General features: G+C 39.9%; 4 protein-coding genes and 1 long non-coding RNA gene across 11 annotated transcripts; 2 read left to right on the top strand and 3 right to left on the bottom strand.

Annotated features, from left to right (window-relative positions):
* Nucleotides 1–19699: 19699 nt before the first annotated feature.
* CCN6 (cellular communication network factor 6) lies at nt 19700–36391 on the top strand. The gene is made up of 5 exons (XM_059179268.1): nt 19700–19747; nt 26794–27103; nt 30997–31239; nt 34610–34803; nt 35851–36391. The coding sequence occupies exons 1-5, from the start codon at nt 19700–19702 to the stop codon at nt 36130–36132; spliced, it is 1077 nt and encodes a 358-aa protein (XP_059035251.1). The 3' UTR covers nt 36133–36391.
* A 778-nt stretch (nt 36392–37169) lies between these two features.
* Nucleotides 37170–54238, bottom strand: TUBE1 (tubulin epsilon 1). Of its 4 annotated transcripts, XM_059176813.1 has the most exons (12): nt 54092–54238; nt 53903–53976; nt 53212–53264; nt 50088–50145; nt 46903–47018; nt 45297–45418; nt 42957–43144; nt 42565–42740; nt 41613–41753; nt 39230–39370; nt 38306–38480; nt 37170–37984 (listed from the first exon to the last, which is right to left on the bottom strand). In XM_059176813.1, the coding sequence occupies exons 1-12, from the start codon at nt 54114–54116 to the stop codon at nt 37826–37828; spliced, it is 1428 nt and encodes a 475-aa protein (XP_059032796.1). In that variant the 5' UTR covers nt 54117–54238; the 3' UTR covers nt 37170–37825. The 4 variants fall into 4 exon arrangements, with proteins under 4 accessions (XP_059032796.1, XP_059032797.1, XP_059032799.1 ...); XM_059176814.1 differs by lacking the exon at nt 53903–53976 and having other exon boundaries at nt 54092–54237; XM_059176816.1 differs by lacking the exons at nt 50088–50145; nt 53903–53976.
* Nucleotides 54232–66832, top strand: FAM229B (family with sequence similarity 229 member B). 3 transcript variants are annotated; one of them, XM_059176818.1, is made up of 4 exons: nt 54232–54417; nt 63059–63215; nt 65249–65387; nt 66613–66832. In XM_059176818.1, exons 3-4 carry the CDS (start codon nt 65263–65265, stop codon nt 66728–66730), a joined length of 243 nt encoding a protein of 80 aa, XP_059032801.1. In that variant the 5' UTR covers nt 54232–54417; nt 63059–63215; nt 65249–65262; the 3' UTR covers nt 66731–66832. The 3 variants fall into 3 exon arrangements, with proteins under 3 accessions (XP_059032801.1, XP_059032800.1, XP_059032802.1); XM_059176817.1 differs by having other exon boundaries at nt 54234–54406; XM_059176819.1 differs by lacking the exon at nt 54232–54417 and adding an exon at nt 62530–62609.
* Nucleotides 66833–71760: 4928 nt separating this feature from the next.
* On the bottom strand, nt 71761–218758 carry LAMA4 (laminin subunit alpha 4). 2 transcript variants are annotated; one of them, XM_059176811.1, is made up of 38 exons: nt 217668–218758; nt 181375–181476; nt 173135–173259; nt 167112–167192; nt 157428–157642; nt 155340–155435; nt 153638–153789; nt 151573–151683; nt 144774–144885; nt 141494–141661; nt 137899–138092; nt 134163–134279; nt 123113–123261; nt 119587–119728; nt 118729–118825; nt 113570–113686; nt 111750–111929; nt 108379–108518; nt 105832–106008; nt 104870–105015; nt 104283–104445; nt 103285–103418; nt 101497–101668; nt 97748–97879; nt 96528–96670; nt 93730–93868; nt 93067–93204; nt 91218–91351; nt 90134–90298; nt 89156–89309; nt 83918–84105; nt 82502–82691; nt 81606–81761; nt 79985–80144; nt 78144–78274; nt 77008–77101; nt 76449–76568; nt 71761–72232 (listed from the first exon to the last, which is right to left on the bottom strand). In XM_059176811.1, the coding sequence occupies exons 1-38, from the start codon at nt 217863–217865 to the stop codon at nt 72087–72089; spliced, it is 5478 nt and encodes a 1825-aa protein (XP_059032794.1). In that variant the 5' UTR covers nt 217866–218758; the 3' UTR covers nt 71761–72086. The 2 variants fall into 2 exon arrangements, with proteins under 2 accessions (XP_059032794.1, XP_059032795.1); XM_059176812.1 differs by having other exon boundaries at nt 153638–153795; nt 155367–155435.
* Nucleotides 218759–229613: 10855 nt separating this feature from the next.
* Nucleotides 229614–233539, bottom strand: LOC131833096 (uncharacterized). The gene is made up of 3 exons (XR_009354320.1): nt 233368–233539; nt 231223–231362; nt 229614–229856 (listed from the first exon to the last, which is right to left on the bottom strand). It is a non-coding gene; the product is annotated as an uncharacterized LOC131833096 (long non-coding RNA).
* Nucleotides 233540–256259: the final 22720 nt, after the last annotated feature.

Genomic DNA, 256259 nt, shown 5'->3' with positions numbered 1-256259 from the left:
GGGGCTCCTCAGGCAGGCTGTTTCCTTAGGCCCACGGTGAAGTGCATGAAAGACCACTCAGGCGATAAACAGACATGGCCTGAGCACCTCTTGTGTGAAAGTCTTTGTGCTAAGCTTCTTGGGCTCTGGTCTTTTTGATTTAACAGAAGCACGTCTGATGTAAATTTCAAAATGGCAGAGAGAAAAATTTGTTTTGAAATGGGAGAAAGAAAACAAAGTCCTTTCCCTGTGTGTCTCTGTAGCCTGACAAGCTTCAGTTTAAGGGTTGGCTTTAACTCTGTTTTCATTTCCAGTGGGTATGCTTTGAGTTGGCACACAAACTCAATGTGTGAATGGTGTGGGAGTTGAGAAAGTTGCACTGCTATTTCTCTTCTTAAAATTAACAGTGGAATCCTTCCGAGAGCGGTGTAGGCTCCGGAAGGCGCCGCACACGGCTCTCTAACGGCATCATGAGGGAGTTCTCCCTAATAATAATAAAATAATAAAGAGTAATAAAGTAGTCCTCATTCTTGACAAAATCGATACCCCGCCTCTGCGCCCTCCTTCGAGAGGCAACTGACAGTTGCTCTTCAGACTTCTCCAAGGTCTAGAATTTCACACTGTCAGCGTCACAGCCACACCCTGGTCACGAGCTCCTCAGGTGAGCTTTATGGATGCGTCTGCCTGCTGCCATGAGCTTCCGGGCTGTCGTGAACTCGCTCTGGTCTCCTCACCGATCTACAGTACGCGCATGCGCCACGCACGCGCACTCCCAGGCAAGGTCAGTCTGCAGCGGCTCATGGCTACCTTCAGAGGGAAAAGCTCTCTGCACGAACATGGTCGTCATGGAAGCTTGCTAAAAATGGACCCTCTCAGGCCCCACCCGTACCTCACTGGATCAGAGTCTGCACTTTAACGAGCTCCCCCTCGTGATTCACAGGCACAGTAACTAAGAGAAGCCTCACGGTACACTCTTGAGAGCAGCTCGGAGGGCAGTGCTGATTTCTCTACTAAGTCTCAACCCACCAACCAACTAACCAACTAGTAACACCTCCATTTCTATGGAACACCCGTCATATTTACCATGATAACCAAGGTACGTGATTGGCAGGGCAGAAAGCAGAGTAATAACAAAGTGCTGTCCTTGGGTTTCCCAAGGAAGTCTCCCTCATCATGGTTATAGGGTTAAGGACAACAACTTAGCCCTGGAAAGTAGTAACATGGGAGGCATCCAGCAATTCTGCGGTCCCCATGAATGCAGAAGTTGGAACACAGCTTAGGTTCCTGCAGTTACTACCGTGATGACTTCATTCTGGGTAGTCCGTGCTGACAGTAGGGAAAGTATCTGGTTTTGGTGTTTGACAAAGAAGCAATTGTCAGGGCAGCTGAGGAGGCGTGAAGGTAGGCACTGTGTCCTGTTGCAGCTTAGAACTTCTTCAAGAAATCCATCAACTAGAAGTTTGTAGTTCTATAATGGTTGGATGTAAGGGTGATCTGGCTGCAGCATAGGTCACTCCACTGATAACCAGAGCTGAGCCAGCTCATCTGGCTGGTTAGGTGTTTCTCCCTCTCACTGCTCCAGGTAAATGTGTCCCTCTTGAAGCTGCAAGCTCTTTTGATTGAAGGGGATGAAGTTCCCTCAGAGAAGAGCACCGTTTCTTTAGTCATGCCTTCTAGAACCCTCAAACAAGCTCTCAAGGTCCATCTGTAGAAGAATGTAGGGTAGTCAAACTTCCAAGACTCCAGAAACAACTCATTGTTAGATGGTGCCTATGACATTCTGCTTTACTTTTAAAAAGACATTTAAAAAAGAAAATTGTTATCATGTTCATTTCTCAGGGATATTTCCACTACATATTTAAAGCCTTCTTTTCAAACTCTTGAAGCCATGTTTGACCCTTCACTTCCTGCAATATCCAGCTTGCCTGCAAGGTTATTCATTCTTCATTATTTTTTAATGCTTTTCAATTCACTTCGTCCCCCATCTCACACCCCACCCCTTCCTGTGCTATCACTGTATTCCAAGCTATTCTAGCTTCTGTTTGTAACAGTTATTAGATGATTTTCTTGCTTCCAAAATATTTCCCCAAGTACATCCTGAAAATTTCTTTAGCTTTGCAGAGTTTCCTAAGATGATGTTTATTAGGTCACTTCCCTGCTCCATAGCCACATTGATATTACATCCAAATTTTCCTCCCCCTAAATTCTCACAAAGCTTCTGTGACTTGACCTCATGTCACCTGGGCAAACTTACCATTTATGGTCAAAATATGAATTAAAATTCCCTTCCCAGTAGCATTCTCCCAGAAAAGAGAAAAGTCACTTTATATTGAAGTCTTCATGAAGTTTGTAAAGAGCATCTCTAATGTGGGTGTTTTCTCAACTACTTTATTTGCAACTAAAATCACTCACTGGAGGACACTTATTAGACTAATGTCTGTGCTAGTTTGAGAGGCTTATTGAGGTTACCTGTTAGAATCATTTAAAAAATGCAAGCAAAAAAATTTAGCATGGTTTAGTAACCACATCTGAGTATGACCTCACTCTTAAGATTTTTAAAGTGATAATTTTTTAAAGATTATTTAGAAAAATACAGCAGACAGGAAGAAGTTACTCTGTGGTGATCACAAGTGTGCAACTACAGAAAGAAAGTTAAAAACAACAACTGGCCTAAAGAGATGGAACTGGTAAATCACAGCTTGGCTAAGACATTCGGTAACAACTTGGCACATGGGTTTATGTCAAACCTTTATGTCCAGCACTTTCCATGACAGTAAAGATTATGTGCTCTGTAAATTGCAATGCACAACTTGAAATAGAATTGTTAAGTGGTGACAACGGCATATACAAAGATACATAAGAAGTGTTTCAAAACCTGGGTTATAAAAAGTGAAAATGGAGACAAGCATTTGTACACTGTGTGAGACAAAATTCTAGAACAGCACACACATCAGACACAGATGTGTTGCCCAGGTTTCCTTTAGGGAGTGAGTTGTATCCAAGCTGTCAGGGCCATTGGGCCTCTCCGTGAAGACAGCTTCCCACCCAAGGTCTCACTGTCAGGGAAGCCCACAGCCTGAGACTGATCAACATGGAAAGACAAAGACCCGGCCACTTGGCTTTACCTGGGGTAACTGATAGGCAACATCCTCCTGCCCGCCCCCCCAACTCCTTGAAGGTTGGCAGTATCTTTGTCAAGCCTGTCTCACAACTTAACATCTTCCTGCCCAATTCTGCTTCCCCCACCTTCCTTCCATGAGTGTTAATAAACATTTTGCACCCCAAGCTCCCTCTCAGCATCTGCTTCCAGAGAACTTGCCCTGTGACATTAATAAATATTGCACTAAGATGTTGATTAGTTTGTCTGTATGCTTACAAATTTATACATTCAGGATGTTGATCATAATTTTTTAAAAAATCATGTCATTGGGAAGATGGAGTATCACCTTATGAGCAAGCTATTTGATTTGCATATACTCTGTATTTCCATCACTACCATATTCAGGCCACGCCACTCCCTGTCCTCACATCCATGCCCTGCTCCTTGTATCCACCCCACTGCACTCATCCCTGCTCTTAGGTTCTGCCTCACGCTGTTCTCTCCACTGCAAATGCTCTTTCTTCCACTCTCTTGCACATCCAAATCCTACTCATTCTTTAAGGTCTTAAAGAAAGGGATTATATCGTCCGTGAAGATCTCCTTGCCTTAGTAGCCCTCTCTTACTATTCCTTTATTTTTTAATTAAGTTAGATTCTATTGTGTGTTAACAATATGACTCAGTTAAGTTCAGCTATTCTCTAATTGTTCCTGTGAATTAGATATTCAATTTATACTTCCCAGTACCTGATCTTGCATAGCACATATGGTGGTTACCTTTTTAAATGGCATCTGTTAGCATCCCTGTAGGATTCGTATTGTGTAGAAACATATTCTGGGAGCCACGCCCTGAGAGATAGTAGAGTTGGTGTCAGATCTGAGAGTGCAGCTATGCCTTGATGTCACAGTGATGGACTCTCCTGGGAGATGAGCTGATGACAGCTATTCCCAAATCCAAGGTGGGGAACATGGCCTCCCAGGCAGGTGGAGTAGAGCGTCATCGCAAGCACAGGATGCCAGGAGAAGGAGCAGGGAGAGGGAGAGCCTGCAGTCAATCCCAATGACTCATGGGTAAAGGTTTGCTTTGGGCAGCCAGTCTCAACTCTGGTTACATGTTAGAATCACCTGGGGAAGCTTTAAAGTCTTGGCACCTGGATCTCACCTTGTAGATGCTAATGTCATTGGTCTGAGGTGGTCCTATGATATTCAAAAGTTCTCCCAGTAATTTCTTTTGGCCTTTTTAAAAAAAGTTTATTCTAAAAAATTTTTCTTTTTTTAAAAATTACCAAATGTAGTAGATATACCCATATCAAAAAGATATATCCACATCCTTTTTTAAAAAAAAAAATTAACATATAATGTGTTATTTGCTTCAGGGGTACAGGTCTGTGATTCATCAGTCTTAACACAATTTACAGCACTCCCCACAGCACATGCCCTCCCAATGTTCATCCCTACCCCCCTCCACTCCTCCAGCAACCCTCACTTTGTTTCCCGAGATTAAGAGTCTCTTATGGTTTGTCTCCCTCTTTGGTTTCGTCTTGTTTCATTGTTCCCTCCCTTCCCCTATAATCCTCTGTCTTGTTTCTCAAATTCCTTATATCAGTGAGATCACATAATAATTGTCTTTCTCTGATTAATTCACAGTGATTCTAATTGCAGCCCAAGTTGAGATTTCTCCAAAACCACAGCTTTAGGGAAATGGGAATGAGAACATTTAAAATGCTTTTTTCTTCTATGCTCCGGGTTTCCTTTATTGAGTATATCTGCTGTACCTGAAATTGCTCTGGGAAACTGTCAGCCACTGCTCTGTAAACTTCTGTCTGTGTAGCTTGCTTTGGAGCCCAAGCCTCCTACTCCCACTGGGGTCTGAGGACCACCAGCACTGACGCCACCCCAGAGCTGGTAAGAAAAGGAATATTTCAGGCTCCATCCCGATTCTGAGTCATGATCCCCACACTACTTGTATTTGTTTGAGAAGCACTAGACTAGATAGAGTTGTCCCGCGAAAAGCAGCTTCTCACCTGTGATCCAAACCAACCAACCAAGCAAGCGAACAAACTGTATGACCCAGACTGTCAGCCTGTGGCTATGTCTAGATTAATCTTCAGGTCAAAGCACATCTCTCCTGGTCAGCAGTCACCATGGCCTCCTATACCTCACTTCTGGGATCCTGGTGGATGGCTGCTATCTCTTGAGGGAAAGCCTTGGGTCCCTAGACTGAATCTTTCAAAGACCATTTGGTCCAAGTTTTAAGTTAGGCAACCTGGAATTCATGAAAACCTGTCTAGCTGTGTTCCCCTGTTGTGGTCAAAGCAGATAGAAAACAGAAATGTAATTTTATTTATATAGATAACAAATTATGTCAGTAACAGTTCTTTTCTTCCTTTGTTTTGGATGAAATAAAGAATGGGGGAAAATCAGAAATGTAGTCCCCAAGAGATTAGCCAAATCATCCAAATGGATGTGAGCGGGCTGCAGAACAGACTTACTCTGGGTGTTCCTGGATAACTAAACTGGTTGAAGGAAGAGAGAGGGGTGAACTAGAACCCTTGAACGCCAGTGAGGAACTCTTCTTCCTGCACAGGCATGTTAGCACAGCCACCGCCATGTACGACCGCGACTTGGCCCATCACTGAGTGCCTTACAGCTTGAGTCAAAGCCTCCCATTGCGTGTGCTCGTGACCTTAACAGAAGGACTTGATTGTAAATTTTCCTCACAATGAAAAACAAACAGACCAAAAGAGCCTCATATTTTTGCAATGAGTAGATGTTCTGGATTATCAGCCCTGTTCTTTCTCTCTCCATTACCAAGCTCATGGAAGGTCTGTCGTTCCAGGGCAAACCCAAGTAGCTGACTATTCACTTTCCTCTGGTAGACTGCTTGTGTGCGAGTTCATTAGCTCCCTTATTCATCTGTTCAACAAACATTTATTGGCTGCTTTTCTCTAGGAATCGTGCCGGGGAGTGGGGATACATGCCCCTGTCTACCTAAAGGTTGGAGAAGAACACATTGTGGATACATTGTCAAGCTAGACTTTTTCTGAAAGAACATTACATGGAAGGTGAAACTATGCTGCATCACCGATAGAGAATACTAATTTATTAATATAAATGATAAGATTGCTGTTAGAGATGTGCTGGCACATATGCTTGAAATAGAAGATGAAAATTAGATATTTGTATAAATTCAGTCCTTCTGAAGACAGCTTATTTTCTTCTCTTCAGAATAAGACACCAGCCCCAAATCTGATACTGGTAACTTTGAAAGCAGTGTGGCATGCCTGGTACCTGCATGGTTCTTCTGCTTTCTTCCATCATGGTCTGAGCTACGGCATAATGATCGGGCCAGATGTGGCCAAGTGGCAGTCCGAGCACCACAGGATTGCACGAGAATCACTAGAAATGTGACCGCCTTGGGGATTGGAATAATAGTAATGTCAGTGGTGACGTAGCAAGGTCGAAGGAGCAGGCTGTGTTCGTTTTTGCTCAACTAATTATTTAAGGGGGTAAAAGGGAAAGACAGGGTTCCTGATTACACATCAAAGCCACTGGTCCCCCCACCTCGCCCGGCTAGTTTATGCAGAGAAAGAATTCAGTGGCAACATACTGGGTAGCTCACAGAATCCCCAGGAAGGCTGCAGAACTAGTCCCGGAAAATGAGAGTCTGGGCAGGGGGAGCCTGTCTATGAGGGTCACATGGCAGGAGCGACCTGGTCAGCCCATTGCCATTGGTGCTGCCCTCTCCACAGAAGGGCTTTGGGCATCATTACAGCCATCACCATGGCAACCAGCAGTCGTACCTGCGCTCTTTCCAAAGTTCCAATCGGGAGTCTTCAATCAGCCCGGCCCAGGTCACACATCCACGTGGTAGCTGCCAATGGATGAAGAAAAACATTGTTTGGCAACTTCTGGGCACCTGTAGTAAGAAGTGGGGCCCCTGTCTCCCACTGAGAGGCATATTCTGGAAGGTCTATTCCCAAATAAGAAAGGTGTGTGGGTTTTGGGCCACCAAAAGTATGGCGTATGTCGATTAAAGGTTGTGAGGTTGCGTCCATCTGAGCTCTCCTCTTCCATGCCCCTCACCTGTGGTCAGAGTCTGCGGGAGGTGAGGTGCCCCTGGCTTGCTTCCGAGGGAAGAAAACAAGCTGGAGTTCCAAACAAATCGCAGACGAGTCGCATCTCTGCTGGATACAGTTACCAGAAACCCAACCCAAATTAGCTGAAACCAAACAGAAACACTCTTTTAAGAATATGAGGGAGGAGTGTGTCTCATGGAGCGCAGGGGTGACAATTGCTAAGATTTTGGCAAATGCCACAGATCTGGCAGTTTGAATGCTGGCGGTAATATTATTATAATTAAAAGTAATATTAATTACTATTAATAATAGTTATTAGTACTGCCACCAATATTATTATAATTAATAGTAATATTTGTGAAGCACTTATCATGGGCTCGCAGTTATTTTTTATAACAACTCTATGAGTTCTGAATGAAAATGACTCACATTTTACAGAGAAGGAAGCCTGGAGAAGTTAGGGCATGTGACCAATGCCACGTAGTTGTCACTGTGAGAACAGGTGCAGACCTGTGTCTGCGGTCCTCACCATGCTGTGTTCTCCGGCCTCGGAACTGACAGGAGTCTTCTGCCCTGCACTCTGCAGACCCCAGGTTTCACACCTGCTGTCCATCAGCCCCAGAGAGATCACACCTTCCTATGTCCTACGGCCAGTCTCCCAAGAAAACAACTGTGATTGGCCAGCTTGATTAGTGTCGCTGTAAGGGGCTTTGCCATAACTAAGTAAGTGGGGTGTGCAACGTGAGGGTGTGGGGCTCTAGGGGGAAGCCAAATGCCCCCCAGAAAATAGGGGTTGTTGGCAGCCAAATAATTGTTAATTACAAATTTCAATGTTGCCTTTTATGGGACTTTTCATTTTGCCATAGTCTCTAGACATAAATTTCATTTTCTTTTTTTTTTTTTTTTTTTTTTTTTTTAAAGATTTATTTTATTTTTATTTTATTTGACAGAGAGAGATCACAGGTAGGTAGAGAGGCTGGCAGAGAGAGAGAGAGGGAAGCAGGCTCCCCGCTGAGCAGAGAGCCCGATGCGGGACTCGATCCCAGGACTCTGAGATCATGACCTGAGCCGAAGGCAGCGGCTTAACCCACTGAGCCACCCAGGCGCCCCATAAATTTCATTTTCAAAAGCAATGACTAACTCCTTCCATGTATCTGGGAACATCTATGTCTCTGCTTGCTTGTACAGAACTACTTTCCTCTTTTATTGTTTTCATTAGAAAACCCAAGTTTTCTTATTTCATGCTGTGCTTGATTTTTTGGTAAGTTACCTTAGAAACCTTATGGAAGTGGGTGAGGCATAAATCATACATTAAAAGAGAAACCAGACTATCTGGTTGTGCTGTCCAACAGGGTAGCCTTTAGCCACATCTGACTATTCAAATTTAAGTTAAACTAATTAAAATTAAATAAAATATTAAATTCTGTTTCTCTGTCGCATGAGCCATATTTTAAATGCTCATAGAAAGCACAATATAGCACTATGGTATAGAATATTCCCTTATTGCAGAACGTTCTAGTGGACAGTGTTGCTGCAGAGGTTTCTAACAATGGCATGGATGGTCTTTTGAAATAATGAGCTCCCTAATGAAAGGCGCTTGCTAACCTGGGGTAAGCCCCCCCTCCCCAGTTCCCAGGAGCTGTGAGTTCCAGTTCTCTTTCCCTCTGCTATGCTTCCTCTTGATTAATTCCTGATTTGCTTCCATATTCATTTTCTCAGAGCTGACATTTGCGTCACATAAACTTGAGTTATTTCTTTTCTTTAGCAGAAAAGGTGTGCAACTGTAATAGAAAGTTCTTGGGCTGGAGGGATATTTGTTGCTGATACTGAAAATTTAATACACTTGCTTAATTACAGTTGGGACTGAAGGAATGTACGAGCTGGAAATGCTGGTTAACAAAATGAAATGTTTAGATGTGGAAATTCTTCAAGAGCCCAATAACAGAGTCCCCATGTTCTGCGTGGTGAGGAAGTTTCCATCCTCTTTTTAGAACTGTCCAGAAAAGATAAATTATTCTTGGTTGAAATGGCTCTCAATCTTTAACATTACTTTGTCCCCATTAGAACAAAATTTATTTCCATACAGTGCCCATCCACAAACTCTATTTCTACCACCTATTGGTTCCTTTAAATCCTGTCTGAAAAGGTTTACAGCTGGTACTCTTTATAGTAAATTCTGCCCTAGAGTGGGAAGGGAAAGAGGCATGGCTTTGGAGGCAACTGGACTTTGAGGTAGAGACACCCCTCCAAGATGAGTCAGAGGTCTTGTGAGAGTGGGAGCTCTTCTCCACTCCTTGACTGTGTGCTGCAGAGGTGGTAGGAAGGACATCCCTAGGGATGACCCGAGCCAGAGAGAGTGGACCCCAGATGCAGGACCTTCCAGGTCACTGATGATTCTCATACCTTGAGAGTGGGACAGTAACAGAGGACTTCAGATCCAAAGGAACACAGACGCTGGAACAGCGTGGTCTGTGGGTTGCAAGAAGTACCCTTACAAAAATCAGGACAGAGCGGGCACCGGATAATGATTATGATTCAGTTGTCCATCATCTCTGTGGAAAGAGGACTTGGAGTCATATTCGACTTGAGTTATAGGAGGCTGAAAATATATGCTATTGATCGTGCACCTGAATTTCAGAACTAAAACTCTTGTTTGCTGTACTTGAATCTACTGAGTTTGGAAATAAAATCTGAGGGTCCGGTACGGGCAGTGTACATGCAACTGACACAGGACCCAGATGGCTTTCTAGCAACCAGCAGCCAGGACTGGAGAGTTGCTTTCCATACTCTGAAATACTGACATGAGACTCAGTGTTTTGTGGCTGAGTTTCATCTGCTGACAACCTCGCCGGGGCTAAGAGTGAGCTCAGTTTTGTTCTGCCAGATCTTAAGTTAGGATAGCATGCGATTTAGCAATTGGTGCAATCATATTACATGTGGATTTGGCTAAGTGATAGGTTGGTATGTATATTTATTGGTCTTTGGAAAAATGATTATTATTTTTCTGAGTTCAAGTGGAAGCTCTCATAACTGACCTCCAGGTAACCAATTGGCCAGATTAACTGTTTCCTTTGTGAAACAAACTGATGGTAATGGAACCAATGTTTGTATCCCCTCAAAATTCATATGTTGAAATCCTAACCCCCAGTACGAGGGTATAGGAAATGGGTCTTTGGGAAGTTACTAGGTCATGAGCCCTCATGAATAGTATGACTTCCTTGAAAAAAGAGACCCCAGAGAGTGCGCCCCTCCATCGTGCGAGTACACAGTGAGAAGGCAACCGTCTATGAACCAGGAAAGTGTCCTCACCAAACACAACCATGCTGCCACCCCAAACTGGCGGTTCCCAGCCTCCACAACTATGACAAAGAAATTTCTGTGGCTTAGTAGCCATTCACTTTGGTATTCCATGATAGCAGCCTAAGCTAGACACTACTACTACCTGTAGCCCACAGAGGGCTAGAGGCTGCTGTGATAGGAGGATGCTCAGGAGGATGCTCTACCGTAGGTTCGCTGTGTGTGTTTGCTTCTTTCCTAACTATTTGACTGTATTCCAATAATTACACACTTTGACTATGTATTATTAAAGCCTGTAATACAAGAGTACCTCAAGAGAGGGATGTGTTACCAATGAAAATTAAGCTACTGCTCTAGAAAGATTCAACGAAGGGAAGCTGTTTAAAAAGTGTTGTTGAATTATATTTGATGGCTCTCAGTACAGTATCTAGAAGGATTACTGATTCAAGATGCTTTGAACTGTCTTTGAACTCTCATTTCGCTAAGGTAACCCAAATGATAGAACATAGAGGATCCATTATGTGTGTGGTTCACAAAGAAAGGGGACAAGACAGCCCTCTTACCAGCAAATCCATATTCAAAGGCAGGCGTTGGCCAAACAAAAGGATTGGTGAGTGAATACACATTTTAAGATTCCTGTTGGAACACAGTGTTTGCTGTATATTATGTGTCATTTGGGTGTGTGATCCCCTTTTTTATGCGAATGCATTACCGCCCTCTACTGGTCAGAAGGGAGAGATGCCGCCCATGGCTTGCGTGGAAGCCCCACCCACTGTCTAGTTTCAGAGCATCTATTTTCATATAGAAGTGCAGGTTTCCGGTTAAAATGCCGGCTGACAATGTAGTCGTGGTTACATCAGTATAATGCTATTGTTTTACGTCGAAAGTATTTTCACCTATTTATATAAGAACGTTTTGTAACTGGGTGATGAACCCCTTCACCCCACCCCCACGCAATTTTATTGCCTTTTAATTACACTCGGTAATATTTTAAAATAGATATTGATTTCAGAAGCAGTGGCTTTCAGCAAGGTACAGCTGTGTTCTTTGGTGCCGCTAGGCACAATGACATTGCGAAATAGAAATGATTTTGACCAAAGAAAGGTCCGATCGTCCTATGCATGGAAACAATAACGTGTGCACTCGAGAACTCCCTCCTCACACAACATAGGATTTTCTGCAGGAAGGAAGAGCTTCTCGAAGGGAAGTCGGCGGTGCCGCAGCCCTGGCGCGATGGCGGCGGGCTCCTCCCACCTCTGCCGCAGCGTCACCATCAATAATGCAGGGCTCTGCGGCAGAGCCGCGCCTTCTTTATCCCCCGCGCCCGCAGCGCCCGCGGGAGGTTGCTACGTTAGCCCGCTGCGCCATCTAGAGGCCGTCTGTTCTCATCGCAGGCTGGCCCCGGAGAAGCAGAAACTGCCCTCTCTAGATGGTGCATGGAGCCGCACTTGGCCTCCAAGAGAGCACCTAATTTTATTATCTTGTTTTATTTTTTAAAGATTATTTATTTATTTGACAGAGACACAGTGAGAGAGGGTACACAAGTAGGGGGAGCAGGGCACAAGCGGGAGGGAGCAGGAGTGGGAAAAGCAGGCTCTCTGCTGAGCAGGCAGCCCGGTGTGGGGCTCGATCCTAAGACCTTGGGATGATGACCTGAGCCAAAGGCAGCCGCCTCCCGACTGAGCCATCCAGGCACCCTAGTGGATCTAATTGTAAAAGGCATAGGAAAAGTAAATGCGGTGCTTATTCATTTGCTTGTAAGAGGAACCATTTTAAGGCTAAAAATGCCAAGTGCCAATCACGTAAACTAAATAAGGATTACCAAGCATCTGCCGGTCAGTTTGTACCAGGGCTATGCCGCCGAGTCCCATCAGTCTCCAGTGTCATCTGACATAGCCTAGGAGGGGAAATCCATATGAATCTGGAAGGACAAGCGAAGGCAGGAGGCTGGGGGGGACCCACAGCGCAGTAGTTCTATGCTGCTGGAGCACAGGGGTTAGGAGGGGAGAAGCCCCTTTGGGAGCTTGCCGGTCACAGAGGGCCTCCTGTGTTACCCAGGAGCTGGATTTCAACCTGTATGCATGGGGAGTGAAAGAAAGGGGTTGTTGTTGTTGTTGCTTTTAAATATTTTATTCTTCAGTAACCTCCATGCCCATTGCAGGGCCTAAACCCTGAGATCAGGAGTCCCATGCCCCACCGACTGAGCCAGCCAGGCACCCCAAAGAAAGGTTTTGAGTAGAAGTGTAACGTGGTCACGTTTGTGTTTAAGGAGGTAAATCTGGCAGCAACATGTGGGGGGGGGGGGGGATGGGAGGGGCTAAGAAGGCCAAAGGTGGGGCTGGGGGAACACTGTCCGAGGTCAGGGAGCTCCTAAGTAGCAGAGCTTGGATGTGAACTGGGGTCTTCCCGCTCCAAGTCTAGCCCGTCCATCAACCTGCTAAGGGGCCTGACCTTCTAACTGGATTACAGCGCACACACAGAGGCATTTTTCAGCTGAGGAATGACACACCACATTATGCATGTTGCTCCTTGTCTGAAAGATGAGCTCCACTCACATTCGGAACTGCAGAAAGTGACCCACGTCCCCGCCCTCTCTCCCTTCCTACTTCTCCGGTGGCTGGTGTGCTCAGTGCGTGCCTGGCGTGCTCAGTGCGCGCCTCTCGATGAACTCCGCTCTCTTTCCCACACAGTACCCCCCCCCCCCCACCTTCCCGCCCCGCAAACAAGACTAACAGGACCAAGAGATAAAGTGCATTACATCTCTCTGGGGTATTTGGCCTTGTGTTCCCTGGGTCACAGCATGACTTTTTGGTGCTCTGGGAACGAGGCTTGGGCACCTGCTGCTTTTCAAAAAGACGCTGCTGCGAGGCCCACGCAGACGGCAGGGCCTGGGGCTTTTGTGGTTGTCAGGGGCTGCTGGGTCTTGGATCTGGTTCACGAAAAGCAGATGGGAGGAGACATCGGCCGCGTCTTAGCACAGGGTTAGCCCCTCGGAGAACACGCAGGTGTTGGTAGACCGGGCTCACGAGGGTGAGCAGAGGTAGCAGAGAGAATGCACCTGCTCGCTCAGGCCCTAGCACAAAAATCAAGGTGGGACCTTGAGGCAAGAGCTTTGCAAAAAGATTGAGTGGCGGTTAAGGTGAGGACATACAGGAAAAAGGTGAGAAGTGCAATAATTAGCAATAGAAAAAAAAAATTAAAAACGCAGTGGATAAATGCATGCGAAAGGATAGTTGTGCTTAGCTATGGCAGAGTGTGATTTTTAAAAGAAGTCCTTTATATAACCAACAAGTTTTTATTGAACACCTGTCACATGTGTGTCCTTCGGCGCTATTATGCCTGCATTGTCAACCTGGCTGGAAAACTTGCTGAATTACTAGAGATCTAGCTGCTGGCCCTGCCAGGAGAGAGCACAGAGCCAGGGGAGGTCCTACAGAGGTCCTGGCTTTGGTTTCGGTTCTGGAGCCTGTGAATCTTCAATGAAGAGAACACATCTAAGGAGAAAAGCAATTCTGTGAGACTTCGAGTATTTGTAGCAAGTATGAGTGACTCTGCAAATCAAGCAGTGGCGCGTAGGAATTGGCCGCTTTCTTCATTTTCTTCAAATTCAAATTAAAAATTTATTGAATTTAATTAGCTGTTTAAACTTTAATTAAAATTACAATTAAACCTGGCTCTGAAACCCTCTCCCATCTCCATCTGGAGAGAAATTTGTTCTAAGCTCTCACCAGTGCGTTCCTCCCTGCCTCTGACAACAGCCCGGACACAACCACCACCACCACCAGGAGGCTGGGCTGGGGCTCAAAAAAGAGGCCAGGCTTTCGGTCTTCACTTTCTGAGTTTCCTGCCCACACTCTGACGCTCTTTGCCGGTGAGGGTAATAGAGGCTTTGCATGTGCCCAGAAGTCTGCAGGGAGCTTGCCCATGCAGAGCCCTGACATAGGTAGGGTCAGTCTCCAGAAAGGACCGTGGAACACCAAGTCCCTCTGGGCTGTCATTAGATGGTCCGAGGATCCAGACCTCAATCACTCCATGGGCTTCACTTGCTTCCTTTTCTTCTCAGCAGCCTCATGTTCTCTCCCTTCTCTCCTCTCTCAGCCTCCTCTCTTCAGTGAGGTCGAGCCTCCCCAAAAGACAAGAGAAAGGTGTGCCTGGGTGACTCAGTCAGTTAAGCACCTGCCTTCAGCTAAGGTCATGATCCCAGGGTCCTAGGATCCAGCTGCATCCAGCTCTGCATTGAGTGCCCACCCTCTCACTGTGCCTCCAGTTGCGCTAGGGAGTCTGCTTTTCCCCCTCCTTCTGCCACTCCCCCTGCTTGTGCTCTTTCAGCTTGTTAAATAAATAAAATCTTAAAAAAAAAAAAAAAAAGATGAGATAAAGCATTCCAGTGGCTTCTATTTTCTGCTTGGAAGATGGATCAGAGAGAAATATAAAAGTCCTCACTAACTTCTTGAGGTTAAAAAATGTTGAGAAGTCAATGCAAAGTACTATCTCAATAAACCATCCTGCTACAGATGATCACGGAACGTATAGGCCAGGCAGAGAGGTCGCCGAGCGGAGGGAGTAAATGTCTGGAATCTCTGTTTTGCTTTGTGCTTCCTCTGTGGCCCTGTCTTGTGGTTACCTCATAAGTGAAGATCCACCCAGTCTGCAGGCGGGCCTTGGGAATCCGCCCGGTCAATATTTACACAGCACTGGGCACACTGGAAAGCCCCCTGGGCATGCCTAGTTAGCGGTTGGTAGTACATCTCTAGCTCCACCGATGCAAGCGCAGGCCCTCCCTCAAAGCACACTTTCAGTGTGTTCTCCACCAGCAAGGTCTCCCTCCCACAGCCAGTAAAGAGGAGAAAAGAAGGTGTGGGTTTGGATCTTTGCCTGCCTAGGTGGCTGGTCCACCCGAGAGAAGGGAATGTTCTAGCCATGAAGATGTGCCCTATGACAGGATTCCAGGCACCTTACGGGAAGGGCAGTGGGCTGTGCTCCTGGCAGATGGAGCTTATTGCCATCAAAGGTGTGCATTTCACCAGTGGAAAGAGCACGAGGGCAGCAGTCTTGCCCCCACTCTCCAGCTGGCTTCTGCTCTCAACTGGTTAAGTGCCATTTCCTCAGAGGTGTCCTGTCTGCCCCCTGAGCTCCATTAGCTTCTCCCTGTCATTCTGTCTTAGACTTTCTTGCTCTTCATTATTAGCCTTTTTTCAGTTTTTAGTGATGGATACTTTGTGTGTTTGGTTAGTGACTTCTCCCCCAGTAGATTATATGAAGCTCTAGAGGGCAGGGATTAAATGTGTTATATTGACCAAGTACAATCACTTAATTTCAAATTTTTAATGTGTTAAATGAGGATAGTTAATACTGCTTTTACCTACCTCACTGAGCTGCGAAATTAATAAAGATAATAATGTGAAACTTCCTTGTAAATCATAAAACATGATGCATATATTAACTATGTTCAATGCCATGTGTATTTGAATGCACATCACGAGCTGAGCATTGGTGCAATGGGCTCCTAGCTAGAGGAGCGTTTTGTTAGTCTTTGGCTTAAAATCTAATTGATTTGATATAAGGATTGCCACTCCTGCTTTCTTCTGATGTCCATTAGCATGGTAAATTCTTTTCCACCCCCTCACTTTAAATCTGGAGGTGTCTTCAGGCTTAAAATGAGTTTCTTGGAGGCAACATATAGATGGGTTTTGGTTTTTTATCCATTCTGATACCCTGTGTCTTTTGACAGGGGCATTTAGCCCATTAACATTCAGGGTAACTATTGAGAGATATGAATTTAGTGCCATTGCATTGCCTGTAAGGTGACTGTTACTGTATATGGTCTCTGTTCCTTTCTGATCTACCACTTGTAGGCTGTCTCTTTGCTTAGAGGACCCCTTTCAATATTTCCTGTAGAGATGGTTTGGTGTTTGCAAATTCTTTCAGTTTTTGTTTGTCCTGGAAGCTTTTAATCTCTCCTTCTATTTTCAATGATAGCCTAGCTGGATATAGTATTCTTAGCTGCATGTTTTTCTCGTTTAGTGCTCTGAAAATATCATGCCAGCTCTTTCTGGCCTGCCAGGTCTCTGTGGATAAGTCAGCTGCCAATCTAATATTATTACCATTGTATGTTACAGACTTCTTTTCCCGGGCTGCTTTCAGGATTTTCTCTTTGTCACTGAGACTTGTAAATTTTACTATTAGGTGATGGGCTGTGGGCCTATTCTTATTGATTTTGAGGGGCATTCTCTGAACCTCCTGAATTTTGATGCTCGTTCCCTTTGCCATATTGGGGAAATTCTCCCCAATAATTCTCTCCAGTATACCTTCTGCTCCCCTCTCTCTTTCTTCTTCTTCTGGAATCCCAATTATTCTAATGTTGTTTCATCTTATGGTGTCACTTATCTCTCGAATTCTCCCCTCGTGGTCCAGTAGCTGTTTGTCCCTCTTTTGCTCAGCTTCTTTATTCTCTGTCATTTGGTCTTCTATATCACTAATTCTTTCTTCTGCCTCATTTATCCTAGCAGTGAGAGCCTCCATTTTTGATTGCACCTCATTAATAGCTTTTTTGATTTCAACTTGGTTAGATTTTAGTTCTTTTATTTCTCCAGAAAGGGCTTTTATATCTCTCGAGAGGGTTTCTCTAATATCTTCCATGCCTTTTTCGAGCCCGGCTAGAACCTTGAGAATTGTCATTCTGAACTCTAGATCTGACATATTACCAATGTCTGTATTGATTAGGTCCCTAGCCTTCGGTACTGCCTCTTGTTCTTTTTTTTGTGTTGAATTTTTCCATCTTGTCATTTTGTCCAGATAAGAGTATATGAAGGAGCAAGTAAAATACTAAAAGGGTGGCAACAAACCAGGAAAATATGCTTTAACCAAATTAGAAGAGATCCCAAATCGTGAGGGGGGAGAAAGGGGATAAAAAGAGGTTCAAAAAGGAAGAAAGAGAAAAAAAAAAAGAAAAAAAAAGAAAAGAATTTAAAAAAAAGAAAATGAATAAAGAAAAATATAAAAAAGAAAAAATATATATATTAGATAAACTTTCAGAAAGTGGTTGTTTTTCTGTTTCCGGAATTGCTGTTCTTCTTCTCTTTGATCTGCCTATGGATTTGCAGATGTTTGCAATCTTTAGATAAGTTATCTAGCTGATCTCCTGCTAGCTGAAGTAGTCTCAGCCTGCTACTTCTCCGCCATCTTGACTCCTCCCCCCGAGGAGCGTTTTGTTAAACGAGACACTAAAGGAAAGTGCTTGGGACAGGATGTACCCCGTGACACCTCTCGTGGTCGGAAGTCAAAGATGGCAGCCCCAGCCTCTAAAAATATCATATTCATATAGTCCATCCAATAGTGGGTGTGAAATAGTTTAACTAGGGGTGTTCCTGGGGCTGGAGACGTGTAAACATGTGTGACAGTGAGTAACCTGGAGCCAATCAATTCTGTATACTTTGGTGGGGGAGGGGGTTCATGAGTTAGTGCTCAAGCAAGATGTTCCTTTCCTCCCAAGAAACAAGGATGCTGAGTATGACACCTTCCCCTCCCCGGTACAGAGACATTACAGACAGAGCGAAGAACTTCCGGAAAAATGGCAGCTGCCACCAGCATTTCACGGAGTGAATGGGAGAAGCCTGAATCTCCTAAGTTCAAAGGCTCCACAGATGTAGGCAGCATCATATTCAGAATGAGGAGGCGCAGGAGGGATGGAGTTGACCAGTACTCTAGTCCTCCGCTGGGGTTCCTCTGCTTCGGATGGACGAGCCAGGAGATGAGAAACAATCCATCCTGATGGCCAGTGCGCAACATGAGTCCCTGAGGTTGGGAACCCAAAGATCAAACAGTGTTACGCCAGAAAGGTTAAAGAAATAGATCAGAGTGGACCAGGACAAATACATTTTTCTTCACTGGGTGGTTCTGAGGTTTTGTCCTATTTCTTAGGAAGGAAGGGGTAAAAATTGGCCTGCAACTGCACTGGATATTCCTTGGTGTTTTGGTGTGATTATAATTATGGTTTAATTGACTACTTAATAATCGGCATAGAGTTTGTTTGCACCTTATGGAATCCCTGGCTCTCCAAGAGCTTGGATTCCCCGTTGTTGGCAGAGAGCCTAGATTTTCCCCAGACTCTTGGCAGTAGGCTTTACTTACCATGTCTTCATATAGCTGGGACTGCTCCAACAAAACCCAGGAGAGGTGAGGTAACAGGAAGAGATGGGATGCATAAAGGGGCAAAGAGAATAGAAATAGGCTCTAAGATGGGGGCAGGAAGGTAGACCAGACACAGGATCCACCAGGAGACAAAGCCCCTAGTGTCGATGCATGTCAAGATGCATAAGCAAAGACCAAGGCTGAGAAAGTAGGAAGAAGGAAGGTCACACACATACACACGAATCCCGGAGGAGATGGTCTTATGGTCACACACACCAAAGAGGTGAGATTTAGGAGGAAAGGTACAGACCTGTAATAAATGGTCTTCTTCCCCCAATCTTAATTTGTTAAATGACCTCCACTAGCACTTGTTTTGTCTTAGCTCAGAGAGACTGGGGTGAACTTTACTTCAGCTGTGCTGGGACTGTGGCCGCAGAGAGAACTTCTCTCAGGCCAGATACTCTAGGCATCCACCCCATTCCGCCTCCACTTCTTCCAGTCATGAGCCAGCTGGTGTGAGAGATGTGACTTGAGGGGGATAAGTGCAGGGAACTGGGGGGGCCTCTGAAGGAGAATCCGGAGATGGGGCGAGTCAGGGGAGGCCTTTGGAACCCCATTATTGCTGTGGAGGGAGAACCCCAGACTTTGGGGCTGGGGACAGAGAGCAGGCCGGCATTCTGTGCTGTGGGGCTGGGAGGGCCTGGGGCAGGGCAAGCCTTGAGTGAGTGGGGAGGCTGAGTCAGGTGAAGAAGGCTAATGGGGCCCGCGGCACCATTTTTTTACCGAAGGGCAGACTCTGATCTCTGGGAACTGGCAGAACAGTTGCTCAAAGACAAGTCGCCACGTGACCTATCCTCCTTAGTCGTGGAGGAGAGTGTTCACAGCCTCATGACACAGTCCACGCCCCTGTGAAGGTAAATATGAGGCAAGTCGCCAGAGAGAAAACAGGGTATTAAAGCAGATCCCTGAGAGCCAAAGCAGAGGCTGAGAGTGTGAGCCCAAAGTCAGTGGCCTGGGAGGTGGAGGCGTGTGTGTGTCCTGCTGAGGAGACACAGGGGCCCTTTGTGCGGGGCCTGAGCTGCCTCCTGTGTCCCAGTGCTGCTGGCTCCTGGGGAACATGCCGGGGCTCCTCCTTTCCATGCTGCTGGCCGCTGCTCTGGGGCAGGTAAGCTCCCTCTCCTTCTGCTTCCCCTTGGGAGGCTGCAGAGGTTCCTACTTCTTCAGGTCAGAAATGAAAAAAGAAGAAGATGGAGGAATTGAGGGAGGGGAGGTGGTGCAGGATAAATTCCTTGTGGAAAAACTTCCTGCCAAAAGGGGAGCCATTTTCCTCTCCAAGGAAAGTTGGGTTTTAGTTTATTAGCTTCAGGAAAGAAGTGGAAAACATTTCTCCCTCTCAGGTAATGGCACTAAATCCCACTTTCGATACATTTGAACAGCTCCCAAACTTGAATAAATGTGTATTTTAAGTGGAGTAGGACACACACCACGGATCTGGGAGAAGGCGGCCCCGCCTGGGGACAGTGGGGTGAATGGTGCCTCTTCATTTGGACCCCAGGCTGCGGCTCAGCTTTCCAGGGCTGTGTGCTAGAAGGTGCAGAGAGCCACTGGAAAAAATGATCCTGACAACTTTCTTCAATTAAGTCTGTCCTTGTTGGAGAGGAGCACTTTGGAAACACGTTTATATTTTTCAAACATTCTGTTACTTCGTCTTTTTTCAACTCATGTGTTTCTCACTTTTCGTGAAAGGGAACCAGTCCATGAAGACTTTGAAATAGTTTAAGCCACAGACCAAAGGGAAGGTTAATTTAATAGGAGCAATTCATTGCCTTAGTATTTTTTACCAAGAAGATGAAAACAGGGTGATTTATTTATGGATTTATGTACACGGCAGAGGTTATTGCTTGCATAGAGGATAGAGCCTTTGAACCCTCCTGGTGATTTGGAAACCATGAGACATGTCTTTGAGTTAATAGTTGATTAGGGCAGTAAATTGTATTTTGGGAAATAAGAGGTTGAAATTTGTTATATTTTACACGGAGAGATCTAAGATTATAAAAGAATCCTAACAAGAATGCGGGTGGTACAGTTTATTTCCAGTGTTAGGTGGAGCGTGCCTTTCCCCAGTGGGGCAGCCTATCTCCCACTCCACCCTTCTTGAGAAAAATCCTATCACTGTTGTGAATGGAGAGCCTATAAGGTATTCCTAAACAGTAAATATTCTATTATAGAGAGATGTGTCCAAAATTAAAAAACAAAACAAAACATAAAAAGGTGTTAAAATGCAGAAACGAGAAAGTATTATTTTGCTTACTTTTGCCATTATGAATTTTTAAGGAAGAATACCTACCATTTGTTGAACATCTGCCACGTGCCAAACACTGTGTTAGGTACTTTAGTTATTATCTTAATCCTCAAAATAACCTTATAAAGTGGATGTTATTAATCTCATTTTACAGAGAAGGATTGAGGCTCAAAGATCAAATAAATGATAAAAAGTCATCTAAGATCACTCTCTATATAGAGAGAACTATACCAAAGCTCAGCTTTGGGGTCAAAACCCTTTCTTTCTGTTATGCCAAAAGAGCCTTTTTGGGTGTACCAAAAGAATTCTGTTCCATTTCTTTTCCATCCCACCAAAGGAGTCTACTGACTCTTGTTGTTTTGAGATTTTGATTTTGAAAACAGTCAAAATGTCTGAAAAAAAATATGTAACTTTTAATTTTCCCACTATTAGCCATTTCTGGGACTCTTCATTTTTGTATTTTTGAATTATTATCTATTACAGTTTTCCTTGAGACAGATCTTCCTTTCACCTCTCTTGTGAAGCAGGTATGCTAGCAACAATTTTCTCAGTTTTTGTTTGACTGGAAATGCCTTTAATTTCACTTTCATTTTTGAAAGATAGTTTCACTGGAGATAGAATTCCAGGTTGACAGCCCCACACCCCCAACCCCCTTTTAGCACTGAGTCTTGTTCTCTTCCTCCTCCTTTTTAAAAAGACTTAATTTTTTTTTTTTTAAGTAGCTTTAAGATCATGGCAAATTTGAGGGGCGCCTGGGTGGTGCAGTTGGTTAAGATTCCAACTCTTGGTTTCGGCTTAGGTTATGATGTCAGGGTCTTTTCTCACTCTGTTTTCAAAACTTTCTCTTTACCTTTGGTTTTCCACAATGTTACCTTGTCGCCTCAGAGATTATATAGAAATACTTCAAGACTGGAAAGGAAAACATGTGTCCCCAGGTGGGCAGTTTTGAGAGTAGCCTTCTCCTTAAGAGGAAGCAATATGAGGAAAAGCATGAGGGGAGGAAACGACCTGGTGGGTCTAGTGAGTAGCAAGATGCAAAGGAGAGTGAATTGAGAGTGAAGGTTGAGAGGAAGAATAAACCAGCACAGGCTTTAGTCAGCATGCTTCTAATTTTGGACCACACAGTGTACCCAGTAGGGGACCACTCATGGGCTTTAAGGAGAGGAGCAGTAGAATCAGATATGTTTTTAAAAGAGATATCACCAGAAGCAATGTGGTAGATTCATTTGGGAAGTCATTCTTGAGGAAGCAAAACCAGTTAAGAATGTACTGAGCTGTCATCCTCAGTAGCAGTCTCAATGGCGAAAGAGTGACTAGTTCTCAGGATATGAGGACACCAAGCATCAGTCACTGAATGTCTATGGTAAGTGAGGAAGAGGAAAATGACCTGGATGACTCTTGGCTTCCGAATGCCAAACTTTGGAGAAGCTGTCTAAAAGGCAGAGGTTTGTGAGAGATGATGAGTTTGGGGGAAATGAGTTTTTCCCATGGGACATTCTAGTGACAACATCAGTTGGTAGCCAGCCATATGGCTCTAGAGCTCAGGGAAAAATCCTGGATGGAAATTTAGTTTGAAGCTTCATGAGATGGAAATTGAAGGCAAGGGGGTGGACAAGATTGCTAAGAGACAGTGGGCAGAGTGAGAAAAGCAATACATTGAGGTCACAAAACACCAATTAGTCTAAATGTATGAAATATTTGGGGAAGAGGAATCTGCAAAAGAGATTGAGAGTGTATGTTGAGAATAAGGGCAGAATTGGGATGGTCTGGTATCATGAAAGCCAGGGGAGCAGAAGAGATTAAGAGTCAAATGCCTCAGAGAAGGGGACAAGGGGCAGCCTAGAGACTCCATGAACACAAGCCTAGCTGAGCGGCCACTCAACTTTGCAGGGAGGCCTTGCTAACCATGGCTGAATCTTGGAAAAACTGAGAAGTAGACACTATTTCTACTCCCTTCTCCACTCTTGTATTTCCGTCCCCTTCTTCATTCTCCAGACTCTCAGCACTGTTTCCTCAAACTCCAACCTCATATTGAACCTTCCACTTGAATTGTAGCTGAAAGTGTTTCTCTGTTTCATCTGGGATGGCAGGATTACAAACTGATGTTTTTAAAGGTAGGATTTTTGAGTTGGAAGGAGGTTTAGACCTCTGGATTGGTGCAACGGCCTCCAGTCTATCAAATAAAAATTGAAAGTTAATTATATAACTTACTTGCCAGGCACTGTGCTAGGTGCCAACAGTATACCCACAAAAGAGCCCCAAGATCTGGCTGGGTAACTGTCAGCCCGTGGAGAAGACAGGCTCTTACACAGATAATTTCAGTACGAGGGCATGTAAAAGGGAGGCAGGAGAGGTTGTAAAAAGTTTTCTGGAAAAGATGATGCCTAAACAGAGCCAGGTGAAGAGTGGGAGTAGGGGAGGTATGGTATGTTCAAGGCGAAAGGAACAGCATCGGATATGCAGGGAACTGCAAACCCTTGAACTTGCTAGAACCTGAGGCAGGCAAGCGATGAGGAGGGCCCTCAATGCTATGCTTAGGAGTTTGGACTTTCCTGTAAGTCAGTGACTTTCAGGTGTCAGGGATGAAGGAGAGGAGCAGGTGAGGTTGGTTTTCAGCTTCCTGGCTTGGGGAACTCAGTGATTGGCATCACCATTCACTAAAGTGGGGACTACTAGTTGAGGAGCATTCTGTTGGGGGGAGGGAGAAAATGAGATGCTCACCAGCATCGAAGTGGATATACCCAGTGGAAACTCACAAGTTGCAAGCTTAGGGAGAGAGGTCTAGGCTAGAAAGGGGAGACAGATGCAGAGATTAGGTGGCTTGTTCAGGATCAAAGCTGGTTTGTGGCAGGACCTGGACTAGGGAAGGAAGGAAGGTAAGGGTTGAGAGCTCAGGCTCTGAAATCTGTCTGCCTTGTTTAAATAATCTGAGTTTCAGTGGCCTCTTTTATAAAATGGGGTGTATAGTTTCTTATGGCTTCTGTAACCAACCACCACAAACTCAGGGGTGGAAAACAGCACATATTTATTATCTTATAGTCCTGGACATCAATAGTCTGAAAATGAGTCTTAGGGGGCTAAATCAAGTATTGGGCAGGTCTGTGTTCCTTCTGGAGGGTCTAGGGGAGAATCTGTTCTTTGCCTTTTACAGCTTTTAAAGGTGCCTTCACTTCTGGCTCATGACTACTTTTCAGCTGTGATGTCACTCCTGTCTCTGCTTCTATCATCCTATCTCCTCTAGCATTCCTGCCGCTCTCCTTTTTTTTTTTTCTTTTTTGAGAGAATGAGAGAGAGAGAGAGAGAGCGAGAGCACGCAAGAGTAGGATGGAGTGGAGGGAGGATCCTGACCCGAGCAGAAATCAAGAGCTGGATGCTTGAAAAAAGGCTCAATATCACTCAGTATCAGGGAAATACAAATCAAAACCACAGTGAGATACCACATCACGCCGGTCAGAATGGCTAAAATTAATAAGTCAGGAAACGACAGATATTGGCAAGGATGTGGAGAAAGGGGAAACCTCTTACCTTGTTGGTGGGAATGCAAGCTGGTGTAGCCACTCTGGAAAACAGCATGGAGGTTCCTCAAGAAGTTAAAAAGAGAGCTACCCTATGACCCAGCAATCGCACTACTAGGTATTTATCTCAAAGACACAAATATAGTGATCTGAAGGAGCACGTGCACCTCAATATTTATAGCAGCAATGTCCACAATCGCCAAACTGTGGAAAGAGCCCAGATGTCCCTCGACAGATGAGTGGATAAAGATGTGGTCCATATATACAATGGAATATTACTCAGCCATCAAAAAAAAAAAAAAAAAAAAGAAAAAAGAAATCTTGCCATTTGCAATGAAGTGGATGGAGCTAGAGGGTATTATGCTAAGTGAAATAAGTCAATCAGAGAATGACAATTAAATGACTTCAGTTACATGTGGGATTTAAGAAACCAAACAAAGGAGGATGGGGAAGGGAGAAAAAAAATAAAATAGGACGAAATCAGAGAGGGAGAAAAACCATAAGAGACTCTAAATCATAGAAACAAACTGAGGGTTGAGGGAGAGGAGGGGGTAACTGGGTGGTGGGCATGAAGGAGGGCCCGTGATGTCATGAGCTGAGTGTTATATACAACTAATGAATCAGTGAACTCTACCTCTGAAACTAAACACTATATGTTAATTTCTTGAATTAAAAAAAACTCAGATGCTCAAATGACTAGGCTGCCCAGGTGCCCCCTGCCTGTTTCCCTTTTAAGGATGCTTGTGGTTACATAAGGCCTACCTGGTTAATCTAGGATAATCTCATCTGAAGATTCTTAACTACTTCTGTGAAATCCCCTTTGCTATGTAAGGTAACAGATGATACCACAGACAGCAGCAAAGTGCTTACCCCTCAAAAAGCTCACATTCTTGATGTATGCTTCAGAAAATAAACATACAGAACATGCAGGAATAAGATAGGTGGTAAGAAGGTCTATGGCAAAAAGGCCGTGCAGGGTGGTGTTTTATAAAGGGTGGTTACTGATAAATGTGAGCCAAGACCCAAGCGGGTGGAAGAGTGAGAGATGAAGGTACCTGGGGGAGGAGCAGGCTTGGAGTGGTCAAATAATGACGTGGGTGTGGAGTGGAATGGAACAAGCCAGTGGGTGAGTGACAGCGGGCAAAGGAAGGTAACAGGTGGGGACCCAATGTTGCAGGGCTTTAGAGGGTAGTTTAACTTTTTTTTTTTTTTTAAGATTTTATTTATTTTTTTGAGAGAGAGAGAAAGCATGAGCAGGCAGTGGGGCAGAGGGAGAGGAAACACAATGCAGGACTCGATCCCAGGACCCTGGGATCATAACAAGAGTTGAAGGCAGACGCTTAACTGACTGAGCCTGGTAGTTTGGCTTTTACATTGAAATGGGAAGCCATGAGGAAGCCACCTTTTCTGAGCGAGGAGTGGCATGAATTAAAGTCTGATTGTAAAAGGATACACGTATTTATTGTATACCATTTGATAAGCTCTGGGATAAATACATATTCATAAAACTATCACCACTCTCAAAGCCATAAACATATCCATCGCCCCCCAAAGTTTCCTCCTGTCCCCTTTATTGTTCTTTGTGTGTGCTAAGAACATTTAACATAAGATCTAGTCTCTTAGCAAAATTTAAGTATATAACATGGTACTGTTAGCTATAGGTGCTGTAGCTTATTTTATTTTAACCACTCTGCCAAGTGGAGGATATCCAGGACAAAGAGGGAAGCGAAGAGAACATTTAGGAGACGATTATAATCCTCTAAAGTGAGAAATAACTGTGGCTTGGATCACCAGGACAGCAGTGGGGGTGTTCAGAAATGATTAGAGTGGGTACATTTTAAAGATGTCACCAACAGGATTTACTGAAGGGATGGGAAGTGGAATGTGAGAGGGGCAGTCAAGAGGGGCCCGACCCCAAGGTATTCTGAAAAAATGAAATTGGCGCGTGCTCAAGCGAGGGTGTGCACGGAGGAGAAGATCGGGAGGGAAACTCGGGAGTTTGCTTTGGTCGCGTTGAGCTTGCTAGGCCCATCCCATCTCCACCGGGAGGTCTGGCAGCTTGTGGCTGAGGCCGGAAGGGAGGTGTGGCGGGAGAGAGGAGACAGAGCGAGGGAAGCCTTGAGAGGCCTCCACCACAGAGGGCTCCAATTAGGGATGAAGAAGGTGCGAAGAACCCAGCAAAGCACCCGGAGAAGGAGGCATCAGTGAGGAGGGAGGAGGAAGTGATGCGCTGGGAGCTCAGCGGAGAAAGGTTCAAGGAACGAGGGTCCGGTTAGATAGATATCCTCACAGCTCACCACCCCGAATCCTACCCGTTTAGAGGAAGGCTTCTATTTCCAGAACTCTCTGAACGCCGTGTGAGGAATCTAACGGCTCCTGTGTTACCCCCTGCAGTTCCGCTGCCAGGCGCAGGGGGGCGCGCCATTGGCCGCGGCGGCGCCGGAAGCCAGGCCCGGAGGAGAACTAGGAGAACCGGAAGTGCAGCCCCGCAGACAGTTCTGTCACTGGCCCTGTAAATGCCCCCGTGCGCAGCCCAGCTGCCCTCGGGGAGTGAGCCTGCTGAGGGACGGCTGCGGGTGCTGTAAGATCTGTGCCAAGCAACCGGGGGACATCTGCAATGAAGCCGACCTCTGTGACCCCCACAAGGGGCTCTACTGTGACTACTCAGCCGACAGGCCTCGCTTCGAGACCGGCGTGTGCGCGCGTAAGTGTCTCCCGCTGGGACCTCGGGCGACGCTCGCGTCTGTCTGGGCGCCAGGTCTCCCCCCAGTAATGGTTCCTGTGGGATAATCCGTGGAGTTCGGCCTCGGGTGGGGCCGGTTTTGTCGTCGTGGGCCACACGTGACACCGGCGATGTTTACACGTGGTCCGAACCCCCTGCGGTTTTAGTGGCACCGTAGTGAACCAGTTATTCTCAGGTGATTGCTTTCAGGGAGAAAAAGAGCTAAGATGATGTAAGGAGGAGCAGACTTCTTCAGGCGCCACACAGTGACAGCTTTTGTCCCTGCGGTCGAACGCTGTCAATTTAGCCTTCTCTGGAGCTAAAAAGGAATCTCGCTTCAAGTGTAAGGACGTGTATGGAGTGTGCAGACGTACTGAATTCACCTCCAGATAACCAGCAAGTCACTGTTCTTTTCAGATGAAGCAGATGTGTAAAAAGGAAGGTAGGGGTACCCCAAATCACAGCCTGACCCTCGGCTTGAGGGGTTTTAGCTCTGGAGACGGATTGAGACCCTCTGAATTGACACCTCGAGGATAATTCAGGATCCTGATTTGCCTGGGATTAAAAATGAAGATTTCCAAGGGAAGAGAAATACCCGTGTGAGCTGGACATTTGAGTCAGTCCAGAGGAAAGATTGCCCACTGTGTGGGCAGGCAGATTACTCCTGAAGTCTGGGTGTGAGCATGGACTGAATGTGTAGAGCTGTTCAGGGTTGATAGCCTGATACCCCTGTTTCGTGCTGACTAAACTATATGGATTAAGAATGTAGGTGCTGGGTTCCAGTTCTGGGCTTCATGTGCCGAGTGATCTTGACGTCAAGTTGCTTAACCTCTCCGTGCCTCAGCTATGTCATATATATTTCCTACCTTACAGAAATTCCCGGAGGAGCAAATGAAATAGATACAAAACCCCAAACACCTAGCAGAATATCTGGTCGGCAGTAGACTCCTAAAAATGTAGGCTATTATTTATGGAAATTTAACAGGGAAAACATGTCCTATCAGATTCTTGGCATCATGATACCCGTTTCTCCCAAACGGTGCTGGGCAAGTTAGTTCATTAACCTAACAAGCACGTAGTGAGCAGCCACTACCATGCTAAGCATTGGGACCAGCAGCTGGGGACGAAAGAAAGAAAGAAAGGAAGAAAGGAAGAAAGGAAGAAAGGAAGAAAAGAAGAAAGGAAGAAAGGAAGAAAAGAAAGGAAAGGAAGAAAGGAAGAAAAGAAAGGAAAGGAAGAAAGGAAGAAAGGAAGAAAGGAAGGAAGGAAGGAAGAAAGGAAGGAAGGAAGGAAGAAAGGAAGGAAGGAAGAAAGGAAGGAAGGAAAGAAAGAAAGAAAGAAAAGAAGGAAAGAAAGAAAGAAAAGAAGGAAAGAAAGAAAGAAAGTAAAGAAGGAAAGAAAGAAAGAAAGAAAAGGAAAGAAAGAAAGAAAGAAAAGAAGGAAAGAAAGAAAGAAAGAAAAGAAGGAAAGAAAGAAAGAAAGAAAAGAAGGAAAGAAAGAAAGAAAGAAAAGAAGGAAAGAAAAGAAAGAAAGAAAAGAAGGAAAGAAAAGAAGGAAAGAAAAGAAAGAAAGAAAGAAAAGAAAGAAAGAAAAGAAAGAAAGAAAAGAAAGAAAGAAAGAAAGAAAGAAAAAAATATATATGTCCTGCCCTCACAGAGTCAGTTTATTGTGTCAGACAGATCTGTCCACACGTGATGTCACATACAATGTGGTAAGTATTTTAACAGAGTGTAGCCATGAGGATGGGGATGAGGATGACCTCTAACTGGAGTCACAAACCATGGCCCAGGGGCCAAATCAGGTCTAGAGCCTGTTTTTGGAAGTAACATTTTATTGGAGGAGATCCACACCATCCAATTACATGGGCTATGGCAGCTTAATGGTACAGAGCCCAGTAGCTGTGACAAAACCCCAATGGTCTATAAATGCTAAGATATTTACTGTTTGGCTCTTTATGGAACATTTGCTGATCCATGATATAGAACTATGATTTTTAAACTTTGGTCTGAGGACCCCTTTAGTCTTAGAAATTAATAAAGACCCCAAGAGCTTTTGTTAATGTGAGTTTTCTGTATTGGTATTTAAATGGATTAGGGATTTAAAAATACTTACTAATTCATTTAAAAATAAGAAACCCCTTGCAACCTGATGGGAATAATGTATTTGTTAAAAATATTTTATTTTCTAAAACAAAAAATTAGAAGAATGGAACGGGTTTACAGTTTTGTACCTCTCTCTAATGTCTAGCTTAATGGAAGATAGCTCGATTTCCCCATCCGCTGCTGCTTTCAATCTATTCCTGTGTGTTATTTTGGTTGACTTCTATGAAGGGAATCCAGCCTGACACAGGTCATTGGAAAAGGCAGGGGTATTTTAGCAGAATTTTCAGATAATTGTGAATATTTTCTTTGATATTCTTTTGAATATTCTCTTTGGTAAACTTGAGGAGTGGTAGTTTCTTGGAAATTAGCTGCATCATTAGAATCTGAAACCATAACAATGAATTTGTCGAACTCTATGACAATAAAATGTATTGGTCTATCCAAGATCTACTTGGATGTTTTACTTATATATAATTTTGTAATATCATGCATCGTTTATTTGGAAAATGCTAGTTTGGAACAGTGGTTATATAGATATTCCAAAGATTGATATACTTAATTATACAATATTTTAAAATATCACATTAATGAATACTAATCTTATCAGAAAAGTCTGCATATTGGGTAGATATAAAGATCTCAGTGGTGGATACAGGTTTTCCAAAATTCTAATTTTTGCTTGAAAGCCTGAATTCTGTCATCGGCCAGAAAGTTGTTTTCCTTGAAGTGACAGGCTCACTGTTGATTTTGAAGGAAATGTCTGCCAAATACCTGAGTAATCCTGGTTTCTCTGTCAGTCATTTCTTTAGGTGAAATTCCTAATGAAAAAATGGTTGTTTCAGCCCCAAACTCAGACAATAGATTAGTTGCTTCTCCTCAAGAAGAATATCTACAGAAATGCTCTGTGGATACTTCCTGTTTTGTCACACAGGATATTTAAAAGACATATATTTGATGGTTAAAATTTAATAAAGTTTGTAATTTTTACTGTGCTGTCAGGAAATTAAGTAAAACTAGCCTTTTTTTTCCCCCCAAAAGTACATTTATGGATAAGTGCATTGACAAGGCAAACACAGTGACTACCCCATATAATCGACTTCATGCTTAGGTTCCAGCTTTTGTACCTTAGTGCAAATATCCACACAGTGAAAACAGCCAGGCACCTCTTGGTATTCTGGAAAAGAGTTTTGGCCTCACGGATTCTCATGAAAGGACTTCAGTATTGCCAAGAGGTCTGAGGGGTCATACTTTTGAGAACTGTTGATCCAGGTCAAGAACGCCTCTCAGAGCAGTGAAAGTTTCCTCCAATTCTCTTAATGAAAAAAGAGTTACTGTGTGGCACTGTACTTAAATTATGTTTGTACTTAAATTATGTATGTACTTAAGCAAATTCTCTTCAACCATTCATGTAGCCTCATTTCCTACGAATATATCCCTGCCTATGGTGGGACATTTAGCAAAACCTCTTTTTTTACCTTCCACCAATCCATCTCTCAGAGTCATTAACTCACTGCCATCCTCACAGTGACAGAACAGGGCCCGTGCTTGGTCGTAATTCTGAAAGTGACCAATTGGGGCTGATAGTCTACAATAAAATGAAAATGTCTAATTTTCACCTTTTACAGGTGTTTTGGAAAGGAGGTTCTAGATGGGGCCTAAGAAATTGGGAACGTGACCTCATGAAGGAGATGGCTGTTACCTCTGAGGTTTCTCATGGGAGGTCTGGCCTATCAGTTACGGCTTCTTTGGTGATTCTGCTTTTCTCTCTTTCAGACCTTATAGCTGTGGGGTGCGAGTTCAACAGGGTGCATTATCGTAATGGCCAAGTCTTTCAGCCCAGCCCCCTGTTTAGCTGCCTCTGTGTGAGTGGGGCCATTGGATGCACACCTCTGTTCATTCCAAAGCTGGATGACAGTCGCTGCTCTGGTGCTAAAGGTACAAAGAAGTCTGATCAGTCCAACTGTGGCCTGGGACCCTTCCAAAAGCAGCTTTCAGCAAGCTACAAAGCAATGTCAGGTGCTTAGAGGCATATTTATTTTTCATGTATTGGCTTCTCGTGGTTTTCTTTCATGTTTCTTTGATGTACCATAGGTACTCAGTAAGCATCTAATGATCAGCGGTCAGTGTGAGATTTAGTTTGACTGCACCATTACTCAGTCTGCCTCAGAGAGGTATAGTCTAAGAATCTCAAAAGGAAACTTCATAATGTTTTTTAGATTTTTCCAGTGAAACATTCCAGCTTTTAAAAGCCTTGCTGGGTCAGAAAAACTCTTCTATGCCTCTGTTCATTCCCACTCAACCGCTTCTCAGAAGAGCTGACCAACTATTGTTCATGTGCACCCTGAGAAAAATTTTTGCTTGTATTGTTTATATTATGGGCAAGAAGTGCAAACTAACTCATCCCCCAAATTTTCAAAGGCAACTTTGCTATATGATGAAAGCAGAAATGGAAGCCTACTGATTAAAAATATTTAAGAATATGTTTAGAATTTGTAATTGTTTCTAAAAACAGAAAACAGCCGACATAAGATTATCTTTTCATTCGTTCTGGAAATGACACTCTCCAGTCACTGACACACGTACAGGGGTTTTAAAGTAGGTTCCCTAGGCATGTGAGTAGTCAGAAACCTATAATGAGGTTCCGTATCACTCCTCTAGAGCACCTGTTCATTTGCAGTAAGTGTCCATATGTTCATAAAGGCTCTATTCTGGTCAGCTCTAAGTTACTACCTTACTTAAGTGCCAGGGCATTTTGGGGACAGGAGTTTCAAAAACACCAACCAATGAAGCACAGATGAGGAAGGACTCAAAAAGGCCAGTATTCATGCCTAGTTATTATTCACATCTCTGTGTTTTCACCCAGAAATCAAGAATGCCTCTTTTATCTAAAGTTAGAGCTTAGGAAATGATAGATGCCATGGAGATACAGAGGGGATATTCAACTACACTAAAAACTCCTTAAGTTCACTTCTAATATGTGGGTATTTAATAAAAGCCACAATCATCAGAGAAATGATATTTTAGATATTTAAGAACTAACTCTATGAAAAGAACTTTCTCAGAAACTTCCATTATCCCAACTGGTTTGAAAATAATTTAACAGGTTGTAGTGAATTTGCATTTACCATACCTAGTTTTTCAGCTAATAGCAAGACACTACGAATGCTCTAAAACTTCTAAAATTATAAGCCAAACTGTTCTTTCTTCAAAATGTACAGGAACGGTTGATTTTCTGCATTGGATCTGAGGGACTCAGTGTGAGTTCTTGGGACCCATGCATGAACCTCGCTGGTGAGAAAATACCTTAGCCCAGCAGTTTTCACAAGTAAAGCCCTTTGGATCAAGTTCAGTTGGTCTCCTTTGTGGAGGTAGAGCAGTTCCAGATGATTCACTTGGAACCTGGTTGGAGGGGATGTTAGACCATCATACTTGGTGGTTAGTGCTTTGCTACAAAAAACCAAAATCTGCCACTGTGCTCTAGGGAGCTGAGATCACAGGCCTAGACAGGTTTCAAAGGAAGTGTACGTTCAGTCTGAAGTCTCTCCTCTGCTTAACTTTGAAACTGTATTTATGGGCCTGAACAGAAGTTTGGTTTTTTAAATTAAGCACAATGACAAACATACACTCTAAGGTGTATTTGTGGTAGTAATTTATATACTGACTTAATGCAGACAGCTCATGGTTGGAATCTAGCTTTTGTTTGCTCCATATGAAGCATGCAGTGAACGCCCCCATGCTTTCCTCACTGCTCACTGAGTACTAAATAAACTAAAAGCTCTTCTAATTTTCTTGCTTTTTAATGAATGTTAAATTTCTGAACTGCAGCTCTTGGCTTAACTTTAGGGGGGTTATTGGTAATACGATAATCTAACCTACCTTTATTTATTGCAGATGCCTGCCGGGGCTTTTAATCTGCTTCCTGCATAGAGGTCTTTAAACTGCTGTCTACCTTCCAGGTATCTTCATGTTTCTGCTTCCTCTCCCTCAGTTCCTTGTGCAATCGCGAGATCTTATTGTAGTAACACTGAAAGCAGTAAAGGATCATTTTATTTTATTTTTTATTTTTTTCAAAGATTTTATTTATTTATTTGACAGAGAGCACAGGGGGAGTGGCAGGCAGAGAGGGAGAAGCAAGCTCCCCTCTGAGCAGGGAGCCCGATGTGGGACTTGATCCCAGGACCCTGGGATCATGACCTGAGCCGAAGGCAGACATTTAACCAACTGAGCCATCCATGCACCCTAAAGGGTCATTTCATTTAAAGACAGCAGAAACTTCAAAGTGCCTACTACTTCCTATCAGGAAGGCAGTTTGCTGGGGGCAGGCGGGGAGTGAATTTTCAGAGTTTTAAATTGGCATTTTAAAGTAATGTAGCCAGAATTTTGCCATGCTCAGTTGCAGATTCAAATCAAAACCTTATTCCAAGCATCAATTTTAGGATGCATGATAACCTTAAGGAAATGCTTTGAGAAAATAAACCAGTTTGTAGTTTGTTTAAAATGAAGCAATGGCTTGATTCATTCACGAGCAGAACACGAAGCTCCCAGTGGGTTCATAAGAGAAGACTTCTTATGTACTCACTGTACTCTTATTATTTCTCCCCTTGCCCTCCCTTTTGCTCCAGTGTCAGTAGAATCAGTGGAGGGGGCTCCCTCTATCCACCAACTTATCCGCCCACCCATAGCTCTGTCCATCTTTTCCTTTGCCATGTCTTTTTCTAGAAGTGATTTGAAATGACTAGCCAATGGAATGAATACTATGGGCCCAATTCCATAGGGAATGTAGCAGTTAAGCTGAGTGGATAAAATAGATTACATATTTGCCATGACTTAGTAGTATAGGATTTTGACTAGTTCAATGTCATGTAGAGAGTTTTCTAAAAGACTAGATTAAAACAGTGGAGGAAAAATAACTGGCTCAATAGTTTATCCTCAAATATGACTTTTGTATTTTAGATTTTAACATAATAGGAAATTTAACATTAAGACACTGTTCTGATTAATAATATCTTGGCACTCTTAAATGTCTATTTCATTGTTGAAAATAATGTCCAGCAAGAGGCAAGAACCAGAGAAAGCACAGTAGTTTACTACTTAGATGAGCTGAGAAGAAGCAAATGGATACATCTTACTTAGATTTTCAAAAATAAAGTATTTCTATTCTTCCTAAGAAATTGGGACTGTCACATTTGGTTGAAAGGAAATTTGCAAAGTGGGGAAAAAGAAAATGATGAATTAGACCGTAAGCTTATTTTATGCTGAGTTTCACTATATAAAAGTTTCTGATCTATTAATAATTAGCTGAAAAATAATGATTAAAAGTGGTCTGTTGACATATGTGCATGAGTACATATATGTATACATATGTACTTTCCCCTCTTTATTTTAGCTTATAAGAATCTCCCACTTGTTTGGAAGAGAAAATGTCTTGTGCAAGCAACAAAGTGGACCCCTTGCTCCAGAACATGTGGGATGGGAGTGTCCGATCGGGTCACCAATGAAAATAGCAACTGTGAAATGAGAAAAGAGAGAAGACTGTGTTATATTCAACCTTGTGACAGTAATATAGCAAAGAGCGTAAAGGTAACATTTAATTAGATTTAGCTTCGTTATAATTCAGTATTAAGAGACCAAAAAGTATTCTTGCATTTTAGAGGGATAGATGCTGTGTAATTCTTATAAAAATAAGATCACCTCATTGTAACTCTTAAACTAATCAGAGGAAAACAAAGATCAATCTATCTGCACTTCATGGGGGAGAATCTTAACTAGAGGAAAGGTAATGTTACCCTGCTGATTCTCGATATTTTAACAGCTTAACAGTGTGGGTCTTGATCAGCCTGATTTCTTCTGGTAGACCCAACATGTATTATGTTTTTTAAAAATAGATCCTTTTCAGAGTCTTTTAAAAAATATATTAATTTTATGCAGTGGAGTCAAGGCAATGGATAAAAGATTTTGGTTGCTACATCATAGTTATAAAAACAGACATTATGGACATCAGAGAAGTTCTAATCTTGGTTATGTATCACCAGGTTGGAGGGGGAAACCATGTCCAAAATACTCCGTGCTTAGACAGTAGACTTGCCAAAGGACTGTGACAAAATAGTTACTCTAGATTTGTTTGGTATAACTAGAGCTGGTCCTGCTTCTAGAACAAAGCAAGATAACCGTCTCAAGAGTTAAGTATTAGGAACACTAAAAGTCTTTTCATCTCCAAGTTATTCCCTATCATGTTAAAAGGTGACAACTCAATTTTAAAGGGATTTAGATATGTCTTATTCATCCACTCAAAGTTGCTAAGTTTTAGGTAAATAAACATTTAGTAAGACATGGCCCTTGACATTAAATAAGACAGAGAAATTTTCATTCTGGAAACTGGAACTAAGTGGAGTGGATAGCCAAAAAGACTGGGGAGCGGGTGCTATACTCTGACGGAACAAGAACAGGGAGGACAGACTTCCGGTGAGGGAATTTTGAAGGTAGAGAAGAGAGTGCTTTAAGCCACTAAATGGGAAATATTAATTCCCTGGAAATAATTTTTCTTTGTGTTTCTATATAAAGTATCACTTTTGTAAACTGTTGTAACTAAATTAAAGAATGACTTCTTAATGTCATGTACCTTTTCAGATCCCCAAAGGAAAAACGTGCCAACCTACTTTCCAACTGCTCAAAGCTGAAAAATTCGTCTTTTCTGGATGCTCAAGCACTCAGAGTTATAAACCCACTTTCTGTGGAGTATGCTTGGATAAGAGATGCTGTATCCCTAATAAGTCTAAAATGATTACCATTCAATTTGACTGCCCAAATGAAGGGTCATTTAAGTGGAAGATGCTGTGGATTACATCTTGCGTATGTCAAAGGAACTGCAGAGAGCCAGGAGATATATTTTCTGAGCTCAAGATCCTATAAAACCTAGTATATATGGGAAAAGTTAAGTTTAGGTAATCATGTCATTACATAAGGAAATTAGAGTGGTTTTAAAAGGGTGGCACATCTACCTTACTGATTTAAAAAAGGGAAGAATACTTACCCATTCTCAGATGACTCTATTTAAGGCATTAGAGGCTATTTAAAATGTTCTCTTAAAAATATATGTAAAACTTGGTTAGCTCTTTCTGCTCATAGGTCTTGTCCTTCTGCTTTAATAAAAGCTTTTTTGCACCAAAAATATCTATATATGTATATATATAGCTTAAAATTCTTGAAAGTGAACTCTTGTTTAAAATGTGTAATTATGAAATACACATAGTTGCTTCCATCTCCATATTCCATACATAATGGAAAAATTATACAATTTACAAGAAAGCATTTTATTCTATAAAATAATCTAAAATACTTTGTTGAAGATGTGTAAAACGTTTAGAACTTTTTTAACTTTATTTTTTAAAACTTTATCTGTACTTTGACAGTGTAGCCTAGGATTCCATCAGATGATAATCATTACACAGTGAGCAAGATTCTGGGTTTACTTCTTAAATAGGAATAAGATTAAACTGCAAATATAATTTCCACTACCCTATCCTGAGTATTAGGATTTCTTTTAAAAGAAGAAAATAGAACTTCTTTGGCCATTATTGACAACTGTAAACTAAAAGTTTCTATACGAAATACTGTAAAAAATGAAATTTCCAAGATTAAGAACAGTACCCGTACTTTGAAAAGGAAAGAAACTTAAAGACCTGACACTAAAGAAAGCACAGATTATTATGGCTTGAAAATAAATTGTTCCCCAAAATTACTTTCTTAAATGATAAATCCACCTATGGATTTAAAATATAAATTGTATTTAAAGTTAATTTAATGTTAAAACTGTAACTGGAGATTACAAATGGAACACATTCCCTAGACTATTATAGCCATTTTCCTGTAAACTTTAGAAGATGTCAAGCTAAGTAATGTTTTATTTGCTTATATAAATGGTAATAAGCAAATCCAATAACACGCAATACTGTTTAAAAATATAGACATTTATTATTATGAAATCAACTGTTTTAATAAAAAAGCATTATAGTTAAAGATAATTTAATACATATACATGTTAAAATAAATGTAAATTTGGATTCTTTGAGTGCAAACATGTGGTTACCCAAAGAAGAAACCAAAACCTCCTTTAGAGATGTAATAAAACCTATCCCTGAAAAGTTATTGGGTACTACATAGATGTATTTATATTGTGTTCTACTACTCCTCGTACTTGCTTTTAAAAAAATCAGGAGAATTTAAACAGAATATGAAAAAATAAATTATAAATAAATATAAAAATATACCTTGTAAGATCTTTATTGAAGACACGATTATCACTGTATTTAAGTGCCTAAATATGAGAATATAAATTAAAATACTGAAGAATTCTGTTTTCTCATATTAGAAAAGGGGAATTTTCTGAAGACAAATGTTTGAAGTTGAGGTAGTAGGACTTCACTAATTTCACAGACTGGTATCATCCACAAATTGTGATGAAATGAAAATCACTTTTTTTTTTTTTTTACGACAAAAGTGCTTTCTAATAGGAAAAGTGCAAATTGGATTTTCTGAATCACAAAAAATTCTGAAACAGAAAGAAAAGGTGACAAAATCAAAGTTGTATCTTGGGGTTTCTTTTTCACATAGCTACGCTTAGTCTGGGAAAATCTTCCACAGGCATGCTTTTCGTGGCATCCAGTTGGTTATATTCCTCTATGAGCCCCGATAAAGATGATAGAGCTTCCAGGAAACAGCTTTCTTCCATCCTTTCAATTTGTAGATAGTGATGAAGATGAGCCTATAAATAAAAAACTGGATAATGCTGACCATTTTCAGAAAATTTAATACATATGTAATTATCCCAAAACATAAATAATTCTTTATTAAAATGATAGTTCACTCAGCTTTACAACTGAGTGACTCAAAGGGCAACTCAAAGCCTGTAAACTCACAATATTTCTCCTTTACATAGTCTGAGCAAACTTCTCCTCTTCAGTTATAATCTGTACAGTGAATAGAGCCATCAGGATTGCCCCTGATTCGATAGTGTAATTTGTGAGAACACCTCTCAAATAGCCAAAATAAACACATGTAGTTATGAAGGTGTACTGATAATTACCTTTTTCTTGTACAGCCTCATGAATCTCTCTCTCAGTTCCATGAAGGTAGGCTTCACACATGTGTTATTTGCTAGAGCTAATAATGAATGGGAATGACCCACAGGAGGTACTGAACACAGGCTGGTCTTCCAGCCTTCTTGATTCCAGGAGACAAACTGTAGAGAAGGTTTTAATCTGAGATACAAAAACTGAAAGGTGAGAATGAAGGTACTGAAAGTATCTGCCATATATGGCAGCGGACATTACTGATGGTACCATTCTAATTGCTCAGTATATAATGTAAGTTACCTATTTTTCACTATTAGCAGTCTTGTGGTATAGTCTGACAGTGAGCTAAAGGGATATTTAGTTAGGGAGACATTAAATCTGAGATGAAAAAGAGATGAAAATATTGCAATATCCTTACTTTGTAATTCAAAAGAGTAGTTTTCCTAAAAATAGACTGTCAAACAATAGTAAAACATACTTAGAAGCAGTGTAGTGGTAGTAATACAACAGCACTAGTTAAATTTTCTGAATACTTTCAGAAAATAAAATATCTCCTATATCATTCACTATTCATAAATAACAACTTTGAAGATTTTATTTATTTATTTGACAGAGAGAGAGGGGGAAGCAGGCTCTCTGCTGAGCAGAGAGCCCGATGTGGGGATCTCAGGACCTTGAGATCATGACCTGAGCCGAAGGCAGAGGCTTAACCTACTGAGCCACCCAGGTGCCATCCATAAATAACAACTTTGTACCATTATTATTCTTATTTTACATTTGAGAAAAATAAGGCTAAGAGAGGCTAAGTAATTTGCTAGGGTCACCCTTTAGTTAAATGGCAGCAGTAGAATTTGAAGAGCGGCCATTTGAACTACTATGCTCCTACACTGTCACAGGTGGTACACACAAATTGTCATGAAAATATAAAATCAAACCTTTCAATATTTCTGCGAAGATCTGAAACCTGTACATTTCCTCTAACCATAAGGGCACAGGCGAGGTACAGACTATGTTTGGGGTCAGCCCGAATTAGCTGGTGATCTTTACTAAAGGCATCTGAAAACATCTGATCCAACCTAGAACAATGAAAATCACTGTTTATACAACATATTATTTCTTCTGTGTAGAACTACAGAGTGCAAAGATAGTTGCTCATATGTAAATAAACGTCACATACAAACACCTTCTCCATTTCAGTGATCATTTTCTCAAAACAATCTTGATAAGAAACAGAGGAGGACATCTTTTATCCTTTATTTAAAGAGAAGAAGAACAAGGTGCTAACATACTATATGTAATAATAGACAGGATCCTAGAGCCCCACCCAGCCTGGTTCTTCTATCCCACTTAACTCAATACAAATATCAGGTTCCTAGATAACTCTAGATTCTGTGTGCTGAATCTGCAAACTGTCTGGGAAGAGCAGCAGAAATCACACTGTGTTACCTACTCATTCAACACATATTTATTGAATGCCTACTAAGTGCCAGGCACTAAGTGCAAGAGACCCAGAAGTGAGCAACAAAAATTTTTATTCTACTGGGGATTACATTCGATCTTAGTTATGTGATAGCAAGAACAGAAGACTCCATTAGGGAATGAAGAGCTGTGGGAGGTTAGTAAATCCTCTGCTACTGTGTTCAAAATTTTGGTGTGTATGTGCTTTTGGGCATTTTTATGGAGTTAAGGAAACCCAAAAAAGGATACGAACCACTATCCAACAAGTGGGCAAACTCATTCTTGATTTATCCTCTGCCACAAAATGTAAAAACTAGTAAGGAGCTATTTGTAATTTTGGGATACTTATCTTTATTTACATTAGAAATATGGAATTTCAAGAAATCTAAAACACTCCTCACATGTGCTTATTTTATTTTTGTGTGACTAAAAATGAGATAAGGTACAGGACTAACACTAATAAAAGGCACAACAAAAACCATTCTCACTACGAGAAATTGAAGAGCTTTAAAACTGACTTCTAATAGTACAATTTTAGAACAATTTATTATTTTACTCAAGGATAAATGTGCTCATATGCTGACAGCCTCTGAAATATCTATACTACATCAGAAAGGGGTAAAAAGACACAAAGATAGAATATTGTGACAAGTTCTCTAAGAGTATAAAATCTTTAAAGTCCCTTATATATTATCACAAACACATTTTTAAAATAAACCTTTGCAACAAACTATGATTATATGAATACAAACAGAATAATTTTTAAAGCAGGGTTAAAAGAAGTTTAATTGGCTTTGAAATATTCAGGTTGAAAGACCAAGTCAAGCATTTTTTTCTTTATGCTGGACTTAATTAGAAGTTTCCCATCTTTATTTTTTAAGAATTAACTTTCAATGTAAAAATGTCTAGACTATCATTATTGTACAGTAAATAGTTTAGCACCAATTTACATTCTATGTGTCCATACTGAAGATGCACCTTTAAATGCACTAATTTTTAATTTGGGGGCTGATAATAATGTGATCATTTAGTGAATGATTCCCATGTTCCATATACAATGCAAGTCACTTAAGGTCATCGGCGTCCCCTGCAGAAAGAGTCCTATCTACTAGTTGGCATAACTGGGTCTACTAGTTGGCATAACTGGGTTATTTGTTAACAGCCTAAATAAAAGTCAAAATTTAAACTACAAAAAAGACCTTTCATCTGGTTTTTATCATTTACATACTTTCCTCTTAGAGTTTTACAGGACCTTTTCCTTCAGTCAACTATGGATGCCAGTGGGACCTTTTCAAGCTTATCATCACTGTATGTGCTCAGAATATTTTTCAACTACATTTTTTGGTTAAGTAGACTGATTAAGTTTTATGCTTATAAATGACACGCAGTTACAAAACAAGGTGTTCTGGAAATGATATATAGCAGCTACCATAAACAGTAACACTGGAAAGCCTTCTATGGTGCTGGACTGTGGTAAGAGCTTTAAAGATATTCTTATTTAAGATACCCAATAAGCATATGAGGTACGTGCACCTGCCCAAGGTCCTATAGCTAGTGACGAACTGGCATTCAGATTTATGTATGTCAGATTGCAAAGCCCTGAAATCTTTTTCAATAAAAATCAAATCTTTAGGAATTTCATTAGCTCAAAAATTAAGATTTAATGTCAAATAGTTTAATACTATGATTTGTAAATAAACATTGTTTAAACAATGACTTGTAAATAAAGCATTCAAATAATGAAAATGACACAAAGAAAATGACATGAAAAGAATACCCAGAGTTAAAAGTTTTAAAAAAACTTTTGAAAAAAGGTAATTCAAATAATCAAGTCATTGGAATAAAGTTACTGTATCTTACCTTCGGGTAGGAATGTTAACATCTGCCAGTGTATAGAGAGGTGTTAGGCTTGACACAAGATAATGCAGTTGTGGAAAAGGAACTAAATTCATGCTGATTTCATTAAGGTCCATATTAAGGGACCCTTCAAATCTTGCAGAGCTAAAAAATTAACATTAAAGCAAGAGAAAAAAATTTAATGTTAAAATTTTGTATTTTGAATGTAGCTTTACTATTCAGCAGGCATTCTTAAATCCTTTTGCACACCATTCTTCAGTAGAGAATATATGCTCCTTTTTTTGTATTAGTGAAACTCTGTATCATGAATAACATGTATAATTAAAGTATAACACACAACATCTATATCAATTCTTATTTGTGGATTATATGACGTGTAACCAAGACACTATTATGTTGCACATTACTCATACAAAAATATCTTACTTAAAACAGACTTTGAATTAAACACATACAGGTCAATAATTATTTAATTATTCTATAAACTTCATTAAATTCTTCAAGAGTTTGCCTGATGTGCTCTACAATCTGGAATATAATAATGCCAAAGCAGCCTTCCAGATCAAAGTCAAGGAAATATTTTGGACCAACTAACAACAAGGAGATAAACATTAGCTGCTTTAGAAGATGAGACAATCTATAGCCAAAAAAAATATGCTTACTGTTATCTAACCAAGGTCTCATGTGTTTATCTGTGGCAAACTTTTTTCACTTAATACCTATTAATATTCTCCGGAATATACCTGGGAAAATAATGCTTTGGATAACAGAAATTAAAGTTCTAGTCCATCACTCCAAGATCTGAAAACACTAGACAGAATTAAATAAAATAAAAAAAACCCTCCTGTGACTTAGAAAACCTGAAAGATGCTATTACAAAAATGCTACTACAAGCACCATCATAGGACAAGTGAAGTTTTCAAACTGTCTTAAGTTTTGCCATTAATAGGATTACCTTGTTAGGTTCAGCAGCAAATTGGCCACAATGTTGTTCATTGCATCAAAGGGCTTCTGGTGCCGTTTCTTAACAGCCCCAGCACTTGAAGTAACCAGACTCTTTGGCTTTATAGTTGTGCCCAACTTTCCAGAATTCACCATCAGGTCAATTTTGCTAATGATGTCAAATAAAGACTTTTAAAGGGAAAATATTGGGAGAGAAGCTATTAACGAGAGTGGACATAGATGACATTTTACCAGGAAGGAAAGAAGAGTAGGAAAAACAATTTAAACTTATTTTTCCTCTTAGATGGGAAGGCTGAAAAATGATGAGAATGTTTACTATGCACATATAAGTGTAACACAAGACTGAACGTATATATATCCATAAATTACAGTGTCATTTCTTACTTGGTTGTCAATGGGCAACACACAGTCTGCATGCTCGTTGAGTTCCTTCATTGCCAAGATGCTATTGTAAGGCGAGGTTATGACATCGTCCTCACCAGAAGGATAAACTGAAGTCACGAATCTGTATACATCTGGGAATTCATCCTTAAGCATCTTTAAAAGAAATGTGCCAAGTCCAGATCCTGTGCCTGAGAATTAAAATTGCAAAACAAAAACAAAAACAAAACCCAGCATAAATTATTCAAAATAAAATTGTGAGGAACTTGGAATTTTATGGCTTCTTTTGATAGGAACATATTTTAAAAACCAGAGCATTATATAGAAGAGAGTTTTGATTCCATTAAAAATTAAAAAAAATATATACATACATATATAAAACCTATAAACAAAATGAAAAAGGCTAACTAAGGAAAAAATCTCCAACACATATGAAGGGCTAAATTTCTTCAATAAAGAGGTTTCACAAATCAACAACGAAAAAAACATGAATAGTACAACAGAAAAATGGGTCAAGTATGTAAATATATAATTCATAATAAATAAGTGGTGACTAGATGTGAGGATGGTCAACCCTTCTTCTAATCAAAGAAATCCAAGTCAAATTCAAGAAAACAATCTAATTTTGAGTATATTAATGTTTTATACTACTCAGTGTTAGTGACAGTGTGGGGAAATAAATCCATATAGATTGTTTCTAATACGGATTGGTGAAATAAAGTAGGAAAGTACTTATTAATATCAATCAAAATTTAAAATGTATTCTTTGCTCCCACTTTCCTTTTGGGAATATTACCTACAGCTGTAGGGGCATAAATGGGCAGAAATGTATGTACCAGATAGTCAAGTTGGGCTTGTCTGTAATAACTAAATACCACGAACAACTGAACATCCACTAGTGGGAAATGGACTTCAAATAGTATGTATTAACACAACTGAATTCTCAGAGACAGAGAAGATAATGAAAGACAATCAAGAAGGACATAAAGTGAAAAAATGTTGGAATAATATGCACCACATGATCTTATGTTAAAACACACACACACACACACACACACACACACACACACACACACACTTTTAAAGGCACAGAAAATATCTGGAAGGACAGACATAGGCAGACTTGATGACCTGTGAGGACAATCTAGGACTTAGATGTCAGAAAGGAGACCATTTCAACCTTTACTATTCTTTATTTTTGTCAGTGAATTATGAATAAAGTATAGTCTTCTGAGATTTTGAACAATAGAGGGATTAAAAAAGGCACTATAATTAACTATAAATCAAATTGGTTTTTTGAAAACTTACCGAAACTTGCAGTTTATACTAGTAGAAAAAGAATTTGTTTCTTAACGATTGTGATGGTCCTCTAAAGGCATGGTTACATAGAAGTTATCACTTTAATTTTAAAATGTTATCATACTGAATAATATGTATAAAAATCAATTTATAGGGGAGCCTGGGTAGTTCAGTGGGTTGGGTCTTTGCCTTCGGCTGGGGTTATGGTCTCAGGGTCCTGGGATCCAGCCCTGCATCGGGCTCCTTGCTTGGCAGGGAGCCTACTTTCCCCTCTCTCTCTTTCAAATAAATAAATAAATAAAATCTTTTAACAAAAATCAATTTATATAATCTGCTGAATATAAAATCTTAATCTGAGCTTGGAGAAAAATAGTATGGCAAACTTTTCTTTTTAAAACTCACTAATCCTTTTGGAAATTAGCAAAATACAGTATGTGTCTAGTTCATAAAACAGGAGCAAAATACTTCATTTGCAAAATACTTCAATACAGGCTTCCCTGGGGAAAGAAAGCAATGCAGATCATTTAATCTAGGTCAAGGCAATTACTATGTGAGGAATGGTTTAAAGGAGCTGACTAAAAGGATTTATCTATGTCTCTTATTGGACACAAGAAAGGTTGGGAAGCAGTTAAAGAGTATTGATATTTCTTAGCAATGATACCTATGAACAAGCCAAAAATGCTTAGTTTCTAGGCGGTATATCAGTCTACACAAGCAAACTTCTAGGACAAAGGCAGGATTCCCAGAAAGCTCACATACACTGAAATGTAGCTGGAAATTTTATGAAGAACTAAAAGTAGAAGAAGAAAAAACTTCAGATTCAGTTGTCCTGACTTTTAAAAGGGCTTCAATTTATAAACAATGGTAATAGCAACAAAATTTGACAAAAATTTAATAAGAAGCAGTTATGTATGTACTCAAACACATACAGTGTTAAAAGTTGTACCTTTATTAAGCATAGGTCTGAAAACATGCTACTGTTTGCAAAATGAATTCCCACTTACACTTTCACATTGCTATAGGGAAATGAGTGAGTAACTTTACCTCCTCCCATGGAATGTATTATAAAAAAACACTGCAAACAATCACAGTGCTCTGCCGACTTTCTGAGTTTCTCTAAAATCTGTTCTTGATAAAGACTGCCAAAAACTTTGTGCCCCACAGCCCTGAAAAAAAAAGGATATAAATTACAAAAATACCCTGACATTTATTATTTCAAGATTTGATTACTTCTGAACTAAATGAAAAAAGATTACAGAAAAACTTAAAGAAGCATTTTTACTATACTAATTCTTGTTTCATATGAATAAATCATATTGTGATATTTAAAAGATACTAGATAGAAAATGTAACAAATATAAAGGTCTATAATCCTCAAATATCTTGATAAAATAGCTCATTATCAATAGATATTAAACTATGGTTTTCTAAATTTATCTTATCTTTCTCCTTTTTTTTAAGGTATAAATATGACTTTAATTACATAGTTTTTTCTCATTTCCATTTAACATAAACTCTGATTGCAGTAAGTTTTACACATTGAAGAGCAGAATTTGGTCAACTAGAAAGACATTAAAAAGAAAAAAATTTGAACTAACATATTGGTTTAATATAGGAGAAAACATTGGTCACATCCTGTTATCATTAGTTGAAATGATACACAATAGAAAACTGAAATTCACAAGGCTCTGAAAGCCTTACTGATAATCAAATTTGCAAGGAGCACTTTGATGTATTAAGAAATAATTAAAAAAACAAATGAATGACTACCCGTGACACAGGTTGTGTAACTCAAAAATTATAGAAAAAGTTACACAATTAGTGAAAAGCCAGTTAAGTGGGCAGGTGAATTCATTTAGTGGCTGGTTCTCCCCATATGAAGTTTCTAAGAAGGCAAAATGTAAACTCATGTTTTAAAGTTTTATTTATTAGAGTCATCTCTTCCCCCGACATGGGGCTCAAACTAATGACCCCAAGATCAAGAGCTGCACGCTCTTCTGAGTCAGCCAGGCACCCAGCAAATTCATGTAGTGAAATGATATCACTACACATTAGGAACCTGAGAGACAGACTGCAAATAGAGAAAATAGTAAACATTAGATTTGCAAATAATAAGGAGTTACTTAATTTTTAAACAACAGCAAAAACAGTCTCAATGTAAATGTTCAATGATCATCGTTGAAGCTTTTTACCCCATTAAAGAGAACAGACAGTTATATATTTATGAGAAACACAGCCTTTGGCTGAGCTTTAATGCTGGGACACAGGTCTAGCTTGCACTTCCTAGCAGTCCCGTCAAGTCTGACCAACTGGAAAACTTGACAGAATCAAATAGTGTAGGTAAGAGAACAGTTTATAAAAATAGTTAAAACTTTTGCCACTAGTATTATGTAAGAATCAATTACAAGGAATTTAGTAAATCTACTTTTCATGATTTTTTCTAAAAAATGGTGAGAAAAAACTGTAATAGGGTGACTTTTCAGCACTGAGAAACCCCATCATTTATCCAGGGAATGATGAAGGGCCAAAAAGCCTAGAGGCAGGTCTGGCAGGTAGATCTTGCTTTCCTGTCAGCAGGACCTATTAGAAAGAAGGAAAGATCATTTTTTTTGAGATGACATTCATTTTTTTACATACAGCATGTTCTCACCAGTTATTTCCCGAGCCAGAAATATCGGTGATGAGCTGCTTGCTATCAAACACATCTCTCAATGGTCCCTGCAGAATTTCATTTACTACCCCTTCCTCCATGTCAATCAAGACAGCCTGAGAAAGAGAAATAAAATCGAATTAGCTTATTTGTCTTTAGAGCTAGTAACTCTGTAAATGAATTTATGAACTAAAAGTTGTATTGTTCTTTTTATAGTTTAAGCTTAGTCAAATCTTTATTTGAATGTTTATTTGAATCTGTTTTAAGAATGAAAAAGTGATTTCACTCTGCTCAGGAGGTGGAATACAATTAAAAGGTTGGTTCTAAACTCTCAGTCTACTCCAAAATACCACCTGGGGTGGGGGAAGAACTGACTAATCCCCTCAACTGTTTTTCTAACAATTCTTTTACTCCTGTGCCTATGTGATTGTAAATGTTTTGAGAACAAGGTCTCAGAAACTTAGAAGGCGCCCTAACCAGAAAAAAATTCTCAATAAATATACAGTATGTTAATGCACTTGCCCACGCTGCTCTTCATGAATCACAGCCCAGAACGGTTCAATTCAGATCAGTAAACTTACTATTAGATGCAAACCAAGGCCCTGGATAGAAGTCAAAGGTGATAACAAGGTCCCTACTCCCAAGAAAACCTAATTCATTACCACAAACACTATTGACATGGGCAATAACCTTTACTACTTAGAAGAAAATGAGAATATAAAACATAAAATTAAGTATGGAAAGAAAAATAGAAAAAGATTGGAGGGAAACACAGCAAAATGCAGGCAGGGATAGCTTGGCAATAGGATTATATACCCTTTACCCTCACTGTTTTGTACTTCCATGTTTTCTACACTGAGGAAGACGAGTGAAAACGTAAAATAAATAGTTAAATAAATAAGCTGAAAAAATTCTGAAATAACTTTAGAATACACTACAAAGCTATTAACTCTTTGATTCAGTGTCAGAGAAAGTGCTTGGTTTACGGGCTTTTTTAGTTCTTGTGACCCCGTGACTGTAAGCACTTACAGTGTCTCTATGTGCTTTGTACATAGTACCCCATTTGATCCTCAGAACCCTATGCATAGGTATATAATTACCCCTGCCTTACCCTTGAGAAAACTGAGGCCTAGGAAAGCTATATCACTTAGCTGTGATCACCTGGCTCCATGAAGGAGTAGAAATTCACACTCAGTTAGCCTGGCTGCAGAACCTTCAGTCTTCACCATCAAACGCCATGCTCGCCTATCTATTGAGATAGTGAAGTTGACATTTATGGAGTACTGACTACCATGGAGTTGCAACTTATGCCCATTTAAATTCTGTGAATTAAAGTGTTTGTGGAATTAACTATGCTACGGTAAGCAAGCAACTGAGATAGTCTTACCCAGTATGTCAGAAATATATTTCTAATTGTACAATAGTATATCACAGTAGTATACTAGAAAGACTATAAAATTATGTATTATAAATGTGCTCTTTTATATACAGCAAGCAATATACATATACTTTATGTATATTGGACTACATAGGGTTATTTACTGGCCAGGTTTTTCTAAGATATTTTGATAATATGCAAGTTTTACCTAGATGTTGACTTTTAACACCTAATCAACCATAAGAGAGACTTCACTGTATGGGCAAACAGTAGTATACTACATGTTGTGTAAGATTACAAAAAGAAAAAAAAATTAGCTTATAACGGCCTTGTTCCAAAACAGATTTATTTAAGATAATTTGTGGAAGACTACCCTCAATTACATTGCAATCTGGCAAAGGAAGCAAGAGGAAGAATACAAACTGACATTCAAGCCCCTCTTGAAGTCAGGTTTGATAGAATCATACTGTCAACATCACTGAACATGAAAACGCTGACATGGTATAGAACTTTTTCAATTCTAGTCATATCAAGACTTCGATTTGCTTTTCCCTTGGAAATTAATTAAATGAGGAATTATTCTGGGTTCCTCACACAACCATCCAAGGTCTAGAATCACAGCTGTTTCAGGATTTGATGTTTTTTGTTTTCTACCACAAGAACAACCAGGTGACAGCTTTCTGGGCTTGGAGCTTTCCCTTAATTGTAATATAGGATTTACAAAACTCTGAGTATTTATCCATTAGCCTGGGATACTGAATACAGAGGAGGGACCTGACCACCAAGTTACCTTGCAAAGACTTCAGTGATCACAGTCACTTAATACCAAGATTCCTAAGGAGAAATGGAAGAGAACCTTCTAGGACAAGTCAAAGGTGACAGAGACACACTGATTTATTCTCTCCCAATAGTGTTTTCTCCACCTCCTACTTGCTCACTGATAGGGTACTGGGAAAGAGCTCAAACTGGGAGTGCTCTAGGAAATGTCAATGTTACTTTTTCTGTAAGATTTGGATTGGGATATTAGTGCTCTCCATAGCATGTAGGATACCAAGTTTTAATCATCTGAACAGCCTATAAGCACAGGGTCTCTGCCACTAAATTTTGTTTTCCAAGGACATCTGAGAATTCAGATACAAGGAGACCATTCCCAGGTACCACAAGACAATTGCTATTTGCTCTTCCAGCCACGACTCCAGGTCTGGTCCTTACTGTCTCAATCCCTTCCATCCAAACTGCTTTTCTTTTTTGTTTCAAAGATTATTGATCAATAACTGGAAAAAGCAGGTTGTTGTAGAGAAACAATTGCAGAAGTGTTGTTGCTGGAATGAGATTAAGACTAAATATGGGAGACTGACTCAAATAATTTTTGTTCAAGAGGTCTTAACAGAGTTATGGTATTCACTATAACGAGGCTGGATCTGATCTGTGCTTTGGACTGGAAATAGTAACTGATGCAAAGAAATGTTCCATTATCTTCAAATGAAAAATTAACCTGCATTAGCATGTGTCTGAGGCTAGAATTAAGAGAGCTCCTTTTGTTATCATTTACCCAGATGTATATTTCCCCTGAAACATTTATTAAAAAAATGCTAAGATAGTGTTTTTCCTTTAAGCACAAAATTTCCCCCTAAAGTTCCAGGCAGATATAAATGTCTGCTTAACTATATTTATATTAAAATGTGGCTTAGTAAATACTTTTTTTTTATATATGAGAAGTTAAATTAAAATTTAATTCTGATCGTTAAAGAAATATAGTTATTTTTAAAAGACACACAATATAAGAATCCAAGTATACAGATCTTACTCGTGCTTTCAAAGTACAAATTTTCCCCTTGGAAATACTGCCACCATCACCAACCACTCTGAAAGATAAAAAATGAGTAAAGGTCACAAGATCTCCCAAAGGCTAATACTGCTGTTAGGTAATTAACTCCCGTTTATATAAAGCTACTTACAGGCGTGGTGAGGCAGACTCAAAAGGCCTTTCCTATTTTTCTCCCCTGTTTACCCTCCCCTTAGGCTGAAAAGTGAATACTTTTTTCCCTGGCTTTCTTTGTAGTTAGGGCTGGCCATGTAATCTAGTTCTTACTAATGAGATAAAAGGGAGATATTCTGGGAAGCTTTTCTGATAAAGAGGACCAGAAGTAGTCAGTGCCAACTCTTCCCTTTTCCTACCTTGAACGTGAATAAAGATGTGATGCATGGAATGGAGGCTGCCACTTTATAGTTATGAAAAAACAAACAGGAGGACAAGAAGCCAACACAATAGAAGTAATGAAATGAAAGTACCTTGATCTTTTAAGGAACTTCTCCAAGCCTAGATGGCCTATTTCCAGATTTCTTTATATGGGATAACTGGATACTTTTATTGGAGAAGCCATCATTACTGAGGTTTCCTACTGTAGCTGAACACACATCAACTGATACAATGGTTATGTATCACCGAATATCTAAGCCTGTTCCTAGAATGCCGTGTTGAATTAAAGTAACTACACCTATGACTAAACACAGAGTATATAAGTCAATACAGTTCACAAGAAGATAATATAAGAAAGGAGATTGAATTGAACAGAGATGATGCTATAGGTTGGGTTAGTAAACTATGGTCCTTGGGCTAACTTTCACCAACTGCTTAATTTTCCTAAAGTTTTATTCAAACACAGCCATGCCCACTTGCTTAGGTACTAGTAAGCTATACCTGCATTCCCATTACAACAGCAGAATCAAACAGATGTGACACAGACCTTATGGTTTTCAAAACCTAAAATAGTTACCACCTGGTCCTTTGTAGGAAAGTTTTGTTAACCCCTAGTATAGGTAAATTCTTAGTATACTATTAAAAAGGTATGGTCATTTCCTCAAATGTACAAAATGTACAAAAAATGTGCCCGTGTTTTTGAAAGGTTTTTTTCTTTTTTTTGTGTACTAACATGGAACAGATTCGTCCCTAATTTGAGGCTTGCTTTTTCTCATAGCTCATGGAGATCATACACTCAAGACCTCTTTAGCTGTCTGTTTCCTCAGATCAAAGTCTGGGGTTCACTTTAAAAATCAGATGTATGTTTTACGAGCGTGGTCTTACTTCACTAAATTTCTTTTTTTTTTTTATAAGCTGTTCAGTAAAAGTCATGGACCAAGAAAGATGTTCCAGGTGTTGCTAGTACATAGAAAGAAGAGTAAAATGCCAAGACTCATCTCCCCTTTTTGGATAAACTTGGGATTGGGGAAATAAGAATGCCCTCACGTTAAATTATAAAACAGAGTACAGGAGAGTATAGTTACGTAAGAAAGAATAGCTCCCTGGCTGAGTCTCAACTAAGTAATAATGAAAGGACTGGCCATCAAGGGTAGAGGGGATGAGAGTGGGAATTCAGTTAGAAGGGAAGCACAGAAAAGGAAGTATGACAAAGGCAAATTTGCATCTCTTTAACAGTATTTAGGGGAGAGGATGTTCTAGTTCACAAGGGAGAGGGAATCCTACATAACAGGTATCTCCATATAATAAAGATAAATGACAACAATCATTAAGGTAATACATCTACCTCCCCTTGGTCTGATTCCATGATCACCAAGCAACCCTCTATTATTACTTTTCAGGTAGATTCCCTAGAGAAGAGAAAGTGTTTTTGAAGGGAAAAGAAGATCTGATGCTCCTGAGTTACGGTTCCTACTTCAATTACTACATTGACTTTCTGCTTTTGAATTTCCCATTCTCTTTGAGTTTGGTTTATCTGCCTGTACTGGAAAGCAATGGACTCCTTAACAAGATGTTAACAAGTTTTTAGAGTTTGTAAATATGAGGGTCCAATTCTGGGATTTATCAAGGAAGTAGAGCCTCTAATTAGCCTTCCCTAGGAGATAACTTAACTTAAATACCCAACCAACTAATTCAAACTAGAACTAGAACTTTTTTTCTTATAAGAATTATTTATTTGACAGAGAAATCACAAGTAGGCAGAGAGAGAGACAGGGAAGCAGGCTCCCTGCTGGGCAGAGAGCCCCATGCAGGGCTTGATCCCAGGACCCTGAGATCATGACCTGAGCTGAAGGCAGAGGCTCAACCCACTGAACCACCCAGGTGCCCTTAGAACTAGAATTTTAATTATACGAAGGTGGATCTTCATGATGTATTTTTTAGTTCATGTTCACTACAGTTTAGTTTTATTAATTATTTTGAAAATACACAAACTTAACAATTAAATATTAAAAGCTTACGGATATATCTTGAATGTTAAAATTACTTTCAGATAAAAGATACATATGCTCTTTATTATATAAACAAAAGTAATCTGACAATTAGCACATTCTATTCCTACAACAAATATTCCTGACTACAAATAGTGTCACAGAAGTGTAAAGAATGTATTTTTCTTTCAAAGGTTAGTCATTCTTGAATGCATTAACAACATACCCTGAAGGAAACTTTCATCAGTCTTTCAGTAAAACTTTATTTCAAGGTCATGTTAAAATAAGGCACAGGAGGGGCGCCTGGGTGGCTCAGCTGGTTAAGTGTCTGCTTTCTGCTCGGATCATGATGCTGGGGTCCTGGGATGGAGCCCCACATGAGGTTCCCTGCTCATCAGGGAGTCTGCTTCTTCTTTCCCTCTGCCCCAGTTGTGCTAGTGTGCACTCTCTCTCCAATAAATAAAATCTTTAAAAAATAAAGAGAAGGCACAAGGAAGTTACTTTTTGTTCCTTCAAATGGCCTTAAAAGGAAACTTGCTGTCCTACTCTGCAGAATAATATGAGAAATATGAATGATATGGGAATGAGGGAAAAAAAATGCTTTTTATAATGAGAAAAACAAAAAAGCCAGACAACTTCTTTATAGCTATCAACTGTTTCATTGTCCCTTGAAGAACGCTCAGCCAACCTGATGGCATGAAAAGAATCATTATGATATGTGATAGACTTTAAAGCCATCTTACCTGGTATCCACATTTCTAAAGAAGCTGCTTAATGCCTCATCATAAATTCCTTTCTAAAAAGAAAAAAAGTATATTTATAACATCTGATTAGTTTGACCTCTTTCCCAAATGAAATCCTTTCGATTTAATAATCTCACAATACTGTAATGGTTGGTATTTGGCTATGAGAACAACAGCAAAAATGCAAGTTATCATAAAGTGCTTAGACTGATTCTTCCTACCTAAAGAATAAATGCCATAAAATCTGTGGATTAAGTTTAGCTGAGGGTGCTGAAGAAAGGAGTCCCCACAGGGACTGTAGAACAGGCGCGTCAAACGAAAGCTTCGTCTGGATTCCCGGTGATCATTTTCAAGCTGATTAAATTCAGGAATATAACATATATAATATAACACGACACACGTTACCTAGTTTACGAGTACTTCCCCAATACTCTCTCATCGCTCTTCACAAGAATCCTGTTAACAGCGAGACCCTGACAATCAGCGAGCCTTAAGACTAAGATCTTTGACCATCGTTTGTTCTTTGTCTAACGCCCAAAAAACGTTTAAAAAACCAGGTTGTTCTTTCCTGAGGAGATCCCATTCGCCTTATACTGGTCAAAGAAAAGATCAAATGGACCGATTCTTGCTTATTTGTTGGACGAGCCTCGATAAAAGGCGAGGGCTGGTCTCCGGGCGGCGGGGCCGGTACCTGGTTGACCGCGGCATGCTCCCTCAGCGCCAGATCCCAGAAGCAGCAGCCGATCTGGTTTCCGCACTGGCCCACTGCGATGAGCGAGAAGAGCGAAAGAGAGTAGCCATTAGGTGGCAAACAAGGCCACCCGTCTGCGCGGCGACCGACTGCCCCTGCCCGCCTCCCCCGCCCCCCCGCACAGCTTACCCTGTACGACCACCGACTGGGTCATACTACGGCGCGTCTAGACGAAGGTACCAGGGAGCCCGCGCCCACTTTCGAACTCCCTTGCGAGCTCCGCCTCCCAGCGGCACGCCCACAGGCGCCCGGCAGCCGTAAGTCACGCTGCCGCCGCAAGTCACTGCCGTCGCAACGCTCTCCTCTAGAATCAAGCTAAGTTTTTCCGTCAGAAGGCCGCGCAGGGGTACTTGCGTCCCACCGTTACCATAGCGAATGGGCCTCCGGGCGGTAGATCCTGCTGCTTGCCAACATCTTTGAGCTTCGGCAGCTCCGGAAGCCGGGGTAACTGGCGGGTAATTAGGCCGTGGAGTGGGATTTTAAAATGTGTGTCTTTAAAAGTGTTTATGGCCTATGAGAGCCCTAGTTTTTGTTCAGTCTCGACACCCTGGGAGTTGGGTCAAATTCCGTTTAGTCCGAGTCCTCGGGACGCTCAGCTTTCGAGCGTCTTTCCAACAAGCCCTTTCTTCTAACAGAAAACAATGTCGACGAGCACAAAGAAATCCCAGACAAATAGGCGTGTCAAGCTACTACCGAAACTAGGCAGTTGATACACTTGGACAGAAAAGCGCTTCAGAGAGACAGTCAGTGTTGGTTGAAGCTGTATACTCCCGACATGAACTTCTAGGCCTTTCAGAGTATTCGAAAGTAGTCAAGACATGCATCCAGCCCCAAGAAGCCTATAATCTTAGATACACAGGAAATACTAAAACAATTTTTGTCTTAACTCTATGGTGTGGTGCTGATTGTAAGTTCTGTAGGGTTTGGTGGATGAGGATGTAGATCAGTAAACAGAAGTCTAGTGAAAGAGATGACAGTAAAACTAGGCATTTGATTTATGTCAATTAGATGGAAGGAAGAAGACTAAGACTAAGACATTCCCGGAAATTACCAAGTACCAAAAATTGTCAAGCATTGAAAAACACTCTAAACTGTTACTGATTAATTTAGACCAGACTTCAATTGAGAACTCCAGAACTTCTTTACTGAAATTAATAATTTCCACAAAATTGTGAGGAACTACAAAATCTTAGGATTTTGTAGGAAGCCAACTCCATTAAAAAAAATAATAAAGTGTATGTGCAATTAGTGTGTGGTGATAGTAACCGTAATATTTGATTGACTAGAACACTTTCTTTCCTCCACCAAGACAAATAATTTCTACATTCTCTGATAGCTGGTGAGTTTGAAGTTGCGATGTGTGGTTTATAGTGCTTAGGCTTTCCCACATTTCCATTTGGCTGTTTTTAATTTTAGTATTTATATCCCTTGTGATTAATAGGTAACTTTTAATCCAGAATGTTTTGCAATTGCTAGATTTTACTCTTAACTGCTTATTAGCGAGTGTAGAGTCAGTGGTGGAGGTATAGTTTGGAACCACCAATACCTCACTTCACGTCTTGATATTGAAGTCCCAAAGCCTAGGGCTTCCCAAGTTTGCAAAGTTTGGTCTAGTTTGTAGGCAGTGGTGTTAGTAGGTCTGTGCCAGTGAGTTATGGTGTCAGCTCATCTGGCGGTCTGGCTTCTGCAAGCTCCGTCTTTCATACAGTGGTGAGATCCAAGTCATTAGTCCATGCAGGTCATACATGGGAACAAGTTAAATTAAGAAAGTCCTAACAAGCCTCGTTAATAACTTCAGTTTGGGGAGCATCAGAATGAGAGGCAATTCTGCTTCAGAATCAAGGCAGAGCCTTGTATACTGGCCATTGCAGGACCTTAGTAGAAGCAGAAAAACTTTTAGAGTTTATATTTTACAAGAACTCACATTGAAGTCATATATTTGAGCATAGCCTTGTGTTGAATACACTCCTCATTAGATGGGTTGATCCCCTATTTAAGATATTCAGCAAACTCAGCAGGAAGAACCCAGGCCATCCTGGAGGTTTATACAGAGCTCTAGTGGCGTTATAATATACCTCCTCTGATACAAACAGTGAAAAAAATATAACTTACCTTTCAAACTATAGCTGTACGTAGGAGAATTGGATTTAGAAATACAGAATTAGAGAGGTAGATACAAATACAAAGAGGTAGATTAGAGAGCTGAACATCAGATAACTGATGTTGATGAGAGGCTTGAGATAATCACAGAGAATATTGAGGCAAAGAAAAAAGGTATTAAAACTCTTAGAATATATGTGAAAGAAACAAAGATGGTTTGACATGAGATTAATAAGTGCCCCTAAAATAGAGAACACAGCAAATGGAAGAAGAAATGTCCTTACTGATAAAGAAAATCTATAGATTAAAAGGATACAGGAGTAAGAATTATAGGAAGAGTATTAAGAGTATGCTTATCATGATGAATACTGAGTAATGTATAGAAATGTTGAATGTATTATACATCTGAAGCTAATATTAACACTGTATGTTAATTATACTTCAATTAAAAAGGGATATATCATGTTCCATAGAAAAATTTCTATAGAACAGTCAACACTAAGATATATCCTGGTTAAGTTACTCAGTTTTCAGAATTAAAGAATTCTCTGGGTACCCAAGCAAGAAACAAATGCAGCAGCGTGGGGTGGGGGGAATGTTGGAGAAAAAACAATGAGGGTTTCTTAGACTCCTCTAGAGCACATTCAGTACTGGAAGACATTGAAAATATATTACAAAGCTCTGAGGGGAAATATAATGTGTTCCAGGGAAATTATACTCCTTTGACTTTCCAGGTTGTCACTTGAATATAATTAGAATTTGTGGGGGCTCTATCCCTTTTTATTCCTGTTGGCACACTGCATTTCTGAGCCCATCTCTGTTTCATATAACTTGACAAACACAACCATAGCAACCAATGTTTTACCAGCATTGTCTTCTAACTTCTTCCCCTTGAATTCAAGTTCATTAGTAAGTAATCCATCTTCTAGGTTATCACAAGAGTTTTGCAAAGGTTTTTTTCCAATACATTTGCCATTAATAACATAAATACTATCCTTTCAGCTTCCAGTAACAGTTTCTTTGTTACCTGCTGCCTGACCACTATGCTAGTGACTTATATTTTAGATTTTTGTTACGGCAGTTATTAAATCTGGACCTAAGTCTTTATAAGTCATGATAAACTTTGCTAAGTTGTGGTAACAACTAACCTCTAAGTGTCAGTGGTGTAAAACAATAAAGGTTTATATTTTTGCACAAAATCCATGTCTTTTGGGAGATCACTATAGTTGTGCTTTATGTTTACCTCACTCTGGCACCCAGATTGCTAAACTACCACTATTTGGTACATTCTTGTCTTTGTGGCAAAGGGAAAGACAACTCAAGAGGATCTTGCACTGCAGTTAATGGCTGTTGTTAATGCACTGGCCAAAACTAGTCACATGAGCTCTGAGTAATCATAGGGGGACAGGAATTGCAATTTCCAGAAAGCAGAAAGCCAGAAATATTTGATGAACAACATTTATAACATTACAAGCACTCTCAGACGTGATATCAGAATACAGTATTCCCTCTTCTTGCATATGGACTAGACCTATTAGCTTCTTTCTGATGAATAGAGCTCAAACACAACACAACAGCCATTCTGAGTTGGGGAGACAGAACTGAAAATTCTGTGGGACCAAGGCAGGTAGAATTTTCAGAGCAGAGTGCCAGAGAGTAAGTGTATAGAGAAAGCTCTTGAGATCTTCAGGGAATTTCTCTGAGCCTTAAACTGAGTACCGATTAGTATATGCATGTGGGGATATTACCCAGGACTAAGGAATGAACCACTGGGAAGAAGCAGTCAGAACAAGTTAGGGGGTTCACACAAGGCTGGGACTAGTTTACATTCCCAGTATTTTTAGTGGAAGAACCCTGTAATATCTGGGGGTGTTGAGTACAGTAAGGACATTGCCTCAGTAGTGGAGAGACATTAGCCATAGATGAATGGCTGTTCTGATCTAGACTAGAAAAGCACAAAAATCAAGCCTCCAAAGGGTCACGCTATATACAAGTAACTGTGTCCCAGATCAAAACTTGAAAGTGCTTAGAGGACTAAAATAAAATCCAGCATTAAACATCGTAAATTTACAATGTCTGCCATCAGATGAAAAATTGCAGGATAGGCGAAGATGTAGAAAACACTCCAAATGAGGTTAAAAAGAAATCGGTAAAAGCAAACCAAGAGATGGCATAAATGAAAGAATTAGTAGATGAAGACATTGAAATAACATAATTATACTTAATATGTTCAAGAAGGCAGAAGGAAGCATAGCATGGAAAGATTAAGAAGAGACAAATATAAGGCCTAAGTCAGACATCTAGAGATAAAAAAGAACTCAGTGTCTAAAATGAAAAGTACACTGGGTAGAATTAAGAACAGATTAGACATTGCAAATGAAGAGAGTAGTGAACTTAAAGATTTAACAGTAGGAACTACCCAAAATAGAACCAAATGAGAACAAGAAAGGATCAGTGAGCTATGGGACAACTTCAGACAGCTTTATATATCATAATTGGAGTTCCAGAAGGAGGAAACAAAAACATACATGAAGAGATGATGTCTGAAAAGTTTTCACATTTGATAAAAATTATGACCCCACAGACTTAAGAACCTCAATGAAACTTTAGACACAGGAAATAGGTATTAATCAAATTAATACCAGTGACTAAAAAAAATCTTAAAAACACTCAGAGGAAAAAAAAAAGACACATTACATGTAAAGGAACAAAGTTAAGAATAAAAGAAGACTTAGAAACAATGCAAGTCAGAAAACTGGAGCAAAATCTTTAAGTACTTAAAAAAAGGCCCACAAAACAAAACTGTTGACAGGATTATATACTCAGCAAAAATATTGTTCAAAAATGGAGATGAAAGAAGTGGAGATGAAGTAAAAACATACAAAAATGGAATAAATTAATTGCTAGTAGACTAGAACTGTTAAATGAAAATCTTCATTCAGATAAAAGGAAAATGATGTTGGAGGGAAATCTGGACCTACTGGAGGGGTTCAAGAACACTGAAAATGATAAATATGTGGGTAAATAAAAGACCAGTCACTTTTAAAATTTTCTTTAAAATCTGTTGCTTAAAGAGAAGCTTATAATGTGTTGCGGGGTTTGCAATACATGTAGAAGTGAAATTTATGATAATACAAGATGGGATGGGAAATGGCTCTTTTAGTATGGGTTTGAGTGTAAGTTTCTTTTAGTGTGTGTGAGGTGGCATAATGTTATTTAGGGCAAACAGAAAAGTTAAACATGTAGTATAAACCCTAAAGTAACCAAAAAGAAAACAAAAAGTTGTAAAATAATAAGCCAGTAATGAAGATAGAATAGATTCATAAAATATACTCAGTTGTTTCAAAAGAACAGAGTAAGAAAAAAGGGAAAATAGAACCGCACAAATAGAATACAAATAGCAAGAGGGCATACAAATTCAGTTATATCTATCACATTAAGTATAGATAATTGAAACATGCTAATTAAAAATTAGAGATCATCAGAGTAGATCAGAAAAAGCAAGACTCGACTATATACGGTTTATAAGAAAATCACATTGAATATAAAGACCAAATAGGTTAAAAGTCAAAAAATAGGCAAAGATTAAATTACACTAACATTAATGAATAGAAAGTATCTATATAAATTTCAGACAAAGTAGATTTCAGGACACCTAATATTACTATAGATAAAGAAGGATAGTTTTTAATAATAAAGTTGTCAGTTCATCAGGAGGACATAGCACTACTAACTACTTATATACCTATTATCAGAGCTTCAAAATAATATCTTCAGTCTAACGCTCTCCCAACTGAGCTATTTCGGCGCCTTTTAGAGCTTCAAAATAATATGAAGCAAAAACGGCAGTATAGAAAGGAGAGACCAATGCATTCATAATTATATTTGGAGATTTCAACATCCTTATTTCAGTAATTGATGAGGAAGAATACAGGAAATCAGTAAGAATGCAGAAGACTTGAACAACACTGTCAAACAGGTAATTATAATGGTAGAACAAACACTTCACTCAATGACAGCAGAACACATTTTTTTTTTCAAAGGTAGGTGGAACACTTACCAGGATAGTCCATATTATGACCATAAGCAAGTCTCAATAAATGTAAAATAATTATAATCATACAAAGAATGTTCTCTGCCAACAATGGATTCTCAGAAACCAGGAAAAGAGAACTAGCTACAATATTTCCATGTATTTGAAAACAAAATAAAACAGTTCTAAATAACTCATAGGTCAAAGAAGAAGCCAAGAGGGAAATTTTTAACTGAAGGTAATGAAAATACATCATTTCAAAATTTGTGGAATAAATCTCAGCTAGTGCTTTGGTGGAAATTTATAGAATTAAAAGCTTATATCAAGAAGGTAGTCTCGGGGCGCCTGGGTGGCTCAGTGGGTTAAAGCCTCTGCCTTCGGCTCGGGTCATGGTCCCAGGGTTCTGGGATCGAGCCCCGCATCGGGCTCTCTGTTCGGCAGGGAGCCTGCTTCCTCCTCCTCTCTCCTCTCTCTCTCTCTCTGCCTGCCTCTCTGCCTACTTGTGATCTCTGTCTGTCAAATAAAAAAAAAAAAAAAAAAAAAAAAGAAGGTAGTCTCAAAGATCTAGGCTTCCGTTTTAAAATACTAGAAAAAGAGAAACAGATTAAGCCCAAGGTAAAGAAAAAAAAAGGGAAATACTAAAGATTGGAGAAGAAATGAAGTAGAAAACAAAATTAACAGAGAAAAAATCAAGGAAAACCGAATACATTTCCTGAAAGATTAAAATCCTTTTGTGAGTTCCCTTGCTCATGAAGTCTTCGACTTCGGTTCCTGTTCCTGCTTGGTTTAGCCTCTACTTATTTCTCTGATCTTATTTCTTTTTTATTTTCTCTATTATGTTTATGCTGGCCTTTCATATTTTCTGTTGTCTTCTCTACTGGCACATGATCTTTGCACATGCTGCTTCCTCTGTTTGCCCCATCCTCAACTGTCTCAATGTTTCTAATTCCCACCCATTTTCATCTAGTTAATGTCTACTCATTCTTTAGACTTAGGTTTGATATCCTAGTCTAGGGCATACACTACTCTAACCTGTAAACTCTACTAGGACAGACGCTGTGTCTTGCTCAATATTTTATCTTCAGCACTTAACGTATGCCTGGCTCATGGTGGATTCTCAGCAAATATTTGCTATACGCATGAATTCCTTGTGGTAGACCTGCTGTCTTAGGATATGACAAATTCAAACATTACTCCTTTCCTGCATTTCATGAATCAATATTCTGAGGGTTGAAAGATTATTATTACTGTCAGGCTTATGAGGATTAAGAGAGTATTTAGAGATTTCACCATCTTCAACACCACTCCCGCCTAAATATCTATACTTCACATAGTCCTCCATTTCTCTGTGAAAATCTGCTGGAGAGTTAGGTACTTTTTGGTGATGTATTATTACTGTAGTGCTAGAAAGTTTCATCATTAAGGCTACTGTTTGGTTTATTTCATTGTGTCACCCATACCAAACAAAGAAACTTGGTACAACTTATGCCAAATAAATAGTTAAAAATCATAGTAAATTAGAGAGGAATTTATGAGTATTTCACATGCAGATACTTCACTTCATAGTTTAAAAATATATCAATGACTAGAAAGTGAAATCAATGCTTCAACACTCTGATTTCAAGAATTGTGCACGAAGAAAAGAATGTGTGCTGATGAAATTTTTGTATCTCAGACATTGGCTTTATTCCACGCTAGATTTTTTTTTTTTTTACTCCTCAAAACAACTCTATGATGTAGAAATTCACACCACTTTTTCAGGCAAACTTTTAGTGATTTGCTCAAAGTCTCAGACTTAACATTGTGTTAAAATTCAAACCTAATTTTCCTGTCAAAACCTACCATTTTCCCACAGCCACCTCCACCAGAAAATGTAAATTATTAAAAATTTTTGCCGCCCTAAGGATCAAATGTTCAGGTCCTAATGATACATTAGCTAACAATGGCTAGCAATTATTTCAGTTTGTCTAACTATGACACAGTCAGTTAAATAGTTTCTCCAAGCTAAAATTGCAATCAACTATTCACACATGGTTCCCTAGTAAGAAAAAGAAGGTAGAGGTAAGATTTTGTCTAACATCAACTTAAATATGTAAAATTCCAGCTTCCCATAGTGTAAATCATATGAAAACAGAACAATGGGAAATTAAAAAAAAAATGCTTAATATCATTTAAAAGTTTGTCATCTACTATGAAAACTGAAAAAAGAAAAAGAGTAGCTGAAGAGAAGTGTTCTGACTCAAGGGTTATACTTTAGTATTATATTCAGTGAGGTACACTATTGCTACAGAAGTTGGGAGAGGGAGGGCAGTCCAGAAGATTAAGTTTCACCTTGTTGCTGGGGCTATGAGTTGAGACATTTTATTCTTTAGCAGATAGGAACCTATGTGAAAGAATCCTGATGTCATAATTTTTGGGTGTCACTGGGACAGTTGATCATCATTCCTTTGGCAAAGTTGGTACAAACAGAGGAGAGCCTCAGGGTCCAGGGAACAGAACAGAGGACAGTACAAGGTGTATTCTTATTTTTCAATTGTCCTTATTTCTGTCACTGGGGAATTTCAAGGTTCTTGAGGAAATAGAAAAGAAGAGTTAGTCCAGACTTTAGGGAGAAGATGTAAAGAATCCCTTATAGGAAGAGCCATAGAGAAATTTGTAAGGTACAGTTTGAGGCCTTTGGTATGGGTATAGTTACATTAGATTAGTTTGTATTAATTGTTGAGGGAAAAACTGGAAGCTAACGATAGTGAGGAAATTGGGATATAAAGTGAGAGGAGTCTCATGATTTTGTACAGACTGTAGGTTTAGAATAAAAATAAATTCATTCATAGATTAAAATATTTCATATTGTTGGAGAATAAGGCAGTGACAAGAATAAAACTGTCAAACTGCAGAGACAAATTTTTTGTTGAGTTTCAGCTTGGTGCTGGAGCTATGAAATGTGACATTTTATTCTTTACCAGGTAGGAAACTATGTGAAAGAATCTTCTGATGTAATAATTTCTGGGTGTCACTGGAACATTTGATCATCATTCCTTTGGCAATTCCAGCCTTCTATGGAAAGTCAGTAGAAGCAGTTGATTTATTCACCTCTACGGGAATCAGACTCAGCCTATTTTGGTAAGTCTATGTATCCTTGATTGAATTAGCTAACACTTAATACCTACATAAATAAGATAGTTACACTAAACCATAGATTTTACTGTAGTTTTACTAACTTATCAATGAGCCTTTCATTTTTTTTCCTTGATAAAGGAAACCCATAGTCTATAAAAACCAATATATATTATATTCAAATTCCTAAATTTAGTTTTATTATTTAGTTTTATTATTACCACAACAAACACTTACTTATTAGGCATAGAATACTGCTCTAGGTATAAAAAACAGTTATAAGACATATTTCATTTTTCCCGTCTTTTGTTGAACACATACACGTTTATATAAAATAGTTATTAATGACTGTGTGCCACTGTTCTAGATATTAAGGATTCAGTCAGTGGTGACAAAGATAGGCATGAAATGGGGAGAGGATGCAATGATAAGAAAAACATTTACCAAAAATTAGTTCTCAACAGGGGATGATTTCTTCCCCTCTCCACCGGGGAACATATGGGAATGTCTGGAGACATTTTTGTTTGTCACAACTTTGGAGGAGGGGTGCTATTGGTGTGTAGTGGGTGGAGGACTTCATGGTATAGAACATCCTACAGAGCACAGGCCAGCTTCCTCTCTCCCCAACAAAAAGCTATGTGGCCCCAACTGTGCATCGTGTCACAGTAGAGAAATCCTGATTAGAGTGGTACCTGTTCCAAAGCCAAAACAGAGGGTGCTAGGAAAGCTTCTATAGTGGAGTGGTTATGGAAAGCTTCTCTGACCAAGTGAAATGTAAATTCAGACTTAATGAATGAGTTGGTCCTAACAAGTAAGGAGTGGGGAGCAGTGGGGTGAGGGAAGAGTTCTAAGAAGAGGCTATAGTAGGCAGTAAAGAACTTATTTTATATAGTTGTGTGTGTATGTGTATTATACTTATATCTCATATGTATGTTACATTGTGTGTGTATGTATACATAGATTTAATAATGCCCAGCAGCATCTCCTGGGTACTAATAGTTAACATTTATTGAGCATGAACTATGTGTTAGGCACTGCATTTTACATGTATTACCTTTTTTAATCCTCACTATTATCCTGGAAAGAGATACTATTATTCCCGCTTTATCCTTGGGAAACATACTTGGTTAAGTACCTTGCTTAGGATTTCATAGTTGAACTCTCCCACTTTCTTAACTAATATGCTGTAATTATGGGGGGGCGCTGATGAATGATCATCAAGGACAGGGTTAAGGGAAGCTATCGTGGAGGATGTGGGGCTTGGCTCTACTAGAAAGGAAGAGAAGGGCTTGGCAGAGAGTTGGGGATTGGAAGTAGGGGCTCAGGCTTGTTGATTGTAACATCCACTTCAAACAAGCTAGTTTTTTTCCCAATAGAGCAGAAAGAGATTTCAGTAATGTTAGCCACAGGACACAGTTTACTTCTTTTTTTTTAATTTATTTTTTATTTATTTTCAGGATAACAGTATTCATTATTTTTATACCACATCCAGTGCTCCATGCAATCCGTGCCCTCTCTAATACCTACCACCTGGTTCCCCCAACTTCCCCCCACCCTGCCACTTCAAACCCCTCAGATTGTTTTTCAGAGTACCATAGTCTCTCATGGTTCACCTCCCCTTCCAATTTCCCCCAACTCCCTTCTCCTCTCTAATTCCCCATGTCCTTCATGATATTTGTTATGCTCCACAAATAAGTGAAACCATATGATAATTGACTCTTTCTGCCTGACTTTTTTCACTCAGCATAATCTCTTCCAGTCCCGTCCATGTTGCTACAAAAGTTGGGTATTCATCCTTTCTGATGGAAGCATAATACTCCATAGTGTATATGGACCACATCTTCCTTATCCATTTAGCATTCAAATTGTATGTGAGGGGGAGTTATATAATATAACATTCATATACTTTTATAGATAGTTTAAAATGTCAGTTTCAGAATGTTTTTATATACCTGTGACAAAATAATAACATTAAAGACGCCAAAGAACTTTTTGAAGACAACTCAGCCCCATGCCATTATTTTAACTTTCTGATCTAGGTTTTCAGTGAATTATGCCTTTTCGGTTTGGGACCCAGCCAAGGAGGTTTCCAGTAGAAGGTGGAGATTCTTCAATTGGGCTGGAATCTGGACTGAGCTCCAGTGCTGCCTATAATGGGAAAGAGATGTCACCAACTAGGTAAGGTCTGCTTATCCTGATGACTGAGGAAGTGTGTAATGACTCTTATCAATGTAAGCTTGAGTTGATGATGTTCAATATTGGCAAGAACAAAGTCCAGGGCCATTAAGTTAACATTAACAAACATTGCTATTATGGAATTAGTATTAACAGATTCCAGGTTTTCTAAGCACTAGTCTGTTTTCGGTACCTCTGTTAAGTCTCAGTGATAGACCAGTTCTTTTTTTGGGAAGGGGGGTACATTTTTAGTTAGATTGTTGTTATTGTTGTTTTTGATATTTACAAGAAAGATGACATTCATTTGAACAAGTAAATCTTTAAGACTACTATATGCCAGGCATAAGGCTACAAATATTAAGAAGTCCCCAACCTCAGATTTAGTGTCACTTCGGCTTTGATTTGACTTTCAGCAGAAAGACAGTAATACAGAGTATGAATGTTTTATAAAGCAAAATCATTTTCTACAAACGAGAAAAGTATAACAAAGCGGATTTGTTCCACTTTGCTGCTGCTTACCAGAGCAAACCGTCAAATACTACCTTGTTAGACTCCATTCTCACGGCTTGGAAATTTTTAGAACACAGATTTGAGCTTAATAAGTCAGGTACTTTAAAAATCAGAGTTATTCAAGGATGCAGTACTATTTTGGGAAGTACTAAACACTTGTCTTTAGAAACGTCTTAGGTTAGGTATTATCTGGTGGGAATGTTAGAACAGAAATTCAAGCACTAGATGTATTTTGGGACTAGAAGTCGTTTAAAGATTCTTTTAAACCTGAGATTCAATCAGCATTTGAATAGTATATGGAATAGTATGTTCAGTTGTATATTTTTCCACAAATATTCCAGTTTTTAGGTCACTCAGTTGAATGATTTTAAGGTGCATGTATGCATAAAGTGCCATAGAATCATCACTATGTTTACAACTATGCACTCCCCCCACTCCTCTTTTTTGCCATTGAGCAATCACTGCATATCATTCAAGATGATCATCCAGAGGGTTATTTTATATTTATGAATTTCTGCATCTAAATGTATGGCAACAACCAGAACTACTTTGCAGCATAAGTCTAAAATGTCTGGCTCATCAGTGCCACTCTGTTATAATTATATTGTGACATTCAAAGTTTTTAAAATGATTTAAAACAGTTGATGCGCAAGCTTTGCTGCTCTGAAAAAATTTCCTTTTTAGTATCTAACCACATGTCATTTGCTCTTTTCTCCAGGCAACTCCGAAGATGCCCTGGAAGTCATTGCCTGACCATAACTGATGTTCCTATCACTGTCTACGCAACAATGCGAAAGCCACCTGCACAAAGCAGCAAGGAAATGCATCCTAAATAGCATCATTAAGCCTTTTGTAGAGGTTTGACTAGGTCAAGGGTAATGGGCCAGTATCATCTTATGATCTGATAAACAAATAAAAGTGGTGGCACCTTTGGATGATGACGGTGGTGGAAATATTTTCTTTCAGTAGGAAAACACACAAGGTCGTCTGTAAAATATGTAGTGATAAGCCATCAGTTATGTTTGATAGATAAGACAGAATAATATTTCACAATTAGAAAGTACTTTAGAGATCATTTTGCTCACAGTGGATCATTAATATCAGTAATTTAAGATGAAGGTTAATCCACCTTGGTTATCCATCATGAAGGGCCTGTTCTAAATACTTAATGTGTTTTAGGCTGGTTTCCTTTGTTTATATTTGGGTTGCCACTGAGCTGAATCCTTTCATTTGGATACCCTAAGCCAGTTTCTGGCTTGATATCTTTTTTTTTTTTTTTTTGAAGATTTTATTTATTTATTTGACAGAGAGAGAGAGAGAGAGAGAACACACATGTGAGAGAGCACAAGCAGGGAGAGGTAGAGGGAGAGGGAGAAGGAGAATCTGGCTTCTCAAAGAGCAAGGAGCCTAATGTGGGGCTCAATCCCAGGACACTGGGATCATGGCCTGAGCCAAAGGCAGATGCTTCACTGAACTGAATCCCAATAAATTGCAAACTTTAGAGTTATCTCTAAAAACAAACGATAACAGAGAGCTAATACTAAATAGTGGAGATAAAATGGAATAAATATCACTCAATCCTAAAGAAGGCAGGAAAAGGGGAAAAAGGGAACAAAGATAAGTTATATTGATATTTACATTAATTACAAAAGGTCTAAATATTTGAATGAATAGGCAGAGAGATTTTCAGATTGGCTAAAAAAGAACATACTATCTACTTGGACTTACTTTAAATGCTAAGACACAGGGGCACCTGTGTGGCTCAGTGGGATGAAGCCTTTGCTTTTGGCTCGGGTCATGATCCCAGGGTCCTGGGATCGAGCCCCACATCAGGCTCTCTTCTCTGCAGGGACCCTACTTCCTTCTCTCTCTCTGCCTATCTCTCTGCCTACTTGTGATCTCTGCCTATCTCTCTGCCTACTTGTGATCTCTTCTTAAATAAAATCTTAAGAAAAAAAAAAGAAACATTTAAAGAAAAATACTAAGACACAAATTTAAAATATGAAAGGTAAAAATAATTATACCATGTAAACATTAATCAAAAGAAAGTTGGAATAGCCTATATTAATAATAGGCAAGACAATTTTAGAACAAAGACTACTACCAGGGATAAAGAGGCATTTCATAATGTTAACATTGTTTGTAACAATTTTAAGTGTTTATGCAGAGCTTCAAAGTATATGAATCAAAACTGATGAAATTGAAAAGAAACAACTCCATATTTTATAGTTGGAGATTTCAACATCTTTCAGCAACCGGTAGAAGAATGATAGTATGACGGAAATGGTACATCTTTTCAAGTACACATGGAAAACTCCATCAAGAATAGACCACATTGCAGCCAGCAAGTCTCAATAAACTGAAAAATAGGCAAAATATAACAGAGTATGCAAGCATATTCCACAGGAGAATTAAGAAAAGGATCCAGAGAATCTCAAATACTGGGATACTAAATGACACGTTTTCAAATAACCCATGAATGAAGAGGAAATGACAGGAGAAATTTGAAGAGTATTTTGAGCTGAATGAAAATGGAAATATCAAAATGGATGGCATACAGATGAATAGTGCTTAGAAAACATTAAATTTTTACATTAGAAAAAAAGAAACATCTCAAGCGAATGATCTAAATTTTCACCCTAAGAAAGCAGAAAAGATGGGCAAACAAAACCCAAAGCCAGCAGTAAGAAAGAAAGAAGAACAGAGATCAATAAAATAAAAATAATAGAGGAAAATTAATGAAACCAAAAGCTGGTACTTTGAAAAGATCAACAAAATTGATAAGCCTCTAAACAATTAATTTCCTCTAAACAAGAAAAAAAGAAGACACAAACTACTGACATCAGGAATGAAAGTAGAGACATTACTGTAGATCATAAAGACATATTAAAAGGATAAACCAGTAAGTTTTTTACCAGTATGAATTCTTTACTCTTCTAAGGCCTTTGCCTTGAGTAAATCCTTCCTACACTGCTTACAGTGCTATTTCTAGGCTTTCTGTAAGGGGATATAAGCAGGTTTGGGGGCATCATGCTTTCATAATCTTCCTCCAGATTGACATCAGCTCATCTTTAGACGTGATCATTTTAAAGCATATTTTGTTGAGGTGGCCCATTTGGCTCACTGTAGAGGTACTACGGTCTGGCAAGGTTGGTGAAGCACTCAGTGCTGGGCAGCTGCCATTACTACACTTCAGCACCTCCTTGAGGGATTCAGTTGCTGCTTCTGGCTGGTTACACCATGCTACCTTCCTCTTATGTGTGCTTTTCTGTCTCGTGCTTTGGCAGATGATAACAGGCTTTCATTTCTCAATCTCTTCTAACCACCAGCCCTCCCAACCTGCCACCTGGGCCATTCTGCCCCTGAGTAGTGCCTTCTGGGGTTGATGTCCTCTGGTATTGTGAAGTTTAAAAACTGAGTGGCCTTATCCATGTAGCTAACCTTCTTCTCTACTTTTCAGGACTTGAAAGGTTACCAGAGATCTGAGGGAGTGCTTCTTGTCTCTCTGGTGGGTTGTATCATTTTTTTTCCCTCCCTACATCCTCAGCAATCAGAGATCCCTGGTGCTCAGAGGATGCCTAGTGGAGGGTCAATACCAGATTTTTTTTTGTTCCTTCAAGACTCTTTGGTACTTTACAAGGGATTGCACTGGGAGATAAGGTGAGGGGTAACTTCTATGAAAATTCTGCTTTCCCAAAATTCACTCAACAAATACGTAGTGAGCATAAACCTAGGTATCAAGTGCTATTCCATTGCTCTTACAACACATCTGTGAATAACCCACACAGTTTCATGGAGTTTACATTCTGGGTGTCTAGTCTCTCTATATAGAGTCTATATACGTAGACTGTGTGTGGGGGGAGCATGCTGGGGGGATTGTCATGTTGCATTGTTGATTATGCTGAAATGGTTTCTCTAAGTCAGTCCTAGAGGAAAAGGGATTGACTCCACACTTCAAATATGATGTATTTACTGTTTTATGGCCCCAACTATGGGGCGTAGTCACAGATTTAAGAAATAGAAAAGACACTACTTGACACCCTATACTACCCTGTTACAGACAAGGATGTAGGGGCCTGGAGAACAAATGGATCCTAGTATCTTCTGAAATACATTCCCCTCCTTACAAACTCTGGGCTGAAAATTGAGGGGGTGTGTACCAGACAACGGGCAGATGATTCTATCTACAGAATGGGAGATGCTGCTAAGTGCTTGATTCTTTTCATGTTTTCCAATTCAGAATTTTAAGAGAAAACAATCTGATTGTTTGAATTCATCTTTACACACCACTAGATAATGGGATGTTGCTTTAGTACAGTCCTCTTGTCCAGTCAGCTGTAGTCATGACAGGAAGAGGTGGGACACGGGCCTAAATAGGGCTCCTCCTTCAAACTAGGGCTATGGGAAGCCTCTTCATTTCGAAAGGCTCCGAACTGGCAGGGAACAAAACAACAATTGGTCAAAATTACTATGAGCACCCAACCCGTATTTCTCTATATGAAATCCTGATACACTGTGTTTAACTAATAGAAAAAAAAATATGACTTTTTTCTCCCTAGATTGAAGCTGGAAGAAGATGGAGTCCAATCTGAGAGCCAAGTGAGGCTCTTAAGAATGACAAATTCAAAGTTTCAGGTCATTGTGTGGTGGTTAGTAGGTATATGGGTCAGTGGTTCAGTAGGTTCTCATTTGCCAAGTACAGGAATGTGAAATATGAACTCTGCAAAGTGGCTTTGTAAATTGTGGAGAAGGTAGAAGAATTTTTGTGTTTTCAGTCTATGTATGTGAGCCTCTGTGCATGCCTGCTGGAACCACGGAGTCGGTTCAGACAGGGTCAGCAGCTGGGCTGCTTTTATTTCGTGCTATTGCTGAGAATGAGGAACTAGGTGGTCCTCTAGGATGCTTCTGGAAAATCTTTTGGAAAAGAAAATGGTAGGGTGTTTCAGAACCACTTCTTCCTGTTTGGGTCTGTTTGGGGTTGCAGTGTGTTTTGAGCACTGGGTCAGTCTACACTTGTTAAGGCTCTAGACTTCTGGGATTCAGAGTTGTTAGTTTCGATGTCACATACGACTCTTAGAAGGTTTTGTTTGGTCAGCCTGGTATTGTGGTTGCTGTTGCTTTAATTTAATTAGTTACCAATGGAAAACTCAGGCTATTCCAAACTCCCCAAATTTCACATTTCCAGCTTCTGTTGGAATTCTGGTCCTTTAAGACTCGTGTTCTTTCATGGTTGAGAGTCAGTTCAGTTGAACAACTGCGGGCTTTTTAGGTAGGTCTGGCAGGTGCCCTCTTAATTTTGTCAGTCAGACCCTACCACTTTACTCCTTTATGGTAACTCACCAGCTCTGTAGGCACTGGGGTTTGTGACTCCAGACTGAACAGCTGGTAGCTGGCAGATAGTTCTCTGGAGGCAGGAAGCAAGGGAATAATCACGCTGCCCTTTGTTTTGAAACCTGGCTCTTCAGCCTAGCTGAATGACAGCCAACAATATATCCTTAACTTTTCTAAGTCTCAGGTTTCTCATCTACAAATGCCACCTCATAGGATTAATGTAATAATCAAATCAACATGAACCTATCATGGAGTTCATTTAACTCCTTTTTTCTCCTCTAGAAACAGTTATGCTTCCATTTTTCTAATAATGTGTTAGAAATTTACTTTATTAAACCTTGTAACTGCTATAAACCTAAAATATTCTTGTTACGCTGTTAGATCAAACCAAAGTACTAAAAGCAAAGCTACCATCTAATTCCAGATTTCATGTAAATTAGCAAATGTTTTCAGGATTAAGAAAATACACCTCAGATACTTTGGTGTAATTCAATTCAAAGTATCCCCGAAAGAAAGATGAATCTGAGAATCTAGCCATACTTGCAAATGTGTGCCAGTGTTTATTTAGAATCCCTTCTATTTTATTAGAAACAGGAACAGTAATTTCACCAGCAGGAAATAATACAATGCAAGTAAGTGTGACAGTCCTTTGATTGTTGTTCACGGCAGACACCTTGGATCCAAGGTAACAATCCAAATGAGAAATAATAAACCTCCATTCGCTGGTGATTCATTTATTAAGTCCTGCTCAACCAGGTGAAGGCTCCCACTGGGAGGAAGAGTTACTGTTCCTCGTGGCTGGCTTTGCGTTTCTTTCAGTGCTCTAAAGAACTTTGTACGGGGCAGCTTTGCTCTGCTGTGTCAGGCCGCGGGACAGGAGTTGATGCTCACGGCGCCGCTGACCAGGGCTGCTTTGCTGAAGCTCACGGGGCGCCCGTCAATCACGAAGTGACGGATGCAGCCTGTGAAGGGTCTGCCAGGGGCCAAGCGTGGTGTCAGCAGAGACTCTGGAAAAGGGAAGAAATGAAAACAAAGATTGCAGGTGAGCCCTTCCAAGCCCAAATGTTACTCTGGCAAAAATATGCACAACAACGCTCACATCATCAAGATGATTTACATGTCAAAATGGAATGTAGTGATAATTTACTCATTTTCTCAGGAACTTTATCTGCTTCTGAAGTAACGTGACCATGTGATAATTTTAAAGCTTTGCCATGTTTCCCATGATCAAAGTTCTGAGCGGATTTCAGCTATCTTCCAGGGCTAAAATTTCCTACTTACATATAAAATTTCAGTAGTAGATTTTCAGGACCTACCTATGCTGATGTTTTTTAGAGTTAACTTTGCCTGGTTCTCACTTAGTTGGGGTGATTCACTCAAAAGGGAAAAGGATTTCAGCTTCTCCACTATTTTTAGACTTGGTTAATGTTTCCGTTTAATTTGTATCATTACCCTTCACCCTTAAGCCGCCACACTTTTGCCAAGCTCATAAGATGTAATGAGAAAATAATGAATTCACATAAGCTAAATTTTAATTTTTCTGAGCTCAGGATTTAAGAACTAGATAGGGGGGTTCCTGGGTGGCTCAGAGGGTTAAGCTTCTACCTTCAGCTCAGGACATGGTCTCAGGGTCCTGGGATTGAACCCCACTTTGGGCTCTCTGCTCAGCAAGGAGCTTGCTTTCCCCCTCTGCCGCCTACCTCTCTGCCTACTTGTGATCTCTCTCTCTGTGTCAAATAAATAAGTAAAATCTTAAAAAAAAAAAAGAACTTAAATAGGATAATGATAACTGGTCTAGTCTTTTCATGGGCAGGGGTGTCCTCTAGTATGCCAGGGGAACTTTCTCCCCCTTATCTTAGAGGTCTAGAAGAAACCTTACGCTTATTAATTGTACAGATACAATTAAATGTGTTGGATGATAGAAGCAATATAATCTAAAGCAATTTAGAGAGCTTAGAAATATCATGGAATTAAAATCCACTTAGTCAAAGCTTATTATTATGTACAAACAGCTATGTGAGCAGTAGAAGATAAAAGATGGAAAACACTTAGAAATCACTAACTCAGGAAGGAACATAAAACAGGACAGCAAATTAAATATCATCAAGCAGCTGTAATAAGTTTTCTAAGCAGTGTAGATTAAGACTATGCAGAAGCTTGTACTGAAAATAAATCATGGAAATCGCATTTCATATTTAGAATGATAATTATGAAGTTTTAGATTTGGAAGAGGCTGAGAGATCACTTCCCTTTGTCTCTAGATTAGACTATACATATTCTTCAAGCTGCTCAGTGTACTTCGTCATCAGAATAAAAATGCGTGAACAGGAAAGAGTATAAGGGGCAGAAACATCTATCTCATTTTGGACACTAGTTTTAGAACATGGATTTTGGTTCTGTTCAAGCTTACCACCCTGTGGTTCACGGGGAATATCATCTAGAGGAAATAATTCATATAGAAATTATGGTCTTCATATTTCACCACACAATTTATTGTAGGTACTGACAATAAAGTGTCCTGGAACCCTAAGTAACTGATTAATAAAATCAACAGATGATTTTAAGAGCAAACATTCCTCAGGTCGAAAGCTTGACTATATACAGAATAATGTAAGGTTTTCAGTAGAGGAATGATCAGAACTGTGTGAATGTGTGAACTACATTATCTTAAATTATTTTTTGATTTCTAATTTTGATTTTTAAATTACACAGTAACATTGACTTTTGGGTAATATAGTTCATTAAATGCATTCAGTTTTTATTGACAGAAATAGTATCAGGATCGTATCATGAGGGGCCTATGTGATATAAGAGAACTGATTGAGATTCTGAGGGAATTCAGTGAGGCTTATTTATGACTAATTTCCTTTAGTTATTCTTTTTCATGCCTCAGTTTCTGATGTGATTTTAGTGGAATTAATGTTGAACAACTCAAAATGATGTAATTAATGACATTTGGCTTACATTATAATTGCTTTTGATCTAGGCTCACTGGCATGGTTCCTAGATGGAATTAAAAGCTGTACAGGCGCAGTGGTTAGCTCCCCCAGCCCACTAGATCCTGTGAGCTGGCTCATTAGCTACAATTTGCTGTTTGTTATATGTCTCAGGCAGGCTAAACTCGGCTTAAGGTACACCTTGCCCACCTAGTCTGTGGCACTTAGCTACTCTTACAGTGGGAGATGATGGCAGTGTGTAATGCTGGGACAAGACTCTGAAAACAAAAATTGGAGACAGGGATGCCTGGGTGGCTCAGTTGGTTGGACGACTGCCTTCAGCCCAGGTCATGATCCCGGAGTCCCGGAATCGAGTCCCACATCGGGCTCCTTGCTCCATGGGGAGTCTGCTTCTCCCTCTGACCTTCTTCTTGCTCATGCTCTCTCTCACTGTCTCTCTCTCAAATAAATAAATAAAAATCTTTAAAAAAAAAATTGGAGACAAACATTTGTTTGAATGACATAGTGCTTTGGTGCAAAGTAAAGAAGAAAGATGTTTAAGTACCATGAAGGAGAGCCATGCTTGGTTTGTCCCTCTGTCAGAGCCTAGCACAGTACGCAGTAGACCATAAATGTTTGTTTCGTGTTGAATGAAGTCACGTTACCGGGGAGCAAGGAGTGGACTATTTAACTTCCATGAAATCCTGTGGCAAGTGTCACAAGAGGGCTAGGCAAACGTAGCACATTCTAGGGGCATGTGTGGGTCAGCAGAGGTCTGAGCTGTGTCCTAAAGATCAGTCAGGAGTTGGACTGGGAGAAGAGTGGGAGAAGCTATTCCTCAAAAAGGTATACCAGGGAAGGAAACCAAGAACATTTTCCCAGAAATTGAGGCTCCACATGCGATTGAAAGGCCGGGAGCAAGGAGGGCATCGAACATTCAGAGAACTGTAAGTCCCCGAAAGTGTGCGGAGACCCCAGAGGCAGGGGTGAGGAAGGGCCAGAAGATCAAGGACCTTGCTGAATTTGATCTTGTAAGCTCTTGGGAACCCGTGGGATACTTGAAATCGTGTTGTGGTTTCCAGGAAGAAAGCAGTGTACAGAAGTATAAGAACTGAGGTGACTCCTCTCCCCGGCTGCCTGCAGAAAGTGCAGCGGTAGCCTTCACCAGAATCCCTTTCAGCACCGAGGCCAGGAGTGGGCGGAGAGGACTGGGCGTGGAGGTGGGTGTGGGCAGCAGAAGTCAAGAAGAGGATGGTCTCAAGTGTTTCATCAGGGACTTACTGTTATTGTCAATACTAGTATTTGAAAAATTCATGGTAAGAGGAATGCTCAATCCCTACGATTTTGTGCGTACCCAAGTTCAGGTGCTTAATTTGATCTGTTCTCTCTCTCTCTCTTCTTGCTCTCTTAATTAATTTATTGCTTGCGTTTATTATTAAAATAATCTAGTTAGGACACGGAAAATCATGCCAGGTTTTTCCTTAAAATCACCGTCAAATTCCAGCTGTAAAAGCTTGGTTTTCTCCTTCATATCTCCCTCTCTCTAGTTTTAACATTCCATTTTTCCAAGTTAGTAAAATGTGTGCAACAAACACTTTCAACATAGGTCATGGTTCCTGCTCCAGAGGGTTAAAACAATTGCAGGGGTCCATAAGAGTCCTTCTGTCACCACCCTGGATTACACACCATTCTTGCCAGAGGACAGCAGGAATATTACTGATGACGTTTGCAGGATGGCAGCTGGGAACCTCTCTTGGGGATTGTCACTACATCGGAACAAAACAACTTACGGTCTGCAGCTGTTTTCACAATTCAGACTAATCCTGGACAGGGAGAACTGTGGAGTCTCTTCTGTCTTAGTAAGGAAGGGGAGTAACTATCAGCAAACTTTTAGTCCTCCAAGATTCTCAGATCTGAGAGCAGTATTAGCAACTGAATTTTCTTTGTGTTAGAGAAAAAAATAGAGTATGTGTGTTCACTATGTGAACGTGAGGACATACAAAAGGAAGAGAGAGAAAAAAAATAAGCATATTTGGTAAAGGGAGAGTAGTATCTACCAGGCAGGAGACTGAAGTGTATCGATGTGTTACTTTGTTTTGATCCTTGGATAAGGAGTCATAACCACCAGTATACTTTTTTTCCTATGAAAGGACATTGTATATAAAACCCTTTGAGTTATTAGGTGAATTATGAAAACACACGGCTCCATTCTTAGTACTATAATAACAATTATAAGAAATTACTGTTTTTTGGAATTGGAATCATGTCCCTTTTAAAGAACTCTTACCTGGAACTCCTCCAACGAATACAGGTTCCCTGTGATCTACTGGTTTCGGATTCAGGGGTCCAACCACATGGTTCACTTCAGAGTCTACATCCAACTGAACCACATTGGAATCTCTAATAACTGAAATACCAGGAAAAGACTGGTCATAAATGACACCGGAGTGGTTAATTTTCACATGAAAGAGACGAATTTATAACAGCGATGGCTTTTATTTATTCCAGAATAAACCTCACATTTCTTCTGTATCATTGAAAATGTCAATGTCTAGTCAAGCAATCCCTGTAAAATTTTCCTTTGGAAGGGAGAATGTTTAGGATACTCTATTTTTTTCTTCATAAATTATACATTATGAAGAAAGCCCCCAAAGACAATTTTCATATCACATGTGGATTTGATATATATGGTAATGTTTGATTTTCTTTTCTTGGACACTTGTAGACTGTCGTCCATCCCCTATTTTATCATGTAAGTTAGAGTCTGAGTTCTTCTGAGCCATCATTCCACACTTGGGATGTAGGCTAACTCTATAAGTGGAGCCCAGGACACACTTTTTTCTCACCTGTAATTCTGTGCCATCTGCCATCACAGAGACTCTGCTTGGGTGTCACTGAGGTGGAAAAGTCCCTGATGCCATTGTTGACTTTCACTATGACCTGCAAAAGACAGGATACGTTATATAGTTTCGCTTTCCTCGTAGAGCTAAAACTAGATTTCTTAAATTCACCCCAGAGGAGCAATACTTTAACATCTGCAATTGATGAGCTTTGCAATGTGAACGCAAGGGGTCACTCTTTGGTAGGCTATAGACCGTAAATGGTTCCTAGGCGAGAGGACAGAATAGTAACAGGAGAAAAGCTGGGGGAGAGGAACAACAAGATAATAAAAGGCTTTCCTTTAATTTTTACAGATTGAATGTGTTCTACAAAGCTGGTTAAGGTAGCGGTGGAGGGTGCGGACTGTGCAGCCAGACTGCCTGGGTTCCTGTCCCAGTGCCTCATCACCTCGCTGCCTGTTTTCTCACTTGTGACACCTACCTGGGGTCACATTCGCTGGGGGGCTAACGGAGCTCATCCATAATTAGAATAGTACTTGACACACAGTAAGCACGATATCGTTATATAGTTTAAGAGTACCAGAACTCAAATAAAAATCAGTTAGGGACAATAATGAAAATATGCTGTTTTCTCCTTAATATTTAGTTGAACACTTTCATGACTATTCCTTGGTCATACTTTTTCAGGATGAAAGTGCTGCTTAATTATAACAATGTTTTGATTTCTAGCAATTGAAAGTAATATATATGTATATATGCACTTATGTACATATATATACCTGGTATGCAAATATATTATAAATAGAAAGATCAATGCTTTAGTGTTTGTTCATTCTGATAGCTGGATATATTTGCTGCTTTCATTTGTTGTAAAAATGTTTTCTCCCAATCCTTTTATTAAAACCTTTTAATTCCATTCTTATTGATTTTTTTTTAGCTTTGCCACATTTTCATGGCGCTTTGCTCTAATCAAATCAATTCCCAGCATATGAATCTGAATCTAAGTACTGCCTGCATTTAAATTTCATGTGTAGCTTCCCCATGATCCCCTCCCCCCCAGTTAAGAAAGACTGATGGACTAATTCTGTGAAATAAATAAGGTCAGAGAAGACAGACTGTTAAAACAGTTTTTAACCCATTACCTGCCCCTTCTTCATGTGAACATTTAGGTACTCTCCGTTGACACTGTGGCCATGAACAAGGGTTCCCGAACTGCTTCTGGGACGGACTTCAAAGCCAATCTCAAACTTCAGTCCAATATTGAAAGACTCATCTGGGGAGAGAAATATTAGCTCTTAAGAGCAGCAGCCTCAATTTTGTAACCATGGTGTGATTTTGTAATTATACATTTTTATATGTTTTTTGAAAGTTTGACACCTTTTTAAATAGATCAGTAGCAAGTGGCATTTCTCTTGTCAAACACACTGCAGAAAGCTCTGAGGGGGCCTGAGATAACTAGTATGCCACTCCTGTGGTGGGCCGTGGCGTGGGGACAGCATGGGGAAAAGACACCATGGTGTCTTTTCTCAGGGGAGGAGAAACTGATTCCAACCAGCAGGACCATTTAATCTTTCACAAGCGAGGAGGAGAAAAGAGCAGCCTGGGCACAGGAAATAGTATGAACACGAGTGCAGAGGTCAGGACATTTGGAAAGCACCGTGGAGGCCAGTGTCCCCTGCCAGGGTAAAGCGAGGCCAGGCAAGGGAGGAAGGCCACAGGGGAAGGGCACTCGTGCTCAAGTATGGAAGGTGGACTTTATTTTGCAGTCACTGAGCAAGGGAGCTGTATTTTAAGATAAGCCTTATTTTTAAATAAGACCTGTATTTTGAAATAAGTCTTAATAATAAAAATCACTGGTGCCAGTGCTGCAGAGCATTTCAGAGGAAAGAAAAAGTGAGGGCAGCAGAAGCAGTTAGGAGCTGCTAGTGCCGTGATGTGAGAAAATGAATTCTTATTAAGGATAGCGGTGCTCACTCCAGGAGACGTGATGGAAACCTGGGCATCTTAATAATATTCACTCGACATGTCTCCTTATAAATCACTTTTTAATTTTTCCTGCTATTAGTTAATGGTAAGGGAGAATGTCAATTGTGCAGGGTGCTATGCATTTTAAGCTGTCTGAGCCTTTGAGTTCTTATCACTGAGATCCAATGAAAGGCTGAGAAATATGAGTGTTGGTGCTTTATTGTGGTTCAAGGAGGAGAAAGGGAAGTACAATCATGAACAAGACAGAGAGAGGAGAGATGACTTCTGGTATTCTCTTGGACGTGGAGACGGTTTAGGAAGCTACACATGGCTGCACTGTCACGTCTTTATTCAGGGAATGTTCGGGGTACCGATCCCAGTGACCTCCTCATACCTAATAATTGCTCTGTAGAGTATTTGTTGGAACGGCTTGGATGGTGATTGTTTATAGACTGATAGGACTTTATGTACTTATTTTTAGAACTACTATGTTCCATCACTTGGCAGAGCGGCTCACATGCCAGAGGCATACAATAAACATTTGGTTGATTGGATGGGAGAATAATAGCTATGGAGAATACAAATCCAGAAATAAAATTTCTGAAGGATGGGATTGCAGAGCAAAGGGAGGAAGTGGTTGCTTTGGTAGGGACAATGGGTCATGCTAAGAGGGGACAGAGAAAGACGAGAGCCACCCTGCTCTGATTAGAGCCGCCCTGACACAGATTAGAGCACAGAGCAGCACGGGAAATCCTAAAAGGGTCAAGATGGGCTACATCTACATCAGAGGTGTGGCGGCTGTGGAGAAGCTCTGGACAGGGAAAGTGAACAGGGACAGGGGAACCTGTCTTGCTGGGTGTGGCAGGAGGCAACAAAGGGGATCCTGGAGGAAAGAAGCCATTTCCTAGGGCTGAGTGAGTTTGGTATTCTGAAGTTTTAACCCTGAGCCAAATCTCCCCAGCCACCTCCAGGAAAGAAGAATTTCGTGATTCGTGTTTTGTGCAGAAGTCACTGTTACCTAGAACTACGTATCCTCCTTCTGATGAAAAGTAGGTCCCTGTTTCCATAGGGCCTTCAAAACAAGGGGTCACGCTGAATGTCTGAGAAGCAGAGGCGATGGAGGCCCCATTGAGCTGAAGGTTGCCGAGGCAGCCACTGAAACTGTAGACCGAGTTGATCTGAGGGAAGAAGACATTTCTTAAAAGTCATTTTCTTAACATGCGCAGGTGTGCACCAAAGGGATTCATGTCTAGAGAGAAAGGAAGTAGCCCCCTGTCTTAATTTATCTTGGCTGCCTGAAGGGTCAGTCATTTTCCAGGTAGTTGCTTCTTTAATGAGTTCTTTGAAGTTGGGATTTTGTATTTGATAATGTCAGCCTGCAGTCATTAGCTATGAACATTTCTACATACACTGTGACAAATAAGTTGCAGCTATGGTTTTGAAATTAAATATTAGAACTATCCTCCTCTGTCTTCCTTCAAGAATGACAGGTGGCCCCAAATCAGCTAATGTTGATGAGGGCTAGCAAAGTTCTTAATTGTTAAATCTACCATGGTTAACTAAACAGCAGAAAGCTTGCATTTCTGGCTGCATTACCTGATCTTGCAGTCGAGAATTTATCATACCTCAAGACGTGAAACTTGGGCCTCTTTGGACAACTGATTTCACACTGCTTTGGAAACCTTTCTTTTAAAGGAGTTGTCATGAAATTGGGGATACTTGCCTAAAATCTCAATATAACATGAGCCCCCCCTTTTTTCCTTTATCTACATATATTAGTGAATCTTAGAAATGCATCTTTTTTTGTGTTGAAGTCAAATCTATATGTTAAGAAAGATACATTCCCTTTATTACTATTTTTGTAAAGATGCAATATTATTAACTTTTTTTTTAAAAGATTTTATTTATTTACTTGAGAGAGAGACAGTGAGAGAGAGCATGAACGAGGAGAAGGTCAGAGAGAGAAGCAGACTCCCCATGGAGCTGGGAGCCTGATGCGGGACTCGATCCCGGGACTCCAGGATCATGACCTGAGCCGAAGGCAGTCGTCCAACCAACTGAGCCACCCAGGCATCCCTATTAACTTTTAAAGTACAGAAATTACATGCTTTTTACTATAACAGCTTCTCCCCCACCTCCCACCCCCCTCCCCCCCGCCCAGGGATTACCATACTTCCTTGCCCATTTACACATGAGTGTGTGTGTGTTTGTGTGTGTGTGTGTGTCTAGGAAACAAAAATATGAAATCATAGTCTACAGAATGGCCCTAAAGTTTTTTGTCACTCAATGATACATAATGGAATGACATTTTTTACTTCTTTTTTAAAAAATTTTTTACACTAATAGCATGTGTACTTGCTGAACAAATAAGCATCTCCTTGAGACATAACTTCTCATGACAGTTTAAACCTCTGAAATTGTTTCATCTCACTTCTCTGTCAAAGTCAAAAGACCACTCTTGACTTTGTAATGCCAGAGGGCAGACAGACATGTCCGGGGACAATACGCACTTTGGTAGCCTATATCCAGTGAAACTACAGTTCTCTTCTTGCCAGTTCGCTGGTGGTAAAATGAGGTCCTGGATTAAATAATCCATCGGCTCTAAAAGTCAGGGCTTTTCCTGGTCATGTCTGGCTTACCTGGACATTTTTCACAGCCCTTCCAGGAGCCACACCTCCCAAATAAATAGGACCCTTGATGTTCCAGGCAGCTCCTGTAGGAGGAAGACTCTCTTCTAGGACTCGAAGGCCATCAATGATCAGTCGGCCACTGCTCTTTTCCCGAATAAATATCACCTGGATGGAAAGAAGGACAATAGCACATGTCAAGTGCATCCCAAGCTTTGGCAGAAGGCTCTGTTGCCTCTTCTCCAGACTTGGCTATTGTGGGACTGTGGGAGATCTGCAGAAGTTCTTTAAAAAGCTGACCCTTTCTCTGGAGGTCAAGAGTTTGTTTTTTCCTTTAAAGTTTGATTTAAAGTTACAGGCTTAATTTCTGAATTCAGCTTATATGTATTTAGCAGGGTTCTCAATGAAACTCTTCAGCCCACTTGGTTTGTTCTCCTAAATTTATGGTGCTTAATACATCTTACATTTCTTACTCTTTCCATTATGTAACACTGATTTGTTTCAATATTTAAATAGTCTCCCTGTGGTATCCTAGCATCCTAATAGATTTTCTTTTCACTGTGTATCTTCCATGGCTTAGCCTATAAAAGACACTCAGCATTTGCTGCTGAAATTTAGAAACTTACAGGCAGTGGGAAAACAAGTGAAAAATCATTAGAAATTAAACTTCAGGTTATGTTTGCTATTGGTCCTTTGGTGAAAATAATTACTCTAAAAATTACATGCAACCTGTATCTCTTTTTAAATAATATGCTTCAAGATTTTAAAAGGAATTAAAAAATTTCTCGAAATTGAACTCTGAGCATATGGCAACAGAATTTTAAAATGGGTGTTTCTAGAAAGACCAATAGTGGGCATTAATGTCACCATCTATTTGCTGGTAATAATATTCTCTGCCTTCAACTCACATCATGCCACAATCCATCATTGTATTTCTCTTGGCTTCTAATCTTCAGTTTCTTATGGCCAACATTAAACATGAAAACCAAGCGGCCATGGGCTAAGAATAGAGTCATGAAGTCATTCTCTTCTTGATCTGAGACATAGAAAATCATCCCATGGGAGGAACGAGTCTTCAGACGAATGGAGAACTGAGATCTGGTAAATGAAAAGAAAAAGCTTACTATCTGTAAAATGAGACTGAGGGGGATCTCTAGTTTCCAACAGCAACACAGTGTAAGGAAGAATGAGTAGCCATTCTATCGAATCCCAAGCAGCATTACTTCTAATTATGTCTTAGCATTATTCATGAATATTGGGAAAGCATGACTAACTCAAAAATGTAAATCTTTTCCTACTTATTTATACAGCAGGGCTACTTTCACATTTGGAAGCATTGTTTCATGTAAGGATCATAATGCGTCTTGCTCTGAAAATATGGTCGCATTTGGTTTGTTCATGTGGACAAAATACTAGTCCGTAATTAATGTGCATATAGAAGTTTGCCTAGAAACAATACGATTTGTGTGCTATCTAAAATACAAGATTGATTTGTCTTTCCTGAGAAAAATTAATCAGTAGATATCATGGGCCAAAGACAGCCACCAGGTGTAGGAATTAAACGAAACCTTCTAGACTCTTAGCTCTAGCCCGTATAGATAAGATACATTTATTAGGCTAATTTCTAGTTTGATTTAACTCTAAATTCTTCCCAATGAATACAAAATACTGATACTGCCTAATATTTGCCTAATAAGGCAAATAGCAAATAAGAAGGCATTAGACTCATTGAATGCACTGCCTCTATGGACATTTGAAAGAGATATAAGACCTATGTAAAAATAGCTGGGTGCTGACACTATAAAAAGAGATCTTCAAAAGTGCTAAGTAACCTGGAAATTTGCAGAATACTGGGAAGAGGGGCTGGGCTTTACAGATAACTTGAGGGCTAGCCGAGATACAAGTGGTTTTTGTGTCTTTGGCGTCTTTCCTTTATTAACCTTCCAGTGGTTCAGAGGCACCCCCATTTTCAATCTGAAAGCAATTTGTATAGGGGAAGGAAGGTAATATCAAGGTTAGATGATGAGTCATTGAAAATGTGCCACATGTTCCTTTCTTTGATTGCCTTTCTTTTTTGATAAAAATGCTACAAACTCCTAGGAGAATCCTGATTTATGCATCTTACTTTTGGGAAGAAAGTCTCAGAGAATGTTCATTTATTGGAAAGTAAGAATTGTGTACTACTTAGCATTTATTTTGATTACAAAATAATAGGACTAAGTGCCACAGAAAGGAAAGATCATAGGAAAAAGACAGCATGTGGCAAATAAGTATGAAGTCCAGCCATGGCATAAAGTTTCTGGAAGGATAGTGTGTTACTTTACTTTTCACCAAAATCTCCTTTTAAGTGTTCAAACTCTTGGCGGCTGTTGGCTGTCCCTCCATACTGATAGGCATGCTCTATTGCTCTAGGACTGTTGGAAAGGTGACAGTAAGAATCCCTTGGAACATTCCCCTCTGGGAACTTCAGGCCGGCAGGATCCCCTGAAGGTGCATCTTTACTTTTCTCCCCCTGTAAGAATAGGAAATAAATCATATTAAGGGATGAAACTGATGTGCTAGTAGCAAAAGTTCATTTGTGATTTCTTTATCATTAATAAAAATAAAAAAAGTAATGATGAAAGTATATATTATTTGTGCATTTTCCATTCATGAAATATTAGGCCCCTCTCTTTCCTTGAGGAGATGACATTAGGTGCTGTAGCATTAAGAACAACAAATGACAACACAGTATGTTAAATCCAACATTCTAGTCTGTGATAATAAAGCAGAGCTAACCCAAAGCCTCAGAGATAACTGCTCTATCATTTAAATTAAATGCACATCTTAGCCAATGGTGAAAAATGGAAATATTGACAATAAAATAACCCTGGGGAATCTGTCAATAAAACCCTCATGTCATAGACAACAACATTTCTTTAACACACATATTGTTATTTATACAGGCTGTTACCAACATACTTAGTAACACCTTCAAAATATTTAAGAGTATTTTTGGTGATAAGTAGTAAACGTTCATGTGACAGGATATAGAACAATGACCTTGTGCTCCTAAATTGCGCTGCTGATTTTAAAATTTAGAGTTGTGAGACGATAGGCTAATATTTCATGGTTATCTAGTCTAAATTTGGGGGGAAAAATTAAAGTTATTGCAAATAAACCTGATCATCCTGTCATTTATTCATGTATCCAAGCAATGTTTATTGAATACCTACGAGGTAGAAATGACGTAGAAGGACATGGGTATTTGTGCGTGCCCTCCGCAGGCACCGTGTGGTGGGGAAGAGAAAGGTGAGTGAGAAACAGTTTCTTTTTTAAAAGCAACTGAAAACTGGTTTGGAAAAACAGGTAGTTCAATAGCAAACCGGAAGACAGGCTGTTGCCAGATAGAAAGGACCTTCGATGACTTGCTGGAGGATGGGGTTTTGTTTTCCAGGAGGGCGCAGGTGAGAGATTAGTCAGGAGTTGGGGACTGTCCCCAACCCTGGTGGCTCCTCCTCTTTCTCAGTCAGTGCATGCACTTTGCTATGGGAAGAGGGCATGTGTGAATCAACGGCAGGGGTCAGCAAAGGGGGGGGCTCCCAGACTACAAGGTCTCCATGACCAGCCCTGCCTTTCTCTGCTTCCATGTGGGAATCCATAGAGGACTAGTCTCTTATCTGCTGCGGAAAGGAATAGACGCTGGGATATTTATATGTGGCAACCAAACACTCTAAATTCTCTGTGGATATATGCTCTGAATCATAATAATGATAATAAAAGGTTATAATTTAATTACTTCCAACCATATAACACAGAGACTCTGTTTACTATCCTAGAATAGCTGTATATGTGGATTTTGAACCCCACTAGACTTTGATTTTATCAGTGTAATTTTTTTCTCTGAGGGTCTTTTTTTTTTTTTTTAAGATTTTATTTACTTATTTGAGAGACAGAGATCATGAAAGACACGGCAGGAGAAGGGGTGAGGAGTAGAGGGAGAGAGAGAGAGAGAAGCAGACTCCCCACTGAGCAGGGAGCCCAACATCGAACTTGATTGCACAACCGTGGGATCATGACCGGAGCCGAAGGCAGGTGCTTAACTGACTGAGCCACCCAGGTGCTCTAGGAGGGTCTGTTTTAATGCGGTAAGATTCTTTTGTGTCACATAACAGTCAAACTAGTTCAGTTACTTAAGCAAAAGAGAGCAGTGCCTTATAAGGATATGGGAGTATCTTACACAATCCAAGGGGAGATAATACAGTATCAGGGGAAAGATAGTACACTACCAGGGTCAAGAATCAGGAATGGCAAAGCTAGGAAGATTCAGGGAATTCCTTTTCCAAATGTTTCTGGTATCTTGGCTTTGTTTTTCTCAGCCTACGTTCATTTTTCTTTCTCTTCAGGGCAGCTGCCTTTTAAATTTCTACAAAGCAGCTTTCTTTCTATGTGCATGATTAACATAGAGCTCTTAGGCTTACATGTTTTCCATTCAACGACTAGCATAGGGTAGTGTCTCTTTCTAAGTTTATAAGGAAGGGGATCTGATAGCCCAGCTTAGTTCAGATGACCTACCCTAATCCAAACATCTGTATCCAGGTAGATAAAGTCACGTACCTAAAATACTGGGCTTGCCCTGTGTGTAGGGAATCAATTCTCAGAAAAGGGAATGGTTGGCTGGATACCTTAGAATGATGCCTCTTAAAATACATAAAATTTTCATTATCCCATGAAATACCACATGAGAAACTATGTCCCCAATTAAATTTAAAAGCAAAAATTATAAGAAATTTTCATGCTGGAACACAGGTGGTAAGATAGGTATTCTTACGTACTCATGGAGGAATAGAAATCAGTGTTCCTTTTTTGGAAAGTAATTTTCCCTGACCCAGTAAGTCCACCTCTAAGAATATTTTGTAAAGATATATTCAGCAATGTAATCAAAGACTAATACATAGTGATCTTCACCCGTAAAGGGAGAAAATTAGAAAGCACTGAAAGTCTATTAATGGTTAAATAAAATATACACATAAGGTACAATATTAGGACGTTACTGTGAAAATAATTTATTATAGCCCAAATTGCTATGAATCGGCCTTGATAAAAATTTAAAACAGCAGCCACATGTTTTTCTGGATAGCTACTTAAGAAGCTATTGATACAAGGGTAAATATGAGAGAAGATTAGCAAACATTTGACATTCTGATTACCAAGAACTAGAAGGGAAATCTATAGTCATCCTGTATCTGTTATTATGAAGTTGAGTTTCTAAGGCTTTTTACAAGAAAGGCTAAGAGGTTTCCTATAATACTGAAAAGTGTATGTTAATAGTTCCAAGGTCTGTTGATTGCAAACTTGAGAGTATGAATATTTGTTAGGAAACTGCACTTGATAGACAGCTTCAAATAGAAAACTGTATTCGTTTAAAGTGGTAAAGTGCGTGCCATAGGCTGATCTTCCTCATCAGCCCATGATATTAACCTGCTGTGTCTGATCCACTGACCCGCGCTCAACTCCCAGCTGAAAAATTCCAGGATAAACCTTTTAGCATCAATATGAGAAGAGGATGGTAAGATCTCATCAGAATTTCATAGTCTCCTTTGAAAAATCCTTTAAATTATCCTCTAGTGAAAGCCTTCATAAAAGTCATATGAAATTCTCTTTCTCCTATGTGAAATTCAGGAGAGGATCCTGAAAAATTACTAATTTTGAGTTGTACAAAAATAAAATTAACCTTTTAACATTGACAAATCGTGTGTGAACAAAGGAGGAATTGCAAGGGGGTTCTCAAATGTGATCCCCGTAAGCTGAAATACATAGGGAAGCGATCAAGATATAATGGCCGGTGAAAAACTATCAGAAGGCAGAAGCTGGTGGGGATGCTTTCCTCTTGCTGATGGTTCAGAAGCCAGCCGTGGAGGGAAATCAGTTCTTTAAAAGATGCTCAGGCACATTCGCATTCAAGGAAATGCAAATCAAAATCACAGTGAGATGCCCTATCTGTCCATTAGATGGGCAAAATTATAAAAATTTGATCATATCTAGTTCAGCAGTTGGGAGGAACAATAGGTTTTTTCAAATGCTGTTCGTAGGAGTATAAATATTATCTCAATGTTGACAATACATATTCCCCTAAGCCAAGCAATTCTACTTTAAGGAATTGATCCTCCAGAAACATTCACAAGCCTCTATAAAGAGATCTAACAGCTCATATTCATTGAATGTTTTGCTCTATGCCAGGCATTGTGCTAAGGCATTTCATGCATCAACTCACTTAATCTTTCTAACAACCCTGTGATGCAGATAGCTAAGTATGTATTGAACACCTATTATGTGCATTGTTCTAGGTTCTTAGGACACATCATTGAGCAGATTTAAAAAAGGAGCTCGAATTCTAGCAGAAGAAACAGAGAGTAAATACCAAACACAGTAAAAACAGGCTATAATAAAACGGGAAAGGTGCTATGGAAAAAAGAACAACTAGGAAAGGCAAAGGAGTACTGGTAGTACTGGGGAAAGTCAGGAGACAGCTATGGTATTAATTAGCGGGTTAAGGGAGGCCTTACTGAATGCTTGAAGGCTGAGCCGGAAGGAAGAGCCATTCATGCAGATGTTTGCAGGGAGAGTGGTCCAGGCAGAAAGAAAGACCTTAGGGCAGGAATGCACATGGCTCATGCTAGTGTGGGCAGAAGAGTGAGTGAGGGAAAGGAGCCTGGATAACAGAGAGCATCTTATGACATTGTAGGAACCGGAGTTTTTATTTTGAGTGTAGTGGGCGTCGGGGGCACTTTGAGCAGGGGAGTAACACGATGTGACATGTGTATAAGCATATGGTTGTTGCGTGGAGGATAGAGTGTCAGAGAAGCTGGTGGAAGCCCGGAGCCCTGGCAGGAGCCCCTGGTAGGGCTCAGGTGAGAGATAACGGTGGCTTGGACCAGGGTGGTAGGGGCGGCACCCGAGGGACTTGTTAAGGTTGGACCAGGAAGTGGGTGGGGAGACCAGCCTGAAAGAGTGGGAAGGAATTGGAAGCCTCATCTGTAATGAAAGCCGCTGATGTACACGCTGGATGTAAATGAATGAGGAAATAAACTGTCCTCAGGGGATGCAGTTTAAGAACTCAAGATTTTGTTAATGGAGTGTTTCTAGTTGATATCACGGATCAGCCGTGCCTCTGAGTGGTTGATGTGAAGGTCAGGGGAGGAGGGGAGAACAGGAGATCAGAAACTTTAAGAATTTCCATGGCTGTGACAGAAGCCCGAGATCGTGACTCAAAAGCAAATGGTACTGAGAATGACAGTACTAAATAATATACATTATACATATGAATGGTTAAGTATGGGGCAGTTTTAATCATTATAATGAAAAATTCCGTATGGAATAAATCTGATTCAAAGTGTTTCTCTTGGAACAAAGACTGATACACCAAAGCTGGGAAACAACAGTATCAAGTACTAGAAGAATCCCAACTTTCATATGTACATACAGTTGCAAACTGGAGTGAATTTTATACAGCATCAGTGTCTAGAACTGTGTGTGTGGAATGCGAGAACGTTTGAGAATCTGACACAGCATTCTCTTTTTACCTTTTTATTCTGGCTTGTTTTAGGCTTTGAGGAATTCTTCCCTTTTTTGTAGAGAAAGTGCAGTGGCGGAGACTCAATAGGGCACTCAGAAAGAGAAGTGTGGACCTTTTCCACGTATCGCTGGAAGTCTTCGACCTCCACGTCTTGATCCAACCTGTGTAGCAGAGCGGGGGAAACCCTTAAAATGTGGTTCAGACTTACAATATGAAAACTACAGAAGTGAAAGAATTTGGTATTTAAAATGTGTGTGTGTGTGTGTGTGTGTGTGTGAGATGGGTCTGCGTCAACCACTGTCTTAATAAGAACCCTTTACACAACCATTTAACAGTTTATGGATAACTTTGCCTGGCACCGGCACATTCTGACAGATGGACATCTTTTCCGTCACCACGTTCTGGATGTTGGGTACCACCTCTGTGTTACTCCGTGTGTATTAATTTTCTCCCTTGCTTGCTCTTGTACTCAGGGAGCACTTTCAGTCTTTGTCAAGGACCTTGATTAATGGCTTTGTTTAAAGTGATGCATTAAGAAGACTTTCTTAAACCTCTAACAAGAATTTGGGTATGTTACTCTGTGCTATACCATTAATAATAAGCACAGATATAATTACATCTAATATTTATAGCTTGCTGTATGCCAGGTGCTTTCTGCACTTTATCACATTTAATTGTTCTAACAAGGAGGCAGACATTATTATTATCTGCATTTTGGCATAAAAGAAGTGAAGGCTGACTTAGCCAAGGGCATGCAGGAATTTAAAGGGAAGAAACCTACACACAAACCTAAGTATGTCAGTTGCTTGAGCCCATGCAAGCTTTTAATTACTCTTCTCTGTTGCTATAAACTATAGAGAGAACTATAAATTTTATATATAACTATAAATTTTATAGTTCTCAGTTTAAATATGTAAACATTTTCATTATTGACCTGATTTTTTTTATGAATCATGCAGAATTATGAATAATAAAAATATCCTACCTGGTAAAGTAGGCGTTACTGATACAGCCAGTGAAATTAGCGTACTGGGGACTGAAGGGTGAGCCTCCGAAGTAAAACTTCTTTTCACCTGCTTGTGTCTGTTCCACTTTCCCTTTGGTAGGGTTCTTACTCCCAAGTCTGCTCTTATCTACTATCAGTTCATATCTGCAAAGGAAAAAGTTTCTTTACGCACCACACTGGTACCCTTTTACCTGGAGTTTCATTCTAGGTTGCAGGTTTTCTCATGGAATTAACATAGAACATTCTGGCTAGTGAAAAGATAACAACTTGCCAGACTCTTCATGAGGTCTGGGATAAAATAGTTGAATATTTTTACATGCAGAAAAGACTCTCCAAACCCCTAAAAACAAGAAGCTCAGGTGATTAGTTACCAACATTTTGGGGGGGGCAGTGGAAAAAGCAGAACGTAACTCATGGTGATTATTTCATCACACTTGGGGAGACTGTTTTCATTGTAAGGCACATTGACTGGTTTTGAGTATAATTGGAAATGGAGCCTATAGAGGCCAGTTAATGTCTTTTTTTTTGTAATGGGAGGGCTTCACAGAAGTGGGCATAGAAGAGCAGCCGTCTACAACGGAAATGTATTTCTTACTCCAGAAAGCCTTCTTCTTAAGAAAAAGAAATTCAGTATTACATATTTGAAAAATAAAGCTAGAGCTTTCAATATGCAGTCATAAATATAGAGTTCTCAATTGCTTAATTAAAAATCTAAATGAAACCAATGTTTGCGGATCTCCTTCTACATGCAAGACAGTGCCCTCCATTCAGTAAGCGCTATGTGTAGGCACTTCCCTCAAGAAGGGTGGTAGCCTGTGGCTTGACTGGAAAAAGCCCTTTATCTTCCTGTTAAGTAATTATATAGTGATTTATTTGGCATCTCTTGGAAATTAATAGCAACTTCTTTTTAAAAGAATGTAAGTTGTTTGCCCTACCATATTTTTTTTTTTTTAAAGCACCAGAAAAGCAATAGAATGGTCTATTATTCATAGTGGTCCTTGGGCAGAATCATGCCCTACAAATAAAGGCATCTTGGGGAAGAACATGAAGTCAGGACCCGTACCTTGCAGGTGAGACGGAGGTAATGATGAAGTGGGACAGCCCATCGTGGTACTGCTTCTCGGCCGACTGCACCTTGATTCCCTTGACATCCATAACCACGGTGCCATTAGCCAACGAAATGGAGAACACATCTGACTGAAATTCAAGCACAGGGTTTTAAGTAGGGAGGCCTGGGATCCAAAAGATGGACAAGTGTTCAACATTCACTTAGTGATATTGCTTAAGGGAACGCCTGATGTCCGGAAGGTTGCTTGTGAAATAATTTCTATGAAAACAACAGTGACAGCATATTGCTTATATTGGTGTCACCGGCAAAATTAGACACATTTCAACTGACAAAGGAGCCTCCTCTCTCCTGCACTGAAGATTTCTAGTGCTTTTTTCCCACTGAGAGTTGTCTCAAGGTTAGCGCCTTCCCTAACTGGGGCATCACTATTCTGTCTTCGGGCTCCCGGCTGGGAAAGGCAATACTTCTGTCTCCTTGGAGATGTAGCTAGATGACCAGGCAAGGGTTTGGCTTTGACTAGTCAAACTTGCCAGTTTGGCTTTTTAAGTGTCTTTTGAAGTGTTTTACTTTTCATCTATAGAGGTGGAAGACAAATAGAAAAAGGGCTGAAGTTAACAGTTCTTTTTACTAATTATTGTACTATTGATTGTTTACAATATTGGCAAATGGATAATCTTGCTTCTCTTCCCTTAGAGGGGCACTGACCTCTATGGGGGGGGGGAACAACCCTCAACATAACTACTTTTTAAAAATTTTTTTTGACAAAAACTGTTATTTAACTAACCATGGTAATCTGAGGCAGATTTGGTGGTAGAGATTCTACAGGGTGCTTTGGGTAAATTCTCACATTGCTACTGATTTAAATTAAATTCAGTATAAATGTGACAGATACAAGCTAATAAATATGAAAAGTAAGAGCGGTTTTTACATATTATATCATGACCTGCTCTATCAGTGTATGTGTTGATGATGACCTTTTCAGAGATAAATCAGTTGGGTCTTAGGGTCACCAAACCTCTGGGTATCTTATTTTATTTTTGGAATAATATATCTTTAGAAGGTGAGTTCAAGTGTTCTGTAGCCAGTCCAAGAGCAGAAAAGTATGTTCTTTTTATTATTTTACAAAAAAATCACATATGTATTTGTATATATACACAGAGGTTCTTAACATTTTTTGTGCTATGCACTCCTTTGGCACTTTGGTGATACACACGGGCCCCTTCAAAAGTAACATTTTAAAATGCATCAAACAAATATCTAGAATAAAAAGGAAACCAATTATATTGAGATACAGTTTCAAAATATTAAAAAAATAAATCTGTGATATAGTAATATATGTACTTCTTTATTAAAACGTTAAATTATAAAATCTCTCAGCAGACCTAATAACTACTGAAGTTTAAAAGTAGCAATGAGCAAAAATGATATTTTGAGTTATCTGTGGCAACTATTATGTGAGATGAAAAATAACTGTGATTTCTATTAACAATAAAGTAACAGGTTCTGCAAATATTACTGTGGTTTGTTGCTGATATTTGTAGCTGAAGAAAATGCTAAATATTAGTTTGAGAAAATAAAATTTTTAAAAAACCTTATTTTTTTCTGACTTGGGTCCACAGACACATTGAATTTTCTCCATGAACTCCTGAGAGGTGGGTCTATGCATCTCCTGATATGCGATAGACTTAATTACAAAGTGTCTGAAACGAGGCATTCTGTGTGTGTTCATGTGAGTCCAAATTAATCTGAATTGAAAATCACTTTTAACGAGCTCAAACAGTATTTTCAATAGACAAAACAATTATCACAAAAAAATTTCCCATAGGGAAAAAGAAATACTTACTCCTGAAGCATAATAGAATAGTAACCCATTTGGCTGTAACGTTCGAAAATTAAAACCTCCTTCAAAGCCATCGAAGAAAGATATTTTCTGAACTGAAGCAATAAAACTCTGCCCATTGAAATATGCTCTGCGAGATATCTGTGTGGCAAAAAAATAAAATAAATAAATAAAATAAAGTGAATATAGTACAGTGTTTATGATAATTATCAAATGCTGAAAATGTCAATTTCTCACACGCCAGAGCCCTTGCCTACTGGTTTCTGTATTAATAGTTTATGTTTTAACTTCCGGTTTATACAGGCATTCAGGCATGTTTACTGTTCTGTGTATCCCTGGCCGATGGGATTTTAGCTTCTCCAGTTACTCCACCTGAGTGAGTAAAGATGCCCGCACAGCCTCTCTGGGCTTTAGAAACCCCCTCCCACCAATGAAAAGTGAAGTAAACAGACAAGTCCCAGAGGAACCCCCACACGACTTTTTAGCTTAATGTTTCTCCTTTTTGCTGGTGGCAGAAAGAAGCCCAAGGTATCCTTAGGCTCACAGAGAAACTCAAAAAACCTTTTCCAGCTTTTGAGAATGATACATTATATGTCTATTTGTGTGTGTGTGTGTGTGTGTGTGTGTGTTTATTTATTTAAAAGATTTTGACTGTCTGGTACTTACAAGAGTGTCTTCAGGGCATCCATAACCAACTCCCAGGGTTTCCGTTTGCTCTAATAAATTGAAATCTTTCTTTTGGAACTGGAAACCCTTCATGCATCCTCTGAAGTTGACATCTAGGGGAAGGTGTGCTCTGAGGGTCCTGAAAAAAAAAAAATTAAGTCTTCACTGATAACATGATGATGATGACAATGGTGATGTTACCCTGCATATGTGGGATATGAAATTTGATTTTATTTATAGTCATTTTTAGTAGCTTTGTAACTATTCATATTTTCATGCTTTCTCTCATAAGCATAGAGTAATGTCTAATCTTTGCCTGTAGAACAGCTTTATTCTGCATCAAGCCAATTTGTTTATTTCTTTATAGTTCTGAAGATCCTTTAGATTACATTAGCTCATTTTATGTTTATAAATTCTGTGATATAAAAGGAAAGGCTAGGGGCATCTGGGTGGCTCAGTGGTTAAGTGTCTTCCTTTGGCTGGGGTCAAGATCCTGGAGTACTGGGACTGAACCAGTCTTGCACAGAGTTCCCTGCTCAGCGAGGAGCCTGCTTCTCCCTCTCCCACTCCCTCTGCTTGTTTTCTCTCTCATGTCATGTCTCTCTCTGTCTAATAAAATCTTCTTCTTCTTCTTCTTCTTTTTTTTTTTTTTTAAGATTTTGATTTATTTGACAGAGATCACAAGTACGCAGAGGCAGGCAGAGACAGAGGAGGAAGCAGGCTCCCTGCTGAGCAGAGAGCCCGATGTGGGGCTCGATCCCAGGACCCTGGGATCATGACCTGAGCTGAAGGCAGAGGCTGTAACCCACTGAGCCACCCAGGCGCCCCATTTTTTTTTTTTTTAAAGGAAAGGCTATTATTTCCCTTTTACAGATGATTAATAGGTTGAGCCACACAGAACTGATGTATTTTAGGTCAAAAACAGTCAATTGTTGGCAACTTCAAAATGAAACTAAGAAACATCAAAATCTTTTTGTTTTTGTTTTTGTTTTTTTAATGTCACAAGTGGTAAGTTAAGATTTAAACCCAGGTCTTCAGTTTTCCATTAATCCATTCCCAAGTGGATTGTATTCAAGTCATGAACTCATCTTCTTGGCTATTTTTGCAACACACTTATGATCAACTAAGGCTAGAGAAATCTCCTAGTGGAATGTTGAGCTTTTGGAGTAATAAGAACGTAAGAAATCATTTATCTTTGAGATCAGGGATGATAATTTGATTGATACTGTTATCTTAGTACCTATCATTATGCCTAGGATATAGGAGGTGCCCAGGAGCATATTATCAAATATTGAATGACTATGAAGTTAGTTTTGATCAAATTATAATGTCTTCAGTGTATTTTATTTTATTTATTTATTTTTAATTTTTAATTTTTAATTTTTTATAAACATATATTTTTATCCCCAGGGGTACAGGTCTGTGAATCACCAGGTTTACACACTTCACAGCACTCACCAAAGCACATACCCTCCCCAATGTCCATAACCCTACCCCCCTTCTCCCAACCCCCCTCCCCCCAGCAACCCTGTTTGTTTTGTGAGATTAAGAGTCACTTATGGTTTGTCTCTCTCCCAATCCCATCTTGTTTCATTGATTCTTCTCCTACCCACTTAAGCCCCCATGTTGCATCACCACTTCCTCATATCAGGGAGATCATATGATAGTTGTCTTTCTCTGCTTGACTTATTTCGCTAAGCATGATACGCTCTAGTTCCATCCATGTTGTCGCAAATGGCAAGATTTCATTTCTTTTGATGGCTATATAATATTCCATTGTGTATATATACCACATCTTCTTTATCCATTCATCTGTTGATGGACATCTAGGTTCTTTCCATAGTTTGGCTATTGTGGACATTGCTGCTATAAACATTCGGGTGCACATGCCCCTTTGGATCACTACGTTTGTATCTTTAGGGTAAATACCCAGTAGTGCAATTGCTGGGTCATAGGGCAGTTCTATTTTCAACTCTTCAGTGTATTTTAAATGAGCACTGGCCAAACTAAGGAGTAACAGTCCCACTATATTCTGTTCCATCAAGATCATACCTAGAGGACCATGCTAACTAAAGGTTTGGGAGTAGATAATGACAACCATAATGGTTGAAAGTCCCATGTGGAGTTGTTGAAGAAGCTAAGAGGGTATCTAATTTGGAAAAAAATTTGAAGTTGGGGGTCTCATCCCAGACCAGTTAGAATTTCTGGAGAGTGGTTATGGGCAATGGTGTTTATAAAATTCCTCCAGGTTATTCTGGTGAGAACCAGGGTTGAGGATGACCAGATTGGACTATGCTCATTGCCTCTCAATTTCAAGGGTGTCTGAAGCTATGGTTTGATTGTAATAAGAGATAGTTAATTTTTAAATGCTTGAGAATAAAATTATAATGATACATAATTCACATCACCTTGGATAAGCTTAAAATTATTTTATACCTTCAGATGCTATTTGAGAGTTGAAAGAAGTTCAAAGTAAGTCTGAAATAAAAGTAAAGGGACACAATGCTTCATGTTCATACAATACACAGGCTCCATCTTTGCTCTTACAGGTAAGAAATATTGCATGAGACTGTGTTCAGATATTAATACAATAATTAAAGAAACCTGTAGATCTCATCTAGAAGATGCTAATTTAAGGAGGTCATGAGGGTGCTTGAGTGTGTGTTCATGTGTCTGTGCGGGTACCTAGAAGCAGCAAGTCGAAGTGCCTTCAAACCTTTACTAGACCTCTCTTGGTTGTTGAATACTCAGCCCAGGACATCATCAGGAACAACAGCTACTTAACAAAAAGAGCTTACCTGGATTGTAAAATTTCTGGGGGAGCCCCTCCAATGTATATGTCTGTAAAAGGTATTTTCATCTTTTCATTGTCCATACTCTTGACATGTCGTCTGTCAACCACCAAAATCATTTTCTTATCGTTGTGGTAAATGATTGAAATCTGGGAGACATAATATATAGCCAAATAATGATCATTGTTTAATAATAAACTTTTTAAAGATGATTATATATTTTAATTATTCTGGTTATAACAGCTGGGTCCCCATGTTCCTGTATTTGGTTGTTCACAAAATGCGGAACAGATTTTCCTTTCTTACAGACGAGGACACTCACACTTAACCAGAAGGTCATATTTTCTGGAGAAGAATTTACACATGGACAAGGAGATAGACCAAAAAATATTTTTGTCATGGCATCAATTGTTTTCTTTTGCCCCTTTGAGGAGATTCAGGATAGAAGACTATAAACAGGGACCTTGTGGACCCAGACTGCATGTTACCAGGTTTCATTGTTTTAGTGACACAGTGAAAAGCTTTAATGATTCTGCCAAAATTCTAGTTAGTGATATAGTTAAAATATTCTCCTATTGTATACCATCCTCATGGAGGTCATGGACTTTGAACTGAAAAGAGAAATAGAGCGTCCTACTCTCTGTGTTTTGGTTCAACTTAAAAGATAAACCTTTTATACATTTTACTCAATTGTAGATTCAAAGTAGTTGTTACTGAAGATAGATGAAATATATTATTAGTGAACTACACAACTGTTTCAAAGTTAAAAAGCATTCCCTGGGGGCTCGCTTTATAAGGAAATCTGTGTTAGTATTTTCTAAGTTCTGGATAAATGCTTTACAGGGAGATTCTCTATTTGCTTACCTACTCTTTTTACATTTAGTAGTGCTCAAAGGATATTTTAAAAAATGGCTCTGTATCCACACTAGCATTTTCAACAGATGTATAAAAGTATTCTATGGAGTGCCATTGTAATCAAGCAATTAAAATGAATCTTTCAGTGACTCTTTTATTAGAAAACATCAATATGACAAAACATTCATTTTTTTAAAGCAAATGTCATTCTGGAGTTGAGTCAATGGGGTCCTGCTGTTGGTTTTTAGAAGTGAAGGTGCTCAGTTTAATTATTTTCCCACCTACGTCATTTGACCATCTGATTCAATCTATAGTTCTAAGTACAAGTGAAACAAAACAAAACACACCACACAAATCGCAATGATTTATACCTCATGGTATTTAGCATCGTTAATCTGAGCTTTCTTCAATGTGTCCTCAAGATGCACAGGGCCATTGCTAAACCCAAAGTCATAGAACACATGTAGGTAACCATTGCGCATTTCCAAGCTGAAAAACATACTCTGTGGACAGAAAGAAGAAGTTATAAGATGTAAACATCTGCTATTAGGAAAGTGTAGATTTATCTGAATTTGAGAGCTTACACTGTAGTTTTTATTATTGCAACTGAAGACTAAAGAAGTCTCATGAAATTCTTAAAATTGCAACTCCATATCAGCAGTTAGGTCTCAGGTTAATATATCAAAATGTTAATATTTATACTCAATTTAAAGCAGCCATCTTCTGTTTCTTATTTACTTGATGAATTAATAGAATTTTAAGTTTACCTTGTTGGCCTTTTAAAAATCTTGAGAACATTTGAAAATTGTAATGGGCTTACAGGCATGAGTGCATTTCACTTTATGAGGAAAATTGGCAATACTGAAAAATAATTCCAAGGTTTGATGAGAAGAATCTGAAAAAATTATTAGCAAGCACGGAGATAAGGAAAAGGACATTTCTGTAATTATTTGGAAACACTGGATTTATGTAAATAAACATGAAATGATTATGCACTTGGGCCATATGGTGTTTGAGAACCAAAGTAATTCTGTAGCACTCAAGTAATTTACTGGTCCGACTTGCTTGTTTTGGAATAGTTTGCAATAGAAGAACTGAATGGATTTGAAAAACGAGGCATTATCGTAGTTCCTATAGATCAGAAAGCGATCTCTCAAGCAGAGTCTGTATACTCCAGAGATATGGAAAATAATCCATTAGGGGAAAGAAAGAAAATATTTCAACTTGATTTTTTTTTAAGATTTTATTTATTTATTTGACAGACAGAGATCACAAGTAGGCAGAGAGGCAGGCAGAGAGAGAAGGAAGCAGGGGCTCGATCCCAGAACCCTGGGATCATGACCTGAGCCCAAGGCAGAGGCTTTAACCCACTGAACCACCCAGGTGCCCCTATATTGTATTTTCTAACTCCATCCATGTCACTGCCAATGGCAAGATTTCATTCTTTTTTAAGGTTGAATAATATTCCATTGTATATATAAACCACATCTTCTATCAATGGATACATGGGCTGCTTCCATAATTTGGCTACTGTAGAAAATGCTGCTATAAACATAGGGATGCGTGTATCCCTTTGAATTAGTGTTTTTTGTGTAATTAGATATTTTTTGTGTAAATATCCAGTAGTGATCATAGGGTAGTTTTATTTTTCATTTTTAAAGGAAACTCTACACTGTTTTCCACAGTGGCTGCACTAGTTTGCATTCCCACCAACATAGCAAGAGGGTCCCTTTTTTTCCCACTTCTTTGCCGACACCTGTTTTTTGTTTTCAACTTTAGCCATTTTAGCAAGTGTGAGGTGATGCCTCACTGCAGTTTTTCTTTCTTCTCATTGTAGTTTTGATCTACATTTACCTGATGATGAATGAGATTGAGTATCTTGTCATGTGTCTGTTGGTCATCTGGATGTCTTCTTGGGAGAAATGTTGTTTCATGTCTTCTGTCCATTTTTTATTTGGATTATTTGGTTTTTTGGGTGTTGAGTTGTACCAGTTCTTTATGTATTTGGATACTAACCCTTTATCAGATATTTCATTTGCAACTATTTTCTCCCATTCTGTGGGCTGCTTTTTAGTTTTGTTGCTTGCTTCCATCATTGTGTGGAAGCTTTTTATTTTGGTGTAGTTCTAATAGTTTATTTTTGTTTTTGTCCCTTGTCTTAGGAGACACATCTAGAAAAATGTTGCTGTGGCCAATGTCAAAGATATTACTGCCGGTGCTCTCTTCTAGCATTTTTATGGTTTCAGATATCATATTTAGGTCTTTAAAACCATTTTGAGTTTATTTTTGTGTTTGGTGTAAGAATGTGGTCCAGTTTCATTCTTTTGCCTGTAGCTGTCCAGTTTTCCCACCACCATTTGTTGAAGAGACTGTTTTTTCCTTATTGTATATTCATTTCCCCTTTGTTGAAGATTAATTGACCATATAGTTGTGAATTTATTTCTGGATTTTCTATTCTGTTCCATTGATCTATGTGTCTATTTTTGTGCCAGCACCATACATTTTTGATTACTACAGCTTTGTAATACTATTTGTGCTGGAATTAGGAGACCTCAAAAGTTTTGTTCTACTTTTTCAAGATTGCTTTGGCTATTTGGATCTTTTCTGGTTCCGTACAAATTTTAGGATTGTTTTTTCTAGTTTTGTGAAAAATGCTTTTGGCATATTTTGGGATAACAATTGCATTAAATTTGTAGACTCCTTTGAGTAGTATAGACATTTTAATAATATTTGTTCTTTTAATCCATGAGCATGGAATATCTTCCTATTTCTTTTTGTCTTCAATTTCTTTCATCAGTGTTTTATAATTTTCAGAGTATAGATCTTTTGCCTCTGGTTAAATTTATTTCTAGATATTTTTTATTTTTGGTGCAATTGTAAATGAGATTTTTTCCTTATTTTTCTTTCTGCTGCTTCACTATTGGTTATAGAAGTGCAACAGATTTCTAAAGAGAAAGTAACTTTTTTGAAGAAAGTTATACTCCGGAGAGATGGTTTTTAAAAAATATATTTGTAAAATTTTCTAATGTTAAATAAATTTGTTGATGAAAACAATGTGTACTACCTGTAAAAACTCTCATATCTGCATTATTAAAAATAATTTTAGAAAAAAATTTCTAACGAGTTTAAAACTCTGTCAAATAAAGATTTCAATGGTCTTGAGTTCTTTTGTTAAAATTTACAAAATGATGCAATATATGATTAGCTAGCAAGAACTGACATCATAAAAGATGGAAATGTACCAGCCAAATTCAAAGACCACTTTTGCCAATTAGTGGAGGAGACTGAAAAATGGTATCAAAATTTAGTAAGCATAGCCAATGATACAGATCTGACACTTTTACTTTTGAGGTACTTTGTTTAGTTTTGACAGCCAATAAAACTTAGTATTGAAAGCAACTGGGCTTAGGATAAGACTTTTGAGTCACTGTATCTCAAAAAGTTAATGAGATGCATATTTTATGCATATGCATATTTAATTACATTGTTCTTAACTAACACCGCTATTAATATTTGTACCATTAACAAATAGGAAACAATTTTATTTCATTTCATCTTTATTTTAAAGTTGTAATTATTTTCATTCAATATTTTATCTTTATATAAATTATCTTTTATACCTAGTTTTGAATATTATCTCTATAATAAAATATGGATTATTACTATTAATAATCATTAATAAAGTACTTTATAATTATATTATAAAGTATACATTATGTGTGTTTATATATATGCTTTTACATATATTATTAAGAAATGCATATATTTATGGTAAGCATGCATTTTTTTTTAACTGATAAAGGCATATGATGTAAAAAAGTCAGTGTTGCATTTCTGCAGACACACTACCCAACTAGATCTTGGTGCTGATTTTCTGCAAAATTCTTTAGCTTATTAAAGGGGTTATATTTAATATACATCCAAAAATGCATTTCAAAGTTGCAGAAATTACTTATTGCTGGCGCAACTTCCCTAAAGAAAAACATATCCAATTTTTCTTTCTAAATAAAATTTCGATTTGGTGGCACGACACACTCAACCTGGGAAGGTTCCTAGGAATATGCACAGTGGAAAGTAAAGGGAATAACAGAGAGGAGAAAGGACTTTTATATTTACTCACTCCATTGACCATCAGGAGCACGAGGCCATTGTCAGCTGGTGTTCGAACTTCTATGTCAAAGCGAGTCACCTGACCGAATTTCCCTCTCCTTGTGATATCCCTTACCACAGCATAACTAGAGCCATCGAAGAAATAGCTGGCAGCTCGGCTCTGAGTGAAGGCCAGTTTGTCTCTGGAATAAAAACGCAAGGATATATGAGCATGACAGTTTGTATTATGCTTTCCACGTGAGGAACTTACAACCCATTGTCATGACATCTTCCATGGAACTCACAGCATTAAATATGTGGAACTTAAGAAACAGAACAGCTGAACATGGTGGGGGGGTGTGAGGCAGAAAGAGAGTCAAACCACAAAGTAGACTCTTTGTTTTTATAAAGATTTTATCTATTTTATTTGACAGACAGAGACTACAAGCAGGCAGACAGGCAGGCAGAGAGAGGGGAGGGGAAGAAGCAGACTCCCTCCTGAGCAGAGAGTCCGATGTGGGGCTCGATCCCAGAATGCCGGGACCATGACCCGAGCCGAAGGCAGAGGCCTTAACCCACTGAGCCACCCAGGCGCCCCCACAAAACAGACTCTTAACTAGAGAGAGCAAACCGAGAGGTGCTGGAGGGGACCTGCGGGGAGAGAAGGGCTGGATGGATGACCTGCGTGAAGGACGGCATTGTGATGAGCACTGGGTGTTGTATGTAAGTGACGAAGCGCTAAATTCTACACCTGAAACTAATTCCAGGCAGCCCACGAAGCCTGGGGAATAACTAATTGGAATTTAAATAAAAACTTGAAAAAAAAGTAAGTTCTGATGTCTACATGGGAGACAGAGAAGTATTTATAGGTAGGTTAAATGAATGGTTTATTTTTTATTTAAAATTTTTTTTTTTTAGTTTCAGATTTAGAATTGAGTGATTCATCACTTACGTACAACACTCGGTGCTCATCACAGCAAGTGCCCTCCTAATGTCCATCCCCCATCTAGACCATCCCTCCATCCACCTCCCATCCAGCAACTTTCAGTTTGTTTTCCATAGGTAAGAGTCCGTTTTCTGGTTGGCTTCCCTCTGCCCACCCCCCTTGCACATGTTCATCTGTTTTATTTCTTAAATTCCACACGTGAGTGAAACGTATGGTATTTGTCTTCCTTTGACTAATTTTGCTTAGCATTATACTCTCCAGCTCCGTTCATGTCATTGCAAATGGCAAGACTTCACTGTATTCCTGTGTGTGTGTGTGTGTGTGTGTGTGTGTGTGTGTGTGTGATCTTCCATATTCTGATGAGTGATTTTGAATGGATTTCTTTTCTACCCTTTGTGCTAAGACAACAGAAGTTTCTGGTGAAACCCAAATCTCTGGAATCCTAAATTAAAGCAGCAAACAAGGGCACTTGGGTGGTTCAGTCGTTAGGTGTCTGCCTTCGGCTCAGGTCATGGTCCCAGGGCGCTGGGATCGAGCCCCACATTGGGCTCCCTGCTCACCGGGAAGCCTGCTTCTCCTTCTCTCACTCCCCCTCTTGTGTTCCCTCTCTCACTTTGTCTCTCCCTGTCAAATAAATAAATAAAATCTTTTTTTTTTTTAAAAAGCTGCAAACAAGATGTTTAACACTTCATACTTGTATATGCTCGTCTGTGGCAGAAAACTGAAATGATTTTTGCAGACATGACTTTTATGCAGTTCCAAGACTGGGTTCCCCAAAGAAAAAAAAGAGAACCTGAATATTGATCCATGGTTGTCTCATCTGCTGCTTTCACGTGGCTATCAAAGTCTTTAGTACTCTTAACACTTTCTTACCTGGCACAGGGTACTGACTTGGAGGGATCCATGTTATAGATGTGCTTGAAGTTGTACAAGCTGATCACATCATTATTCAAAGTGGCCAATTCCAGGCAGCCCACGAAGCCAGGCAAGTTTAAGCTTGCAGGGAGCTATGTAACAGACAAAGTCAATTACCCCATGATTGTGCTTCACCCAGGTGATACAGAACAGACAATGAAATAGACAACAGGTCAAGGGGAACTGCCCATATAGATAAATATCTTTCTAGACCTATGTCTCCTCTGGGCCGGATAATTTAGATAAACAATGATTTTTCAGCTGTGCCTATCTAGCAGAGAGGATTGGATTTGTTGAATACACATACTATATATCATTCACACACCAAATATCGAATTCAGGAGCAAAACTAATTCTTTCAGCAGCTCTTTGAGGAAGATATTCCTGTTTTCATATCAACAGAAGGAAAGTAATTCTCGGAGAGGTTCAATAATATGTCTATAACTAGTAAGTAATAGCCTTGGGATTGAAATCCTACCTCAACTCCCTATCTCCTTATCTGGGCCTTTCATTTATTTGCCTTTCACCAGGTCTCATACTCCCCCCTTAGATTCACCCCTTTCTTCATCCCGAGTATTTTATTTCATGTCTATATTAGTTGAAATAACTGAGTTTTTGAAATTGTCATTGTGAACCTAGCAAACCCATAAGGTCCACGCACTCCTGCAGTAGTGGGTGGGGGTAATATCGATTATGTATGCATGTATTGGAATGAAATGAATTGATATACAAGTGGTAGCTAGAGCCCGAAAGCATCTGACACCATGAAACTATGGGTGGCAAAGACCGGATTTATATGCCAGATTTATAGATCAGAATTTTAACACCATGGAGCTAACTTCTTTCTTGAAATACCAAGATTTCGATACACCCCCAAATCATTGTAGGACTTATGGATTTTTAAAAAACAGTCAGTGTAGATTTTCAGTAAGTCCAAATCTGGCTGGATAGCTTACCTTGAAGTTTGAAGGCACGCCACCAACATAAAACACAGTGTCCTCAGGGTCCAGATCCAGCAAGGCGTCATCTCCCGTAAATTCTCCCTTTTTAATAAACTTTTCCTCTGCAGTGCTACTCAGACTTGGGACCGTCAAAAACACCTTTCCGTGTTTTCCTACCCTGTTAAGAATTTTCAATCCTAATTAGCCAGATAATTTGTAGAAAATATGTTTTTTTTAAAGGTCATCATGTGAAAGCTTTGTGATGTCAACAATCAGCAGAAAGGAAAAAAAAAAGATATTCCATCTTGGAATGAAGGCATGGATTGGGCAGATAAAAAGATCTAATAATCTGTTTGCTATTTAGAAATGATGAGTACTTTTTTCTAATCTTTTTTTTCCTGACTTAGGTATTTGGGAAGCAACATAGGCATACTGGGGGAAAAAAGGAGCAACAATAAAGGGAAGAAAATGCTATTTAAACATCCACAGGAAAACAGTGTGTGTGTGTGTGTGTGTGTGCACGCGAGCACACACACGCATGCATTCCCACAGATTTTTTTATGAAATGTGCATGGAAGCCCTGTATTGTGAATTCACTTTACCTTTCAATCTTGACAATGCTGAAGTAAGCAGGCCAGGAGCTGACGGGCTTGGAGTTCAGGGGAATCTCTACATCCTTAGCTCCCAGATTATAAATGTACACCAGGTTATCATTTTTGATTGCAAGACCCATGTATTCTTTTTTGGCCTGAAATGTCAAGAAGCCACTTAAAGAAAATCCATATGAATGAACATCATATTTTGTTTTCCTTTCTTTAAGGGACAATCATCAATCCAAGTGCTTGGCTGTCTACAAGGCACATCTTGCCTGAATTATTACAAAGTTCCTGTTGGATTGGGCAATGCCTTTTTCTTTCCAGCCTCCCTGTGGCTACATTGGTGTGCTGCTTCCCTGTGTTTGTTCAAGTGCATCCTGGACAGGGAGGCAGGCAACGGCAGGCTTGTGGACATCTGACGGCTTCCAGGAGTGGCCTGATCCCGTCTGGTTAACCCATGGACATAACGCAGCCCGCCAAGACAGACTGCTGTGCCTGTCCAAACAGGGTGAGCAACAACTGTTAGTAGGCCTCTGGGTTCCGGAAGTCCTTGAAATGCTGCATTCAATGAGCCGTGTGAGACTGATCACGAAGCAGCCCCAGAAATATCCCACGTAGAGAAGGAATCACTTATCTTTATGACCACTCGAGTCTCGGGATTAAAGTGGTCTGTACCAGAACGGGAATGTTGTTTGGGTAACCAGAATGGGAATGTTGTTTGTTTGCATAGGTGGTTTTGTTTTAAAGGAAGAAGAAAGCCCCTGTCTTTCCTTTGACTATTATTCTCTCTTTTCAAATGTCGTGTTTTCCTGGGTGTTATATGCAACTGATGAATTATTGAACTCTACACCTGAAACTAATGATGTACTCTCTGTTGGCTAATCGAATTTAAATTTAAAAAAAGGAAAAAAATTAAATAAAAATAAATTTACTAGGAAAAAAAAAAAAAACCCATGTCACAAGCTTACGGTTTTGCTTCCGAGGTACAGGATGAACCGGTCCGTAGCTCCAGCCAGCTCTGGCTGCTTCACGGGGGGAGGTTTCATGTACAGGCTCAGGGATGTGAAGGTCTTTAAGTCATCCATACTGGTTTTGGGGTGCACCTCGACTGCTGACTGGCCATCAAACATCATGGAGACTTGGATCTGGAGTGAGAGAATGTTTCTGTTAAAAGCACCCTGCATAAATGGGCACAGCTCTCTCCCATGGTTTCCAAAGGGATTCCCTCCATCCTTATGGACTCTCTGAGTCCTACTCCCTTCCTTGTCTTTCTTTCCTGATGTCCTCACCTTGTGGGAGAAAGGGGTTAAGGGCGATCATAATATAGTCATTTACATTTAAAATGGGGTGAAAGGAAGCCAAAAAATGGTGACAAAGCGGATCTATGATGAGGATAACTAAGAATCCCACAATGAATTAAAACTTGATTGGGGTGAACTAAATAGCTTGATGGGATTCCTGGTCAGTTACACAGTTCATGAGGCCCATAAAATTAACAATGACTAGTTGATTAGAAGTATAACACATCTGGGGAACTAATACAGTTAGAACTTTCTCCTCAGGGTTTTAAAAAAAGGAACAAGAAATAAGGCTGTGAGTAACATCCTTGAGCACAAGAGGACTGTTGGGAGGGGTCTAGTCCAGCTTTGGAGTCTTCAACAGGGTCTTGAAACCTGGCTCTGCTTCTTACTAGCTCTGTAACTGTGAGCAAGTCACTTAACCTGCAGTTTCTTCAAATGTAAAGTGTGGACGAAAATCTTGCTGAGTGAAATGAGATAATAACTATAAAGTACTTTCCAGTTCCTGGCTCTATCATTATTATAACTGTAATGAGTTCATTAAGATGTTTCTTATAATAATTCTTAGAAAAACCTCAAAACAAAGCACAATTCAGTAGATGCATGTCTGAGAGGCCCAATATGATAAGCTGATTCTCTGGTCTGGTTCAGAGTGATTTTCTGAGTATTCAGAAGGGGATGGACTTCTATATCCATGTCACACATGCAAATATTTCTGAATAATTAGATGTATTGATATCCATTATATAATATTAATTTGGTTAATATTGATGGTCAGTAAGCTCAAGACTATATTCCCAAGTGCCTAGAATACAGCTGTCTTACATTGCTAGTTGAGTAAAAATTAATCATCTTAATTAACAAACAATTCATGGGATTAAAGTCTTTTTTCATAAAAATTGAGTCTGAGAAGGAAATATATCTGCACAGAAAGTACCTCACTTTGGGGCTCCCAAAGGCATTGCCAAGACTCTCTCTAGAAAACAGTTTTAGGTGGTTAAGTTCCCCAAAGTTTTCTCCATTTGAATCAAACTACCAGAAAGCACTCCCAGAAACCTAGCTTTGGAAAAAACGTTTCTTCACGCTAAGCTTTTCTTGAAATGCTTCCCAAAGTATCTAACAAAGGTAATTTGGGGTGTGAGACCAATTACCACAAATCATTTAAATGCTGAATATATTTACCAAAAGCGATCTCCTCCATTACAAAATAGTTGATTTCCAACTCTTCTTTTGGTCAGTGCTTAGGGCTCATGGTCTGTTCAGGACAATTTGCAATTGAGAAAACAAAACCATATAATGCCGATCTATGCATCAATAAAAAATAAATGAAAAAGAGGGCCAAGGATGAGCCCTATTTGCCAACTGAAAACGTTAATTGAATTTTGGTGTTGCTGTGTGGCCTCTGTGTAAAGATTGTTCAGTTTAGGTGATCTGTGATTCCACAGTGACCCCTGTAGGGGGTCAGTGAAGGCTCCCTCTATCAATGTTATACCAGAGAATTCCCTAAAGAGGTAGATGGGCAGGATTATTCAACATAGTAATTGCACTAAAACACATGTTCCAATAATTAATAATATTGACAAGTATAAATCATGTCTTCGGTTGGTGTTAGCTTTACTCAATTTCTTTTCCTCTACAAGCTTTATTGACTAGGTTAACCCTATGACTCTTAATCTTGGCTATCCATAAGAATCATGAGGAAGCTTTTAAAAAAATACAGGAACTGAGCCCATCCTCTAGAGAGCCTGATCATGGCTTTGAGGTTGGGACCGGGAACAGGTTTAGTTTTCAAAGCTCTTCATGTAATTCTAATGAACAGATCTAGATGGTGCCTTAGAACTAATGAAGTAGAGGGGGCACCTGGGTGGCTCAGTGGGTTAAGCCTCTATTTTTGGCTCAGGTCACGATCCCAGAGTCGATCCCAGAGTCGTGGGATGGAGTCCTGTAAGTGGTGGAAGTGGAGGTGGGGGTAGGTGTGGGGGTGGGGGGGAGAAAAATCCCTACTCAGCGAGGAGTCTGCTTCTCTTTGTCTCTGCCCCTCCCCCCTGCTTGTGCACTTGCACGCGCGTTCTCTCTCTCTCTCTCTCAAATGAATTAAACAAACAAACAAGAAAAAGAACTACTGAAGTAGAAAGATTCTGGGCTCTGGCAGCTGCCTTAGCGCTGTGATTCAGTTTCCTGATCAGTGAGCACTGAGAAGTCTTCTTTCATGCTTACCTTGCTGGCAACACTTCTGGTCTGAGCTATAAGCTCCCGGATCCTCCGGATGCTGGCGGAGACGTTGCTCGCAGGCCGCTTCTGTTCTACGGTGCGGAGCTGATCCAGGAGCTGAGGGACAACCTCTGTCAGATTTCGTACTGCAGTTAACAAAAATTAATCACTTGAGTAAATATCTCAATGATATTAACTAATATTAGCTGTATTTAAGGAATCAGGTGAAGAGACAACAAACACAGGCTACTTTTGTGAGATCTAGAATTATTTGTAATCCTGCCAAAGGAAGAGTTAAGCCCGCTATATAAACAATTCCTATTTTGTGGCATTTATAATGTCTATTGGTCTACATGTATGTAGAGTCAGCTGGCTGACAATGTACATTTCTGAAGGGCCGGGCCCACAAAAAATGTACAGATGTTTTTGTCCCCATATAGCATAGGGTCTACTTGCATTTCTAATGGAACTGATAGAACAAGTCTAAAGGAAGGCTGGGCAAAAGGAGGTGGGAATGTTTTTTCCCAGGTTGCCTGGGAACATCACACTGCTGCTGCAGTGGTCCATGCAGAGGCAGAGCTACATGGAGAAAACAACCGAGTGCCCAGAAGAGTGGCAGTTGGTGCCAAGGAGAGGGTGGGCGCCATGGTCTATGGGCCCAATAAGGGTGATGATACAAACACATCATACTGACTTTGTAGGTTTGTGGTTTTTTTTTTTTTTTTTTTTTTAGGTATGAGGTATACATAGAAAAGAGAAATAGGGGTGCCTGGGTGGCTCCATTGGTTAAGCGTCTGACCCTTGATTTTGGCTCAGGTCATGATCTCAGGGACCTGAGATGGAGCCTCACGCCAGCTCTGCGCTCAGTGGGGAGTCTGCTTGTCCCTCTCCTTCTTCTTCTTCTACTTCTTCTTCTTCTTCTTCTTTTTTTTTTTTTTAAGATTTTTATTTATTTGTTTGACAGACGGAGATCACAAGCAGGCAGAGAGAGGAGGAAGCAGGCTCCTTGCTGAGCAGAGAGCCCGATGCAGGGCTCGATCCCAAGACCCTGAGATCATGACCTGGGCTGAAGGCAGAGGCTTAACCCACTGAGCCACACAGGCACCCCGTCCCTCTCCTTCTGCTCCTCCTCCTGCTCACATGCTCTCTTTCTAAAATAAATAAATAAAACCTTAAATAAAGAGAGAATAAATCATATTTACACAGCTAGATGAGAGAAGTCCAAAACAGGGAGAATGGCGTAACTTTCTATAAGGGTTCATGAACCGGACCAGTGGTTCTCAACGTGTGGGCCACAGACCAGCAGTATTGGCATCATCAGGGAACTTGTCAGAAATGCAAAATCTGTGGCTCCAACCCAAACCTGCTCAATTAGAAACTCTGGGAGTGACGCCCAAGTGATTCTAAAGCACATGAAGGTTTACGAACCGGGACCAGAGAATGAATATTTTTTGCATATTCCCCCGGAGAAGGGCAGAGCCATGGTCACTAAGCAGTAGCAGCTGGAAAACAGAAAGCCTCTTACCAAACCCAAACTAAACTCAGATTCAGGAGAATATGTCAGTGAAGACCAAGGATAAAACTCTTCTGTATTTAGGAAGTAGGGTGTTTCTCTATCTTAAGGAATGGAATGAAGAAAAATAATAACAATTATCACTTTATCATGTTAATATTTTAAATAGAGGTAAATATTTGTTGTTTGGATAACTGACCACAATAGCCATTTTATAGTATAATCATGTTTAAAAATTATAGGTAATGAAGTATATTTCATGTGTTACATTAAATTTTGATTATGGAAATGTATATAAAACAAAGTTTCCCTGTTCTCAATTCTCCGAGAAAGGGAACCACCTTTTATTATAGTCTTTACAAAGTCTCTTATGTTGTGGTATGCTCTTTCATTTACTTTGATTTGAACCACAAAATGCTATCTGAGGAAAACACAGAGGCCTAAAACAATTTCAATTAGTGGTAGTTCTGGACGCTTACTGGAATTGTAAAAAAAGGAAGAAAAAAATTTAACACAGATTTAGTAAACATTCCTGAGGCTCTGTCTTTATAAATGTAAATGTTAGATGTCACGAAGGCAAATCTTTTAGAGATTAAGTTCTAAATGCAATTAGGTGAGCGGTTACATGGTAAAAGTCATGAATATATACTTAAGAGATGAACATAACGGTCATCTTCTTGTTACGGGAATGAATATTTGTGACCTGGGATAAAATTTCTAGTGACAGATCAAATGGAGATTAATAAAATTCTTCCTTAACTCGGATGGAAGTGAATGTAATATGTTCTGCAAAACCATGCTGGAGAACAGGAAGTTCTAGTCATGACAGTCATTGATATTTAAGAGGTAGAAGAGATCAAATAAACATGGTAATATGTGATTTAAATATCTGTGTATAACTAAATAAATTAGGTAGATAACAGAGTATTTCATTATCATTGCTGTAAATTTGCATTCAAGCTGGGCAACAAACCCTTCTCCAATTATTATTTTTTTTAGGGTTTATTTATTTATTTGAGAGCAACAGAGAGAGAGAGAGAGCACGCCGAGCAGGGGAGCAGAGAGAGCAGGAGAGAGAATCTCAAGCAGATTCCATGCTGAGTGGGGAGCACTCAGCTGGGAGCATGAGTGGGGCTCGAGATCATGACCCAAGATCATGACCTGAGAACAGAAACCAAGAGTCGGAAATTTAACTGATTACGCCTCCCAGGTGCTCCCAAACTATTCTTCATGGGAACCCTCAGTTTTGTTAAAGATTTTACTTATTTATTTGACAGAGAGAGAGAGAGAGGGAACACAAACAGGGGGAGTGGGAGAGGGAGAAGCAGGCTTCCTGCCCAGCAGGGAGTCCGATGCAGGGCTCAATCCTAGGACCCTGGGATTATGACCTGAGCCGAACACAGACACATAACGACTGAGCCACCCAGGTGCCCTGGAACCTTCAGTTTTGAATGGACTTAGTCAGTACCTGTTGGTAATAACCTACATTTCTCAGGTAAGGACAAAGCAATTCAGTTTAGTAAATATTTTTCCCCAAAGTAAACCAATATTTTGTGATTGACCTTCTTCCCCAAGGAACAGACTTAACATTGACCAACATCAGTGCTGCCATTATTTCCTATAGAAAAAAATGATGCTTAACCAATCTCTCTAGTATATTTTTGTGAAATATATATATTTTACATGCATACACATGTATATGTGTATACATATACGGTGTGTCATAGATGACCTGAGCAAATTTTTTTTTTTCTAAGCGGATTTCTACAATATTCTAATCTCACACCCAGATGAAAACCACTGCATCTTAATGAAAGACGTGTTGAGCCGAATGGCCAATTCATCTGGATGCAAACCGTGATACCTGCATCTCGCGCAGAGTCCACCGCTGTGCTGTAAGCAGAAGAGTCAAAGCTCTGAAGGTTTTGTGACCAGTTGGTTAGGTTGTTAGCCATGGGGGCGGCTGCCCGCTGGACTTCCACTGTGGTCTTGTTGGCCTCCTCCGTGATCAGCTTCGATTGACCCAGGCGCTCCTGGGCGTCACCTTCACACAGAGCACAGGGACACTCACTTTGCAGAGAAGCAGGACATTTGTTGGGAGCATCAACGTCCATTTAATCATTTGGATAAGGCAGCCCTCAAGTTTTGGGTTTTTAAGCTGAACAAAGATCTTTAAGTAGATGTTAATGATGGCACAAGTTAGAAATGTGAAGGTAGCGTTACAAAGTGAGCTTGAAAGACTCTAGAGTCTCATTAAAACCAGGCAGCCCACTTAAAACATTTTCAAATTAGAGGTGAATTTTTTAAAAAAGTAATTAGTATTTCTTCAGGTTAGAGACCTGGTGAGAAAGCCACCGAAAACATATAGGAGATTTTAAGTCATAAAATGTTCATGTCTGATATCATTGTAAATATCACTTTCTTCTATGTGGGACGCATTTTGCTGTAAAAATGCAAAAGTAAACCAGTATGGAAGCAGGCTTCTCATTAAATCAGTATGGAAAATTATTTTTAAATAGTAAAACCAAGTTGCAAAATAGCATGTAAAGGGACATTCTATTTTTATTAAAAAGTTATGTATTTAAAATAAAAAAAGTTTACAACAAAATGTTTTTTCCTGGGTAATAAGATTAAAAAAGATTTTTCTTCTTTTGTTCTTTTTCTTATCTGTATTTTCTACTCTTTCTATAATAATCATGTATTACTTTGGTAATAAAAGTCACAGGTGAGGTTATAGCTTTTCTTTTTCTTGAGTGGAGAAAGATTTAATTCAACCTTACATAATCTGAACTCTGATGGATGCACCTTTGAATCCTGGGTCTGCTTCTTTTTTGGAGCTGTGCTTTTTGGAGCAAGTTCCTAACCTTAACAAGCTTCAGGGTTCACCACCATCTAAAGGCAATGGTGGTACTTTCCTACATGACAGGAAGTGTATACACCACAGCCCAGTGCTCCAGCATGTGGCAGCTCTGATGGTGCAGATGAAAGGGATTCTCGTTGGATGACATGGTCCTGGCTGGGGCTTTGGCAAACTAGGAGGCAGTAGATGGATTTGCTCCATGTAGGAGAAAACGCACATCCAGTAGTCTGGCTTCCAGCCCCTCTGGTTCCCAGCCCATCTTTTTAAGATACCACTGTAGTACCAGATTAGGCAAAATGAGTGCTCTTGTGTCTCCATTTGGTTTGGTGGTCTCCCTACTTGTACTATCAGAATGACATGGCAGGTAACAGAGTCTGCTACTCCCATGTGGGGCCAGAGAGACCCAGACCCAAATAGGGCATATTTATTAGAGAAGAAGGAATGTTCACAAGGAAGTGATTACAAAATAGTATAAGCAGCCTGATTGCATTAAAGCACCTGCACATGTGGACGCACACAAGTACACACACACACACACACACACACACACACGCACATGATTGGAGGAAAATGCTCTCAAATGTAATGGTCACCCCTAGGAGGTATGATTATAGGTTTTACAATTATTTTCCGGTGTGTGTGTGTGTGTGTGCGTGTATGTTTGTGTGTGTGTGATGAACATAGTTCCTTTTGTCACCAGAAAACAATATTTATTTATAGAAGTATTGACAAGTAAGGAATCATGTACTCCTTCCTCAAGCATTTATTTGAATCCCAGCAAAGAAACAGTTGAGGCTTACTATGTTCTTGTCTGTGACCCTTACCTCTCTCTGTGGCTTGTAGTCGCTTAATGGCGTCACTCAATCTGTTTCTGAGAGCACTCTTCCTTGCTAGGGCTCCGTCCACACGCCTGTTGGTGTCAGCTACCGCCTCATCATTGCCTATGAAGAAGAAGCCAAAAAAAGGAGCCAAGATGCTAGGGGGATAACAAAAATCTCCATTTCAACAAGGACAATTCTGATCTGTGCTGTGGGGTCATCTATAATATTCTGAATATGGTGTGAACATAGAACAACAGCTCTGGAAAGTGGCATTTCAATTAAGAGGTACAGGACTATAGAAGACTAGTCGCACTGCTTAGAGTGATTTAGAATGCCATAAAGTGACTCATAAAAGGTGCAAGCATAATGGCTAACTTCTTTGAAAAATATAGCACTGCTGTGACTTACAACTAGCAGCACAGTTGATAAAGAGCTGAAACGAAAGGTCTATATTTATGGCGATGACTTGTTATATAAGAATAATTATTTTTTCTTAATTTTTAAATAAAATTCTAATGGATATACAACATACATCTAGAAAAGAGTGCACATTATAAACAAATTTTCGCAAACTGAGCACGGCATATATGCTGTGCTAAATCAAGAAAGTAGAACCCTATTGCTATTCAATTTTCTGGGCCCTCTGTAATTCCCCAAGGATGACCACTGTTCTGAATTCTATCTCCATCTGTTAGTTGTGTCTATTCTTTTTTTTTTTTTTTAGTTGTGCTTATTCTTAAACTTTATTAAAAAGAAATGATACAGTAGTATAATTTTTTATAGCTTTCATATCTCTGTTTTTATTTCTGTAGAGTGGTTAAGTCTTGATATCTGGTGTTTAAATCTTCCAGCTTTGATTTTATTCTTCAAGGATTACACTGGCTGCTTAGCTCCTCCCACACCCATTTCCGTGGAAATTCTAGGACCATCTTCTCATCATTTACATATAGTTCTGGTACTTTGGTTGGTGTTATATTTAGTCTATACATAAATTTGGCAGAATTGTTATTTTTACAAATTTGAGTCTTCCAGTTAATTGTTTTTGCTTACTCTTCTTTAGATCTAAATTCTCATTTTGATCTCCATTTATTTATTTATTTTTTTTTTTTTTTTTTTTTTTTTTTTTTTTTTAAGATTTTATTTATTTATTTGACAGACAGAGATCACAAGTAGGCAGAGAGGCAGGCAGAGAGAGAGGAAGGGAAGCAGGCTCCCTGCTGAGCAGAGAGCCCGATGCGGGGCTCGATCTCAGGACCCTGAGATCATGACCTGAGCTGAAGGCAGAGGCCTTAACCCTCTGAGCCACCCAGGCGCCCCTGATCTCCATTTATTTAGATCATCTTTAATTTCTTTTCAGTTTTATGTGTAGAGATCTTATCTTTCATCAGCTTTATTTCTAGGTATTTTATGTTATTGCAAATGGTGTTAAAAAGTAAATTTCTAATTATTTTCTACATAGAAATAAACTGGACTTTTACACATTGAATTGGTAATGTGGGATATATTTGTTGTTTCCAGTCTTAGTGGGCAAACTTTAAATATTTCAGTATTAATATGCTTCCTTATTTTTATTTTATTTTATTTTTCTTTCTTAGATTACAGAAGTTGCTATGAGTTTTTTTAAACATGAATGGACACTGAGTTTTGTTAAACGATTTTCCTGCATGTGGTGAGATAACCATATGAAATTTCTGATATATTCTTTAAATGTGCTAAACTACTATTGATGTTTGAAATGTTACACTGTCCCTGAAATCCCAGAACAAAGTTAACTTGGTCATGTATTACCATTTCTATGTGTGTTAGATTTGATTTGCTAATGTCTTGTTTAGGTTTTTCACATCTCAATTTGAGAGAGAAATTGGCTTATAATCTTCCTTTTGTTTTTTTACAATGTCCTTATCAGGTTTTGTATCTTAGTTTTGTAGGCCTCATAGAATACATTAGACAATATTTCATCTTTTTTTATTTTCTGGAAGAATTTATACACAAGTGGTGTCATTTGTTTAGATGGTTGGAAGAATTCACTGGGGAAACCATCCGAGCCTTAAGATTTCTTTGTGGGAAGGGTTTAATTACTGATTAAATTTATATATGTATATACAGGTCTATCAGATTTTCTATTTGTTCTTGTATCAGGTTCGATAGTCTTTTTCTTACAAAACTATTCTTGAAAGTGCACTTGTAGCATAGTCCCAAAACGGGTTATTTTGGAGCAAGTCCAAACAAATCATGATGTAATACCTTGTCTGAACTGAAGGATGAACTTTCCCAAAGATTCTTGGTTTGTGCGTCGTTTACTCCCAAATCATCAGGAAGTTTATGCTTTTTGACAAACAGACAAATCATTTCTTCCCTTCCTATTATACTTTTCTCTTTCTCTCCAAAAGGCTTGTAAATATATACTCTGCCATGGCGTACTTTCTCATTTCCATTATACAATCTTGGTGTGCTTGCTTTCTTGTTCAGTTGTCTTTCCGCACTTGTGTATGATGGGTATAAAATGAGTGGTGCTGAGTTGATTCTGTCACCAAGTACAATGTAAACAAAGTACAAACACTTCTTTCTTAATTCCTCCGGTGAGTGCTAAAAATTTCCCAGAATTCAAGGAGGGACTTAAACATACTTTGTACTTGTATCGCACCATCTTCTCCCTCTTTTACTTTCAATTTTTGAATATTTTATAATCTTTTTTGAATAATTTATAATCTTTTCAGCTCTTCTTTTTGGGGTTTGTAGCTGCAAAAGATGCTGAATGATATACTGAGAAAGAATATATTTAACTCTACATTTGGAGCCCTTGATAAAAATAAGTGAAAAAAATTATATTTGGGGCTGGATGTTTCTAAGAAAAAAATGTTTCATAAAATTTCTTTCCTATTTGAAACTTATTGTTTTACATAAACAGTTTTCATTTTAGAAATGAATTCAATAGAAGATTCCTTTAAATAGCAGCTTCCTGAGTTTATTATAGATTGCTAACTATTTGATATAGATAATAAAGAAAGGAAATCTGGGTTATAAAGATTACTAATCATTGAATGTTATTTGGAAATGAATTAACAGTAATTTGAAATTGTAATGTAACTCAGTAGATAAATATAGTTTAATCTGAAAATCTGAATTTATATCACAAACGTTATTGTCTAAAGGGAGGGAAGTTCTGACCCACACAGTCCTAATTCCCCAAGGATGTCCCTTTGAAATTAAATATGTGAAGAAATTTAACCAAACAAGATCATGAAAGAGGAAAACAGATTTGCAAAATATTCAGAGACCAATGCAGAGATTTTATCTGTACTTAAGTTATAGAACTTTGAAGAGACATTATTACCAGGGATGAAAAATTGTTTTCATGAGAAGGACAAGACTGCATTGTAAATTATCAAAGAGAACAAAATATCGAAGTCATTGTGTCCTGAAAATCCACATACTCTGGTCTTCACATCACAAGAAACAAAGAAATACATTGATATGGCAACATTTACTTAAAAAATATTTTACTTTTAAGAGTACGCTTATTGTGATGAGCAACTGAGTAATGTGTAGAACTGTTGAATCATTATACTGTTCACATGAAACTTTTATAACATTGTGTGTTAATATAATTGAATAAAATATATTTTACTTTCAATATTCTAAATTGTTGCTTGTCAGTATTCTAATTCTTTTGTAAGAGTATGTCCAAGACTAAAAAAAAAAAAGGATATGTTCAAGACTAGACTTATATAACGAATGAATTAGAAGAGAACATTCTTATTGCCTTTGTTTATACAGCAAACATAAAATAATAGTTGCTTTAGACCACAACTTGTTAAATATTCTGCATAGGAAAAACAAATACTTTTTCCCCCTATATATATTGTTCTTTGTTAAAAAAAAAAGAAAATGCATGATTAGAATCAAGATTAGTTGCTTTGATAAAATTACATGACATTTTCTGTTTCAAACTTGGTTTTTGTTTTTAGGTGGTAGTTAGATGTTAGCTAGATAATGGATTTCCAACCTCATCAGTCAATGCGCAACCCTCTTTAGGTATGAGTTCATTAACTCAGAGATGAATATCGTTTAGTGAAATTCTTAGCCAATGCAACTGTTTTTAAGAGTAGCTCACAAGATTCAAAATTGGCTAACGTGATTTTGCTTTTACTTTTCCTTCCCTCTCGCACTTAGATGTGTTTGCTGTCACAGATGCAAACACTAATCTTTGGAAATGCTTCTTTCCAATGGTCACTGGCTTGTCCTAGATACAGTAAACTTACAGAACACAAACTACAGGAAAGTGCTGATAAGTACGTGGCTCTGTGGTTTCCTATCCTCCTGATTCTCCCACTACTGACTCATTACTTCATGTAAAATTTTAAAGGGCCTTCTGAATTGTTCAAGAAAGACTAAATTATGTACAATACAGTTTTAGTGTTAAGTGTATTTTATGGCATTATTTCCTTGAAAATAGATAAACATGGTACATTTCTATTAATTAACCAAATTTTTTAAAGATTTTATTTATTTATTTGGGAAAGAGAGAGAGTGAGAGAGAGATCACAAGCAGGAGGGAAGGGTAGAAGGAAAATGAGATTCCTCACCAAGCAAGGAGCCTGACACAGACTTGATCCCAGGACCCCAGGATCATGACCTGAGCCGAAGGCAGACGTTTAAACAACTGAGCCACCCCGGTGCCACAATTAGTTTATTTGATTAACAAGAATATACACCACATTTTACTACATGGAAGTTCTTTTTTTTCTTTAATCACAATTTATTTTATAATATCCAATTTTATTTATAATATCCACTTGGGTGGCTTAGTTGGTTGAGCATCTAACTCTTGGTTTCTCCTTGGTCATAATCTTGGGGTCTTGAGATTAAGCTCTGGGGTCGGCTTTGTGCTCTGCGTGGGGTCTGCTGGTCCCTTACCTTCTTTTCCCGCCGCCCCCCCCCTGTCTCTCAAATAGATAAATAATATCTTAAAAAAAAATCAATCTTCACTTTTTTTTTATACCTTGGATCGCAACAAGAACTATTCATATACTATTCAGTTAAAAGATCATTTGTTCTTTAATCCTAGACTTTTAAAATCTCTATCCCTATGCAGAAGTACTGTATGAAAGGAGAGAAGTAGCTGTAAATCAGAAGGAAGGTAAGAAAGGGGAGATGCTTACTAGGGTCTGTCTTGGCTTGCAGTTCTCTGGCTTGATTGAGGAGGTTCTCACTCTCATCCTTATGGTAAATGATTTGAGTATCAATCCCGTTGACAGCCTGCAAAGGAATTGTGTGGAAAGAGTAAGAATGACAGAAGAAACCCACTTTTCATGGACTGAGGATATAAATGACACCATATATTTACTAAACACCAAGCAAAATTCATACAACTTAATTTCCATAGCTCAAAATCAAGGTCAAATGGGAACACGAGGAAATAAAATCCATTTCATAAAGTCCATTTCAAGACAAATGTTTTTCATGGAAAATTCAGTCAATCTAGACCAGCAACGGGCCAAGGCCCCACCAAAGTGCTTGTCAAATAGAAGTCACTCAATAAACAATTTTTGATTTGAAAAAAATATGAATGTGTGCATAAAACATCTTCTCTATCAGTACGGGCTCATCTTAAATATGTTTTATTCAGGGACTGTGGTTTAAAAAAGCTGTCAAAGGAAATGACATTTGCTGACAAGAGTATGGCACATTTTGAAGAAGTATTACTGAAACCTTCATAACATCAAAAAAATGGTCTTTTCTTAGTTCTCCTGCACTTTCTGCCGTTTGCATTACAGTGGAAGCTCAAGCGAGGGCATTAGAAAACAGAAAAGTCCTAAGCTGGAAGACGGCAACATATAAATGAACTTGAAAATAAGGGAATACTTGGGGTGGGGGATTGCGCTTGTCTGGCTTAGTCAGTGGAGCATGTGACTCTTGAGCTGGGGTTGTGAGTTCGAGCCCCACATTGGGTGTAGAGATTACGTAAAAACAAAAACTTAAAAACAAAACAAAACAAAACAAAACAAGGGAATACTCACGTCATGAACTCGGTCGGTGATGTTCAGAGCCAATTCTGCCGTTTCATTGGCTTCGCTAACATAATTGGCAATATTTTCGTAGACATTTGAAGCATCCAAAGCTTTCTGTACCAGCCCATTCATATCGGAACTGTGCAAATTCCTGTTAAAGAAAACATGTGTCATTATTTCTCTCTCTCACTTTTGTGGGAAATGGGGCCATTTTTATGACTTGATTTGAGTACTTCTGGGACCCCAGGGACCTCCCTCCCGTTCTTCAAAGCCACCAGGCTTGGTGAAGTTTTCCCAAGCTGCTTCTCCTGGGAGCACAAGTTCTTTGCTCTCTTCTGCCTTTACCCCATTTTGGCTCACAGAAGCCGTTTGCCAGGCAGTGGCTACAGGAAAAGGGACTGATTTAAAAACAGGCCTCTGCACCTCTTCAAGCAAGAGTTTATGTGGTGGGGGTCAGGCCCAGGAACGAACACAGGGTCCTTCCCCACCTACTCACCCAGATCATCATTGTTATTTTCTTTCCATCAAAGAAACCAAGGCTCAGCATGGTGTTAGGTATGAGTAGGTTTCACTCTATTTATTCAACCTTTTGTTCACTTTATAAAACATTGTATTTTCCCTTAAGAAGGGGAATGATACATATTGGGCATCTATGTGCTGATTCTGAGCTAGTTTTGCGGTATATGATATGTCTTTAATTCTTACCACACCCATGAAGTAGCCATTTTTATTCCCTTTTCATAGAGGGAAACAGGGCACATGTTGTTATGGTTTGTCTCACTCGTGGGGCCCAGCGGCTTCCTTAAAGTGCAAAGCCCTACTCATTTCCACCTTTGCCCTATACACCATGTTCTCTGCCTTTACCCCATTCTGGCCTCTGTAAGGTTCATCCACTATTTACTGGGTACCCATCATGCACCGGGCATTCTCACATAATGCCTGATAACGTATATGCCTCAGAGGACTGATGTGAGGTACAATAGAGATAAACTAGGTGACATGTTTGGTCCCACGCCTGTCATCCAATAAACATCAGGATTTATTATTGTCTCTAAACTATTTCCTGAATTGGAACTTCAAATTCTAAGTGTATTCATAAAATAATTCACTTTTTTGACGCCTACTTCTTCCTCTCTAACATAAATATCCTGTCACTGTTGCATCTCATCCTGAATCCTTTGCCTCAATTTTACTCAGTTTTAAATACACCAGTTGCATATTTTCTTCTCAGTCTGATGACTACTATCACTTGATTCGTCAGTAACTTCCAGAAGATTCTCTGTGACACAGTATGTGACATTGAGGATCCCACACTGGGTCATTTCTTCCAATTTCCCTGACCTATTGAACTCTATTGATTCTCAGTTTCCTCCATCAAGTTTCAGTTTCAGTGTGCTCTCTTAGGCTCAGAACAACTTCTCTGTATTTCCCTGGCTACTTTCTTCTCTTTGGTTCTAGTTCACAATCATTAGGCTCCTTTGTGGGAGAGCTGACTTATCCCTTAGGTATAAGAGGGGCCCATAAAGAATTTTTTTCATTTTCATTTTTTTTTTTTAACTTAGAAGAACAATGAGGATACTAGTAACGATTACATTAGTCTTTATAACAATGCTATTATGACATGTAATTTTAAATTTTTTTTCTGGAGGAAAAGGCCCACAGAGGCAAAAGTACCTAGGGTCAAGGAAAGCCATAATGCAATTCTGCTCTACTGAGGTAATTCTAATTCACATACTTTCTACTTCTTCCTACCCACAAGCCCTTGTTTTCAGAAATGACACAGAGAGGAAAATCTGAGGAAATTTTAAAAGGGATACAAAGAATAAAATGTTACAAATATTCATTAATATTTTAAAATTTGTTTGCTAATGTTAAAATGCAAGAAATGATTAAGAGAGTCTTTAATGTTGTTTTCATTATGAGGCATAAAAGAGGTACTGCATCAATACATAAAATAAAAATGTGTTTTTGAAATGGAAGTTTCTTGATGAATTATGTTTATCTCTGTTTTATGCACAAGAAGCAAATCACCGGGTCACCAGATAGAAGATGAAGAATGTTCAGGTTTTGAGGGAAAGACATCTATGAATTTCAATGCTTCCCTGAATATACCTAGTCCGAAATATCCTACATGCAAAAGGGACTTCAGGGTGATTGATATTTCTGAACAATTCTTCATATATAGCATGGGTAACTTTCTTAGAATTATGCTAGAACACTGTGCATTTAGTGAAGGTATGTGTTGGGATCCCAACCAACAGGAAGATTCACTAAGAGGACAAAAAAACAGTGAAGAGAGACACAAGAGAGATCTCAGAAACAATATTATTTCGATACAGTATATTGTCTGAATCATATTTTATCTAAGCTTCATTTTATTGGTTTGATCAAAAGCAAATTGCCTGGATTATATCCACTAGATGGATATAATGCCATCTCGGACACCAAGATTTTACATAACATCTATTTTTCTCTGTCTGTCTCCTCTCTTCCTTTCAATTCTCAGAAAATTTGCAGGGATATTTGAGAATTTTGACAACCAGGAATAAAAAGGTAGTTTAAGTCTGAACAAGAGTTATTATTGGTTCTTATTTTATTCATGACCTTTACTGATCCTTTTTCCTAATTGCCAGGTTTGTAGTCTTTCTCTATAATTATCTCATCATTTACCTATCATTTCAAGGTCATGAATTCAATTCCAATCTTTCATTACATTTCAATTAACATTAATTGAATGCCCAAAGGGTGTGTGACTCTCTTCTAGACGCTGTGAGGTAAATTGTCAATTGATTTTCTCTTAATCAGGTGTTGAAATCAAACATTTCCTGCTGAGCACCATAGAGTGTCTATGAGAATTTACCAGAAGTCAATTGTATTGCCAACTTCCAACCAACTTTACTTAAGACCCTTGGGTGTAAAAAGCTAATGCTGTATGTGAAATAAATATGTGATGGTGGTAGAATTAGACCTTGTAGAGGGATCTCATTTACTTAATCATTTTTAAAAAGATTTACTTATTTATTATTTGAGAAAGAGAGAGCTGAGGGACAGGAGGAGAGGGTGAGAAGGAATGTCAAGAATCTCAAGCAGACTCTACACTGAGCACAGAGCCAGACACGAGGCTCAGTCTCATGACCCTGAGATCATGACATGAGCCAAAAATCAAGAGTCAGTTGCTTAACTGACAGAGCCACCCAGGTGCCCTTACTTGATAATATTTTGTGCAGCATTAGGCCCCTAACCAAAATGTCTTAGGTCACCCTATTAATAATTATGGAGCAGAACCACCCCCTCTGCAACACAGGTCTCTAATCTGACAGATTTTTTTTTTTTAACCAAAAAACTCTCCCCAAAACAATGGCAATAAACAATGACTGGCTGGCTCTCAGACTGACCAACCAAGCAACATACAAATGAACAAACAAACCCAACCCAAATCCCAACCTGCTAACCTGTAACTCGGGTACATGGAATTGAATAAAAATGAGTTATTCAGCTTACATAGATATTTGCATTTCTAAAACCAGGATATTACCTGCTCAATTCATCAGCCTCTTGTTGAAGGTTCTGTGCATGGTCAACAGCCTCTCGGACTAAATCATGACTAAGATTACTTAGGTTGGACAGTTTTCCTTGTAGTTCATTTTTGGCTCCATCTATTTCCGCATAAATCCCTGAAGCATTCTAAAGAAAATATTTTAAAAAGTGAATTGAATATAGAATAACTTAAAATCTTCTCCCCAGGGAGCACCAGAAGATAATCTCTAGTCTTCCTTATTATGAGGTTCGGTAAATTTTAGGTCAGGTATACAGCAGTCTGAAGTACTTTAAGTAGACTTTTATCTATTTCTCTTGCATCCTCAAAAACTCCTTTCCTACTGATTGCTTCCCTAGCTTTCAGACATGCTCTGCCTTCTCCCACCTGAAAACAAAACAAAACAAGCTCAACAAAAAACCTCCTTTACCCACACATCTCTCCAGTGTTATTACCTTACTTTTCTTTCCCTCCATAGCAATATAGAGCCAAAAAAGTGTTTATGTTAGCTGTCTATTCCCTTGCTTTTTAATTCACTCTTTGACCCACTCCAGTCTATTTTTTATTTTACTACTCCAACAAAGCAGAAATTCAAACTAATGATATTTCAGTTACTGAATCTAATAAGCATCATTCATTTTCCCCAGTCACTCAAGTAGTGAGTCTAAACATTGTCACCATTCTTAAGCCAATCATATTTCCTTCCTCCATCACTGTCTGATTCTAAATAGATCACTGTATTTTTTTCCCTTTTCTTTCTTTCTTTTTTTTAATTTAGGAGATATCAACTAACTGTAGCAGGAATCATTTTTTTCTATACTCCTGAAGTTTCCTCCATATAAAGGGAGCTCAACTGATGAAACCTCAGACCTCTCCACCTCTTCCTTCACTCTGCTCCTGAGAGAGGAACTGGTTTATTTGATTGGTAAATTTGGGGGGAATAACTATGTAGGCTCTATTCAATTCTACCTTCTGCCTCTTGGTCGCAAGCTGCCAGCAGAAAGCCCGAATTTTCCTGTGTTTGTCTCTAATGAAAGCTGTTCTAGGCAGAAACCCTATAGGAACCTTGCAATGTTGTCTACCTGAGTGGGCAGCTGTGCCTAATTCTGGAATTGAATATTAGCAACCCCACTTGGCTAAGAGATCTAAAACCATGCCCTCATCTTAACTGCATCAGGAATGAAGGTTATAGTCTTGGACTTTATATTTACTATTTTATTTATTTTTCAACTTGTTTAGAACTTGGGAGCTGAAAGGGGCTACTATTCTCCTCACAGACTCCAATACTAACAAAGAAGAGTTGCAAACAACTCTTTGCCACCATCCTCCAGCTCTTTCCCTCCACCAAAAATCCCCTATACACTTATTTATAGCACAACTTTATGTACGTCTTCCTCATACTTTAAGAGGAAAAGCGTTCCTTTTCTGTATAAGGCATGCTGCCCTGTTTTCTATTCTTCTTGCTCCCTAGCTACGGACTCCCATTTCAGATGTAAACATGCCCAGTTAACCTCTCCCATTAAAAACAAACAAATAAAACCTATTCCTTGACTCTAGTTTCCCCTCTAGCTTCTTTTCTTTGTTGATGCAGTGCATTCCACAAAAAATGGTTCTTGCCAAGATCTCCAGCGTCAGACACCAAGTTGCCAGATCCATTTGACCCACTTTTCCTGTCTTTAGTTACTGGATTTATCTGGTTTGTGACAGTGTTGGTCACTGCCTTTATCTTAAAAATCTCTTTCCCTAGCTTCTGTGACATTGCTCTCTCCTGGGTCTCCTGTTTCACTGTCCAGGAAGGAGACTGTAAAAGTTGGTGTTGCTCAGACTTGACTTAGCGCTTCCCTTTCTGAATAATCTAACTCCTCTCTCCCAGCCCAGACTTTAAATCTTTCAGCTGACTCCGAACCCTCCTACAGGAGTGGTGATCTTTCTTTTAAACAAATATGATCATGTTATTTTCCCTCTCAAAATCAACCAATTGCTATCCAGGAACAAATCTGATTACTCAGGTGGCTTCACCAACTAAATATAACTTTTTAAAAAATATTGTTCCCCAGATGACCTACCAAATGGCTAGAAACTTAATACTATCTCCATAGAAATAAACCCCCTGTGCTAGGAACTATGCTACATTCTGGGAATACAATTATCATATGGTTTCACTTGCTTGTGGAGCATAAGGAATAACATGGAGGACACTGGGAGAAGGAGAGGAGAAGGGAGTTGTGGGAAATCAGACAGGGAGACGAACCATGAGAGACTGTGGACTCTGAGAAACAAAGCAAGGGTTTTGGAGGAGAGGGAAGTGGGGTTTGTGTGAGCCTGGTGGTGGGTATTAAAGAGGGCATGTATTGCATAGAACACTGGGTGTGATGCATTAACAATGAACCTTGGAACACTGAAAAAATAAAATTAAGTTAAAAAAATAGACACAGTTCTTGCCTTCTACAATCATGTAGTCTTGGGGTGGAATAACCAGGTAAAATGATTATACTGGAAGTATGAAATTTGGAGATATGAATTGTGGGATCATGCATATGATTGTTCTTTAAAGCCATGAGATTCAATGGGATCAACTATGGAGAAAGTTTAAGTACCAAAGAGGGCCTAGGACTGAGAACTGAGCTAGTCATTATACCAGAGTAAGGATGGACAGAGTTCTGGGCCAAAAATCACTTGAGGCCTATTTTTATATAGCTTCTAGCTAAGAATATAATTTACATTTTAAAAGAGTATTACTTTTTTGTATAAAAACAAACAAACAAGCAAAAAAAAAAAAAGAAAAGAAAATGAGAGCGTGGTAATATGTGGCCACAGAACCTAAAATATTTACTACAATATATACTACACAGAGGATGTGTAGAGGTGAAAACATGGCCAATTAAGTGGGAGGAAGACCAGGTGAGTGGGATATTGGAGGAGCCAGGATGAAAGCTCTGAGTGTTTATATAAGGAGGAAACTTTAATCAGCAGGGAGAGGAAGAGGCAACCACAGTTTCAGCTATGTTGAGTTCATTGGTGAACTGGATAACGGTCTCAGTGGAGGGGCATGCAATCCCATTTGGAGTGGTTGAGTACAATAGACACCAGGGGGCTGGAGGGTGGGAATGACGATGGTCAATGATTCTTGAGGTGTTTTGTTGTGAAGCTGAGCAGAGTAGAGTAATGGGGCAGAGATTACAGGAGATGTAGGCAAGCTCTTTCCTTTTTTAAAGGACAGGGAATAAGTTACAGAATGTTAACATTTTCGTAGTAATGGATCAAGAGAGAATAACAATTGGATAACACAGAAGAGAGAGGGAATACTTTGGGGAGTATTGAGCCGAGAAAGGATTGGATTCAGAGCATAGGCGGGGAGATGGGACTTTGAGAGGAAAAGGGACACTTCATTAATTATATGAGGAAGGGAGGTACAAGGGTAAATACAGATGTAGGTGGACTGGTAGAACTGGGGAGGAAAGATTAGGGAAGTTTCTTCTCTTTGCTTTTATATTTCAGTGCAGCATGAAGCAAATTCACCAAACAGACTGACAAAAGAGGAGGTAGGCTGTTCATTATGTTGACTTCTCTCTGGTATGGCCATGATGCTGGGGATACTTGGGTTTACTAAGATAGAATTCTCATGTGAGTACAGTAGGGGGCAGAGGTGGGTATACAAGTTAAGGGTGTTTGAAAATAATGATTATATAATAGTCCCTCTTATCTATGGGGGAGACATTATAAAACCTTTAATGGGTACCTGAAACTGTGGATGGTACCAAACTATATATATTAGGGTTTTCCTATGCATGCAAACCTATGATAAAGTTTAATTTATGAATTAGGCTCAGTAAGAGCTTAACCACAATAACTAATAATGAAATAGAACAGTTATAATAATATACTGTAATAAAAGTTATGAGAATGAGGTCTCTCTTTCAAAATATCTTCTTTTAATTAACGTATAATGTATTATTTGCTTCAGGGGTACTGGTCTGTGTATCATTAGTCTTACACAATTCACAGCACTCACCGTAGCACATACCCTCCCCAATGTCCATAGCCCAGCCATCCTATCCCTATCCTCCACCTGCCAGTGGCCTTCAGTTTGTTTCCTGAGATTAAGAATCTCTTATGGTTTGTTTCCCTCCTCAATCCCATCTTGTTTCATTTTTTCCCCTCCCTTCTCTCCATGACCTCCTCGCTTCTCGAAATCCTCATATCAGAAAAATCATATGATAATAGTCTTTCTCTGATTGACTTATTTCGCTTAGCGTAATACCCTCTAGTTCCAACCATTTAATTGCAAATGGCAAGATTTTGTGGGGTTTTTTTATGGCTGAATAGTAAATGTGTGTATATTTATATTTATATTTATATTTCCTTGATGCCCAGTGATGTTAAGCACATTTTGGTGTCTGTTGGCCACTGTATGTCTCCTTTGAAGAAATGTCTGTTCATGTCTTCTGCTCATTTCTTGATTGGTTTATTTGTTCTTTGGGTGTTAAGTTTGATAAGTTCTTTATAGATTTTGGATACTAGCCCTTTATCTGATATGTCATTTGCAAATATCTTCTCCCATTTTGTTGGCTGTCTTTTGGTTTTGTTGACTGTTCCTTTGCTGTGCAAAAGCTTTTGATCTTTATGAAGTCCCAACAGTTCATTTTTGCCCTTGCTTCCCTTGATTTTGGTGATGTTTCTAGGAAGAACTTGCTGTGGCTGAGGTCTAAGAGGATGCTGCTTGTGTTCTCCTCAAGGATTTTGATGGATTCCTGTGTCACATTGAGGTGTTTCATCCATTTTGTGTGTGGTATAAGAAAATGGTCCAGTTTCATTCTTCTGCATGTGGCTGTCCAATTTTCCTAACACCGTTTGCTGAAAAGGCTGTCTTTTTTCCATTGGACATTCTTTCCTGCTTTGTTGAAGATTAGTTGACCATAGAGTTGAGGGTCCATTTCTGGGCTCTCTATTCTGTCCTAACAGTTTTGGAGTGGAGTCTTTGGGTTTTCCACATAAAGTATCATATCATCTGCAAAGAGTGAGAGTTTGACTTCTTTGCTGATTCAGATGTCTTTTATTTCTTTTTGTTGCCTGATTGCTGAGGCTAGGACTTCTAGTACTATGTTGAATAGCAGTGGTGATAGTGGACAGCCCTGCCATGTTCCTGACCTTAGGGGAAAAGCTCTCAGTTTTTCCCCATTCAGAATGATATTCACTATGGGTTTTTCACAGATGGCTTTTATGATATTGAGGTATGTCCCCTCTATCCCTACACTGTGAAGAGTTTTGATCAAGAAAGGATGCTGTAGTTTGTCAAATGCTTTTTCAGCATCTATTGAGAGTATCATATGGTTCTTGTTCTTTGTTTTGTTAATGTATTGCATTACATTGATTGGCTTGCAGATGTTGAACCAACCTTGCAGCTCAGGAGTAAATCCCACTTGGTCCTGGTGAATAATCCTTTTAATGTACTGTAGGATCCTATTGGCTAGTATTTTCGTGAGAATTTTTACATCCATGTTCATCAAGGATATTGGACTGTAATTCTCCTTTTTGATGGGGTGCTTGTCTGGTTTTGGAATCAAGGTAATACTGGCCTCATAAAATGAGTTTGGAAGCTTTCCTTCCATTTCCATTTTTTTTTTTTTTTTTTGGAACAGTTTCAGGAGAATAGGTATTTATTCTTCTTTAAATGTTTGGTAGAATTCCCCTGGGAAATCATCTGACCCTGTACTCTTATTTGTTGGGATTTTTGATGACTGCTTCAATCTCCTTACTGGTTATGGGTCTGTTCAGAATTTCTATTTCTTCCTGGTTCAGTTTTGGTAGTTTATATGCACCCATTTCTTCCAGATTGTCAAATTTGCTGGCGTATAGTTGCTTATAATATGTTCTTATAATTGTTTGTACTTCTTTGGTGTTGGTTGTGATCTCCCCTCTTTCATTCATGATTTTATTAATTTGGATCCTTTCTCCTTTCTTTTTGATAAGTCTGGCCAGGAGTTTATCAATCTTATTAATTCTTTCAAAGAATCAGCTCCAAGTTTTGTTGATTTGTTCTATTGTTCTTTTGGTTTCTATTTTACTGGTTTCTGCTCTGATATTTATTATTTCTCTTCTCCTGCTGGGTTTAGGCTTTATTTGTTGTTCTTTCTCCAGTTCCTTTAGGTTTAGGGTTAGGTTGTGTACTTGAGACCTTTCTTGTTTCCTGAAAAAGGCTTGCATTGCTATGTACTTTCCTCTCAGGACCAGCTTTGCTGTGTCCCAAAGATTTTGAACAATTGTATTTTCATTTTCATTTATTTCCATGAATTTTAAATTTCTCCTTTAACTTCCTGGTTGACCCATTCATTCTTTAGTAGGATGCTCTTTAGCAGCCATGTATTTGAGTTCTTTCCAACTTTCCTCTTGTGGCGGAGTTCTAGTTTCAAAGCACCGTGGTCTGAAAATATGCAAGGAATGATTCCAGTCTTTTGGTACTGGTTGAGACCTGATTTGTGACCCAGGATGTGATCTATTCATGTGCACTAGAGAAGAATGTGTACTCTATTGCTTTGGGATGGAATGTTCCCAATATATTTGTAATGTTCATCTGGTCCAGCATGTGATTTAAAGTCTTTATTTCCTTGTTGATCTTTTGTTTAGATGATCTGTCTATTTCAGTAAAGGGGGGTGTTGAAGTCCCCTACTATTATGGTATTATTTTCAATGTGGTTTTTTTTTTTTTTTAATTTTGTGTTTAATTGGTTTGTATAATTGGCTGTTCCCATGTTAGGACATAGATATTTAAAACTGTTAGATCTTCTTGTTGGACAGACCCTTTGAGTATGATATACTGTCCTTTCTCATCTCTTATTATAGTTTTTGGCTTAAAATCTCACTTACCTCATATAAAGATTGTCACTACAGCTTTCTTTTGATGTTCATTAGCATGGTAAATTGTTTTCCACGCCCTCACTTTAAATCTGGAGGTGTCTTTGGGTCTGAAATGAGTTTCTTGCAGACAGCATATCAATGGGTCTTGTTTTTTCTATCCATTCTGATATCCTGTGTCTTTAAATTGGGGGGAATTTAGTCCATTTACATTCAGGGTAACTATTGAGAGATATGAATTTAGTGCTGTTGTGTTGCCTGTAAGGTGAATGTTCCTGTATATTGTCCCTGTTCCTTTCTGGTCTGTTACTTTTGGGCTCTCTCTTTGCTTAGAAGACTCTTTCAATATTTCCTGCAGGGTTGATTTGATACTTACAAATTCTTTTAGTTGCATTTTTCCTGGAAGCTTTTTTAATCTCCTTCTATTTTTACTGACAGTCTAGCTGGATATAGTATTCTTGGCTGCATATTTTTCTCATTTAGTGCTCTGAATATATCATGCCAGTCCTTTCTGGCCTTCCAGGTCTCTGTGGATAAGTCTGCTGCCAATCTAATATTTCTACCATTGTATGTTAAAGACCTCTTGTCCCAAGCTGCTTTCAGGATTTTCTCTTTCTCACTAAGACTTGTAAGTTTTACTATTAGATAGATGATGGGGTATTGAAGGGCTTTGGGAGAGTTTTCTGTGCCTCCTGGATTTTGCTTGTTCCCTTTGCCAAATTAGGGAAATTCTCTGCTATAATTTGCTTCAATATACCTTCTGCCCCCCTCTCTCTTTCTTCCTCTTCTCGGATCCCAATTATTCTAATACTGTTTCATATTATGGTATCACTTATCTCTCAAATTCTCCCCTCGTGGTCCAATAGCTGTTTATCTCTCTTTTTCTCAGCTTCTTTATTCTCATTTGGTCTTCTATATCACTAATTCTCTCTTCTGCCTCATTTATTCTAGCAGTAAGAGCCTCCATTTTTGATTGCACTTCATTAATACCTTTTTTTAATTTCAACTGGGTTAGATTTTAGTTCTTTTATTTCTCCAGAAAGGGATTTTATTTCTCCAGAAAGCAATTCTCTAGTATCTTCCATGCTTTTTTCGAGCCCAACTAGCACCTTGATAATTGGCATTCTGAACTTTAGTTCAGACATCTTACTAATGTCCATAATGATTAGGTTTCTAGCCATCAGTACTGCCTCTTTTTCTTTTCTTTTTTTTTTTTTTTTTGAGGTGAGTTTTTTTTGCTTTGCCATTTTATGTAGATAAGAATAGATTAATGAGAGAACAAAATACTAAAAGGGTAGCAATGACCCCAGAAAAATATACACAAACCAAATTGGAAGAGACCCAAAACCAGGGGGAGAAGAAAGAAGAAAGAAAAAAAGAATTATACATATACTAGATATATTAGACTGGTGAATAGAATAGAATAGAAGCACACACTTGATTTTGGGTGTATTTTGGTCTGTTAGAAGAAACTGTCTCCCAAAATTTTAAAGAAATAAAAACCATATATATATATATATATATATATATACACACACACACACACACAAAAAATGAGGGTAAACATGATGAAGAGATGGAATATGACTGCAAAAATGAAAATTTAAAAAAAGTTTAAAAAAGGAATTGATAAGACAAGAAATTGGTTGAAGAAAGAAAAACAAAAGAAAAAAAAAGAGGAAAGAACGTGATCAGGCTGGAGACTAGAACAAAGCCATGTGTTAGATTTAGGGCATATTTTGATCTGTTAGAAGAAACTGTATCCCAAAATTTTAAAGAAGGAGAAACCTATATGTATATAAAAAATAAGGTTAAATACAATGAAGGGATAGAATATGATTATAACAATGAAAATTAGAAAAGATTTTTAAAAAAAGGTATTGTTAAGATAAAATAGTTAAAAGAAAGGTTAAAATAGGAAAGAGGAAAAATTAAAAAAATAGAATAAGAAAAAAATTTTTTCAAGTTAAAAAAAATTAACTTGAAAGACTAAAGAATTGTGGGGAAAACACCATGAATTCTATGTGTTGCATTCCCCTAGCTCTGGAGTTCTGCAGTTCTCACTTACTGGTCAATTCATTCTTGGCTGGATGTTCTTGCTAATATTTTGGCGGAGGGGCCTGTTGCAGTGATTCCCAATTGTCTTTGCCCAAGGTGGAATTGCACTGTCCTTGCCAGCAGCCAGGCTAAGTAATCTTCTCAGTTTTGCTTTTGGTAGCTTTTGTTCCTTGAACACTTTCTGTACTGCTTTGGAGGATGGGAGGATGGTGGCCCCCCAATCTCTGGCCCTGTAGGAGCTGAGAGCTCAGGGCCCCTCCTCCTCAGTATGCCCTCAGAGAAAAGCAGTCCGTCACTCTTGTCTCCCTGGTCTCTGGCCATGCTCTGTGTTCATCCAGCCTGTGACTAAGAGTCTCTATCTCTGGTGCAGAGAGATAGAAACAATGTCCAGCCCCGTTTGGAGTCTCCAAACCCAGCAGATTACTGCAGCATGCTCCTGTGCCACTCCTCCCAGAGGAGAAAGGAAGGGGTCTCTCTGGATCTGCAGCGTATGGGGTCCCTGATCGAAGAGGAGTAACCTAACTGTGCCTCAGTCACAGTTTAAGGTAACCCTGAGCTGAGAGCCTGCTCTTCGGCTCCATCTCTGCAGCCGGTTTCCCCACTCTGATACTTGGGAGCTCTGCCACACTTAGGGACCCCTCAGGATCTCATGGGTTCTGAGACCACACTGTCCCTGTGAGGGCTCCACCCCTGTCTAGCCTCTGGAGTGATGTCCCTCAGTGGAGCGGACTTTCTAAAAGTTCTGATTTTGTGCTCCACTTCTCTACTGCTTGCCAGGAACTGGACCCTCCCCCCACAGTCTATCTTCTAGTGTATTGCCTCAGATTCACTTCTCCACACATCCTACCTTCCAGAAAGTGGTCGCTTTTCTGTTCCTAGAATTGCTGCTCTTCTTCTCTTCTCTCTTCTGTTGAGTGTGTAGGTGTTCAGAATGATTTGATAACTAGCTGAACTCCTGGGACCCAAGGATATTTAGGTCTCCTCCTCTTCTACCATCTTCTTCCTCCCCCCGCCCCACTCAAAATATCTTATTAACCATACTCACCCCTCTTGTGATGATGCAAGATGATCAAATGCCTGTGTGAGGAGATGAAGTGAGGTGACTGATGTAGGTCTTATTCTGTAGCATTAGACTACAAGTGGCCTTGTGAGGATATGTGAGAAGCAGGATCATCTGCTCCTAGACAGAGGTTGACTGTGGGTAACTGAAACCATGGATAGCAAAACCATGGATAAGAGGGACTACTGTACTGGTCATTTTAGTTACTTAAGGAGGGAGAAGAGGATATGAGAGGAACAGGGTAATGAGCTGGAGGAGGTCTCCATGTGGTCAGAGAATTGCTGAAGTGGGTATTCCAGAGTAAGTGAGATAAGAGAGGGTGGAGCTTAACACTGGGATTTGGAAGGAGGTACTGTTATTGATGACAAGACCTCGGTATGGCCATAGCAGGGATAACAGGGTGGGCTGGAGGAAAATCTTGTTGGACAGAAGTTATAGGAGCCAGAAGTCAGAAAGCTAGTGGGCTCATCCATCTGGATTTTGATGTCTCCAAGATAGTGATGGGATTAGGGATGGAAAGGAAGACAGAGAGCTTGCTGCTGAAATTGTCAAAGAAGGGGATGGTGATCAGATGACTTTAAAATTATATCCTTTCAAAGGTAATACAAATGAGTTAAGAGTAATTTGGGGACTGTCTGGTTCACTGGAAATTTTCTACTTTAAAAATATGTCTCTTATTGATTTGAATGCTAGCTTTATTACATATACAACTTACAAGTAAAGAGTGAGTAGGATGGCTCTAAGTTGCACTTTCTGCCAGGAGATCTATGCTGTCCAATTTAGTAGCCATTAGCCACACGTGATGTTATGGAGCCCTTGAAATATGGTTAATTCAACTGAGGAATTCAACTTTAATTTATTTCATTTTAAGTCATTAAATTTAAATCTAAATTTAAGTAGCCATATGTGAGTTGTGCCACCATACCACAAAGGAAGCTGAAAAGCTCAGTCACCCAGTCTTGCTTCTGTAGTGCCGGTTAACATGACAGATTTGAATTGGATTCCATTATTGTTCTGTGACACTGAGCCGCTGTTCCAATCTGCTATAAATACAAACCTACAAGTCACATGCATCCCTACCTTTATTGTCTCATCAAGTTCTGAAAGGGTCAGACGAGGTATTGTCAGAGACTCCAAAGACGTGTTCAGAGAAGCGTTCACCCCTTCCATTTGTTCCCTCACTCTCTCGTGTTGTTTCTATGGGAACGAAGAGTAAGCAAGAGTGGAAGAGAAGGTCACTTAGGAGAATGCATCAGGGAGCGCGGTCAAGGTCACCTCTTGTCTTTGTGCTCAGATAAATCTGGGTTCCTCTCCCAGCCCCACCACTTAATTGCTGTGTGACTTTGGGGAATTCTACCCATGCCACATGCAGTTTTCTCATTTATACTGTGGAGATAACAAAAATGAGCACTTTGGGAGCTTTGAAGCACTTAGTTATGATTTTTACTTATAACACCATCATCTCAAAGAGACTGACCACTTCAGAGAGAGGTGTTGACTTTTTCTCCATAAAGGTAAAGTGGGACACTGGACACAGGATTTCACAGAGGCTCTATTTTTGAGTAAATGGAAAATAAAGTAAGTCAAAAAACCATTTATCACGTGGTGACTTTGGGCCAGGCACAAATATATCATTTGGGTAGGAATAAAGCCTATACAAAAAAATCTTAATGCTCTTTAAAAAATGCAAATGGCCCTACTATTAAGTCATGAAATTATGATCTCCCATTCTAGCACTTGGAGCTCTTTATGTTAGATGCTCAGACTTTTTGAGGAGGGAAGTGGCCCAGGGGATTTTTTGATGAATGGTTTAATTTCTACCTTCACTGTTAGGTTCTAGAAGCAGGCACGTTGTGATTCTGAAGAAATATTAGAAAACTTCAAATGAGTTTGGAGTTTGAAAGCAGCCAGAATGATACTTCAAGAGGGAAAAGTGAGACTCATTTTATAGTCTGGGTAAAAAACGAGTTGAAGTTACTTTAGAAACGGTCATTTGAATGGGAGTTGAAATACATGACTTATGGTATAATCTAAGATATCACGGGAGTAATTACAGAAGCCCAGATATAGAGGGACATACTTTAAAACTTCTGAAGTTCATCTTAGTGTCTTTCGTGCTGCCTGTGGTCTTTTCTAATTTAGTGGGAAGGAAGACGGAAGCCATCTTCTCCAAACGCATTGCTAGAGGGGAAGATATAAGTCCAGGGACAGGAAAGAATCCCATTCGAACATCTTCTTAATGCAAGAACATTACAAAATCAATTTCCCTTCAAAATCCATCAGGCTTAATACAGTGTGACTATCTCAGGTTAATTATTCTTGTCTCTTCAAGGAGAGGTGGTTACACAGTGCTACACAAAAGCAGTATTTTAAAGCATGGGTATTGAACTATATGTAAGGAAAAGAGGTGAAAAAATGTTGGTATTATTTAGCTCCATCAGAGCAGTTTTCCTTTTACAGAATCTGAGATATGACCCCTGCTGGAAGGCTCTTGTATCTGGTCGCCTTAAGGGAATATAGCTAAAACCCAAAAGTTAGAGCCAAATGTCAAAGCCCTGTGCTAACAGCACTGAGTGAGAAGTTCATTTGCAGGAGCTGGGAAGTGATATGCTTCAAGCTCAGGGGCTTATCCTTTATCATATGCCGGACTCATCACAGGTAACATTAGATAGAAATGAATAAAATTAGCTTTGAAACAAATATACTCCCACAGAACGAAGGTCAATATGAACACAATAATTATGAAAATGACACACAATTAACACTATCAGGCTTGTTCAGTTTCCATCTCACAGTTCCAAAGAATAATAAATTTCCCGAGCCTTACAAAAAATGAGAGAATCAGTTCTGGGAAGGCAGAGCTTTGCTTTAACAGACTCTCTAAAGAGTCCTTTCCAAAACATAGAATCTTTCATTCATCTGACAAAGATTTTTATCCTTCTATTACCCTTTGAAGTGAGAGCGGGTGGTGAAATAAATCATGTAATTATTAGTTGTGTGGCTACCATCTGCACATATCAAAATGATTAAACTGTGTGGTTATTTTTGGTTTTGTAAAAAGATTGGAAATTTGCTGTTATTCTTTTGCTGTAGGTCTAACAGTGAAGTGTGAAATACAACACTCAGGCGGGGTGGGGAAGGCAGGTCTGTTGAGGGATGATCGCGATACCGAAACGGAACGGCACAAGGCGCATTACGGGGTTGCTGAGGAGAGCACCTGTTAACCTGGGCCTGGGGAGGGGGAGGGGAGGGGAGGCCTCCCAGAGGAGGTGACGCCTGGGGCTATCCCTGCGAAGGAGAAAGGAAAAGGAAGTCTGTGTTCCAGGCCCATGGGTTACTGGAAGCATGATCTTGCCTGAACTGAACATGGGAGGCAGGGACTTGACAACAGGCAAGGCCAAGGAGGCTGGCGAAGGGAGGATCAGAGAGCGTCCCTCATGGCATGTGCAGGGGCATAAGCTGTCCTACCAGACAGGGTCTCGAATGTTCTTAACTGGGAGCCGCAGTAAAAAATGCGATTTATGTTGCAAGGCTGAAGCAGAGATGCGAAGAAACCATACCTTCTTATAGATGATGTGCTTTGATACTTTCTATTCTATTCTTTCTTTTCTTTTTAGAAAATGCTGGTTATTCAACGAAACTTCAATTAAAAAAAAAAAACAAACAAAAAGGCTGGTTACGACCCTCCCAGACTTATTTTATGATCACTCAGTGGTTCACAAGCTGCAGAGTCACAGGCACTGCTATAGGGTCAGAAGGAAAAGACGAAGGGTTTTACCAGAGTGACTGGTGCAGTCAGAACTGTGATGGGGGCAGCTGCTCAGGCTGGTGCGGCGGGCAAGTGGCAAGGGAGCAGGAATGCAGGGTAGAAAAAGGGGGGCTATTTTGGTGGCTCTCTTGGCCATTGCTATTCTTAAAAAATGCTGGCTGAGGGACTGCTCCTATTAGAAAACGGTGGTGCTAAGGGTAATTCACTTTTGTTTAGGAAAATTTCCAGTGACTTACTGAGAGATGGTGATGACTGATAATCAGGGTGGAGAGTCTCACTTAAGTTGGTTTTGGCAGACAATAAAAGCAAACATAACTGAACTAATGAACTTGCTCATAGTTGCTTCCTAGTTTTTGACATTTCACTATTTCACTCTGATCTTTATAAGTACGTCCAAGATGCACGGGTCTTCTTCTCAGAAGATCGCTCCTCTGCATGGTGGCGGTTGTGGGTTCATGCATTGCTTGGAACAGACATGATCACCACCAGATCTAAGCCCCCTAAGGTGGGCATGCATGGATCCTGCCCCCATCAGTATGCCCGCCTTTGCAAGCTGTGGCTATGTCTGGGAATTTCTCTCATCTCTTTGTATTTTCATGACCTTTGGCTTGAATTAGATTCCCTATCCCTGCGGCTGCCAACCAGTCCGGCTGTGAGATTTGCTTATCATACCTTTCCAAAAATTACACATACCCTTCTAAAACATGGTTCTGGGTTGCTTTGGTGTTCTAGTGCTCTCGGTAAACATAGGAATAGCAAATTGCGAATTCACTCGCAAGAACATCCTATCCATACGCACAGACACACGCCCCAAGAACAACTGCATTCTTATCCATGCAGAAGCTCAACAATTATGCTTTCAACTCAATTTTAGGTGCACATAGTGACATTAGCAAATTATGGTGGCAAAAATGCATAAATATTTTAAATATATGGATACTTGAATATGTCAGCATTTTAAGATATTGTATGCCAACCATCCCTTCTTGTTACAACTTTGTGTTGTATATGTCTGAAATGCATTTACAGGGAATGTGTCCACTGTACCTCGTGATCCCGCTGCTTGGCTGCTGTGCCTCTGTTCATGTCTTCGGCATCCCTGATGTGGTCAAGAGCCTGGTCCAGGGATTCCTGGAGGTCTGACAACTTAGCACTGTAGTCGTCCAGTTGCTCCAGGACGACAGGGAACAGGGAGCGAGTGTCGTTGTATAGCCGCTGCCAACTCTCAGCCTGGTTTAACACTGGGAAGAAGTGGACACAGAACCTCAGCCTGGGCTTCTCCTGCCTTCTCTCCCTCCATCCAGCAGTTAGCACATTTGTCAGGCCACACATTTGTCAGGCCATGCCTTCCCTAGCAATAGAGACTGAAGCTGTTGTTGATAAAAATAGTCCCGCGTTTTATATTTGGAGAAAGAAATACTAGGTTATAGAGTCTGAGAGTCCCAGGATGATGTCAGCCCCTCCCCCCCAAAAAAGTCTGATTAGGTTTTCCAACAAGATTATATTTTTTGAGAAAACCATGTCATTATGCTGTGTTTATTATTACCCAGATTAGTCATAATTTTATCAAACAAAGGGGTTTGGATATACTGTAGTTTTACTATTAAAAAATAGGAGTGCCTGGGTGGCTCAGTGGGTGAAAGCCTCAGCCTTCAGCTCAGGTCATGATCCCAGGGTCCTTGGATGGAGCCCCACATCGGGCTCCTTGCTCAGCAGGGAACCTGTTTCCTTCTCTTTCTCTCTCTCCCTGCCTCTCTGCCTGCTTGTGATCTCTGTCAAATAAATAAATAAAATCTTTAAAAAAAATAACCAAAGTTATCTTATCTGCTACTGACATTTTCTCTATTCTCTTCAGGCAATTGTCTGTAGGTAGCTTCTTCAGGTCAAACCTAAGCCTTTGTTTAGGGTGGTCGGAAGAGTCAATGACAACAATACATTCTTAAGTTCTGTGTATGTTGTGTATGTCTTAATCCTCTGATAAAAGTAACATGCATTGATTACATGTCTTAATTCTCTTTTTCCTCCAGGGAGTATCTGTCTGACTTTTCAAGGTTTTGTATTTTTCCTTCATTAGTGTGAGCAGAAGACACACGCTCATGACTGAGTAAAGAAAGTGGTTAAAAATGCATTGACCAGGCGGGAGGTGGCTCTGTGGGAGATATGATTGGTTTCGCTTCCCAGGGCAGACTCGTTCTATTCTAAAACAGGCAAAAAGTGTGGAAGCATTTGTCTGACATCAGAGCTCTCTCCTTCCTGAGCACTGGCTTCATCCTGACCCAGAAATGGGGCCCGAGACTCTTCCTGAACTCTTACTGTTTCTAAGACTTTATACATTTGTTATGATAACATGCCTTTAGGTGAAGAATGTTCCTCTTCTAGAATAGTCACAATAATTTTTTAGCAGAAGTTGATAATAATGATCCTTGGGAAATGAGGTAGTACAGGTGTTCTTAACCCTTTTTGTACCATGGGACCATATGCAATCTAGAGAAGCCTTCAGGCCCCTTCTTATCATGTACTTTAAAATATGTAAAGGGGGGACGCCTGGGTGGCTCAGTTGGTTGGACGACTGCCTTCGGCTCAGGTCATGATCCCGGAGTCCCAGGATCGAGTCCCGCATCGGGCTCCCAGCTCCATGGGGAGTCTGCTTCTCCCTCTGACCTTCTCCTAGCTCATGCTCTCTCTCTCAAATAAATAAATAAAATCTAAAAAAAAAAAATAAATAAAATATGTAAAGGGGCACCTGGGTGGCTCAGTCGTTAAGCGGCTGCCTTCAGCTCAGGTCATCATCCCAGGGTCCTGGAATCGAGCCCCGCTTTGGGCTCCCTGCTCCGTGGGAAGCCTGCTTCTCCCTCTCCCACTCCCCCTGCTTGTGTTCACTCTGTCTCTCCCTTTGTCAAATAAATAAGTAAAATCTTAAAAAAAAAAAAAAAAAGTAAAATAAAATACATAGACTTAAAGCGAAGACCAAGATATCAAAAAACAAATTGGTGATATAACAACACATGTGCTTATTTATTAAGTCGGAAAAAACAAGATCTAGAGGTGGGACTAATAACTACACAATTTTGAATTACTGATGAACTGAATGTTGTGAGATCAGACTACAGCTAAAATCCAATACCCAGATCCATGGCTTCTCTTGTTGACTGTGTGGATTAAAATGGATACAAATTCTTTGCAACTCTTCCTATCAAGAGGAGAGTTAATCTGGGCGGGTCTGGGCCAGTAGGATAGATAAGACACAATTGAGTTCCATTCTTGTCTTCCTGGAAAGCTGTTGCCCTGTGAATGAGCCTGGGCGAGACTCCTTGAGGGTAAGACTCCAGGGAGTCTTATAATCCTGCATAAGGCCCCAGACATCCGAGGGAGCCCAGCCCCTCCCACATGGAGCAGAGATAAGCTGTCCAGGTGGAGTGGAGCCCAAATTGCCAGTGAAATCATGAACAAATAAATGTTAATTTTAAATGAATATGTTTGGGGTGTCTGGGTGGCTCAGTCTTTAAGTGTCTGCCTTCAGCTCAGGTCATACTCCGAGGGTCCTGGGACAGAGTCCCATATTGGGCTCCCTGCTTAGTGGGAGTCTGCTTCTCCCTCTCCTGCTCCCCCGGTTTGTTTGCACTCTCTCTCTCTGTCAGATACATAAAATCTTTAAAAAAATGAATATATTTGGGGTGAGTTGCTAGACAGTCATTGAAAACTGATAGAGTGGCCAAGTCATAGGTTTGCTGATATTACTGTGGTTTCTTGCCTACATTCATCATTGAAGGAAATGTTAAATTTGCACTGGAGGTTAAAAGTCATTAAAAGTCCTTTCGGGGACCTCAGAACAGGAATGTTGCTGGGCTTGTAGCTTTACTGCCTTTGCCATAGATTTCTTTTAGTGGAGTTCTGAAAAGTGGTTCCCTTTAGTTTTTCTTCTCTTGTTTTATACGTTTTCACCAACTATGAAGTCCCTATTTCTTCTCCTCAGGAGTTTAAGGTCTACAGATTTTATGTGGAATCTCAGTTCTTTTTCAAAAGGTCAAGGTTGGGCCTGGATCTAAAAATCTTGACCGTACAGGCTGTTCTGATTCCCCGAGGCCACGTATAAGTTCTAAATAGCTGCATCTAGGGGCACCTGGGTGGCTCAGTCAGTTAAGTGTCTGTGTTCGGCTCAGGTCATGATCCCAGAGTTCTGGGATCTAGTCCTGTGTTGGGTTCCCTGCTCAGCGGGGAGTCTGCTTCTCCTTCTCCCTTGGCCCCTCCCCCAATTCATGTGGGCCTGCGTATTCATGTCCGCCCTCAAATAAATAAATAAAATCTTTTTTTTTTTTAAGATTCTATTTATTTATTTGACAGGGAGAGAGATCACAAGTAGGCAGAGAGGCAGGCAGAGAGAAGGGAAGGAGGCTCCCTGCTGAGCAGAGAGCCTGATGCGGGACTTGATTCCAGAACTCTGGGATCATGACCCGAGCCGAAGGCAGAGGCTTAACCCACTGAGCCACCCAGGCGCCCCATAAATAAAATCTTTATAAAAAAATAACTGCAAATATTGGAGATTGCTTGCTTTGACCAAATGTTCCCCTGTAGTTCAGCATCCTCTCTTGGACCCACAAAGGAAGCAGACACATGCTGCGCCTTAGGAGTTAAAAACACCTACGTTCCTGGGCTTCATCTGCTTCTTCATCCACCAGCTCCCTTTGCGTGAGAAATGGTTGACGGCGTCTGATCTCCTCAAGCATCTTCTGAGCCAACACCAGCTTCTCAGAGATTTCTTCAGAGGTAAGTTCCTGCTCCTTCCCATAATAGAGCATCTTGTTGTTGATCTCTGAAAGGAAGGGCACAGTGAGAGAAGAAAGCAGGGTGGGGTGTCTGGGCATCTTATGGGGGATGCCACTGAGAATACGGACAGTGAGGGCAAAGAGCAGGGCTGATCCTGAAATGGAAAGAGGGTTTCATTCAAGGACAGTGCACTAAGGTTCATCTGTAAATACTGCTGTCAGCATTGGAATTCATCATATATTCCAAGGAGAAGTAAAACATGAGGAAACAACTCTGCTTCCCATCTGGTGTCTTCAGAATGGGAATGGGATTAATATAAGGCCTGTCCTGACTTCAGTTGTGTCTGGTTTCCATAGTAATTCCTGAACATTAACATTGAAGGCACACAAATCTGGGGTCTTTGATCAACATTTTTTATTTTATTTTATTATTATTATTATTATTTTTTATGATCAACATTTTATATAAAATATATAACTTGGAAAAAGTCCTCTGAGGCATCTCCTGTCCTTCTTAGGATGTGTTAGAGATAATAATTATATTTTAGTCAAGGTTCTGACCAAAGCTCTAAACTAAAATGAGAGTATATTGGTAGTTGTAATAGTTGTAATAATTGTAATAGTTGTAATAGTTGTAATAATTGTAATAGTTATAATAGTTGTAATAATCTTTCAGATTATTCTATAGACCAGATATAAAAATATAAAAAACCAAAGCTCTAAACCAAAATGAGAGTATATTGATAGTTGTAATAGTTGTAATAATTGTAATAGTTGTAATAGTTGTAATAATCTTTCAGATTATTCTATAGACCAGATATAAAAATAGAGGTTTGTTATATTGTGATGTGAGTTTTTGTTCATTTATATATGTATATTATATAAAAATATATATTATATATATGTTATATATATAAATATATATTATATATATAGTGTATACACACACGCATACTTTGCAGTTGTTACTTGCCTTCTGTAGTATGGCTCTTAAGACTGGGCCATTTTGATTCTGGGTCATTTTCACTCCCCTTCTGGAGAATTTTAGAACCAAAGGGACTACTGATGGTCAGAGGGATTAAATGCATTGTCTAAATACCAGCAGAGCTGAGTCATTCTCTGACTTTATCTGCCTACTAAATATGATCAGATGAAAGTTATGTAATTGCCACCTTGTCCTCTGACAGCTCTGGGAGGAAGTATTTTATCTTCCTGGCATAAATGAAATTGTGTGTCTGTGGTTTACTATGACCTATGCGGTTGGCCAGACGAGATGGGTAAACAATCACTGGTGTCACATCAATCATACCAGATAAGGGCTTGTATTTTATGTGGATAATGGCTTGAAGGTCACCAGGAGTTATTTTACAGATGGTTGGGAAAAAGGAATGACACACTGTTGGTCCTGCGAAGCATCCCTGACTTCTGAAGGAAAGGAGATAAACTAGGAAGGAGGTTTTTGACACTGTAAATATTACTGAGAAAGTGACGGGGAAACCACGATAGGCTAGAAACAAAACTATTAAGGGATTAAACATTCACTTTTCAAGTGAAATCTGTAATCTTAGCTCTGGAAATAAATGAAACATAGATTTCCCGTAGCCCTTCTTAGATATATCACTCCCATCACTGACTTCTTTGGCATTTTGATCCAAATATTACATTTTCAATTCTGGCCTGTTTTAGTTTAGCCATGTCCGGTGTAGATTAGAAAAAGGAAATGCAGACAATAACATATTTGCCTTAGTCTTGGAGACTATTCATGCATTATTTTTAAAAGGTAAACTGATTGAAATTATTGTTTCCCATTTACATTTCTTTTGTATTTCTTTCATCTTTCCTATGCTGAAGGGGGTCAAATAGAGGGCTTAGATCCCTCCCCAGTGAAACACGGTAGAATAAAAAATTTACAACAGCAAAGGTGAATTACTTTCTCTGAATAGTTTACTAGGACCCTGGCTTTATTTGCTGCCTAGAGGGGCATTTATTTCTTAATTAGATGAGGTCAGCTTATCTAGGTTCAATCTTACTTTTTGAAAAAAAATCAATAATAACTCTAAAATGAAAAAAAAAATTATTGGTAGATGCAAAAGCATGAAACAGTGAAGATGGGATTGGGGGGTGATTAAAATGCATGCTGTTTATTTTTATCATGTATTATAGCCACCAAAGGAAATACAGCAAATGTCTAATTTTGGTTCCATTCATTCTTCTGCCTGAAATATGTTTCCTATACCTCAGGATAAAGATGTGACTTTCTCACTGTGGGCTCATTTACTGCCATTGTGCCCTGAGATGCACTTGATGTTATCACCCAGCTCTTAATATATAGGATAAAAGCTATGGAAACATACAAATACTGTTTTGTATTTGTATGAAACATACAAATACTATTTGTATGGAAACATACAAATACTGCAAATACTTTGCAGACTGTGAGTCAAAGAAATTCTCTTTATTTTAGAACAAGTGAAAGTGCCTGTTTTCTGTTGGTAAATTGGAGCCTGGCTTTCAGTGGGCTATTAAGATAGTCTTCAAATACAGCCAACACTTATCAGAAGTTAGAGCACAAATAAGTACTCCTCTAAGAAGGAAGAAGGTAAAATCTGCCACAACGCTTTAGGGCAAAGAAATCAACACGAGGCCTCCAGGCTTTTCTTCTGGCTTGGGGACTGGAGCGTGTTGTCTGTCTGGTCTTTGGGAAATGGCATCGTAGAGAGAGCTTAGGACAGTCTGGATTAGTGGACAGTTTCCTGCCACTCTAAAGGTGGGGTTTTTGCTGCAAATAGTCCAGAAAAACATGATCCCTATTCAACTCTTGCATTTTAGAGACACCATAGCATTCCATTTCCTTGCTGGAAGGATATTCTGGCATTCCATTTCCTTGAAATGCCTGGAAAGGGAATGATTCCATACATTTATTCTTGACAACCAACAGAGAGTAAGTAGGGATGAGTGCTCAGAAATCCTAGATGGCCAAACTAGAAGACCTTATATGTAATACATATAAACTATCATAAATGCATATGTCTATTACCTTATATGTAACACTGTAACAGTAGTTCCCAGCACTAGGGAACACTAACAGTAGCCATATTTTTGTTGTTAAAGCACAAATGATTCCTGACATTAAGCGGCATGAGAAGAGAATATATTTACCTTGAATTTTATCCCTCATATTATGAGCTTGCTCCACAAGGTATGTTGCGTGGTTAATGGTATCCATGCTTTCCTTCTGAGCCAGCTTGCCCCTTCTTGAGACTCGACTTTCCTGCAAATAATTCATATAAACAGCAGCTTAAATTTACGAGGAGGGAATGTTCTACCTGTGCATGCGATGGTGGGTGGGCATAATGTATTCCGTAAACATAAATTTCCTTGGCATGTGGAAGTTATATAACATGTAAAATGGCCCCAGAAATCACACGTGAAGGCTGATGGGATGACCGGCTTTAGAATTGCAGGATGCTATAAAATCAGCTGTGTTCCTCTGCCATCAGTCACAGTTCAGTCCAAACCAACCGCCTTTCATATGCAATTTACCCTTGGAATTTTTACTGTAGCTCACAGTTCCAGACTAGGAAATGACCCAGGTCTGCTGACCAGCCTGACTTTGTGCTGGCAGAAGAGCTTAGAATTTCACAGGGGCAATTGTTGAGAAAGCAGGCAGACCTTGAAATGCTCTCTGCACCCAGTAGCTCCTGGGTGGTCCAGCGCTGACACTGAATGACTACAGAGATTTAAAGGATTATGCTGACTGGGCTCAATGCTGTGCTCCAAATTCCCATCAACACTGATGGCACTCGGGGACAAATAACCACTCAGGCAGATTTGGCTTGGAGTGAATGAGACTCTTCTCTGAGAAGTGGGCTCCGCTCTCTTCACTGGGGAGTTTCTGATTCTGAGCTCCCACATAGTATTTGTCAAGATGAAATCCCGACTCAAATGCAGCTTCTGGAAGCACGGGTGGGTGTGTATGTGGATGTGCAAATTTCTGCGTGTGTAAGGACAGAAGCTCATCTAAGAAACGGCTCAAGGCCAGGACACCAGCCTGTATGCATGGCGTTGGGGACGTGTCCTGTGTACTTCCTTTCAGCATTAGAAAGGTTGGCTCATGGGCTATATATAAGTGGAGAAGGAGTTCTTTTGTCTGAACTTGGTAGATGTCTGTTCGCCTCATCTGGTGCTTTTCGGCTTGGTTCTCTACCAAAGTGCTGCGGCATCTGAGCGGACTGCAGGGTGGCCTGCCCCTCAGCGTGCTTGTAGACCCGCTGCACAGTTTCACCGGGAGAGGGGAGTAGCTATGTCCTCCCGTGTTCCAGCCAGAGGATTATGCCATGACTTTACCTGGAAAAGCTCTTAGGCTTCCCAGGCATAAGCCACAGAAGGGGCCCTTAGTCAAGGAAGACAAAGCAGAAATGGTATCAGAGCAAACACATGCCCCAGAAGATTTTTATCAAGCCAGTTCCAGACGCTTTCCATATAAAGTTCGCTGGGCAGCAGTAATGTGACCATCAGACACTTCCCGAAAGAGTGGGTTCTCTGAACTAACGGACACCTGCATTCTGTGTCATTGGAGTTCCTTCCTCCAATGCCCGTCTTCCTCTTGCCTTATTCTCATGCTTTCCAGAGATACAAAGTCTGTGCTCATTTTAAAATCATATGATGCAGAAACTAAGATGAATCTTATTCTGACGTCACCCCTCCCTGCTTCTAAAAATTATGGACACAAATATTTAAAACATCTAGAAATTTTCAACAAGTTGATTTTTGATCTGTTTAAATTATATTTGCAAATATAATTTATGTATATATGTTGTGCTTTGTAAATATAATTTAAATATTTATATTATATATATTATATTATATATATTTATATTTATATATATTACATACTTATATATTTAACTTTGGTTTTATCCTTCAAGAAAAAGGCCTTTTGTGATTACTGTAGTCGTTTAACTTATTTCTTTCTTTCTTTCTTTTTTTTTTTTTAAACATTTCTTTTAAGGAAACTTTGAATTGAAGCAATGAAGGGCTGGGGAGGCTGGACGGCGTCTAAGAACACTTCTTCCCGATAAACACCAGAGGGCGCTGAGACATACACTATATATTTGACCAAGGACTCAGAGGTAAAGAGGACTGCCTATCACTTTAAATTGCAAACTTACTGGCCTTCATAGATAGTGATGCCTTATTTGAAAGTTTTATTTTTTTCTGTAGCTTTGCTTATGGAAGAAAAATAACAGTATAGCCCCCTGGTCAAGCAGAGGCACCTTACTTTATGAAGAGCTGAAATTAAAAAATTAACTAACAGCTATAAACTGATGAATGCTACAGCAAAGTCTCCTTGTACATGTTTGACATAAAAGTGACAAGAACTTTTTGGTAATACAATGCATGGAGGGGAGTGTATCTAGATTGCTGATTAAACAACAACAACATCAACAGCAACAACAACAAAACAACCAGGGCACCTGGGTGGCTCAATCGTTAAGTGTCTGCCTTCGGCTCAGGTCATGATCCCAGGGTCCTGGAATCGAACCCCGCATCAGGTTCTCTGTTCAGCAGGGAGCCTGCTTCTCCCACTCTCACTTCCCCTACTTGTGTTGCCTCTCTTGCTGTGTCTCTCTCTGTCAAATAAATAAAATCTTTAAAAAATTAAAAAAATCAACCAGATTAAGTGAGGATGATAATCAACATGTAGGATGATCACATATGTTTTTGCTTATGCTATGACACTTTTCAGAGTGAAAGGAGAAACTTCTAGGAATCATTCTGGGAGACAAGCATAAGGCACAGGACGAAATAGTAGTGGGAATACTGGTGTGCCATTTCAGAATGTGTATAGGGATACCTACTCTGGGTTTCCCTACCTCCTGAACACAGATGGTTTCTAACAACTTTTCTAGACTGGATCTCTCCTCTGAGCTACAGACTCAAATCTTTCTCTAACTACCCTCTGGTTAGTTAGTAGAAACATCCAGATTATTCTATTCTGTAATTTTGTTTTTTGATATTTATTTGTTTATTTATTTATTTAAATGTAATCTCTACCTCCAATGTGGTGCTTGAACTCATGACGTTGAGCTCAAGAATTGCATGCTCTACCGACGAAGCCAGCCAGGGGCCCCATTCCGCAATCTTAGAATAGTCATTTCTCCAAGCCAGAGCTTTCTCCTTGTTACTCCTCATGTCCATTGGTCACCCAGTTGTTCTTACTGTGCCTGCCATTCTTGTCTCTCTTCCTGTTCCATATGATCATAGTCTTGACTGATACCTGATCACTGTAAATTCTTCTCAAATGAAGGCAAGGTAGCCATCAACCATGCTTGTCTAGATTCCAGAGGCAGTTTTCCAGACTAGTGCTATCTGTATCTTCAGAGTTCTTCCCTCGCTAATCCATCATTCCCTACCGAAGAGGAATGTTTTTGAAATTTCAAATCTGATCAGTTCACGGTTCTATGTAAATACTTCAGTGTTCTCCAAAGTCCACAGGATGAAGTCCACATGTTCCTGGGTGTGGTGGTCATGGTTCCTCATGATCTGGCCTCTGAGAGCTTCTTCAGCCGTATCTCCTGCTCCTTGCCTTGCAGCTAATCTTTTTTTTTTTTTTTTAAGATTTTATTTATTGATTTGACAGAGAGAGAGAGAGATCACAAGTTGGCTGAGAGGCAGGCAGAGAGAGAGGGGGAAGCAGACTTCCCCCTGAGCGGAGAGCACAATGTGGGGCTCGATCCTAGAACCCTGGGTCCTGCTGAGTAGAGAACCCGATGCGGGGCTCTATCCCAGGACTCTGGGATCATGACCTGAGCCAAAGGCAGAGGCTTAACCCACTGAGCCACCCAGGCGCCCCGCAGCTAATCTTTACTAGGCTATAGCTAAAGCTTTTCTAGTTCTAAGAACACACTGTGAATATCTATCTCTTTGCTCTTATGGAATTTTCACTTGCTTGGAAGTACTTGATAAACTCCTGGTCATGTTTAAATACGTAGGTCAACACTCAGCTTCTCTGAGAATCATTCCCTCCTGTACCCCTAGTGAGCAAGTTCATTATTTTTTCCTTAGAGTACGCTCTTTAGCCCATACCATGCCTCTCTTATTGAATGCTAGGTGGTCATTCTTTTGTTTTATGTATCTCTTTTCCCTGCCAGATTGTGAGCTGCTTGAGAAAAGGGTTTATGCTCTATTACTATGTTCGTTTCAGTATCCCTAGCAGCTAGCACGATCACTTAGTCACCAGGTGTTAAGTCATGCTTTGGGGATTGAAACATATTCTGATTTTTTGTCTTACATTTTTGTCAGGATCAGAGATGAGGCTCAGGTGCTTTTGATGTACACAGCAGACCTACTTTCCTTCCAGTTCTAAACATCTCTTGGATGCATTGATGAGCAGGGAGTTTTTGTTGTGGCTAAAGGGGTGGGGTGGAGGTGGAGGAGGCAGAGGAGTGGAGGTGATGGGGTGGCACCTCCTGAGCCAGCCCTTGGAGACTGGGCTCTGGGACTTGGGGCTCTGCATTTTAACATCAAGCAAGGTCCAGTTGGCAAGAGACAGCAGTGCTGAGATTGAGAGAGGGCCAGCGCCTCCACTTTTGCTTACAGCCTAGTACCACTCTGACTTTGAGCATGGTGGCTTGGGAACGTGGGAAAATGGAATCTTGACATTGGTTTGGCGCTTTCTTACAGACATGGTCAGCAGTGGTGGAAGCCCCTTTCGAGCAGGGGCTTTTTGTGAATACCAATGCACGGACACCCTTTAGGAGGTTCCCAGAAGTAAGAGGGTAGGAAGGGGCTGTAGAATTTTCCAAAAGGGGGCTAGAGGACTTAGTTACGAAGGTTGGGACAAAACCAGTCACTTTAGATTAATATGAATTGTGAGATTTGGGTCTCATGAAATTTATGTGACAATTTGCACGAAGGCATTTTCAAGTTTCAAGAGGAAACATTACTGTCTTTTGAAAAAAAAATATCACTGTGGGAACCTGCAGTGAAATCCTGCAGTCTGTTTAAAGGCAAATATTAGTCACTTATGTGGTAGAAGACTTCGTAAGGCAACTCTGTTCTTAAATCTTTCTGAGAATCAATCACAGACTTTTCTAGACTAAAGGATTGAAGGATGCTTTGAGAAATCATTAAGACCAGCTCTGGGCATTTGTTTCAAAATGTTTTAGCAGGTTCTTACACCATCTGGACTGTTGTTAGAAAGACCTTATTTTCAATAAGAGTCAGTGGAAACAGCTGAAAGTTTCAAGTGCTTTATTATCAACCTCCTGCTTTGGTGGTCTGCTCTTGGAGCCCAGGAGCCTTTTCTGTTGTGATGTCACTTTTAAGCTCATGCCATTTTCTCCCTGTGAACGTCCGCATTTAAGTTACACCAGAAGTGGAAAAACTGTACAATAAAAGGATCGGTAACTCTGTGTCTGAGCGGTAAAAGGAACTAACCTTGGTGAAAATATTTTCTCAAGAATTGAGACACTTTGGGCAAATTCCAACCATGATACCGAAATGAAAAAACAATGAGTTTTCCACAGAGATTTCTTTCCTGGTATTTCCTTTGAAACTTAAGAGATCTCACCACTTTCTACATATGCTTATGGTTGGATTAAAATGCACCACTGCGTAGGAACAAAGGACACAATTTTCATACACATTTCGAAGTTGAATCTTCCAAAGATCCAATTAGAATAATCCATGTTTTTAGAATATAATCTTTTAAAAGTTTAAGATGTACAAGTTCAAAAGAGATTATCAGAGTTATTTTAACCATTATTTTTGCAGAAAATAAGAACTGTTTTTGAAAAGAACTTCAGTGTTTTATAATATCAAACACCAGTGTCTGAAAGTAGAAATTCCAGAGTACTTTGGGCAGTACTGGTAGAGCATAATTAGGTGGAAAAATGTGTCAAACATTTTAATATGTAAAATATGGCACCTTGTGGCTTAGTTATATTTTTCTTTATTACTACAGATGATGGATATTTTTCCATTAGGCTCCCGGGGAGTGTATTTAATAGTCTTTCATGTTCACTCTCCTCCTGTTTTAGTGTTTTTCTTGTTAATTTGTGAGAGCTTTTACAAGCCATATTTCCCTCAATATTTTTCTTGGTCTAGGTGACTTTTTCATTTATTTAGTTGTTTTACTGGGTATTTTAAATTTTATTTTATCAAATCTATTACCTCTTTATCTTATCAAATCTATTACTATCTTATCAAATCTATTACCTCTTTTTATTATAACTTTTTATGCTATATTTAAGCACACTGTTATTTCCTTTCAAGGTTTAACAATTATTTAGTTCTGCTTTCTTATGGATTTGAGATTTAATCTCAAGTCTTAATCTGTCTGGAATTTATTTCAGTATATGGTATAAAGTTAAACTTGAAAGTGATTTTTTTTTTTTTTTCCCTGTCAACCTGCAAAACTGTTTTCTCAGCATGGTTCTTCTTTCCTTTTATTACTTAAGGCATCCTTTAGCAAATATTTAAATTTTATCTTCTGTATAATAAAGTTTATTTCTGGGTTCTCTACAGCTCTTAGCTATAAAATGTTATGGCAAACAGCTGATCAACTATCCTAATTGAAATATATATCAACCATATTAAGCAGCAGCAGATACAATGAAAGTTCCCCATAAACACAGTTTTTCAAGGAAAGCAATCAAAACGGGAAGAGACTGTAAAGACCAAGTACATTAACTTTTTCCACAGATCTTGCCTTGATTTATTTTAAGACATGTGGGTCACTGCATTTTTCCTGCACTGTGTTAAGCCTTGATCGTTTGCGACTAGCCAGGCTCTAAATCCCTTCTCTGTTTATTTGGGAGTAGAGAGAGAGAGAGAGAGAGAGAGAGAGAAAGCAGGGGGAGGGGAGAGGGGGAGTCTTAAGCAGACTCTGCACTGAATGCAGAGCCCAACTAAATCCCTTCTCTGAAGGCAGTCCCAGAAACTGAATACGTACTCTTTCCACTAATTCTTCCACGTCAGACAGAAAGCTTTTCATTGTGTTCTCAGCATTGTTGATTTGTATCTTTCTTAGGACATACTGGTTTTCTCTTTCTAACAATTTCATCTGTGAAAAAAAAAAGTTTTGAAAATAGTCAGTAGATGTGCACGCCAAGTTTTGAAAAGTATCCATAAAAGGGGGCTTGGGTGACCAGTTGGTTAAGTGTCAACTCTTGGTTTGTGGCTCAGGTAGTGATCTCAAGATCCTGAGATAGAGCCCTGTGTTGGGCTCTGCATTCAGTGCAGAGTCTGCTTAAGACTCCCCCTCTCCCCTCCCCCTGCTTTCTCTCTCTCTCTCTCTCCTCCCAAATAAACAAATATTAAACACACACACATACACACACCCCACTTTCAGTACAAGAGGACCTAGAGTAAAATGTGAGCTTTTGTTACCAGTCTGAAGGCTGCTGTAAGCTGGTATGAAAGTTGGGGTCTGCACAAGGGTTCCAACGGCCTTTGGGGCTGAATTTCTGCAAGCTCTGCTCCCTAGGCCAGAGACTCTGACCCAGTTTGTGCTCACCATGGAGGAAGGGCTCATTTTTCTAATTTCACAAAGGCACCCTTTAGACTGGTGGAGGCCCAGGGTGTCTATTTTGGCAGGCCCTGGAGGAAATGATCAACCCACAGGGATCCGTGTAATGGGAAATGGAGTTTGGACATTTACTTTTTTTTATTTTTTTTTGGAGAAGAACAGCAATGCTCTTTATTTCAGATCATTTGCCCTTTCTTTTCCATTTTTGAGGAGTTTGGTCTAATGTAGCTTTACCTGGATGACTTTGGACTAAGCCTTTCAATCCTGGCACTGACTTCCTGTCGGCTCTAATTACACTTATCTTGAAGTTATGTTGTTGAGGAAAGAGAGTTCAAGTGGTATCAAGAGGCCTGAGTCTGGGCAACTCCTCTGAGAACTAGTGCCTCCATGTGTCCAAACAGACGAGTGTGCATAAGAATGATTCCTAAGTTTAGAATAGAATGCTCATAGAAGTCCATCCAGCTCTATGATTTCATGATTTCTGCTTTACTTTACATTTTGCATATTTGGCCAATTGCTGTCAATATCATTTATTTGCCCCTCTAAAAAGTAGAGTAATGAGCACCTTCTAAGGTAGGTACTTTTGCAACTTCTCTACACATATTGCTTGGTGAATTCTCTCTACAGCCCAGGAGATTGGTACAACAATGACCCTCAGTGCCGACGGAGAAAACTGAAGAATGAACAGGTTAAATAACTGACCCAAGGTCACATAACTGGTAAGTATCAGAGCTGGGATCTGAATGCAATCCATCTGGTTTCAAAGTTAATGTTCTTAACCATTATGTGAAATTGACAGAGTAAAAATCTGTGCCAGTATTAATTCCATTATGCTTTCAGTTAATTATTACTGTTTTAAAAAATAACTGTTGGTTGTGACAGAGCCCATAATTTAGAGGGGGAAAAACACCTCTTAAAGTTTAGGTATAGAAGCACTGTTACAGTCTACTGTTTTTGACTGTTGTCTGACTGTGTATAAGGTATTAACCACTAGACCTGTGAGGAGACACTGGGCAAGGATGTTGGTGTGCTTCAGTGTGTGTGTGGATGGGCAAAGGGGAGAGACTGTGTGTCAGTAAGAAGGCAAGGTAAGGGTGGGAGAGCGAGAGGGAGAGAGCAGGAGAGAGGTTTCTAGAGAAACCCCTCAAAGCCCTGGAAATTGAGGTAAAGGTAATGGTAAGTTTGTGGTAAGGACCTGAAATGTACATTTCTACCCAGGAAGTAAGAGTGTTTTCCTTCCCTCAGTAGATTGGTACATAGAAATTGCTTGTTTTAGTTGTTGCCTTCTCCACATTGACTTCTTTTATACATGGCAGCTCTTGCTTTAGATTGAAGCTCATGGCTACAATAAACTTTTTCTCATTTCCTAGTCCAACAGCCTATCTATAATACAGCCATGGGACTCCGATGACAGAAGGGGCAGGAGTTACAGGAGCAATCCTGTAAGACCAGCAGGAGATACAGCTGAAGGTACAATGGGGCTGCCTACCTTGAGGAGGCAGAGGGTAGAGTTGAGTTCATTCACGTGCCTATGAGCAGCCGCACCGGAGGAGACACTCAACACACCGGATTTGCTTTCTTCAATGGAGAGTGCCGCTAATCGAAGGTCATCTATCAGATCCCAGATGCACTTATCACAGCCTGGAGGTAAAACAGATGTGTTATTTCTTTAAAAAACTGAAAGTCATCCGGGAAGTATGTGCTCTAGTAGATCATTATATCTACTTCTTTGCTTAATATTATTTTTATGTTTGTTTTCTGAGGAGCTCTTCTGGGTCACAGAACCAATCCTTACCCTCAAAGTACACTGGTGTCCAAGATGACTCAAACTGTACATCGGGCACTATCCTTACTGAAAATCTAACAGAACGAACAGCGCGTGCAACTGGGCAAGTAGGCTGTCGCGGACACCAGTCGCTGAATTGAGAAAGACAGGAAGCAGAAAAGGGCAAGCCACTTGCAAGGTGGGTGGGGGAGGAGAAGCACACTCTCCACTTTTCCTTAGTGGTGGGACAGGCCTCTGGGATGGCTCTCTTCATGCCAGGCTTTTGCTTGGTGCCTGCTGGTGAAGTTGGCTGTTCGGTAGGCAACCCCTCTTTCCTATTCCTATCCCAGGGGTGGCTCAGCACCGCTGCATGGCCTGACCTCATGTCTGGACAAACACTTCAGCGAGAAGGGGGTCTGTAGAATGTCACTGTTTGTGAATATCTGCTCAGCCTGGGCATGTGGTGAAGTAGGTCGTAGTTTCTCCCCACCGCTCGCATTTCACATTTGAGTTCCGCTTGCCGCTGTCATCACCTTCGTCCCCCACCCCCTGCTGCTCCTGGGGGGCCCAGTGCCCACTTATGCACACTAAGGAGGACAACAGACTGTGCTTTGAAACCTGTTTGACCCAGTCTCTGAAATTTTTCTGTTCCCAATCTCTATTTCTCAGACTATGCTCTTTTCTAGAGAACCAATAAGGGAAGACTGAGTGTTAATAGTTGTTAATATGTTAATTTGTTATTTGAAGTTTAACATGATCTTACGTATATGCTATAAGAATCAACCATAGCCTTTTCTAGACGAAGGGTTTGAAGGATGCCCGAGAAGTCATTAAGACCAGCTCTGGGCTTTTGTTTGGAAGTGTTACAACAGGTTCCTGCACCATCAGGACGGCTCATGGTTTGATTGATTGGAATGACAGAGAAATCCAGGAAAGTAAGACTTCAGCTCCATCCCATAAGGCCTGAACATTTTTTTTCTGCTGTCATTTCCATTTTGGAGTGACGTGGGAAAAGTCACTTAAGTCGCTTATTGTCTTGGTTTCCCTAGTGTTATAAAGCATTGTCTGTATATCACATTATCTGAGGACTTGAAGAGATGACAAAGAAAAAGGAGCTAAAATGAACTTGGTCACTAGGAATTGTACCTCTGACTCTGCCTTTGCCCACGAGGTAAGATGCTGAATTTAAAGGCTTCATAAAATAAGTTTTCTAAAATAGAGTTGCTTCAATGTAAATCACCCATTTTGCCAATTGAAATCAAGTAGCTTCCGCTTAGGGTCCACTTGGTGGAGGCAAAGACAGGGTTAAAGCCAGGAGGGGGACTTAAGCAGTTTGCAGAGAGGGAATTGCATAGCTCTTCTTAATCCTACACCTGCAGCACATTAGAGAAAGTGGGGTTAGTCAATCATGTACTGTTATTTTTACTTATGGTTGGGCAGTCCATGCCTGTAGGGGGTTCAAAACCTTCTTCCAAGCATTCTCCGGTTACGCTGTCACAGGGGCCTCCCCCACAATTGCACACTGTGGGAAACAAAAACAAGAGGTTAGGGATTTGTTTCTTCATACTTTAGATATGGCAGAGTTTTCCTGGTTTCTAGAAATACTGGCTATCAGTATAGAGTTCTTCCAACAGGGATTAATCATACTCTTCCTTATGATCCTGTAGAGTGAGTGATGTAGAGATTATGCCCCTCCCCCAATTTAGCCCAGCCCAGGAAGATATTCAAGGCAGTCCTGGGGCAAAAGTAAATCTACATTTTCTAGGACTCCTCTCCCAACTTTTTGGGATTCTGGCATGACTGTGCAATTGCTTCAGTCCAAAAAGATCCTGGGAAGTTTCACAAAGTACAAAATGATCCCGGAACCCATCATTCAACCGGAATTTGAGAGCTCTCCCTTTCATCAGGGACTGATTCTCCAGTTTAATCCAACTCCAGGGTTGATCATTGCCAGGTGTGAGGGAGGAGCAGTACTGGGGGAGGGAGGGAGGAGGCGCAAGAAGGATTTTTGGCTCCCCCAGTGCTTGACCCTTGGCAAAGCTGACTCCAAACCTCCAAACGATAGCTATCAGTGGGACGACTAGGAATAATATCGTGGAAAGAATCGGGAACATATTTATGTGAATTTAGAAGACCTGAGAGCCCGTTAAGATCTACTGATGATTTCCAAGAAAGTCTTTTGGGAAAAAAAAAAAAAAAAAACCCAAAACAAAACCCCGATCTCATCAGACTGCTCATTTTCCACTGAATTTCTCAGTAGCAATTCATTTGTAATATTTAAAGATTTCCTAAGCTATCTATGCTAGCCATCAGCTGGGATAGTATTGTGAATACTAAGAGGGGAGCCGACCTCTTAACTGTTTTTACAGAACAATCATTAAAAAATCAGCTTCAAGAGGAATGCATGTTTATTACATTTCAGTGTGTGATGTTCCACAAAATGTAGATTTATTAAACAATTCAGCAAGGTTATACTTAATTGCTTCTAACATTAGCATCATTTCTAATGGTGACCGGCATTTATGTGGTATAACATAATTTTAGCAAATGTTTTGTGAACTGGAGTATCAATGTCTAAGGCTTTGATTTTGCCAATACTCTTTCAGACACCTGCCTGACGGAACCCAGAACTCCTTTCTTGCCTCTGGTTTTATGCCTCAGGGCACCTGGCTTTCTTATAGGCAAGTATACTTTTATTGTGACTTCTGCAGATCATATGTGCTTTCTCCTCAACTTTAAACTCTTCACTTCTTAAAATCTTTTCAGGTGGGAATCAGCTTCTGGGAGGGAATTCCAGTAGAAGCATCCCCCAAGAGCACAGCGCCTCCTCACCCTGCTTCCTCTTAGTCACAAAAGAGTAAGAAATATTCAGTCTCAACCTTCTTTTGCTCCTAGAAAAAGGCAATTTAACTTTATTTCTGAAGTTGTTCGCTCTATGCAGCAAATGGATTAGAGAAATCATGAATAAAATTTGTACATTTTGGTCCCACTGAAGTTTAACCAGGAAGATTTCTTATACTGACCCTGCACTATTTACATGGACAATTTGAGGACATTGGGGGATGACTAAACTGTACCATTGGCTTGCTATTCTATTTCACTAAGAAGTCAGTTTTAGTAGACACAACTGGTGAAAGGGACATGGCTTCCAGAATAAGAAAACAAAGGTAAATTTTTCAAGTTTTCATTCAGAATTCTGGTCAATGATAGGTAATCCATGGAAGGCTGATTCACTTCTTTGATCAAAATTGGAAGACTAGGGGCGCCTGGGTGGCTCAGTGGGTTAAACCTCTGCCTTTGGCTCAGGTCATGATCCCAGAGTCCTGGGATCGAGCCCCACATCGGGCTCTCTGCTCAGCAGTGTGCCTGCTTCCTCCTCTCTCTCTCTGCCTGCCTCTCTGACTACTTGTAACCTCTGTCTGTCAAATAAATAAATAAAAAATTAAAAAATTAAAAAAAAATTGGAAAACTAGATGATATGTGTACGTGCTGGCCGTGATCTGCAGTACCGTACCTGCACAGTTCTTGGCTATCCTGGCATCCCCATAGTAGCCAGGGGCACAGTGTTCACACTTGAAACCCGTGGTGTTGCGTAGGCAATTCCTACACTGGCCGGTGACCTCATCACAATCTTCAAAGATCAGGTTGGGATCTGAATTTCCACTGCAGTCACATTTCTTACAAGTGCTTCCAATCAGCAAGGGGTTTCCATAGTAACCTGGGGCACATCTGAGGCAAAAATCACAGGTAAAAATTTAGCAACCATAGTTTTTCTTCTCTTTTATCTTCTCTCCTACCTAAAAGAATATATAGTGAATATATGTGGATTGCCCTCCCAGAATTCATTTCTACTTTTCCATCTTCCTAATAGGGACAGACTTTGTTTTTAAAGAACCACTCACTCTTCCCTATTGTGTTGAAGTCCATCCAGTTTTGTCAGACCTCCAGATGCACGAACGTCTAGACATAAGTAGCGTGTGAACATGTTTGGTCACCTCAGCCACTATGGTATATGGCTGGCATATGATCAAGAGGTGTCGGATATGCTAACTGTACTGTAGGGTCACAGTACTAGGGCACAGCTAAGAATTATCCTGGTCAAAATGTTATTATCTATATTGAGAAACACTGGTATAAATCACCAACTGCCTTGCTCTAGTGAATTGTTCAGAGAACCTAAACTGAGCTACTTAGTGCCTGGCATTGTCCTGGCTACTATGTTTGGCTGAGGAGTGACTCATTCAGAGTATAGCTCAGAGCTCTTGCTTGAGGGGTGTGGGAAGGCATTCTCTCCATCCGCAGGGGAATGAAGAGGCAGGTAGCACTCAGCTCTGGCAGCCATCTTGTGATGGAGGGAAGGCAGTGTGGAGACAAAGCAGATGGCATGGCTGAAAGTACCACAGATAAATTAAATTGGAGCCTGGATGGCCATTATGGTAGACACTTTAATATGTGAGCCTACAGAGACCAGGCACCAAACTGCCTTTGTTTTGGGGGCAGAGATAGTGCCTATGGTCATGCCAGCTGGGTCATTGATGATTGGTTGGAGAGTAGAGGCCAGAATCCATCCAGCCTGTGCTGGACTTGCTAAGTTGTGCCTTTGTTGTGGGGGCGGGTGCTCCTGCTCAGAGGAAGAAATGCTTTTCTCTACTTTTTCCAAAAGAGTCTTGTAGGCCAGGGGAGGCCCTATTGGGAGTGGTGAGACCACAGGCCCCGTCCAAGGTGGTAGCTGCTACTCAGCTCCTGTCAACTGTTTCCACACTGTGGCCTTGAAGGAATGAAGGATCTGTGTTGCCAGACCTTCCTATTTTTAAAACAAGAAAGCTGAAGTTTGGATTTTTATGTGAAACCGCAGTTTTTAAAGATTGGCTCAAACTTTATAAGAATACTGTATGAGCCAAGCTATAGATGTTTTCTGGCGGACTACCGCCTCCTCTTTGCTGTGACCCTAAACTAGTGTCAAAACTGGCTAACTGGAGTGGAAGATGCTTTGGGAGTGGCTGGAAAGAATGTGTAGTCACTCTTTCATGGAGCGGAAGGTCAGGCGCAGGAGTAGGTTCTCATGTGAAAGAGAAAAAGAAAGGGAGCCCACAGGGGTTTTTGTGATGATAGCAGAGGTGGGGGAAGCCAGTGATGGCTTCAGATGCTGGTGGACTGTGGGCTGGAATGGGGAGACCAGGCTGGGGTGTGGAGGCCCTGGGCTGGGGCGTTGGCCTTGGACAGAAAAGCAGGAGAGGACTTTCCAAGGAAATCAGGAAGACCGGACCAATAATAACAAGACATTACTTTTTCCTTCTTTTTTTTTTTTTTTAAAGGATTTCATGACTCAGAATATTTGAAAAAATAGAGAAATGAAAAAAAAATCACCTTTAATCCCAAGATCCTAACAAAATCACAGTCCAACATTCTGCATATGTTCTTCCAGGCTTTACTCCTATGTCTCAGTTTTTTTAGTGTAGTTGTAATAATGATATACGTTCAATCTTTACACCCTTGACTTGCATTATATCCCTTAGCTTTGCCGAGGTGGGTTTATTTCGTTACACCTGGGAGGTAGGCCACGCAGGCCTGGCGTGCTGAGGCTGAGAAGCTACTTTGGTTTTCCAGGCTCATATGGCAAGGAATTCACAGTGCAAGACCCAGACCTTCTGACCCTGATGTTCTTTCCTTCCCTCCGCCCTGGACCACACTGCTGCTGCTATAAATGAATGAATGCATTCATCCAACAGAGGGACAATTCATGTCTATTTTACGTAAGGCGTGGAGAGGCAGGAAGAGGAAAAATAGACAGCACATGCCCTGAAAGAAGAGGAAGGGAATCCTTCACACTTATATGTAAAATCATGAACTCTAGAAATTGAAGTCCATGAAAAAGATAAGAATGAATGTAAGTGCCACACAACCCATGGAGAGACACCCCCCTGGAGGAGATGTTCAGTGAGTTTGTTATTCATACTCAAGTCTTTGCACCTCTGATTTACAGGTTCTCTGGTTCCCAAGCCAGCACAGATCATTACTCTATGGAACGCATGGCTCTGGATTGAATTTCTGTCCTTTGCCACGGTTCACCAGAGAATAGGAGACTCTTGGTCCCGCTGAAATGGGACTGCTCAAAGTAGAGTTGGGAATCCTGAGGTCTGGGAGTGAAGGACCTTGTTCAAGCTCACAGAAGTCAGATGACACTTACTTTCTTCACTCTGTTGAATCCCACTGAATATGATCTCCATAGGTTGTCTCTTGGTCTTCCACAAGAGAAAAATCAAATTCTCTATTCTGCAAATCAGAATCTCCCCCCCCCCCCAAATATTTTGTTTATTTATTTGACAGAAAAAGATCACAAGAAGGTAGAGAGGCAGACAGAGAGAGAGGGGGAAGCAGGCTCCCTGCTGAGTAGAGGACCCGATGTGGGGCTCCATCCCAGGACCCTGGGATCATGACCTGAGCCGAAGGCAGAGGTTTAACCCACTGAGCCACCCAGGTGCTGCTGCAAATCAGATTCTTAATCACAGGGGCAACCTACTTTGAGTTTCAAGAACATCTTTTGGTGGTAGGTTCAGAGGCAATTCTGAAGTCATAGCCTAAACTTCAACTCTACAAATTTTATTGAATAAGCATGCAAAGGTTTCTTCCCATAACACCCTATATCTCTTACTTCTATAGACAAGAAAACTAGAGTGTGGAGAAGCTAAATAATTTATTCATTACTGCAGGGCTCAACCCTATCATGGGACTCCAAGTTTAATGCTCTCCGTGTCCCACAAGTCTGGCATTAAATAAATTAGCTAATTAATCAATTAGTGATTAGAACAATTGAATAATCAAATGCTATCAATGCACCCAATTCCTACCCTCAAATAACAAATAACAAAGATTCAAAAGGACCAGCAGTTGGATTTAGAGTCAGAACTGGAGCCTTGGTACCCAGTAGTCTGGTCCTATCTATTTTCCTCCCCCATAATCTCATTTCTAGCTTTACTAATGACTTGATTCACTCATGGAAAATAGAGCTGATAAATTTTCAGTGTAAACAAAAAAACTGTGGTATATGAACATTGTCATTTCAGTTAGTGATCATATTATTTGGGCAAAACAGAAAACAAAGAAATATGTTTTGGGGGGGAAAAAGATGTTGACCCAAAACTACTGTTCTGGGAATTTTTGCAGCTCTTTTCCCCTCTTCTGCTCTTTCTCCTTTGCTTTACCTCCTAGGGTCACACAGCTGTCACTGAACACTTTTACTAAGGGTGCCAAAACTCCCAGGTGGCACAAAAATCTTTCAGGGAAGGATGCCATTCTATAGCCATCATCGGGGTTAAATTAAACTCTGGAAAAAAAAAAAAAAAGCACCTGTTACATAGTAGGTGCCATATAAATGCTTTCTACTTCTCTATGAACGACTGATAAATAAGGCTAGGAAAATGTACCCATTCAAAGTCAGGGTAAGAATCCACGAGGGGGATATGGTAGAGAGTAGGGAGTCCTAGAAGAATTTTTTGCAGATAACAGAGTTGATAGCATAAGTTTAAAAAAACGTAGTACCTTCAGAAAGAATCAGACTAAACCCTGGAATCACAAAACTCCATAAATGTTAACTTTCTCTTCCTACTCCTCCTCTTCTTTATTATTCTTTTCTGTCATCAAGGTCATCATCAACACCATTATCACCATCACCATCATTGTCTCTGATGATACTATATTCAGCCTTTCCTGTTAGGGTTTTAAGGGTTTTACTTTAATTTGTCCCATTCTTCCCTCTTGATCTTTAAGCAAAAAGACCCACATGATAAATTTTCTTACTGTCTTAGCATGTCTCTCATTCCATGGCAAAACTGAATGGCCGGGGCTGCCATGGGAGCGAATGTGGAGTAGTGAGGTAGTGAGAACATATACATGTATGAACTAAAAACTCTGGATTGGACGTTGAGGCCCCTGGGTTTGGTTTTGGGTTTACCACTAACCAACTGTGACTCAGATTAAGTCTAATGGCTCCGTGTCTCAGGCTTCTCATCTTTAAAAGGTACGACTTAGGAGTTCCTGGATGGCTCAGTCAGTTGAGCTTCTGACTCTTGATTTCCACCCAGGTCATCATCTCAGGGTCATGAGATTGAGCCTGGCATCAAGCTCTGTGCTGAGCATGGAGCCTGCTTAAGATTCTTTCTTCCTCTCCCTTTACCCCTCCCCCTGCCCCAGCTCATGCACATGCTCTTTCTTTCTTACATAAAATAAGGTTAAAAAATATATATATATTTTATATATTATATATATGTTATATATATAATATATTTATATTTTTATAATATTATATTTATATTTATAATATATTTTATGTACTATATATTATATTATATACTACATATATAGTTATAAATGCATATTTATAACTATATATGTAGTATATATATATTTATATATTTACAACTTAGAGCAGAGGGAAAGTCACACTGGGATGAGAATGAGAATTGCAAAATTCCTTTCTATAAAGTCTGTACATTTTATAATTATTTGCATCAGATGATAACTTCCATTTGCAACCTCTATTCAGTCAGAGGACACTTTTGACTCACTCAATTCTGTGTCACCCTCTTCCATTTTCTTGGCATGAGGAGAAGTGGAATGGGGATCAAATAGGGCAAACGATGGCTGACTCTCATCACTACAGGTATCTTTTTAAAGGAACATTTACAGTACTATTATTATATTTTATTTAAAAAAAAGGTATTACTTAAACAAAGTAATGTTGTTACGTTGTTACTTTAACTGTGTGTCTACCATGTTCCAGATACTGTGATGGGGAAGAGCAGTAGAGAAATGAATGAGATGCTACTTCTCCTGAAGAGCTCCTACTTTAATAGTAGAGACTGGGGGGTAAAAAAAAAAAAACAAAAAACACCAAATGTGTGATTTTGAGCATGTGGTTGAATCTCTCTGTCTCTCACTTTCCTCCTCTATAAATAAGGATGAGAATGGTATCTCATAGGATTTTTTTTTTTTTTTTTTTAGGTTTAAATGTGTCATTGTATGTAAAGTGCTTACAACAGCTATCTGGCACACAGTAAGCACTCCACAAATGTTACTATTTCTGTCATCATCGCCATGGTCATCATCTAAATGTAACACGATGTGGTGAGCTCTAGAGTTGATCTTGTGGATTTGGGGAGCCGCAGCTCCCACATGCTGAAGTTAAAGTGTGAGGTGGGGAAAAGGACTTTGGGAAAGAGCCAGCCAGGGGCCAGGACAGGCTAAAACACAAAAATCTCACTGTAAAAACAAGGGTGTTTGAGCTGTTTTACATGGTACAGTAAGAGGTTCATATTTTATGCTTTAGACCGATGTTTCTCGAACTTGTGTGTAAAACGAAAAACATTTTCAGAGAATACCTCTCCTAGTGTTCATTTAAATTATCTTTAAATCTTTGAAGAGTTTGAACATTAAACTAGGTAGAAACTCTTTATACCTATGGCTTTTATACATCTTGAAAACCAAAATAAAATTTACAAATAAAACACAAACGAAACTGCGAAAGTAATGAATTCATATTAATAGCATCAGTTCAAGACAGTGGATGATGTTGTCTCGTTCAACTGAAGGGCTACTTGCAACATGACATGGGAGAGGACTGTGTGAGTTCAGCATCTATGTCCGGCCATGTGCTGGGTGATGACTCAGTTTGCTTTGATGTCATGCCAGTTGACCTCCAATTGTCTGTAATGTGCCACTGACATACCCCCGGCTGTTACTTTCTCCTCTGCTCTGAGGCAGATCTCCTTTTATTATTAAGTGGTTCTACAGAAAGTCCACAACATGTTTCAAGTACCTTTTTCCTCAAGATTATCACTGAAATTAAACACAAAATTAAGAAAATATTCACTGGGAACTCATGACCCTCTATGACCATTTCTGAGGACACCAGCGGCTCTTGAGCTACTGTTTGGAGACAGTGTTTTATATCATGCAGCTGTGGCATTAAAGGTGGAGCATTAGTTCCCAGGCAGTGAGAGGAATGGCGTGAGAACCCAACAGGGAGTCCAAACACAGGTCCTGAGGCCTCACTCCTAGAGGTTCTTTTTCAGTGGGGCACGGAGGGGATTTGGGGAAGGCTCAGGAATCCGAAGGTTTCCAGGAGATACATACAGTCAAATTTGAAAACCATCGCTTGACTATATGATCTCTAAGTACAGAAACACCTAGTCTGTTCTCAGTTTGGATCAATTGTAGTTTTGTTTGAAACAGATAGACGTCTATACAAGTCGGCAACATATTTTGAAAATACCTGTGGAGAGGTCCAAGGTCACAGATACACTGAAAATATAGATTAGATGAAGCTTAACTGCGACAATTTAACCACCTGGCTGTTAAACTCAAAACAAAACTAACTCCCTCCCCCATCAATCCCAAGGTCAAACATGAAGTAAAAGCAGTGAAGGCTACCCCCTTCCCAGTGACCCAGCCCTCTCTGTGGGAAAGTGATCATTCCTTCCACTACACACCTGAAAGGGCTTTGCTTATCTTTGTATTTGGCTTTCCTTTTCTCCCTTGTGATGAATGGTGTTTGGGTTTGTCTCCTGCTCTAGCCTTGACTTTCACTGAGAGCAAAGACCATGTCTTATCGTATCACATCCCTATCCCCACCACCAATCTGCTGTGTGGTCATTTCCATTTTAAGGAAGAGTCCTCTGGATGGTAAAGTCCATTTTTGGAGCAAAAGGCCTCAGGCCATTTTCTCAAAGACAGGACGGTGTGAGGAAGAGTGGACAGGAGACAGGAGACAAAGTGGAGGGACTTGCTCAGAGCGATTCCCCCCAATGCTGATGGCAGGCTTTGAAGGGCACTCATTTCCCGCACATTTCTTGATGCAGCCTCCAGTCAAGGGGAATCTAGGAGCAGGGTCACTGTGCTTCTGAATATCAGAGACAAAATTTAAAATAGAAGTCCTTTGGGAAGACACTTGGGAAGGACAGTATGGGCACAGGGAAAGAATCCAGATTTTTAAGCCAAACCGTGAGAATCCTGGTCCCCCACTCAGCAGTGCTGTGACTGTGGACCAGCCCCATCTCCTCCCTTTGCCTGTTTCCTTATCTGCAATATGACAAAAACCACATCCTCTCAGGGCGGTGGCAAGGCTGAGATGAGGAATGCAAAGCAGGGAGGACACGGGAGACAAGCAACAAGGGGCACTATCTAGTTCAAAGCTATCATTTCTGGCTGAGGAAACTGCGTTTCAGGGAAACGAGCCAATCTCTCCCAGGCACACTTATGCCAGGGGTTGGGAACTGGACAATGGCCACCAGGGACTCCTGCTGCCACCAGGCCATTTTTATCGAGCATTTCTGAAGTGCCGTGTGCCATACTAAAAACCCCACCGTATCCCCTCATGACAGCGCTAGGAGGTGAGCATTCTCATTTTCTCCAAGCTGGAGATGTGGAAATTGGCACGTAGAGCTCACATAACTCGCTCAGGAGGACCCGCAAGGATTGGAGCTGAGATACAAACTTGGCCAGGCTGAAATGACACTTACTCCATATTTGACAAGTAGTGCTCCTCCCTTGACCTTACCCGTCCCCCAGATCTGACCAAGCCTTACAGGGTAACGGCAGGGCCAAGGGCTTCCAAGGTGCACCGGGAGGCTGATCACCTACAATCCCACATGTGAGGCAGGCAAGCTATCCTGTGCTGGACCCCCTGCTCTCACCGACAGGACCCGGGTCTGCATCTCTGTGCAACTCTTCAGGCCTGAACCCTGAGGGACAGAGACGACTTCTCTTCCGGGAGGCCTTGCTTGTGGCCAGTGGGCCATCCCCGGGGCCATTGAACACCCATTAAATGATGAACTGCTCAATCTCTGTCAGACTAAACGGACTTCAACCTCAGACACTGAGGAGAAAAAGCTCCATCCCTGATTGACCAACAGCCCTCCCTGACTCACAGGGAGCCAGAAAGCGAGCAAGTCAGGGATCTCACATTCCTGAGTCCCGCAGTAAGGAAATACGGAATGAGTGTGTCACAAACATTAATTAACAAAATCTGTTTATCTCTCTCAAAGGATGAAATTCATATGTGCCATGGGCTTTCGCTTTCCCTCTTCCCTCATAGCAAAAAAGAGAGAAAAACCCCTTTAAAAAATCTTCAGTGAAGGAATTACCTATGATTTGTACATTTAGTCATCATAGCAGCTATGCCCTCTGGGTACAGAGATTTTCTCCACACCATAAACACCGTGGCTTTTTAAAAAGGGTTCAGGAGCTACTCTCTGAGAGGTAGAGGGTGTTTTCTGAGGAAGTGAGATAGCTTATCATTTGAGGTTGACATTGGGAGTCCCAGGCCTTTGTGCGGCACATCTGGGGCAGTGGGAGTATGCCGTGGCGAGGTGGGCATGGGCAGATGCTGGACCAGAGGCTTGGGAAGTACCCCCGGTCCTCCCCCCTGCCCCTCCGCATTACAGCACCCACATCATCTTGCTACCCAACCACATGGAGAGGCTGATGTCAACGGCATTTCTGTTAAGAATAAGAAGACTCTTCTGTGAGACTCTTTTAGCAAAAGCCATTTGATTGGAGAAAACTGAGTAACTGACAGGTAGGGAGGATGGGAAATGTCTCGCCAGGAAATCATGCAGTGGAAAGCATGACTTAAAGCTCACATCTTTAGTCACCAAAGTCTTTCTTACTTGAGCAAAGCCCAAGGCAACTTTAAAAAATTAAAAAAAAAAAAAAACAAAGGTGTTAAATACTGACAGGGATTCAGAAAATCCAAACTCCTGTGAAATTGTTTACTTTTTAGGGGAGGAGATGGTATAAAGAATGGATTAATAATAGGTTTGTGCCTTTGTCAGTGTGTTGCTTTACTGACCGATAGAGGATTCCTCCCCTCCCCCACCTCTTTTCTCTACTAAGGAAGCCTCTCTATCAATTACGCTGCTGGTTCTCAGGGATGGGGAGAGAGATAGTAGTGTTACCAAAACCATCTAGAGAATCTTTTCAAAATATATTCATTTTCCTCTTCACCTGACCATTTAACCTGACCTGGACCCATGGGAGCATATTTTTACAGCTCTCTCTGGGGCATGGGATTTAGGAAAAAGTCCCCCGAGTGTTCTGCTCTCCTCTTCAGGCTCACTGAATGGGAGTATAACAGAACTGATGAGTGCAAGAAACAGAAAGTTTCTTCCCACACAGAAAATAGCGAATTTTATTAGCCTACCTTTCACAGTTAGGTCCAGCATAGTTTTCTTTACAAATACACCGAACGGCTCCATTTTTTCTATAGCAGGATTCTGCAAAACTAGAATTATAAGAGAATATTAGAAGTCAATTCCACACATCACAGAAAAGATTGTCTTAACTTTTGGTTCCATCATCTCTACCTTGGTCCCAGTCAAGTTCGAATGAGTCTCATCATTTGCTTTACTTAAATCAAATCTTCTTCCTTTCAGGAAAGTTTAGACTAGCAGACTCAGATAGAAAATGCCCAAATGTTCATCCACTGGTGAGACCATTTTCCAGGTCCACTTACTTATTTTGCCATAGAGGCACTTAATTATTTTTACTTGAAGCAGTGGGAATTTCTAGAATATTTAACACAAGTCTAAGTCACATTCTCTGAAGCCAGAAATAAAATAATCAAGTTCTTTTATATGTTACCTGTGATTTTTTTTTTTTTTTTGGTTACCTGTGATTTTTGATGAAATGAGAATTTCTGTATTCTCACCATTTTCTGTATATACATTGGAAAGTTTATCCCCCTTTTTATTTTTTTTTTTTTTGCATTAGATCTCTTCCACTCTTCAAGGTCATGGACCACTTCTAAACTATATACTATAATCCCCACTGAACCCTAATTTCTTTGTTGTATACCCTAAAGGTTGGGAATAGGGGGTGCAAGGACTGGCTCTTTTGACCAAAGTCACAAAACAAGTACACAAGCAATAAATAGGACCCACAGGAAAAGGATTCTCATCCATAGAAACCCTTCTCTTGATTTCTGTGTGTTTTTTTGCTTGTTTGTTTTTGTTGGTTTTTTTTTTTTTTAGATAATAAAAATTTGGACATAGGACAGGAAAGCAATAAAAATATCGTTCAACTATTAAGGAAGGGGAAACGGAATATAACTCTTCACATGTTTGGAAAATTCTACATTGACACATAAATCCAACCGTATCAGGGGGGTGTGAAAAATTTTAAAGACTTACAAATTAATTGGCTTAGGTATTGTGCCATCAATGGAGTGTGACCTGCTGCTCTCACATTCCTGCTTGTATTAGCAATTTTACCCTAATGGTCTTTGGAAGGAAGCAAATGATGTGTTTGCTTTGTTTAAAGAGATTTATACAATTAGTCAGAAGATAATATATACTTTGCCATGTCCACAATTTATTTTTTCTGTGTTTGGCTAAAAACATTTCAGCAAAATTATATCTCTTTGGCCTCTATTCTCCATTTTGCTTGTTCTTATTTTTTTTTTAGCTTACTTCAAAAAACAGTTAAGAATCCAGAATGTGGACAAACCCTCATGCATGTTTCTTTGAAGATGTTTATCCCAGCAGCCTGCCCACAGCTTGAAGGACTGAAGCATCTGCCTGTGTCTGGAGTCATCTGCCTTTAGCTAATGTCCTGCTGCTTCAAACAGATGACATTTTCCTTAATTGGAACGATTGCTGTAGCTTCTAGTAGACGGGGAGGATGTCTGGCCAACTCCAAAATAAATAAATGAACTCTGTGCAAATGGTCCCTGGGAATAGCTGTGTGACCATTGGTCTCAGTGGAGTGAGACTCACAAGCAGTGCCAACCATTGAGATTCCTTTTTTTTTTTTTTTTTTTTTAATTTAACCAGCATTAATTGTTTATATTTTGCTTAAGGTAAAGTCTGTTTTTGGCTAAGGAAATGAAAACACTGAGACTTTCTCAGCCCACATTAACAACCATGGCGCCCTCTCCAAGTGGATGGGAGCCTTTTGTTCTTGGAAACCTTTATGGAACCTAAGGAAAAATAGACTTAACACTGTTTGCTTGCTTACCTCCCTCAAGCATAATTTTGTTGCTTTCTGATGTGGCTATTGGAACTGGAAATCCAAATCCTGGTCTGGAGGCTCTACTGAAGGATATCTCGAAGTGATATTAGGTGACTTTCTGAGCTCAAATAAAAGTCCTGGCACTTTAATTTTTATAGGAAGTAACAATATGAATTTCTAAAAAACTGAAAGGGGCAATGGGAATTTGATTTGGTAAGATATTTGAAAATAGTCAACTAAGTCAATAATAAGGCCTTATCAAAGGCTAGAACCTTACAGGATTCCGGCAAATTTGTCCTGTTCAGTGACCACAGATTACACCTGCCCACATCCCCCCATCCCATCCGCCCTATTTGTAGCCGGTTTCTTTACCCAAGTAGGACTGTTGCCACCTCAAAGAAAGAAGGTCTCTCCCAATTCCTCCACACTCCCACATAATGTTTTTTACTTATACGTGGGGGTATCTTTGCTTTTCTGTCCATTGCAGCAGACTTTTCAACTTGAAATGTACGCTGTTAGAGGCCTCAGTTTCCATATCTATGAATATGTGCCTAACTGCAGAGTACATTCCTGGAGACCTTCAACTGCCCTTTGAACCCAGATCTGCTCACACACCCAAAGAGCCTGAGTAGGAATGGTGATCCAACAGAAACTGTTTCCTCCTCCAAGACAGGAAGCTCATCACCTAACTGGCAATTTCTCCCTTATTTATTTTTTTGAAAGAGTCTTCAGAAGAGCTTCTTGATCAACTGAAATACTGGATAACCTAGCTGAAAAGGTGAAACAGTAATTTGTTCTAGGAACTTCAAAATACTGCTTTATTTTGACCTATTTCAATGAAGTCAGGGCATTTTGATAGTATTGTTTACTACTGTGACTGGCGACTAGTACTATATGACTGTCACATAATAAGTGCTTGATAAATATTTGTTGATTGCATGTAGAAAAACTTCTTAGTCCACAGGAATTAGGTTCCAAAAGTTTCTTATCTTAAGACCTTAAGGTCATAATTTAGGTAAGAAAGTCCTGTCATATTGTTGTGGAAATATTGGTGTTTGGAGCAAACGGTCAAGGAAGAATTCTTGAGACATCTTCGGTGCAAATTGGTTTCTTTATTAAAGCACAGGGGCAGACCGGTGGGCAGAAAGGAGCTCCACTGGGGTTGTGATGGTTGACTAATTATATACTTTCAAGCGGGAAGGGGGTTAGGGACAGCACAAGCCTCCAAGGAATTTTGGAAACAAGCTGAGGGGGCTAGCTATTGTTAGGAAAAGGTCATTTATTATTGTTTAGTAAACGCTCAGTCATGAGACCCTTCAGATGCTTATCAGTGGGCCATATGTTTGGAGAATGATTGCCAACATGTATCTTGGGGTAGAGATAAAGGACATTTCAAAAGGAACTTCTATATATTTAAGGTAGACTCACAGGATCCTGGTGCGGGAGGTGTTGGGGGGTAGGTCAGGATAATGTTAAGCTAAGATCGACTTTTGTTTGCCTTTAGAAAAGTGTCAACATCAGGCAGCTGAGCCCCCAGAGGAAGGTTACTCTGGTTTCAAGGACTTGTCAATGGGCTGTAAGTAGTAAGGAAATTTAATTTTTTCCTTTGCCTTTGTTTCCCACATCGACATGCATGGGGCAAAAAGTGCAGAAGTCAGACAATACAATTTAAAGGACTGCCTTTGTAATTCATCTTTAGTTTCCAAAGAAACTGCAGCTCAGAGCTTATAAACCTATTTTGAGCAAATGATGCTACATAGAATCTTCATTTGTATGGGAGATTATATGGAGAACCTGTTATTGGAAAGTTGGAGGTAGGTATATTTAACAAGATAATGATAGCATAGCAAGAAAGCAGAATGCTGAACATCTCATCAGATATGGTTAAGACTAATGTTTGAGATCAGAATATTAATGAACGATTAAAGAATCTATCTAGATGAGACAAAGGGAGCTCATAAATCAGGACACACTTGGATGACTATAACAGAACATTTAATGTTTGAGGTTTCTATTCTCCCTCTCAATACCATCCATTTTGAACATATTGTTGATACCATGAGACATGAAAAATCACAAAGCAAGAACTGAAGCAGTTTAGTGGTTTCTAAAGAAAAATGGGGGCTATAAAACATTTGACTTCTTCACTGACAGACTCATCAGAGGATTTGAACAATCACAAGATTTTAGGTGAAATGTTAGTTGAGTTGGTGTTCAACTAAGAAAAAAAAACAGGGGCAGAATTTATTGTCGTCTTTGTTCTCTTTATAAAAAAGTGTATGTGTAGGGGTAGGGGATGATCTTCAGGCCTTTTAAAAGTTATTTTATAAGCATTAGTTAACTTAACCTTTATAACAGCTATCAACTAAATATTACACCCAAACACTTAGAACATTGCCTGACACAGAGCAAGCAAAATACTAGTGTTAGAAAAAATACAAGTATGTATTTAAAAAAGTCAGTAACTAGCATACAGCTTTCTGTCTGTGAGAAACCAACTCAAATGCTCCACACATATTGTCCTAGCCCAACTCTATGAGGCAGATCCTTACACCAACTCAGAAACAAACAAACAAACAAACAAACAAACAACAACAGCAACAAAAAAACAACCCAAGACCCAGAGCAGATAAATGAATCAATGAATGGAGCCAAGATCTGAATCTAGTCTCCTTGACCCCAAATCCCATGGAAAGTGAAACATGGAAAGAAAGTTATCTTGCTTGAGATCATACAGCTAATTTGTGCCAAACCACAGGTATGAACCCAGGTTCATTACTCTTCCTACGTGTGGTATAAGAAAAAAGTACATATTTGATTTTTGTCCTGGTTTCTGGCACAGAGCTCCTAAAGCTCCTGGAATTCCCTGAGTGATGACTATCTTTTGTGATTCAGAACGAGCCCATCTCAGGCCTACTTGAGCTTGTGTTAATGAGGTGACTCTTGATGGGCCCCTAAGTAGTTTCAGGTTAGGGGCTGGTTGTCAGAGGTGAAAGCTACTTGGTTCCAGGGTTGGAACTTTGAACCCCATCCCCTTCAACACCAACCTCAGAGTAGGGGAGAGGGGATGGAGATTGAGTTCCAATCATCAATGGTTTCATCAATCACAGCTATGTAACAAAACATACATAAAGTTCTTAAACAACAAAGAAGATTTTGTGGAGCTTTGGGGTTGGTGAACAACCCTGAAATGCATAGAAATTCTACTCCCTCCCATCTCCTCCTCTACACCCTGCCCTATATATCTTCTTCAATTTAACTTGAATTATATCCTTTAGAATAAAACTGTAATTGTAAGTACAACACTTTCCTGAGTTCTGTGAGTCATTGTACAGAACTATTGAACTTAAGGCAACCCCTGAATCTGTAGTTAGCTGAGCAGATATGTGAGTAGCCTAGGGATCCCATTTGTGGCTGGTTTCTGAAGTGGGACTTAATGTATGGGCTAACTAACTCTGGGTAGTTAGTTAATGTCAGAAATGAACTGATTGTAGGACACTCACTTGGCTTCAGAGAATCAGAGAAATGGTTGATATTTGGAAAACCAACCAGCACTATACCAATTTAATTCTGTTTTCTATCATTTTTAAGATAATAAAGCGGCCAGTCATGACTTGACTGTTGGATTTATACATATTATGGACCTGAAAAGAATTCCACTATTTCCATTAAGATGTATGCCTATTTTCTTTAACTTCTCACTCAGGTCAAAACATAGCCAGAAGTGAACATTAGTTTTCTGCAAAATCTTTTATGAGCTGATTGGCCTAAATCTTGCATTCTTTTTATCTGTGTTCTAATTCTGATTGAACAGTTTGCCACCACATGTAGGAATCCTCTTCTCTGTGAAAGTAAGAGGAAACACAACTACTGGAAGTACTGGATTGTGAGTTTGTTTGCATTACCAGTTGTGATCTCCCTAGGTCAAGGGATAGCTGAGAAATTAACCTTGCTGATAAAATCTAGGAGACTCATTTGCCCTTATGATGCTACCCAATATTTGGGAAACAGAGTCATCACCCATACCACAAATTTCCCTGAAAGTGCGTTTAGGCTAAAGAACTTTTCTGTATCTTTTCTAGTCTCATCTCAATATGAGGTACTCAGTCTTTCCACTAAGGTGGGAAAACCTGAGAACTCTGGATAGAACAAAAATAAAAAGTACATAATTAAGGGGATAAGCAGCAGAAGAGAACATCTTCTCTCAGAACTTACTTAGCCACATGGGGTAGGGGACAGGGGCATGGCTGGCAAAACCGGGGTGGTCCTCTGATGGAATCTCCAATATAACCATCTAGACATTTCTCACAGTGCTCTCCTGTCGTGTTCCGCTGGCAGTTCTGTGAGGCAAAAGATAGGAAAATTTGACAAAACCACAAAAGAAATGCTATAAGCAATATATCTGGGAACCAAATACTACTCCAAGTAAAGAGGTTGTGAGGCTCATGGAATTTATTGTGTGGTCAGAACTGGTCAACACAAAGCGGTCTTGTTGGCCAGTCAATACTAGAAAGGGTAGACAGTGGTGGCTGACTTCATCCTGAGCTTCCGTGTGTTCATGAGCAGACTGAGGAGTTTAGGGTTTTCATGCAGAGGGGATAATTCCTCAACAAGCTGATTTTTCTGCTTAGAATGCCTGGTTATCTTTTAAGATCTGTACTAGACCTTGAAACCTCCAGGAATTCCTTCTGATGCCCCTTCCCTGATCCTTCTCCCATTCCACTACCCATATGGTACTATCTGCTCGAACCTCAGCAGTCCTTCTGCCACATTGTGCCTCTCGTACTGTACTGCCACCAACTCAAATGGAGCAGGTACTCAGTAGAATAGAGTCAACTCAGCAGTGACAAGTTCATGGATTAATTTCTGCCCAGTACTCTAAAGAGGCAGTGATGCTAATCTGATAGTTTTTTCCAACAGGACTGAACTGGATCGCTCAAGCCAAAGCCATTAGCACCGTGGTATTTTCATCTCTGTGTTCAATAGAGTATATAACAGTTGAATAGGGTTTTCAGTGAAAAATCACACCATTAGAATTAGAACATCATCAAAGTCAGCCTCCTGTTTGATCCACTCCCTCAGTAACATCTGTGCACAAGATCTTCAACAGACACAACTGTTTTCAAACAGCTCTCTGTGGAAGAACCTGAGGAAAGGCAAGATGGAGCAGTAGTAAGGTGAAATCTCTGCTCTTGATTTTTGTCTTTGTGTTCTATGGTGAAGTTCAAAATAGACTAACAAAACAGAATAAAGCCTCCAAACATTTGACATGGGTTAACTAGTTTAATTCTTATAATTCTAAGGCAAGTGACTATTTTTTAACGCCATTTTACATGTGAAGAGATGGAAGCACAGTGAGGTTAAACACATTGCCCAATAAATTGTCACACAGATGGAAGGAGGTAAAAGTGAGATTCAGACTCAGGCAATCTTGCTCCAGCAGCCAGGCTGTTAATGTTCATATTATACCACTTCTACAATGTGTTAGACAAAAGGCTCCTTTCCCAAAAGAGTCATAAAATGACTACATTAGAATGTGCCATACTATTTTACTAACAGTTTGGACTTCAGATCAAAAGGGCAGAGCTTCTCCACATGAGAAATGCCATCTCAATAACTTGGCCACAGAATCAGTTTAATGTAGTAAGAAAGCCGAAGAGGATCACGTTGGCCTTCCTGTGGTTTGTCACATGATTATGCAAGACTAGAGTCTACCTAGATCTATGGTTCTCAAACTATGTCTAGGGAGGTCAAAACCATTCTCCTAATACTACTAAGATTTTATTTATCTTTTGGACTCTCATTTTCTCATGTGTGTAAGGTAGATGCTGGGGCTCCTGGGGCTCCATGACATGGAGATACCACCACAGATATGAGATCCAGCTGCCTTCTCTTAAGCCAAGCATGAACTATATTTTTAATTTGTAAAATATGTTTATATTTTATAAAAGCATATTACTTATGTTAATATGCAATGGGTTTATTGCTATTTTCAAATAAATTAACAAGAAAATACTAGAATAAATTTCAGTTTTAAATTCTTTTTTCTTTCCTTTTTTTTTTTTTTTTAAGATTTTTATTTTATTTATTTATTTGACACAGAGAGAGACAGGAAGAGAGGGAGCACAAGCAGGAATAGTGGGAGAGGGAGAAGCAGGCTTCCCAGCCCCACGTGAGACTTGATCCTGGATCAGGACCTGAGCTGAAGGCAGACACTTAACAACTGAGCCACTGGGTGCCCCTAAATTATTTTTTTAAAGATTTATTTGTTTTAGAGAGTGTGAGAATGAGGGGGGTTGTGGAGTGGGGAGAGGCACAGAGAGAGGAAGAGAGATACTCAAGCAGACTCTGTGCTAAACACAGAGCCCTATGTGGGCTGAGATCATAACCTGAGCTGAAACCAAGATTAGGTTGCTCCACTAACTGTACTATCCAGATGTTCACCCCCACCAGCTTTTTAAAAGATCTATTTATAGTTTTATTTCAAATGCAATAAACATGGATAACCCCCCACAAACAAGACTCTTTGGCTACTTGAATAACTCTCATGAGTGCAAAGGGCTCAGAAGACCAAAAGTTTGAGAACTTCTGCTCTGTCTAGACCAGTGCTTCTTAAACTTTACTGTGCACACCAGTGCCCTGGAGATGTTGTGAAGATGCAGATTCTGATCCAGGATGTCTGGGGTGGGGCCTGGGTATCTGCCATTCTAACAAGCTCCCAAGTATCACCAGGGCTGCTGGTCTAGACTGTACTTTGAGAAGTAGGGGGTCTAGAAACACCTAGACTAAGTAACGTTGTTTGTTAACTGCTCAGCATTGGGCCTTAGCCTGAGTATCTGGCATAAAAACACAATACATTTCACTGCAATGAAGAGTGACCAGAGTGTCTCATAAATTGTAAAATTAAAGGTTTTTGCATATATCAGTTTGTTATTTTACTAATTCATTCATTCACTTAATAAGCTTAGATTCAGCTGATATCATGACAGACAATGAGCTGTGACTTATTCAGATGAAGAAGACCAGATTCATTTATGTGTCATTTTATGAAAAAGACCTGGTTCCTGCCTTTGAGTAACTCACAGCCTTATGAAAGAAGAAGAGAGGCCAACAAACAACTGTGTGCTAGGTGCTGTGACTGAAGTATGTATAAAGGATATACCTATGATGGGGCAAAGAGGGAGAAGAGGTTCTGGCTTTTCCTAAGAAAGTTGGAGAAGACCTAATGGAGCTGATGACATTTAAATGAGGCCTTGAAGGAGAAGCAAGAAATCCCAGGTAGAGAGCAAGGGAGCACAAATTCAGACACAGACTCTGCCCATACAGAATCAGTTTTGGTGGCAGTGAGCAACTCAGTGGGGCAGGAGTAGAAAGCCTTGAAAGATTTTAGAAAGGAGAATGTCTGATTAGGTTGAAAGATGTCTCCGTTGCTGGTAAGGAAGACAGAGTAGGGGAAGGAAAGTGGATCAGGGCATGATGAGTCATTGGGTAGTCATAGCTGTGGTCTGGGATAGATGCTGTGGGTTGGAATCAAGGCAATGGGATGGCAGAGAAGAGAAGAGGCTCTCTCTGGGGTTAAATGTTGGGGAAGATAAAAAGGAAGTTCATGAAGCATCTGGGACATCTTAGTATAAGGGTTTGGCAGAATGATTAATTAACCGAGATGAAGAACATAAGAAGAAGAACATATTCAGGGTTGGAAGAAGAAACATGACCTACGTATAGAGAACTTACTTGCATTCAGTTCCTATTATATTCTCATGTGACCAGGCACAAAGCAACAGAGGACTCTAAGATGTTTGGACATACAATTTTCTGACGTTATTTCAAAACCTCAGTTAGCATGGAACCAAATCCATCCCTATTTGCAAAATTTTGGGGTTTTCCAAGTTGCACCATATTGGAAAATTGTCAAAATTTTGATGTAAGAATTATGCATTTGATCTAGATACCAACTGTATAGTTGCAAGTAAAACAGGAAAAAGAAGTGTCTACAACTCATTTTTTTCTTGCTCTGAGATGTCTAATGAATGTGCTGGTTTATTAATCACACATATTTAGTCTTACAGGAACTTACATTGGTTGATTTCTGTCTTACACACATAATAAAGGAGAGCTGGAAAAGCATGAGAAAAATGTTAATGTCTGCAGAATTTAGAGATGTAGTATCTTTGCTTTCCTGAATGAAGTTTTAATTAGGCTTTGAAGTAATAAAAAATTCATTAGCTTTCAATATACTGGATTACTTCCCTTCCTCTATTACGTTTAGGGTGGGGTAGAAGTCCATTTGAATATCAATATCTTTTTAACTACAAAATTACTACAGGCAGTTGTATAGAATTTAGGGAGGCACACTGTGAAGTAAAAAGAAAATAAAAATCCATCCATGTTTCCACCAGCCAGATAACAGCTTGATGGGCATCTCTTTAGATTTCAAGGATATTTTTGCTATTCTTTTAATAGTTTTAAATCTGAATATCCTCATTCAGATTTAGAAAAAAAAAATTTCCTGCAATGCTGGGACAGACGCTGAAATTTTTTCATTTTTTTAATTTTTCATTTGATTTTCACTGAGCAGATAGGGATATCTACATGTGTTTCTCAGGCTCCCATTGTCCTCATACCTTGACCTTTACTATGTTGGTCATGTCCAGAAGCACTTTCAAGTAGGTGTTTCTGTTCCTACAGCTCTTCAACCCAATACAGTGGAAAAACCACTTAACCCAGATCTTAGGATAATGTCTGGCACATAGGTGGAGCTCAAAAAAAAAAAAAAAAAAAAAAAAAGGTGCTTCTTTGTTAAATGGTTGGATGAGATCAATAGACCAACCAATCCTTAATTAAAAGGAACCTGAGGAGCCTTGTTTCTGTGGTAAACTTCAAGTCAGATTTTCTCCATTCTAGTTCTGGTCAGTGGGCTCCTGGCTTTTCTTTAGATGGGTACTGGCCTTAGTCATGTCCTCTTCTCCCCCCGCCCCAAGATTTTATTTATTTATTTGACAGAAAGAGAGAGAGAGAGATATCACAAGTAGGCAGAGCAGCAGGCAGAGGGACAGAGGGAATCACGCTCCCCGCTGGGCAGAGAGCCCAATGCGGGGCTCCATCCCAGGGCCCCAAGATCATGACCTGAGCCCAAGGCAGAGGCTTACCCCACTGAGCCACCCAGGTGCCCAAGTATGTTCTATTCTTAATTATCTGTATGTAGCCTATAGACTTGGGGTAAAGTATGGGTTATTAGGCATTTCTACCACCGGCCATTTGTCCACTTCTATCTGTTTCTTCCTCTATTTCCTTTCTCATACCTCCTTCTGGAGCTTTCCTAGAGAGTCTGCCATGTCCACTGGGGACACCTGATCCTTGGGGCCCTGTCTGGCTGACTGAGATGAGAATCCTTCCCAGTACATTCTAGTTATGATAAGATGCAAGATAGCTTTTTGGAAACAAAAAGGATTTCATTCATGAAGGCACTTTTCACTTAGCCACTTTTCTGCATTTGAAGAGTTAGAATCCTACTTGTGAAGACATCTCTAAGCTTCTTTGCTATGTCTAAAATGGTAGCCTAACTTTGTCTACACTATATTTTATTGCCAAATGGCTTAGTTCCTTGAAATCAGTCAGTAAAACATAAGGTCAGTTTCAGAAATTGGACATTGGAATGGAGGAAGAATTAGAAACACCAGGGGGAAGGCAAGGTGGAGGGAGGCATTATAAGACTTCAAAATAAAAACAAAACTAAAATGAAATAAAAAAGAAGGCCTTTTATATTTGGCTGTGTATGGAAGACGGGAGAAATGAGTTAGGTAAGCAAAAGATAAGAACTGATAAAAACTCAGGCCCAGGGGCGCCTGGGTGGCTCAGTGGGTTAAGCCTCTGCCTTCGGCTCAGGTCGTGATCCCGGGGTCCTGGGATCAAGCCCCGCATCAGGCTCTCTGCTCAGTGGGGAGCCTGCTTCCTCCTTTCTCTCTCCCTCTCTCTCTGCCTACTTGTGATCTCTCTCTGTCAAATAAATAAATACATTAATTAAAAAAAAAAAAAAAAAAAAAACTCAGGCCCACAAGGAAGGCTGCAAGGAAGTGCTTGAAGAAGAAGAAATTGCTTCTTCTCTGGTGCCCTGAGAACCAGATGAGCTGGATGGAGGAGCTACAGGGCAGGAGCTGATAACCAGGAGGCCAGAGCCGGGAGGCCAAAGAAAATGGGAAAACCTGAGTTTGATTCCAGTAGGTCACCATTGGCAATACATTTACCACCTAAGTGACAAAGGATTCTAGGCTGGCAAGTCTCTGTTTGCTACTTACATTTAATTCAATAGAGTTATGTCCTTTTTTGTCTTTCTAAATTAAATTTGTAAGAATATATGTATATACATATTTAGCTCTAAGGGATAAGATTGTGGGTGATTTTCACTCTGAATTTCATGTACAGTACATAGCTGTATTATTGTTTTGGTTGTTTGTTACATTGAGCATATATTACTTCAATCAGGAAAAAAAGCTATTTCCATCTAAATAGAGTTGGGGTGGGGAGCTCACTATTAGGAAGAGAAGGACGGCTGTTCTTTCTTTTTAAAATATTCTGTCTTGGAACAAAGTAACTGGAGGAAGATGGCCAGTTCCCTTGAGTGGGCATAAGAGTTTACACCCCAGTCCATCCCCAAACTTTTATTAGAACTTTGTATGCCCAGGAGCTGTGAAGGAATCCTGTGAGAAACTTCTCCCTCAGAATTCTCGTCTAAGTCAGAGAGAAAACCACGACAATTCCGATTCTGACAAAGTCACCTTAAGAAGAGTGGTTTTCTCACAGGCCCTGGCAGGAAGGACTTTTTAAAAATTTAATTTCATTTAATTTTTTTATTAGGTTCAATTAACCAACACATAGTACATCATTAGTTTTTGATGCAGTGTTTAAAGATTCATTAGTTGTGTTTAACACCCAGCGCTTGTCGCCGCATGTGCCCCAGGAGGGACTTTTACCCTTCTAGTTCAGTCTTCCATCTTACTGGCGTCCTGATGGCCTCTGATGGACCTACCAGTCCCTATTGTCTTCTAGCTAAAAAAAAAACCCAAAAAAACAAAAAAACAAAAAACCCCAGATAACAAAGAGCCTTTAATTGGTCAAATTATCGGAGATGTACATTATTAGTTCAAGTGCATCCATGGGATTTTCTTTTCAAATGTCACTGGGATTAAAATAACAGGAAACCGGAGAGGGAAGCATTAGAAAGGGGCAGGCTTTGGCAGCTGCGTGTGCCTACACGACTACAGAGGACATCCTGGATGTAAGGGTTATTTAAGAAGATGGGGGAGGGGGAAGACAGAAACACCAGGACTAAACAAACACTACAAAGAGATGGCCTTGTCCAGTGTTTGCCACTACATTCTCTCTGTCTCTAGAAAAGTGGCAACTGCTGGGTTCAAAGTAGATGAAATGTTTTAATTTGCATCTTAATATAATGCATTTACAATGGGTAAAAGAGCACCTCCGTGTGCACACCTCAGAGACCACTTATCATCAAAATGATGGGCTTAATGGAGATAATTATACTAATCTTGAGGTAAATAGGGTGTACTTAATTAAGAATTCTTGTAGTTTATGCAAAAATACTCTTGCAGTTTTTGGAAAGCCTCTTCTGCCTCAGAGGATCTTGAAGAATCTAATTTTCCCCCTGTGTGGTACAGCTCCTGAAGGAAAACATGATCATAGGGCATAAGTCTTTAAAAATGCCTCCTAGGACTTCTACTAAAGCCATTTCTGGTAAATATTTCAATAGCCGTTTTCACGAAGCTGTCAGTCCACTCAGTGAATGCAGAAAAGTTGTGGCAAGCCTTTTTTGCTAGAAAGCTCCCCAGTGTCCTCCACAAGTCTCTACAATACTTCAACAGAAGAAGAATTCATTCCAGTTAAGGGAGGGAAAAAAAGGGTCTTGGGGGGGGGGGTGCTGAAACACAGACTTATAAAGACCACAAGGCCAAAATTTTCATTTTTATTAGCTATTTGGTTCATACCTTTTTTTTTTTTTCTAAACAAATTTTGATCTATAGACCTATATGAAGTTGTAAAATAGGCAATGAAACAACTGTTTTATTCTCCTGGTTTATGTGGAATGAAGCCAAACATATGGCAAACTATACTATTACAGAGGAATTTGGATGGGTGATCTCTTCTTCTGTGTACCTTTTCAATCCCTTCACCCTTGGCCCTATGGTAGACACCGGCTGCCGGGGACGCTAGGTCAGTTCCCTCCAGGAGCACATGCCATGTCGTACCTATGCCTGGAGGGCCAGGTAAAATCACCAGCAGTTTCTAGAAGGCGTCTTACAGGAAAAGGTAAAGGGTAAAAAGGGAAACTGATTAGCTCTTTCCTAGATAGTGCTAACATGCAGGAAGAATATTTGATCCCTGCTGAAGACACAGAAGCCCAAGGAAGTACATTAACAGTGACAGATGCCCCAACCTACCATACAGAATCCAGAGCCATCCAAGCACTCGTCAGAGTTATCGTTGCAGCCACAGGGCAGACACTCTCCTGACTGGGCGAGAAAGAATCCAGCATCACATTTCTGAAACAGACACAACAAAATATTTTCTTTATTGAAAAGACCTCCTTGGATCAATATTTTCCGAGAAGCATAAGAGGAAATGCTTACTAAACGATCTAAATAATTCTTTACAGAAGTACTAGAATGAACTATTTATATTGTGATTCAGTGGTGTATGTCTAATTCTTTTTGTTATATTCTCCCTCTTTTTATATTTTTTTAACTTTTCAGGGGAATAGGAATATCTTTAACGCTGTCCTACTATTGTAAGGAAGACTTAGAAGATTTTGGGTAACAGTAAAGAAGAAAGAAATTTTCTGATATTTTCTTAAGAAAACCAAACCAAACCAGGACAACTGGTGAGGGTGAGGAATTGCCTCCTGCTCCCTAAAAATAAAGACTTATGGTTTCAGAAATTACTGGCTATCACATAACAACTCAGAGATGTGTCTTTCATGCTTAAAATTTTTTTTTCTCTTCACATCCTAACATTTTAAACAGAGGGGATAAGAAGTTATGAGTTCTTATACTTGTCAGGTCTTATGTGGGTGTTATTCATATATTTCATTTTTTCTTGCAGTTCTGTGAAGAACACATTATTTTCCCGATTCTAGTGATGAAATCATTAGACACAGAGGTGCTAAGTGGGCTGTGGAGATGTTAAACCATCTTTCAATACACCAGTCAACCTATACAATGATGAATTGCCCCTCGCCCTTGCCAATGTCACTCATGCCCTACTTGAGAAACTTTGCGACATTGTTCCTAATTTACGTGATGGGAGTTGTGAACATGTATTTTATTTTTCTTCAGAATGTCTTAGTGATGCAAGGCAACAAGGGCATTATAGACCTGGAAGTCCACTCCCCTCATCAGACGGATTCACTTCTAAAGAATTCCAGACAGATAAGAATCTGGGCTGTTTCCACAAACTTACAGAGTTGGAGATTTCACATCACCTCCCTCCCCCGATTTCATTGACTCATTGTACTTTGTACTCTCTTAGCCACCAGGAAATTTTTCATTATATCTGGCTGAAGTCCCTTTGACTGCTATGCAAAGCCATTTCCTCTTGCTTTTTTCTCTGTAAAGAAAGAACCACTGGACACTATTCACAGTATAAAAACACCACCACAACAAAACAAAACACCACCAGTTTGGACCTGAGAACTAAAATCTGATATATTCAATTGGGAGGAAGTTTAACAAAGAACAATGACATTTGTCCATAAACACAAGGCAAAGAAATTCCGTCTAAGTGAGAGAAAGAAAGTAAGGGTGCGAGGGGACTGATTTATAATTTATAATGGAGAGTTTGTGGTTGATAGGAAACATTTTCCTCAATTTCCACTAGGGAACAATAGAGAGGGAAAGTGCTAGAACTGCAGCAGGAAGCATTTAATTTAGACCATCTAAGTTCAAGTATTTTTGAATTTTGTATCAAAATATAAAAAATACATGTTTGGGGCACACCTGGCTGGCTCAGTCAGTTGACCCTACTACTCTTGATCTCGGGGTTATAAATTCGAGCCCCACATTGGGTGTAGAGATTACTTAAAAATAATATCTTAAAAAAATACATGTTTTAACTGTGATGCAGTACACAGACATACATATATGTATGTAAATATATAAGGATATACATATATATCAGAAAAAGATTCGCAAAACACTAGTTAACCCATGTGCCATGTACCTTAAACTTCTTTACTTTATTTAAAAATACATCCTTGTTATAAGACATATGATTGATGACCCATGAATGTGTTACATCCTGCAGTTTGACATAAAGAGGGTTTTAATTATCAGAGGAATGGATAAGAATAGTGAGGGGCCTAGTATTAGTTATCTCAGTAGCTTCCAAAACAGCAGTTTCTGAGCTCTCTAACAGACCAATGCATGGACATGTGGGGAGTCTCTCATTTGGGAGTTCTGATAAAGAAATAAAAAAACTGTATTTTTTTATAAAATAAATCCTGGATTTAAAAAAATTACTTACTTAAATTAATTAATCCTTTCCCCCCTGGATTTATTGAAATAATAATTGACATTTAACATTGCATAAGTTTACAGTGTACAGTGTGTTGATTTGATGTGTGTATACATTGCAAAATGATTACCAGCATAATAGCTTTAGCTAACACTTCTGTCATGTCACATAATTACCATTTCTTTCTTGTGGTGAAGACATTTAAGATGTACTCTCTCAGCAACTTTCAAGTATATAACACAATATTATTAACTATGACCATTGATCTATACATTAGATGTTCAGAACGTGTTAATCTCGGAACTGGAAGTTTGTACCCTATGATCAACGTCTTCCCATTTTCCCAGCTCCCCAGCCCCTGAGACCACCATTCTGGTCTTTGTTTCTATGGGTCCCAATGAATGGCACAGAGACTGGAGGTGTGTTAGGAGGGGAAAAACATGCTGGTGTCAACAGAGAGTCTGGTAGTGATGCCTGGAAACAGAACAAGTGAAGATCTACTTGTATCATCAATTATGGTAAGAACCTTCCTCTGGCCCAAGGTATCACGTTCCAGTAAAAGCACTCTAAACTGATATTAGTTCAAGTCTTTTTGGCATTTTTGCTCCTCTTTTATCTAAAGAAGACAAAGAATATTAAGATTTGCCCTGAATAAATGCATCATTTTGAATATGACAGTAGGTAATCCTTAAGTCCTTGAGGACTTACCTAAATCAAGAGATTCATACTCAAAGAACAAAAATAAAATTGCACAACACAGAAAACAATCCCAAATAATAATAACAAATTTTTTTTTTTTTGGTAAATTCTGTATTTTAGAAAAGCTTCCGGTTTACAGAAATATTAGAAGGACCTGTTTTTTGTTTTTTATCTATCTATCTATTTATTTATTTATTTTTAAAGATTTTATTTATTTATTTGACAGAGAGAGATCACAAGTAGGCAGAGAAGCAGGCAGAGTGAGAGGGGGGAAGCAGGCTCACTGCAGAGCAGAGAGCCAGATGTGGGGATCGATCCCAGGACCCTGGGATTATGACCCGAGCCGAAGGCATAGGCTTTAATCCACTGAGTCACCCAGACGCCCCTATTTATTTATTTTTAAAGTCCCCCAGAGATTCCAATGTGTGATTAAGGACTGCTCTAAAGCATCTCACAGTGCATTATTCATGTTAATTGCTCCACGAATGCTTGTGATTTAAACAGTTTGGACCAGGACAGCAAATCTGAAGCATATGTGCTGTTGGAAACCAATGGTTTATGCTGCTAGTACACTCACTGCTCCCTACTGGGCTGGATTTGGTCTCTAGTCTTTTTCAACACAGCGACTGCCTAGACTGCCTAGACTAGACTGTGCTCAATGAAATCTTTATGTTATGCCTAGTTCAGGAGCGGACTTCACCCAGAGCGTCTGTCGTTATCTACTGACACATTCCCCAGGCTAAGGCTCTGACCTTGTGTGAAATGGACTTGGCTCCAGTCTCATAATCTGTAGGAGATGGGAAGAAAAAGGGAAGCAGGGACAGGGTCACGTGGAGCCCCCTGTGGAGAGAGTGGAGAGAGTGCAGTAAGGTGGAAATCCAACCAACTTCTTTTCCGCTGGGCTTTGTACACGTGAAGGATTATATTTTCTAATTCATCTGTCTAGAGGGGAGGTGCCATATTTAAATTTATATAAAAGCACCATTTAGGCTAATGAAAGCCCTGGACATGGGAGCTTCTGATGCCACTACTACATGCACTGAATATCTTGGATCCTTTGTGTTGTAGAACCTTAGAGAATTTTTCAGAATGGCAAATAATTAAGTGGTTCAAGAAAAGTTTGAATATCCTCAAGGAAGAGCTGTATAATGTTGTTCCTTTTATGTAGAAATGTTTGGTCAAGGCTCCAGAAAGTTCTGTTTGTACTAAATATCTTCTTGAAATTCTACAGGAACTGGCAAAACTGACCTTTGTTATAATATTAAAAGGCAGATAATTTTAAGAATGAAAGCAGAGTTAATTTTAGTTTTGTTACTGATTCCAAGACCTGTGTTATTTAGAGATTTTGAAAGCTGAGTGGTCTTCCCACAGAGAAAATGAATGTCTGTCTGATTTCTTTTGGAACATCTTCCATAATTTCTTAAATGAAGATGGTGTTTATGTTTATATATGTGTGCATTAGCAAGAGAAGTGTTACAATCAATTTTTAGATGCCACACTGAACACTCTGGCCCGTATGAGAAGAACTGTATAGCATACAACTGTAGAAACACATGTGGCTAAACTGAGAATATTCAGAGGGCTTGTACTGTATAGGATGGTTCCTAGGCTTTAAATTAATGGTAATAACAAGGATAATGATGATAATAATGAAGACAATAATAACACAGTTATTATTTATGGAGGGCCTATGTACCAAGCATTGTAAATGCTTCATCCACATTATGATATCTGCTCTTTGTAACAACTCTGTGCATTAGGTATGAGTATCTGCATTTTGGAAATGAACAAGGTGCTGGTCAGAGAAGATGAAAAATGTATACACAGCTGTATAAGGAGTTCAGACAAACCTAAATTTTGTTTTCTCCACTATAACATGCTACTTCTCATAAAAACAAAAAAGAGAAAGGGAAGGAAGGAAGGAGGGAAGGAAGAATGGATGGATTTAGATCCTTTGTTTGACTCCTGGGTTTGAGCTCTTAACCATCTGGTGTATGGTTAATATATATTAATCCAACAACTTTTTTTGGACATTTAGTTTATTTCTAAATTTTTGCTACTACAAACAGTCCAAAGCAGGCTGAAATGGATAAAAATGTAAAATCTTTCCTTTGAACTCCAGAAAAAATATTATTAAGATATGGATACATGCTTTAAAATATGAAGTTATTAATGTATGAAAAACATTGACTGGGACTATCTATTCTTTAAACAATTTATTTCAGCCCAATTGTCATTTTGACTAATTACTTTCCATTAAATCATTTGTAGACTTTTTACAGCTCTCTGTCATTAGCTACTATATTATGACAGCTTGTCTCTTGCTTGAACACTGACTGGATGAATCAATAACATTTAGTTCTGCCTTCAAAGAATAGAACAGATTGTCATTTGCTTACTTTGTTATCATCAGTGTGGTATGTGGCTTTGAGTAAAAATCAATGTGTCTGTGCTTGATTAATTTTACATTCATAGAAATCAGAATTAGATGGAACTTTAGGAAGATATTGGTATGGTATACCCATGTGCCACTTACATTTAAAGGACCTGGGAGTGACAGTATATGTTGATATCATTGCAGGAGGCATTATTTCCAGAGGTCCATCATATAATCACAATATTAATTATTTCATAAGATAATATAACATACTGAGACTGTTTCTTAACAAAGAGGATAACATTTATCCAGCCGATTGATAGTTTTGTCTTCGTATGAAGAAGTCCCTTGAGAACAGTAACTGAAACTAATAATATTGTCAGAACATTTTTTGAATTTTCTTAAGATTCTGAAGTCATGGTTTTTTGAGGTCTAGTCCAGTCTGCATCCCTTGAGTGTAGTAAACTCAAGCTAAGTAATACCATTTTAGGTTAAAAATGTTCACAAAAATCTCCCTGGGTTTTCCAAATATTGTCACAGAGGAGCTAATAAATTGGCCCAAAGTCACTACTTTTGCATAGATACTATATCTCTAGAACCTTCAGAATTTCTGTTGAAAAGCCTGATAGACTAAACAATTTAAATGCTCAAATAGCATTCTCTAGGAGTCTGAGCTCCCCAACTACCCACTGAAAGAAGCAATGGCAAAGATGGATCAAATTTACAAGGAGTCTGAAGTTGTTGTGTGAGACCCATCTTGAGGTCTCTCTTGGAGAGATTCAGACCTTAATCTTCAGCTCCAACAAATGACCGTGAATCAATCATAATAAAATTCCATTACAAACAGCATACTCTATAGCCCTGTGCCTAGTCTAATAATATCTGACCTATAATACAGTAGTTCTCCCCCCTTATCTGTGGATGATACATTCCAAGACCCCCAGTGGATGCCTGAAATTGCAGATAGTAATAACTCTATACATACTATGTTTTTCCCTATACAGACATACCCATGATAGTTTAATTTATAAACTAAGCATGGCAAGAGATTAACCACAATAACTAATAATAAAATAGAATAATTATACCAACATACTGTAATAAAAGTTCTGTGAATGTGATCTCTCTCTCTCTCTCTCAAAATATTGTACTGTATTCACCTGTTTTCTTTTGGATAAAGTGAGATGGAAAAATGTCTGCTTGATGAGATGCAGTAAGGTTAATGACGTAGACATTGGGACCCAGCGTTAGGCTACTATTGGCCTTATCATCTGCTTCTGAATGGAGGTTGACTTCAAGTAGCTGAAACCACAGAAAACAAAACACTGCACAGGGTAAGGGAGAGGCAATCACTGTAGAAATTTGCTTTGTGTCTTCAACCTAGGATTTCCCAACATTTTACAAATATTCAGTAATCTTGCTTTCTGAATTAGACTTCTAGAATTTTGATTCATCAGCTTTTGCTTTAATTTACTAAGGACCGATGTGGAAAGCATTAGAAAAACAAAAAACAAAAAAACAAAACCCAAACCAAAATCTCTCTGAATTCATTTGCTTGTGTCCAGAGTCATTGCTACATCCAAAAGTAGTATTCTTCAAATTTAACTACACATATCCAATTCTCTTTTTGCTTAGGTTTTTGTATGTATATAATGAATCCACTTTTCTCCTTGTTTCCAGGCAACAATGATTTTAGCTGTAGTTTAGGTTTTAGAGAATTCCACTTTTTAAAAATCGAATAATAAAAGTCACCTTAAGATTGAATATTATCCTCACGTAAAAACTAAAACTTTGTGCCTCTACTCTGAGTCTGTGGGTCTTGTGCAATCCTGACTTCCATCTGCTTAAAACTTGGGCAGACCTAAGAATCAGTATTCAGAGGCCTTTTATTTGGAGGGACCAATGGTTTAATTTAATGTATTCAGAAATATCAAGTTAGCCTTTGTGGGAAGGAATGACTTCTGAGAATGTATGAGTTTATGACATGGGTAAGCATCTCACAGGTCATTTTTCTGTGTCTATACAAATAAAAGACAGACTATCCGGGATGGAAAGCAGTCCTGAATCAAGCTGTTGGTAACATTTGACTCTATACTTTTTCAGGGAGGGCTTAACACATCCTGTCTGTATACAAATCTGTGTCAGAGTGCCCAAATAAATTAAAGGCAGTCTGTAATGTGCAACAGTTAGCAAGAAGTTGACTTCTTGATTGATTTTACTTGAATGTGGACAGAATTACCCCCATATCCTCCCTTGGGTCTCTTTAAGCTCTTGTTTGCGTCATTGAAATTCCCTACATTTCAATAGGTGAAGTTAAGTTTCATGATTTCACCATAGCTTGATTAGGAAAGTGGTTTCAACATTCTTCAGAAGTTTATCCGGTTGAAAGGCATTTCTTCTTATAACTAGCACCATCAAGCTAGGGCATCATTAAACACAGACTGTGGAGCTAGTGTCTCCTCGTTGGCTCTTGGAGCTTCATTTGTGCTTATGGCTTAGGACCTGAGTCTACCATGGCTTGGCCTGCATGTCAAACACTCCAGCTCTCAAAGTAATTCCCTGTGATACAGAGACAAGGATTTAGGTTCTGAGGAATTCTGAGAAGCACAGAGCTGTACTGATCAGAGTTAAGCCAGGTTCTTTAATTCTGTAAGGTGGAGAGGTATGTATCGCAGCAATGAAGTCGTGTTAATATGGCTATTCCTCAACACCTTTTATGAGCTTTCTGAGTCATCACTTGGGCAGGGAAATCCATGCTCCACCCAAAGATTTCAAATAACTCTTGAAAGCCGGTAGTCAATCAAATGTTACTCGGAATGGAGGTACCAGCAGACTCGGGCTCTGATGATATACTTACCACCGCCTTGGCTCTCTTTAGTTGTGTAACTGAAAGGATCAAAAATGAGAAAGTTTAGAGCCCTATGGCCATAAAGATTTTCTTTTTGAAATGTAGGATTTGGGGATGATTATGTTCATTAATACTGATGAAAATTTCTTTGTCTCCTTGAAAAGTTCCTTTAAATACTTTGTAAGTTGCTCATTTGTAGTAGTGATCGCACTTGTATAACATAATCGGGCATGAGCCCTGCCTTTTTTCTTTTGATTTTCTTGAAAAAAATCTGCTAACACCTGGCTTTCTGCCCTGGTTCCTCGTCACATCATCTCATGTAACTTGTTCTTTTCATTCCCCGCCCTCCAAGCTACAGTTACACAACACAGCCTTGGCCAGATTTCCTTTTTCTTTCTTTCTTCTTTCTTTTTTCTTTACTTTGCTTTTTTTTTTTTTTTAATATATCTCGAAGCTGACTCAGTTTTATTTAATTTACTGCGGCAAATGCCTTGGACACATTTCCAAGAAAGGAAGAGATACGGTGTAGAAGGGCTAGATGAACAAGCAGAGAGAAATGACTTCAGAGTTACAGGCATTTGGGGATTTTTACATGACTCCTTCACCACTTGGCAGGAATCAGTGTTGTGAGATGGCAGACATTTCTGTCATCTTCCACTGGGTTTTAATGAATAATAACAGCTAATATTTATTGATGGACAGACACCAGGCATGGAGTTAAGTGCTTTTTATAGACATTCCAATTTGGTCGTCACCACTTTAATGGCTCCACAGTCTTGCAATTGTCTGACTAAATTGCCTTTTCTTTTCACAAGGAATGGGGAGGCTTAATTGTCTAGAAACTTACAGTGGCTTCCTTTCCTCTCTAGGGAAGGCAGTGGTGCTTCCTTGGGCAGGTGGACTGGTTGGGATGTCCCATCAGTTTCCTTTGCTAATCAATGTGAGCTTCTGTCGTGCAATCCTCCCAGTCCTTCAGTGCTACCCTTACCCTGGATTGCTCAAGACGGCAGTCCTGTTTTTCTTTCCTTATGCTCTTCCTCACGGGTTTATGCTTCACTAAAGAAATGCTATTGTGAATTAGTAGGAAAGGAGAAATACATCCCAAACCTCAATTGTACCCATTTATTGTCAGGAGATAATCTTGCCTCCTCTTTCAATGAGAAAATAGAGGTCATTCAGTGGAAAATCTCATACTGTCTATTTTTCTTCTCCTCAAAATTCATCTTAATATTTTTTTTTATGATTTTATTTATTTATTTGAGAGAGAGAGAAAGAGAGAGTGCGCGCACATAGGGGGAGGGGCAGAGGGAGAAGCAGAAGCTCTGCTGAGCAGGGAACTTGACGCAGAGCTCAATCTCAGGACCCTGAGGTCATGACTTGAGCTAAAGGCAGACCCTTAACCAACTGAGCCACCCAGGTGCCCCGGCATCTTAATTTTAACTCATTCTGATTTCCTCTGCTCATCTCAGATGAGGTAGCATTCCTCATATTAGAAGAGATTAGCCCTCTCTCTGTGCTCTGGAACCCATACATCTGACCCTACCATCACCTGGCTTCCTTCTCTCACACACCATCCAGCAATTTCTACCCACAGGAGTGAGGAAAGCCAGAGCATAATTAGGTCTTGGGTCCTGTGTTGGATGAGCTGTGACTTCTTCCCTGGGGCTCAGATTCTAAGAACACCTTCTCTCAGATCTACCTCCCTTTCATTCTCCTCTTCTTTTGCTCAGCCAAACTTCATGAGTGAGAGAGAATTCAATCACTCTGGCTCTGCTTTCTTCATGCCAACCCATGCCTCTATCTGTCGCCTGGCATCTGTCTCCACTGTGCCACTGGAGAGCTGTCAGAGGACCCAGGGTAGAACTGATAAAGCTGTTGGATGAAGTCTTTGTGGCTTTTGCTTTTCCAGACTTGTTCTCGTTCTAGTACTTAACATGGTTCAAATTCCCTCCTTGAAATTCTCTCTTCTCTTGGTTTCCAGGACAACCTGTCTTCAGATTTTTCTCTTGCTTATCTTTCTTAGTATTTTGGGGGTGGGGGGTAGGGTGGAGTAAGTGGCAGGAAGGGAGGGCTGTTCCTCCTCCTCTGCTGCCTCCACACTATTGATGTTCTCTAGGATCACCTCCTTCTAGCTCTTTCTATCAACGCACCCTGTGATGTCAACCTCACCCACAGTTTCATCCTCTGTCTATATTCTCCTGGCTCCCAAGTCCCTCTACACATCCCTGATCTCCCTCTTTTATGCCATGCTTTTGTTTTCAAGTGCCTGTGGGAGAGGTCCATCTCCAGTTTGGTAAGCACATGGAGTTGACTGTGCCCCACAGTGAACTTATTATATACTCTCCTAATCTATTTTTCTTCTTATACCATATTTCAGATAGAGATGATAGAACATAAAAGGAAAAAAAGTAATGGAGTGAGACTTTTCAATTTTATTAATACATTTGGCAGTAATATAATTTTTGGAAATGCTTCCAAAAGAATGAACTCTGCAAAGATCAGAAAATGGTTTGCACACAGAATAACATTTAAGTACCCAAGTTCTGTCTCTTCCTTTTCACAACCACTGTGCTATCATTGTTTATCTCAAATCTGTGGCTTAAATGGAGACAGATGGAGTGTCCCAGAGCTCAGAGTCTCAAGTCAGAAAGGGCCTTGCACAATCCTGAACTGTTATAAATTTACTCTCTAAATTAATACCTCCATCTGTACTAGGGGGATTGTAGGACTGGAAGTTCTCCGAATTAATTTCTGTGTAGAATGCAATGTTTATTAAAGGTTAAGTAACTGGAATGTGCTAATTTGAAGCTGACATATTTGCTATATTATTTAAACTCAACAGTAACCACAGCAACTGCGTAGAACTTAGACAACAAAAGATTTTTTTAAGGGAGGAGAATTTTCTCATTGACATTGTTTGGAAATGCTGGCACATGAGGATAATAAAAAGCAGACTGTGGTTCAGCAAGTTTTATTATTGTTTTAAAATTCTCTCTACACAAAGTGCCTCTCATTGCCTCCACCTGGACTAGACTGTTCCCACGTCCAGCCACCCTTTGTACAATATACCTCATAGAGTTTATATTCTACCTCTGAGATGTTTATCGAGATGGGTCTTCCCCTTGTTCCTACTACCACTATTTAGTTCAGGATCAGGATAATTATTACAATTATCTCCACCCTACTCTCTTGGTCACCAGTCTTTCTCCTTTTCAGTTCATTCTTTATTACCAGAATTAATTTTAAGAAAACTTATACTACTTGTCTTCTTTAAAACTCCCAGTGACTCTTCATTCATTGCTTACATGAATACATAAAATTATTTAGCATGATGCACGATGTTCCTTTTTCATAACCCAACCCCAACCTGTCCTTTAGAGTGAACTTAAACTCTGTTCCCTCTGCTCTACTTAAACTATGGATTTCCTTCTTCTCCCAAATATACCATTCTTTTGACCACGTTGACTTGGCACAAGAGGCTTGGAGTCATTCTCCTTTCCATCACTTATGAATCCTTTCCTTAGTCTTAGACTCAGTCGTTTTTCCTCTGTATTCCCATGCCACTCAACACATATCTAATTAGAGCACATGGAACATGCTATTATAGTTTTTAATTTGCACTCCTGCCTCTCTGAAATCACTGTGAGATCTTTGAGAAGAGAAATAGTGGCGTGTTCATCTTTGGATCTTCATCACCTATCATCATCATTAGCAAATAGCAGGTAGATTTTGAAAATATGTTACTTGAAAAAATTAGATCCAAAACTGTAAAGAATGAACTAAATGAGGGTAAATAGTGTAGAAAGTTTGGAGAGCATTTGGACAAATCTCACAAGTGAAGATCTTCAATCATGAATGAATCTTGTAAATATAATATTGAGGGAAAAAAGCCAGCTGCAGAACAAAAACACTACCTTTATATTGCATTTAGAAACATACAAAATAATATTATACTGTATGTTATATAGGGACACTCACATATAAAGAAAAGTATAGATATGAATGGGAATCTAAGAAATCAGGTTGTTTAAGGGCAAAAGAGGGGAATGGGATTGAGGAAAGATATATATATATATATATATATATATATATATCTTTCATATATATGTATCTGCAATATATATGCAATATTTTATTTCTTAAATTCTATGTAGGGCACACAAATGCTCATGAAAGAATAAAAGGAAGAAAAAAAAAGAAAGAAAAACAAAAGATCTCACTCAGGTTGACTGGATATTGGATTTCCATGTCTAGACCTGGTGAGGTCTCTAAAACATCATCTGTGGGAAGTGACTAATGTCTTGACAATAGATTCAGATGCTTGTGTATAATTTCCCTAACTTCCTTGTTATTCACTATGTACCGTGGTCATTATACAAGGTTAAAAAAAATAAGCATAAGAACATTCCTTTCCTAATTTGTTCTTCCTTTGTTTTTCATCTTACAGCTAGCAGCTACATCATCTCATGGGAAAGCCCTTCCCATGTCTATATGTCTGTCCTAGTTAAAGCATGTTTCAGCCTTTAGTTTTTTCTAAAATGTTTAAAAGGCTACTTAATTTGATTTCCACTAACTAATTTATTTCAGCAGTAAAGTTACATGTCCTATGCTGCTACCTGTGCAATCTGGAGTACTTTTTGAGGGTTTATTTATTCTAGTTGGGATGGACTAATTTAAGGCAGAGGTAAATTCTCAGAACAGTGCACAATACTCCCATTTTCCAATATTGAGAAACAAAATTTTAAAATTCAAGTAGGGGAATTTATAGGCTAGTTTTCTGTTCTAAAAGGGGGAACTGGTCCAAATTCAGAGAACCATTTTCTCAGAGACCAAGACAGCAAATATGTGTGTGTCCTACCACCTCTGAATTTAGATTGGCAGAACATGGCAGAATGACCCATAAGCTGAGGTTGTGGTTGGTCTCTCCAGCTGGCTTGGAATTGAAAAGGGGACTAGGGAAAGATGGAGCAATGACTCAAACCAAATGAACCGGACTTGTGAAATTTAAGATCACGTTCTCAGAGTTTGCTAAATTTTTTTCATATAATCTCTTCTTTATCAATCCCTTGCATGAAAGTCAAATAGTTTGTGAATTAAAACAGCTAATTGCAACCGATGCTTTTGGAAAGTGTTTCCTCACCAGAAAGGAAATAGAAAAAGCCATAAATTTCAAAAGAGAGCCTGTCCATTGATATAGTCAGTCAGTCAGGGGCCCAACAGGGAACACAATTCACTTTAGGGGTTCAAATGAAGTGCGGGGAAGTTAAGGCACAAGGAATGGAGAAGCAATGGGAACACAAATCTACCCCCTCTAGGGCCAAGGAGTCAAAAATAGTTGTTACACTAACCTAGGGGGAGGCCAGAGCTGTGTCCACCATGAAAACCAACGTCTTGTCTTGTGGGGGGCCACAGCCTCTGCCTGGGAAGCAGTGCCTAAGGCAGAGAGGAAACAGGGCAAAACTACTCCACCTGCCCTTTCTCCTGTGTTCTGGTTCAGCAAGGGAACACTAGTACTGCTGTCTGGAAGGCTCTGCAAGCCTCACCCTCTGCATGAGGCAGGCAGGCCGGGGCCAGGCGAGGATCTGGAGGAAGTGGAGAAGAGCAGGTGCGGAGTAGTCAGCCCACCATCACCCCCAGGAGTGTGGCAGGAGAAGGTACTCAAGCAGCAGTAGGAAAGAATAGACCTGCCAGCTCTTTATCTGGGGACCATTTAACGGTCCAGCAGATGTGTGAAGTGACATCTGGTTGACTTTCTTTTTCAGCCCATTCTAGGCCAAGGCCTCTTTCAAATATCCAAGTTGTTTTTACCGAATCTTTGAAGGCTCGTTAAAAAAAATGTTAACTGGCCAATTATGGTGGTTTTAAAACCCTAAAACAGAAGGAAACTCAGCTTTTGATAGAAAATTATTAAATGTGATACCAGAAATTACTGTAGCTGTGTGAACTGAGCTAAAATTAGGCCATAAATTTAGGATTATTTATATCCAGTTGCTTTTAATCACACCTGGCTCATGGCCCCCTCCTTACTGTCTTTGTTGGTGGGGAGCCGTGTGTCTCCTTCCTAGAGAGCCCTGTTCCTCAGACTTCCTTAGACATTGCCTCTGAAAACAGGCAAAACTATGACAACACCAATTATCTCCTCCAACATCCTGAGCTCAACTTTCCATTTCATAAAAATTTAATCAGCTCTTAGGGGAGAACTATTCTTTGTTGAAGGGGAAAGGTCTTTTTAGCTATAATTATTCTAAACATTAATGTGGCAGTGACAACAGATTTTTAAGTAGTCCCACTAGGGGCTATGTCAGGAAAAAGCATGGATACAAAGGCCTTTTACAAGATATATTTTTGGAATAGCTAGTAACAGACTGGAAAGAGCTAACAAATTGAATTCTATCCATCTGGGGATTGAAAGTGCACAATCTAAAGATAGATGGCACTTCACATATTCGGACCCCTTCTATCGTAATTTATAACAATCTGGAAAGTGACATTTCCCCCCCTAGTTCAGTCGATGGAGCACATTTCCAGGAAATCCAAATAGATAAGAATTTATATTCAAAAGTAGGATATTTTTCAAGTGGTTGATTTTGATAGGTTTCTCAATACAATTGCAGGGAATCAATCGTTCAATGAGGAAATGAAGAACATTTCATAAGTAGGGGGAACGTTCCCTCAAATGTGTTCTCTTTTCTTTCTTATTCTTCTAATAGCTTACACATTCTCTTTCTCTCTCTACATACAAATATGTACCTTTAGGTAATTTTTCTTTAGATTTTGCACCCCCCCCCCCCCCGTTGTCAGAACATGATGAAAATCTACTCTTTGGCATTTTTAGAAGTACACACGTGTATTCATTTGTTAACTCTGCCTCTGGCAGCCACTCAGGAAGTATTTGTTGAGCGAGTGCATCAATTTCTCCTACAAAGATGCTTGCAGGTAGGATACCCCCCGCTTCTAGACCTTGCTGATCGATCTCCCATGTGCAGTGATGTGATATGCTACCATCTCTTCCTTACAGCAGCTGTAGTTCCCTATAGCCACGGCCTTCTGAGACAACTTGAAGGAGCAGAAAGCACGAGAACATCTGGATTCCAGTTCTGGTTCTACCACCCAGGCTATTTAATGTGAGGTCTCAGTTTCCCTTTCTGAAAAAGGCAGAGTATTATCTCCTAGAGTAGATGTGAGGAGCAACTACTATTGTGCATTTAAAGTCCAGTGGAGGGGCATGCAAGGGGTTCCACAGCGAGTAGTTTCCTCCTTTCCTTTTAGATATGTCTGTATCACAATGGTCTGTTTTAACTGGGGGCCTCGCTGGGGGCTGTCACTCTTTCTCTATGGCACACTGCTCAGCAATGACACCTGAAGTTACCAGTTCACTGCCTTTCCTCCCCAGAAGACTGAACCCTCCAAGAACAGAAACTGGATTCGTCTGATTTGTCACTGTATGCTTAATCCCTTGCACAGCAGGTTCTTGACATAGATGCACTCAATGTAGGCTGGTGTACAGAATCACAGGACTTAAGGGCTGGTGAGGATCTTACTGATTCCCTTGTCTCGCCCCTCCTTCTAAATGTGGGAGAACTGAGACCTAGAGAAATAAGGGACTTATCAGAAGTTGTGTGCCTAGAGTGTGTCAGTGCAACCCTCAGTGCTCCTTCCACTAAAGCACACTTCTTGATGATGATGAAGAAAATGATGTTGAGAATTGCAGGGGTATCGTGGAAGCTTGCATCTCTTCTGGGGCTACTGACAGGCCCACACTGTCCTCCTCTGCCTTTCACAGGTCGATCTTGGGATAAAAAATAGACTCTGCTCATGGTTATCCGACGTGTCAAGAATCTCACTGAAGTTATCCCACTAGCACCCGCTTCCTGTTTTGCAGGTGACTGGTGACGTCATCAAAATGTCTGAATACCACTCCCCAGGCAGGGTGGGTGAAGGGGTAGGTGTGGGGTGGGATGGAGAAGTGGGAGTAGGTGATGGGAGAGGATGCTTTTAAGCCTTTTTCAGGTTTGCTTTGCTGGTGGCGCGCAATCGGGATAGGAAACGTTGCCCGTCAGCCCTTTGTAATGACCTGATTTGGCATATGGCAATTATTATTAATTTAAATATAGTAATTTGTAGCTGGTGTTTCAATTTTTAACAGTTTCTATGTAATGCAGATGGAAATGGACTGTGAGGCAAATAGTGTAGATGACAACCCTTGTTAGAAGCGGATTGTATGACATCCAGCTGTGTCCTTGACACTCCCTCATTCCATTTGAGGCATCTGACAATGGGCCTTGGGAAAGGATGCCCCTTTGTGTAATATACATCAGTAATGTGTGCAGGTGTTTCCCCTTATGAATCAGAAGCAGATGTCTGGTTGGGAAGAATGTATGGCAGCTTGACATGTCTGGCCCCAACCAACAGGAAGACTATGACCCATAAATTGTTCTAATAAAATACCATCTCTGTAATTTTGATGGAGCCATGAAACCAACACCTTTGTCCTTTAGCACTGCAGGATGCTAAATCCCACAGAGGGCTTGGGACAGGCTCAAAATTTAGCAATGCTTGTTGAAACTACACATTGTCACTGATATATTTTATAAAACAAATTTTATGAGACAAAGGACAATGAAACTCTCCCTCCAAGTGTTCTTATTTGTAAATTTGTAGAACTTGAGAGGTCGAATTTGTGAAACAAACATTTTACATCTCTGCTACGTGTCAAGCACCTAAAAATCTCAGAAGAATGAATCTTCAGGGCCAGATCAAATTCTGTTCAGGGACTCTGATGACAGGGCCATTTTCAAACAGTTCATAAATAAAAAAATACATCAAACACCAAGTACTTATAGAAAGCATGGGAAAGGAATATTTAGAACATACTGAACATTTAGCTCCATAATGTGGGGAGTTAATTTAAAAGGAAACAAAACAAAACAAAAAACTTTTCCAACAAATGGTAAATCTATACTAACAAAACTTTAATTTTAAGATCATGAACTTTCCATAAACCACTTTAATTCTTCCTAGAACATGAATGATATTCAAAATTGGCATAAAATTTCCACTCTTTTCATGTTATTTGGGAATGTTTCTTGTTATTTGGGGATTTGTTCCCAACTTCCCAGCCCTAAACATTTTATTTTGTAATTTGGTAAAATACTGCCCAATTTAAAACTTTATTTCATTTGTTTATATTTATAAATGGCACAAATAATCTGCACAGTTTTTTCAGTAAAAGTTTTGAGGATAGTTTTTTTTCAGTAAGTTTTGAGGATAGTTTCAGAATCACTTTACAATCTGATATTTTTTGCAGCATTTAAAATTTGGCCCCAAATAACAACGATAATCCTGATAGCTACTCTGTTCAAGCATAGTTATAAAAGTGAAGGTAAAGTATACGAAGTAACATGAAAAGAAAATGACTGCAAAGGAGTAGACGAGGCTTCAAACGCTACCAATCTATTCTGTGTGCAGCCACGCTCCTAACAACAAAATAATACACACTTAGGAAAGGAAATAAAGGGGGAGGCTGAGCGTGTTTGATTTAAAGTAATTCTGTTATCTATCATTTGAGGGGGAAAAATTGTGCTGATTTTAAAACAATACTTTAGTTACAGATGTTTCCAGACCCCTTCCCTGATCCAAGGAAACAAAATACCATTCAGCAACAAGCCCAGATTTAGAGATGGGGCTGGTTCCAATATAAACATTTCTTCGCTAGACCTTCTCTATGAAACCGCATAGTCAATTTTTCCATATACAGTGGGAAAGACAAAGCTTTTAGCTTAAAAGGCATTCTCACCCGCAGTGCAGAGCGCCTGGAATGAAGAGCCTGGGGACGTCATGGTTCACTATTGATGTCAAGTTGAATGTCGATTTGGCCGTCAGGATTATAGACTGAATTATGTCAGAACGTACACATGCCACAAACGAAAATCTCAGCACTGTTTTGGCTTTCAGCATTTGGTATGGTCATTTATTCATTCTGTCTTGTTTCATGTACCACTGTTCACCTGGGGTCCAGTTTAGGGTGTGGCATGCATTTAAGAGTTAAGTGATGGATGCATAAACTTTTTTTTTTTAAGTCCTTCATACTGAAGGCACTTGGCTGGGCAATTTGGGGAATCAGAAAATGAATCACAGACACTGCTGGTCTCCACAGGCTTAATGGGGGCATATGTATCTTACCATAAGGTAGGGAATAATGTACTAAGAATCATAATGTAAGAGGACAGGCAGAGAGATGCTGAGAGCATGAAGGAGTGATTACTTTTAACATGGGAGTGGGGGAATGTACATCAAGAGTGGTTCTTCAGAGGTGGTGACTATTAGGTAGAAGTGGGTTTTGTTTTGTTTTGAAGGAAGGAAAGCTAAAGCTGAAATCCTGGAAAAGCATTCGGCATTTTTTAGTCATTCCCCATAAGATGCAGAGGCTCAACCTTTTGTGCCTCCCCTTGTTTTACTGCTCAAAGCAGACAGCTTTCATTCCTGGTAATCTACCTCAGTGAAGGCACCAGATGGACCTTCTATTTTTCCTACTTTCTGGGACCTTCTTTGGAAAGATTAGTTTCATATCACGATTAAACTCAAGTGACATCTTCAGCAACCTTCTTGCTTACACTATACTCCCACAGAGACACTTCTCTCTCTCTCTAAACATTGTAGATAACATTGGAGCCATCCCCTAAACTCTGAAGTAAGTGTTAAGTATGACTAAAAGCCTCAATAATTCTTAGTGCTCACCAGAACTCCAAGGCTGACTCTCATGTGGCTTTAAACTTAGGAAGTTTGGAATTGACAATAATTTCCTAGTTATAATTTATGCATAGGGAGAATGCCATTCAACTATAAAAAGAGTATTTTTATTTTATCCTTTTTCATTCTGTTATCTAGTGAAATTTCCCCACAGTGAGATAAGCAGAAGAATGGTGGTAGGTTTGGGGCTTGCATGGCAAGACAGAGGTAAAGTGAATTCTCAGATCTCTGGGCCTCATTCTCTCTCCACAGAAATTGAACTCTTGACATGGGAGCATATGGCTTAGACACACCCTTCAATCCCTAGAAACTCCCTATACCCACAATGAGGAAAGAAAGAACAGGAACCTAGAGGGTGGCCTGACCAAATGGCCTGAGGCTTGGTGGCTTTGCACACCTGATTTTCTGGCCCTCTGAGTAGCTGTAAGGTTGATTTAATTTACTTAGAACCCATCAAGAATTAAAGCAAGAATCTGGTGAACTTCTTTTTCAATACTCTGTTGTCAATAGCCTGGTCTCTGAGCAGTTGAAATAGAGCAGAAAACTATCCTCATTTAAGGCCTCAACGACTATTTCAGTTTTTTTTTTTTTTCCTTTTTGAAGTCTGTGAATTTCTTAGATGACTTGAACTACGCTTGAAGGAAATCTATGCTGACTCATGAACTTGAGGAGAAAGCAAATCTTCTAGTCAAATATGAGCTTATGTTAGCAGATTAAAAAAAAAGGAGAGAGATTGTAATCAAAGGAAAATCAAAACACAGTTTAGATTATCTGAGATGAAGATATAATGTCCTAAAACTAAAAAAAGAGTCCCGGACTTGTTAGCTTTCACAATAATTAAAATGGAAGAGCAGACAAAAAGATGTTCTACAGGAAAAAAAAGAAAAGAAAAAAAAAAACCCAACCCCAAACTCCTAAATGGTTATTTTCACTGAAATACTACAGATCCAAAAACACAGATCACGGGAAAAATATGCTTCACTTGCCAAAATCATCACAAATACTCTTTGAGAGTAAGAAGAATCCATCCCTTCAATAAAACCAAGAGATTTTTAACACCCTACAAAGAACATTATACTTCCCCCATAAAGATTATTACTCTAACCCTACAAAAATACTTCTATCACCTTAAATACAGTATCACTCTCACCATACTGAGGATCCTCCTCACATCAAAGACCAGAGGAGAAGACGTGGGATGACAGCACCCCTCATTTGGAAAACGGACCACGGAGTGGGCAGCAGTTACAAACTGTCCTGCCTCTTGTACACACTCCTATTTTGCTGACCACAGGTGCTGCCCCAACCCCTGAAACACTCACTATTCAAGTCAGGGCACATCCGAGCAGATGCCACACATAGGACAGTCCCTGGATTTCACCAACTGCAGTTCCGCTGGATGTTGGCAGATTTTATTTGAAAAACGGGTATTGATGAAGTGGGGAGGCTGAAACTCTCAACTGTTCCAAAGCGGGCTGGGCAGGTCCCGGGGGTGTGACTGCCAGAGGAGAGCACTTCGGTGCTCTCCCACATTTCATTTTCCTTGTTAATTTCTCATGTTACTATTGTTTTATTTCACGACAGGGGAATTTCTTAAAGTCATGTGGAAACCTGAATGATGATCGTGTTGCAGGGGGAATGGCAGACACGATGTGGTCTGGGAATTTTTAAAATTAGCTCTTCAATTGTTTTGAAACAAAAGGGTCATTGTTCATTTTTGAAATAGATCTTTTTTTTTTTCTTTCTTTCTTTCTTCCTTTTAAGATCCAGGATGTGCTGTTTATTTTTTATGACCATCAGAAAACGTTAGCCAGAAATTCTGAAATCATGCACTTGAAAGACTTCTTTCTAAGCACAGGTGATAATTTAAGGGGCCAAAACTCAATGGGGCAAAAATCTCTGAAGTGAAAGAAAAGGTATGAATGATACGGTTATAAATTAAATTCAAAATTGGGATAAGTACCATGATCAAAAGCCCAAGAGAACTTCTAATATTATAGTACTTAAATTACTCAGGACTAAGACATATGTGGTGGCATAAGACATAATAAGGAAGTGAACACCTGTATGCTTTTGTCTGATCCAGCAACTCTCATGTCCCGACTCACAGGTCACCAGGTGTTCCTCATCCCTCGTCTTGGTTCTGGTGTTGGCATCCATGCTTTGGTGCAGGATAAGAGGACTGTTCCAAGGGTCAGAAAACTTGGTTCTGGCCCCAGGTCTAGAAACCTGCTGTGGGACCTTGAGGAAGTGACTAAACTTTTGGCTCTGGTTTCCTTCTCTTTCAATGACATTAGCGGTTTAATGATTCCTAGGCTCTTCCATCTCCACAGTCTATAATTGTATAAAATTTCCTTTGGTCTCAGTAAGGTTAATTGCTATGAGGCTTTGGAAAAATCATTGGACATCTCCATATTTCTGTAAATTATGTCAGTAATGCCTGGCCTGCCTGGTTTGTAACATGGCTGCAAGGAATAAAGGTGGAAATATGTAGGGATAAGCCTAGTAAACCATGAAAGCTTTGTCAGTATTAACATTATTTTTCATTTGAGTTAGTAGTCATTGGAAATCCCAATACATGGCAGTTGTGAATAACATCTGTCCTCTATCAATAGCCTTTTTTAAAAGCTTATTTATTTTTCTTCGTAATCTCTACATTCAATGTGAGGCTTGAACTCATGACCCCAAGATCAAGAGTCTCACATTCCTCTGACTGAGGCAGCCAGATGCCCCTAATATCAATAGGTTTTTATTTTTATTTATTTTTAAAGCTTATTTATTTGACAGAGAGAGAGAGAGAGTGTGTGTGAGAGAGGAAGAGAGCAAACACAAGCAGGGGAATGGCAGGAAGGAAAGAAGCAGTCTCCCCGCTCAGCAAGGAACCTGATGTGGGGCTTGATCCCAGGACCCCAGGATCATGACCTGAGCTGAAGGCAGTGGCCTAGCCGACTGAGTCACCCAGGCGCCCCTATCAATAGCTTTTTAAAAGCCGAACTCTTGAAGCTATGGGATGAGAGATACAGAGAGCTTTCCTAACTCATTGGAAGATCAATTCTCCCTTCATGTTCTGCATATACGTGTTAAACAAAACAGGCTGAAGTTTGCCTTCATGACACTGTGAAATTCTTAAGATATCACTATTTTTAATCAAGTGAGAAAGTGAAAATAAAGTACATTTTTTTGATATTTATTTTTCTCTCTTTTCATAAACATAATATTTATGTGGAGGCATTTTGACCTTTGGAGACAAAGGACCACAGATGGGTCCAATAGTGTGTGGAGGGAGGGAATAGTAAGACTAAGTAAGAACCATCTTTTTTTTAGCTCAGAGTGTAGGTTAGAAACTGTAGTTTGGAAGAAGATGAAGTGTATGGCAATGGAATAATTGGATTAAAAAAAAAAAAAAAAGCAGCCAAGCAAACATCTGACCATTCCTGTGAGGATCAAAAGATACCAGTTCGCTGGTCTCCTCACTACCACCGTATCCTCTTTCCAAAACTCCTTTGTTTGTTGTCCTCAGCACCCCAGGTAATAACCGAGACAACAGAGGAATTTCCTTATTTCCTAAGAAGGGGCCAAAAATATCTTCAGACAAGGAACAGGAAGCATAAAAATAGCCCTCAGAGGAGTATCAATTGTTTGGAGATTTCGAGCTCCTGATAGGCAGGCTGCTTCGGAGGAGCCAGCAGGTCAGGGGCTCTGCACAAGCAGCAGGCTGGCCGGCCCCAAGGCAGGTGTGTGCACCATTGGGCAGCGGCATAGGAGACATGGATGGGAACAAGATTTGGGGTAACATTTTGGAGAACTGTCATGCTTTGGAATATCAGCGTGGGAGCCCTCAGCCAAGTGATTCTCAAACACTAGTGGTCTCCTTTTTGTTCCCTGTGAAACATCATGTGGAATTCACCTATAAAACAGATAAAAAGAAAAAAAGAAGATGCTCTGGCTGAAGGAAACAAAGCCCCAACTTCCCTCCCCCCAAATTATACCCAGGCCATTTTGGTAAAGCCTCAGCTTGAAAGTCACTGCTGGAGCAGGTCTTGCGTTAGAATGTCTCCACAGAGATCTTCTTCCCCTGATGTGATGCATCTCTACAAACATGAGCAGGACCTCTGACTTCCCTCTCATTCTTGCTCTCCAAACATACAGCAAGCATTCATCTTCATAGAATCTCTGCAATGACCCCAGCATCTATTCTGTCCTTTTTGGACTAGCCGCCATTCAAATCTAGGCCCTTCTCGCTCTCTCCTGGATAACTACCAATGCACAACAAAGGCGATTCTGACTCCAGTCTCTCGGCTGCCTCCTGTCCAATGTATCTAATAGCCTGTTTCCAGAGTAATGTTGATCTGGAAGCACAACTCTCATGGATTTTCTCTTCTATTCTTCAATCTTCAATGGCTCCCTGTTGTACAGTCCTACCAGCTGAGACTCTACGTCTTTCTAGAAGAAACCCTTGTCTTTTGTCTTTACTCATCCTGTGCCCTCCCCTTGAATTTCCCTCAGTTTTAAGATTTAACTCAAAGACCAGCTCTCCCATGATGTCATCTGTGAGCTTCCCACCAGGAATGATTCTTTCTTCTATACCCTCGAAGAGTTTTTGTAACGTATCAGTTTTGCTGTATTACACTACTGGTGTACTTGTTTCATCTCTTCGACTGTGTTTTATTTGTCTTGGTAACATAACATGGTACTCACTGAAGTAGCAGGAACTTTTCTAAAAATAAGAGAGTCAAGATATTGAGGCTGATCAGTGAAAGGTCCTTGGACACCTAAGGCTTGCAGGATGGCAATCTAGAGCCTGACACTATATCCTTATTTCAAAATATCTACTTAACATTAATTATGAAAGAATTCTTTCTTGGTCATCGGCTCCGGACCTCAGCCCACCAAACCTCACCTAGGTTCTAGAACTTCATCAATAAGACAACTAATACGAAATGGGAAATTTTTGTGTGTGTTTATGCTTTTGGCTGAATGTAATACTGATTATCTTATTTTATCAGAAGCTCTCTTTTGAAGTTATTAAGTAATTTGTCCCATTAACAATGAGTTATTGCTTAGTACACTTCACTTAGTAGGTGTTGTGGACTCAGTTATGTCTCCTGCAAAGTCCTATGTTGATGATCTAATGCCCAATGTGACTCTGTGTAGAGATAGGGCCCATTGGAAGGTAATAAAGGTTATCTAAGGTCTTAAGGGTAAGGCCTGACAGACTGGTGCCTTTATGCAAGAGGAAGACACCCTAGAGAGCCCTCTCCCTCTCTGCAAATCCACAGAATAAAGGGCAGGCGAGGCGCCAGAGAGAAGGCGGCCACTTGTGAATTAGGAAGAGAGGATTCACTGTAAACTAACCCTGATGGCCCCTTGATCTTGGACTTCTGGCCTCCAGAACTGTGAGAAAATAAGTTTCTGTTATGTAAGCCTTCCAGTCCATGGTATTTTGTTATGGCAGCTCTAGAAAACTAATACAACAGGCAACCTATTTCAAAACATGAAGCCAGAGGAATAGGAGAAAGAGCTGACATTCTTGAGTATGAAAATTTGGGGGGACACTAATGTCGTACCTTCCGTTCTCCCAGGGTAACAATGCATTTCCCGTGACTAGTAGTATAGCTCTTCTCCTAGTCCAGGAGGGTAGAGACCACCAGGGTCTGTTCCAGATGGACCCGTCCGTAGCTTGATGGTGTTCTCAGCACTTGGTTCTTAAACCTTTCGTGCTGAATGAGTAACTCCCTTTTATCAGACCTGTTGTTTTCTAGGAAAGGAGTTAATAGCCCATGTTTCGTTTAGGTCTGATTTGAATCTTTTCTGTTACTAAACTCCTTTTTAATATTGCCATTTATAATGAAAACTTTTAAGAGGTAAACTGTTTCTAAACCTTCACTTGGTTTTCTATGACTGACATCGTTCTTCTAATCATTTCTTCCAAGGTCCTGCTTTGACCACATTTCGGTTTCTTGCCTTATCCTTCAACCGAATTCTTTTCAGTTGTAGATCCGCAAGGTAAACTCAGGATCCCACTGAAATGATCAATGCTCCGCAGAGCTGGCAAAACATGAAAACATACATATTCAGAAATTATGTCAATTTTTATTTCTATTATGTCCAAAGAAGAACCTCTCATTGTTACTGAAGTGATGATGTCAGTTTATTTTCTAACAACAACAACAACAACAAACCCAAAATATACACTTATCAGTAATTTAAGTATTCTTTATAGACCTGACAACTACTAAGACCTCTCTGGCATTCCTGGATGATGCTGGGACCCTTCTTAATTGAGCTGCTGTCGGTACTCTGAGATTTAGAAACACTGATGTCAGAAGGTCGGTGTAGGATAAAGATGATGAACTTGGAGTCAGATTCTAAGCTGTGATCTGGAACAACTTCTATGTGACTCAGTTTCCCTGTGTGTCAAATGGTACTAATGGTAGTGTCTTCTTCCTTAGGTTATGAGGAATAAATGAATTAATAATACACATAAAATGCCTCAAACAATGCCTAGGACACAGTAAGTGCTAATCAAATGCTTAAGAGTTAAAGCTAAAAGGATCTTTGAAATCAGCCAGCTAGCTGTCCTGAAGGGGTTCATGGCTTTTATAAAACATCCCCCTCGGGGCCGAGGCTGCATTGAGGAGATCAGGATTCTTCTAGGAGGAGGCAGATGCCCTGTCTGATACAGGAGAGACACAGAGCCCTTCTCAAGAGCCCTTCCCTGCAGATCTCAGTCACTGTAGGACTGGATCTGCTGGAGCCTTAGTCTTGACAATTTTCATTTTGTGGAACTAGCTCTACCGTGTCTCTGAACAGCATCTTTCTAGTCGAGGACAAAGACCACACTTCTCACTCCCTGAAGACACATTATCCTGAATTAGAAAGCTTCCCTTATTGGCAAGGGAAACATTACAATTCCACTATTTCCTGAAGAGTCTGAGCAACACCCTATTTTGAAACAGATGACACAACAAGTAAATTCTTCCCCTGCCTCCCCTCCCTTTCCCTCAAGGATAAAGAGTCTCCAGGGTCCCGTTTCTAGGCTAAGGGTGTTGGGAAGTAGACAACCTTCCCTATCAGTTCATAAAAACCCTTTCCTGAGCACCTAATGGTGTGTGGGCCATGGTTTCAGCTTCTCTGCATTCCCAGAAACAGCCCTTGGCTTTGAACTTGTTTTTTATTCTATAGGGCAGTGTTTCAGGGCAGGGACTACCTGTGTGGGCCTGTGAGCCCTCTTCCTAGCCTCACGCAGCCCTGATCTGGGTTTCTATTTTAGGCCTCCCCGTAGTTACATGAAAAAAGCTTCCCTTTTCTGGATTCTCAATTTCCTCTAAGTCCTTTAAAATTCAAGCCCAGCTGCCTTTGAGACGCTCTACATCTCCTACCTTCATGTGCACTGGAACAACCTGGGAGGGCTGGTGAAAATGCGGGTTCTGATTCTGGGGTGCAACTGAGAGTTGGCAGCTCCAACTGTGACCTGATGCCACCTTCCTTGGGCGGCACTTTGGGTTACAGTGATCTGGATGCCTGTTCCCCCCCAAACCCCTGTTCCCCGAAGCCAGCCACCATGAGGGTGTTTACCCACCACGGTCCCTTACACCCTGGTGATTCTGACTTTCAGAAAGGTCCCTGAAAATATTTGCTTCCAAAGGTCACGTTCTGCCCAGCCTAGAGCAGGTTATCAAGTCAGGCTTCCTCTTTACCTGACAGTGAAGCCTCGGTCGACATCTGTGCTATGCACCAGTGATTTCAGCTGATGTTTACAACAAATCAAGAGTCCATCGCCAACTTTCCTTTCCTTTGGCACTGAGTGAAAATACATTCTCCTCTCTGGACTTAGTCACGTGTCCCTTAACTGTTACGAGATGCGAGGACTTAGGCCTCCCCTCCCCCCTTCTCCTTGTCCCTCGTTTCTTCCAATGTCATCCTTCCTGTGTCTCTGTGTAGAGTTTCAGTTTAGGGTCATCCTGAAGGGTCTGAATGGGGCAGGTGGCAGCACACAGGAACCTAGGTGTGGGGGACCACTGGCATTCATCGGACCTCGGTATGTCACCTTGGAAAGTCTCATGACTGACTGCGGCTGGGCTGGTGCTCTGTCCTGCGGCCACCCTTAGACCCACACATGGAGTTGTTAGGAAGCAGGGGAAAGACCCACCAACGCCTCCCTTCCCCCACCCCCAGATCAGGACCCTGTGTTTCCCTCAGGCTCTAGGCTCCTCAGACTTGGGCTTCTAACTTGGACAGCCATTGTGCCTCTGAGTGATTCTGTTGCTTAAGCCAGCTTCCTCTTAACAAGTGTAAGTTCTGATCTATTTATGAGATAATTCTAGAATTTTGTTGTTAGAAATAACCTTGTTTTTGTTTGCTTATTTTGATTTACTTTTTTTAAACTGTAGACATTGAGGGCCCAGGAGGTGAAGGGACTTGTCCAGGGTCCTCTGACTGGTAAAGGTGAGGCGATCTGGTTGTTGTTGGTACGGCCAAGAAGCAGAATAGTTGGTTCCGGACTACATTCCAGGACTTATGCCACTACACTGAATTCCATGAGACTCTCCTACAGAGCATTTCTCTTATAAATAGAAACCATAAAGAGTAAAGTGAATAATAGTATATTAGAAGCAAACAATTTTTCTCTTAAAGATATGTGTATCTTTAAGATATATATAGATATATATGATATACATATATATATCAAGTCTACTGAAACAATTTCAAAGAGTATAAGGCTGGAAGTGAGAGACAGAGCTCCTGCCACTGCTGCTAATGAATGAGCTTTTTATCCTCAACTGCCTCCCACCTGAGACTCCGTTTCCTTATCTACAAAATGAGAAGGCCGAATCTCTAAACTCTCTTTCTAGCTCTAACGTTCTATGATCTCTTTGATATTTACGGTTTGCCCCGCAAGGTATAATAGAGTTATCCATCCAATAATAAACACCCACTGGCTCCGCATTCACACAGGCCTCCTTTATGCTGAATTCTGGGCTGCAGTAGGGGCTTCCGGGCTTGTCTCTCATAGATGGGATTGCAGGGTGTCTCCCCGCATTGATCATGACAGACAACAGTTCCAAGGGAACAATACAGAATGAGGCAATTATTCATGCACCGCAAACACTGGCTCATCTCCAGGCATTCAGTCTCCAAATAACACATGTTTGGCTCCTCACCTGTGCCCGGGAATTGACAGAATCACAGATGACAGAATCACTCTGCCACTCCCAGGACTCATGGCATGTCAGCAGGGAGAGGTTTCATTTAGGGCACTCTTAGCTTGTCAAATTGTATCACTGTTCCTTAAGGGGGAAACACACCCTGTGTGGCCTGGAAGCTTGAAAGGCATCGCGGAATAACTACTGTGGAAGAAGAGTCCAGCCACAGTTTTAAGCCCGGGGTCCCCAATGTGTGCTCTGGTTCTTGCTGTCATTCTAGAGGGTTTCATAGCCCTAGTGTCCCACGGTCTGAGGCTTATCAGGCATTTCTCTTGCCTTCTGCCGGAGTCTCTAGTACACATTCCTTTGGGCCGGCATTTGGCTTTACAGAGCTGTGTGTAGTGCAGGAGGACACGTTGCAATTCACTATGTAAACAGACAACATGACTGCATCTACCCGGTCACCTCTGAGGCCAGTTTTACTGAAGACATCTCTGATCTCTAGACTCTCTAATTTCCTTTAAAGTAATCATGCCACTTCAACTAATGGAGGGCATGATTTCAAAATAAACACACATGCACAAAGCCTACACTGCACGCAAGGGTCCTTTTAGCTGGAGTATACGACGTGGATTACTGGTCTGGTCTGCGAGAGATCTGTGCTCATGCAGCTCTTGGTGGTATGAGATCTCTCCAGCGCATCAGTTCTCATGGAGCCATTAATGTAGGTACTCCACTCCACTTAGGTAAACACTGAATCTTTAGCTTCTTCCAAAACACAACACACCAACTAAGAAAGTCCTGGAAGTGAAGAGAGGGTCAAATTGCATATTACTCAAAATATGATCACTCCTTTCTCCTCTTTTTGGAAAACAGAATTTGTTTCTTAATGTATTTTTTTTTCCTTTATGCAGAGGATTTGGGCTTGAATATGGACGTTTTCCCACTACCATTCAACCTTGGGATGCTGTTTTCCCCAAGTTTCTCATGATAAAAAGACTCAGATTCAGAGCTGAGCTGCTGGCAGCTGAATTTCATTAAGACTTTGATGGGAAACTTAAGTTGGAATTACAAACATCTGTGGCTAAGCTTCCCCCTTAGTAAACCATTTCCCAGAATTTAACTTTACCACATTAGGAGCAAAAAAGAAAACAGTTGAAAAAAGAATGCTTCTCTTCGGCAAATGCTGGAGTAGATATTTAAATATACTTCTCTGTGGTCACTACATCTCAATGAACCAGCAGATTTACTGGTTCCAGAAAACAAATAAGTCATTGTTTGGCAATGCCAACTTTTGGAACTCAATAATGTACTGGTAGTCTGATTTTAATGGTTTCTAATCAATCAAATGCTTCAAAATTATGTCTGGTCATCATTATATTTATATGGTTACTTGGAGCAAGGAAAAACCCAAAAGGAGAGAAGTGTTTTTAGCATTACATATTTCAAAAAACTATTACAAATCAGATTTGAGAATTTAATGGTGAAAGAAAAAAAGACCTTGTCATATCAATGATGGGGTTTTTGTTTAACTTTGAGGGGGCTTTAGAAAAACTCATTCATTTCTCTTTACTGCTCAGATCATTCTATCACTGATGAAAGGCTATGTTAATTTTATTTAAATTATTTAAGTTTTTTTTTCTTAAAAAAATTTTTTTTATTATGCTATGTTAGTCACCATATGAAAGGGTATGTTTACAGAATCGTTAGGGATACAAAAATTACAAAAGTTAAAATACAGTCTCTTTCTTCTCCAGTGTTGGATAATCAGCACGTTTGTAAGGAAAAGCTAGAAGTAATCAAATTTAGATAAAGAAGCACAAATTTAGATAAAAACAAACTGATAAAACAAATCTTAACTTGCAGATAGGTAAAAATAGTGGAAGAAAAGAAGTGAGGACAGAGGTGCCAAAGAGACAGGGAACGGAAGGCAGACTTTGGGAGACAGCTTCCACATTTTACTTTAATAGTCTTGCAAGGCAAATACATTTCTGTTCATTTGACAATCAAACAAGCTGAGCCTCTGAAGGATGGACTAGTTTGTTCAAAGTCAAACAGCTAGAGGTAGTGGAGTTGAGTTCATAGCACATCCGTCTGGCTAGACGCCCACATTGTACCTTTGATGAAAGGTGAATTTCAAATGTTGTTAAGCAGAGACTGCAAATAAATAGCCCTTGGGCTGAATGGGGCCATCGGATGTACATCCCACAAGGTATTTAAAAAAAAAAAATTGAGTCAGCAATTTTACCTAAGAATCCAGATTCTGTTTTCTCTTGGGAAAAAAAAATAACAAAAGTAACAGAAGACCTGGCAACATAGAGGTGGCTGTCTTTCTGGATGAGACAACCCTTCTATTCCTTTGGCCTTAGTCAATCTCAGGGTGTTTTCCTTTCACTGCCCAGTAATGTTTTTCTTGGCCTCTATAAGAATCCAAGTTTTAGTTTTTTTCCTGAACCATATGATCAGCGTTTCCACTTCTGGGCATATACCCCAAAAAACAGAAACCCCAAAACAAGTATGTGTACACCAATGGACAGAGCGACACTATACACAGAAGCTGAAAGCTAGAAGCAACCCAAATGTCCCTCAACAGATAAATGGGTGAGCAAAGTGTGATCTGTGCATACGGTAGAGTATTCTCCAGCCTTAAAAAGTAATGAAATTTAGAACACACACTACAACACAGATGAACCTTAAAGACATGATGGTAAGTGAAATAAGCAAGGCACAAAAAACAAATATTGTAGGTTCCACCTACACAAAGTATCTACTATTGTAATATTCATAGAAACAGGAAGTGCCATGATGGTTGCCAGGGTGTGGGGAAGAGGGTATGGGGAGTTATTGTTTAATGGGTATTGAGTTTCAGTTTAGGAAGATGAAAAAGTTTTGGAGATGGATGGTGGTAATGATTGCATAACAGTGTTAAAGTACCTAATACCGCTTAAAAATGGTTAAAATGAAAATTTTTATGTTATAGATATGTTACCACAATAAAACAAACAAACAAACAAAACTTATGGTTCAATCCGAGAACTCTGGAACTACAGCAAATGGAATTTATTTTCCAGCTTTTTTATAAAAATTCTGTAAGATAGGCCATATATTCCTGTAGGTGGTGCGGTTCTGAATTCTCTCCCTATTAATCTAAATCAGGAGCTTCTAATGTAGACGAGCATCATGTAGAGGAAACACACTAGAATATACTTATAAAAGGAAAATGGAATACAAGAAAACTCAAGAGTTAAAAAAAAATCTAGAAGGGAGACTCAGGGATATGCTGGAAAAAGAGAATGGGATTTGGAAACCTTGGACAAGGTACTTAACCATCTCCAAACCTTAATTCGGTCATCTGTAAAATGGGTATAAGTTTCACTAATGAGTATTACAAAGGATAATACATGTACTTTTTTGGGACATTGTAGAAATCAGGAACATTTTTTTGTCTTTCCTATATGAGTAGTTTAAAAAGTAACTATCAGACTGCTCCAGAAAAGGAAGTTATCTCAGTTCTTTGGTAATCCTAAAATTTTATGCAACATACACTACTCATTTAGCAAGCATTGCACAAATAGTCTTTGAATGACATTTTATATATCTTTGTTTTAAGAAATTCCCAAAATGTTTACTGAAATTATGCCTACAAATAGTTCTAGTTACCTAACCACTTTTTTCCTAGATACTCTTGTACAGATGAATTTTTTTATAAACTCCTTACTAGCTGCGGCACTTACCAGGTAGAGTACGTGGGCAAATGCTCTGTGCCTCAGTTTCCATGTTTGCAAAATAAAACAGTAACTATATAAGTCCCATTGAGTTGTTAGCAGGTTTTAAAACAACATAACTCATGGAGAAAGGTTAGACTGGTGTATGGCACTTGGGAAATACTCAATGAGCGTGTGCCACAAGCCATGCTATTATTATTACTACAGCCTCTACTATATTTAGTCCTTCTAAAATAATGTTTCCCAGGAACCTTCTTTGGTATTTGGTGAGTAGGCGACTATGTCCTACTGATCTGACTCAAGAGTAATCTTTTTCCCCATTACCCCCATGGCCTTCCACTTCTAGCCAATCTCACAGATTATTAATTCCTTCTGCTTTATAGAGTGGCTGTGTACATATTTTTCGTTCTATGATTGCTTCCTCCCTGATGGTAGGGAGATGACTCTGCCTTCTTTCTGCTTTTCCCAGTGCCTACTTTTTGCTCTGTATGGGGTAGGCTCCAAACCTGCTTGTTGGGTGCTACTGAGTGAAGGGATTAATGGCTGCACGTGGGTGTTCATGTTGCTTAAATGCACCATTGACCCCAGTATAGAATGATGGCGCAGGCCAGTGATTTAATGTGATTCCATGGGGCCATTTTTCCTTACTTTTCTTTCTTACTTTTTTTTTTTTATAGATTTTTAAAAATTTATTTGATATAGAGAGAGATCACAAGTGGACAGAGAGGCAGGCAGAGAAGAAGGGGGAAGCAGGCTTCCCACCGAGCAGAGAACCCGATGTGGGGCTCAATCCCAGGACCCTGAGATCATGACCTGAGCCGAAGGCAGAGGCTTAACCCACTGAGCCACCCAGGCGCCCAATGGGGCCATTTTTCAATGTAAGAGCCCAAGATAAGGAAAAGGAATGAAGATAGTCAAAGAGATCTAAGCTGCCTTTTAATAAACATACAGCAATCCTTTTGTGGCAAGGCACTCATTATATTGGACCACAGGAAAATGTACCAGCAATAAAAAAAAGTCTGGAAGACAAGTTACTCAGAATGAGTCTAGTTCACAGTGCTTTTTAAAAGCCAGCAAGTAAGCGTGTCCAGGGCAGGGTACCTTTGCATATGTGGTGCATGAGGCATTGATTTTCTCCAAGTGCAGCTAACAACAACCGCAAAGCCCAGTCAGGTTACCAGGAGGTAAATTCCCATCTTCCTCTCTGAGAGAAGTTAGCTCAATATTGTCATTTATTTGCCTTAATTTCTTAATTATCTCCCAAAGGCAGTAACAACACTTGATCCCTCCGGCCCCCACTCTGTCCCTCCAGCAGAGTGCCCCCCCCAACTCTGCTGAGTCTCTGTGTGGGACTTCTTCCCAGCCACACAGTGGCAACCTCTAACCTTGTGTTCTTGACCTTCTATAATGCCTGCTTCTTTTTTGACAGACAAGACTGTCCTTCCTGCCAAGGACTTTCTGACACCCTCTCCTTGGGGACTGTTTCTGCCTCCATCCCTGTAGCCCTCGAGTTCTTTTGCATATCCCTGTTGGTGAAGAGGACTTTTGCCGAGTTTTACTTGCTAGAGTGGGTATGATAAAATCAAAACTTTCTTTTCTTAAATGTAAACTATTGTCATAGTGAATATGCTTTTTTGAAAGTACCCAGTTTCCCCTTTGCCCAACCCCCACCTACTGAGAATCATTGTTTTTGCCATAAACTCAGCAATAATGGACTCAGGAAATTGTTTGTGAAAAATCAGAAGGTGGGAAAATTCTACCCATTAGCACAGAGTTACTGGTGGGTGCTACTCTCTTCAAACTCTTTGCATCCTGGGGGATGTTTGGGTTTGAGAAGGAAAGGAGGGACCTTCTTTCTTGGTTGGTCAGTGTTCCCCATTCTTTTACTCGGTGTGCATTTGAAGTCTTTGATTCCCTGACTCACAGTGGGCACCGCAGTGTGTGGGAAACCGGGGTCCGTGTTCAGAGCTGAGTAACCAGGGGTGGGGAGGGCACAAACCTTGCTGTCGAGGAGCTTGGGAGAGCCCGTGGAGGGCCATCAGCCAAGCACCTCCCACTGCCCCATGCTTGCCTTAGTATTTTTCTTCCTTCACTTTGAAGGAAAATTGAAGAATAACCATTCATATAAATCCAAGTCAAATAACATGAATGTATTTTTAGAATGTCCCTCCATCCACATCTCGAACCTTCCACGAATATTGTGTCATATGTGTCCATGGTCCCATTCTCTCTCTGTCTATAGATGTAAATACAGTCTCCTGAACCAATTCGGTAAACTGGCTCTACTAAGTTATTACATTCCAGAACGTATGTGGTTTATGGTCTCCTTATTGGCTATAAAGAGCATGGGAAATCTAAATGCTGGGGCACTGGCCTCGCCATGGGACCGCAGGCGAACTGGAGGTATTATGTGAAACTATGCAGTGGGAACATAATTACTCCAATCCCACCCTTTCTACTTCATATACTTTGACCCTTCTGCAATGACTAATAGCTTCTTTCTGTTTTCCTAAATCAAAAGCCTCAACTGGCATTCTGGACCTATTAGACTCTGACAGTATTACAAATTTAACCCACTCTAGGACATTCTTTCTGGTTGGAAAGATACAGACGAGCAGAGACAAAGTAATATTAAGTAAAATAGTGCCATAAAAATAATGTTCTGAGAAATATTCCCAAATAAGGGTTTCTTTTCATCATCTGCATAGTTTATACTAATAGTAACACTCAGAATGTATAAAGCATTTATGCTATACCAAGTACTGTGTTAAGCATTCTTTCTGTATATATTTTAGCTAATTTCTACAGTAACTGTAGGCAGTGTGAAGTAGGCATGAATACTTTCTCTAAGCTTCAGCTTCTTTCTCTGTTATTTGGGCATCTGTACTTTGCCTCAGCTAAGGAGCAGGCAGTTTGGAACTTGAACCTGGGACCATCAGAGTGCAAAGCCTGCCACCCAAAACACTCTGCTGGGCGGCCTTCCTATTGTTTCACTGAGCATATAAGTACATAAGAAATCACTCAGGGTCTCCACAAGAATTTAAGTTTCCCTGAAAATCAAAATAATTATTTTCTTACTTTTTGTGGTCTGAGTGTTGCAAAAAGTTATATGTGTCCATCTCTTTAAAATTAGCAGGTAAAAATACAGAATGCCTAGGTAAGTTTGAATTTCAGGTAAATAATAAATAATTTTCTTACTGTAAATATATCCTGCACAGTATTTGAGACATATACAAAAAATCTATTTGTTGCTATCTGAAACGCAAATTTAATTAGATGGCTTGTATTTTATCTTAATAAAAGGGCAACCCTACTCTCAGGCATTTCATTCTGAGACTCCCCATGCTCAAAGGAACAGGTGGAAATAACGCTTCCCTGGGTTGGGGGGTGGGGTGTTAATTCCCAGCCTGTGGAGAAGCACTGCCCTCCGACTGGTGACTCTCCTGGCCTGGCTTCTCCCCACTCCTGGGAGTACAAAACTGAGCAGAAGTCTATCCCCCTCTTTCACATAGAAGTTACTTTTAGCACTGCAGTGGGAGGTTGGTAAGCTCTGGCCCTACCTCCCTTCCCTCTTTTTTGGGGGTATGGGTGTGGCTTACTCCTGGAGAAGGACCATCTTCATGCACCTTATTTTGGTAATAATAATTAAGAATTACTGCTCTACTAACCATTAGTAGGATTAATAGCAATAATCTAGACTTCAGTTCTTGTTAGAAATGGTGTCAATCCACATGACTGCTTTGGTTCTACAATTGCTGGAACCATAGCTATAGTGTGTGTGTATGTGTGTGTGTGTGAGAGAGATGTTAGGTCCACTGCTCCTTCCTTTCCCATGAACTTAGGTGACTTCATTTTCCTCCTACTTAGCATCTCCCACGCACTGGACATGCTCGTGTCCATTTTGGCTCAGGGGACTCTTAAATCACTTAGCCTGGATTCATTCTCCTTTACCCAATTTCTACATTTTGGTTGTGCTTTCAACATCAAAGCTATTACAAGGTATTCAAACAGCAGCTCTTTGCATAACCACATCATCAGTAGCATATCCTGATCATTTTAACTTTTGGGCTGGGGCTTGATTTTCATCACAACTTCTTGCTTCTGGAATATAATGGCTCCCATCTTTTTCAAGTATCAGCTCTGCAGCTTCCCAACAGATTCTGTAGCATCCCAACACCCTGAGTCACTGGCTCACTCTCCCCCCTGGCAGAGAACCTTCTGTTTGATTTATGTCAAAAGGATTGGTCCGCAGTACTGTTTCTATTGTCCCAACATCACAGAGGAGCAGGAAGCCAGGGACAGAGCACACGCATTAGGAGCTGTGGCTTGACAAAAATGACCCTCCTGGCACATGCGAGTGGCAGAAAGTCACAGAAGTGCCACTGCCGCCTTAGGTGAGAGTCTAAGCAGCCCCACTCCGAGGAGGACACAGGACACATGCCCTTCTGCTAGTTTCAACACTGACATGTTCCAAAGCCTCAACTCGCAATGCACGACGTCCAAATCCAACTCAACCAAATGACACTCTTCAAGTTTCGCAAGCGACCTGGTGCAGGTGACGCTCTCAAGGCGGATGGGGGAGGGCAAGAGGAGGAGAGAGTCAGGGACAGGCGAGTGGCGCCCGCAGCCCGCGGGGCGCAGGTGCCGCGGCAGGGTGACAAGGGCAGGGACACTGTACCTTGGCAGCAGGCGGCAGGCTTCCGGGAGCCACGCGGGGCTCGCTGCTCTCGGGCGGCTCTTGTCTGCCGACCGCTGAGCTCCCTTCAATGTCAAAAGGAAAAGCGTGGTCGTTCCCGGCCGCGGCGGCGGCGGCGCAGGCGGCGCCCCAGAGGAGCCACAGCGGCAGGACTGAGCACGGGGCTGAGCTCAGAGCCATCTCTCCGCTGACATCCAGCAGGATCTGCCTGGGACTCGGCGGCGGCTTGTCCTCGTCGGTCCCCCCCCGCACCGTGGGGCGGCGGTGCCTCGCGTGCCCTTCCTTCCCGGCCTCCGCCGCGTCCAGATGCGGCAAGTCAAGGCGGCCCGGGGAGCAACTTCGTCAAGAAGGGAGCGGGAGCGCGCAGCCCGGGTCCCTCTTCCCCACGTCTCCCTCCTCTTCCCCTTCTCCCCCCTCCGTTCGCCTCTCTCACTTTCTCTCTCGCTTTCTCTCTCCCCAGGGGCTCCGGCTGAAGGGCGTGTAGATGGACGAAGCTTAAGGCTGAGCATCAAAAGGCGGACGGGGTTGGAGCGAGCCCCGCCGGCCACCTCCTGTCCCGGGCGGGTGGGGACTGCGGGCCGCGCTGTCCTGCCTTCCTCCCCACATCCATTCGCACCACTCCCTTTTCACCTTCCACTTCTAGGCCCTCCCACTCCAACGGGCATTACCGAGCTCTGGGCCTTTCCCTGGCCTGCCCTCCCCCTTCTCTCCCAGTTTGGAGTCTCTCCAAGGGACCCCGGGAATATTCAGCTTTTGTGATTGCTTCCTCACATCTCTTATTTCTTTAGTCAGGGTGCCCCGTGTCTTATCCGTATTTATCTAGATCTCTTCCGTGGCCCCCTAGTTTACAAGGAAGTGAGTGGGAAAGGGATTCCAGGGGCTGGAGCCAGAAGGAGGCAATCTCACGGGGACGGGAGAGGGGGAGGGCCCCCACTTGCTTGGGCAAGGTTTTTCATTTTCTAAAGATGGAATGCTTCGCTCTTTGAGCTGTCTTCATGGAGACTGGCTGGCCACGGTCTTCCTCCTGACGGTCCTCACCCAGGGGGCTTGGGAGAAGAGTATCTTTTACTGCAGCGCTGGAAAATGACTTCATTACGCAAATGCATGAACTTTTATTTACAAAGAACATCTTGTTTTCATCCTAAAGAGGTGCTTTGTGAGGGCTCCGGAACAAGGCTTGCAGTGTACGAGCCTGTCAAATATACTGCCCACAGCCCCGGCCTCTTCCTCTCGGCCTGTAATCTCATGCCTACTACATCTGTGTGAGTCATGCAACCTTTCTTCGACTTTGGGCGAAGTTGGCTACAGTTGTTCTGGGGGTGCCCTTGTGGCTGGGTCAGTGGTCACTGAGGCTGATAGGTACCTTGGCTTACTTTGGTTTCGTAGTGGAGCTTAAAACCTTCCCAGAAAACCCAAACGTGGCTTACAAAGGATTAGATGAAGCAACCATAAAATGATACCCAAGTAAGTCTCTAGATGTTTGAAATTATCCATAATCATGCAATAAAGCATCTTCATAAAACCTAATCATTAGCTCTGTTTTATAGGACAGAAGTTACTTTATCTAAGAAAAAAACTCACTCATTTGTTCTGTACCAAATATATGTCAGATACTTTATATACGTTATTTTGCAGACTCACAGCATTCCTGGAAAAGAGGACTATTATTTCCTTTCAAGAACAACAACAACAACAACAACAACAAAAAAGGAGGGGGAGGTTCTGAGAGATAAGACATTTGCCCAACCTTACACAGCTGGTAGAAAGCTAAGCTAAGGTTTGTACGGGGACATCACAGATAACAAAACTGTCTTTTATATCTACACCACACTAAATTCATAAAATAAAGGACACAAATTCAGAGTAGGAGAAATATTCTCATCTTTAAGTACTTTCTATCTGCCAAAATGTTTGCATAAATGATCTCATTTAATGTCATCATTGCAATAATCCCACGAGATAGGTATCATTACATACATTTGGTAAAGGGAAAGTGGTGAAAGTGCTACTATTTGATGCTAAGGTCACCAATTCTTTTCAAAGATATTTTTCTTTATTTGAGAGAGAGAGAACACAAGCAGGGAAGAGGGGCAGAGGAAGAAGGAGAAGCTGACCCTCCCCTCCCTGCCGCTGAACAGGGAGCCTGATGTGGGACCCTGGGATCATGACCTGAGCCAAAGGCAGACGCTTAACCTACTGAGCCACCCAGATGTAAAGATAGTATTGAGATAAATCAATAAGCTAAACTATGATCATTGGCCACATACACTGGATTAAGCACTAAATTAAGTGAAAGTACCTAAAATATGTTTGGTTGGTCCTTGAAGAGAGCGATGTTGGGAGGCAAGATGGCTAGGGTCTAAGAGGAAAAAATGATGTTCAATTATCCTCTCCCATTCTCTCTTGAAAAAACTTTAAGTAATAATAAAATAATAATAATAGCAGTAATATCACATTCTGACTTCCGAGAAAGACCTCATCAGTACACAAAAATTGTTCACTTCACATTTGTTTTCTGAAGGATTATGTCCTGTTCTTCACTAACTGTCAATCAGTCACACACTTTGTATTTGACTTGGGTCTCTTCTCTTTACGCACAACGCCATGTTCAGGTTCTGGGAAAGGCCTGAATGGTAGGGGTGAGAGTGTATTTGTCCAAGACCCATGAACTTTTGATTACCGATTAAATATGTACTTCCAATTTTTCCTCCTCATCTTCTTTTTGTGGATGCTATTATTTTTGAGGCTAAAAGCATAATACGCAAGAGCATGGATTTTGTACGAAATAAAATAAGGTTTAAATCATGGGTCTGTTTACAGCTCTGGGAGCATGGCATACACACAGTCTCTCTGGATGTTAGTTTTCTCATCTGTAAGGCAAAGGGGTCAATGAAACGTCTTTCACTGAATTATTATGAATAGTAAATGAAATAATGTTGGTAAAGTATTAACATAGACTGGCCTATAGTCAGTGCTCAATATAGACTATTTATACTGTATTTCAAAGTCTTAAAAAAGAACAGAATAACTATTTTTAAAAAGGAAAAATAACCACGTTTATTTATCCTGCGGCTCGGGTAACCTCGCATTTGCTGAGAATAGCCATTCGCATTTCTGGCTGCTGTGTAGGCCTTCCCAGTATTAAACACATATGTGGTGGTCATGGACGATGGAGTGATAGGACAGGGCAGGCCAGACGAGAGTGTGGCTGACTGTTGCACAGAAAGTTAGGAGGGAGTAGAACAGAGGGAATCATCTCCTCACTGAAGGGCCACCTACAGACCATCAAAATCCGGAATGTGGGAGGATTTTACTCCTGCTACAATGACAGACTGACAGTAGACCGAGTGTCCTCAGTGTGGCGGCTCTCTTATCATGACCCTTCCTTGCACTCGTCTCCTGAGACTGGAGTTGGCATTGGCCAAATACTTTCAGGTTCATTATCTCCCTTGGGATCCCCACCTGCCCCGTGATCAAAAAAGTGCTGCTCCCTGATGCTCAGAAGAGAGCGCATTGGGAGGCGAACAGGTTTAATGGCAAGGACATAAAGCTAGTTCATGAGCAGGATGAGGGCCCCACACCTTCCCACTTCCAGACCAATGCTTTCTCAACTACACCCAACTATTTTTAGTGCTGGCAGCAGCAGATCTGGTGGCTTGGAGGCTTTATCAAAAGAATGTTCTGGAATTCCCTTCTGAGTCCCCCCAGTGGGTGCGCTTATCAGCAGATGAGTATCAGGGCTGCCCCCTCCTTTCAGCACTTGTTGGGCCTGTCCACAGCATCCGAGGATCCAGCAAGGGTGTTGTTAATGCATCCCATATGCCCTTCTGTAAATAGAAAGTCACGTCAGATGCTATTTCGGATTTTTAGGCGCTAATCTTGGACATAATTAGACAGGATTGTTGTGGGACTGTGTACTAGTGACAATTTTGTGATGAGGTTGGTCAGAGAAGCAAGGGCGAGCTATCACCTGCCATGAGGTCTCTGACAGTCAAGTGGCAGGAAGGAAAGGTGGAGCGTGGTGTCTCTTTTCGGCTGACACCCCCTCCTCTCAGGCTGTGCTTCTCCTCTGTGGATGACTCTGGTGGGAGTCCAGCCATATGAGGAGGAGCGAGAACAAGAAAGCCAGGAGCGTGTGGGGTCTTCTGAAAGCCATTCCTCCTCCCATTTGTTTTGTCAGACTTTTGTTTAGGATGTGGACAGCCTGTGCTAGCTATGCTTCCTCTCTGGACTATGACACTTATCACAGCCTCATTTGGCTTTTAGCATGTGTTTTCTACATTCTTTCCATCCATCCATCCACCCATCCATCCATCCTTTATTTAGTTACTCATGAACTCCTGTATTCACTTATATACTCTGCATTTGTTGAACACTTCAGAGCGGCAGGTTACATGCTGAAGGAAGGATGATTAAAAAAATATATATATATCCTAACTCTGAAGGAATTAAGAGTCCACTGAGGTGTACTGTAAGTTAACCCTAGAAGGAATGCAAAGTGGTTAACAGGAATTCAACGGCAAAGTCCAGATGAGCTGCTAATAAACTAACTAGAGCAAGGCTTTTCTGGGGACTCTACTGACTGGAAGAAGGGGGCAACCTTGCTGAGTCCTCTGTGATGAGAGGAAGGAAAGATGCCATTTGTAGAGGAGCAATCACATCAGAGACTTGCGGCCACAGGATGGGTGAGAGAGTCATGGGATTTTGAAGGCTCCTTGAGTGCCTGTTTAGGGCACATAGTCTTTGCCTTCAGGGCCTGGGACAGCCTGAGGGAGATGAAAGCTTCCCTGCCTGCTCTGGTCTCTCAGCTTTTCCTCTGTCCAAGCCCCAGGCTACACGGGGCTCCTGCCAATCTGGACACTGAAGAGCTTGTCACAGTCCCATGGAGGTCCTGAACAAAAGCCTGAGGAAACCCATGGGAGGAAGAACAACTTCTTTTAAGTTAACAAAATGTTTACATTCCATTGTGGTGAGAACTTAACAGGAGGTAGACCCTCTTCACTGGTTTTGAAATGTACAATAACAATATTGTTATGCATAAGTACAATGACCCATGGGGGGAAGAACAACATTTAGAAGTCTCCATGCTCACCTGGCTCTCTTGCTTTCGCTCCTCCTCACATGGCTGGACTCCTTCCAGAGTCATCCACAGAGGTGAAGCGTAGCCTGAGAGGAGGGGGTGTCAGCCGAAAAGAGACACTACTCTCCACCTTTCCTTCCTGCCACTTGACTGTCAGAGACCTCATGGCAGGTGATAGCTTGCCCTTACTTCTCTGATCAACCTCAGCACAAAACTGTCATCACCTTTTAAATTATAAGTGAAGAAATTGAATCCCAAGAATGACATAATCATGGCTGCATTTGAAAAATTTAAAATGTAGCAATTGTAATTGTAGTTAAATTGAAAATTACAGATAGCAAAAAAAGAGGAAATAGTGGTCACCATGAATCATACCTTTCTAGGGTAAAGATTTAAGACACTGGAAATGTTTGGGAGTAAATACCTTCAGACTTCTATTGCATCCATATCAATTTTTTTTTTTTGCAGCTGTTCTATGTTTTTAAATATTTTATGCATTCTATTTGATATATATTTTGTATGTGCATGAAATATATTTTACATATCCATTTTATATATCCTACTTTTTCATAAAAAACCAAATTAAAATGGGGCACCTCGATGTCTCAGTCAGTTGAGCTTCTGACTCTTGATTTTGGCTCAGGTCATGATCTTAGGGTGGTGAAATCTAGCCTTGCATTGGGCTCCATGCTCAGCAGGGCATTCTTTCTCTTCCTCTCCCTTTACCCCTCCCCTCATTCATGCACTGTCTCTCTCTCTCTGCAATAAATAAATAAATCTTAGGGAAAAAAAAGAACAAAAACAAAAAAGAATCACAATGTGCATAGTATTTTTAAGCTTTTCCTCTACTGAGGTCACTGTAACCTCAGTATGTTACTCTGAGAAACTCATGGTGTTCAGATTTGCATGTGGGGAGGATTCTCAGGGACAGATGGGACCTTGACTAGAGGGCCCCACTAGGCTGGGAAACCCTTTCTTCTCACACTGGCTCTGTAAGCCCTCAGGACAGGGATCCTACAGCGAAGAGGAGGGCCTGGATTGCACTGGGGAATGATAATAGAGATGAGAACATCCTGATCCTAGTGGTGTAGCCTGATGGAGAAACAGGGGAAACCAGCAGATGGAGAGAGAATGGTCCTAACAAGGATTATCGACCACCTTGACTGTGGCCATTGCTTAGGTCCACAAGGGTAATTACTTTATCAGGCTAAGAAGAAGTGATCATTATTTTGTGGTAAAGTAATCAACTGAGAACAGGGGTGTCAGCATCCATTATATCAGTGATGAGATCAATATAAAATAGGAGCTCCTGGGACTGGATAATGGAATGATACAATTAAGGAGAATTGGGCTACATTCAACAGAAGAGACCCAAGACACTGGATTCTTATATCCTTGCACCCATTCCAACCCAAACATCATAAAAGGAAGAGAAGTTTCCTTAAGAGAAGGATTGCTGTCACCATGGTGGGTATATAAGCAGGACGGGGAGTTAAAATGTGTTCTAACCTACTTTGTATGAGGCAGAAATGGGTCTTTAGGAGTCTAACTCAAAAGCTCTCTGCAATCTAGCCCTGTATCCCTTTTGTTATCTTCTAGAAAATGCATGCTGAATGTGTTCACCTTGGGAAATCAACTTGTTTTAGAAAAAAATGTCAGAACTGAGTATAACCATAATAAACATCTCAAATTTGCACTGTGCTTTACAGTTTGGAATTAAAGTACAGTTACTGCTTCTCTAACAAGTGAGAAATTGATCTGGCTCTAAAAGTTTAAATGTACAGATTCAGACCTTTAGGAGAAAGAGTCTCAAGTCATTGTCCACCATATCTGTTAGATGGTCGGTACATAGCTCCTGAATATTTAGGGATTTATTCATCATCCATTCACTCAACAAATATTTTGCAATGTCTACTTGGTAATTGGCACTTTTCTCAGCCCTGAGGAGAGGGCAGAGTAGAAATAAGACAAAAATTTCTGCCTTCATGAAGTTTACATTCTAATTGAGGCAAGCATAGGAGAGAGAGAGAGAATAAACAATCAAGCAAGAGGAATATGTATACATGGAATACAGTGTGTCAACTGGAAAGTGCTGTGGGGAAAAAGGTTGCAGAGGATGGAAATCTTGCTTGCCTTCTTGAGGAAGAAGCAAGAATAAAATGATCAAGGCAGAGTAGTTGGAAATAGTCTCAAAGGTAAAGGGCTGTGGGGGATGGATTATGTAGGAACATCAAGATAATTATAAAAAAATTTGGCCCTGAGGGAGATGGGAAATATTAGAGGGTTCTGTGCATGGAAGTAACATGACTGGACTTATTTTGTCTTTCACTTGGAAACAGGGTTAGAGGGAAAGAGATGAGAGAGGAGCCAGGGAGACCGCTTAGAAGCTATGGCAGCAATTCAGGTGAGAGACCATAGGGACTTGGTCCACAACATTAACATTAGAGCTGAGAGGTCATCAAATTCTGGATCTATTTTGAATGTGAAGATTTGAAATGAAGACTTTCTGGATATTGGGAATGAAAATAAGAAAGGACTTCATCTTTTTGGCCTGAGCAGACTTGAATGATTGATTTGTCACTACTAGATGGAAAGGAAGAGCCAGTTAGAGGAATGGAAATGATGAAAAGCTTAGTGTGGGAAGATTTTTTTGAGATGCTTTTTAGATCTCATTCTTACACTCTACTCCTTTACTTAAATACTTGTTTTGAAAACATTACATATTCATAACTCATAACACATAAAACACACACCGCCTTTTCACAGGGATCTACTTAGTGCAAGGCACTGTGGATAATGCTATGTAATAACTTTATCTTATACTCTAATAAGGGAGATTTATAGCAGTTAGGTACTATAATTCAAGTCAGTAGGTGTTCCAGATGGGCACAAATCCATTGCTCTTGGGGGTTAAAGCAGGGAGGGATACTTTGAGCTCAATGAGAAGAGAAAGCACTCTAGATTGGAACTGGATCTCCACACAGGCAGAGGAATTAGCTATTGGAAGATGGGTGGGGGAAGGGCATGGAGAAGGGAATTTCAGGCAAATGGAACAGCAGAGACACAGGAATAGAATGGGAAATCACATGCATATTCAGGTAAGAGCAAGGGCAGATTACCTGAGCATTGTGCAAAGTTTGTTTGGGTGGATAATAAGAGATAATATGGAAAAGATAGATATGGATCTGATCACTGGTTTACGACTAGAAGAGAAAGAGATGATCACAGGGGAGTTAAGAAGGGTTAATCAGATAACCAGGAGGAAGGTGCTCTGGAGTGGAAAGACAGGAGCCCAGAGGACAAATGGGAGGTTGTTGCAATAACAATTTAGGCCTCAGGGGACAAACAGAATAAATCTTATGATCTGTCACTGTGTCCCCTAAACACAACCCCTCATTCCTGGGGCAATCCAGACATCTCAACTTGTAAAACCAATATATCTTTGAAGCTGAGATGAATTTTAGCTTGAATGGAGTCAGCTCCTCCTATTGGAGGGAAAGAATGCAGTGTTTTACATTGTTTCCAAGTCAGCACACACCAGGACACAATATGTTGGCTGTTCTGTCAGTGGAAGGTGTTGCCTGATAGTAATTCCTATGAGATAGCTTCTATCCATCACATACCACATCCATTAGTAAAGTTCATTAATTACCTGCCCTGGGTCTACTTTGACTATTTTGATTACTTCCAAATAACCCATTAATGGTTTTCCCCTTTCTTTCTCTCTTAGTCTTGCTTTCTTTTCTTCTTCTTCTTCATTTGTCCTCCCTCATTTATTTTCTCAAAAGGCCCATGCTGATTTTAATTACATTTATCTAAAGCTAAGTGCTTAACTTATTTTTTTTATTTAATGAAAAGATAATATTTCTAGGGTGCCTGGATGGTTCAGTGGGGAGAGTATGGGACTTTTGATCTCCAGGTCATGAGTTCAAGCCCCACATTGGGTGTAGAGATTATCAGAAAAAATAAACATTAGAAAAAGATAATATTTCTTATTAAATCAATTCCCAAAGACTTTTTTCCTTTTTAATGATTAAAGAGAAATATATATATGTGTGTGTGTGTGTGTGTGTGTGTTTGTGTGTGTGTATGTCTATAATAAATAATACATACCTATGTAAAAACAAACAATTATGATATTTGGGATCATAGTCCATGTAGTTTCTTACTAATAAAATAATCCATAAACATAGGTTATCACCTTTAAATACACCCAAATTTCTCTATTGGGATTTCTAGACTAGTTCTTACCCTGACATTATTCAGACCCTAGAGATGATGATGGGAACTCTAGCAGACATTAAAAGACCTTCAGTAACAACTCTTATTTTCCATGGAGAATTCATAACTCCTACACACAGGACTTGTGCTAGTGTCTCATTTTCTGGGTATGGGGCATTTGTTTCAGATCTAAATGAATCATTGGAATCCCATCCTATAGTGGAACATAATTATAGGATCAGAGATGGTCATATGACCAACAGGTCAATCAGATGGAAGGAGAGGTTTGCTGGAGTTGTCTGGAAAAAGGTTTCTCAGGTTTTTTTGGAGAGAGCTTCTAGAGGTGGGCAGCTTTTATCTTTTGTATGTAAAAAAGAGACTTTGTTTCTCCTGGAGTCATTTGCAATCCCAAGGGAAACCGTTTTTAAGAGAAAATGACCCCACAGAAGACAGAGTAGAAGTGGGATAAAATGGGTCCTGAAAGATGTTGTTTAGCCATGAAATCAAATTGACCTCCAAACTTTCATTTTCATGGGCCAAGATATACCTTTTATTGCCAATTTGAGTTAGTTTTTTCTTTACTGACAACCAAAGAGATTCTGATACAAGAATAGTAGGAATTTGAAAACTGTGATTTTTGCAAGAGTCTGTGATGAGTGTATTAGGTAGAAATAGAAGATGCTGGTTTGCAAAGCAGTCATGTTAGTCTTCTGGAGGAAGTCATCATAAAAGCAAAATTTATATATGAAATAAATTGTTTTTCCATAAGTTTGTTAATCTGTAGGTCTTCATTAAAAGAGAAATTAGATGTAGTTTTTAAAAAGCCAGTCTACAGACTTAGATTGTCAGTTTGTATCCCTCGATTTTCCTGCCACATCTATAAAGTGGGAAGTGTATCTGTCTCATAGGGTTTTTGTGAGGGTAAAGTAAGATAATGCACATAAATTTCCCGAAATAATGCTTGAAACATAGTGACCACTCAATACACTTTAGCTGCTATTATTATTACTAATAACACTAGTATTATTACTTTTGTTATATGACTAATGTGTTCTAGAGAAAACTAGAAAAAAAGGCTAATTATAAAGTTAATAGAATTCTTTGTTATCTATAACATAATTCAATAAGTATTTTTCACTTTTCTTTCAGTAGTTTTAATATCTGGAAACAATAACTTGATTGCAGATGCTTTATTATCAACATAGTATTTAATATTTACTAACCTTTCTCATAGAGGCTGCTACTTAGGCTAATACATGGCTCTGGTCTCATTATCAACTAACACAGCATCTAGCCCTTCATTACATGTCCCATCTTAATCCTTAGCCCCATCCAGATAATTCATGGCTCCAACTATGCCATCCTTAATTACTTCATCCTTTTAGTCTAAAGTGATTTCAGTATGAATCATGTCCTTAATTCATTCAGTTCTCTACTTGAATTTTCATTTGTGGACTCAAACTTATTCTCTAGGAATAAGTAACTAGAAATGAACAGGCTTTTCTAAGGAACTAGACCGTAATTTAGGGGCCAATTTCCTGTCTGGTATTCTCAGGCATTCAAATTCAGACTCTATATTTACTAAATGTTTTCAGAATTATGGCATTTTTTTTTTTTATTTTTTATAAACATATATTTTTATCCCCAGGGGTACAGGTCTGTGAATCACCAGGTTTACACACTTCACAGCACTCACCAAATCACATACCCTCCCCAATGTCCATAATCCTACCCCCTTCTCCCAAACCCCCTCCCCCCGGCAACCCTCAGTTTGTTTCGTGAGATTAAGAGTCACTTATGGTTTGTCTCCCTCCCAATCCCATCTTGTTTCATTTATTCTTCTTCTACCCACTTAAGCCTCCATGTTGTATCACCACTTCCTCATATCAGGGAGATCATATGATAGTTGTCTTTCTCTGCTTGACTTATTTCGCTAAGCATGATACGCTCTAGTTCCATCCATGTTGTTGCAAATGGCAAGATTTCATTTCTTTTGATGGCTGCATAGTATTCCATTGTGTATATATACCACATCTTCTTGATCCATTCATCTGTTGATGGACATCTAGGTTCTTTCCATAGTTTGGCTATTGTGGACATTGCTGCTATAAACACAGAATTATGGCATTTTTACATTGGTTTTCGTTTTCCATCTTTTAGAGCATGCAGAATGCTGTCACCTATGCTGTCCAAAGCAATTCACCCAACAACTCCGTGGGGTAAGCACCATCATCCAACTTGAAGCTGGGAGAGATGGAAACATCAGTGAGAGCAGACCATACCCAAAGGCTGATCTTCAAGCGTCTCAGCCTGGCATGATTTCTTCCCATCCCCTTTGACTCCCAAAGTCATCAGTCTTTGACATTTGTGACTAGAACAGCTCAAAATAAGTCATAGCTGAGCAGCAAGTATACAAAAAGAGAAGGGTTCAAGATTGCTGTCCCTTGTATTTTGAAAAACAATTCACTTGTTATCATTCTTAAATTAACATTTATTTAAAAATGAAAATACCAAGGACAAAATAATTGATTATGAGGTAAGAGGAGAGAAAGAGCCCATATTTAGAAGGAGATACATTTAATCATTAAATGACTGAATTAAAGTTAAGGCTTATTCTCTTTCTTTATTAAATCGTTTACCTGAGCAAAACTTAAGGATTGGGTTTGCCATAGGTCATGCTTGTATTTTTCTTCTGGGTGAATAAGATTATGTACTAAAGACCTTGAAAAAGCTATTTCTTCCAGCTAGCTACTGGAGATGGGCCCATAACATTTCTGTGCTTATTTCAACTGGATGGCCTTTGGGAGCAGTCCACAGTGGTTTTTAAATTGGTTTTATGATGAATGATGGCCAGCAGCTCCCTGGAGGGCCTAGGAGAAAGCACAGGGAAGAGAAAGGGCTCTATACTGTGGGCTGGAGACCTGGTATTTCCATTCCAGGGCTGCACCTCACTCGTCTCAGCCTCAAGCTAGTCTTCTAAGCTCCCTTGCCTTCACTCCTTTCCTCTGTAAAATGAAAAGTGAGACAAGATGCACCTGAGGTCCCACTCAGCCTCAAGGCTCTTATGTTCTAGGAAGGCACCTATCCCCAGACATTGACTGTTCTGGTCATGGCCAGTTGCAGATCAATGGCTTAGAAAGTAACACTAATAGGACTACTCTATGGCCTTCTCTGCTGAAATAATTAAATGCAGAGTCTGGTGATTTGTGCCTGAAGCCATATTTTAGGTGCCTCAGGAAAGCCTGTGGACAGTTAATGTAACAAATCAAATGTAACAAAGGGGAGAGAAATATGAGTTATTATTTTAAACTCTGCCAGACTCAGAACTACAGGCCAGAAAAGAAATAATGCTGCTGGAGACCACAAAAGGAAAAGAATTTAGAAATATGCCTTCTGTCCTCAAGTCACCCCTCTGTTATACAGTTCTTCACTGGTCCTATGGTATGTACTTCCTAGAACAATAGGCTATCAAATCAGTAGTGCTAGAGATGGAAAAAGACCAGGCAAACTACACAGGATACTGCAACAGGAAATTGTGACTATACTGGAAGAATAGTCCAGTGGATGCTCTCAGCCATTAGGTCACCTGCAGGGCCATTCAAAAAACATTTATTGAGTTATAATGAAGTCGAATTCCATTCCTTTCCTTTAGTCCATGTTTTTTCTTAGCTGTGAATCATTTCATCCTTGCCCTGCATGAATATGTTAAATGTATGATCACAATTAGTAAAAAGTGAAAGGGTAAGCTGTGAACAAAATGTTTATGAAATTCATAAGCCCGAGGTCAAGTGTAGACACAGGCTGGACTGAACTGTATAGAAGAACAAGGAGCATCTGCTTGTGTGTTGGATGATGAAGAACATGGGGAATTGGTATGATGTAATTTAGTGTGTAGATTCCTTATTTACTCACAGATTTTATGCAATCTACTACTTAGACTAAATAGAACTCAGTCTTTCATGGAAAATGTTCTTATTTAGTCCAATAAATCAGCAGGGAATTTGAGACCATTACATAACTTTCAGTAGTACATATGGCCAAGGTGGGACACAGGCAAACTCAATCCTTCTGGTCTATGCATGACATAGACATAAAGATAAATCATAAAAAGAAATAAGTTTAGAAATAAACAAAAAGCAAAAATCCGGGAACATTAAAACACAAAGCAATCATGGAGAGATCAGAAGAGCATTGTGCCTTTCTTTCTCTTTAAACCCACCCCTCTTAATAACTTACATGGTTGCCCCTGACCCCTCCTTGGAATGGTAGACAGTACCACATGCTGTGGTCTACTCTCCAATCTGGCAATTCCTTCATCGTATCATGGTTGGACATCATGGTAGTATAGCAAGCAATTTAGCAGGAGTCAATTGGGTCTAGGAAGAAGGTACAATATTGATACAGTGTCCAGCAGGCTGGCTAAATGGCTGACCCTCTATTCCAGGAATAACTGCCAGGATGCTGAGCCTTAACCAGCCAATGCCTTAACGAAAGCCTGAGCTGCTAGCTAACCTAAACCTGCTCAAAGTAGTAGGTAAGGATTCACCCCAAGAATTCTGGGAATTGCCAGACATTTTGAATCAGTGATGAGACTTCCTGTTTTATTAACTCAGTGGGTGCTGCCTTTACAATTGGGGCAACACCTTTACCCAACCTACCTAATTGGACACCAGCATAGCTAAGATTCCTTGGACGAAAGTGGAGCAATCCAGTAGACTATTGCTCATTTGAATCAATCAGTTCTAAAGGTCTGTCCCTCAGTCATTGATATAATAATCAGTCTCCTGGGATTCATCTCTACCTCCCACACTCTCATACTCCACCCCCTTCTCGTCTCTGCTCAGCTCACAGGCTGCTTATCATCAATACAGAATGCCATAGTACAGTGAAGGCTTCTCTTCACCCTATCAGGGTCCTCACAAATGCCTCACAACCCATTTATTCATATGCTTTGAAGGCTTTTTGCATATTTTTAGAAGCCATTGTATTGAACTGGCACCAAACCATGTATTCTTTGGCAAGGCTTTGTATAAAGTGTAAAGTGGGTGGTTGTATTGAATGGTCTTCAAGGTTTCCCCAGTGCTAATACTGAGTTCATGTTTGAACTCATGTTCATGGATGACACTGACTTCTACTTTATTGAGATGTATGGCTGGGTTCCATAGTTTTCCCCCCTTTCTGTAACTTCACCATCATCCACTACTGTCTTTCAGGAAGATGGGGCTCCTCCCTTACCAAGATTAACCCACCCTACTGCACTCTTCTTCATTTTTCTCTAGTGATTTTGTATCTTTTATTGACATATGGAAATTATAAAACAAATTCATGATAGTAAACGTTTAAGAAGATAGAGTTAATTAAAATAAAAGTGTACTTATGTCTCTTCCTCTTCTTCCCATCCAAAGATAACTACTTTAATTTTCTGAATATTCTTTCAGAATTTTTTTCTATGCATATACAAATGTAAACACATATATGTATATATAAAATAAATGTGAATCTTTTCATAGTCAATGTACACATTATTCTGTAATATGTTTTAAAAACTTAACAATCAAGGGGGTTTGAGTGCCTTAGTCAGTTAAGCATCTGACCCTTGATCTCAGCTTAAGTCTTGATCTGGTGAGTTCAGGGCGCATGCTGGGCATGGAGCCTACTTAAACAAACAAACAAAACTTAACATTCTGTTCAACAAGTATTTATTGAGATACTGAGCACCTACTGTGGGTCAAGCTCTGTTCTAGGACATAGGTATACAGGGTGAGAAAAGAGACATGGTTCTTGGCCCAGTAAAACTTAACAGTTCATTGGAAAGATGTTTTGAGCTTCATTTCATTTCAGCTTATAGATATTTTGTTCGTTATTTTTAATAGCTGTATTGTTTGTAGAAGAGGTCTATCGTGATTTATTTAAACATTCCTTCATCAGAAAACATTTAAGTTCTCCAATGTTTTGCTATTACAACTAATATTATAAAGAATATCCTTGTACACTTGCATTAGCTTTTCTGTGGACAGAATTGTAGTATGAAATTGATGCCAAATGGTATAAAGATTTTAAAATTTTGATACATTGTCACATTGCTCTCTAAAAAGGCTGTATCAGTTTATCTTCTAGCAATAGCAACCAGAGACTCTACCCCACTCTTTGGAAATTTATCAGCTGCCCCCCTTTTACTTGTAATCACTTCCTTTGCCTACAACAAACTTAGGCCATCCTACATCCTAGAGATGTGAGGATACCCTCTCTTCTGCTACTTCTTAAGTTTACCAAGATAGCTTTCTAATCTCTTTTGTTGCTGACATACTAAGTCAGTGCTCCTGGCTATCACTTTCTGCATGCTCAATTCTTAACACTTTCCATTAAGATTTACATCCTTACCACAATGCCAGCAATGTCCTCTGGAATGTTCTTGTCACCTCAAATCAATATATTTGATGCCCTTATTTCAGGTATTCAGCTTTACAACATGGGTAACATTTCTTCCTTGTTGAGACTCTCCTCTTCGGGCTTCAAGAGGAACGTGCATCTCTGGTTCTCATCTCAGCTATCTGATGACTCCTTAAATACAGGGACATGTTCTCTCTTTCACATTTTTCTTCTTTCCTCATCATTTCCTTCCCAACCTAATCTACCGCCCTGGCTTTAATTGTTGCTTCTTTATATGCCTGTGAAATCTTGATCTGTGGTAAGGACCATTCTGGTAAGCTCTACTCCTGAATTTCCAACTGACGGAGAGTGATACCCCAAAAGGATCTTGATATCAAACTCAGTACTCAGAATGGAACTCATCACCTCTCCCAACCCACAACTTTCTGCGTGTTTTCTTTCTTTTAAGAATTGCCATTCTACCAGTCACTGAGGCTCAACTAATGGCATACTTTTTTTTCTTGAATCTCATTTCCCATCCATTGTCAAATCGGTAGAATCTACTAAAGCAGGATTTCACAAACCAAAAGGTAGAGAATTAAACAAAGGTTAAAAAAAACAATACTCTTCAGAATCTTACATTGTGAATTCCAGCTCCTATGCAATTCTCCGCTTCTGAGACCAAAGAGCATTTCCCTGTTTCTTTTCTGAAGATTTTATTTATTTATTTGCTAAAGAGAGAGAGAAAGTGAGCTAAAGAGTGGGAGCAGGGGGAGGGGAAGGGAGGCAGTAGCAGACTCCCCACTGAGCAGGGAGTCTCATGCCAGGGAAGGGCTTGATCCATGAACTCCAGGATTATGATCTAAGCCGAAGGCAGACTTTTAACTGACTGAGCCACCCCTATGCGCCAACACTTCTTTCCAGAAGAAACCTCTTGAGGTCTCTCTGGAAGTAAAGGAATAGATTTTGCTAAAGGCATGTATGGAAAAAATGTCATTCTCTACTAAACATATTTTGATGTGTCATTTCACTGAATTCATTCAGAAGTGAGCAGTATGAGAAGGCCAAGTTTGGTGAGATCCATACAGAATGGGTGGTGGGCTTCTTGTCTGACATTGTCCCTGATTCCTGAAACTAAACATTTGTGTGGTTTACTGCTGGCAGATTCCATAAACAGGTTCCAAATCACAGAAGCACAGGCATTTTTTAAAAAATGGGTAAAAACAATTCCATACTTAGTATTACCTTTGCTCAAAATTCTTTTTTTTTTTTTTTTAATATTTTATTATTTGTGAGATGCCTGGGTGGCTCAGTTGGTTGAGCACCTGCCTTTGTTTGGCTCAGGTCATGATCTCAGGGTCCTGAGATAGAGTCTGGCATCATGGTCCTTGCTCAGCAGGGAGTCTGCTTCTCCCTCTGCTTGCCGCTCCCCCTGCTTGTGCAAGCACTCTCTTTCTCTCTTCAACAAGTAAATAAAATATTTTTTTAAAAAATATTTTGTTTATTTGATTATTTTAGGGAAAGAGGGAGAGAGAGAGAACTCATGTGAGCAGGAAGGAGGAGCAGAAGTAAGGGAAACAGTCCCAGAAAGACCCCCACTGAGCGTGGAGCCCTAAGTGGGGCTCCATCTCAGGCACTGAGATCATGAACTGAGCTGAATGAAACCAAGAATCAGTCCTTAACTGACTGAGCCTCCCAGGCACCCTGGCTCAACATTCTTTTAAGTGATCATCAGACATCTTACTCTGTTTCTTAGCTCAGCCTGCTTGGGTTATGAAAGCACTGTCTTTTAAGTGGTATCTATTAATTTCCACTAAAAGTTATTATTTCTATGCATCACCAAATGATAGCACCACAATGCTCCAAGATTATTCAAATAAACTGATAAACTCAGCCTTTATAATATGCTAATTGATTCAGATGAACAAATACATTACTCTTTCCTTTAGGTCCTGAAACTGACTTTGGTTATATCTACTCTAGCCTATGTATAGCTCTGAAATTATGTCCCAGAACCTATATTCACTGCTTTTATCACATTGTTTAATTTTTTTCACATTAAAGGATATTTCCAGAATCTAGCAAGATCAAAATATGTGGAATTATGGAAAAGAAATATTTATTTTTTTCTTTCCTGTGTATGTGTGTCAGCAGCAAGTTTTATTGAGATATAATTGGCATAACCCTATATTAGTTTCAGGTGTAGAGCATAATGATTTGATATTTATATATGTTGTGAAATGATCACCACAGTAAGTCCAGTTAGCATCCATCACCATACATAGCTACAGAATTTTTTTTTCGCAATGATTCTTCTCTTACAAGCCTTCATGGGAGAAATCCCCCACACATATGCCAAAGGCCATGTACTTCAGAATGTTCTTAGTGGTGCTGTTAACAACAAAGAAAACAGAAAGCAGTCCAGATGCCTGCCAATGGGAGACTAGGAGGCTGAACTGTGGTCTATTTATACAAATGAAGACTATGATATAAATGAATGGGTTGATCTTAACAATATGATGTTAAGTTAAAAACATTAAGTCCCAAAAGATTACCTATAGTATGATACTCTATTTCTAAAGTTAATAACAAGTAAAATTAAAATGTAAATTTTGAATGTGTATAGACACAATAAAACCGCTTAAAAAGGAAAGCAAAGGAATGATCAACACTGGATTCCAGATGATGCTACTTTAAGGGGGATGGCTAAGGGGATGAGGAGGAACCATATGGATATATGCAGATATTTCCAAAGATCTAACTTTTTTGAGGGGGTAGTTTCATAGGAGCTCATTAAATTATTTCAAATATTCAATTAAATCGCTAATTCAGTAAATAAAATTAGGACATGCACTTATCAATTACGAAAGTATGTCATGAAACTGGACTACTATGCATCTAATTCTTTGTAATTGAGGGCCAGTGGAAGGTCCAAGATGAAACTGGTACATTAGCAGGTGAGGTCTCTACATTAGCAGGTGAGGTCTCCAGGATTCGATCTGGAAGAGATCTCTTTTTTTAGCTACCACCACCCCTGCATGCTCCTTGCTTCCATGAAGGTGGATTTGCAAGAAGGCCTTGATGGAGACAAAGGCAAGGGAAGGGCATGGAGCCTTTCTCAGACACGGGTCCCTTCCTTCGCTTCACAGACGTGCATCTTGACCTTGGGAAGAATGGTGATTGCAGAACTGAAGATGATTTTCATGAGGAAATTAAAAATAACAACAGCAACATCAAAAATAAATACCTGAGTATGACTGCTTTGGCATCCATGGCAAGGTACAAAACCGAGTGGGTGATAGTGGCCTTCTTCCTGCTTCTGCTCAGAATACAGCTGTCTGTGGCCTATAGAAGGACCCTTCACTTTGAGAGTGCTGGGCATCAGATCCTTGGCAGGATAATCAGTGCTCTTATGGAGTGTCTGACAGTCAGGGCTGAGATGAAATGCTGTATAATTCAGAAGTCAAGAGCAAGGGCTAGAGGCAGAGTGCATTCTTTTACATGCTGGCCCTCTGCTTACCTTGTGCATGCTACTGACTTTCTGCAAGACTCAATTTTCCCATATATAAAAGGAAAATAATAATAGTATATACCCCATGGCTTACTGTGAAGGTTTAATGATAAAATCTAGTAGGGTAGAATATGTAGCACCCAGCCAGTAGATTTTACATACACCCTCTTAATAGATGCATGGACAAAAGATATCTGAGAGCAAATACAATTGGTTGGGTCCTTATAAGGGCCATAAGAGGTGGTGTGATGGAGAGCCTGTTAATACACAATGACTCTGCCTGTTAGTAATGGCAGTCCAGCCAATGTCTATGATTGGATGGATCAGTTTAATAAGGCCTTCATTCTTCTTCTTCTTCTTTTTTTTTTTTTTTTTTTTTAAGATTTTTTGACACACAGAGAGAGAGTAAAAGAGAGAGCATGAGCAGGGGGAGTAACATTGGGAGAGGGAGAAGCCGGGTCCCCCCAGGACCCAGGGGTCATGACCTGAGGCAAAGGCAGACACTTAACCAACTGAGCCATTCAAAAGAGCTGACAAGGACCTTCATTTCTGAGAAAAAGTTAGAAGGGAAATGAGTTAACATGGGGAAAGAAGTGGGTTAGATGGTGAACTTTTCAATAAAGACCTAGGTCATCAAAAATTAAAATAATTCAGTCTTTTATGAAGACAGATATATGTACATATTCAAAGAGTTCCATCCAAAAAAGATTAACAGGCACACACAAACACGACTGGTATTTAAAGTAGTGAATTTCGTAACTATTCCCACAGCTGGGCTCCTCAGAAGGCTGGCTTGATGAGCCCAGCAGTGGACTCCATTTTCTCTCCTGCACTTTGGAAGCCCACCAACAACCATTCTGGGTGTGATTGTGACCCTAAAACCCAGTCCATTTCAATGCATTCTCCATATCCTCCTCTTTGAAGCATGCCAGAGATAAAGAGTGACATGATGAGCGAGAGCAAGTTTAATTAGCACACGCCTTGCGATATTTCCCCCTTGGGGATTATCTGCGCTTTTCTGGTTTGGAATAGGCTCTTAAATTCAAATTTTTAAAAGCATTTTACTTTCTGAATATATTTCTGGATAAGTTTTAAAAGTCAGCCCATAATGTAGGGATCTAAGGAAGAGAGATTGTGTGCAATCCAAGGTAGAGACATGAGACATGAGTTGTCTTTTTTTTTTTAACCTCTTTCCACAGTTTTTGAGAGTTATGCTTTAAAGTTGTAATAGCCAGAGCAGCCCTCTAGATCTCTGGGGAGAAATGTTCCTGCTAAAATAATAAAGAAAGGATGACAGGATAAAGACAAATCTGACATGTAAGCAAGATGCAACTCTTGGTTATGTCCTTCCTTGTCCCCACCCTGTGCTGCTCTGTCCCTTGGGGAGGCTGCTAGAGCAGGGCCCTGTCACTTAAGGAAACTCAGCCTGTGGCTTGGCAGCTGTTTCTTGTGTATGGCATGTTTGATTCACAGGATTTGGGATGAAAGTTCTATCTTTTCTCTTCTCCACCCAGATGAAATCATTTCCTTTCGCCATCCTGCAGTTTCGTTCTTATGGAAGAGAAGGGTTCGGGTTATAAAAGAGACAGGGAAGGAAGGGCAAGGAAGGAAGAGGCAGTTTATAAGCCTGCCAGGCTTTCATATGTGTGAGATTGAAAGAGAGCTCACACTTGCAAAAAGACAATGGTGCTGAAATGTCTGAACTTGACACATTGGTGGGAATCACCTTTCCCATCTTTGCTGAGCCAGATGCTGGAAATGTACCATGTCATTCCCTGAGAAGAATGCTTGTTAATCAGATATATATATATATATATATATATATATATATATATATATATATATTTGAGATTATTAGGATTTTACAAGTCAGAATATTGTTGGGAGTTAACAGTTTTCAAAGCCATATTAAATCATGTGATGGAGAAAATACTCCCTGATCCTCATAAACTTGCAAAAATGGAAAATGGCAAGCTTTGTCTTTTTTCCACAGGACATGAAATTTGAAAAATAGCATGAAGGCTGTATCCAAACCCTCTCTGCCCTAAAAATGGCACAGCAATCTAAAGAATGAGTACATGCAGTGACATATGTTGTCAGCTGTCTCAATAAAAGGATGTTTCCATAATATGATGTTATTTCTTCAAGCCACATTCAATATTCTTGGCTGCCAGATGACAAGGGGAGAAAAAAAAAACAAGACATTTTTAGGGCAAAGGACAAAGTCTCAAGGACTGGGGGAGGGGGAGTGAAGAAGGGAGGGATAAGGTAATTTGAAATTTGTGGCTCCTCTGTCTGTCCTATTTAATTTTTGAGATGGGTGGGGAAGAGATACATAATATAGGAATTTGGGGGAGACCAGTCCCTCAATGCTGACACGTATCTGGAGAGTATTTGTTATTTTTATACTGAATGCTCCATTAACCAAAAGGCCAAAATTGGGTGAACATGGACTGAAGGCAGGAAGGAAAGACCCTGCTACTCTCTAGTTGTCCTCAGAGAGTTTCCAGGGTTGCTATTATTCTAAGGACTAGCTGCTCCCAGAGTCACCCTCCAAAGAAGGCAGTCATGAATGGAATGATTATTGACTTAAGATATTTAATAAGCTCATGATAATAATCTCTTTAGTGTTGTAGTCAAGTTCTGTGCACACACATACACCCATAACACACACTCATAACACACATCCATCCATACATGTTACATACATGCATAACACATACCATACACACACCATACACATGCCCATAACACATACCATACACACACCATATACACACCCATAACACACATCCATACACATACCCATAAGATACATCCATAACACACAACATACACACACCATACACACACCCATAACACACACACATACACACAATGTTCTGACACCCTACACACAATCCTCCCTAGCCTCAATTCTAGTTTGTGTTTTGTCTCATTATATGAAGTGGCAAACATGAGTAGCTTGCGAAGTTGTTCAATGGGACCTTTGTAATATCTCCTTCCATTACAGACTTCTGAGCCTTCAAAGGATTTGCAAATTGCTGATGGTAAAATAATAATAATAATAATAATTGGTTGAGAATATAAATTCTTAATCATGTTTCTTACATGTTCAAGGATTATTATTCCTTTGGCCTCTTTGTCATCCATGTCAACACGGTTTAGGTTGTAAATCTGTTGAGGGTGGGGCAGTGGACATATATGCCCTAGAATTTTCTAAGATAACACTGATTTCAGATATTCTGCTCTGGGGCCCCTGAAATACCTTCAAATCTATTGGAAAATCTGCCCCATAGCTGCTCTGTCTCCATGGCCTCATGTTCAGAGAAGTGGTTGGTTAAAGCTTTGTAACGAAGGCAATGGAGAGTCCTAATTCAGGCTGGTGAGTGGTGGGTGACATCCAGGCCAGGGGCTCCTGTGGCAGAGCTGCTCCCGAGAGAGCACACCAGGGTTGTATAGTTCTCAGAGATCCAGAAGGAAGGGGAAAGTCCCTTTATAGCATCTGGGATAATTTTTATTTAAAATTGTGAGCCTATACTGCTTTGCCCAATAAGTGAAATTTACTCCAGTGTTGGCAATGACTGTATGTATGACTATCCTATTTTCAGGAAATGATCTGCAGCTCATAAATTCTGCCAAAACATGAATAAAACTAAAATATCCCGAAATGAACTTAAAATCATTCTGGAACAGAAACGCTCCCCAGTATGATGAGATTTGCCTTTTTCTTTTTTTTAAAAGTGAATTTTTGAAAATGAAATTTTGCTTCTTTTTTTTCCTCTCCAGTTTTCTCAGTTAACTTTTCCAGCAGTTCAAGTGAAGGATCCATCTCCTTTTGGTTCCGGGGGAGCAGCTGTAGCAAGTTTAGCAAGTCCTTCAGTTTGGATCCTATGTTTTAATCCCCACCACCTCCTGTCAGACACACACACAGAGACACACAGACACACACACACATACACACTCACACACAGACACACATACACTCTTCTGGGGGAGCAGCTTTTGTGAGCCTCGGACTCCAGTGGGACCATGACATCTGCTGTGGACACTCAGCAGCACAGCTGACATGTCTTTGAAAAGTAGATTGTTAGTGTCTCTTAGGGAACAGAGCAATTTCCTCCGTCCGTCAGAGATGAACACTTGGATTGAGAGGGAGTACTTAGTTCTCATGGAAGTTAGCATCTGAAATAAGTGTCAGAAGCCAATCTCTTGACCCTGAAGTTGAGGTCAACCAGTCCTGGTCAGGGTCAGGAGCTTAAAAGAAAGGTTGTTAATAGAGTTTAATGGGGTGAGGCTATTTTCAACTGAATCTTCAAAAGCCTTTCAGGCTGCAATTAGAATTTACCCTTTGCTTAAGAAAAATGACTCTACCCCTTCCACAGCCATTGATTCTTACTTATTGATACTACTTAATTAGTGGCATTAAAATAATACACTTAAAACGTCGAATGTTCAATGTTTCTCTTTATTCTTTTCTCTTCCTGTTCCAGCCATTCCAAAGGGTTTTAAATTTTCTGAACAAGCCATGTCATTTTGTGGTTGGCCTTAAACATGTTGTTTTCTCTTTTACTCTTCCCGTTTCCTTTGCCTCTCTGCCTGGCTAATTCCTCCTCAGCCTGCGAGTCCTGAGCTGCGTCCACCAGCATCTTTTGGGGTGCCACTCGTGTGAGCTCCCCGAACCTCTGGGCTTACCACCCCACCCCATGTCTCACTTCAGCTTGTTTGCTAGGACCTTCCACCTCTGCACCAAAAGCTCTTCTCTAGTGCTTGGCACACGCTGGGTACTCAATATTGTTGGATGAATGAATACACGAAGACTAGAGAAATGAACAAATATGTGAAGTGCTTGGCAATTGGTGGAAGTATAGTGTCTTTTAAGTGTTACTGTTCATCAGGATGTCTTGGAAGACTTGATAAAAATGAGAATTCTCAAGTACTAACTGTAGGGATTTTGCATGAGACATGATGATATGTGTGGTAAGCTACACATAATTTGTTACTGCTCGAGCACAAAACGTGAGACAGAAGTGGAGGTTGACAAGACCAGAAGAATAGGCAGGAATAAGATTTGGAGGAAGTGCCAATGGGCTTGGGTTTCATTTGCAGTACAGGTTATGGAGAGTCAGCCAAGGGCTTTAAAATATGATTGGATTCATGTCGTCTGTAGAAAGTACATTCAATACTGGTTCTCAATCTTGTCCACGTCTTAGAATTATCTGGGTTATTTTAACAAATAAGCAATAAAGCCTGGGTCTATCCTGAGTGATTTGAATTTAATTGTTCTGAGGTATGGCTGGACTTTGGATGGTGTCAAAGCTTCCCAGGTGATTCTAATATAAAGTAAAAACTGAGAACTACCAAAATAGAAGAGAAAATCTGTCCATACAATTTGGCAATCAACTCTCTTGTGACATCTCTTTAATTACAGTTGTGTTTTGAGGAAAATCAAATTAAAAATCACATTGAAATATCACTGTACACTTAGAAAAATGGCTAAAATAAAAAAAAATAGTAGTAGAACTAAATACTGGGGAGCATGCAGAGAAATCAGATCTCTCATACAAAGCTGGTGGGAACCTATGATAGTTTCATAAAAGCTAACCATGCAGCTACCATACACCATGATGTTTGTACTCCTGGGCATTTATCCCAGAGAAGTGGAAATGTAGATTGACCAAAAAACTTGTACACAGATGTTCATAGCAACTTTAATTACAATAGCCCCACATTGGAAACAATCCAAATGTCCTTCGGTGGGTGAATAGTTATACAGATTTTGGTATGTCCATATGATGGAATACTATTCAGCAATAAAAAAGAACAAACTATTGACCCATGAAATACAATAATTTCGATGGGTCTCAAGGGCATTATGTTCAGTGAAAAAAGCCAATTTGAAAAGGTTACATGCTATATGATTCTACTTATATAACATTCTTGAAATGATAAAACAATGGAAATAGAGAACAGATGAGTTGTGCCAGAGGACAGAGATGGGAATGGATATTACGAAGGGGTAAACTTAAGGAGTCCCTTTGTGATGATGGAATAGTTCTGTATCCTGATTAGGATGGTGGTTATAGAAATCTATACAGGGGACTGAATTGCACAGAACTACATCTACACACAAGCACACAGCTGAATGACAGGTAAAAAGTGGTGAAAGCTGAATAAAGTTTTATAGTCTAGGTATAAGTATGGTGCCAATGTCAATTCTTTGGTTTTGATGTTTGTAGTAAAGTCATATAAGATGGCACATGGAAGTTGGCTGAAAGGTTCATGGGACTCTGCGTTCTATGTTTGCCACTTCCTATCATCTACTAGTACTTCAAACTAAAAAAAAAATTGTAGTTATGTATTGTTATTCATTAGTTGTATTAGTTAAAGTTTCACACATTTGTATTTTAATACTTTAGGTAGACTGGAGATTTAAGTATAGTGACAATGTCTCATGATTGCCCTACTTTAAGTCAATGTTATAATTCAATGCAAAGTCCATTTATTTCAATAAACATTTGAGGGCTTACTAGACATAAAATTAATAAGTTTTAGTCTGCTAACCATTAATATTATATTGTCCATCCAGCCCAGCATCGTGACGTGTACAGAGTGAGATCTCAAAATACAGTATCGTTTGCTAACCTTATTAATTTTTATGGTGATACGTGATAGACCTCTTATTTATATAAACACTACCTTTCCTTTATTTCCTTTCTCCGAAAAGATGGAACATAATGTCAGGAAAATACATTTTCCAAATTAATTTTGTTCTTTAGGTTTCTAAGTCACAAGGACTGAGGGAAATATTTATTTGATCCATACATATATTATATGTTTTAAGTTGCAAGTATATGGTCTTAGATCAAAAGGCATAATATATATTTCTATTCTTACCTTGAAATCAGGACAAAACAGCTTACTCTACCAAATGACATTCTTAGTCTTTTTTTTTTTTTTTTTTTTTTAATAATCACTAAGCTTAAATTTGTGGGGAGGAGTACAATTTTCTTAATGTTTTCTACTTGGTTCAACATTCCCAGACAGCAATTACAAGCCAAATATCATTTCAGTAAATGAGAAATTCTTGTTTTCATGTACTGATTGGCTTTATTACACATGAAGGTTAATTGGGAGGCTTCTGGAGCTTATCTGGGTAATGATGAACAGCTGCAACAGATTGCCCTCCCCCCCTACCCCACCTCATTTTGACCGAACTGCACCCAAACAAAACCTCCTGCAAAGGGAACATGATTAAACCACGCGGCAGATCCCGGTTGCAGTTGTATCTGAGTGAACATCGTAGAAAGCCAGAGGGAAACAGAAAGCATGAGAGGAAATGCTCAGTTTAGCAATGGTGGAGCACTGCCGCCCCCATCCCCCACCCTTCCCCCCAGACCCCTGCAGCTATCAGATTTGACTCCTGGAGTTCTAAAGCACTGTGCTTAACTAGATCTTCATCCTTCAGGAGTAAGTGGTACCAGCAATGGCAAAAATGGGCTTGGTAATACAGAGGAGCTCAATGGTTGATTTTTCTAACCTCAGTGTAAGATCAACTCTGCTGATTTCAGTAGCAGAGAGAGAGGATGGCTCTGACTGCTTTGAAGAGCTTCTAGAGTACATTACCTGTCTCATGAGATCTTTAATAGCAACAGCTATTAAAGATTTGAGTGACTTGTCATGGGTCAAGCATTGTACTGTGTGACACGTGTCGCCTCAGCTAATGCTCTCTCTAACTGTAGGTAGAATTATTACGTATATGTTACGTATATGATGATGCCTAGAGGACTTAGGGAGCTTGTCTAGGGTCACAGAACCAGGGGTTGTTTGAGGCTGGGCTTAAGTTCAGGTCCATCCTTCCCTAGAGGCTCACTCTTTTCCTCCTGGGTGCAGGTTAACAGATAATGCCATCCATGGAACTCATTCAGAGAGTGAGTTGCCTGGTAAAGAATTTATTAGAGTGGTAGATATCTTCCCAGTTCAGTTAGTCATTGGCCAAGTCACCAAGGGGATAGCCAATACTCTCTCTGGTTATCTGTGTGTGTATTTAGGACGGCCTGCTTTCCATTGTGTGGTATTGTGATACTGCAGTGTATGTTAGGGAGTTAAAGTTTTCAGGTAAAAGAAACTTGCTTAGTGATAAAGGAAGAGTTAGTAATGATTTGGATGGCAGATGGATATGCGCCATTGGTGCCCTCGCTTGCTAGTGGGGTTCTCCTCATCCAAGGTTCCTCTAGTCCACACACTCCTGTTTGACCCTTTATACAAAGCTTGGTCCTGTCATGATCTTCATCTGAAGCATTAAGGGGATTCATAAACAGTCTTTCATCTCACTGTCTGTTTTTAAAATGATTCCTTCTACCTCTTATCTTTTTAGTTCATGACAACAAGGAAGTTCGGTAACAGCTTCAGAGGGCAGGTTTGGAATCAGACAGACCCATGTTCAAATTCTAGTACAGGCACTTGTTGATACTTAGACACACACTTTGGTCAAGTCACTTAATTTTTCTGAGCTTCAGTTCTCTCATCTGTAAAATGTGAGCAAGGATACAGTATTTTCGGGTTGCTGCGGGAATTACATGAGATGATTCATGTGAAGGCCTATTTCTGGCACAATGAAAGAGTTCAAATGTTAGTCAAAAGTCATTATCAACAACAATCCTTCATACCTGCTCTTCCCATAATTTGGAATTCTTTTTTTTTTTTCTTCACTAATCTCTAAGCTTCCTTTGGCTCCAATGTACCATTTAGCAAACATGAAGACCATGCATGTGTAGTTCTGTGCAGTTTCAAAACTTACATTACTCTGTATTCTAGCTGCCAAACACTGTAATAACCCCCACTTTCTTAATTTTTCTTCCTCTGATACATAAGTTAGCACCTGTGTAAACTTATGCAGGTGTGCTCAACTATGTATAAATGTTTGCATATATGCTTCTATTACATTTATTTATGTGATTCTGGGTACAAGCAGTTTCTTTATTAAATTATATACTCCCCAGGGACAAGGATCACATTTTCTACTTTTGCAACAGGTCTGGGTGTCCTTCCAAGAATAGATTTTTATGAAGGCTGAAACTAAAACATATAGTTCCACTTTAATAAGATGTTAATGGCAAGTTTCCAAACGTTGTGATTGTGTTTTTATCTAGAGCGTTATTTCTTAAAGAAATGTTAGCAAAGCTCAGCATTCTATAGAGATGTTCAACCTGGGGGCCTTGAGTTGGTGACTTTTGACATTTAAAGAATTAAAAGAACAAATCTATTTGAGAAATAAGTCAACATTAACAAAAAGAAAGAAAGGGTTTAGGGGCACCCGGGAGGCTCAGTCTGTTAAGCATCTGATTCTTGGTTTGGGCTCACATGTTGATCTTGGGGTCATAAGATGGAGCCCCAGGACAGCTCTGTGCTCCGCAGGGAGTCTGCTTCGGATTCTCTCTCTCTCCCTACCTCTGCCACTCTCCTCACTTGTGCTCCCTCTCTCTCTAAAATAATAAATACATCTTTTTAAAAGAAAAGGAAGAAGTTTAGTAATTGTGACTTTCAAGAAAACCTCAGACTGTATTTCCTTTGATCCGTGAAGTGATTGATACATTGGATTAAGAAAATGTCAAGTCCTTTTTATGATGGGAAATGTCGACATACAAATAAATAGAATAGCTGCTGGGACTCTCCTATATCTACTACCTAGACTTGCAGTATCATTTTGTTAAAATAGTTAATGTAAATTAGGATATTAAGTCATTTATCCCTGAATCCTTGAGTACACATCTCTGTAAACAGTAAGGAATTTCCCCACATAATTACAGTGCCACTATGGACCTAACAAAACTTAGAAATCTTTAATATTATCTAATAAAAATTTGTATCCAGGTTTTCCTGGTTGCCACCTGAAATATCTTTAACAGTTGGCTTGTTTAAAGCAGAGCACATTAAGGACCACACGGAGTACTCAATGGGCACGTCTCTTAAGACTCCGCTGGTCTGGAAGAGTTCTGTGTCCTCTACCAACACCCCACTTTGGTTGTATTCACTTAGTAAGGAGGCGAGGCTGTTTGACCTGTAGAAAGTCCTTTCTTCTGGAAAACTACTGATTGCTTCAATGAAATGGCATTTCACCAGTTACATGACTAAATTTGTCCTATATTCTCTCGTTAGGCTTATTCATTTGAGATCAGCTGTGTGAGGCACAAGACTAGGTAATCAAAGAGCATGGACTTTGTCCTTAGAGAAGTTGGAATCTAATATACATTCTTGTCAAATTCTTTTAAAAATTTTGCTATCAAATTTCATCATATTTCAAACATAAATTAGTTTTTCTCGTTTAGTTAAAACAAAACTGGTACTTACGATTATTTTTCAGATTTTAACACAGTACCCAAAAGCAAACAATGTTATAATAGTTAGATGTCATCCTGTTTACATTTGATAATTCACTTCTATTTGTTTTGTGGATTATTATAATAAACTGTCTAATGGTTAAAAAGAAAAAGAAAATGTCAAGTCATGCATAATGGTCATAATAATAATCGCTGCAGGGTCGCCTGGGTGGCTCAGTGTAAGTTAAAGCCTCTGCCTTCGGCTCAGGTCATGATTCCAGGGTCCTGGGATCGAGCCCCGTATCGGGCTCTAGCTCAGCAGGGAGCCTGCTTCCTCCTCTCTCTGCCTGCCTCTCTGCCTACTTGTGATCTCTGTCTGTCAAATAAATAAATAAATAAAATCTTAAAAAAAAATATTAATCGCTGCACTTTTCCAGTACTTAGTAGGTGTTGGTACCTTGTTAGGAGCTGTTTTGTCTTGTCTCAACTAGTCTTCCCAGCACTCCCAGGGGTAGGCATCGTGTTCCTTCCCACATCAGGTACCGAGAAACTAACGTTTAACCCGTTGTCCAGAATGTAGCCAAAATAGAGGCAGGGTATGTTGACCACTCGGCTATACTGCCTCTTTTACATGAGGGAGTTTTACAGACGACCTATAAAGATAATTCCAACAGCTCCCTTTCCCTTCATCTACACCACCTCTTCCCAGCTCCCTTACAAAGGGGAAGAAAATTCTACTAGTATATTCATGATTACTTAGTGTAAATAAATAATGTCAACTGCAGGAGTTTGGGACAGTTTTCAAGAAAAACTCAAGAAAGAAAAAGAAAAGTCTCTCCCTGGTTGCTTGCCTTCAGATGCTCCTGCTCTCCACTGGGCTGGCTCTCTACTCACTGCCTGCTGCTGGGGTCCTCAAGAGAGCGTTGTCCTGTCAGAACGAAGCCATTAGGGAAAAGCCCTCAGTGCTTTTCAGAGGACAGACAGGAAATATCTTTTGCTCTTATCCTCTCCCTTTTCCTTCCTCAGCTCTGTTCTTTCTGGAATAAGTAACAGCTAACTTCACCCAGCCGTTGGGTAACTTGAGCCCTCCCAGAGCACAGTCTGAGAACGTTGGCTCTGAACATGCACACACCACACACAGCTGCTTGGGGCCCTCCTTTTTGGCAGCCTTACAACTCTCATCTGCTCCTGCCGGATCTCAGGACACAGCAGTTACAGAGCTGGCCTCTGGGCCTGCACGTAAGGCATGCTTTAGTAATAAAAACATCGAGTTGGTCTCTTGCAACTTCAAACATTCTGTGAGTTTCTCAGCCTTGAGTCCTAGGGGAAAAGAACTTCTCAGTGGAGTCAGCATGACAGTGTGGTTAGTTTGTCGAAGATCCTTTCATTTGTTCTCTTTTACAATAGAGGTACCTAGAGAGATTCCAAGTCACAGCAACGCGCTATGTTCTGCCTAATGGCAGAGGGGAGAGGGGCAAGGGGAGCACGGGGCTCCTCAGATGCCTGGGTTCTGACAGGTGCAGTCACACTTTGTAATTCTGTGCTGTTTCTTAAAGAGGCCCTTGTACATTGTACAATTTTCGGGCCACTTAAAACCTAGATCTGCCCCTGGTTGGGTGGCTTTTTGAACAATGGCTCAATCTATCATGTTTGACTAACAAATTTAAACCTCTGATGGTTGAATATGGAAAGATTAGTGCAAATAATATGAACAACTAAAATTTCTTGGGTGTCTTTACATGCATCAGGCACCGTGGTAAATATTTTTCTTATATTAACTTCCTCAACTCTCACAAAAAGCCTTAGCCTTTAAGGTCTACTATTAGCCCATTTTTAGGATGGGGATATTAAGTAACTCACCTCAGGATTCCAACTAGTGAGGAACAAAGATTGTACTTGAGTCTATCCAGAGCCTGTGCTGTCCACCATGGTACTCTCTGTTGGTGTGAACTGAGTTTTTATTTCACTTCTGGTTCTTTTGAAGCCTTGTTCTTTGTCTTCACTAAGTCAATGCATTTCTTGTTGCCTTAGTCTCCTCCTCAGATTTTATTTCTCTCCTTTCCAGAGATGAGAATGGATTTGCCCATTGGATATTGGAGATTGGAATCCAAGAATAGGCAAAATGTACTCCAACCAAAATCCAGAGAAGGCAGATGCCTTCTCATTTGGCAACAAAAGTGGGATGGGGACTTCAGGCCTCTATCTTTCACTCCTCAATGTAAAGATTCCTCCATGGAACATACTTACATCATAATAAGTATAGAGTATAGTGTAGTGTAGTAGTATTGTACGTACAGAGTATACAATAGAATTTCTCTCTGCAAAGTTTGACTTGAATCAGTGTTCTTATCTTAATTAAGAAAAAAAACCTTTATTTTACATATAAATAGTTGTATCTTTGTTCACATCAAAAGAAATTCCAGGCTGTATTACAAAAGGGAGCAGTTAACGTCTGTGACTCACATTATCATTACTTTTTCTAAAAAAAGCCAGTCAATAAATAAACAACACATATTTCAGTTCTGTGTTGTTTATGTTTTCACTACATTCTTCTGTGAAATCTAGCATAAATATATAAGTTGAAGTTGTTTGTTTAGAGGAGTCCAAAACATTTACTCCCATGTGAGGAATGAATGCAGATTTTTCTTTTGAGCTTAGATGTTTCTCACAGTATTACGTGATTAGCTGGAGTTTCATCCATACTCAAGGTCATTGCATATCTGAAACCCTCAGGAAACACATTGTATTATTGTTCTTGAACCTCTTGAGCATTACAGATTGATTGAGTTAAAAAAACATGTAATGGATAAAAAGCACATAGTTGCATTATTATGGTTTTCTTCATTTAACACCAGAATTTTTAACTGTTGCTTTAAATGTATATGATGACAGCTCTCTCAAAATTGAAATAAATGACCATCTCTGTTATTTCTTCTTGCATTCTCTGTGTATAACACACAAAGGCTCATAATATTCTCTGCCCTCACCCAACTAAGAATTTCTACTCTTCACATTTTGCAATAATTCCTCACTAAGCCTTAGGGCTATAAAGGTAACTTAAATGCCAGGAGACACAACTCACCCATTCAGGCTTTTGAAGACTTCTCACCTCCAACTCCTGGGCCTATCAGTCTCCCCAGTCCTAAATAAGGAGAGAAAGAGAGGAAACAATGCCTCTCATCTACTCTAATTTCTCCTCAAGAGACCACAATAGGGGTCTGGTTTTTTTCACGTTCCCATTCTTGGAAAGAGAGTTGGCCTGTGTTACCTCAATGTCCTTGCCTCTTTCAGTCCTTGGAAGTCTTCTTGTCTTCATGACTGCAGCACTGAATCGGCTGGCCACTCCATTCTCTGAACTCTTCCACTCTACTTTCTAACACTATCCACTTTTTGTTCTCTTCTTAGCTCCCAGACTACTTTCCCCCCTGTTGACCCCTTTTATTGATTCGTCTTCCCCTGCCCAATTCCTAAATGGTATCTAAATTTCTAATTGTATTTGTTGTTCCTGTCTTCAGCCTTACAAATCACCATGAGCGATCTCACCCACTCTCTTGGCATGAAGTCTATCATTTTTTTCTACAACTTCTACAAGTTCAAGCCTCCTGCTTGATCCTCTTATCTGACCGCAACACACAGACCTTCAGCTGACCTTGAACTGCTCCTGATGGAAGAACTGAAGCATCATAAACTCAACATGTGCCAAAAGGAAACTGTCATCTTCTCTGTAAGACCCGTTCTTTGTTTTGTATTCTACATGGACATGGGTAAAAGTAATCTCTGTCGATGATCCATTCATCTTAAAATGTCAGAGTTCTTCACCTCTTCTTCTACCTTATTCCACTAGCCAATCATCCACCAAAGTCTTCGCAAGTCCATCTTGAAATGCCTCTCAAATTCATTTACTCTTCTCTTCCCATTGTTACTCTTTTAAATATGTCACATATAATCACAGATAATTCTACTCACCTGGCTGGTATTTGTGATTACAGTATCTCCCTCTTTCCCTTCACCTCCACCATATTCTCTTTATGCCAACCAGGATGGTCTTTCCAAATATGCATCCTATCAGGAGATGCCTCTGTTTACAAACTTATAGTTCTTTAAGGATCTGTAGCATAGGTGGGAAAAAAAATCATACAACAAAATATAGGAATAATGCCATTGTTAGTAAAAATAACACAAAGGCTCACACACACACACTACATCAAAATGTGAGTAGTGCTTAACTTGTTATTGCTGAGCCATCGTATTGGGATCAGTTGTATTTTTTTCTTTTGGCTTGTTCTTATTTTCTGTACTGAGCATGTGTGACTTAAGTCACAAAGCAAAAATAATATTTAAAAACAAACTGATGGGGTAAAAAGAGCTGACTTAAGTAACTTGAGAAAATAATATTTTTGCTAGATACTGTAAGGATAAAAACAAAAAGAACTGTACATAAACACTGTGCTCTGGCTGGTGAATTCATTTCTCACAGGGTTGTGGGTTAGCAAATCTGTAACTCTATAAGCACACATGAACTAAATGAATATGTAAATAAATTGTAGATAATGAGAAACAGGTTTCCCACTGTTGTGGAGAGAAGTTATAAATACGCAAGCAGGGAAGGCTAGAATAAGCTCTGTAGTAAGGGATTAGCATTGGAAACTCACGTTTAGCTTAATATTTAGATAGATAAACAGAGACAGGAAATAATTATAAATAGATGTGTATATGGTTGGTATATGTGTATATATTACCCTGCTCTGTCCTTAGAGAGGGCATGGAAGCAGTAAAACTCCAGCAGCAACAACCATACCCAGCACATGGATCTTGGTTTCCACATGTCATTTTCCAACAAAAGAACCAATTCTCCTTGGAGAAATGTCTGATTTCAGTCATGGGTCAGGGAAAATCCAAGGTGAGCCCGAGGCATTTGTGGTGCCAGAATGAAAGGAAATGCATTTTTTAAAAAAGATGAAGCATGTCAAAAGGACATAGGAGCTGACTTGAAAGAGCTTGAATTGGCCAGAGGTGGAAAAATTTGAGAAAAAAAAAATTGGAATTGGATTATAACTTGAAAAACAAAACAAAACAAAAACCCGATTCCATTCTAATATAAATAACTGAATGAATAAACAAATAAATAAGGGAGAAGAGGCAAATCTTTCTTAAAGGATTACAGATAATATATGGAGATGCTACTTCCCTCCTGCAGGTGGTGGGGGTGGAGGAGTGCAACTTAACTCTTTCTGTGCAGGCTAGAATTAACAATTCTGTTCTAATGAATTGTCATGTATTGACAGCTTCTTGTGACACTGGAACTCTCTAAAGTTATTTCAGGAACATGACAATTCATTAGAAGAGGGGAAAAATTGTCCCTTCATCTTGGAGAATCCTGGCAGACCGCACCTTAACGTGTGAGCAGTCTTGACCTCACTAATGATATGCAATTTTGACATCATGTCCCACCCCCTATGTAATGCAATGAGTTGGGCATATCACCTATAAAGAATTCTTCCCCAAATCATGCAAAAACATCAGACAAATTGAAACTAAAGGACGTTCCATAAAATACCTCACTTTAAAGGGGCAAGGTCATAAAAAACAAGAAAGACTAAGAAACTTTCACAAATGAGAGGAGACTAGGGCACAGGATGATTAAACATTGGGTGACACCCTGGATTAGGTCTTGGGACAGAAAAAGGACATGAATGGAAAAAAAGGTGAAATTGGAATGAAGTCTGTAATTTCATTAATGGTAATGTATCAAGGTTAATTTCCTAGTTTGATCAAATGTTCCTTGGATACATAAACTGTTAAGATTAGGGGAAGCCTGTTGAAAGGTATATGGTAACTCTCTATACTAACTTAGTAACTTTTGTGTAACTCAAATATTAATTCAAAATAAAAACTAAAAAAAAAAAAAAAAAAGGAGAGTACACGGCTTCCCATTGTTTGTACAGTCTTGAAAAACTCATCTTGGAAGTTTTTCAAAATGACATGCCTGGGCTCCACCTGAAAGACTCTGATTCAGTAGGACTGTCAGTGAGCCAGGGAAACTCAGGATTGTGAAGTGCCACAGGAGTTTCTCAGACGCTGCAGGTGTTGCAAAACCACTTGTCTGCAGGACAAACAGAGCGGGCCAGTGACATTGCCCCTGCAGAGCCCTGAGAATTTTATAGTAAACAATTGCTTAGAGACTATAACCAGAACTGGTCTTTATAATCACAGTTAAGAACAGACTAGTTAATAAGACAGACATCATTCTGAGTTGAAGGAATATGACGGGTAAACTGAACAACTTTTCAAAGAATTGCATGGAATCTGTGAATTTTATTTCGAAATACAGTATATTGTAAGTGTGCCATCTGACAACCCTAAGCCCCAAAAGCTTATTAAATATTTATGGACCCAGGAATTATTTCCACACCTTCATTTTGCATTCCATTTACCTTGAAATGAGAATTTACACATGATATATTTCCAGCAGGACTTTCATGAGGCCGTCCTGCATTTGCAAAGCTTTTTGTGAACTGACACTCTCTAAAGTGATTTCAATAAACAGAAACAACAACGACAAAACAAAACTGCACACTAACTTGGTAAGATGTAGGGGAAAGTTAAAAAAAAACTGATTAAAAAGAGTTTCAAAGAAGATTAAAATCAAAGAGACCATGTAAATTCAATCCCAAGTGAATGTATGTGTCTCTGTGAGTGTATGTGTGCATGAAGCCTCTCATTGAGGTTCACGAAGACTCAGACGTTCATGAAGAAGTGCCAAGGGTTCCTTGGAATCTTGGGATGGGGGAAACAAACAAACAAACAAACAATATATATATATATATACTTTTTTTCTGGAGATCCTTTCTCTCTTTTATATATATATAATATGTATTTTATATATATATATCTTTTAAAATATATTATATATTATATATATATATATTTTGGGGATTCTCTCTCTCTTTTTAAAAAATTTTTATTTATTATTTATTTGTCAGAGGGAGAGAGAGTATGCGGATGCACAAGCAGGGTGAGCAGTAGGCAGAGGGGAAAAAACAGGCTCCTCCTCACTGAGCAAGGAGCTAGAGATGGGACTTCATCCCAGGACCCTGAGATTACAACCTGAGCCAAAGGCAGATGCTTAACCAACTGAGACATCCAGGAATCCCTTCCTGGGGATTCTCAATAAGGATAGCGAATCAAAAATAATAAAGAAACACTAACCTTGGGGGTAGCCTTTCGAGAAACAATAGCATACTTTTATAGTAACTAAATTACATTTTAAAATGAAATAGCAAAAAGAAAATATAAAAACAGGTGCACTGTGATCCCATCTCATAACAAAAGAGTTATTGCTAATATAGACAATTTATTTTTCTCCAGCAGAGAGTTGAGAAAAGTCTTAGAATGCAGTGAATGTTCCCTGAAAGCATGGCTGAGATGAAAGCCTCAGTCCACGGGATAGGTCGTTCACAGAGGAATAGCAAAGCTTATGTTTTGGATTAATTACTCTGGTTTTTATGCAGCAAAAGACTCTGGAGGGCAACAGGGGATGCCAGGAGACTGTTTAGGAGGCCGTTATAGTAATTCAGATGAGCGAGAATAGGGACTGTGCCATTCTGGAAGCTGTGCAGGTAGAGAGCAGTGGTCAGAGTCTTGATATATGCTGAGGATAAAGCCAGCATGATCTTCTGACTGGTTGTGTAGGGGGTGTCGGGGAAAGAAGAGCCAAGGAAACCAAGAAGGGCCAGGGTTTTTGGCATGAGTAAGTAGAAGGATGGAGTTGCCCTCGAAGAGACGGAGAAGACTGCAGGTAGAGAAGGCTTAGGGAGAAGGTCAAGAGTTCAGTTTGATCCATTAAATTTAAGATGTTAGACATCCTAGTGAAGATATGGAAGAGGCAGTTAGCCATAGGAGTTTAGTATTTGGGAGAGAGGTTTGCACTGGAGGTCTACATTTGAGAACCATCAACGTGTGAATGCTAGGGTTAATTCTGGGACTTGGGGAGGTCACTAAGGGAGTGAGGGTCGATGGTGAAGAAAAGATGCCAAGGACTGAGCCAGGGACTCTCCAACACTAAGTCTTCAAGGAAACATAGCAGAACCAATCAAGGAGAGTAGGAAAGAGTGACCAGTGGGGAAGAAGGCAAACTGGGAATGTAGCATCCTAGAAACCAGTATAAAGAAACTGTGCTAAGGAGGAGTGAGTGACATATCTTGTCACATGCTGAGCTGATAGACTAGTAGGATCATCAGTGAGAACTGACCATTGGATTTACTAACATGGAAATTACTGATGACATAGTCAAGAACAGTCTCGGCGGAGGGGTGAGGGCAAAACCCTGACTGAGTGCATTCCAGACAGAATGGAGGAAAGAAACTAGAGATAAGCCAAGAAATTTGCTGCGGGGGGAGCAAGAGAAGGGAGTTGGTAGGCAAAGTGACGTCAAAATAAGTGCTTTTGTTTATTTTTAAGGTGGGAAAAATAATAGTGTTTCTAAATCCTGAGAGAAATGATCCAACAGACAGTGAAAAATGAATGGTATAGGACATAAAGAGGAGAGGTGGTGGACTGACAGACATTTTGGTGAGGCAAGGGAGGGGGGATCTAGTAGATAAACGGCTGACACTTAGAATGGAAATTTCATCTCTGGAAGAGGTGGGGATGCAGAGAATGTGGATAGACATTTTGGTAGAAGCCTGTGGAAATTTTCTTCTAATTGCTTCTATTTTCTCAGGGAAGTGAGAATTAACATCAGGAGCCGAGACCAAGGATAGTCCAAAAATTTTTGAAGCTATAAACACGTCAAAGAGACTCCTTACTTTTGAGTTCCTTCTATTAAGTGGTGTTTATTTGCCAGAGTCTCACATGAATGCAATCCACAGAGGACAAGTGCCATGATAATGTGTACAAAGAACAGTTGCCATAGACGACTCTTGTCTAGCTGTTTGATGTGTAACTCAAAGTGATAGTCTTCCAGAACTCAGAAACTCAGAAACGTGGATGAAAATTGCACGGCTTCGATCCCTTGGAAAACGTTCCAAAAGAGGGTAACCCATGCAACTGCTCCAACTGCTCACACATGACTC

The sequence above is a fragment of the Mustela lutreola genome, chromosome 6 (assembly GCF_030435805.1).
Source record: "Mustela lutreola isolate mMusLut2 chromosome 6, mMusLut2.pri, whole genome shotgun sequence".
Classification (NCBI taxonomy): domain Eukaryota; kingdom Metazoa; phylum Chordata; class Mammalia; order Carnivora; family Mustelidae; genus Mustela; species Mustela lutreola.
Note: the sequence above shows the minus strand (reverse complement) of the source record. Positions and strands in the feature narration are given on the sequence as shown.

Coding starts and splice junctions, on each gene's coding strand:
- CCN6 (XM_059179268.1), top strand. CDS start 19,700: ATGCCGGGGCTCCTCCTTTCCATGCTGCTGGCCGCTGCTCTGGGGCAG. Junction 19,748..26,793: donor TGGCCGCTGCTCTGGGGCAG/GTAAGCTCCCTC, acceptor TACCCCCTGCAG/TTCCGCTGCCAGGCGCAGGG. Junction 27,104..30,996: donor CGAGACCGGCGTGTGCGCGC/GTAAGTGTCTCC, acceptor TCTCTCTTTCAG/ACCTTATAGCTGTGGGGTGC.
- TUBE1 (XM_059176813.1), bottom strand. CDS start 54,116: ATGACCCAGTCGGTGGTCGTACAGG. Junction 42,741..42,956: donor TGTTGCCCATTGACAACCAA/GTAAGAAATGAC, acceptor TCCCTTTAAAAG/TCTTTATTTGACATCATTAG. Junction 39,371..41,612: donor GTTAACATTCCTACCCGAAG/GTAAGATACAGT, acceptor TCATTGTTCTAG/GTTGGATCAGATGTTTTCAG.
- FAM229B (XM_059176818.1), top strand. CDS start 65,263: ATGCCTTTTCGGTTTGGGACCCAGCCAAGGAGGTTTCCAGTAGAAGGT. Junction 65,388..66,612: donor AAAGAGATGTCACCAACTAG/GTAAGGTCTGCT, acceptor TCTTTTCTCCAG/GCAACTCCGAAGATGCCCTG.
- LAMA4 (XM_059176811.1), bottom strand. CDS start 217,865: ATGGCTCTGAGCTCAGCCCCGTGCTCAGTCCTGCCGCTGTGGCTCCTC. Junction 155,436..157,427: donor GATAGCCAAGAACTGTGCAG/GTACGGTACTGC, acceptor TGTTTCCCACAG/TGTGCAATTGTGGGGGAGGC. Junction 106,009..108,378: donor CCAGAAGTGTTGCCAGCAAG/GTAAGCATGAAA, acceptor CTCTCACTCCAG/ATCCAAGTCTCCATGATGTT.